This window comes from Heloderma suspectum, chromosome 4 (assembly GCF_057233095.1).
Source record: "Heloderma suspectum isolate Gila_16-S chromosome 4, 16-S_ref, whole genome shotgun sequence".
In the NCBI taxonomy this organism is placed as follows: Eukaryota; Metazoa; Chordata; class Lepidosauria; order Squamata; family Helodermatidae; genus Heloderma; species Heloderma suspectum.
The window spans coordinates 175904358-176192715 of NC_139461.1; the positions used below are offsets into that span (position 1 = coordinate 175904358).

General features: G+C 43.2%; 4 protein-coding genes across 10 annotated transcripts; 2 read left to right on the forward strand and 2 right to left on the reverse strand.

The window, feature by feature from the left end:
• The first annotated feature begins 2516 nt into the window (after nt 1-2516).
• Nucleotides 2517-78105, forward strand: PRG4 (proteoglycan 4). The gene is made up of 18 exons (XM_084851619.1): nt 2517-2611; nt 20444-20645; nt 21837-21932; nt 31597-31719; nt 34059-34175; nt 42450-42695; nt 44963-45103; nt 46561-46869; nt 47014-47754; nt 48676-50292; nt 50386-52082; nt 52128-53430; nt 58020-58106; nt 60967-61106; nt 72242-72398; nt 73910-74116; nt 74832-74957; nt 76658-78105. The coding sequence occupies exons 2-18, from the start codon at nt 20639-20641 to the stop codon at nt 76759-76761; spliced, it is 7218 nt and encodes a 2405-aa protein (XP_084707745.1). The 5' UTR covers nt 2517-2611; nt 20444-20638; the 3' UTR covers nt 76762-78105.
• TPR (translocated promoter region, nuclear basket protein) lies at nt 76797-153699 on the reverse strand. Of its 5 annotated transcripts, none has more exons than XM_084851399.1 (51): nt 153444-153699; nt 142452-142556; nt 141778-141851; nt 139877-139973; nt 139397-139500; nt 138208-138372; nt 137460-137552; nt 136915-136995; nt 135033-135120; nt 133194-133334; nt 132200-132291; nt 130966-131163; nt 129624-129731; nt 128639-128865; nt 127735-127898; nt 125423-125565; nt 125172-125320; nt 122812-122974; nt 121833-121967; nt 121451-121591; nt 118955-119123; nt 117580-117746; nt 115885-116037; nt 114577-114693; nt 113510-113713; nt 113213-113397; nt 112487-112634; nt 111591-111728; nt 110605-110736; nt 109584-109714; nt 107267-107477; nt 105813-105959; nt 105216-105414; nt 104113-104318; nt 103546-103607; nt 102385-102593; nt 100598-100870; nt 100121-100266; nt 97497-97580; nt 93436-93636; nt 91339-91473; nt 90910-91000; nt 90271-90443; nt 87619-87687; nt 86527-86618; nt 85323-85426; nt 82406-82501; nt 80876-81032; nt 78497-78615; nt 77856-77954; nt 76797-77017 (listed from the first exon to the last, which is right to left on the reverse strand). In XM_084851399.1, the coding sequence occupies exons 1-51, from the start codon at nt 153592-153594 to the stop codon at nt 76962-76964; spliced, it is 7092 nt and encodes a 2363-aa protein (XP_084707525.1). In that variant the 5' UTR covers nt 153595-153699; the 3' UTR covers nt 76797-76961. The 5 variants fall into 5 exon arrangements, with proteins under 5 accessions (XP_084707525.1, XP_084707524.1, XP_084707522.1 ...); XM_084851398.1 differs by having other exon boundaries at nt 86527-86621; XM_084851396.1 differs by having other exon boundaries at nt 90271-90449.
• Nucleotides 153700-155322: 1623 nt separating this feature from the next.
• On the forward strand, nt 155323-190400 carry ODR4 (odr-4 GPCR localization factor homolog). 3 transcript variants are annotated; one of them, XR_014790424.1, is made up of 15 exons: nt 155323-155417; nt 155817-155950; nt 160327-160461; nt 161638-161733; nt 162494-162600; nt 165094-165130; nt 165567-165707; nt 166823-166918; nt 168800-168868; nt 172057-172185; nt 175236-175326; nt 178356-178541; nt 182765-182972; nt 184120-184212; nt 190014-190392. XR_014790424.1 is itself a non-coding variant. In XM_084851401.1 (14 exons), the coding sequence occupies exons 2-14, from the start codon at nt 155849-155851 to the stop codon at nt 190079-190081; spliced, it is 1350 nt and encodes a 449-aa protein (XP_084707527.1). In that variant the 5' UTR covers nt 155323-155417; nt 155817-155848; the 3' UTR covers nt 190082-190400. The 3 variants fall into 3 exon arrangements, 2 of the variants coding, with proteins under 2 accessions (XP_084707527.1, XP_084707528.1); XM_084851401.1 differs by lacking the exon at nt 182765-182972 and having other exon boundaries at nt 190014-190400; XM_084851402.1 differs by lacking the exons at nt 155323-155417; nt 182765-182972 and adding an exon at nt 155437-155525 and having other exon boundaries at nt 190014-190400.
• A 9639-nt stretch (nt 190401-200039) lies between these two features.
• Nucleotides 200040-229881, reverse strand: PDC (phosducin). The gene is made up of 5 exons (XM_084848194.1): nt 229715-229881; nt 229387-229475; nt 207836-207922; nt 204285-204448; nt 200040-202619 (listed from the first exon to the last, which is right to left on the reverse strand). The coding sequence occupies exons 3-5, from the start codon at nt 207897-207899 to the stop codon at nt 202092-202094; spliced, it is 756 nt and encodes a 251-aa protein (XP_084704320.1). The 5' UTR covers nt 207900-207922; nt 229387-229475; nt 229715-229881; the 3' UTR covers nt 200040-202091.
• Nucleotides 229882-288358: the final 58477 nt, after the last annotated feature.

Here is a 288358-nt window from a genome sequence, read left to right on the forward strand (position 1 = left end):
GTCCAGAAATTTGGTCAAATTTTGCATCTATCATTATGTAATATAAAATAGAGATCAAACCCTTTCTCTGGCTTGGAGATTCCAAGTAGATATTCTCAAACGGGGTGAGATCCCTCATCATGTCATGAGAGTGGTTTAATTTTTTAGCAAAGATTTGGACTTGGGATACTTTCAACTACTGTATGCTAGAAGTGGGAAGTCCTGACAACAAACTGGTATAAGATCTTATGCAACCATTTTCATATAAATGTTTCATACCCTTGATCCCAGCTTCTTCCCAGTCTTTAAATCGATTGTAACGCTCTATTGTCTTAAAATCCAGGTGATCCAGAACACGACAGAGAGAAGAAGGCAGGGGTGTATAAACTTTCCGCCATCTTTTCCATGCTGTTAAAGTGGTCTTCAAAAACGGGTTCTGTGGATTGTCCAATACTTGCTGCAAAAGTGAGCCAAATGGAAGTGCCTGAAACTTAATTGACCTTCTAATCTGACCCATGGCAGTTCAATGCTTTTTTGAATAATAGGAATTAATTGGCGGATTTGCCAGGCCTCCTAATATATTCTTAAATTGGATACACCCACACCTCCATCTTTCGTATGTCTATAAAGAACTTTTTTGTTCACCCTGGTCTGTTTGCCTTTATGGCAAAACCTCTCAGTATATTGCTGCCAGTTTTGGAGTCGGGAGAGTGAGATGAAAACTGGCAGCACTTGAAACAGATAGAGGATCCTTTGAAGAAACATAATTTTTATTGTAGTGATTCTCCCCAACCTAGTAAATGATGACGCCCACCATGATTTTATGAGGGACTGTAATCGCGCCATTTGAGCTACAATAAGCCTTTTGTAGAAAAGAATCTTATATGGGGAAAAGATGTTAAACATACAAGCGTTACGATTAATTATTTATTTGAATATTACTTCTACAAAGCTTCAAATGCAGAAAAATTTTTCAACCATTACCTCATTTCTTCTCATAACATTGCTGTGAGAGCTAGGCCATTTGGCGCCATTTCACAGGGCAGGAACAGAGAAAAAGATAGTGACTTGCTCAGTGCCACATGAAACCCAGCCTTACCGTGAAGGCAGGGTTAGGTGACTGCCTCAGGTGGCAGATTTTGGGAGCCATTACATGGTGGGAAATTGTCAGTGCTTGTATTATTATTATTATTATTATTATTATTAAATGTTTAATCAGCAGGGCCTGATTTTCATGGGGATCATTTTGATCAGTGTCCTGAGACTCCAGTGCCTAGATGCTTCATTTAAGGGTGTTTTTAATGTGTTTCTGAAACAAGGGATGAAAAAAGAGCATATTAAAGAAGGCCTCTTTTTCTCACAGTCTGTGGTAGTTTCCGTTTGTTACATTATAAATTCTCTCCTATAACCTTCAATATCTATATTGAGGTTTTGGTGATATGCAAACTTATTTAAATTTAATTGGTTAATTGATCAATTAATCAGTCAAAGGCACATGGTTAATCACCTCAGCATTCTTTACTGAGTGGGTAGGCCTCATTATTTCAGAGAGCGGCCCTACTTGTTGCACCTCAGCCCTGTGTCAGATACTCATATCACACTGCATAAAGATTTGAACTTGAGTCTCATAGGGCAAAGTCCAATACTCTGCCCTTCACAGTGGACTCACTATTTGAACTGCAAGGCTTGGAAGCTGGGAAATGACTGTGTTGTTGTCTCCCCGTGGCAATTATGTCATGGCAAAATTGTATTGACTGACCAACAACAAGACTTTTCAACAGATGTGCATGATACTCATGATTTAGCAAGCGGAAACAAATTATAGCCTGATCCATTTATAATGAGGTAATGTCTCCCAAGCAACTGTCAGCACTCTACCTTGTTTCATTAAAGGTCTTGCAAAAACATGAAAGCTCCAAAGAACAAGTTTGCATTATCTTTCTCTGCTCACATTTTTCTTACTATAACTTTACGAAGACCATTTCACTAGGGTAATGGAATTCAGTAACATGACAATAATAACTGCTGCACTCTTACATTAAGAAACCCCAGCCCAATGATAGCAGGAAAAATAATAATAACTTTAAAAAATTCCAGGCTGCTGCATCAGAATAATATTCTCTAATATTGACAAAGATAGCACTGCTGGAACAGAATGGCTCCAAACTGCCTGTTAACCTACCTTGAGTGAGTGAGCAGTGGCAGCAGCAAAAAAAAAAAAAAGGAGCAGAAGTTTCTACTTTTTACCTCTGTGTGGTGGCGTAGATTCCCCTCAGAGGAAGAGGGCAAACAAATTGGCAGTGGCAATAGCACTGAAGAGAAGGTGGTGCACTGAAGACATTTTTCCCAAATGCCCACTAAAACCTGGAGCCAGCACAGTACATAAGTGGGAAGGCAGACTAAGGCCCTCTTTACACCAGCCTAAAATCCTGCATTTAAAACGGGGCTTTTTGCTTCCATTTTAAATGCAGGATCACAACTAACTCCCTTTTTCACCTGCTTCCTTTCCCCCCTTCCCTTTTCCCCTCCTTCTCCCCATATCTGAGTCTCCCATTATCCTTCATTGATCTCGCTCCTCTTCTTGCTGCTTTTCCTCTTTTTCACGGAAGGAACTCAAGTGGAACACAATGAGGTAATTTGATAGCTCATTATCTGCGATATATTTAAAAATGGAACAAAGGACATTTAGTGCAGGAGATGCCCTGGAAGTTCACGGTGTCATCTAAATAGCCCACAAACTTCCATGAAACAGCAATCTCAATCACAGCATTAAAGTTCCATGTGAAGAAAGACTAAGGGCCAAACTGGATGTGAAATTAAATGAAGGTGTTATTTGCATTTGGAGGAAATCCATCGTTGGCTACAGTGGGGGAATTCCTCCCAAAGCAAATACCAGCTTCCAAAGAAAGGACTTCCCTCAGAATCAAAGAAGGGGAGTCCACTGAGCAAGCAAAGAAGCCAGGAAGCCTCAGTTAACTGTAGCTTCCCATTACTGGCTTCCAAATCTTGCTTGTTTGGAAACCATTTGATCATCTGAATGCAGTCTTTGACTCAAGTCCTTTATAATTTCATTCAGAACCATGAATATTGTTCTTTCAGGCAAATAGTGAATGAGTTGTCTGTGTCTGTAAGCCTCTCCCATTATCAGATGAAGTGTGTTGGGCTTGTCTTGGACAGCTCTTTTTTTGTGGCTAGACTGGAATAAAGTGTAAGCATTTCTAAAAGGGTGGGATAGGTTTCTAAATAAATAATTATTCCAGTATTTATAATACTCACTGTCTACAAGCTATGACTAATTTTAAAAACTTAAAAAAGAAAAAAAAGGGGGGAGAGGGAGAGGGAGAAGAAAAAGAAACAAAATTCTTAGAAAGTCTTTCCTCTAGACATTTCAACAAGATGAGAGCTTGCCATTTATTAGCAATGCTGCATAGATTAACAGAATTTGGCCCCAGAAGTAAAAGTTATTCTCTCTGTGATTAGCTAAAAGCTCGTGAGTGTGTCTCTGTGTTTAGACATACACACACACATATCCCCACACACACATCCACTCCAGATCTAAACTTTAATACATAATCCTTCTTTCTAGGGAATCATACAGTTCCCATGATTCTTTGGGGGAAGCCATGACAATCAAAGTGGTATATAAGATTGCAGTGTAAACATATGTCTTGAGTCATGTGTGTATGTTGTTTGTCTAGATATGCCTGTCATGGCTAGACTCGGCTGATGCATTTTTTGGCACTTTCTTAATGGCAGAAATTAAGATATTTTTGTTAGCTGTTTTTAAGAACATAGATCTTATGCAGAGCTGTAGCAACCTGTAACTTTGATCTAATTTTTAGTGAGATGTTTGCCATATAAGGGATGAGAGTGGGAGATTTCCTCCCAGCCTGACCTGAGATATTATGAATGACAGTGTATACTAGCCTTCCTCAACGTGGTGTCCTCCAGATGTTTTGGACTACAACTCCCAGGATTCCTGACTATGGGTCATGCTGTCAGGGGCTGATGGGAGCTGAAGTCCAAACTATTTGAAGGGCACCAGGTTGGGGAAGGTTGTTGTGTACCTTTCCCCTGGCTGGAGCGAGCAAGCATCTAACTTTGCTCCATAGCAGGCAAGGGGGAAAAGTAAACAATGGATCGAGAAGAGGAGTAGGGCATTGGAAGCTGCAGCTCCACCCTGCTTTACAGCCAGAAAGAAACAAAAAGCTGGCAGCCCCATTAGTAGGTATGTGGTGGGAGGCTGTAATGACTGATTCTTGTACATGCTATGATGACTGTGATGATGGTTTTGTCATTAATTTTCTGGATCCGATTCTTCCATTCAAAGTTTCAACCCTCTTGAGACTTAGCAAAAAACTAATCTTAGTTATGGACTGTAAATGTCCCATGAGCTCCATCCCAGACCGGCCGTGCAAGAATAATAATACACAAGCACTTGCATAACGAAAGATTTGGCAGAGCTCTGCCGGAGCCATTTGAGCTTGTGGAATTACACCATTGGATCCTGCCCCCTGAAAATAACACAAATGCATCCTCCCCCCCACCTCATAAAATCCAAACAAATTTCACAGCTGGCCTAATTCATTCCCGTTTCTGCATTTGGGTGAGGGTTTTTTTTTAAATGAAGAACGTGGCACATATGCAATTGTTGTCTTTCATTTTATGATAGTAAATCAAAGTCTTAGACATCACTTGTTCTTTGAGCTAGCAAGCATTGTAGAAGTCTGATAATGATGATAATAATTATTAATACTAGTAGTGCTACTTTTCCTAAAGCTCTTCAGGCCAAATCTATACCTTGAGTCATATCATTACGATCCCATCATGGTAATGCTATATTCCTCTTGCGCATTTATACCTTGTAGGGCACACGGTGACATTTGTTGCAGTATTTTGGATAATGTGGAATAAAAGGCAGGAAATAACACTACAATAGCGGTATATAGCATGTGTAATGTGCCCCAACAGTTACCAGTGTACTTCAATACCGCTCTAACGCAGTAGGATAGATCTATCCCAGAACAAGGTGGTGTAAATAAAATAAAACAAAACCCTCCCACAGGCTTACAATCTAGTGGACAAAAAAGAGAGGGAAGCAGTTATGGCCATCAAGCAATTTCAGCTTCTAATGCTGGGAGTACAGTGTGCCAAAGACCATCCCAGCCCCAGGACATTCCAGAAATGAGAAATAATGTGAGAGAAAGGGGCATGCATGAGATCTAAATGACGAGACTTTGAGCTTGAAAATTGCTCAAGTACCAATAGAATGGAAGGAATGACATGAATAAGCTAAGAGGGCACAAAGATAAGAAGGAGCCACAGCATGAAGGCATATATAAGCTAGCACAAGAAATTTAAATTGAATCTTGCAGGAAAATGGAAGGCAATGTAGAGCAGGAAAAAAATACTGGCAAAATGAGAAGCAAGAAAAATCAAACACGCTGTCGAGTTTACATTTGGATGAGCAACTGAAAAGAAGAAACAGGAAGACTGGGTAGAAGAGCATTACAACAATCAAGTCTAGACAATATAAGAGAATTAAGATGTTTTTATGTTATCAGTTGAAAAACAAAAACAAAGCTCAGAGATATTTAACATTCAGAAATTACAAGGTTTAGGTGTAGCTGAAATAAAAGGATGAAAAGAAAGAAAGAAAGAAAGAAAGAAAATATGGAAACAATACTGAACATGCTTATTTAGGGAGTAATCCCCACTGAACACAGTTGGATGTACTTCTGAGTACATATGTATAGGATTGCACTGTAATATATACATCAAAAGAAAAGGCCAAGAACAACCCTCTGCAGAACTCCAATAGAAAGAAGAAAAACGGGGAGATACAGTATTAGCACAAACAAAACAAACATTTACAAATGTATGAACAAAACCAAGGAAGATTAAGATTGTGAATATTTAAGACATGAAGATTGTTGATATGTCAAGCAGATGAAAGATCCAAAAGAAGACTTGGATAATACCTCTATAGTATAGCCAAGAAAGGTTAATAAAAACAAGGGTGAGAACAGTTTCAGTAGAATGATACAAGCAAAAGCAAGATCAAAAGAGGAATCTGAAGAAAGAAAGGGCCAGTTGTTTAAGAAGGTTAGAAAGAAAAGGAAACAAAGAGACATCGATTGACTAAATCATTAACTGGTTAAATCAAAAGGCTCAATACGTTTTTTTAAGGTGGAGAAAGACAAGAATTAATCTAAAAGTAGTAGAAAAAGAAGCAAAAGAAATGGGCACATTGAAAATATGATGAGGAAGAACAGAGGTGCTGAACTGAATTTTTGCTCTCAAAAATTTTCAAGATGCAACTGCAGTTTTCAGAACAGGAAAACCTCTCTGCAAATGCAAACAGTTCCTTTTTCCTCTGCCGTTCACACAGAGATTTGCAGCTCTTATTTTCCCTCACTACTGCTTCTCTGGTGCCATTTTTGGAGCAGGTTTTCTTCTTCCTTAGTGATCCCAGACACATGGATCACACAGGGAACATGATGACGATGACATGTTGGCCCATTACCAGTTAGATTTTGTTAAATGAGAAGTGGGCCCTGCATTAACATGTTGCAGTGCGGAGGGATCCAATTCAGGGTTCCAGCCAGCTAGCCAAACCCTCTTCCAGGATACTTCATTCCATCATCCCAATTTACCATTCCCCCTCCCAAACAGCCAGTCAGCATTCCATGCCCACTGAGCATGCTTAGCTCACATTGGGCTGTTTGGGGGTGGGTTTTCTTCCTCCCAGGTGTTTTGTTTTGTTTTTTTGCACTTCTTGCAAACGTCCCTCTTGTGTATGGATGGTGCTGTTTGGGCTATGTAAGGATCCACACTCAAAGAATGAGTTTGCTATAGTACATCACTGAGGGGAAACCAATCTAATGTTTTGCCCTCAGTTTAAATCAGACCTGTGCGCAAATGGCCTCTTGAAATTCCCCACCTCACTTGTAGCCAGAGAAGTTTGGGAGACAATTTCACTGAATTTCTTCAGGGGGAGGAGAAATTCTCAACAGTTTCTCCCAGGCAGGGCTCTCCATTAGCAGGGCTTGTAGCACAGCTTCTTTCTATTTTGGTAAGGGTTTGGGGGGTTTCATGCTGCAACAACATCAATTCTCTTGGCAGGTTGGCCCCCAGTTTGCATCCAATGCAGTGCAGGTGGGGACAGTGTTGTGTCCAGCTCCAGGGATGAGGTAAGAGTTAGTGCTCTGCCAAAACCTGCCCTCCAATTTCCTGAAACCTTTCTCCCCGCATGAAAGAGGCTTCCATTGTTCTGCCTCACTCAGGATGTTTTCTAATTTATTTTTGTGGAGTTTTTGAGCTTAACTAATCACAGCCAGCCTCCCTGGCTGCCTGCACATCCTGATCTGAAAATCAGGAAGGAATTACATCATGGTGTCTTAAACTGGGCTTTAATTGAAGAGTAGGAAGCTGAGGAGGCTACAGGAGGCCAGAGGGATGATTGTACAATGAAAAACAGGACACTCGTGCTCACCCATCGCCCACTTCCTAAGTAAGGTACGCCCAAGAACCCCAAACCCAACCCGTGAGAATTACTCCAGAATTTCTTCACCATTGAATTTCTTTTCGAAAGCAATTTATCTTCTATCAAACTGAATGAGAATGGTCAAAAAATGTGGGAGAAATATTCGGCATAGCACCAGTTTAAATTGGGTAGGGAAGGGAAGGAATGTGCCACAACTTGCTGCAGTACAGCAAGGCAGGGAGCATCTCAGATGCACATCTTAATGCCAGCGATGCCTGTCTGCATTACATTCCTTTCAATGGCTCTGCATCACCATCCACTTGTGATACACAATGCATTATGCATGATGAGAATAGGATTGGGGCCAGGAAGTATCAGACTGATTTCCTTATCATTCCTAACAAATACTTTCATATTCTGCCATCCTTAGAAAATAATTTCACACCCTTTGAGGACCCCCCTCTGAAAAACTGTCAAATTGTGCTTTGCAGGGGCACAAAAATGTTCTCATGCATGCGTGTGCACACAGAGCTTTTCTACATGAGGCATTTATTGTATGCGCATGATTCCTTACTCATTGCTGTTTACAGGTTCTTTAGATGACTTCATGATCCTTCAGTTTCGCTTCTGTTTTTAAAGAGCACATGGGGGGGTGGAGCGGGAAAAAATTCTGAAAGTGAAAGAACAGTATTTTCCTACTTGTGTAATAGCAATATTCCACTATAGCACAGCGGTTTTGTAGGGGAAAAGCACGAAAGGAAAAGCTCTTTGTGTAGAGCTCAGATCTCAATTCTGTGATGAGACTGGCAGCCTCTTGTAGAAAAGCTTTCTCTCTCACACACCCTTTTAGCTCACTCTTGTTTCAAAGACGGGTGTCAGAAGAACATGCAATAACCTGAGAAGAAAAAGGGAAGAAAGCAATGGCGGAAATAGTTACAAACAATAAAAGAAGAACCCCAGGCAGAAGAAGGAGACTGAAAGGAAAAATTTGTGGAAACAAAAACAGACAAAGGAAGAGAAACATAAAACATCTGAATGCAAACTGAACACAAATGGATATTGAAAGAGATTAGGAGATTTAAGCCATAAGTGCTCTGTTGAACAAGTTCAAGAACATGAGTAACAGAGGGAAGATGACAGCCAAAATTAGGAAAGGTGAGGTGATGAGTCTATTTAGCAAAGCTTTTCAGGCTCGAGCCCAGAAACTGAGCCAGTGTCAAGCCCAGAAACTGAGCCAGTCTCAAGCTCAAAGAAGTGGAGAGCAAGCCCTGAATTCTTCTCTGGCTTGGGTTAAAATCATAATAACAAAACATAGAAGAATTTATCTCCCCACCCCAGTTTCTTCCCACCCATCCATGACCCTTCTACTCCACTGGACTGGAGTAATAACAGTGGTGCACTGGCAGCAATAAAATATGAAGAAAGGAGGGAGGTCTTCCCTCCTTCCCCTGTCTGGTGCTTCCTTCCAGTGTGCAATACAGATGAAAGAGGGAAAGATCACTCTCTTTCCCTATTCCCATTTCACAGCCAGAACGTTGCTACTGCTGGCATGGGGAAAGGAGAGGGGCTTCCAGGAAGGAGATAGGTAGGATGGAAGGGTTTGGGGTGAGTTAGTGGGAGAGGTTAGGGGGTGTAGCAAATTTGGATTGGCTCAGAAATGGGCCATCTGTTTCTCCAGTTGGGGGGGGGGATTGTTCAGCTTATTGCTGAGCAAGTCAGCAAATCCAATGTGTGTATGGTAGGGACTGGAGAAATCTGCAACCGATTCAAATGAGTTCGGATTTCTATGATCCGTCCTGCGGATTCCACAGTGGACCAGCTTTTTCTGAGTCACGTGGATTCTGCGGACTTGTGGACTGGTGTTTCACTTTGTGGGGGGATGCGTGCTAAATCACATTAGCGCAAACGCACATTAACCAATGCCCATTAGTTCATTTGTGCCAGTGTGGATTAGCGCTGATGTGCACTTGCACTAATGCACATTAGCACTGATGCAAATTATTTATTTATTTATTACATTTCTATACTGCTCAACAGCAGAGGCTGTCTGGGCAGTTCACAACAATTAGTGCAAGTAGAACTACATTCTGGCAAAAAAAAAAAAATTCCAATGCTGTCAATGAGTGGACAATGAACAAAAGATGCTTGAAAGACAATCCGTGAAACATAGATGGAACGTATTTAACAAAATCTGTACATCCCTAGTGTGTGGGCAACTGGGGTGCTTCTACAGTGTAGTATTTAACTTAACAACAAAATAAGAAATAAGTATGAGCTTAGGTAAAATGCTAAAATATCAGGATGAACTGAACTAGTAATATTGAAAGAAAAAATAGAAACAGGAAAAGAAGGGGAATAAAAAAAGAGTAAAAGAAAGACAGCAATGAGCTAGGAAGTAACAGAAAGAAGTGATGGACTGTTAACTAATTTGCTACACAGATTTAATATGGCTTCTCTTGGATGGTAGTCTAAAGATGGCACTGCGATACAACATAATTTCAGATTACAATTATCAGCAGCAATATGTGATTTTATCAGAATTTATATTAAAGCAAGACAAAAGGCAGGGGAAAATCTAAGAATTGCATGTTTGTGTGAAGAGTCATATGGTTATTTGGTTTCCTTGAAAATCTGGAAGAGTAATGCACTTAGCAGGTGGTGTCAGGATTTAGAACATCCTGTTTGACCACACCCTTTTTAATTGCAACGATGTGATTTCCAGCTATTAACCACATGCTGTTGGAAAATGATTAGTATCTATCTGTCTTTTCAGTTTCACAAACTGGACAGACTGTGTCCTTCTTTTGCTTCTGATCGTATAACGCAAGTCTGGAACAATACCTATCCAAAGTGTTTCCTTGTAGTTTAGTAAAACAAATTACAAACTTACTCTACAGTGTTCATTTTACACACTCCTACAAAGCAACTAATACGATCTTGTGATACATGATTCTTTTGCAATGGTCTGAGTCCATATAAGGCAGCTTCATATGTGCCTATCCCTGTTCAGGCATTGCTACGTGTGCAACAAGGGATCAACATATAAGGCTCAAATGTAGCATTCTTCCTTCACCAGCTGGCCACACAGTGCTTCCAGTGCCAATGCCAAACCAGGCATATGCCTTTTGGCACCCTACAAGTAATGTCTGAGGAACACATGTGTACTTCTAGAACATCATATTTGATGCGCATTGCTCAGGATCAAACTACATGTTACGTTAATTGCGTAGTGCATAGCTGAGCCTTATCTTTTTCTTTACTTGACAGTAACTGCGCACAGGCCCTATTCAGATCAGGACCAGTGTGCAGTGGGAAGGGGGATTATACCTCTCCCCACCACACACACTATTTGCTTCCCAAAAAGAGAAAAATTCCCCTCAGGAGTCAGTATAGCAATTCCTGTTGTGATTTGATTCCTTTCACATTTCCTAAATTGTAACATACTAGCAAACAGTTCTTTACATCCTGCGGAAGTTACTTCATACTCAGCATGCAATGAAGAAAAACCCAAAAAAGATTACATCCCACGTATATGTTTTTGGTTGTTTCCCCCTACCCCCCACACCTAAGGTCTGCCAAAGGAAGGGTGTTATTTTTCACAACCATTTCTGGGAATACTTATTCATCTAAGTTAGAGGGGTGGTGGTGGAACTATTACAGCACAGTAACATGAAGCAAAAGAAAACAGCCAAATGCATGCTAAGCTTTTACCGAGTGCTTTTTTGGGGTCACAGTGGAGTTTTTCACTTCATATTCATGCTTCAAATGCATGTCTCCTGTTTCATTCAGGTTGCCTTGTCTTTTAGGATTGGCAAATCCCTTAAATAAATATAGAGAAGGTGCTCACAAATTGGGGGAGGGCAGGGAAAATAAGGAGTCCCTAGTGAAATTCACAGGTTATGTGGAGGTAGCCAAATTATGACCTCCCTGTAGCCTTCTAAAAACAGCAGCACAATGGGACCCACTGACAGCCTCCCCTATAATTCAAGCACTGTGTAGCAGTTGCATCTTCTCTCTCATCTGTTCCTTACTTGATGTTTTGCCTGCCCCCTCTTGCTCCGTGACACACCTCAAGACCTGCTTGCCACAGCACCAATCCCTAGCAAAAATGTCAGTATTCCTTTAAAGCACTCATTTAGCAAACTCCATGAAGTTATGTTCATTTGCTTATGATTAATAAATTTATTCCAAGGAACATGGGTTTCACTTAAATACAGGGCTTCTTTCCCAGCTCTTGATTTTCTCCTTCTCCCTCTCATATTACCTTCCTTAGGGTTAATCCATTGCCCCATAGCTCCCCACATCATATAGTGAGTCAGTGGCAGTGGCAGGAAAAGTTGGCCAAACTCTAGCATATCCGGCCTAAACCAGGCTAATGGCAAGTCCAGACTTCCTCTGTCCCTTTTCGCAGAACACCTTCTAACTCAATAACAGATACGGGAAAATCTATGGAAAAATGAATTTGTATGTTAGCGGTGGACAGTAGGAGACTACTCATCTTTAAAAAGGGGAAGTTCCCATCCCTGTATAATAGGGCTGGGCGCAGCAGCCAACTCGTGATACCCCCTTTCTTGAAAGCAGCCTTCACAGTTCCTGTCCTGACAACCCGCCCTCAAAACTTGGAACAGCTTCACTAACACCCTCCATTACAGCACAAAGGCCAGGCAACTGTTGTGAGCTGGTGTAATGTGAGTTAAGAACATCCTTGGCTCAGGTTTCACCTCAGCTATAAGTTTCCAGTTGACTTGAGGCAATCTCAGCCCTACACCTGCAATAAGAAGCTAATAATATTTCATTTAAAGTGTATGCCCTGACCTATAGCTAAGGCAGCCACACAATTAAAAGGTCTCTATGAATAGCAGTCCTCCTCATTCTGTCTGTGTTGTTTTTTTCCATTACAGAGATTAACTGCCAATCTGGGGAAAAGACGCATTTTATAATGTATAAAATGATGCATAAGTGTGTTTCCCACCACAGGCATGTGGAGGCAATAAAAACAAACAAACAGTGTTGTCATCCCCCCCACCCCCCATCACTTTACCCATGGTAAAAAACACAGTCTCACTGATCTTCATATTTTATAAAATACATTATTTTCAGACATGGCGAGTAATTGAAAAGATAGTTACACATTATGACTATGAGCAGAAAGGCATGGTTTTAAATAGTGCTGTGCCAAAATAATTCTCCCACATTTTTTCGACCATTCTCATTCAATTTGATAGAAGAGAAATTGCCTTCAAAAAGAAATTCAATGGTGAAGAAATTCTGGAGAAATTCTCCTGGGTTGGGTTTGGGTTTCTTGGGCGTACCTTACTTAGGAAGTGGGCGATGGGTGAGCACACGTGTCCTGTTTTTCATTGTACAGTCATCTTTCTGGCCGCCTGAAGTAGTAGCCGCCTCAGATACTGAGCCGCCTGAGTATCTGAGTAGCCGCCTCAGCTTCCTATACTTCACTTAAAGCCCAGTTTAAGGCACCATGAAATAATTCCTCCCATAGGGCTTTTTCAGATCAGGATGTGCAGGCAGCCTGGGAGGCTGGCTGTGATCAGGTAAGCTCAAAACCACCACAAAAATAAATTATAAAACATCTTGAATGAGGCAGAACAATGGAAGCCTCTTTCATGAGGGGAGAAGTCTTTCAGGAAATTGGAGGGCAGATTTTGGCAGAGCACTAACTCCACCTCATCCCTGGAGTTAGACACAGCACTGCCCCCACCTGCATTGTGTTGGATGCCACCTGGGAGCCAGCCTGACAGTTGATGCTGTTGCATCACAACCCCACCACCCAATCTTAGGAAAAAAGAAATAAGCTGAGCTACAAGCCCTGCCAATGGAGAGCTCTACCTGGGAGAAACAATTGAAAATTTCTCCTCCTCTTGGAGAAATTCAGTGAAATTGTCTCCCAAATTTCTCTGCCCAGAAGTACTGTGGAGAATTTCAAGAGCCCATTTGCGCACAGCTCTAGTTTTAAACATCACTATGATATTATGCTATATCAAGTGATGGATTTATTTTCTGTCTGATAACATTTTCTCCCTCCCTTCAAAAAATGACAAATCCAAAATAGACCACAGATGTGCACAGATTAGAGTGAAAGGATGCAAAAGAGAATAGGTAGAAGTCCACTTTTTCTTCTGTCCCTGTTCCTTTAGCCTGACACACAGACATTAAACAGGGGAACCTTAATAGCACAGAGATAAGTGGTGGGGAAAAATGTCACCTGCCCTGCTTAATTTCTGTGTATCAGCACAGGAGCAGGGCCAGTAAAAATTATGCCAAATCTGAATAGAGACTGGGTTATTATATTTATGCACACAGTGATATAAGCAGAAAAAGCACCTGTCCAGTAAAACCCTTCTCCCTAGCTTTGTTAACATATCAAGCAAACAAATGGTGCAGAATTTAGATTATCTTTTAAGTGGAGAGTAAACCCAGTCTGAATCCAATAGAACATCGGGATGCAGAGCTCCATAGCCATTATATAACATAGCAATTATAAAGCTGACATCATACTTCCTGTTGTTTATTTTCAGTGTGACCATTTCTTGGAAAGACAGTATAGGATTACACAATTTATGATCCACCAAGCTGAACACAACCCCGCCAACCATGTATCATGGTGGCCCACCACGGTCCAGAAAGCCCCCAGTGTTTGCTGCCTGCCTTGGACTAAAAAGACAGTGAGTTGTTAAGGTCTTGGCAGGCAGAATGCATGGCTAGTGGGCTACTTTCAGCTTGGTGGCTGAGACGGTGTATGAGCGTTTGTTTAGGCCTGGTTCTTACGCTTACTGAAAGGAATCTCCCTTGGCATGGTGAAGTATTAATGTCCATACAGTCCCACTATACCTCTAACATAAAGTGTTATGCACTGACAATTTGCACCATCTTTCCTTTATTTATTTATTTATTATTTAATTTATTAATCGCCCATCTGGCTAGTCACCCAGCCACTCTGGGCGATGTACAACATACAATAAAACAATAAAATTCTACAATAAAAACATTTCCTAAAATACCCTAACCCACCCCAAATGCCTGCCTGAACAGGCATCCTTCCCGGTTCATGTGTATGGCCACATCACACGTTATCTTGTAGATGTGGTGAGAGGATGTGAACATGATTCTTTACCACATCTCCAGAGGGGCTGCTTAGGCAAGTATAGGGATCCAGGACTCTGCAGTTCTGGTTCTTCAGGATTTTTCATCCTTCAGATATATTTTCCTTATGAGGGTTTTATGCAGTACATAACAGTTTCAAAGAAACGTAACATTATTAAAATTAGAGACTGACATATGATTTAACAATGAATCAATGCAAAATTGTACCCTTAAATACATTTTTGAGTGACTTATTCAGTTGAGTGCTAAATGACTTCTGCTATTTCCCTTGGAAGAATGTTTCACCTCCATTATCTTTAGTTACCAATGCTTGGGAGTAACCTAGGGCCGATCTACAATGCGCCCGCCATCGCAATGAATTCGGTGTCCCGTCGGGTTAAACGCTCTTGCATTAAAACGTGATTATTCACAGTCACCCATTTTCCCTGTTGCAGTGCTTCATCAAATGCGCGAGCTCGGTTCACACTCGAGCGATGAGCGCTGTGCTGTTTTCCTGCGAGCACTTGTCTGATCTCAGATGCTAAGCGGGGTTGGCCCCAGTCAGTGCTTGGATGGGTGACCGCCTGGGAATCAGGCTTCCTGCATTGAGCAGGGGGTTGTTGTATCCCTTCAAATGAGACTAAGTTTTACCCCCTCCTATCCCCTGCTCAGGATGTTTTTTTTTTTTAAATTAAGGTGTTATCCTTGCAGAATTGGGGCTTCTCCACAATGTTTTTTTTTCTAATTGAGGCATGATCTTCGAAGCTTCGAAGTTGTGAAGCTTCAACCCTAGTTAAGTCATTAGAACAAAAATTAAAGTCTTTGTGGGTGTCTATGGAAATTTGGCAGTCATCATGGAACTTTACTCCTACCCAGTTGAATCTTATGATGTCAATTTACAGAAACATTTTGTTCATTGCTGACTGCTTATTTTGTCAATCCAGATAATATTTTGCTTCCATTTTTCTCATAGTGAAGTGACTGAGACATTCTACTACGTGCTCAAATGTCAGTTGGCTGCTGTAAGGAAACATCCCTCTAGAATTTACATGCATATTCTAAAGTCGAGAGTTACATTTGAAAAATAGGGGCCACAGAATATTAAACCACAATGTTTTAAAGTTTCATCCACACTAGTCCTGACTTCTGACATTAGCACCCTATCCTCATTAACTTCTAGGGAATCCCGAAGACACCATTGCCAAATTGCTACATTCTAATATTTTCTGTGTTTTCCTCCTGAACTTTTTTAGACCTGATTTAGGGCTGATTTTCACAATAAAATGCTTGTCCAGTGTGGTATTTTAAGGTGTACTTTAATTAAAAGCTTCCTTCTTGCAGGGGGGATTATTTATTTATTTATTTATTTATTTATTGAACTTTAGGTTGCCTAATAACCAAACTTCTCTGGGCAGTTTATAAGTAAATTAAAAACACAAAATACAAAATAAAACAATGATAATAAAAAGGTACACAGTACAACCAGCTGCAAGGGGTAAAAAGAGTTGCACTGAACAGGAAGCAATAAAAAGAGGTGGACACTGCAAACAGAAGGCTACTAATTAACATTGCATGGGACATCTGCTGAATGGAACTTACAAGTAAACAAACAATATAGAAGGATATTGACCATGGGGAAGAGCACTGCTGGGTAAAATAGTGCAATATTAAGTGCCATTTGGAACTACCTGTTGAATTCTAGTTTCAGTGAAAAAGAAATGTTCCAGTATCGCTAAAGGGTCCTAATGTAGAAACAACTTAAGGCCCCTCACAACTGGATATATCAGGGCCAGCCCTACCATTAGGCAAAGTGAGGTGGCTGTCTCAAGCAGTTGATTTTGGGTGTTACAAAAAGGAATAAAATTGTGAGCTATTTAATGTATTATTATTGTATTTTTAGTGCAAGGAAAGGGGAGTGGTGCTTGTGGGATTTTCTGCTTCAAGTCCCAAAATAACAGCCGGCCTTGGATACTATGCCCCCTTAATGGGTGCAGGGGGCTTTTGCTGCTCTACCTCAAGCCGCAAAATGTCTTGGGCTGGCTCTGATAAAAACACAGGATGTAAGAGGCTGAAGAATATTTAGCAATACCCAAGCTCACAAGAGAAGCCATCTTAGCTTATTTTATGGGCATCAATTATTCTGTTGGAGGAATGCAGAGCTCTTTAAGACATTTTGGCTCTGGAGAAGTTATAAACGTCTTATTTTGTGCTTAACAACTGTCAGGATTGATTCTGAGCGCAGGGAGATAGTTAGCAGCTTGGGTTCAGAAGAAGAGCAGAACTGGTGGAGGCATTTTCACAAGCCAGTTCAGATATGGGTAGGCGTGCTTCTCAGGTTACCAACTCCCAGATGGCCGTGCATGAAGCTTTCTTCCTGCCCCCCTCTGTGAGAAGCAGCGAGCAGGAGGAGGAGGAGCTTGAGGACTGTGACCTAAAAGACACAAGGTGGCGGCGCAGAGCTAAGAGGGAAATGTCAGGGGAGGACCTCAGATGGTCGAACCGGTTAGCGCTGCGTGAGAGGCCATGCAGGGAAGCATCATGCGAGGGGTGGGACATCCCTCCCTAAGCTGGCCTAGCCAGATAGCCTCCCTTTCAAACTGCAGGCAACTTTCGGTGACCCCATTTGAATCCCCTGGAGGCATTCCTTTGTAGCCAGACAGTCTTTGAAGATTTGCATCTGTAATGAACCTATGAATAATGAATTAAAGGTGTGAGACTGAAGCCTCTCATTTTGTGTGAGTGCTTAAGGAAAGAGGGGCCCAAGGGGGTTGTGACACGAACATGGGTAACTGTACTCCTGATAATCTTTGGTAACAGGGTAACTATACTCCTGATAGTCAAGATAGAGGCAAGGTGAGGGTGGGGGGAAATTCAATTTTCTTTTACAAGCTCACACACACACACACACAGTCAGATATGTTAAACCAGATCACTTCTAGTTTCTGAACATGTCCTGAATGTTTATTTGCCAAATCACTGATCCTATCCCCCGCCCCCCCCCCCCCCGGAAGTCTGTCAGTTCAGCCTTTCACCTGTTACATCATGGGTCAGACATATTCAACTTCTTCATTTCTTATCTCTTCATTTCTGTGTACAAGTTTCTCAGAATTTGCCAAGTTTGGGGATCTTAATCTCTTTCTTCCTCCCCTGCCTATGTTTTCTATTATTAAATATATGGGGTTGGCGGAGGGCAAAATTCTACTGGTTCTGCCAGCCTTAGGAGACTCTGTTGAACCATGAGATTAGAATAATGTACAAGTGGTGGGGGGCATTGTGGTGAACCCCCTACTGTAGAACTATGTCTAACATCACAATGCTCCATTTCTGTGTTTCAGCAAACCAGGCCTTGGAATGCAGTAGTGCAGAGGTCTCCAACCAAAGGGACTTGTGGGCACATTTGGGAATTTGAGAAGCTGCTGTGGGCACCATCACAAAATAGCTCCCATGGAAAATGTGGCTAGTCACATAATGGCTGCCATGGGGGCGGGGTAGCTAGTCAAATGTAAGCTAAACGGGTGAAGGGGAGAGAAATAGCTAAGCTAGCAGCTGAGAGGGAAGGGGAAATAGCAAGGCTAGAGGCTGGGAGGGGTGAGAAGCAACAAGTTAAAGAGATGGGGAGAGAAATAGCAAAGCTAGAGGCTGGGAGGAAGGGGAAACAGCAAAGCAAAGGGCTAGAGGGGAGGAAAAGAGCAAGACTAGAGGCTAGAAAGGAAGAGAAAAAAGACTACCCTAACATTTTCCAAGGTTTTTATTTTTTAAAAGTTTTTTTTTAAGGGGACAGGGAGTGGAGAGCTTTGCGAGTGCCATTGGAAATCCCTGTGGGCACCATGGCCCATGTTGGGGACCCCTGCAGTAGTACTTGTGCTAGGACACGAATACTGTATAATGCTACAGCTACTGTTTGGGGCTGGCTCTCACCCTGAATAGGAGCACTAGTGGTCAGGGCCAGCCCTGCCATACAGCAGAGTGAAGCAACTGGATTCAGGTGGCACTGTGAAGGGGAATATATGAAGGTAGGAACTGCTGTCTAAATGGTGCAGCAACTCTTGTTCAAGTTGAAGCTGAACCCTGACAAGACCGAGGTACTTTTGGTGGGAGACAAGAGGAGGCTGGGGGATGTTGACCTGGTGTTGAATGGGGTACGGCTACCCTTGAAAGACCAGGTCCGCAGCCTGGGGGTCATTTTGGACTCCCAGCTGTCCATGGAGGCTCAGGTGTCAGCTGTGAGCCGGACAGCGCTGTATCAACTCCATCTGATACGGCGGCTGCGCCCCTTCCTTCCCGACCATCTGCTCGCATCGGTAGTACATGCCCTAGTCTCCTCTCGTTTAGACTACTGTAATGCGCTCTACGTGGGGTTACCCTTGAAGACGGTTCAGAAACTGCAGCTGGTACAGAATGCGGCGGCTCGCCTGATTAAAGGCAGCCGCCGGTGAGATCACATCACTCCAGTGCTGAAGGAGTTGCACTGGTTACCAGTTGTTTTCCGGGCCAAATTCAAGGTGTTGGTTTTGACCTTTAAAATCCTATATGGTTCTGGCCCAGCCTATCTTAAGGAGCGCCTCCAGCAACACCAGACAGGCCGCTTAACAAGATCAGCCTCAGATGGCCTTCTCTCTGTCCCATCAGCCAGGACAGCTAGACTGGTGGGGACGAGGGAGAGGGCCTTTTCTGTGGTGGCCCCCACTCTGTGGAACTCCCTCCCTAGGGAACTCCGTCATGCCCCCTCTTTAATGAGCTTCCGTCGTGCATTAAAAATGTGGTTGTTCAGGCAGGCATTTGGGGTGGGTTAGGGTATTTTAAAAAAAAAATTATGGTAGAATTTTATTGTTTTAAATTGTTCAATGGTGTGTTGTACATCGCCCAGAGTGGCTGGGTGACCAGCCAGATGGGCAATTAATAAATTTAATAATAAAATAAAATAAAAGTATTGCCCTAGGAGGGTAGGATGGGTGCCATTTGAGTTCCACCTGAGGCTGCAAAATGTCTTGGGCTGGCACTGCTAGTGATAGTGTTACAGCACTCTTTTTCCAGGCTCCAGCTGGCCCAGAACAAGAACAGTCTATATTTGGGGCGGTGAGCTCCAAATAACAACAACAGCAGCAGCAGCAAAATATACAGAACAAATCACGAAAAATTAGGTCAATTTCACAGATTTGCCCAACTGACTTGATTGGTCAGTTGGGAATTTAGCTTTGCTTGGCCCAGAACTTTAGTTGCCTGGGTGCAGAATTTTAATTTCTAGTGCAGAGCATACACAGTCCTGGCCTTTGGTCTCAGCAACACTGGGATGGAAACAGGACTTGTCCAAAGAAGCCTGGCAAAATCAGTAAGTAACTTTGAATTTGAGGGACTGCCTCCAACCCCTCCCCAAGCTATCAGAATGCAGTGGGCAAGCCCCAGTGACTTGTACAGGGGTCATGGTAGCCAACCTTAGCGGTGCCAGCTTCCTCCAAACATTTAGCAGGTGTATTCTCATATTTCACACGTTAAGCTTCTCCTTTCTGGACTTTATTTATTTACTACATTTATATCCCGCCTTTTTTCCTCTTGCAAGAAACCCAAGGCGGCTTACATTATCCTCCTCCTCTCCATTTTAGCCTCACAACAACTCTGTGAGGTAAGTTAGGCTGAGAGTTGGTGACTGGCCCAAAGTCACCCAGTGAGCTTCCATGGCTGAGTGGGGACTAGAACCCGGACTAGAACCCATTTGACAAGAAAGAGCATATATCTCCAAATCAGTCAGTCATAATGATGTGCTACTGCCATTTAATACTAATGCCAGATGCATCTGATCTTTCAGGACAGTTTGTTCACTTAACTAAAATATCAGAAATGTGTTGACTAATAAGTCTAAATTTATTTTTTTTTTCACAGTCATTTTTCTTAATGGGAGTGTTTTCCAGATGTTGCTGTCTAGTCTTCTGGGATGATTTCCAATAGATGTGGAAAATTTGCTGTCATGGGTTGTCACAGTTGGTTTTGTCTAACATGTTGCCGAATTAGTCCATCCCAATATATTCTCACCGATATATATAAAGATGTGGAGAATCACTGGTAACAGAAATAGCTATGGAGGGTAAGTGGAATGCCTATTTCTGTGCATAGAACTTTTGTTCAAAGGGTTTGTATTCTCTAATGTCATCCAGGAATAAAATGTAATATAAGAGTATAATAGATAAATATAGAAATAGCACACAAGTCTTATTTATATTTAATAAGATATATTTATCTTATTTACCTTATATAATATATTTATATTACATTGGCATTGACAGATGGGTTTTGTGTAAAAATACTGTATATCTTTTGGATTGGAGTTTTCTAAAAATACAAGGAGGTGTTTTTTTTTTTAATAAGCTGCTCATATATATACAACAGACTATATAGAATATATAGAATATAATATAACAGACAGGGTTCAATTTTAATATAAATAATATATTCAGTTTGAAACAGAAATAATTTGGCTAAACACCCACAGGACATCTTTAAATTGCTGCATATTATAAATACTATATTATATATTATAGTGTATAATATACTACTATCATAGGCAATATGCTGTGGCTGCATTCCTATACATACTACCTGGGAGTAAGTCCCATTGAACTCAGTGATTCTTACTTTATTTATTTCTGACATTTATATACCTCCCTATTTGCTAAAAAGCCATCAAAGTGTTGTACAACCATTTTAAAAATAAAACCTTAACACTCCTGAATAGAAATGGATTGTGCATAAATATATATTATATATGAGTTGTGATATATAACAGATTATTTTACTACAGTAATTAAGGTGATAAAGGGTTAAATACATTTTAGAAGTTATTTGAAATTATTATTGCATGCCTTCTGTGTGTGTGTGTGTGTGTGTGTGTGTACATTATTTTCTTTAGAAGTAGTTAAAAAGTGAGAGTGGGAATGGACTCCATGAGTTTTAGTGCTCTCCATTCTATACAGCTTAATTAATTATATGGATGTAATTATCTATCTTTTCTGTAGCACTTTTCCTGAATAAAATATTGTATAGTCCTCATCTTGTTTATCTTCTCCTGCATATCCTTCATGCTCAGTTGGCATGAAAAATGTAACATATAAGAAAGATACTTTAATGGTATAACTTTAAGTCTGTGAATAACATACACGTTGTAATAACATATACGTTGTAAGTAGTTTTAATGAGATATGTTTGGATCTTAGAATAATAGTGGAGTTGTTCTTACTATGAGAATATTATTAACTAAACAATATGAATTTCTTTAAAGGAAAGATGGGGAAAACAATCACCATGACGTGGAATATATCTTGGATCTCACTTCTTTTGCTCTCAGTGTTCTTAGCGCAGCAAGTTTCTTCGCAAGGTACAGTGAAATGTCCAGCAAAAACAATATTGTTTGTTGTCCAGCTCAGTCCATAGCCCAGTGGAAGTGAAGTATTAAAAACTGAGCTGGATAAAAGCACACCTTGGCAACTGTAACTGCTGGAACTCATGTTTATGATAGCTAGAGGTACTTCATCCAAAAGAGCCTCCCTGCAGTGACAGATCTTCCTTCCGACTGTAATGTTTGGAAGTTTTCACCACATGGATTGGTGCCACCATGTTGCAAGTCCCTTGGGGGACAGCATGGAGACTGACAATGTGATGCCCCTTATCCATGTAGTGAGTACTTCTAACTTTTATGGCGTGAGAAGAGATCAGTCATGATTGCTAGAAGACCATTTTCAGTCACAAGGCTGTAGCAACTATAATGTGCTGTGGTCTGATATAAGGGATCTGGTTTACTGTTCAGAACGTCTGATCCCTGCAGTGTACAAGTATAAAGGGCTTCCATCTTTGGAAGGAGTAAAGATGGGTCATGGGGGGAAGTTACCCTCTTTTCACCAGGGCAGTTTCCATACTGCATTAAGCCCTCCAGTACCTTAAATACTGGAGGGCTATATGATGCACTGAAATAGAGGTAACAGAGATAAGATTTAAATTATAATAGCTCCCTAATCCTATATAGAATGGGTTGGATCATAAGGTGTTCCTCCGTTCATGGAAAGAATAATTTAATGAACAGAAGGGCCTTTCATCCAGCAGAGGTTCCTGCTAACAGAAGGGGAGGTGATCTTTGACAATTTCCTCTCCTTCCGGAAGCCCCCACACCACCCCCACAACCCCCATGACATTCCAGAGGGTTTTTTTTTTTCCCAACAAAAAAATGTGTCTGGAGCATCTTTCTGTAGACACTTTCTGTAGTTTGTTAGAGACAAACTAGATGTGATGTTAAATGCAAACAGCTTTTAAAAATGCAAACAGCAACAGTTGGGATGGGGCTGATCGTTATTGGGATCGCAGCAGGTGTGGAGAGGGTATTTTCCTCTTTCCTCTCCTGCAGGGTCCTGAGGAAAATCCCTCTACTGAAGCTGGTAATTGTTTGTGGGGTGGGGAATCCCCACTGGGGGATTTTCAGTCTCAGGTCTCATTGACTGTATCACAGTTTGATACCCTCATAACTTGGGTTTATTAGTGCTGATTTTATAGTGATGATGATTATAGCAGAATATGGATCATTATGGTTTTATATTTTTATGCTGAATTGTTTTTTTTTGATGGATTGTGTCCTGCCCTGAGATCTATTGACACAGGGCAGACTAGAAATATTTTAATAAATTTAATAAATGTAATGTCACAAGGACCTAAGCCATTATGTGGGTCTACTGATTCTACTGAAATGAATAGAATTTGTTTTTCTAACCCTGGGTTGTTGTAAATTAAGTAGGAGCAAGTAAACATGCTGGATCTTGCCGCCTGATAACCGCAGCTGGGTGGAGATACATAATCCAGGGACATCCATGGGTTAACCATGGGTTACAGCTCTGGGTTGTCTCTCCCCCAACCACCCAGAATCTCTGGTTCACATTGTGGCATATGCCCTGGTTCAGAGATTTTCTAAAACTATATTGTCAGTACCTTGGTGACCCCTGATCACCTGTCTACTGCATACACCGTCAAATTCCCCTTACAACCATATACTATCTAGAGCCAGTTCAGTACTTCACTCACATATAGGTAATACAGAATTCTAGTCCTTAAGAAACACTCTCTCAGACAAGATTTTGTCTTTTTGTCCTTTACTCCGAAGTATTAGCATAACAGTACGAAATACAAGAGCTTTTGCATGCATAAATTCAAACACATGAAAACATCTAACATCATTCTTAAACAAGACTTCTAAGCAGAGTCAAGTACATTTGCTAATTTTCAATGATAATCAATATCAAGCTTACCAGGTTGATTCTACAGGCAACATGTTGGGGAAAGCAGATCCTAAGGATAGCTTTAACTGTTGTGTGTTCTAAGTCTCCTTTATATCATTTTGGATACTATAAAATATGCCTAAACTATTTTTACTACAACTTGTATTACCTATCCAAGAATTCCAAAGATAACCTTTCTACTCTAAATCTTCATATGTCTAAATAAGAGTATCAAATTTTGAAGTTTCTTATCTAGATTAATGTGCATATCAACTTACTTATCCAAACATCTTAACTTTCTTTGACATGTTACAGGTATGTTTTTGACACAAATCCATTCATTTGATATCATCCTGTCTTGTGGGCTTGTTTTCCTTACATATTTATGGTCTCCAGTGAGGTCTCTTGGTCACTTATCTGATGGCCCATCTGACCTAATGACTTTACGAGACTCTACTAATTCAAATTCGTAAACCTAAATCTAACATTGACACCTCCTTATCTGGATTCCTTTTTAAGCAATAAAAGGATCTATTTCTAATTGTCTGGTACATCTCGCAAACCTCAGAGCTAAGGTGTTTTAATTACTCTTGGGTCAGAAACCCATACTGGGTGATATTAGGCAATGGGATCCCATTTTTAATCCCAGAATTCTCTTGCAGGCATTTAATTATAGAATTTCCTAATCAAGCAGCAGGGGTAAGATCATGCAAATGTGAAAGATTTGCTTGATCTGCCACAACATGTCACAATCAACAATCCAGGGATGGGGAGTCTCTGGCTTGTTTAGCTCTGCCTGGCTGCTGCAGGAGTGATCATGTTGCAAGAACCAGCACGTGCGCTCTCTCTCCTGCTTTGTTTACAACAACCCAGAGTTTGGGGGAAAACATGGGTTGTTGTGTCATACAAACTAGGCCATTCTATAGCTCTCCCCAAGGCTAGACCAGCATACAATGTGCTCCAGCCTTTACTTTCATTTAATCGTCTTCTTCTACAAGGTGACTTCACACAAGAAGGAGCATTTCACAGCATGCTCTGAAATTTGTTTTTTAAAAGTAAGGATGTATGAAACTCTCACCTGGCTCCACACCGGGCAATCCGTGGTGTGGGGGAGGTGCTCCGTCCCTTCCCACGGAATCCTCCCCAGCTGGCTCCGCTCCGCGGCAACTCCGCGGAGCCGCCGGCCGGGGCCGCCCGCTGCCAGACATCCGGCCGCTGGGCTGCACAGGGACGCAAATGGCAGCTGCCATAGCCACCACCATTTGCAGCTGCAGCCCGGCAGCAGCTGGAGCCGCCGGAGCTGCTGCCGCCACCAGAGCCAGAGCCGCCACCAGGTAGGCTCCATTTCGTGGGGCTTTTGCGGTGTGGTGGGGCGGGTTGCTCCGTTCTGCCACGGATTCCGGGGGGCCAAATTCACTGGAATTTGGCCTCCCTGGGATCCGTGGCGGAATTCTCTAAATCCCTTTTTAAAAGGAGACAAAAGGATGCCCCAAAACTCTGTGTGCATTGGCTCCTTCATGAGGATGCTTCCCTGTTCATTTCAATGAAGGGGAGCAATTCTTCATGGATATCTATTTGCATGTCCAAATCGGTCCCCTCCACTGAAAAACAAGTTTGCACGAAGACATGTTTTACAACTGTAAGAGTTCTAAAAATCTCTCTTGCTCCAGCAATTACCAAATAAGAGAGGTTCCCTACATGTATTCTTACATATTTTCTATATATACTCTTCATTTCAGTATGCTAAATTCACACCTGATATTGCATCATCTTGATTTTAATTTGAAAGAATTTATTTCAGTCCGCAGCCCATGAACAGAATAGAATTTTGATATATTAAGACAACTGAAGAAAAAACTAAAACTGTGTGTGTGTGTGTCCACACAAATGATAGAATATGGCATTTAATTTCACATATTTGATGCAGTATTTTTAAGAAAAGATATACTCAGTTAAGGTGTTATCAATGTAGACTCAGAACAACTCATCTTCCCTTTAATATATATGGCCTTGTTTTAATGGCTACAGCAACAAACCCAGCAGTATTCTCAGTAATTTTGTTATCAATGTCTGTCAATAGGACATATATCTGAATCATGTTACACACTAGAAAACTATTTCCTTCATTAGTTTGTATAATATCTCAGTATTTTATTCTTGACCTCTAATCCTGCCTCCAATCACAATCCTTCATGTCATGGAACTTGGTCCAGAAGGCCCAAAATGTGGCCCATGGAACTGACTTTTTGTTATAAATTATTAAAGGCTCAGCAAATTTGCACTGAAAAAAACAAGACTTGAGTTTAACTGAAAAATCAAGATGCATCTAGTCATCCACCACTAAATCCAAATGCTACTCAGTGGCTACATTTGGATGTCATGATAAACTGTGCCAAAGGAGGACCGGGGGATGGGGAAAGCACAGGAGGTGGCTAGCTATGGATTATCATGATGGGAGCAAGCCTAGCACCTCCTGGTTCATGCACTCCCCCCTCTAGGCTCTTTTGCCACAGGCATGAGGAGTTCAGAAGCTTTTGCTTCCAGTTTTGATTATCTGTGGCTTGTTATGGCATCTGAACTTGATAAACCATGCTTAATGTTCGCTTGAAACAGCTTAACTTCAAACCATAGGTTAGGAAGCTCACTTGTTTTAACAAACCATAGTTAAGATTAATCACAGTTTAGGATTTAGATGACATGACAAGCCACAGGTAATCAAAAATGGAAGTAAAAGCTTCTGAACTCTTCTTCATGGCCACACTGGAGAAGGAGACAGGAATATGGAGGCACACAAGCCCAGGTACAAGCTAGGCTTGTTCCCACCATGAGAATGCAGGTTCTTGTGACCTAAAAACCAGGGGGTTTTGTGATGTCCGAACACAGCCAGTGTCTACAAATTTTACATGTTACTGTGAATGTCTTAAATTTGGTGAATGTTGACATTCATGTGTGAATGCTGACAATTCTGCATACCCAAATTCTGCATTTTTGTTAATACCTGAAGGTAATTATTTCCATACATTTTGAACATAGACAAGTGGACATTAACAGTACATTTGGGTGACTGTCAACATTCACCAGATTTCAGAAACTTACTATAAGCTATCTATCTAGAATGAAAATCAGCAGCAGAGTAGCTTATTTGGATCCAGCTTCATGAAGTGTGAAAAAATCCTAAAACAATATTTGGCAGAAGCATATATATTTAAAAAATATTGTAATTTGAAAATTACATGTCTAATTGCAAGATTGTATAATATCAATAACAATAGTCTTACATACATATGTAATACAGAAACTGAGGTCATGATGATGACATTAAAAGTCCAGTTTATTTTAATTGGAGAGTCAAGAATGGGCTTAACTGTCTTCCATTGAAATCAACAGTTCCTAAAAGTAACTTTGGCTAGATTGTGTTCAGTCATCTGTGTAGATGGCTCATTGATTTCTATTCATTTTATTGTAAAAATCCAAACTCTCTCTCTCTCTCTCTCCTTTTCTGCCATCTTCTATCCATGGTGGACAAGATGTGATATACAGGGGACTGTGCATGCAGCCAGAAATTAAAAACTGCTTTAAGTGACCTGCCACAGAAGTCACTAAATTTTTATGCTTTGGCTATCTTCTCTGCAAAAACTAGATAATGTATACTCAATGGTTAATTGAAATTCTGCAAGTTAATTACATGTTTCCATTCTTACCCTTAAATGTTATGGTTATATGTGTGTCCAATATGTGTTTGAAAAATTATTATTGTCTTCCATATTGTGTACATGTTTTTTGTTGTTGTGTCTAGAAATTTCAACTCCTTGTCTTGCGTAATTTCATTTTGCTTGTCTACTAAATGTTTGGTCTTCCTTGTTCAAAGGGAAGGATGCCATGGTGCACTAAACTGCACAGAAGTCAGTAAGTCCCCCCCCCCAACACACACACACACTTTGGTTGGCTAGAATCACAACCTCCATCTGTACTAGACCTGAATGTTCAGTCTCCCAAACGTGAGACTATTCTGATGCCATCAGAATTCAGTGTAGTGGTTTTTAGTAAAAACACAGTTGCTCAGCCTGCCAGAGGTAGACAGTAAAATGAAAACAGTTTGTCTGAATGGATTATCCATACTTTTTGCTCAGAGATTACCATCTAAAAGGCAATTGGCTTCTTTGAGAGTGTGGTTCCTGGGAGCAATTCCTAGCGAATTGCAGGTGAAGCCATTTTTACATGTCTGTACCCATAGGAATCATTCCAGGAGTTATGCTGGGGCTGCTCTGAGTTAGCATTAGATGGAATTAGTGCTTTGCTGAATCCTGCCCCCTATTTTCAGAAACTTTTTCTCCCTGACAAAGAGGCATTGTTTTTTCTGCCTTTTTCAAAGGGAGAGGGAGAATTCTGGAGAATGTTCTCCTTGGGGAGGGGGACAGGGTTTCCACATACCTTTTTTTTAAGTGTAGGTGATTCTTGAGAGGTCTTCTTTCTATTCTTCTTCTTCTTATTTTTAAACACCCCCTGCACTTGCAGGAGCCCTGGACTCTTCTCCAGCTGGGAGTTCTTCCTGGATGCCTATTGGAGAGAGCGACATCACATGGCCTCCTGGGAGTTCAGAAAGAGCTGCTGGACTGGAGAAGATTCCTGGGCTCCTCAAGTGCAGGGGGTGTTTAAAAAAAAAATAGAAAGAAGACCCCTCAAGAATTGCCTACACTTAAAAAGGTACGTGGAAACCCTGTCCCACTCCTCAAGGAGAAAATTCTCTGAAATTCTCACTTCTCCCAGCCTATTTCGCCGAGTTTTCATCCCACCCACCCCCACAATGCCAAAAAGAATAGACATTTTCAGCACAGCACTAGATGGAATCCGTGCTCTTTGTTTCCACCAAAGTCTTTCCTTGAGAATGCATCTGGGCCACTTCCACGCATCCATAAAATAAACAGGCTAACTACACGTTTTTCCTAAAACCAGAGTGTGACGTTGTTTCACGACATGGGAACAGTGCACGTGGTGCCAGAGCATAACTGCAGTCTGTCTCTAGTACAGCTTTTCCCAGTGTGGCACCCTCTGTATGTTTTGGACTACAATCCCCGTCTCTCCTGCCAACTGTCATGCTGTCTGGGAATGATGGGAGTTGTAGTCCAACACATCCAGAGGGCACCAGGTTGTGGGAGGCTACTTTCGCATGTCATAGGCAGTGTATGGCAATGGGAGTGGAACTAATTCATCCAGGAAAAACACTTCAAAAGTAGAGTGCCTGCACACATTCTGTGTGCACTGGATTCTGTAAGAGCCAGAGAAGAAAGGCTGTAGCTCAGGGGCAGGGAATGTGCTTGGCTTTGCATGCAGAAGATCCCATCTTCAGTCCCTGGCATCACCAGGTAGGGATGGGAAAGATGGCTGTCTAGTCCTGGAGAACCACTGCCAGTCAGTGTAGGCAACCTGTGGCCCTCTAGATGTTGGACACCAACCTTAGCAGCTCCAGCCAGCCTGGGCTATGGTCCGGGATGATGGGAGTTGTAGCTGCACAACATCTGGAGGGCCACAGGTTGTCCACCTCTAGGCAATATTGAACTAGATGGACCAATGGCCTCACTTGTTAGAAGGTAGCTTACTATGTTCATGTTTCTGCTTAACGTCTAATGGCAGCCATGGGCATGTCACGAAGCGTGCAATTCTATGCATGTTTAGACAGAAAAAAGGCCTACAACTCCCAGTATTCCTCTGGGGAATGATGGGAGTTGTAGGACTTTTTTCTGCAAAAACATGCATAGCTTGCACCCTAAATATACCTCACAGGGTTGCTTCTGTAAGGATAAAACGGGATGATCCTTGGCATATGATCTCCTCAGAGGGAGTATTCTGAAAGGTGACTCTCCAGAGTTATGGAATGACTACCCAGACCTAGTCAAGTATCAGATTCATGTTTAACAGTGTGCAGTGTATTCAAGTATGATGAATATGGCTTACACTATCTAGCCTTTAGTCAAGGGGTAATTAACTTGGACTAACCTTGTGATGTGACGTTAGTGACCAACAGAGCCCAGTGAAGTTTATATGTTGTCCAAACACCAGCACCAGCTGTAATAGTTTTATGGCAATGAAGCCTTTCTATGAGATAAGTGTTGCATAGGGTACGCCACTGGAAAAAACAAAATCTACATGAGTCAAAAGCCTTATATTGTATTCAGTTGCACATGATGGGGGCAAACTCCAATCTCATTTTCTCTTACTGAACCATTCCCTGTCCTCAGGCAAGACATATAAGGCATCAAGCTGCCATGAAAGAAAGATATTTTTTAAAGACAATATTTTTATCTTTTAAAGACTCCGTGTGATCTCATATCTCCTGAGGTCAAATGGATTGGGTTGCTGTAGTTGAGTGTTTCAAGATGAAACAAGGCATCTCTGACACCAGTATATAACTATGTTTGATGCATTCAAACTTGCAGAATATATTCAAGTGTTGTTGTTGTTGCTGTTATTTTAATTAGAATAAATGATATGGATGAGATCCAAATCGCCCTGCCTGCATGCCTGAGGTGCTCCCACATGGGCACGGTAGGGTTGCCACGTTTTTCTTCCAGCTGCAGCCCCTCACACATTGGATTGAATGCTACTCCAGAGGTTACCCCAACCTTCAGGAAAGGCTTTTCAGGGAGCAAGAGGGGCTGCAGTGGGAAGGGAAGCCCTTAAAAAACACACATTGTACTACGTGAAGCCTTCTTGATCCCAGCTCATATTCTTATGTTTAGAGCATGCTAGTCTTACATCATCATCATCTTATACCCTACTTTTCCCCTCCAAAAAGGAGCTGCTTAAAGTGAATGACAACATATAAAAACAATAATCAATCATAAAAGACATTTACAACAAGCTAAAAGCGGCAGCCGAACAAAACAAAAGCAACCCCCCCCACACAAAGAACCAAAACAGTCAATAAATAAAATGAAGCAACAGTTTAACCTTCTAGATCTTCCCCAACCTGGTGCCCTCCAGATGTGTTGGAGTACTGACACATGGCCTTTGGCCATGCTGACTGGGGATGACAGAATTTCTAGTCCAACATCTGGAGTAGGATATTGGAGAAATCCGCAATGGAACCAAATGAGTTCAGATTTTCATGAATCTGACCGGTGGATTCTGCAGCGGACTGGCTTTTCCCCGTCAGGTGGATTCCACAGACTTACAGACCGCGTTTCTAACTTTCCCTAATTTTGCACAAATTTCACCTTTTAAAATATGCAGTATTTATATATTATATATGCAGTATTATGCAATATTTTAAAAACCTGGCCCAAAATGCACATTTTCCCCATAGGCTAAAGCATGAAAATATGAATTTGGGGGGAATTTGCACATTTTCATGCATACGAATTTGTGCAAATTTGGAAACAAAAAAATCCGATTCCTTCAATGGGTGGATGACGGAATATTTTTATACAATCCATACATCCCTAATCTGGAAGACAAGAGCCTTCTTACAAGCCTTCTTACACAATTGCAATCCATGGATAAGTGCTCCTGTGCACTCCTGTTTTTGTCATGAGATTTGCAGAGGAGAAATTCCTTGTAGAATTTACCCAGTGACTGCAGGAACATTCCTACTGCTTTGGAAGACTTGGTGATTGTAACAGGTGTTAGGCTGAGGCAACATAGTTTGTGTTACAATGAATATTGAGATTTGTTTTCTTTTAAAGGGGAAAACAACCACTATTCCTCCCAATGCTTTGCCTTTCATTCTTTCCTAACATACCATGCTGGTTTGGCAATATTTACAGCAGCATTGTGTGATTTTAGATATGTCAAGCTGTGCAGGGAGATGTGGGGAAGGGTATGCTAGGACGCGTGACTGCCAGTGTGATTATAACTGCCATCTCTACGAAGAGTGCTGCCCAGATTACAAGACAGTCTGCCTTGCAGGTAAGTTCTCAACTGCAGTCTTTTTTCTTTCTTTTTTTGGATGAATAAACACTGCTCTGTTCCATTAAGACACTGGTTTTTTCAAACTGTGTTTTGAAAAATGGGGTTGCTGGGAAACTTACCAAGGATTTCTCTAGGAGAACCTTTCTGCAGTCCCTGAAAGACTTTCCTGATCTTCTCCTGCCATGCGCAGGTTCAGGGGACTCCTGGTTACATGCTAGGGCAGGGTTGGGGAACAGGATTGGTCCTGGGGGCCAGACTAGCTCTGGATGGCTAAAAGGGTGTCAGGGGGCACGACCCTCCCCTTCCTCTGTGCCCTGCTCCTGATATCATCTGGCCCATTTTGGCTTTCTTTGAATAGAGAGAGGGAAGGGGAGGGGGGAAGTGAGGCTGACTGAACCATGGCCTTGAGACTGCAGCTCATGTGTTCTCCCAACCCCTCTCCCTTCTGAGGGGGTGGCACCTCAGGGAAGGGGAGGGGCTTCTTCTGAGACCCATGGACCAGATGGGCTAGCCTTGCAGGCTGTATTCAGCTGAGAGATTCCCATCCCTGTGCTAGGCGCAGCTATCAGTTGCATGTGGGCACCATGTAGGCCCAACAGGCCAGGCCAGTATCCCAAAGGAACTACTAGTGAATCATTCCACAGGAAACATAGTGGGGCTCCTCCCCATACCAACAAGTTTATGTAGAAACTGGAAAGGATAGGAAGTTTGAAAAACCACTGCCTTAAGATCCTTCCCTTTGATACCTGTTACTTGTTGTCTCAGTGTTGATCATATTCCTTTTGTGTCCTGTGTGTGTCTCACTCAGTTTTGTGTGTGAATGTTGCATTATGGTTTGAAAACTCTATGCCAGACGTCCTGGCACAATTTCCAGACGTCCTTGAGTAATTCCTGTGGGTTATGGTGGAAACATGTCATGTCATGTCATGTCATGTATTGTCATGTGAATGACTTCTACGTACAATTTCTTCTGGTGTAACAATCCTCAGGAAACCAAAGTGCAATTCTCGGTATCTCAGACTAGCAAATATGTTGTATGAACCATTGTTCATTTATATCCAGCAATGGGAATCACCCAATGGGAATAATCCAGGTTCTGAAAATCACATTATAGGGGCTGTTCACACAACACGCTAACCCACATTTCATGGCAGAGCATGAGTTATTGTTGAACTGTGGGTTGTTTGTTGAACCCAGGACATTTTCTTGGGTTAGTGTGTTGTCTGAACCCAGGACATTTTCCACAGGGTGGCTTGTTAACCACGCAATGTGGCTTGTTAACCACCCTGAACAACCCAACAACAAACCATAGGATCTCAAGGTGGCTTGTTTGAGAAAAATAAGCCACACTGCATGGTTATCCCACGGTTCAACAAGCAACCCACACTCAACCACTGAGTGTGGGTTAGCATGTTGTGCAAACCCAGTCAATGTGAAAATTGAACCACTCATTCAGAAAGGTTTGACCATGACTTTTCATATGTCCTGTACTTTTCTAGAATGTTACCTAGATTCCAGTGCAAAGAGGCACATTTGGCTGACTCTTCCCAAACACAACACAAGCAAGCTGTCTGGCTCCTTAACTCCCTTGTTAGCCACATTACATTTGAAGTGATCCCAATCAGAGAGTGTTCCACTGTATGTCATATATTCTGTGGCACTGGGCTTTCCAGACAGCCTGGTTCAGAGTCAGCACCCATACCATAGCGTCTTGTGTGTGACATTCAACGCAAGTGTGTGACATTCAAAGGGGCAACAATAAACAGAACATGTCATGTTTTACTTGGTGATTATCTGTGACCTTCCAGCATGAAAGCCAAAGGATATAAATGTGGTTTGGTAAATAAGATAGGTAAGTTTTTATAACTATATTTGTTGGAAAGAAAAAGGGAACTATAAGTACGCTCCCCTCCTCCACACTACACCTAGTTTTATTTTCAAGTGACATTAAATGATAAACAATGACATACTTATGTCTGAAGGGTTTTATCATTATAGTGACACAGGGATAATGAAATGTGTTCAAGGGGACCACAGCATAGATTCTAAACCATATCCAGTATGCTACAAATTAATGTATTTCAGTTTAATTTTACAATCTACAGAGGCGATAAAGAAAATTAAGTGGACTTCAATTCATGCCTGCAACTGCAGTGATCCCTTCATATACACAACAAATTTCAATATGCAAGCCAGATATCTTGGCTGGGGGATGCTAGGAGTTGTAGGACTGTTTTCCTGTCTAAACATACATAGGTTTGCACCCTTAATTAAACTAAATTCCATTCTTGCATGCAAAGAAAACAGTGCTAACCTTCTTCCATCATTCTGTGTAGCACTCTCCTGTAAAGGACGTTGCAATGAAAGTTTTCAGAGAGGGAGACAATGTGACTGCGATGGAGATTGTGAAAAATATGGCAAGTGTTGTCCAGACTACGCACAGGCATGTCTAGGTGAGTGCTCTAAGGACATCATGGTCTTTCAGCCCCTTTCCCCATCATTAGCATGTAATCTGAACCAAGAAGCTCATCAAAAGATCAATCTTGGAACTTATTTTCAGTGCTAAGATTCAGGCTTATTCCCTCCCTCCACATAGAAAACTAGCATTGTCAGGGAGAAAGCTAAGCTAAAGCTATTTTCCTTGACATGCTAGTTTTCTATGCTGAGGAAATTATATGGAGGAGCATTCAGCCACCTGAACCTGGGAGACTATAACCCAGGCACAAGTAGGAACTAGACTTATTTCTTTTTTTTATCTATGTAGTAGCCAGTTCCAAATTTTGTCACACACTAGCAGTGTTACAAATAGAATGTGATGCAGCAATATCCAAGGTCAGGAACTGTCTTTGAGAAGGGGCCAATTGTTGGGTTGATAGGGGAGCCACTGGAATGGATAGCCTGTTTGGCCCACAGCACCACTCCCGGCCAAGCATCACTGGGGATAGAGATGCCCAGTGGTCACTGAGCAAAATGGCCGAGTCTGGACCAATGGCATCACATGAAAATAAGAGTCCAGAGTGAGGTTATGACTTATGAGTAGTAATGGGCTGGATCTATTCTCAGTAGCTCCTATTATGGGGCAAAGTAAATAGGCTTTATCTGGGACCCTTCATCCCAGACATTGATGCCACCTGGAGCAGGAAGCTGGTTACGCCCCAACCCCAATGGTGTTCCCAAATAAATGCACCTCTCCTCTTTCACCCCTATATGGAACATACAAAACTGCCTTATGCGAAGTCAAGCTGTGTTCTGTCTAACTCAGCATTGTGTGGCCAGCGCCTAACTGGGCCCGGTTGGTGGAAGGGAATAAATCAGACACACAGACATAGCTGGGATGATAAACTGGCCACAGCTTTATTGACTTCCAGTTGAATAAGCTCTGCAGCAGCACAGGGCATGGATCCTTTCATTGGCCCGTCCGCCTGCTGTCCGATTCTCCCTTCCTGACCTGCATGCCAAGAGCACTTGTGGTGGATGGCAGGGCTGGGGGCACATCACAGCATGGACCACTCATGTGAACCCCTTTCCACCACCCCGGATGTGGCCAGTTTGCAGCCCCCATGCCATGTGGTGCCATGTCCCCACAATCCCTTATGGGAATCCCCACCTTGGGGGACAAATCCTGCTCCCTGTCACCAATGAATCCAGCCCAGTGCCAACAACACTTACAAAGTTGTGACAAATGTTATAACATGAAGCATCCACAAAGAATGTGCTGATAGTCCAGATCGATTTATTTACAATGTTATTAATCTTGCATTGGGGAAGGCAAAGGACTAGGGATGTATGGGCTGTGTAAAATCCGCTCCGTCCGTGTTTTGCCGATCGTCAGGGTGCCTTTTGTTCCACTGTCCACTAACAGGCGGATTCGAATTGGTTTTCGTTATGTGGAAAAATACGCAAATAATTCCTTAAAAGAGTTTGCAACAATTTACATAATTTACGTTAGTATGTAAAATTTAGCATATTGTCCCCCAATCAGTTCAGCTTTTGCCTGCGTATATTTATCCGTCTCAGCAGAAACAGGCATATTTTCCTATGAATAAATTAGGGATGGTGGAGAATTCCACCACGGATTTCAATGAGGCCGAATGCACTGGCATTCAGTCTCCCGAAATCCGTGGTGGAATGGCCTCCCCCCTGCCCCCCCGTGGATTCCCCCCGGGATGAAGCTTACCTGGGGTGGATGTTCTGGCGGCAGCGGTGGGGGGTCTTTCGACCGGCTGCCGCGGCTGCCATTTGCATCTGCTGTTTGCCGTGATAGGCTATGTAAATACTTACATAGCCTATCACGGCAAGCAAAAAAACAACAACCAGCGTACACAAATGATGGCAGCTATGGCGGCCGCCATTTGTGTTCCCTATTTTTGGCGGTTTTAGCCTACGTAAATATTTACGTAGGCTATTACGGCAAAAAAAAAGGGGAACGCAAATAGCGTAGTGGACGCTATTTGCGTTCCTTTTTTTTGCCGTAATAGCTTACGTAAATATTTACGTAGGCTAAAACGATGAAAAAAAAGGAACGCAAATAGTGCCCACTACGCTATTTGCTTTCCCCTTTTTTTTCACTGTAATAGCCTACATAAATATTAATGTAGGCTAAAACGGCAAAAAATAGGGAACGCAAATGGCGGCTGCTGTAGCAGCTGCCATTTGCATACGCTGGGTTTTTTTTTTTTGCCTGCTGTGATAGGCTATGTAAATACTTATGTAGCCTATCATGGCAGCCTGGCTGGATGCAAATGGCGGCCGCTATGGCGGCCGCCATTTGCGTCCACACCAGCCAGTCCGCGGCTGGAACTCCAGCTGCGGACGGCCCTTGCCGGCTGCTCTGCGGAGCCACTGCGGAGCGGAGCCAGCCAGGCAGGATTCCAGGGGGGAGGCCCGGATTGCCTCCCCCCCATCAAGGATTCTGGGGGGAGGGACAGAGCGCCTCCCCCCCACTGCGAATCAATCCGCGAAAAGATAAGTTACTTTCATACATCCCTAGAATAAATATGTGTAAATTTCAGCAAAGTAAAAAACAAAATCCGGGAGTCCATGGACTCCGTGCGGTCTGAGGAGACCAGTCCGCAGCAGATTCCACAGGTTGGATTCTCAGAAATCCAAGCTCATTTTAGTCTGCCTCAAATTTCTCCAAGCATCCCTACAAAAGACCCTGCACTGTCTTTGCCAATTGGTATGCAGGTAAAATTCCCTCCCAGCCCCATTAAGTGTTGACTACTTCTGCCACTGCAAGACGTCTTATTACGCGGAGTGGGTGGGTAGGGAAGTCAGTGACTGCAGTCCTGCAGCCGAGTGGGAGGCCTCCTTTTCGGGGCCTCCAGTTGAACTGGAGTGAGAACAAAGGAGAGAGATCTCACTCCGATAGGCCCACTCCTTTGGCCCCACCCCCATCAAGCCCATTGCAGTGCCAGTTAGCTCAGCCTCTGCCTGGGAAGGTGCTGATGTTGCAGCTGTTCAGTTGTTCCTCGCCAGCCTTTCCTCCCTTTGCTGCTGGCCTGTGTGCCCCCAGAAATCACAGCTCCCCAGAAAGAGGGGAACTTGGCTTGTCTACACTGGAAGTGGCTTTCCAGGGTTTCAGACAGGGATCTTTCCCAGTCCTACCTGAAGATGGCAGGGATTGAACCTGGGATGTTATCCATGTGAAGCGTGTGTTCTACCAAGGTGAAAGTTTGTCACCATCCTCCACTGACACTGGGCAGAACAATCCTCACTGACTTGGACCACGTAAGACAAGTGTGCAGAATGTCAGGCATGGGGGGGCAAATCTGGCTCACCTGGGGGGGCAAATCTGGCCCACCTGGGCGGGCAAATCTGGTCCACCAGGGTTCCCCAGATGGCCAAGCCCCCTTTTCCCCAACCTCCAATCATTGGCTGGCTTCCAACTTTTGTGCAGTTTTCCCCCCATTCTAAATGGTTGAAATGCCTCTCCAAGAGCTTTAGGCTACAATATGCTGGTGTTTGGGGTATTCTGGCCCTACCTGTTTGGCCTTTGGCCCCACCCACCACTGGAATGTGGCCCCTGAGAGCTTCTCTGAAATGGGATTTGGCCCTGGAGCTGAAAGAGGTTCAACACCCCTGATGCACAATGAAGTAATGTGTCTCTGCACAGCATACAAAGAGACATGCTGCCTCTGCCCCGGCGTCTTTGTAATATTCAGTTCACCCTCCACATGTACTCCACCCATCATCATGTTGGGGGTTTAGGTAGCTTTAGACTGAATCTACACATAGCATTTATACCGTTATCATACCGTTATCATAACTATTGGTACACATGACACCAATGGGCACCAATAGTTACGATAACGGTATGATAATGGTATAACTGCTATGTGTAGATTCAGTCTAAGTATAAAACAGTAACATTTAAAAACAACAACGGAGTATCAAGAGTTGGTAAGGCACCATTTGTTTAGTTTTTAATTATTTTTATCCACTCTACATGCTGCTCACACCCACATTTACTACCTCCTATTTAATTATGCAGTCAAGTCGGATCTGGATATTTGGCAGACATAACCTCATTTGACTTTAGTGGAGTTCTGCCAGGGTAGGATTTGGTAGTAATAAAGGGGTCATAGAGTTGCCGTGGCAGAATACTGTAGAAAATCTGTCTTCTTAGCCCCCAAGATAGAACAGAGGAACAAACTCTCTGTGCGTTTCCATTCAACAAAACCTCCTTCCCTTACAGTAAACTGCAATCTTTTTTCCCCCAAGGACAATAAAGCTTCCCTCACCTGCCGCTTTCTCTTCCAGTCCCAATTCTCTTCCAGTCCCTGTTGCTTTTGCCCCAGCCAAGGTCTGGATGTGGTGGTTACAGGAAGGAAATTGTTTCTGTACCCCTCCATCACTCACCGCTTGGCCTACGTAAATTAACCTTTCCGACACATGGCTTCAGGGGAGGGGCTGTAGCTCAGTGGTAGAGCCCCTGTGTGGCATGCAGAAGATCCCAGGTTCAATCCCTGGCATCTCCAGGTAGGGCCGGAAAAATTCCTGCCTGAAACCCTGGAGAGCCGCTGCGAGTCACAGAGGGCTAGATGGACCGACAGTCTAGTTTAGCATAAGGCAGCTGCCAATGTTCTTTTGCAGCTGCTTGGTGGAGACTTCAGTTTCTCATAACTTGGCTCCCTTGCCACTAAACACATCGTTTGGCTCTTTTGTAACGAAGCCAGAGATGTGACCGCGGTGCTAACTGAACTTGCTGTTTGGTGCTGGCAGGCTTACTCCATATTTCTTAATGCTAAGAAATGCATCAAAATAAAACACATAAACAAATATTTGGTTTCATGCTAACTAGGGTTGACCAGATGCAAAGTAGGACAGAGCTCCTGTTGTGTAGAAGAGGGAATTTTAGCAGGTGTGGATTGTCTGTGGTTAGGGAATGTAGAATTATCTCTTCTACAGACCTATTAAAGTGGGGGAAGGGGCCACTTTCAATCCCCTAGATTCCCCCCTGCCCCGTGGGCTACACTCCTACTGTTGCTGCTGCACCCCTGAATTTGGCAGCAGCAATAAATAACTATGGAGGGGTAAGAAGGACAAATTTTGCTTGTTTTCAAGCTAAGTGTGCCCTTTTTACCCTTCCATAGCAGTTTGCTATGGGCTTTTTGTTTTTGTTTTTTTGCTGCCACCACAAATTTCAGTGGCACCGAGACCAGGGGCCCCACACCAGAGGGCAGCAGACCACGTGTTGTGTATTAAAGGCACAGGAGTGCTCTCTTTTTCCTTTGCATCTGCTCACCCAGGGCCAGGTTTGAAGGAAGAAGGTGCCTCCTGTCACATCCCCCCAAAACTGCCCTGGTGCCCAGCATGAGCTGACCAGAGGTGGCAGGGTGGGCAACAGCAGGGATGGGCAGTGGTGGGCAGCTCCCAGACAGGCATTCTGGGGAAATTAAGATGGTGGTGGCTGCAGGTACCTTGCCTAGCACTTCTCTTCAGAATTTCAGGCCATTAGAAAAGGTGGCCGGTGTCAGCAGCGGTAGGCCATGCTGCTTGTTCTGCCATGCTGAGTGCTGATGCCAGACTTGTGTTCACTCCCTAACACTATTATTATTGTTGTTGTTGATGATGATGATGATAGTAATAATAATAATTTCATTTCTATACCACCCAATAACCAAAGCACTCTGGGTAGTTCACAAAACAGTTCACCAATACAAACGGCATGAATAATTAAAATATACAAAATTTTTAAAAAATTAAACAGCTAAAAACAATTTCACCAGAATACTAGACATGTTCAGACAGCTGGCATAGATGGCGCTGAATGCCACTAACACAATATGCACCTAGTTGCCTGGAACTGGATTGTGTACAGAGTGGCTGTTTTTAAAAACAACAAACATTTTTTAAACAGCAGTTCTGAATGAACTACTTCAGACACTGGAGTAAGACCTCCTTGCCTCTGAAGAAGATGACATGCCAAAACACAATGGGCATACTACATTATAAAATACAATTATTTTACTTTCAGCATCGTTTTGAGGCCTCACCTCCACATATTCACTTCTTGTCCTTTTGGAGCTAACCCTTCTCTCTTCTCTCTTTTTTCCTTTTTCTATTTGCCTTTTTCACTCACCAAAGGCTTTGTGCCTTTAACTCCATGACAGACAGAGATTCTTCAGGGAAAGCCTCTTAAAGGAACAGAGCCCCTAGCAAGAAAAGAGTAACAATTCTATACCAAGTCCCAGACCACTAGATGTTGTTGGTGTGAACCAGGCGCCCTGTGCTGAATGCAACTGCCTTGCATACAGATGTAGTTGTAGTGAAAGGCAATCTGTCCATTTTGGTGCATGATGCCTATTTTCATTTGGGAAGGGCTCTTCACAAGTCAAGCTGTTGCATGAATAATAGCACTATTAATGTTAATGTGCAAATAACAGCATGTATGCATTTAGCTATTATGAACAGCAAAATGAATGAATTTGTATTAGGCACCTTTGACTCCTTAAGGCTAGGCAATTGTGTGTGCGGGGAAGGGGGGCAAGGGTACAGTAAAGGGTATCCTGTACTAGGATACAGACCTAGTGTTCGCACTATTTGCCTGCTGGCAGACTCCAATGAGATCAACAGCAGAGGGTTTCCTCTGAGTGCCTCCTCTGAGAGAGGCTTAGAAGGTGGCGATAAGGGAGAGGGTCTTCCTAGTGTTAGAAAAAGGGAAGTCATGAGAGATTGTCGAGACAGTCGCATAAGCATAATCAGAAATAAACATGTTGACGCAATCATGTTCTACATGTGCCAGTCATGCTCTGATGAGTCAGCCAGCGGCTCAGTCAGTTGAAATGTCTTATCACTAACGGAAAGTTGTATAGGGGAGGGGGGGTATAAAAGATTTGTGCATGCTTAGCTCGGGGTCCAGACTGCTCTGCACCCGTTTTGCAAAACGACTAATAAAATAGTGTTGGATCCACTGCTGCCTGCCTGGCATCCTTTCTTTCAACCAGAAGCAAGAACTTTGTATCTAACACTAGTGGTGGCACCCCGGTATGGAATGCTCTCCCCACTGAGGTCCACTTGACACCAACACTGCCATCATTTTGGTGCCAGGTTAAGGCTGTCCTCTATTCTCAGGGATTTGATGGCATATGATGGGGCATTAACGTCAGTTGTTTTTATCAGGTCCAGTATGTCATTGTGACTGTTTCTAGCTGTTTAAATGGTTTAAATTTTGTATGTTACAGATTTTAATACTATGTCTTTATGATCTTGTATTGTGGTGTGTATTTTGTGAACCGCCCAGAGAGCTTCAGCTATTGGGGGGTATAGAACTGAAATAATTCCTCATCATCATCTTCACCTACCAAGATGAGAATGTGGGTTCACCCATCTCCATAGATTTTCTAATATATGCCTTCCTTGAAAATATATTGTTTTATCTAAACCAATCTCAGTTGAAGATTGAAGTTAAAAAGGATATCTCTATCTCACATGCCAGAATTTGAATATTAGGCCTCAGTCCAACTTGATGCCCTCCTCAATCATGCTGTTCAGGTTCAGAAGCCCTCACAGGACTTGTCCATCCATTAGCTCCATGTCCACCCACTGCTGTCCTGATTGTTCCAATCCTACTAGACATTACCTAGACCTATATAACCTTGGCACAGCAATTACAGCAGTAGAGCAATATTGCTCAGGGGGTATTGTTCAGTGCCAACTTTTAATTTCAAAAATATTGGGCACCGGGGTGAGCCAGGGGAACAGAGCCATGGGAGAATCTAGCAAATCAAGGGTAGAGCTGGGGTGACACTGGAGAGTTAAACATGGCATGTGAGGCAGGCATTGACTTAAGTACTCTCTAAGCCAGGAATGAGGGACCCAAGGGTCCAGTTGACCCCAGGCTGGAACACTGGGGGCTGCATGCCAGCAGTGGGATGTTCTCTCTCTCTCTCTCTCTCTCTCTCACACACACACACACACACACCATTCACACACTGAGATTGGAGGTAAACCCTTTCACCACTCTCAGCAGTGGGGCAGGGGAAAGGGGCAGGACCTGGGAAAGAAGTTTGGTGGGCCAGATGGAGACAGCCTATGAGCCAGAGGTTCCCTATGCCTGTTCTCAACTTAGGAAACTAGCCTTGACCAAAATAACCATTTTTCAGAAGTATGGTTCTTTAGCAGGTCTTTTGTTTAATATTGTAAACAACAATGCTAAGTTTGAAATGTTTGAGCCATTTCAGAGAAGAACCTTCAAGAGATATGACCTTTATGCCTGATTGCAGACATACCAACAACTACTACAGTACGAACAATGACCACCACGACCCCACGGACAACCACCACCACGACCCCACGGACAACAGCCATCACGACCAAACCATCAACCACAACATCCAAATCAAAGTCAACGACAAAACGTTCACCCAAACTTACACCCAAACCCAAACTTAAATCTAAATCCAAACCCAAACCCAAGATTTTAAAGAAGCACAAGAAGCACAAAAAAGTGTCTCATGAAATTATGGAAGGTAGGAAAAAATTACATGATATGGACTTGTGGGAGTCTACCGTTTGCTTTTTTATTTGTGATTTGGCTCTTTTTACAGTTATTGTGTACGCCTTGGGAGTGATGGCAATGCTGCAGAGAAGAAAGAAACAAATGATGGTACTGATAAATACATTTCCAGCCTAATTATATTGGTAAATTCTTTTACTGACTTCCACAGAGGCTATCTTACTATAATTTTAAGTACACTATCATGCTGGATCCTTGCCATATGCCTCCCCATGTGGTGTATTTATTGGGACTGGAGCTTTAGCAATGTAAAAAGTATAATCTTCTTGCTCTCTATCCTGGAGCCAATCTACATGGCTGATTTAATGCGGGTGGAGAGCACATCAGGGTCATTCGTGACAGGTGATGTTGTCGCCAATCTGCAGCCACCCTGCAGCTTCCCTCTGGAAAAGGCGCATTTTCAGAAAGTCGTTTTAGTGCACTGTTTTTCTTAAACATGGCTCTGGAGTGATTCCATTGCAGGGTGCCCCATCACCCGCATTATATCCTGGGTGTGCCTATTTCTGTGACCTGGCAGTGATCTGGTCAAGGGGGTGAGATTGCCCCCCTTTTCCCCCATTCCCTCTTTTGGGACTCAGGTTTCTTCCTGCTTAGAACTACTTCCCATTCACAAGCATTTACCCACTGAGGATCTATAACATCTTTTTCCCATTGAGACAATTGGAGCCACACTGTTTCAAGCCTTCAGAATAGCATACTTCCTGCTTTTCTCCCACTGAGAATCTGTAGCACCTTTTTCCCACTGAGAAAATTGGAGCCAAGCTGTTTCAAGCCTTCACAGTAGCACACTAGCTATCTAGCCTCTTTTTACACTGAAAACGAAAGAATGCACATAGGGGAAATAGAGGGGGCGGCCAGTGGCGGAAGCCAGCAGCATTTCACAGTATCGTTACTGTGATATACTGAAAACTACACAGAAGGGAAGGAGAGGGGATGGCCAGTAGTGGATAGAGAGGGCGGGGAATAAGCCTCTCTCATTTGCTGAGCAGCATCTCTGCTGTTGATGACATTCACTTCAAATGGAGGGACCCCACCCAACCCCAAGGTAAGGAGGTTTAAAGTGCTCTTGTGTGACTTGTGAAAGCAGGGTTTTAGGTGGTGTATACGTCGCTTTTCTTGCTTCATGTGCCGCTGACGGACCAAAGCTGATTTCATGAAATCCAGATAAAACCTGAAAGCATTTCTCATTCTGTTTCCATGTAGATTGGGCCCTGGGCTCTCTTAAGAGTCCCTGAAAATTAGAACATAGTGATGGTTTCTTTGCCATGATGCTTTTTTAAATATAACTGACAGTTGCCCATTGCTTTACTATATTAAAAAATTGATCTTGATACTACTTCTGGCTTGAAAAAATGGCTCTGGCTTTAAAATGGAAATGCTCCTTATTGCAGACTAAAGCCAAGTGGTATGAAAAAAAGCCCTAGGATATATTTGTAATGGGGAAGGTAACACTTTAAGTTCACATAGCTGATTATATGTCAAGACCTTCTGATTGATTTGTATGTAGTGCACCCACCTCCATATGGCCAGAATCCAAAAAGCTGTTTTAGGCACACCAAAGCTCTCCCGCCAACATTTTTCTTTGAACAGAAAATTTCCATATCCCATCACAAACTGTTTTCGGACATTCCTCGGTTGCAAAAATGGTTTGCCATATGGCAGCAGTGGGAAGAGAACTGCTGTTTAGAAAACATAGACCCGAGTGTTCTGATTTGCTTTATCTGTATTTTGGCTGTTTTTGTATTTTCTTTTGATGTAAAGCACTCTAGGAATTTCTACTGAAGGGCAGTACAAGCCTTGCTATCATAAATAAACAAATACATAATGCATAGTGTTAATTATTTCATGTTATATATTAATTCATTATTAACCGTGAAGTAATTCATTATTGAATAATAATTATTCAATGTGCAGTTCTTTGGATCCTGGCCTATATGTTCACTTGCAGAAGAAAGTGTTGTCCCAACAGAGAATTTCACAGTGCAACAGGTGTCCAAATTTGTGGACTTAATAGCATCCAAACTTGTAGCAACACACAAGACTGTTAGGAGCAAGCACCTTTTTCAAGGCCAAAGTCCATGCTGAAAATATACTGTGAGCTTGAGGGCAACAGTTGATGTGCATATTTGGACTGTACAATAATAAGGTTTGAAAAGGGCCCCCCTCTCCTTGAATCTGTACAGCTTTCTCTTTATGCTGACTGTATGTGCTTGACTGTAGAACATTCCAAACATTTGGAACAGTCTTCCTCGTCCTCGTCCTCAAAGATTCGGAGAACAATGGCTTCATTAAGAGATTCTGGTGATAACCACAAGAAGAAGAAAAATGATAAAAATGCTGAGGAGTTAGAAAAAAAGAAAGGTATGCTTTGTGATCCTTTTTAAACATGCAGAAATAAGGGCTTAAAAGAAGTGAAACAAATCATGTTGCAATAAAAAACCCCAACGTATTTTGTTTTCCTTCTTGAAAAGGAATTTTGAAATGTATCATAAATTACTATTCTTATAGGGTATGATCCAGCCAAGGCTCAGAAGCCTCATTGATTTCAATACGAGAGTTTAGTGCTTGCTTAAATCACTCCTATTGAAACTAATAGGACTCAAAAGTGCTTACGTTCAGCTAGATATCTCTGTTTAAGGGTACATTTCAGATGAAGGTGCTTCATTATTCTGAAAATATAATTCAATCAATTGTTACCAAATCATTTAATGTAATATTATATATTCAAGAACAGAACAAAAATTAGAGTGGCCCATATTCCAGTATCTTAAATTAATTTGAGCAATGCTTAATTTTAAATATTTATTTATTTTATTTATTTATTGCATTTATATCCCGCCTTTTTTCCTCCTGAAGGAACCCAAGGCGGCCTACATAATCCTCCTCCTCTCCATTTTATCCTCACAACAACAGCCCTGTGAGGTAGGTTGGGCTGAGAGTCTGTGACTGACCCAGAGTCACCCAGTGAGCTTCCATGGCTGAGTGGGGACTAGAACCCGGATCTCCCGACTCCCAGTCCAACACTCTAACTGCAACACCACACTGGCTTTCCAGCACCAACTATTTTTTTCAATACTGTTTGGATCAGACATGAAGAGATAAGCATGTTTAGATCAAATGGGTAGGATTAAGTGAGTAAAAATAAAGCTCAACTTTGGGGGTTTGTAACTATCATCTGGCATTTGTGGATTACCTCAGGATGCAGATTCATGCAGAACCCCAACCTATAGATAGGTTTATAAATATATTTGGTTGTCTTAGTGCCATGTGCTCTGATATGACTCAAAACCCAGGTTTCTTGACATGTGACAATGGAGCCACCTAAATGTAGATTAGCAGGATGGGATTCCTTATGGTTCACTGCTCCAAAAGGATTTCAAAAAACTGTGGCAGGAAAGTCAGTCCATTCCAGCATTTTGAGGTTACATTTTAAAATCCCCTGTGTGTTGAGGAGATAGTCGCGGGATGTCACACAAGGAGAATATTTATGCTACTGAAAATCTCACTAAATGTATCTCCCCCCCCACCCCCAAACTACAGAGACAGCTTTCTAGAACATCACAAACAGCAGTTTGGTTATATGTCAACTGGCATTACTTTGTCCAGTTCTGTTAAGCATATCTAGTAGGTTTATATCTCTTTCCTGCAATACATTTGGTATTAATTCCATAGCAGTCCTGAATGGCTTCTGTCAAACCACTATTTAACATCTACAAAGTCTGAGGCAACCATGCCAGAAAAGTTAAAAAGCATGAAAAATGTTTTAACAGTAATGCCCACACTAAAACCAGATGTTTAACCTTCCTTTTTTGTTTTAGCCCGTGATTCATCAAAAGGATCATTGAAAGCTTCCAAATTCAAAGTAGTGAGAGTGATTTCAGAGGAAGATGGCAGTGGGACAGACAATGCAGTGACAACAGTAGCTACCACAACTACTGCTATTACAACCACGACAAAGCGGCCATCCACCACGACCATGAGAAAACGGCCATCCACCACGACCACGACAAAGTGGCCATCCACCACAACCACGACAAAGCGGCCACCCACCACGGCCACGACAAAGCGGCCATCCACCACGACAAAGCAGCCATCCACCACGACAAAGCGGCCATCCACCACGACCATGACAAAGCGGCCATCCACCACGACCATGACAAAGCGGCCATCCACCACGACCATGACAAAGCGGCCATCCACCATGACCACAACAAAGCAGCCATCCACCACAACAAAGCTGCCCTTGACCATGATCATAACAAAGCTGCCCTCAACCACGACGAAGCTTCCCTCAACCACGACAAAACTTCCCTTGACCATGACAATGACAAAGCTGCCCTCGACCACAACGAAGCTTCCCTTGACCACGACAAAGCTTCCCTTGACCATGATGACAACGAAGCTGCCCTCCACCACGACCAAGCTGCCCTCCACCACAATCACAACAAAGCTGCCCTCCACCACAACCACGACAGAGCTGCCCTTGACCACAACCTCGACAAAGCTGCCCTCAACCTCGACGAAGCTACCCTCGACCACGGCCACGACGAAGCTGCCATCGACCACAACAGAGCTGCCATCTCTGACTACAAATGAAGTTGACACAGAGCATACAACCCAAGGAAATAAAGGTATTGCAGCAACTCCTGAAAATCACATTAGCCAGACCCCATCTCCCCAGCCAGAGAAACCATTGAGTGTGCCATCTAGCACAACGTCTAGTATCAGTGAGGTTTTGACATTGCCTACTGTGGCTAGTGTCACTATGAACAAAGACACAAGTGCTGCTGCTCTGAAAACCACAGTTACTCCAGCTAAAGGTATGACAACAATATCAAAAAGAGATACCACTACCGTTGCAACATCGAGAGCTGATAAAGACACAACCAAGGCAGACAGCCAGGTTATAACAACAGAAAAGAATGAAGCAAAGGATAAAACTGATAAAAGAGAAACAAGTACTGCAAATAATGAGACTGTAGTAACAGACTTTAAAGACACAACTAGAAATGCAGACACAACAACTCCTTTAGAGACAGTAGATAGCATATCTACAGAGAGCCTAATAATGGATAAATCTGATGCAATGGACACTGGCACTACCAGTACAATGCAAGAAACAATCACAGAGAAGAAAGGCTCAATAACACCAAACAAAGCAGACACTGCTACTGCAGCTGGGAAGACTATAACAACAGAAAAAACAAGTGGAATCACTGCTGGCAGTGAACCTGTAGAAACGTCAACTACAAATAGCCTAACATCAACAGGTGAAAAGACAACTACTGCAGATAAAGAATTAACATCTGCAGAAAGAACAGAATCCACAGCTGTTAGTCAGAAGTCAACTGTGGATAATGAAAAAGATAGTAGCACTGTTGAAGCAGAAGAAACCACCACTGCTGCTGAAAAAGAAACTACCATAGGTGATAAAGATACAACTACAGTTGGCAAAAAAGAGATACTCACTCTTGTAAAAGAGGCAACTACAGAGAATAATGAAACAAACTCTAAAGAGGCATTTGTTCACAGTAAAAGGACGATTACTACTATCAAAGAAAGAATTACTTCTGATGAAATGAAAACTTCAGAAAATCCCAAAAAATCAAGTACAACTGCTTTTACTAAGAGGATGCAAACTGTAGAGCTGGTGACCTTAGCTGATGGCTCTGAAAAATATACCGTTTTACCATCAGGTACAACCCCCAGAGATACCAGAAACACCATAGAATCAGGAATTACATCTCAGACTGTCAGACAATCTGATCCAACTCAGAAACCAACTTATGAGCCAGTTTTATCAGAGCAACTCACAGCTCAAGATAATTCAGATCTCACTCCATCTATAACTGTTCCAAACCATCCTCAAGAAATCTCTGATCCTGATAAAGGAGCCAGCAAAAATGTTAACTCTCCCAATTCAGACAGCCCTCAAGACTTATTCTCAACTCCTGCTGCTCTGTTCATGGGTACACCGCGGACTGAGAGTGATTATAGAAGTGCCAGGACAGAGAGAAGTACTACAGTTCTGGAGACAATAATAACACAGACTGAGCCACCAAGTGACATGGGCAATCTTATTCATGATGATAAAAACAACAAACCAGAGACTGATACAACACTCACAGACACAACAATAACACAGGCTGATCCGACAAATTACACACCCAGACTCAGTGGTGATGATAGAATTGACAGACCAGAAGGACCAACTACCATAACAGAGACAGTAATACTGAGAGATCCAGCAAGTGGCACACCCAGTCCTGATAGTCATGTTAAAAATGAAAAACCAGAAGAGATGACAGCAGTTACAGATATATTAGTTAAAAAGACTGGTCCCTTAAGTGACACAGGAAGTCCTAATGGTAATAATGTCAAAATAGAGAGTAGTACTAGGGTGAGTGAAACACCAATAACAGACACTGATCCAGGTGACACAACCAATCCCGATGGTGTTGATAAACCTGACAATCCAGACAGGACTACTAGTGTCAGTGAGACAACAATAACACAGACTGATCCAGGTGACACAACCAATCCTGATGGTGCTGATAAGCCTGACAACCCAGACAGGACAACCAGCAACACTGGGACACCAATAACACAGACTGATCCAGGTGACACAACCAGTCCTGATGGTGCTGATAAACCTGACAACCCAGACAGGACAACCAGCATCAGTGAGACACCTACAGCACAGACTAAGCCAAGTGACACAACCAGTCCCGATGGTGTTGATGAACCTGACCACCCAGACAGGACTACTAGTGTCACTGAGACAACAATAACACAGACTGATCCAGGTGACACAACCAATCCTGATGGTGCTGATAAACCTGACAACCCAGACAGGACAACCAGCAACAGTGGGACACCAATAACACAGACTGATCCAGGTGACCCAACCAATCCTGATGGTGCTGATAAACCTGACAACCCAGACAGGACAACCAGCATCAGTGAGACACCAATATCACAGACTAAGCCAAGTGACACAACCAGTCCCGATGGTGTTGATGAACCTGACAACCCGGACAGGACTACTAGAGTCACTGAGATGACAGTAACACAGACTGATCCAGGTGACACAACCAATCCTGATGGTGTTGATAAACCTGACAACCCAGACAGGACAACCAGCAACAGTGGGACACCAATAACACAGACTGATCCAGGCGACACAGCCAATCCTGATGGTGCTGATAAACCTGACAACCCAGACAGGACAACCAGCAACAGTGGGACACCAATAACACAGACTGATCCAGGCGACACAACCAATCCTGATGGTGCTGATAAACCTGACAACCCAGACAGGACAACCAGCATCAGTGAGACACCTATATCACAGACTAAGCCAAGTGACACAACCAATCCTGATGGTGTTGATGAACCTGACCATCCAGACAGGACTACTAGTGTCACTGAGACAACAATAACACAGACTGATCCAGGTGACACAACCAGTCCTGATGGTGCTGATAAACCTGACAACCCAGACAGGACAACCAGCATCAGTGGGACACCAGTATCACAGACTGATCCAGGTGACACAACCAATCCTGATGGTGCTGATAAACCTGACAACCCAGACAGGACAACCAGCATCAGAGGGACACCAATATCACAGACTAAGCCAGGTGATACAACCAATCCCGATGGTGTTGATGAACCTGACCACCCAGACAGGACTACTAGTGTCACTGAGACAACAATAACACAGACTGATCCAGGTGACACAACCAATCCTGATGGTGTTGATGAACCTGACCACCCAGACAGGACTCCTAGTGTCACTGAGACAGCAATAACACAGACTGATCCAGGCGACACAACCAATCCTGATGGTGCTGATAAACCTGACAACCCAGACAGGACTACTAGTGTCAGTGAGACAACAATAACACAGACTAATCCAGGCGACACAACCAATCCTGATGGTGCTGATAAACCTGACAACCCAGACAGGACAACCAGCATCAGTGAGACAACAATAACACAGACTTATCCAGGTGACACAACCAATCCTGATGGTGTTGATAAACCTGATAATCCAGACAGGACTACTAGTGTCACTGAGACAGCAATAACACAGACTGATCCAGGCGACACAACCAATCCTGATGGTGCTGATAAACCTGACAACCCAGACAGGACTACTAGTGTCAGTGAGACAACAATAACACAGACTGATCCAGGTGACACAACCAATCCCGATGGTGTTGATGAACCTGACCACCCAGACAGGACAACTAGTGTCACTGAGACAACAATAACACAGACTGATCCAGGCGACACAACCAATCCTGATGGTGCTGATAAGCCTGACAACCCAGACAGGACAACCAGCATCAGTGAGACACTAATATCACAGACTAAGCCAAGTGACACAACCAATCCCAATGGTGTTGATGAACCTGACAACCCGGACAGGACTACTAGAAGCACTGAGACGACAATATCACAGACTGATCCAGGTGACACAACCAATCCTGATGGTGTTGATGAACCTGACAACCCAGACAGGACTACTAGTGTCACTGAGACGACAATAACACAGACTGATCCAGGTGACACAACCAATCCCAATGGTGTTGATAAACCTAATAACCCAGACAGGACAACCAGCATCAGTGAGACACCAATATCACAGACTGATCCAGGTGACACAACCAATCCCGATGGTGTTGGTGAACCTGACAACCCAGACAGGACAACCAGCATCAGTGGGACACCAATATCACAGACTAAGCCAAGTGATACAACCAATCCCGATGGTGTTGATGAACCTGACAACCCAGACAGGACTACTAGTGTCACTGAGACAACAATAACACAGACTGATCCAGGCGACACAACCAATCCTGATGGTGCTGATAAGCCTGACAACCCAGACAGGACAACCAGCATCAGTGAGACACCAATATCACAGACTGATCCAGGTGACACAACCAATCCCGATGGTGTTGGTGAACCTGACATCCCAGACAGGACTACTAGAAGTACTGACACGACAATATCACAGACTGATCCAGGTGACTCAACCAATCCTGATGGTGTTGATGAACCTGACAACCCAGACAGGACTACTAGTGTCACTGAGACGACCATAACACAGACTGATCCAGGTGACACAACCAATCCCAATGGTGTTGATAAACCTGATAACCCAGACAGGACAACCAGCATCAGTGAGACACCAATATCACAGACTGATCCAGGTGACTCAACCAATCCCGATGGTGTTGATGAACCTGACAACCCAGACAGGACTACTAGAGTCACTGAGATGACAGTAACACAGACTGATCCAGGTGATACAACCAGTCCTGATGGTGTTGATGAACCTGACAACCCAGGCAGGACTACTAGCATTACTGAGTCAACAGTAACACAAACTGGTCCAAGGAATCGCACACCCAGCCCTGATGTTGATGATACAAATGACAAACTGGACATGACTAGCACAGTCACAGAAACAATAATAACAGAGACTAGTCCAAAACGTAACACAGCCAATCCTAATGTTGATGACAAAAATGACAGACTGGAAAGAATTACTATAGTCACAGAGACAATAATATCCAAAACTGTTTCCCCAAGTGATTCACCTACTCCAGATGATGAAAATAATAAACCAGAAAGGATTACTACAGTCAGAGAGACAATATCACCACAGACTGATCCAGCTAGAGACATACCAAGCCCTGTTGGTAATGATAAAAATGACAGGCCACAAATAACCACTACAGTCACAGAGACAATAATAACAGAGACTGATGCAAAAAGTGGCACACCCAGCCCTGATACTGATGACAAAAATGACAGACCTGAAAGAACTACTACAGTAAAAGAGACGATAATAACAGAAATTGATCCAATCAATCCTACTGATGCTGATGAAAGCATTCCTTCAGCAAGGAATCCAGAGAACCCGGAAATAGCAGCGACACGATCTAAGCCACCAAATGATGAACGTGGAACTACAAAACTAACAGACACAACAACAATAACAACATTTACACAATCTAACTCACCAAATGATACACCAAGTCCAGATCAAAGTGACAAGCCAGACAACCCAGCTCAAGTCATACAGACAACTACCACCATCACAACAGAATCCAAACCACTGAGTGATTCCCCTAATACTGATGAAAGTGACAGCCCAGTCAGCATCACTAAAGTCACAAAAGCAACTACATCTACCATAAGAGAACCAAATCCTAGATCGCCTAACCCAGATGACAATAGCAAGTCAGAAGTCATCACAAAAATGACACAGACTGTAACTACTACAACTACAACCACCACCCAATCAAATACAACTGAACATCGAGAAAAAAACACACATGATGTTACAACTAATACAAAAATTGATCTTGTTTCAGATAGAGAACCCACCAAAGAAAATCCAACTAACAAGAATACAAATACTGGAGTAACACAGGCGACTAGAACTTCCTTGATAACTTCAAGACTTCCTGACACCCCATCAGTAAACAAGACTACAGCTTATGCCTCCACTTTACCCACTATACTTATTCCAACAAAAAGAGGAGTGATCTATTACCCCACTACAATATACTCTACAATTTCCACAACTAGACTTCCAGAGAGGATGACCAACTTAACTACAGAGTATGTTCGACCAGAACAGATTGTCAGACCCCTACTGTACAAAGGTATGTTTATTTTTTCATACTTTTTATTTAAAACAATGATATAGTGCCCTATATCATTTGATTTCAGGGTGATTACAATACAAATAGCTTAATTGTAATAAGGGTGGATATCACTATAATTATCTACCTGGAGGGGACATAAAGGTGTGTGTGTGTAGAAGGGAGGGAGGAAAGTGTATAGTCTTCACACGGATCATAGTGACCAGGATGTAATTTAGGAAGGATGGGGGGAGAGGTGCCCCCCATCTTTGTTTCAGACTGCAAATGATTATTTTCAGAAGAATCTTTATGTCTGTAGCAAACACAGCTAATTATATTACAATAACCATTGTTTTTCAATCTTGAATGTATCCAGTAGTAAGACTTTGTACCTTGCTGTTATCCCCAACTGAAACCTGAAATGGTGCTCCTGCTGCGGACTGGAAGATTATTGTTTCCTCAGCTATTGAGAAAGAGGTTTCCATGAAGCTTGTCACCAAAAACTCTTAGGAAAAAAGAAAGAACCTGTGCAACAACCCCTGCCAATAGTGAGCCCTATCTGTGAGAAACTGTGGGAGAATTTCTCCTCCCCTAGGAGAAATTCGCTGAAATTGTCCCTCCAATTTCTCTGCACACAAATAGGCTAGAGAATTTTGAGAGGCCATTTGTGCACAGCTCTGTTTTATTTATTTATTATATTTATATCCTGCCTTTCTTCCAAGGAGCTCAAGAAGGCATGCATTGTTCTTTCTCTTCCCTGACCCCTGCCCATCCCCTTTATCCTCACAGCAACTCCGTGACATAGGTTAGACTGAGAGATAGTGATTGGCCCAAAGCTACCCACTGAGTTTCTTGGCTGAATAGAGAGTAGAACTTGGGTCTCCCCCGTCCTAGTCTGATATTCAACTACCACACCAGAGTGGCTTGCTCCCAAACAGAGTCGGATCAGCTGAAGAGCTCTTTTTCAGCGTTGAAAGTCACATGTCTAAAGCAGGGGTGTTTAACCTCTTTCAGCCAGAGGGCCAGATTCCATTTTGGAAAAGTTCTCGGGGGCTGTATTCCAGTGGTAGGTAGAGCTGAGGACAAAAGGGGTGGGGCCAAAAATGGCAGCATGTTTTAGCTTGGAGCTCTTAGTGCCAATAACCAAGTCCCAGGAGAGACATTTTAGCCTTTTAGAATGGGGAAAAACTGCACAAAATACGGGAAAGGACAAAACAGTCAGTGGTTGGGGGAACAGGGGTGGAACTAGGGGAAGGGGCGTGACCATCTGGGGACCTCTGAAGGGTCAGATTAGGAGCCCAGGCCTGGGGTTCTGCACTCTTCATCTAAAGTAATGATCTGGAAGAACTATTTTATTTCTTTCTTTCTTTAAAACATTTGTATCCCACCTTATATCATTAAGATCTCAGGGCGGAATACAGATAGAATCAATTTAAACAGTATACAACAATAAATAACTTAAAACAGCTAGAAACATATCAAACCATTAAACAACCTAATACCAATTAAAATCTAAAAAATTAACGCAGTTAAAACAGTGTGCTACTTTAGGGAATGCATTTAGCCTTCATAGGCTTTGGTAAGAAGTGCTGAAATGAAACCAACGTCTGCACCAATCAGGCCTCCAAGGGGAGAGTATTCCACAAGCAGGGTGCCATAGCAGAGAAGGCCCTCTCCCACATCCCACCATAGTGTATGTCTCGCACTGGTGGGACTCGGAGGAGGGCCCCTCCAACAGATCTCAGTCCTAGTGCTGAAGAATGACTATGGAAAAGAATCAGGCATTGAAATGACTGGCTTAACAAGGCATTTTGCTTTGTGGAGTGGAGTCTTGAAATGACATATATGGGATTCAAGAAAAAGTCAGTAGGGAGCTGCCTCCTACATTTCCCCCCTGACAGTTCATCAACAATAACCTTATGAGCATATTTATAAAGGCTGATTGATGGAAACAGATTTTTCAAATACAGTATGATCCCATGACAACAAGCAAAGTGTTTCCAGATCCATTAACATTTGCAATATTTGGTGAGAGAGACTGGCTAGGACTGATTCCTTTTAGGACATTCAGGCCATGATAAATTTGCTTGCATGTAATGTGCATTAAAAAATATGAACATGTGTATTAGCTGTTTTTCTATCCTCTGGGCAAGATGGCAACCTCTTGGCAAGAAAGAGGACTCCAAAACATTAAATCAGGCAGCTTTTCATATATTTAGATTACAGTTTCCACATCACAAACTGAGATATGGAAGGAGAAGCACCCATTATGATCTGTGGAACCTTTACTGTTCTGGAATAAGGAGCAAAGATATAGTGAGGTATATCTTTAAAAAGTGACATACCACACAACCCTAAATCAGATGATTGTATGATCAACTACGAGAATCGCTGTGCCATATAAAGTTGTTGTTGGAATCCTTATACTTACTTTTGATGGTTCTTTATTATTTTTCTTTGTATTTTACTTAATGCTTAATCTTTATAAGATTTTACAGATTCACACATCTTGCAGAGAATGCCTTGTACAAATGAATAGATGTTACTAACATTGTATACAGAAACCCGTTTGAATTCAAAGACCATATGCAGCTTCCAAACACCGAGTTTAAAAGGTGACACAGTATGCTCAATAGAATAATATCTCACTGGATCTTCTGATGGCATAAGTTCAGTAGGGGTAGACTTTCAACTGATCTCACATCTTCTTAACTATTATTAAACCGATTTTTTAAAAGTTTGTCTTTACAAACTTAAAAACTATTGAATAAATGAGTGTGTGGGGGGGAGAACCAATGTGGTCTAATGTGAGCACAGGCCTAGTAAATGCAATTTCAGATCCTAGCTGATATGTGGAAACACCAGATGGCCACACAAAAGTTCACATGTTGAAGTCACATTTTATTTTATTACATTTTTATGCCATCTTTTCCCCTAGGAGATGAGGCAGCTCACACGGTGTTCCCATACCCATGTTATCTAGGGATGGGAGAACCAGCAATTTTCGAGCTTGCCTAAATTCTCTGAAAATCACTTTGAAGCTTGTTTCAGCTCTCTCCCGTTTTCATTTTCAGCCTGTTTTCCAGCTCGTTCAAATGGGAAAAGTGTGAATTTCTGTATGTATTTTTTCAAATGTACACTTTCCCCCATTGAATAAAGTGTGGAAATGATTTTTGGTGTGTGTGTGTGTGTTGAAAATGTACATTTCAAAGTATGCATTTTTTAAAAATACGCATTTTTTAAACACAATTGCAAATTTGGAAACTGGCAAATTTTCTCAAAAAAAAAAGTGCTCCTGCTCGAGGTCAAGTTCAGGACTGTGAACAGGACATGTTCACATGATTTGTGAAGAGAAACAAAATTCTCGTAAATCCCTGATTTTATCTTCACAATAATTCTGTGAAGTAGGTTAGCCAGGGCTGAGAGAAAGTGAATGACCTAATCTCACCCAGCCAACTTGATGGCCAAGCAGGAATTTGAACACAGATCTCATGGGGTCTAAATGCAACACTCTTACTGACTGCAACACATTGGCTCTATTTAAGAGGTGGTCCCATCCGCCCTAATGCATGCTGGCACCTATACAGCGTGATCATTTCTACAAGTACATTTAGCAACAATACATCATCAAAAAGCATGTCCTTATGACTACTTTAGGTGTTCTGATATAATTTACCAGTGTAGTGGACTTAAGACTGGAATGGGAAGACCCAGGTTCAAATTCCCACCAAGCCATGAAGGTGCCTTGGTGCAGTTAATAGATAGATAGATAGATAGATAGATAGATAGATAGATGATAGATTATAGATAGATAGATAGATAGATAATTCTAATTATGCTCACAGACCAGCTGTTGAAAATACAAAATATGAAAACGAGCTGACAAATACAAACTATAGGTGCAAGCTACAGACTGAGTATTGGTGCAATCATTCTCTCTTAGCCTAACCAACCTCACAGGGTTGTCAGGAGGATAAAAATGGGTGGGCACATAAATCCTGCCTTCGGCGTTTTGGAGGAAGGGTGCGATAAATTTGTACTAAAATTTGAGTGGTACCAGAAATTAACCGTATATGAATCTATATGCATGTCTAAATCCATTCCTAGTCTGTCATCTAGGAATAGTCATCAATCTTGTATGGATGAATGACATAGGAAACACCTGCTGGTAAGCTTATCAGAAGAATAAGCTATTTTTTAAACATTGAAAAAGCTTTAATTCTATGGAAAATAATGTACACAATAGTGTCCTTTTGAATAATATGATATGATTAATATCCTAAGATTAAAACTTTGAGGATCATGCATATTGAACGTGTGATCTGAGTCCAGAGCAGATCTTTGGCTCCTGGAAAAAGTACCAGAAATGGCCAATGGAAATATTAAGTATAGGAGTGCCAGAAGCCAATTAATTATGCCTTAATTCAAAGTACCGTACATTTCTTTGTGAAAATTATGTCTGAGAAAAATGCATAGAGTGAAATTTATTATCATTCACTAAACTATTTACATTAGATCTATCTTGCTCATCTGATGTACATTGGGTTTACGTTGTTTATGGGGGTATCCTTCACTATTAAAAATAGAAATGGCTAATTCTTTTGTCCCAGATGTACCTGATGAGATGAACTTGTGCAACCGGAAGCCTGCAAATGGGATTGTCCCTTTGCAAAATGGATCCTTAGCTGTATTCAGAGGTGAGTTAGCAGACTGAAGAGCTTAATGAGTTTCTGACAGGATATCACATGATAAAATATGTATCTTGTTATGAACATAACAGCCCTGGTTCAGCTGAACTTGAAAACTAGTGGCCCCAGATGGACATTCATGTATCTCATTCCATATACGCATCGAGACACATCCAGCCAGTACAATGGTGCTTAAATGAGCATTGCAATGCTCGGGGGTGGTGTCAAAGCAAGGCATGCTTGAGCTCCTGCCAAGGCCCACACCCTAACACAGAGACAGGAAGGCCTGAAAAACAAAAACAAAAATTTTGGGAAATTCGTTCTTTGTTTTTTTCTGAAAAATTGGAAAAACTGAACAGCTTTGGATTATGAAATATTTTCTTTTAGAATTGAAGATGAAGTAATTATATATTGTTACCCAACCTTTACACACACAGAGACATGATTTCTAAAAACTATGTAATAAGAACACTTTTATAGAAAAAGTAGAGATGTAAATGTCTGGCAATAATGAAGCTATGGGGGAAAAGATTTTTTTAATACTCTCAGTAAGAGTTCTTTCATTTCTTATTGAAATTATTGATCTAAAGTATATTGATCTAAAGTATATTTTACTGAAAGACATTTATGTAGGGATGTCAGAGAATTCCGTGACGGATCTCGGTAAGGCCGAATGCCAGTGCATTCGGCCCCGCGAAAACAATCGCGGAACGAAGCCCCCGCCACCCCAACCCACGAAAGGCACGCAGGATGAAGTGCCCGCCGCCCCCACCCCACGAAAGGCGCATGAAACGGAGCACTTACCTGCTCCCGTCCGCGCTGCTGTGCGAATGGTGGCCGTCCTGCGGCTGCCATTCGCTTCCTCCTTCTTCAGCCGTGATAGGTTATGTAAATACTTACATAGCCTATCACGGCTAATGCAGGGACGCCATTTGCGTCCCTGCGGAGGCCGTGATAGGTTACGTAAGTATTTACGTAGCCTATCACGGGGGGGGGGGGGACCCCAGCGTACGCAAATGGCGCCATTTGCGTACGCTGGGGATTTTTCCTCCCTGCTTTGATAGGCTATGTAAATATTTACGTAGCCTATCACAGCTCACTACAGGGACGCAAATGACGGCGGCTACGGCAGCTGCCATTTGCGTCCCTGCAGGGCTGCAGGCGGCCGGAGCTGGCTGGCGGCTCCGCAGCTTGGCTGCAGAGCAGAGCCGGCTGGCCAGGATTCCGGGGGGAGGCACAGAGCGCCTCCCCCCTCAACAAGGATTCCGGGGGGGACGGAGTGCCTCCCCCCACCTGCGGAACCCGGCGGAGCCAGGTAAGCGGGGTTTCGTACACCCCTACATTTATGCTCAGTTTCCCAACATGTGAGTAGAGTCACCACTATGCATTCTTGACAGCAAATGTGTATTCTTGACAGCTTGGGTTTTGTTCTATAGAGTCCTGTGTTTCTGATGCTGTAGCAGTCATTAGAATGCCATTCCAATCTATTCAGACAATAATTACGAATGTACTAAGGGCTCAATCCTATGGGGATAGTTGGCCACCTCTGAACTTGGAGGTGACTGACTGTCCAATGCAGGGCGGGCGGAGCACGGAGGGGATCTTCTCTGCATTTCGGCCGCCCTGCATTTGCAGATAGATGGTCAATTTCGGCTGTCTAGCCAGAGCGGCTCAGAGCAGGGTTGGGGGAGGCCGGATGGTGCATAGGAAGCGTCGTACCGGCGCTTCCGCTGTCCCCACCCCTCCCTGCCCCCAGGAACACTCCCTTTTCCCCTGCCCCATGCTGCTCTTACAAGCGCAGAGCCAGGGATGAACCATGGCGCCTATGAGGCGGAGAGGGTGGGGAGGCAGTTCCTGAAAACCAAAAAATCCTATGGCCATCTAGCCACTGTCTAGTGGCCATAGGACTGCACCCTGAGTGTATTTTTAAAAGTTTTAAAACATAATGACAATTTTATGAGCAAACTAAGTCATACATAAAATAACTATATGGTAACAGAAGGCTGTTTTATGTTCCTAAAGCAGCCCTCCCCACCTGGTGCCCTCCAGATGGTTTGGACTACAGTGCCCAGCATTCCTGACCATTGGCCATGCTGCCTGAGGCTGATGGGAGCTGAAGTCCAAATTCTCTGGAAGGCACCAGGTTGGGGGAGGCTGTGTTAAAGCAACAAAGTGACTGAAGATCTGTAAGGAGCACTAAAAAAATAAGTATTGCTTATTTGTCAATGTTTCCAAAATTTCCAATTTTTCTGGAACCCCCTGAGAAAAAAAAAATCCCCTCGGCTTCAAAATTTCCAGAACTTTTACATCTCTACCCCAGCAAGGGTCCACGGACAAGAGTTGCCCCTCCTCTTCACCAGTGCAGCCTGCTTGTTCACCTGCTCTTGTGGGAGGTGAGAAGGTAGACTCGTTGCTGGAGGGGTCCACTGAGGGTGTCTTGCCCAAGGGCCGTCAAGAACCTGGAACCTGCAGTGGCAATGCTATTGTGAACTGCTTAGAGACGTTATGAAGCAGTATTAGAAGTATTACAAAAAACCAGAACAATAATGCAGAGATGCACCCAGCAAGCCTGCTTCTCTGCTGGTCTTTTACTTGCTGCTGGGCTGAGGGATGAAGCAATAATGTTTCCATAACCAATCAGGAAACTACTTCTTTTTGCAGAAAGTATACACTGCCTTAATCAAACCACCAAAAAGCAACATGCACCAGATACCACGAATCTGCACCGGGCCACTTGTGGTGATGCCCCCCCACACTCTAGCAGGCAATCCCATGTTGAGAAGACTGAGCCCTGGAGCGAGACTGTCTGCTGAGGCTCAATTTGTCCCCCCCTCTTCTTCACACCTTTGGCCTCTGCTTGGTTTTGTAGGTCATTACTACTGGCTGCTGAATGGAGTGAGCTCACCATCCCCTTCCCCTCGTAAAATCACCGAAGTGTGGGGCATCCCCTCCCCCATTGACACGGTCTTCTCTAGATGTAACTGTGATGGCAAAACCTTCTTTTTCAAGGTGGGTAATTTGTCTTCCATAGTGTGGATGTTGGCACATGGACAAGTTAATATTTGCAGATGCTGATTATAACAGGGAAATCTGGAGTGTTGCACCAAACAAACAAAGGTAACCCCAATTTTGGTGCCAGAAAGCTTCATGTTCTGCACTGTTTATCAATAAGCAAATTAGACAAACCCTACAACAAACTGTTCAGTCCATATAAGGCTTAAACAATTTGTTGCTGGATGTCTTTTGCAGAATTTGAAATGTTTTATTTCTGGAACAGTTTTGGTCAGTCAGATACTCGAAAATGACCTGGTTTTCACCAAGGAAATTAGTTTGTGTCTAGGCTGTGTCTCTTCAGACTGTAGGTGGGATTTCACAGCATCAAACGCTTCTCTATGCAAAACAAAACAAAAAATAGGTCCTCCTCACAGAAAACCCTGCTGCATCAGGGAGCAGGGTTCTAGACTCACCTTCTTCCAGACATGCTGGTTTTCTATGTGTAGGGATTTTATTTATTTATTTATTTATTTATTTATTTTGTATGGAAGAGCTTTCAAGCACATGATTCATGGCCTGCACTGTAAACTACATTAATCAGTCTTGTGGTCAAACATAAACAATAAATAAAAGGCCTAAAGCGGCAACCCTATGTACACTTACCTGGGAGTCAGCCCCATTAAACATAGTGGGACATACTTGTGAGAAGTAGTCACAGTATTGTGTTGTAAAATTGACCAGGTTTGCATATAACCGCAACAGTGGGTTAATTAACCCATGAATTGCCAAAATCTGGTGGGAGTGAGTGAGCACAGTGCCTCCATGATGTCTGAAGCCAGACACTCTGGATTGTTTAGAGGTTAAACAACCCGGAGTTAAACTACGATTTGTGGGTAGGTTAATGCTAGGTTTAACCCCTAAACAATCAGAGTGTCCAGGTTCAGATGTCACGCTAGCAATCTACAAACCGGCCAATCGTAGGTAATTAATTGAAAGCAGAAGTGAGCCATGTGCCTGAGGCAGCCTGCTTACTCCCACTAGATTTCAGCAATTCATGTGTTAATTAACCCACAATTGCTGTTCTGTGCGAACTGGGTCTCTGTGTTGCATTGGTATCATCATATTAGGAAGCAGCAAAGGGATACAACATTTGTTTACCATCCCATTCTGAGTACAACATGAAGTGTGTAACTTAAAGACTGAAACTAGAGCTGTTGTTCAGTTAAAGACATAAGTATTTTGAGTTTGAATCAAGTAAATCTGCATACATTTTCATATAAAAACAATCAGTTTGAAGAAAGGTCCATTTTCTTTGCTTTCAGATGATGCATGTATGTGTCACAGCAATCACCATCTTGGAAGAGACATCCTCTTTGTCTCATACCTCTTGTAAGGTGCCCCCGTTCTGTAGGTTTTATAAATACTTTTATTAAAAATGCTGAACATGTTTCAGTGATGCCTGATTAACTGGGAACACTTTTTTAGTCAATGACTGTAAAGCCTTTTGATTGATCTAACTCATTTATCAACTAAATACTGCAGCCTTAAACTGAATACTTTAGCAAGCTTCACTTATAAACTCAACTCTCAGTCAGAATGACAAAATCGTTTTTGGTGCACACCATTAATATTTCTGAATGAGAGAAACCACCACAGAGTTCGGGCACCTGGTAAAAACATCTGTCTTGAAAATTAATATGGAAACAGTTTGAAGAACGGGAGTGTCTTCCAGGAAACACCAGAACACTCTACCACACCTCATATTAAACATTTCCTATTGCTCAGCTGGAATTTTAAATAGTGTCAAAAGCAGAAGTGACCCCTGAAATGCCAGCAACCTGAACTCATTATACCAAGATATAACAAGGAGGCTCTTAGGAAAGAACCAAGGGCCGGCCCAAGATATTTTGCTGCAACACACAATCCAAGATGCATTTCCCAGGATTCATTGCAACAGTCCAGAGGAGTGGGGCGCATATCTGAAATGGTATGTTGCTTTCAGTAATCCCTCAGACTTTGCCACCTTTGTGGCAAATGCATTATGCCATTGGTTTGGCCCTGCTTGTGGAGGTGTAACCAGGTTAAATTTAAGAGTCCTGCACAGGTAACTTTTACATGTGTAATTTGATGGCAAAACAGACATTACTGTAAATCTGTATCTAGAAGCTATGTCTCCCCCCGCCATCACCCTTTTTACAGGGCCCTGGCATTGGGAAGGGGGAGAAGGGGGCATTGAAGATCCAGATCAGGCCCCCTTTCCGGCTCTAGAGTAAAAATAAAAATAGACGTAGTTGCTAGATGCAGATTAAAAGTAATGTCTGCTTTGGCCCTAATTGAGAGGGTTTTTTGGTTAAGCCAAATGTCAGAGCTTGTGTGATATAGAGGTGTTAAACCAGGACTTGTCTCAGCTTAATCTACGCACTGGGTTGTTGACAGGATAAATAAGTGGGGATGGGCAGAACCATACATGCCATCTTGAGCTTCTTGGAGGAAAATTGGGATATAAATAAAAATAAAGTGTATATTAATATTTCAGGAGGTATGTTCACTTAAGTCCTAAATTTAATTGTGAATTCGAGGTAGGATTTCATCACCATATCTTCTGCTTCTATCATCCTATCCTTCCTCATGTTCTCAGTATGTTTTGCCAGGATTTAGAATTATCCCTTCCCACCACCCCACCAAATCTCATAAGTAAATTATGCTGGCAGCAGCTTGGGTGGGTCAAAATTTGATTGCCAAATCATACGTATTTTATTGTAAATATCCAGCCTTTAAAAACAAACAAACCAGCCACTGGGGTCAAAGGCCCTCTTTCCTGCAGTGTCTATGCTTGGCTTCAGTAAGAGCTAAATTTTGCTCAGGGCAAGGGCTGGTGGGGAGGAGGGGCTCTGCACCTGGGTCCTAGAGAGAGCAGTACATATTTTCTGCCATGCTGCAGAAGCTGGCCCAAATACAGTGGGTGTGTTTACACATAATGGTAATTACTGGTCAGCTTGTTTCAGTGCGAATAAGCAGAGTGCTGGTGCATACAGCTTATTTTGTTCCCACTTTGCGCACACATACATAGCCCTTCATATGAGAGGATGTAACCTGTCCCTAAGATCAGCCTCTGTACCAGAGGATTGGAGAATGGCCAATGTGACACCAATTTTTTAAAAGGGATCAAGGGGGGATCCAGGAAAGTTCCAGGTAAATTGGTTGAAAGCATTATTGAAGATAAAATTAGTAAGCATATAGAAGGACAAACTCTGCTGAAAAAGAATCAATATGGCTTCTGCAAAGGTAAGTCCTGACTCTTTAACCTTTTAGAGTTCTTTGAGACTATAATATATAGTCTCAAACATCTGGACAGGGGTGATCCAGTAGACATTGGGCCGATCTACATTGCGCCCGCCATCACAATGAATTCGGCGTCCCATTGGGTTAAACGCTCTCATATTAAAACGTGATTATTCACACTCACCCATTTTCCCCGTTGCAGTGCTTCATCGAATGCGCGAGCTCGGCTCACACTCAAGCGCTGTGCTGTTTTCCTGCTGTTTTCCTGCGCGCGCTTGTCTGATCTCGGATGCTAAGCGGGGTCAGCCCCAGTCAGTAGTTGGATGGGAGACCGCCTGGGAATCAGGCTTCCTGCATTGAGCAGGGGGTTGTTCTGTCCCTTCAAATGAGACGAAGTTTTATCTCCTCCTATCCCCTGCTCAGGATGGGTTTTTTTAAATTAAGGCGTTATCCTCGCAGAATCGGGGCTTCTCCGCAGAATCCATCTCTCCAGCAGCCTGTAGCCTCCTTGGCTGCCCACACTTCAATTATAGCCCAGGGGAAGACATTATGAGGAAACTCCTTCCAGAGGGCTTTATTTATATGCGTACTAGAAAGAGGGCTTTATATGCGTACTAGAAAGAAAACACTGCCTTCCAGTGATTAGGTAAGCTTAGAAACACCACCAAAAGAAATTAAAAAGAAACTATAGAACACCATGAGAACAAGGCAAAAAAAAACCTGGAGCCTCTTTCATGAGGGAAGAAAACTTCCAGGAAATTGGAGGACAGTTTTTGGCACAGCACTAGCTCTATCTCTTCCCTGGAGCTAGACACAACACTGCCCCCTCACACCCACATTGTGGTGTATGGAAAATGGGCCCAGCCTGCCAACACAGTTAGTTCTGTTTGTAGTGGCAGCAGCAACAACAAAAAAACCCTAAAGAAGCTGTGCTATAATCCCTACCAATGGTGAGCCCTGCCTGTGAGAAACCGTTAAGGATTTCTCCTCCCACTGAAGAAATTAGGTGAAATTGTCCCCCCAATTTCTCTGCCCACAAATAGGGTGGAGAATTTTGCAAGACCATTTGTGCACAGCTCTAGTTGAGAGCTTCCTGTATTCCTGACTCAGTGCTAGCATGCTAAAACAAACTGTTCCTTAAAAGGAAGTGCTTCGTGTTGACATCATCTGATGTTGCCTCCTTCTGCAGTGCAGGTGGACAGGAGGCCAGAATGGATCAAAAACCTTGATGGTGTGAAAGAAACACCATTAGCTAACAGTGAAACTTCATGCAGCCAGGAGTTCAGGACAAATAAGTGTGATTATGTAGATTGTCACATCTCTTTTATCAGAGAGAAAAAGAGATGTGACAATCTACATAATCACACTTATTTGTCCTGAACTCATAGTGTTTCTTTCACAGTGGATAGAATTGTGGGGGACAGATATGGATTAGATGCGTAGCCAGCTCCCTTTAAAACAACAACATCAGCTTGGATTCACCCAAAATGTCAGGACAGGAAGAGACATTCTCTAGGGCTGGATCTACACTTACCGCCTTTTTTCGCTTCCAATGAGGTTTCACCGCCCGCCTTTCACACTACGCAGTAGCCGCCTCGAATTGGAACTGGAATTTCCCACTTCTGTGCTCCCGCTTTCAATACCCTACTATCCTAGTATTTCCCCTTAATGTGCTGATTTTCTGCCTTCGCTACCGTATCCAGTCGTAGTCCCCTCCCCTGCCTGTCCATATGCAGCAGTGTTTGTATTTCCCTCCTGTCCAATCACAGCTCTCGACGGCCCCATGTCTTCTTCCAGCTACTGATCGCATAGCTTCCTCAGTAGCCCCCATTTCCTCAGCCACAAGCAAAGGGCTGGATGTGCACACGCTTGTCTGATCTCAGAAGCTAAGCGGGGTCAGTCCCGGTTAGTGTTTGGATGGGAGACTGCCTGGGAATCAGGCTTCCTGCACTGAGTAGGGAGGGGGTTGTTCTATCCCTTCAAATGAGACTAAGTTTTACCCCCTCCTATCCCCCGCTCAGGATGTTTTTTTTAAAAAATTAAGGTGTTATCCTCGCAGAATTGGGGCTTCTCCACGATGTTTTTTTTTTCTAATTCAGGCATGATCTTCGAAGCTTCGAAGTATATGGACAGGCAGGGGAGGGGACTACGACTGGATATGGTAGCGAAGGCGGAAGATCAGAGGACATTAAGGGGAAATACCGGGATATTAGGGTACTGAAAGCAGGAGCACAGAAGTGGGAAATTCTGGTTCCAATTCGAGGTGGCTACTGCGTAGTGTGAAAGACGGGTGGTGGAACCTCACTGGAAGCAAAAAAAGGTGGTAAGTGTAGATCCAGCCCATGTTTACTTGGACTTCCAAATGGCTTTTGACAAAGCCCCACACCAAAAACTCTTGAGCAAATTTAGCAGTCATGGAATAAGAGGAGGGGTCCTGTTATGGATCAGTAAATGGTTAAAGAATAGAAAGCAGAGCATAGGAATAAATAGTAAATTCACCCTATGGAGGGATGTAAACAGTGGGGTCCCACAGGTATTGGTATTGGGACCAATGTTTTTCAACTTATTCATAAATGATCTGGAGTTAGGAGTGAGAAGTGAAGTGGCCGAAGTTGCTGATAACATCACATTATTTAGGGTGGTTAAAACAAAAAGTGATTGTGAGGAGCTCCAAAAGCCAGGATCTCTCCAAACTGGGAGAATGGGCATCAAAATGGCAAATGCGGTTCAGTGTAAGCAAGTGTAAAGTGATGCACTATTGGATAAAAACTCCCAACTTCAAGTAACTTTGGCTATTGGGTGGTATACAAAGGGATTGAATGAATGAATGAATGAATGAATAAATAAATAAATAAGTATAAGCTGATGCGATCTGAGTTAGTAGTGACTGGCCAAGAAAGAGATCTTGGGGTTGTGGTGGACAGTTTGATGAAAATGTTGACGTAGTATGTGGTTGCTGTGAAAAAGGCAAATTCCATGTTAGGCATAAGGAAAGGAATTGAAAATAGAACTGCCAAGATCATACTCCCCTTATACAAATCTATGATGTGACCACATTCAAAATACTGTGTACAGTTCTGGTCACTGCACCTAAGAAAGGACATTATAGAGTTGGAAAAAGTGTAGAAAAGGGCAACTAAAATGAAGGTGCTGGATTAACTCCCCTATGGGGAAAGGTTACAACAGCTGGCATTGTTTACCTTAGAATAGAGGCAAATAAAGGTCGGACATGATAGAGGTGTACAAAATTATGCATGGTGTGGAGAAAGTGGATAGGGAGACATTTTTCTCCCTCTCTCAAAATACTAGAACCCAGGGTCATCCTATGAAGCTGATTGGTGGGAGATTCAGGACAGGTAAAAGGAATCATAATTGGCTCATTATGAGCTGCAGAGAGAGACTGGGTGAGGGGATCAAGGCGGTGGTGAACGCCTCCCTTGAGGAGGGAGTGATGCCATCAGCCCTCAAGGAGGCAGTGATAAGACCGCTCTTAAAGAAGCCCTCCTTGGATCCTCAAGTTTTGAACAACTTTCGCCCAGTCTCAAATCTGCCATTTTGGGGCAAGGTGATTGAGCGGGTGGTGGCGGTGCAGTTGAAGGCACACTTGGAAGAAACTGATTATCTAGACCCATTTCAGTCGGGCTTCAGGCCTGGGCATGGGACAGAAACGGCCTTGGTCGCCTTGGTAGATGATATGAGGAGGGCTCTGGATAGGGGTGAATGCTCAGCTCCTTCCTTGTTCTCCTCGACCTCTCAGCGGCTTTCGATACCATTGACCATGATATCCTCCTGGACCGCCTGGAGGGGTTGGGCATTGGGGACACCGTATTGCGGTGGTTCCGGTCCTTCCTCTCCGGCAGGTACCAGAGGGTAGCACTGGGAGGGGAGGTTTCGGACCCGTGGCCACTTACTTGTGGGGTGCCACAGGGTTCCATCCTCTCCCCGATGCTATTTAACATCTATGTGAAGCCGCTGGGGGCTATCATCAGGAGGTTTGGGGTGCAGTGTCATCAATATGCGGATGACACGCAGCTCTACCTCTCGTTTAAATCTTCACCAAGGTTGGCCGTAGAATCCCTGTCCAAATGTCTGGAGACGGTGAGTGGCTGGATGGGGAGGAATAGGCTGAAGCTCAACCCTGACAAGACCAAGGTACTTTTGGTGGGAGACAAGAGGAGGCTGGGGGATGTTGACCTGGTGTTGAATGGGGTACGGCTACCCTTGAAAGACCAGGTCTGCAGCCTGGGGGTCACTTTGGACTCCCAGCTGTCCATGGAGGCTCAGGTGTCAGCTGTGAGCCGGACAGTGCTGTATCAACTCCATCTGATACGGCGGCTGCGCCCCTTCCTTCCCGACCATCTGCTACCATCGGTAGTACATGCCCTGGTCTCCTCTCGTTTAGACTACTGTAATGCGCTCTACGTGGGGTTACCCTTGAAGACGGTTCGGAAACTGCAGCTGGTACAGAACGTGGCGGCTCGCCTGATTAAAGGCAGCCGCCGGCGAGATCACATCACTCCAGTGCTGAAGGAGTTGCACTGGTTACCAGTTGTTTTCCGGGCCAAATTCAAGGTGTTGGTTTTGACCTTTAAAACCCTATATGGTTCCGGCCCAGCCTATCTTAAGGAGCGCCTCCAGCAGCGCTAGACAGGCCGCTTAACAAGATCAGCCTCGGATGGCCTTCTCTCTGTCCCATCAGCCAGGACTGGTGGGGACGAGGGAAAGGGCCTTTTCTGTGGTGGCCCCCACTCTGTGGAACTCCCTCCCTAGGGAACTCCGTCATGCCCCCTCTTTAATGAGCTTCCGTCGTGCATTAAAAATGTGGTTGTTCAGGCAAGCATTTGGGGTGGGTTAGGGTATTTTAGAAAACGTTTTTATTGTAGAATTTTATTGTTTTAAACTGTTTTTATTGTATGTTGTACATCGCCCAGAGTGGCTGGGTGACCAGCCAGATGGGCGATTAATAAATTTAATAATAAATAAATAAATAAATAAATAAGGAAGTACTTCTTCAGACAGGGCATAGTTAAACTATGGAAATCACTTCCACAAGATGTAGTCATGGCCACCGATTTGGAATGCTTTAGAAGGGGATTGTACAAATTCATGGAGGAGAAGGCTATCAGTGGCTGCTAGCCCTGATGGCTATATGCTACCTCCAGTATCAGAGGGAGTATGCCTATGCACACCAATTCCTGGGGAACTTGGGCGAGAGGGTGCTGTTGCACTCATGTCCTGCTTGTGGGTTTCCCGTGGGCAGTGGGTGGCCACTGTGTGAACAGAATGGTGGACTAGATGGACCCTTGGTCCGATCTGGCATGGCTGTTATGTTCTTAAGCTAGAAATGGGATACTTCGTGTGATGTCTGAACCAGGTGCTCCCAGTTTGTTGCTCCCTAACAAGCCAGGATTTGTAAGCCAAGAACAAAACCTGGTTTATTCCTGGCTTACGAACCTGGCTTGCTTGGAAACAAACCAAGTGCCCCTGGTTCAGATGCCATGCAAAGCTTTCCATTTGTGGTTTGTTTTCTCCAGTCATATGAAGGGTAACTAGCTAACTAGTTAGTTAGTAACATGCTAACTAGCTGCGTGCACTATTCATAGTGAACCAGTGGTGTGTGAACACTCCCAGTGTCACCAAGTAACTCTTTCGGCAAATGCCAGATACCTCCTATCCTCCCCTGATTAAATCCCAGAATTGTGTTTGTGTTTTAATCTATCCATCATTCTTATGGATAAAGTTAAAAACCTACCCAAACCTCAGTAGGGGATAAATGCTCTGGGAGGATCTTACAGAAGAAGTAATTCTCCTCTGAACAACTGTGAACAACTCCTCTGAACAACTCCTGTGTCTCACATGAAATCCTTCCCCATCTGGCATTTGCCAGTACTCCATAAATCTTATTCCACCCCCTACTCTACTATTACATCACTTTTAGAGAAGTACTTAATATTATGTGGGTGGCATCATGTCAAGTGAGTTCATGTGTGACACCAAGTGGTGTGTCTAATAAATAAAATTAATAAATCTGATTTGATTTATAGAGCATCAACTAATCAAACATTAGTAGTACATTCAATTTGTATAATCTATGCATCTTGCAGAATGTGTAGATTTCCAAATTACAGTAAACTAAGGTCTTTGGCTTCAGTTAAAAAGAAAAGCTCTTGCTCTCCCACTTGTATTCATCACAGTTGCACATAATGAAAATGTCCCATTACCTCGAGCTCATTCACACTCTCACTTGGCTGATGATCCTCTACACACTGGAGAGGTTTAGGTGCAGACATTGCAACAGTGATATACAAGGGAAATTGGGCCTGGGTGTCCATATCACACAGTACCTTCTGTGCATAGTGAGGGGTGTAAACGGCATATGCATCTTTCCCTCAGCTGTAGACCCTGTATCCTCAGCTGGCTCGGTGTGAGAATCAAAGACGTGAAAGGCTAAACTAGATGTTACAATGCAGAATCAAAGACGTGAAAGGCTAAACTAGATGTTACAATGCAGAATCAAAGACGTGAAAGGCTAAACTAGATGTTACAATGCAGCCTCATAACAATACCCAGGTGGGCCCCTTCTCCATGGCAAATTGCTGGGGGGGGGGGCAATTTTGAGGCAGAAAAAAGAAAGTGGACAGGGTGCTCAACCCTTCACTTGACAATCATTCCCCCTCAGCCCCCTAAAATTCTCCCCATGGGGTTTTAGACTCAGGTAAGTAAACATGGGTTCAGAATACTGGGCGGGGGGGGGGAAGCAGCTTGGGGATAGTTTTGGAGGAAAGAGAGAAGCAGAGTTTCCACCTGATCCTTCTCCTCTCTAAAGCATCCTCTTGTGATGACACTTGGCAACAGAGAAGCCCGTCTGTAGGGATGGCTATATGCAGGAACAGAAACCTGTATTTTATGGGAGAATTTCCATATATGTTTCCTCCAAGGTGTGCTCGTAAGTCAAGGTCTGATACCTTGCCCCAAGCATCACTCTGAAAAGAGGCATGGCTTATCAGCACATGGAGCAGCGAGCAGCTTCTTCCCTGTGAGGCATTCTGCACAGGGAGCACGCTAGACCCTCCTGGCATCTGAGTTCCAGACACAGTGAAGACCTTCTGGTTTTTAACAGCCCCCCAAGCCTAAACATGCTAGGGGCCGCGGTGGCTTAGTGGTTAAGACGCTGAACTGCAGACTGGAAGGTCGGCAGGTCAGCAGTTCGAGACCCGAGTGCTGCGTGACGGAGGGAGCTCCCATCTTCAGTCCCAGCTTCTGCCAACCCAGCAGTTCGAAAGCAAGAAATTGCAAGTAGATAAATAGGTATCGCCTCGGCGGGAAAGGTAACAGCGTTCCGTGCACCTCGGTGTTCAGTCATGCCGGCCACATGGACACGGAAGCGTCTTCGGACAGCGCTGGCTCTTCGGCTTAGAAACGGGGATGAGCACCGCACCCTAGAGTCGGACACGACTGGTTGGGGACACCTTACCTTTTTAAGCCTAAACATCATCTTTTTTAAGTTCACTTTGGTTTTAATATCATTTTATTTCTAATTTATGTTAATTTAAATGAATTTGTATTGCCTTTTATAATTGTGTTTGTCGCTTCAAGTCATGATCTTTGATGAAAGGGCAATTAATCAAAGCAGTAAAAAATGCATGTGTAGATGTGAAAAGACATATCCTGGAGTCTACTGGCATTTTGTGTGACTGTTCTGTGTCTTAAAGGTTTTTTCCATGTGATTTTTTCCTCGTGTATTCCTCCACAGAAGAAAAATATTATATTGAAATCAGCCTGATATTATATTTCCACATGACTGGACTAATCTGTAGTAGTGCCTAATGCAATATATGTTTTATGACTTCACCCATTTTAATCCTCAGGATTCTCAGTACTGGCGCTTCACCAATGATAAAATGGATGCTGACTATCCCAAGCCAATTATAAAAGGATTTGGAGGACTGAACGGGAGAATTACAGCAGCTCTCTCTGTGGGTAGCCATAGGAACAGGCCAGAATCTGTATATTTCTTCAAAAAAGGTAGGTTTCGTGTTCCCTGAATACTTAGTTAAAAGAATATAAATATTGACTATTCACCAATGTAACTAAATTATTTCTTTGATTCATATTGCATTATGCATCTTGGATTGCTTGCTGGCATTACATTATATCTAGTACTATCACTTGGTAGAATTAAGAAAAGTGTCAATGAAGACATATGCTTTTCAGTCAGTTAAATTTGCCTGAATTTGCATGAGCAAAACCAATGGTTTTGAAGGGAAAGCATTTTTTTAGATTATGCATGAAGCCTTTTAAATTACACAGTTTTAATGTTTTACTCTTTTTACAGCTCAATTCTGTGTGCCTACTCGGAAGTAAATCTCACTGAATTCAATGGGAATTACTCCCAGGTACGGGTGTATAGGGTTGCAGCCTTACAGAGCCATCCCGTGGCCCCAAGACAGTGCCTGGAGCACCACAGGATGCTGTGGATCTCCTCGGAGGAGGAAACGGCTCCAGCCTCGGTGGAGATCTAATCATGGATTTCCCCACCACCACCCATGGAACACTCCCCACCCATGGAACACTCCCCACCCATGGAACACTCCCCACCCATGGAACACTCCCCACCCATGGAACGCTCCACAGTGGCTCTGACCATGGGAAGAGGACAGAGAGGAATGGGGGGGCATGCTTGTGGGCAGGATGGTGAGGGGAGAAGCTGAGGATCAGCTTGCTCCAAAGGCCACTCAAGCACCAGCAGCGTGATAACCAGATCTGTTCAGAGGCCCATCTAGCCAAAATCATTGTAAAGGAGGACAGCGAGGCTGTAAAAGCCTCTGCCGTTCCTCCCGCCCTGCCCAGCTCTTGCCAGTCGGGCTTCGGATGGATGGAGGGCTCCAACTCTGAAGCTATCCATCGGGAGTCAGTCCTATAGGATTCTGCTCACAATATTCTTGTTTGTGAAGGTGCAATCCTATGCATGTTTAGTCAGAAAAAAGGCCTACAACTCCCATGCCCCAGCTAGCTATGCTGGCTGGGGCATGCTGGTAGCCCTTTTTTCTGTCTAAACATACAGAGGGTTGCACCCTCACTGTCTTAAGGTTTTATTGTTTAAATTGTCATGCACTGCCTTGATGGTGTTTAAGCAAATAAGCAGGTATAGAAACATTAGTATTTTTAAAAAATCTATCTGATTAAGCAGGGCAATTTAATTGATCAAATGGTTTTAAATGGAATTGGAATTCCATCTAATGGAATTGTTTTTTGTTTTTTTAACAGATTCGTATTTCTCCCTATCTATTCAAAAGATTAATCTGAGTAATCTGAGCCCTAGCTGTATACTTATTCCATTCACTGAAAAGCTAAATAAGAAATCTTTTAAAATACTGAAATGGGGACATACCGATTTCTGTGCTAGTGCAAATTGTAGAAGTGGGCTGTCGTTATTAATGAATAATAATAATGATACAAAATAATAATAAAACTAGCATCACAATCGTTCTTAACTGTTGCTGTTGCTTTTTGTCAATATGATTTTTCTGTTACAGGTGGTAATGTCCAACGCTATACCTACAAACAAGGAGCAAAGAAGTGCAAGAAGAAAGTTGTGAATGTGAAATATCCAGCGTATAAACCAAAAGCTGTTATTAGGAAGAGGAGGCGGCGCTTTGAACGCGCAGTGAGACCACATCAGATTTCCCGCAGCATCAGAGTCAAACATTACCCAGTCATTCAGATCAGCCATCATCCTACAGGTAGGTTTATCACTTCTGACTGTTTAGATTATAGCCCCGCAGTTGGGCTGTTAAATTCCATTAAATTCAAAATTAAGCAGCCTGTGTACGACTACAGCTATAGATGCATTTCCGCCAGCCATTCTGCTTCTTTTACATATATTTAAGCTACTTAAACATTTTTTTTCCTAGGGCTATGTGCCAAGCCTGTTCACACATAATGCTGTAGTCTAACTTACCATTACATGCATGAGCAGGAATAAATCTGCGCAAACTTCCAAGCTCACTCACTCACTGTCGTTCCCCCCCTGCCCCCAAAAGGAGGAGGAATAAACCAGAATTTCGCTTTGCTTTAGCAGATTCCTGGTTTGTCATTACATACAAACTAGGAATTTTGGTTTTAAAAAAACCTCTAATTTGCTAAAAAAAACAAAAAAAAATCCAGGGTTTGAGGTTAGTTTGCTTAGCAATTGACTAGAGTTTCTTTTAAACCATAATTACTGGTTTGCAGATACAACAAGCCAAGAATCTAAGGTGAATTGAAATTCTGGTGTGTTCTTCTCCTGGGTGTGTGGGAGGAGGAGAGTGCAAAGCCTGGTGCTCCAGGTGGATACATTCCTGCTTGTGCACATGGCACTAAATCCTGTCTTAGCATGACGTGCAAACTGGGCCAAAACTTTTTAGTGCTTTTATATCATCTCCCTAATTTCGAGAGAGATTTGTTTTGTGTTTGCAGGAGTACTACAGCCGGAGGTCAAAGTGGCATCATACTGGAGAGGTTTTCCAAAAGAAGTTAATTCTGTTATCTCAATCCCTAATGATCAGAAGCCGGATGGCTATGACTACTATGCTTTTTCTAAAGGTAAGTTATGATTGAAAGGTAACACCCATCGCCAAACTTTTGACTGAAAGGTAACACCCATCTGGCAAACTTTTAAGGCTGCTTCTTACAAGTAATTTTGTACTACATTTCAGATCCCCCAGTTACAAAAATGGATGCATACCACCATTGTCCTTCCCCCCCCTCTAAAATACTTGGATGTGCTGAACAGGAAAGGATCAACGACTCACTTCTGTGTATTTTGAAAAGGAAAAAGCATGCACTTTATTTGGATACGAGCCTCGCTTGAGCATGAAATAACTTGACCTTAAAACCCAGTTCTATACATATCCTTGGGATGTATTTCCTAAGAAGTGTGCACTGGACTGAGCCAAACTGTCATAAATTACACTGGCAGAATTCAAATTTCATTTATTCGGTGTGTATTATAATGGATAACACAGGCGCTGGTGATGTTTACATTGCCAGGACTAGCTCTTCTACTGGGTGGAAGACAATATTGCGGCCAAAAGTATTTCCAAGCCAAGGACACAGGAACAGCATAACGGATTATATCCAGACTTGATCATGCTTAGAACAGGCCCACTGAAGTTAATGGTACAAATTAGTCCTAGTTTAAATCCCATTGATTTCAATGGGTCTACTCTAAGCATGATTAAGTCTGGATGCAGGTGAATTTATTTTGTCACTATTGCAGATTGTTTCTGAATCCTTTCTTAAATAACCAGTACTAGTAATAACCAGTGTTGCATTATTCCATTATCACTGAAGACAAGCAACTTTCAGCATACCACAAAAGCTCTCCCTTTGCATCAGGGGTGCACAACATGTGGCCCTCAGCCTAATTTCAAAAGCCATTTGCATAAGATCAGCTCAGACCTCTGGCAAGAGCAATCTGTTCCCTTCCTATCAGCCTGCTGTCTTGGATAAAAGAGGGAGAGAGGGAGAAAAGAGGGTGGCAGAAAGAGATCAGAAAAGAGAGGGGCAGAAAGAGAAAAGGGGTGACGCAACATGTGTGGCCCCCAACAGATTATCCATGTGGGAATGAGGCCCTCAACAGAACAAAAGGTTGCCCACCTCTACTTAAACGATAATATCTTGCATATAAAAATTATGCCAGTGTCAAACCATACAGAACAGAGAAGCAAAGGCAGGCAACCAATTGTTAGCATATGCCCTTGGGTATTGACAGCTTTTGATCTTTTAGGAGATGGCTCCATATCACTGGACAGCTAATAATCTCTTTCACTGAAAGGTTTTTCTTCAGTGAGTAACAATACTTGTGACAGTATATCAGAACCACTCACCATCAAAATGACTGCAAAAGGAATAGCTTTTCTATAAAGGGCTCAGTATATTACTGAACATGTAACAATACTGCCAGGCTCTGAGTTGTATGAGAATGATTTGTATATAGCCTTGGATTTAGATAATGTTAATTGTCATCAAACTGTTAATAGTCTTGTTTGGAAGGTTATACTATACCTTTCCCAAGTGCAAATTACCTATTAAGCATGATAATGTAAGGCTACAGTCCTAAGCAGGCTTGAATTCCATAGAAGTGATGTCTGAGGAAGGATCAGTGTGCAACTCACATTGAAGACTTTGCAAAAAGCACTGCCCTTCATCCAAAGATAGTAGATAGGAGGCTTCACACTAGGTTTTTCTCCTTGTGGGACTTGGTGAGATCACATCTAGATTACGCTTTTTCTCTCTTCCAGATCAATACTACAACGTGGATGTGGGCAGCAGAATAGCAAGACCAGTCACCCTGAAGACTGGGCAGACTGTGTCCAGTGCCTGGTACAAGTGTCCTTTACAGTGATTTGGAAGCTCAGCGCTGAAAGAAATGCGACTATGTTTGACAATTTCTTCAATTTTTATTAATAAAAGGCAATGAAATGTTCATACACCAATCCGAATTTAAAACTAAAAAAAAACTGCTTTAAGCTTGGAAGCCATTACACTAATACAGAATAAAGGCAGACTAGACGGTATACATCGTTTCCAAAATTTGTACAGAACTTAGTTAATATTGCCTCTGTTTAGGCCTCCTCTGCCACCCATTGCGTGAGTTACACCTGTAAGAAAAAGTAGAGTATTCATATATTTTTATTCCAATTTATTACTATTAGCCCTTTGCTACTTTAAATGTCAGAGGATTCCTTGGAAACCTGCCTCCCACTACCATCCATTTACGAAAGGAAATTCACAATCTTATATTGGATAGTCTCCCCACAGTCAGAAGCATAACAGACACCACATGCTTAATTTGGGGTGGAGAGTCTATTCCACCATTCTACCTATTTAACGAACTCAAAAACAGCAGGCTGTACTGGGAATACCTTCTGGTTCACTCAAATGTGTTACTGAGAACTAGGTTGATTCCCTCTTAAAAGGCTATAAACAGTTCATGTTGGAGAAGACTGGCACACTGATGGTAAAAATTAATTATTTGGAATTAAGCTCCAATTTCTTTTAATGGAACTAATCTCTATGTTTAAAATAGATCAGTTCTTGAAGCCGTTCCAGACATCACTGCCTCTGACAAGATCTTCATTTTAAAATAAAAGTATCTTAGAGATTGCTATTTCTTTTTAAGTTCTACTGATGAGCTGCTGTTATTTATTTTTTGCTGGCTACTGCAACTTTATTAAAAAAAACCCATACACTATTCCCGAACTTTAAATATTTTCCTTTCAACTTGTAATTTTCAAATGAATACCTAGGTTGGCATATATTTTAACATCTTTGGGGTAAAGAATCCCACATAATCCAATATGTTTAACCCCCATGCATGTTGTTGGTGGCTGCAGTACTGTTCAATACATAATCCATTTTTGTTAACAGGAAGTAGGGAAACTTATTAGAGATCACGTAAGGCTTAATAAAGCCATGCTAGCACTGAAGGACACCTACCCCTCTGTCTGTTAAACTGACGACCACGAACTCCAGTTCTTAATGTTGGTGGCTGAAGTCGAACCCGTCGGAAAGGCTTGGGATGAGTACTGCTTGTGTCTGAAAAGGAAACAATGCAGGACAAAGATATAAGGCCATGACTGTAGTGACTTGCGATGTCTAGTCGTGGCTGATTTTCAATATATAAGCTTTTTTCTTGTTTTTTGTACTCCAGGTTTGCAAGGTTCCAGCAAATAAAACCACTAAGTGGAAAAATAATTGGCTTTCCTTTTTCTACATGTTGCTATCTAGTTAACATGAATATTTTTTCCAATTGTACTTCAATATTAAGTGGAGATACAGGAACTCCTGTACTGAGGAATTTACTCAATAGCAGGGATTTTGGAAAATTTAGTCCAGTCCACATTTTTAAGTGAGCCAACCTGATGTACACTTCCTGGATGAATATGTGGATTGGGATGCAGTTATCCTTCAGACTACAATCTCTCCTCCATAAATACAGACAAAAGGTGGTGGGGAAAATATCATTAACTGAAAAGAACAAAACTGAGAGCTTAATTATTTGAATTTGGCAGCCCCATATCAATAGTTCTCCAAACAGATTCTCCAGACCATCAAGATTTGATGGGACTGAACTGTACCTGCAGATGAACTAGAAGGAGGATCTTGACTGGTAGAAGGAAGGTCTGACTCATCAGGAGCTTGAGCTGATTCTTCTTCTTGATTGCTATCAATTTCTAGACCAACCTCTGAAGTAATTCTAGAGAAAAAGGAAGCGTGGAGAAATGAGACTGCCAGGGAAAAGTTTAAAATGGCACAGGGAACTGTACAACTGTTGGGTTGCCATGGGATGATAACCTCCTATGCCATATCCAAGATTCTTTCTATAGCTAAAACTTCTAACATGATGAGATTAGAAGTGAATCTAATCTCTTTCTTATCTCTTTTACTCATAAAAGATAGCAACTAGGACTCTGAAAGCACTGCATAGTTAAACCTTGAGTATCACTAATATCTAGTGATGGAATAATATGAGATGATGAACATTCAGTGATGAAGTCCACATTTTGAAATTCAGTATTGATGTACTACCAAAATGTCGGCCATTATGAGATATATAGCAAGATGTAGTTTGAGTGAGTGAGAGCAAAAGGAGGACTTTTATATTGCAAAGGCCCTCCACCTCTTGGGTGGAGTTGGGGATGCAGACAGTGCGGTGAGTCTTAATTCTAGGCATGCATACTGCATCTGTTTGGTGGGTCCCTGTCACTGAGAGTTGGACTACTCAGTGGCAAGGGTGGAGGGAAGGTTTTGCTCTCACCCACCACAGTGTTATCAACTGCAGCGCTTTAACTTTTCCCCATAGGAGTAATTTGATACCATTAATTCATTTATATGAAAGAAAGTAAAGGGCTTCACTTTGGGATGCCATTTCACTGTTAAGAATCCCGACAAGAAGAACTGAGACTTCTGCTATCTATATTGCCCTGCCCTTCCATCTTCTGTTTCTTGGTTATACTAGAGTTTGACAGAATGCGGGGAAGTTTCTTTTATATAAAAGTTATTTAAGGGCAAGGGAGTCGTTTCAGTTTTCAGTGGGGAGCACAGAGATTTCAGGGTGTGTGGTGGGAATTACAGCAAGCTCCCAAGACCTGCTTCTTGGGTAGATTCAATTCAGCATTGCAAATGTATTTTCTGTGCCACAGGTTTTTTGCAGGCACATTTGTTCTTCCAGTTACTTTGTTGGTATGGATGATAACTATAGGAGTGTCCAAGACTGATCACATCTGAACAAAATATAGTGGGGCATCATCCCAGGAAGCTCTTGGTTTCCAAAGAAATGCTATTTTCCAAAATGCTCTATCAAACCCGTTTGGGTATGAAAGCTGGCAGTAAAATTATTGAGCTCATTCACCAAGCTGAACAGCACCAGCGCTGCAGACGACACATTACCAATGAAAATTGGAGTGCGCTGCTCAGTGTCAACCACAGAAACAGAAGATTTGGTAAAAACAGTTCCCCTGCTGCCCACTATTGCTGCCAAATAGTTTAATGACACTTCACGATTTGAGCTGTCTGTAAGTTTCAACATCCCCAGCACCAGAGAATAACCAGAATACGAACTTGTATTTACGAGTCTGAATACAATTTTCCACTGTAAGTGGATTAATTTGTGATTCACACTCTGCAGCCATTTGGCAATCCCATTTCTATAGCACTTTCAAAATGCTATAGAAATGCTTCACACATGTGTTCAAATTGCTTCATACACATTATCTTAGTAACCCCTGCAACAAGTGAGGATTTGAATCCAGGCTTCCTCGGTCCTAGTTTGACACATTAACCAACGTACTGGCTTTCTAGGAAACTTGTGACTCACAGCTCAGTTCAGCCACTACACTACTACTTTCTATTGAAACAATTGGTCCCTTTCTGTCGGTCTGGCCTGTACATGGCACATGGCACAAGCAGAGCTCCCGTTACTTCAAATGCTCTCTACACACATGCCCATTGCATGAAGAGATTGTATTTCTCAACCCAAAGTGAACAGCACAGCACTGCTTGCGTGGAACTCCATGGACACATTTGTACATCAAGCAGTACTGTTGCCACCATACCATTTAACTGTTGAACAGGATTTTAAACAGCAAGTCTCTGGCTTACGTACTGCCAGAGAGATTTCCTCTGCTGTGGATGCAACACATCCTAACAATGCAGGCTGGTCTGTAAAGAAGTGCTCATTCCACAGCTCAGGGAGGGTGGGATCATGGCAGTGCCAGAACAAAGTACGAATTGATGTTAAGAGTATTGGAAACTTGGGGGAGTCTGGATTATTGTGATCTTTTCAATTCAACTTAGATTACATGATGTCAAATCACTAAGGTGGGTATATATTCTTGGACAGAAAAAACCAAATGAATTCTTTGTCATAGCTGAATGAAGACATTTCAGTAAGACTGCATACAAGTCATTTACTACTGGAACGGTTAAGCCTCAACCAGCTGAATGTTTGAACTCACCCTTCTGATTCTGCCTCCACAAAAACTTCATCACCGTCATCACCTGTTCCAGATTCAGAAGTGGTTGATAAGTTACCAGTGGATGTTGTAACCATCGGGACAGACTGGGATGCATGTTCTGAAGCATCAGCAGTGGTACTTTCGGTAAATACAGACACTTGAAACAAAGAATGGCAAGAGCAGATAATAAGCTATAATTATCCAAAAATTATATGCTACCCACCCCTCCCACACAATTGCTATCAAGAAACCCAAGATTTTGAAAATGGAAATACAATAACTTTCAACTGAACTGAATGCCAAATGGCATCATACAAATTTTGAAAATTCTTTACATACCTTACTTTACAACAACTATACTTCTATTTTCTGCAGGCTTGAACATCTTGTGACACCAAGCCTTGCAACACCACTTGTCCGCCATGTATAGAGGCTCACTAGGGGTTCAATAAACCTGGCTTTCAACAAACCTGGTTTTAAACTGCAAACATAGGGGTGGCTGTCAAGCAATTGTTAGGCAACAATACATGGCTGGAGGGCTGTATTTGGCTTTGGGAGGCACAAGTTGTGCAATCATAATTTGTAGAACTTTATGTCATTTTTGATGGGCCATAATTAGGGATGTACAGATTTTGTTAGATCTGTTCCATCTGCGTTTCGCAGATCGTCTGGCATCTTTTGCTCCGTCGTCCGCTCACTGACAGAATCGGATTTTTTTTTAGGGACATAGGGGAATTTCGTTCTTGTCTGCAAATCATGCAAACATGTCCTGTTCCAACCCTGAACGTGAATGCAAGTAGGAATGCAAGCCTCAGGAAATTTTCGCCATTTCCCAAACTTTTGTTTGCATTCGAAAGTGTGCACTTGTCTGCTTGGGATTTGTGGGATAATGTATAGAAAACAGATGTGTATTGTATAAAACACACACACACAGACAAGAGAGAGACAGGCTAGTGAGGGAAGAGACTAGAGTCTCAGAATGGACCAGAAAGTGCCTGCGCAGGGTTTGTGGGACCACAGACTATTAAAGTCTTCACATAGCAGTTTCTGGTCCATTCTGAGGCTCTAGTCTCTTCCCTCACTAGCCAGCACAGTTTCAGACTTTTCTCTGATCACAAATTTTGATTTGTTGTTGTTGTTGTTATTGGGGCAGTTTTTAAAAAAGTCTACCATGGTGCTATGAATGCAGAAAGGATTCCTTGTTCAAGGTCATATGCTTTACATTGTGACTCTTGGAATGCAAACTCCTTGCCCCCTTGCTTATAACAGATCTTTTATTACAGTGGGCAGGCCCTGACCTCTGCTTGGGAATCAGATGGAAGACACTCTTCGGATAAAAATTAAGCTGCAGGTATATACACTTCTTAAATAAACAGCTGTATTTTTTTGAAGGGATTGTCAGTTCATCAATATACAGCAGCATTTTTGATAACACATTCTGTCGCAACAAGTGTGTAGCACAGTAACAACCATTATGAATTCATATCTTGTAGAACCAACATGATAGCAGGGAAATTTCCAATAACTCACCAGGTGCTGCTACCTGCAGTGGGGTTGTTGGGACACTACGGCCTCCTGATTCTTCTTCATGGGCAAGGAAGAGTGGGGTTTCATACATTCCTAATCCTAAAGGCAATTTGGGAGGAGTTAATCTGAGAAATCTTAGGGGGCAGAATGTATACATAGCAGATAATTCCTTACCCCAGCTCAGTTTTATATGATACTGGTTAGAATCTGAAAGCTAAGATGGTACTGGGTAGGAGCTACCCTGGGTGAATCATTAAGATTAGTTTTTTCAACAACAGCCCCTATACCGAATGGCAAAAGATTATCTTTTTTCCCCTTAATGTTTTTCTGTGTGGCTAATTCACTGAAAGCATTAATGGAAAGATCCAAATGGCCCTCTAACTGAAGGCAGATGTAATGCAGAACATAGGCTCAACTAACTTCCTAGATCACATGGAGGAAAAGAAAACAAGAATGTCGTGAACATATTGTGAAGATTGGAACCTTTTTTTAGTATATTGGAGAAATTGCATTAATAGGAATGTCCCACTTGAAGTATTATTTTGAAATGTTATTTTGATTATTTTCCTTCTATTTCAATGTTGGAAAACACTGTATACTCTATGTGGGTATAACAACTTTATTTTTTCTTAAAAAATAGAAAAAATGGTATCTGAAATGGAGGGAACTTAAGAACATAAGAAGAACCATGTTCAGTGATACCAGGGGTCATCTAATCCACCATTCTGTTCACATCATTCATCACATAAGAACATAAGAGCCCTGCTGGGTCAGACCAAGGGCCCATCTAGTCCACCATTCTGTTCACACAACAGCCAACCAGCTGTCCATGGGAAACCTACAAGCAGGACATAAGTTCAAGAGCACCCTCCCGCCCACGTTCCCCAGCAACTGGTGTATGTAGGCATACTGCTTCTGATCCTGGAGGTATTAGATAGCCATCAGGACTAGTAGCCGTTGATAGCCTTCTCCTCCAGGAATTTGTCTAACCCCCGTTTAAAGCCATCCAAAATGGTGGCCATCACTACATCTTGTGGTGGGGAATTCCACAGTTTAACTATGTGCTGTGTGAAGAAATCCTTCCTTTTATCTGTCCTGAATCTCCCACCAATCAGCTTCATGGAATGCCCCGAGTTCTAGTATTATGAGAGAGGGAGCCAAGTTTCAAAACTAATTTGTGATAATGGCACATGGGTCAGCTCTTAAAAGAAAGAAAAAATATCACTGAGAGCGCAAGTTGCTGTCACACTCATGAAACAGAGAGGGTGAGACTTATATTAGATTCCAGCCACATAGCAGTGCTTCTCTGTTAATTACCCAAACAAAGTAATAGAGAATTTGCATTTGCATGCTGCCTGTAAACCAGAATTAAAAGAAAGACATAAAGAACCAAACACATAGATAGAGCAATGGATGCAAATTTTAACACATTTAACCAAATGCCATAAAAAGTAGGCACACAGCCATGTGTTTTGCTGCATTCTTTAACTCAATAAGGTCAACCTGGTCACATTTTGTATAATACCCTTTGCACAGCTGAAGACAAGTTAAAAAAAAACACCCAAACGTGGGTTTCCACTAACTTGTAATGTATTTTTCACTATGTATGGACAACAGAAAGGGTGTAGAGCTTGTGGCAATTTAAACAGATACTAAAATAGTTGTACCTTTCCATAGTAGAATAATGAAAAATCCCAATATGTTGTTAAAGGGGAAACTGTACCACCAATGGTCTTAGGGCTGCCTCATATCATCCAGTTTTGTGGAAGAGGCTTGGAACTGCATGTCCACTCAGCAGATCAATCCATAAATATCAGCTTATCACAGGAACTTGCTCCTGCCCCAAGATTAGCTTCCACTCCATTGCAAGCATGGCATAGTCATACCATGTGGGCTGTGGTCAATTGGCGCGGCCAGCTGGTGCGCAGAAAGCAACTCCATCAGTGGAGCAGACACCACGCAAAGGCAGCCATGTTGTGTGAAAGAGCACTTCAATCAGAATTAGCTGGGGGGATCTTCGCATGAGAGTAAAAAAATTTTTAGCCGCCTAACTCTCCATTGCACAATAATGAAAAACACACACTCTACGTATGCAAGTTGGTGGTCTTGCAGTACCAAGCCCTAGCCTTTCCCCCATTCACACAATCCCTGCCTTTCGTGGGCAGGAGGGGAAGTTAACCCATTGTCTGATGCCTCCTCACACCAGAGGAAAATACAACCCACATATGCAGTAGTAAACCTGCAGTGATTGTATGCCTCGATTATTCTGCTTCTAAGATTCTGGGTTTGAAACTGTTGATTTTTGACAAAGAGCAGGATGACAGAAAGCCAAAAAGGTCAGAGAAGCAGAAGGAGAAATAGATTAGGGTTAGAGGACCATTGGAATCAAGAGGGATTCAGGACATGAAAAGCTGCCATGGGAGAATGATGGGAGAAACTGTGTTTCTCTTCCACATCCTCCCTGCTGTTGACTAATCTTCCTACAGTCTCTGAGAATTCACCACACATTTTTCTCTAACCCCAAGAAGGCAACAATCTTGTTTTTGTTTCATCTGAACAACTGAAAGGTAAGATTTAGAGGATGTTGATTTCCATGCTCAAATAGCATGTCTTACAACTACACAATGCATTTTAACAAGAACAGCTTTTGAAAAATGTGTGTATGCGTGTTTCTAAAGAGGCAGAGAATGATCTACAAGTTATGTCATGAACATTTTAGCACCTCAGCTTTTTTTTTAAGGCAGGCCAGAAGCAGGAAGTTATCATATCTGAACTGTTTTCCAATTACATTTGTTTTATAAACCCCATTGAATATATATTTATTTATTACATTTTTATACTGCCCAATAGCTGAAGCTCTCTGGGTGGCTCAAATAATTAATCAAATATCAAACAGAAAGACCAGATTGGATATTTGTACCTCCTTGCGATGCAAGCTGGCCAAGATCTGACTGACCAGAAGTCTGTGGCATATCTTCAGGAGGTCCAAACCTGAACCTAGGAACTCCAGCAACCTGAGGGGAGCTGGAAGAAAGGTTGCATTCAGTATTATATACTACTAGCTAATTCCTCGTCAGTATGATAGATGGGGAAGAAGGAAATGAGTAAACAAGGTAACTGCATAGCAATTATTTCCTGAAAATGAAATTTATTCCTGAAATGTATTTGCATAGGAAGTCCCCCGTAGGGCAAGGTCAATATATGCTGACTGAAGAAACGAAGCGCGGTATCCAAGCTGACACGAGCACAAACATAAATTACATTGTGCTAGCGTAAGAGATCTCTAGCGCAATGCCAATTATGTTAGCCAACGTGAAGACTTTTCGGGGGAATCTCACTGCACCAGCTGACACTACTAGCATCACGCAAGCGGTCCTTCATGATAGCGCAAGGGTGCCAAGTCCCATCACCCATCGCTGAGCATCCCTGCTGCATCAGGCTGGAGACAGTACGGGTGCCATCTGAGGAGGTTTCCTCCAGGGGGCGGGGCTTGGAGCCTAAGCCCTGCCCCCTGGAGCAACCCCATGAGGCAGCACAAGTTAAGATTGTGATGCCCTGTGGGCTGAATCAGGCCCACAAGCAGGAAGTTCTGCACCCCTGCGCTAGCCCAACATAACTTAAGTTCGCATCCATGTTGACTTGGATACTGCCCTAAGACTGCACGTTCTGCAAAAGAGAGGGGATCTGTTGACAAGTTAAAATTCTGATGGATGCTCGCTATTACCTGCTGAGGAGAGTTCAAGCAGCACTGATTTTAAAACTGCACGAGACAGAACAAATGAAACACTGTGCTATGAGAGCAGTTTGGGAATGGAATAAGCCGCCTATGGAGGTTTTGAGGAAGTGCAGCCAGGCACCTGGTAGCAACGTTTTTGATGGAAGATATTGTGCTCCATAACAGGGCCCTAGGCTGGCAATTTCAATTGTGTGTGTATGTGAATGGGACCCTGTAGACTTCAGGCTTCCAACCAAGTATTCTGAACTTCTTCAATGGCTTTACAAGGATGAACTGGTTGGGGACTAGTCTGGACGTGCTGCTCTTTTTAAACCTGATTAGATGGGCTTAATGCTGCTCTGTCACTGAAGGTGCAACCTTCCAGGGTCACAGCTCAGAGGCCACTTACTGAATTGCTTCTGCAAATCCATCGGTACGATGTGGGACCACCAATGTTGGGGTGCTTGGAACTGTCCTGTCCTCATCATCAAAAAAGTGTTGCTGCTGAAGAAAACATTAAAATGACAAGCCAACTCGACAGTTATCCCTATTGCTATTCTTTTAAAAAACAAACATCACCTATAACACCTTGCCTGCTACCCCTGAGATACAAAGGGGTTATATTTAGCTCATGTATTTGCCCATTCATATTTTGAGGGACATCAGTAATGAACAAGTTAGCAAATGAGAAGTTCAAGGAAACTGTTCCCAAGCGAAGGCGCAAGGCTTTTAATTAGTTTTCCTATTATCTGTAAATAAATGCAGAGACAGAAACACACGCACCCTCTCTAGCATTTGCTTTGGGATCAGCTAAAGAATTCCTCATTGATTTGCCAATCATGCCAGTACAAGGAGAATGGGATTATTAATTTGAAGCCAGCAATGGGCACACGCATTCTGTCGAGGGCATGAGGCTACAATGCAGCTACCCAATTCACCTTAGAAGGCATGAAATGCCTGGAGAAAACAGCCTGAAAATGCGTCAAGAACCTGTCACAGCACTGTCCGAGACAGCAATCCTATGGCCCCTGAGCAAGTGTTCCAGGGACCACAGGATGGCTCAGAAAACTGCATCTGACGTCAGAGACAGTGCTCTGACCTCAGAGGGGGAATTGGAGATCCAACCCCTCACATCTGGCAAGGAGAGAATGGCTGCCTCTCTGAGAAAGCTGATCTCGGAGAGGGGGAAAAGGGGGTGTTCTGGTGAGAGGGGAGGAAACTGGACAGGCCAGGATATGATTTATCCTGAGCCTCCTCCAGCCTCCTTCCCTCCTCCTCCAAAGCGCCCTTGCTAGACATCTAGCGAAAATATAGAAGATCGGAGGACAGGGAGGCAAAGACAGCCTCCACTGCTCCTCCTGCCTGGCCAGCTTCAGTCCAGCAGGGCATAGGAATCTCAGAAGCCTCCAAGTCTGGGGGCTTCCAAGCAGTGAGGGTGCAGTCCATAGGACTGTGCCCTTAGTGAATGGAAGGCTCTATGTTTAGAAACTGTAGCACTTACCATGCCACCTATGCCAGGGGTTAGCTGAAGTCCACGTCCCACTGACTGCCTCCGAGTCATTTGGATTCTCTATATGAGAAAAGAAACATGTTAAATGATTCAGTACAAATGTAGGTGGGGAACCTCATATCCATTGGCCAAACCTATTCTCAAGCCCATTAATATAGGCATGGATGGATCGGTCTATTTCTGATTCATGTCAGTTTCAGATGTTCTCATTCCTACATCTATTCCATCCCTGCAATTTTAAGGAAAAAAATCTTCACCAGAAAAGTTAATATTGTTAATAAATAAAGGTTTAAATAAATATTTCTGAACATATTTTCTCACAACATACGGATTTTGAGATGTATTTCATCCAAAAATACACATTTTAATATGCATTTCGCTTTGTTTTCAAGAAGGAAAACCTGCATTGCAAAATTAGAAGAGTGAAATCCAAAGGACGTGTTCCAGCTGCTACAATAGTCCAGGAAGTGCGGATCAGGTTGATTTACTTCAAAATGCATTACTGGGAGGCTCCTTGAAATGATGACCCTTTTAAGTTTAGCACTGGGGGCAATCAATCAATCAGTCGGAGAAACAGAATAGAACGGACATCCACTACACAGTCCATGAAAATGAAACATCAGGGGAGCTAGGCCTGCTCTGTTTTCCATTTCATGCCTAAATAGCATCTTCCCCTTTGAAATGCTGATGCACTTGGGAGCGGTAAGGAAAACCCGAGACATTGATTGACTGTGAGGGTGTTCGGACGATCATAGGAGTAAAATAAACCATGGTGGCTTTTCCCCCTGCCCCTGCACACGCTGTGTATGTGACCGTAATTTGCATAATTACTCACATGGTGAGGGGTGCTTTGTACCCACCCTACAGCCCCTACTGCATGTCATGGATTGTAGGATGGGTGTGAAGCTACCACTGCCATGAGCCGAGTTCGGACGACATGGCAACCCATGCTGCAGGAATTATGCAAGGTTCAGTCACGCGTATGGCACACACAGGGGTGGAGGGAGAAGCCACGATGGATGTGTGCAGATGTATTTTGGTGTAGCCCACTGGGCCTTGGCCAGTTTAAAATTGGTAATGCTGTCCCGTAAGTGTGTGGGTGCACAGAGTGCAGAGATGCTCCTTCCATCTGAGTCAGCAAATGACACACACATGAGCAAAGAAATTCTAGCAACAGCAGCAGAAGTTACTTGCCTCGTTTCTCAATCAAATCTAGCTTAATTTTATTAGCAGCTACAGTCCTAAACAGTTATGATTTCCCACTTCAAGACCAACTGTCTTGAATTAACATTAACATCAAATTTAAAACATGTTAGATGGAGATTTGATAATCACATAAGGTTTTAAAACATGTTACATGGTCAGAGAGAGAGAAAGAGAGAGAGAAAGAGGGTCATAAAAAAGAAAAAAAAGGATCATTCCTGCTCTAAAGACAATACCATGAAGTTTCATGAGCATCTCGATTCTTATTCTCATCTGCTACAGTCATCATGTTAAATGAGTGGGTTGAGGGGTCTTCTTTGGTACTTAACAGCTTTCAATCTATTTAAGCAACACCACCAGACTAGACAGGATGTAGAAGGAGCCTCCTAAACCATCCCCCTGCAGAGTCTTTCTTTAAATTGATCTGTCTCCCAGTGGCAGTGTCTGACTCCTTTTTCAGCCAAATGTTACTTCTAGCTTTGCCAATAAAAATAAAAAAAATGAGAACCAGTCTGGTGTAGATGTGAGTGCTGGATTTAGGCTGCAATCCTATGCACCAGGGGTGGGCAACCTCCACTTAATTTTTTCCTCTTCCCTCCCCATCCCTTTTTCCTTGCACGTCGTGTCTTTTTTGAGATTATGAGCCTGCGGGCTTGTTTACTGATCAATTGTAAGCTGCTCGGGGGGGGGGGGGGTTGGCTGAGGAGGGGGATAAAAATACTTAAAAAAAATAATAATACATAAACCTGTGGCCCTCCAGATGTCGTTAGACTATCTGGGGTGTCTCAGGTTGCCTGCCCTACTATACAAACTTACCTAACTAAGTCCTATTGAACTTACTTACTTCTGAGTAGACATCTGTGGAAACCTGGGTTCAAACCCCTCCACTCCTCAGCCATAAAGTTTAGTGAGCGACTTTGAGCTTTGATCTGTCAGCATAATATACCTCACAGTATTTTTGTGAGGAAACAAGATGCTGCCCTGAACAATTTGGGGGAATCTGGAGAAGTGAAATAAAGATTTAAATTAAACAAATAAAACACTAACATAGGACATGGCCTCTGGATAGCCAAACATTCACATCCAGGCACAGAGGAGTGAGCTGGAAAAATATGAATAACCAGCCCTATAAATTCCTTGTGCTACAAACACTGAGAGAGGTTCTGCTGAGTTAAAGCCTGCTATTAATAACACTTTTACTGGGGGTAATAATTATTTTATTTTGAATGGGTTATATATTCAAAACACAAACCCATCACTATATTCCTGGACACTGTTATTGATCTTTCTGCACAAAACTATTGCCAGATTTGAAGAGAAAATTAAGTCAGGTACGGCGATTCATAATTACCCTAGAGGGTCTTATGTCAGCTGAAAAGGAACCATCTAATGCACAGGAATAACAACTTTTTAGAGCAGCTTCCTCTGTGGTTTCCACACCTGTACTGGTGGTCCCAGCTCTGGTGGTGGAGCCGGAACAGCATGAATAGTCAGCCGTGGGGGCAAGGGATGAGGTCGAGGGGGACGTGGCACCTGTCTTTCCGAAGCAGAAGTTGGCTGTTGGTCTCTTGAGCTTTCCTGAGAGAAAGTGGACTCTGCTGCACTTGTGCTCCCTTCACCTTGCGATAAAGAAATCTGCATTTACAAATGGACATTTGCAACCCCCAAATCTGCAGTCAACCATTTCCAGTTCCCTAAATCCTATTCAGTAAGTTTGCTGGAATTAACTTCATTTCAAGTGCACTGCCAGCAAAACAGAAGCTGGGAAACTGAACACATTTTTCCTAGTTAGAATTAGAACGAGACATGTAAATGAACCCACAAACTGCACTGGCTTTCAGGGGATTCAATATATCCTTTCCTACTCTAACTTACTTTAAGTAGGCCATCTGCAAAACGAAACCAAGTGATGGTTTAAAATGATTTCTAAATCATTTACAAGTATTTTCCCTAAAATCACGGTGTGCAAGATTATATTTTTAGTGAAAATATCCCCCCAAAGATTGTTTCCCATATATATGTATACATACATGCACACCCAAACACACATTTTTGGTGTAAACACCAAATTAGCTATACCACAGTTTTGAGAGTCAGCTGCTCTCTGGCTGCTTTCGCCTCCAGCAATACTTTCTTCAGTTCCTGTACTGGGATCTATTCCATCAGCACCCTAAAAAGAGACAAATAGAAGATCTGAGGAGGTAAGCGTAATAAAAAGTTGTCATCTCCTCTAAGCTTTTCAGATTCCTTTTTAACTCATAAACTACCCCCTGTGCTTTAAGCAATTCTCTATCAAACTATATTCCTATTCATATGACTAGGCCTCATCTCACTTTGAAGATTATTTTCTCAACAAAATAAAAGTAGATTTACTGTCACTTGTGCATTACAGAAGATTTTATGATCATTTCTAATTTCAAACAGTTTAAAAACCATTCCAAACTGCCTTCATAGCAGAAAAAGCAAAAGATTTAGTTAACATCACTATAATTTGTCTGCTGTTCTTACCTCAGCATCATCTGCTTCATATCCATCATTACCATCAACACTTCCAGTGCCTTCATTGCTATCTTCACCTTCATCTCCCATTCCTGTGTCTTCATCATCCTCATCCTCATCATCCTCTTCCTCGTCTTCATATTCCTACAAGATAATTATTGCAAAACAGCATGAGGCATGGGGCATGCATGAAACAGACTCATTTCAGTTTGGCTTAGAATCTTCTTTGACATTTAAAGGACTTGTTACTAAGAATAATCAAACCTGCTAAAATTGTTACCCGTGTGAAGTATTTATTATTTTTATGGAAAGTGGAAGGGGGCGTAAAGAATAAAGTACCCGTACACTACACTCAACATCTAAGGTCCTCTTCTGGGTGCTTACTCCAAGGGAGGCTCAGAGGTCAGCAACAAGGGAGATGGCCTTCTCGGTGGTGGCCCCACAATTATGGAAACGATCTCCTCGATGAGGCCCACCTGGTGCCAATGTTATCTTTTCTGTGCCAGGTCAAGGCTTTTCTCTTTCCCCAGGCATTTGGCAGCATGTGAGGAGTTTTAATTTGTTTTATGGTTTGGCTGATGGCTCAAAGTTGTTTTTAGATATATGTTGTCATTGTATATCCTGTCTGTTTGTGTGTTTCTTATATTTTTAAATTTTGCATATTTTTAATGTTTTAACCTTTGTAAACTGCCCACAGAGCTTTGGCTGTGGGGTGGTATAGAAATGTAATAAATAAAAAATAATAAGTATGGTTGGGCTCTTGCACGGAATTCTAGGATGCTCTGCAATCATTTATAAGTCTTGGCCCTCAGTCGCAGAGAAAATAGTGCCATTAGAGGAAATAGTATGACGCATTAATCTTCTTCTGTACTGAGGCCAAATGCATACTTTTTAAATGGTGGCAATATTGGTAGCATTGCTCACCCACTGATGGATATTGCTGTATTCCTTCTGGTGCCAGGTGAAGACCTTTTTATTCTCCCAGGCATTTTAGCTTCCTAGTCTTTTAGCTCTGGTGTTTTAAATCTGTATTTTAAATCTCTGCATTGCTGCTAGGTTTTATTTTGGTTTTATTCTGGTTGTATTGTTATACTGTGGTTTTAATGCTTTTGTATTTTATATTGTTTTATCCTGCGCTTTTTGGTTTTAATTTTTGTGAACCATCCAGAGAGCTTCAGCTATTGGGTGGTATAAAAATGAAATAAATAAATAAATAAATAAGAAAGATGCAGTTTTTGTAACAAACCTACACAGCTCCAGACTTTTCTTCCTGACCCCTAAGTACCTGATATTAAACAAGAACAGAATGCAGCAACTTTGGCTACTCCCCACCAAAAGTGGAAATACAGTTCTAAATGATTTAGGAATTGTCTGAAGTACTATATATTTTTAAATATTTAGTAAAATATTAAGTTCTTTTTAATATTTAATAAAATACAGAACCATGTTTCTTGCTGGGGCTGAAGCTCAACTGTGTAGCAGACTCAGAAAACTCAAAGACTCATTTGCTAAAATGTTCCAAGAAGTACAAGGTGCACTTCTACAGTGAGTGTAAAAAACAACAATTAATGTCGAATAATACTCTGTGAATGCCTATATATAGAAAGACCTCAAGTTTTACAGACTGCAGAGCCCTAAAAAATTATCCATGTTAAATAAGCAGTAACATACTCAACCATTCATTCATTTCTTACATTTCTGTACTACCTAATACCCAAAGCTCTCTGTGTGGCTCACAGTATGATAAAACATAATATAAAACCTCTAAAATGTAAAATAGTTTCAAAACAAGTTAAAACAATTGACAATAAAAATATCAGGACCTGATTAAAAACACTAGAATTCCCCATCATATGCTGTCAAATGCCTGGGAACAGAGGAAAGTCTTAACCAGGTGCCAGAATGACGACAATGTTGGCACCAGGTGGGCCTCAGTGGGGAGATCAACCATAATTGGGGGGCCACCACTGAAAAGACCCTCTCCTTTGTTGCCATCCTCCAAACCTCCCTTGGAGCAGGTACTCGGAGGAGGGTCTCAGATGTTGATCGTAGTGTACCCAATGTAGAAATATTTAGTGAAGGTGAAAATAAACATAATACACATACTTCTGCTTCTCCATCATTTTCTTCATCCTCATCCTCTTCATCATCACTGTCAATGACAATGACATCATCTCTCTTGCCCTGACCATCCTGGGATGATGCTGTATTCTGCTGATCTGCCTGAAGTGGTCCAAGGTCTATTGGGAGGGACTGAGAAGTTTCCTCACTGTCTTCCATGGGAGTATACTCCCCTTGTGTAACACCCTTCAAGTCAAGGCAAAGATAATAAAAGGCAGTGGATTAAACAAAAATAATACCAAAACCAACAACAGATAAACTGTAGGTGGAAGGCAGAAAAGGTCTTCAGTGGGTGGAGATCTTCCCCAGCACAGGCAGCCAAGGCCCAGAAGACATGAGAGATACTGTAGTCAGGAGACTGCTGGGTTCTCTGGCCATGCTCCTGCTGTTGCTGCAACTATTTGGAGCAAGTAGGTTGCTACAGATTGGCAGGTCCTTGTCAGAAAAGGAGGAAGCTGTTCCTCTGAGTTGAAGTAGAGATTTTGGAAAAAGCAGAGCGGCAGGCTGTGGGTGCCTGCTGTGCCTGGGCAGCACTGCAACCGAGAGCACGGATAGGGGGCTGTCAGTGAAGAACTATGGATTGATTGGGTTTCTCTTTTTACCATATGTTCGTATTATATTAAAAGCCTATCTGACCTCCTGCTTCTGAGCAGATGTTGCCAGTCTGCCTGTCAGGGGGGCTTCCATGAGTGTGTCAGTACACAGGATCCTTATGTCTACATAATCAAAGTTTGCTTTAGCTTGGGAAATTCTTTGCTAGAAAGAGATGAGTCTTGCTTTTTTGTTGTAAAGGAACAGCAATAACATCAACATAAAAGCTTTCCTTAGATCATGCACTTACCAAAGGCATCTTTGGAGAAGCCAACCCTTAAACAGTTTAGCTAAAAGGACTATGTCAACTGATTAAACTGTTAAGGATTCCTTTCACTACAAGTTAATTGTACATATGACAGACAAAAAGAAAGCACCGTTCAGGCTTCTTCCTCAAGAATATGCTTCCTTTTTTTATGTAACTATAGCCCTGTTCAGGCGTTCAGTGTGTGTATAAGTAAATGTGCGAGGAGGAGTGCTGTAGGCTGCCCCATCTCATATTCTGCTATTGCCCTCTACTTGTAGAGGGTGACTGCCTGAAGCAGTGAAGACTGGTGGCTCCGATGTCAGTGGGGCAATACCTTCACTGCAGTGGTTCTGTTTCTGGCCAGTATCCAATGATCCACCCCTTGGATAGCCCCTTCAGAGTTCCGACTGGTTCTGACTGAAACCCGGAATGGATTCACCACCCCACTGACATCAGAGCCACCAGCCTCCGCTGGTCTGAAGAGGAGAGCCTCACGTATCTGTGGAGGACACGAGCCAGAATGCTGGAGGAGAGCCTCCACAGATGCAGAAGGCTCTCCTCTTCAGGAAGTCCCCCTCCATGAGTTGAAGGTGGCAATTGCAACGAAGGAGAGGTGCGGGGCTGGAGTGCTCCTTCTCACGGGATGAGAATAACTGGAAACAGAACGACGGAATAGGGCTGAGGTTGATTCCTCACCTCCACGACAAAGAGCCTCCTAATGGATGTTTGAACTAGGTTAAAGGTTACCACACCTGTAGGCATTTGAACACTGTTGGAACGGTGGGGTGGGGAACCTCTCAGCCCAAGGGCCAAACTCAGTGTTGGAGAAGCTCTCGGAGGCCACATTCCAGTGGTTGGTGGGGCTGAAGGCAACAGGGGCAGAGCCCCAAATACCAGTGTATCGCTAAGCCTTAGGAGAGACATTTCAACCCTTTAGAACGGGGAGAAGATGGCGCAAAAGCTGGGAAACCACCAAATGATTGGTGGTTGAGAGAACGGGTGGGGCTAGAAGGTGGAGCAGTCATCTGGGGACTCCTGGAGGGCCAGATTTGACCCCCATCCTGAGCTTTCCCTGCTCTATTGGATGCCCTCTGAATAAGCCAGCAGTGCAAATCTTTATGTGCTTATTCAGTCCCACTGAGCTTAACTGGACTTACTCCCCAATGTGGAAGTTGCAGCTAATGCAAATGCAGCAGCTACACTGTTGACTGGAACATCTCGGAAAGATCACATACCACCAGTCTCAAAGGAATTGCACTGGCTGCCGATATGCTTCTGGTTGGAATTCAAGGTGCTAGTGATGACATTTAAAGCCCTAAGCAGCTTGGGACCTCAATATTTGAGGGAGCGCCTCCCCCTAAATATGCCTGCCCAAGGACTGAGATCTGTTGGCAGAACCCTCCTCTGCATCCCACCAGTGCAAGACATACACTATGGTGGGACTTGGGAGAGGGCTTTCTCTGCTGTGGCACCCCAGTTGCCCTCCCCTTAGAGGCCCGATTGGTGCAGACGTTGAAACATGGCTTTTTATCAAAGCCTTTGAGGGCTAAATGCATTCTCTAAAGTAGTACACTCTTTTAACTGTTTTATTGTTTTAGATTTTTAAATTGGCATTAGCTTGCTTAATGGTTTAATATGTTTTTAGCTGTTTATATTATTTATTGTTTTATACTGTCTAAATTGATTTTATCTGTATGCCACCCTGAGATCCTAATGATATAAGGTGGGATATAAATATTTTAAAGAAAATAAATAAACTTTAAAGAAAATAAAGTTTTAAAGAAAATAAATAAATAAATGTGAGGGTGTATAGGATTGTAGCCTAAGTATCTGTACTTCCTGAGGTCTGTCTACATAGTTGGTCTGAAAAGGAGGAACCCTGTGGTTATAAGCAGGACAGCCTGAGGACCTGGGAACATGAAAACATGCCTGCCTTTCAGATAGTTGGCACAGCAAGTGTATGGGTCTGTCCCTGGCCAGTATCCAATACAAAACAAGTGCTAAGATAAATTACACTGCACTGATAAATTAAATAAATTAAATTTAGGTTAAGGGACCTGTAGCGCAATGGCAATAGCATTACCACGTGCGACGGGATTCCTGGAAAACCGATCATGCCAGCAAACGCCACTGGCACTGTGCTACAGGTCCCTTACGACAGCGCAATGTAATTTCTGTTCATACTTGTGTTACACTGGATAATGCCCTCTATGTTAAATGAAAACTGAACTCAAGACATTGCTCTATGAAGACCGTATAATCATGGCTCAGAACATAAAGCGCCTCAATGCCTACAATTATTACAGAAGTACGAGCTGGATGTGACAAATCATTTCAGCACTTCTGACATACTGCATCTTCTCTGAGTCAATGCATACTTAAGGAAAAATGGAATTTTACTACAATGAGTAAATAATAACGTGCCACTGCAAGTCTCCCCAAAAGTAAAAGGAAGAGTGGCTGGGTGACCAGCCAGATGGGCGATTAATAAATTGAATAAATAAAATAAAAATAAATGAGAAAAAAGATACTTAAGTAACGTATCTCAATAGTAAGGCTTGATAGGTAGGGGTGAAATTACATCTACCATTAAGTTCTATAGAAATGTTTCGTGCTGAGCTTTGCTGCAGTGGGATGCATCCTCCGTCCACTGGGGAGTATCCTGCTGTGTGCCTGTGCACTTGCAGGATCCACTGCTTGTGCAACTGGGCTTTGGCGCTTCTAACCCTTGTTTCTGGAACAGGGCAGCCAGCAGAGTTTGCAGAGTGAAGCTCAGCTGACATGGCCCAATCTGGAAACAAGTTGTTTTTAGAAGAGCCAAAGCCGTGTTCCACAAGTGGTGTCTCGCCAATGCAACAGAACCAGCAGAGGCACAGTGGACCCACTGCATACTGCCATAAGAATACAGGTGCTCCCCATTGGTCAGAAATTACCTTACATTACATTTTATAGTACTACTGAACATAAGAGACCTTGGCTGAGGTTGAAAACGCGGTGCCACGCACACGTTTTACTTTTCTCTTATGACAGCAGCCCACATCACTCCCTGAAGGACAGGGGACTCTCCGGAGTAGTACCATGAGGTGGAAAGGGCGGCTCCTGAAAGGGAAAACTGGCAAATGCACCCCAGGCCATGCACTTGAACTTCTCTGGATCCTGCCATGACATACGCAGAACTGTTCCACTGGTTAGAGGGAGAGCTGCTTACTTCTCCAATGGAGTCCTGCGAGTCCTGATTGTAGGTTTGAGCTTCGATTTCTCCATCTGTGCTCTCTTCTGCAGTTACTTCCTCCTGAAATAATACATTAATTCATTACACTAATTTAAATGACAGATGATGGGGAAATGTTGAGATCACCAACAATGTATGTCATGAACAACAACGCTCCATCTGGGCCTCCTAGCCATGGCAAGGTAAAAAAATAGTTGCAAATCTTAAGTAACTATATTACTGTTATATAAACCTATAAGAAGCAATTCACATTTACTCCCTTTGTCTGAAGACTCACTGTAACATCAACCATTTAAATTTAATGTAACTAAGGGGAGAACAGAAAAAAAACACCAGGCAGACACCCTCCACAATCCTGAGACTGCTCAGTCTTTCCATGGCTGCTATTTACTTAACAAAAAAGTGCACGCTAATTGCATTCACACAATTAACGTCACGCCTAGTTCAGCCAATGGGCCTGTCGTAATACTTGATGCTAGGGGTGTACGGATTGTGTAAAATCCATTCCGTCTGTGTTTCCTGGCTTTCACTCCATCGTTTGCCCATCCATTGAATTGATTTTTTAAAAAAATTCCAAATTTCCACAAGTTCACATTTGCGCAAATGCACACGTGCAAAAATGCATGGATTCCCCCCAAATGCACATTTTCACACTTTAGCCTATGGGGATATGTGCATTTTTGGCTGATGTTTTTTTTTTATTTTGTGTATTTTTCTATGATGAAATTTGTGCAAAATTTGGGAAAGTTAGAAAAACGGCCTGCAAGTTTGTGAAATCCACCCTGTAGAATCCGTGGGTTGGATTCATGAAAATCAACTCATTTGGTTCTGTTGCGAATTTCTCTGACATCTTTACTTGATGGCATTTCAAATGCAGTACTTTTTACTGAAATCAATATGCATTGAGTAGCCAGAAATTACTCAATGTATAATCAAGTGGTTGCAGATCAAATGATCTGCATGTTCCCGGTTAAGCCAGCCGTTAGTGTAAGTAAGAAATCACTATTAGTGCCATTAATGCAAGTAAGTTACATTCATGCATTTACGCAGAAGGAAATGCATTCACGCAGAATGCATTCACGCAGAAGGAAAGCTGTGACAATTCTTCTGCTTAAAGGCAGTCCTGATAAAAATCACCCCTCCAACTTTGCTATTTGAATTGAAAGCAGTGGCAGCTGGTGGCTCTAGTTCTGGAGGGGCGGTGCTTCCATTCAAGGTTTTAGTTGCCAACAGCCAAAACTCTGAAGTTGCTATCCAAGGTGTTGAACCCATTTTGGGGACATGGTTCAGCACCTTGGTTAGTACCTTTAGAGTTTTGGCTGGTGGTAACTAAAACTTAGAATAGTATCACCACCCCTCCTTCCTTTTCCACAGCTGCTAGTTATGGAGCCGGAACATGCGTGTCAACTGTGCTCACGCAATGAACGTCACAACTAGTTTGGCCCTGTGATGACTCATGCAGACAAGAAACGTTCTCGCGTGAAGCCTGTGTGACCCACCCCTCAGACAGCATTCTGAGATTCTGAACGCTTCAGCAGAAGGTTCCAGATATCATGCAAGTAATGTGAAATTCTGTATGCTAAACAATGAGCCTGCTGTCAAATCCCAGCAGAATAGTCCCTAAAAAGTAAAGATGACAAATCCTGCCACCAAATGACCCAAGATAATGCTGCTTGCCTCATTCCACCACTAAAACATCCAACCAAATGTTTTAGAACAGGGGTAGGGAACCTCAGGTTCAGGGGACAAATCTAGCCCACCAGGGTTCCCCGCATGTCCAGGCTCCCTTCACCTGGCCCCACCCCCTTTCCCCCAACCACTTATCATTTGATGGTTTCCCAGCTTTTGTGCATTTTTTTTTCCAATTCCAAAAGGTTGAAATGCCTCTCTTAAGACTTAGTTACTGGCAGTACAAGCTACAATATGCTGGGGGGTGGGGGTATTTTGGCCTTGGTCCTTTTGGTTCCCCCCCCCCCAAATGTCCAACATCTCTAGGTCCAATGTACTTCAGAGAGCACCTTCTCCCCTATGTCCCAGTCCGCCACCTAAGGGCTCTCTGCTGCTGCTGCCTAATGTGAGATTGGCAGCCATGCGCAAGAGGACCTTTTCCTTTTCCCAGTTGCGGAATGACCTGCCAGTTGAAATGCACCTGCTGAGCTCTTTCAAGGTCTTTAAGCAGGAAATAAAGACCCTGTTATTTCGGCAGGCCTTCCCTTTTTAGAGCTCTTGTTCCTTTTGCTGACTCTTGTATACTGTTTTTAAGCTGTGTGGTTTCATTGTTGGGTTTTTTTTGTTAAATTGTTTTCAGTTATATGTTGTTTGCATATATTGTCCATATGCTTTTATGTAAACTTTGTATATTGTATTGTAATGCTTTAACTTTTGTAAACTGCCCCCAGAGAGCTTCGGCTATGGGGCGGTATAGAAATGTAATAAATAAAATATAATGTGGCCCCCCAGAGGGGGCTGAAAGAGGTTCCCTATCCCGACTTTGGAACTTTTTAAAGCCAGCTTTCTGGGACAGCTTTCGTCTTTATCAATCAGTCCAGTTGTTCATGACCAAACACAACCAAATTATTACCATTACTCTCCTTACAAACCTCTGGGCCAACTCTTTGTACGCTTCTCAGTTTTTTTGAAAGAGGCATATCGACCATTTCCTCAGGAATTTGTTCTGAGTTTTCAACTGTGCTATCTTCTTCTTCCCGTGCACGTTTGGGTAAAGAAGAACTTGGTGTAGCTGAAACTTAAGGAGAACATCTTGTTTTATTCAAAAACATTGCAGTAAGTGTCTAGGGAACAACAGGGAAATCAGTGATGATGGATTTCTTTTTTTGAGGGGTACCTTGAAGTGCCTAATTCAGAATTTAGAGAGATGATTCACTTTATAATTATAAGTGCCAAATGCGCTGCTGTTGGCACTAACACTTTAAAAATGAATTACCTCTTTTAATTCTAAATTACATATTTAAACAAAAACGACTAACATTTATTTTATATAGTGCTTTCCCTAAATCTACAGAAGCATGAGAAGATAATAACCTTCTTTTTAATCAACAAAAAAATATTAAACCAACCTGTGCCAAACACTGCTGTGGATGTCGAAGGTCTTTCCATCTGGGAGCTCTGGACCACCTCCAAAATTGTCGGGGAGGGGTCTTGAGTGGCCGGTTCTATCTGAGGATGGCTCTGCTGAGTGGGCTGCACAAAAGCAGTAGCTTGTGTTTGCTGCTGCACTGTCAAGATGGGCTGAGAGAGGGATGCCTGGACATTGGGGCTGGTGGAGCGCACAGACCCACTTGTGCTTCCAAAGACTGGAACATGTTCAACTGGTCCTTCTGACTGCATAGCTGAAACGGAATTGTTGTAACAGCTAGTTACCTTCACATGATTTTAATGCACCAACATTTTTTAAATGAATAAGAAAGCCATAACTTTGGCCTGGAATTTAGGGTATCCAACTCTGAAATATATTTCATCACCTCCTTAAACAAAGTAAGTGGTATCGCTAATATAATCAAGTGAATAACACCCAGCCTACAGTCCAAAGCTCCATCCTGTTCATGGCCCTTTCTTCAAACTGCAGCCATATCTGGATGTGATTCATCAAGCTTTATAAAACACACTGGACGTCTAGAGAGGGATCTAAGCCTTGCTGTCTCGTTTATATAGGATTTATCACGGAGGCAACTGGTGCAACACTGAGCATCACATAGGACTGCATATTTCAGCGGCATAGACATTAATACGCACACTCTTTTAATGAACAAGAAACATGATGAACTATAGTTGACAAACGCTTATAATACAGCATTATTCTTTACCAATCATTACTTTAAAGCAACTTTCCCCAAGCTAGCATCCTCCAGATGTATTGAAATACAAGTCTCATCAAATGGTCACGCTGGCTAGAGGTGAAAAAAACATTTAACACAGTTCAAGGAATTTCAGGTTCCTTTTCCTTGCTTCCCATTTCTCATCCTTCGACATTTTTGGAATTGCCTTCGGATTGATGGGCAAAATCCAACACTGCACTTGCACATGGCCAGCTCCTACTGCTTGTGGAACTGCGATTTAGCACTCCTGGAGGCAAGCGGGAACACTCATTTCTAGAAGGGGGAAGGTCAGCGCAGCTCGCATAAGGGAGCTCCACTGACCTGCCCCCTTCCAGAAACAGTGTTCCCACTCATTTGGGGGCTTGCCTCTGGAAGTGCCAAATCACAGTTCCACAAGTGGTAGGGACCGCTTGCAGACCAGAAGCGGTGGGGCTGGCCGTATGCAGACCACAATCGGTAGTGAGGTCCGCTAGCAGATGGGCAGCATTGCAACTATCCTAGAAATGTTATTTTTACAAAAAGTGATAACAGAAATTTCTGGGCTTTAATGAGAATATTCAGGTTGCACAAAACCCTTTGATGTGATGGGGGGGACAGAAAAAATGGGGAAGGGGAACAGAAAAATCCAGGGGGAAAAACACTTCTCCCCCATTTTGTCCAAAACTCGGGGGGGGGTGTTTTTGTTTAAAAAACGGGGGTGTTTCCCCATTTTTTCCTGTTTTTTTCTCATCTAGGCTTTCACATCTTTACCTAAGCACCAGAATGCGTACCATAAACACGCCATCCTAAGGCACTGATATTCTTATATCCATGACATCACATCCTGACCTCAAATGTCTTCCAGGTTTTCCTCTTTTTAATTACTTAATGGCTTCCCAAACTGTACAGTATATTACAGCTGGGCAGGAGGTGGGCAAGCCTTTTGGGTTTGACCCAGTTTCATATAGACGCCCCCAGTACCATTTATTTAAAAGTACTTATTTACTATGTCTTGATTGTTAGTTAATACCCCTTGGATCAGAAATTACCTTCCTGAGTTTCCACCTGTGTTGTTGGCATAACTGTGGCTGTGGGTGTAGTTGTAGGGTTTGTTACTGTAGCAGGAGTAACCATTGGACGGATGCTGGCCCTTGGAGTTGATTTGTTCCCAGCTATTGCAGCAGCTGTCACTTTGCTTGGGGTAGACACAACAGGAGTTGGCTTGATATTGGCTGTTGGTGGATCTGAAGTACTAGCACTAGAAATAACCCAAAATTATATGTGTTAGTTGGATGTTATTTTAAGCACATAAAAATGACTACAATATAAAATATAATTTTATACAGTATAAAATATCTACAGAATAAAATATCTAGACTTCTTTCTCATCCCCCATGCATGGTCTGGGACAGGTCTTAGGTTTGCACACTTTGCATCAGAAGCTCTTCACAAATGCACTGGACAATTGTTAAGAGCCATGCTGGATCAAGCCAAAGGCCTATCAAGGCCAGCATTCTGTTCTTACAGTGGCCAACCAGTCACTGCCAATGGGAAGCTCACAAGAAGGAGATGAGTGAAATAGCACCCTCCCGCTCATGTTCCGCAGCAACTAGTATTGAGAATCATAGTGCCTCTGATACTGGAGGTAATATATTGCCACCATGACTAGTAGCCACTGATAGCCTTATTCTCCATGAATTTGTCTAATCCCCTTTCAAAGCCATTTCAGTTGGCAACGATTATTACATCTTGTCATAGTGAGTACCATAGTTTAACTATGCACTGAGGGAAGAAGTGGTTCCTTTTGTCTGTCTGAATCTCCCACCATCCAACTCCACTGGATGACCCTGGGTTCTAGCATTATGAGAGAGGAAGAAAAAAACAAACAAACATTCTCCCTATCTACTTTCTCTATACCATGCATAATTTTAATACACCTCTATCATTTCCTCTCCTTTTCTAAGATTAAAAGCTCCAAATAATCATTCTGGTTGCCCTTTTCTGCACCTTTTCCAGCTCTACGATAACCTTGTAGATGGTGGTTGCACCACATATTTGTATAAAGGCATTATGATGCTGGGAGTTTTATGTTTGATCCCTTTCCTAATTGTATTATAAACACTAATCTAAAGTATGCTATGCAAAGAAGGGTTGTAAAATAAGGATGGGAAGGATCAAAAGAAGTATAGAAAAAGGAAAGAAGAACTCACATTCCTCTGTCACCTGCAGCAGGAGTTGATTTAAGAGTGATCTGTCTCTGCTGTTCTGGAGCCTAATGGATAAAATACCTCGATAAGCCATAGAAGCCAAAATTTCTGCAGAAGCGTACTTATGAAATAACTGTCAAGTCTTGCATTCTGCTGAATTGTCATCACAGTATTCACTTCTGGGTTTTTATTACAGGTTTATTATTTATTATTGTTAATATTTACATACTGCTGTATTTGCTAAAAAAAAAACAAACAACCCATCAGTGAAGGCAGTAGAACAACGCTGGATACATATAACATGGGCTCATGTAAGCCAGTTTCAGTCATTTAAAAGTGAACAGATGAATTTGCCATCTTGAACAATTCCCAGTTGACTCATGATGGCATCTCTTTCTCTCACACACACGTGTGCAAGCACCCCCCCCCCCACCGAATATATATATAACGAGAGGAGGAGGAAGAAATACAATAGGATTTTAATAGCGACCACCAATCAAGTGGAAGCTCTGTTTAGCAGATGGGAATTTGAGATTCGCCTACAAAGTTAAAGCTGCACAAATAGCCTACCTTATTGGTAGATTCTGCAGGCTCATCTCGCTGTTCGTGATGCCTCTCTTGCTGCTCTCGTAGCTCTCTCTCTAGGCGGCAGATGCGGCCTTCATACTGCGATTTAAGTGCGCTCATCCGCACTTCCACTTCAGACTTCTGCTCTTCCAGAGTGCTGCTTTTTTGTTTCCACTCCTCATTTTCTTTAGTCAGCTGTTCTTTTGCACCTGGATGAAAGAACAGAAGGATCAGGGGCAGAGTTCAGAGTTCAGACTTCAGAGGCAGTCTGGGATTAGACTTTTCGTGAAGAACTCATGATATAATAACCAAAATATATATTGTATCATCGTATGGTGGGAATAGTCAAGGCTACATGGCGAGGGGAATGGGATCAGACTTGTCCGCCTCCCATCCAATACCCATGTCTTGGATATCGTATCTTCATAGTGGCCTATACACATAGGCCCAAACCACACAACCTCAGAGTATAAGGTTTGCACGGTTCAGCCTCCATGTGTAGGCCCCTATGTTAATGGAACCCGGTCCTTATGTTCCTAGGACAGGTTGCTCCTCCCACTCCTGCCCATAGGTAGGGCCAATTCAAACTTCCACTCTAAGGGAGGAACGCCTCTGGTCCTGCCTATACCAACATAGCAGAGTTTGCAAACAGCTCTGGCCTATGCAATGAACTTGGCACAGGCTCTTTTCTCCTCTCCTTTCGGCACTTAGCTTAGGCAGAGAAGCTATGCCTGCTATGAGGAGGGTGGGCTTCAGTTCTTTTTCTGTTGAGGAAGGAAGCAACATCTAATGTGTGGATATCAGACGGGCTTGTGGGCTGGCCCAGTTCCTGATCCCCTCACCTCAAACATCTGGATAGGGCTATGCCATGTTTACCACAACAGCAGCTAAAGATAAAATGTGTTAGAGCGGTGGGGGGAGTTATATGTTCATTGAACATCGTATCTACCACTTTCTCAGGCCATTTCACGAATCTGATGGGAGAGGCTTTTGCTTCTGAAAGCTTGTTCCTCGATAAAACGGTTGGATTTTAAGGTGTTGTGGGGCTCTCTCTCATTGCCAGAACAAACTACACATGGGCCCTCTTCTGAAATTTAAGAACTGACCTGTCAATTGGTGAATCCGCTGCTTGGCAGCCAGCAGGGTCTTCTTAGTTTTCTCCTCCTTCTCAGCCACCTGTTGCCTGAGCTGTTCTTCCTGCGACGTTTTTTCCTGCAAATCTTGATGAAGACGGGGAACTTCCAACTGCAGCTGGGCTACCTGTTCCTGAAGATTTTTTACTTCGGTGTCCTTCTCTCCTAGAGTCTACAGAAGACACTGAAGCTTTAGAATACCAAGTTACTTTCAATAGCTGGTGGATTCATGAAGCAATGTGAATTTGTCAGATGAAGATTCTACGTAATCCATGGGTTTTAAAGGCAGAAAATAGTTTGCCATTCATCAATGTATTAAGTCAAGGTTGCTTCTTCTCCTGCGGTATTACATATTCTAAGGTACTTATGGAACTGACTCTGTGGCAACTTTTCACTATTACTTGATTTGCATCCTGCATTTTCTACAAGGAAAAAGCATGACTTGGCCAAAGTTCACAGCCAAGCAGGGATCTGAATTTGGGTCTCCATGCTCCAACCACAACCTCCCACTTCTGACGCGCTATTACATTAATTAAACAAACTGTACACCAGGGATAGTTATATATGCACCTTTTGTAAATTTTCAATCTGTCCCTCCAAGGCTTTTATCTTGGTCTCAGCTTGGGCTAGAGCCTCTTTCACCTCTTGAACTTCCTTGTCTGACACATGCTGCTCTTGCTGTTCTATAAAAGACTGAGTTGATGCTTCTGCAATCACCTGAAGTTCAGACAATCAATGTAAATGGCATCAGTATTATGCATGCTACTAACTTAATTTTTTTTTAAAGGTAAATAGAATTTACAGAATTCCCAGAAGGGTAAAAAAGAACTAAAGAAAAAATACAAATTCATACAGATCAAGGGAACTTACAAAATTAGTTACAGTTCATCATTTCTTTCATACTACCTCCAAGACTTCCTTATTTATATTCTTATAGTTGATGTTCTTTGTCTCCAATATTGAATACATTTATCCCATTGTTCTGAAGAGTCATGTTCTGTAGCTTGACCCTCCCAAAATTTCTTATAGGGCTGGTTCGCACATGACAGTCCATCTTGGGCTAAGTTACCCTCGAAGAGCTGTGACGCATTCCAGCCGCCATTATGAACATGAAACCCCAATTGGGGTTTCTCGTGTTGTCTGAACCTGACCGACACGGGTTATTTGAGGGTTAAACAACCATCACATAGCCCTACAACAGGCCACAGCTCGAGGGTAAATTAACCCATGGTGGGGTGTCGTGTTGTCCAAACCAGGTCACAGAGTGAAATCTTCTGCATTGGTACTCTGTGCCAAATATTATTCTCTCATCTCCTAAAGATGGTGCTTCTTGTCCCCCCCCCTGCCCATTTTTTTGGTACTAATATTCGAGCTGGAATTAACATATCGGCAGTCATCCTCTGATTATTAAGTGCTACCACTTCATTTAAACTACCCAATAATAAAACCGCTGGATTTAAGGTAGTTGATTCCAAGTTAGTTTCTTATGCTACTAATGTTGACCACCACCAGCTGTGTAGACTCCCCATACTATGACTGTGAGGTGCACTGCAGTATAACAGACCAAAGCACCATCTCCACAGAGCCTCTGCTCCTTATATAGAGGCATCAAGTATTCCAGTACGACCGTGCAGGTTAGCTATTTCAGAAGGAAAAGTAAGTTCATATGGAGTTGGGCTGGGGGCTGGGCTGGGCTAAGGAGACAGCACCATCAGGACACTGTCAGTGTGCTGTGACCAGGGGAAGGACACGTGCAGAGAGAAAACAGCCAGGCTAAAACAACTTCAAGGAGTCAGAAAGATGTTACAAACACACAATGCAGCTGCACAGTACTTTAGTCTATGAATATTTTATATAGCTTTTAAAAAAGTAATTCCAAGTTAAGCTAGACAGATGTACGTGAAGTTTATGTGCAGGTGTAAATATCAGACAGTGTGATTAAAATTTGCACTTTTGTTAAGAGTAACTATGTATGCCTACCTGAAACCTAGCAGATTTTTTAATTGTCAGAAGTCAAAACCAACCTTGTCATGTTGGGCTTTCAGCTCTTCATACTGAGTCTTGTATCTGCGTCCAATTTTCTTGACCTGAGTTATTGTTTTAACTTTGTCTTGGATGTCAGCCACTTTTATTTCTAACTCCTTTTGAAGGGCTTCCTTCTCAGCTTTTGTTTTTGTTAGATCTTCTCGGAGGGTCTGCACCAGATTCTGATTTGTCGTGAGGGATGCGTTTGACCTTAACATAAATGGAAAGAGCAGCATAAGAAAGGTTATAACTTTAAAAGTGATGTTCACTGTTGTCAAGCTATGGCAGCTGCAGGAATGGTCCATACCAATCAAAGAAAGGAACCAGAACCCTGGTTACTGCAGAGAGCCATTCTGGCTGCATTTGAGAAAGCCTGTGAGCCAGATCCAGATAGATGAGTGGAACTCAGCAAGGGGGTTTGCCAGCTCCTCCTTTCTACTACAAACCCCCCAACCCCCAGTCACTCCTGAGGGTGGAGGGACCTTCTGGAAGAGCACATGATGGGCCACAGGGGGCTGGAGCAAGACAGGGAAATTCGGGGAATCCAGTGGGGCCGCCTTACGCAAATGGAAGTGGCTTTCCACTTGTGCCTGCATGTATAAAACTGCCTTATGCAGAATGAGACTGGCAGCAACTTTCCAGGACCTTGGGCAGAGGTCTTTCCCAGCCTCTCATTTAATTAGAGACTGAACTGGGGGCCTCAGGCACACAAAGCATGTGCTCTGCCCCTAAACTGTAGGGTCTTCTCTTACCATCAGCTTTCCACATTGTTAGAAAGTAGGCCAGGTCATGTGCCATTTTTTCCCCTTTCAAATGGAAGCCTGAGCCACCAACCTGTTTAAAATACTGGACATGCTGGGGACTTGTGTCTGGGACCTTATTCATGCAAGGAAATATGCTCCAACATTGATGTACAGGCCCTTCCTTAAGGTGAAGCCACAGCACCACTTAGGCAAGAGAAACTAGTGTATCTGAGGGCAGAATCCAATGCTGCCCATCTGCTAGCAGAGCTGGCCGCCAATTCTGGTCCACGTGTGGCCCCTACTGCTTGCAGAATGACAATTTAGTGCTTCTGGAGGCAAGCCCCAAAATGAACAGAAGTGCTTGTTTCTGGAAGGGGCCAGCTCCTGTATGGGAGCTTCACCAACCTGCTAAGTACTAAACAGCTATTCTGCAAGCAGTGGGCGCCACTTGAGGAATGGAATTTGCAGGGGTGGCCACATGCTGTCAGGATGGAAGCCCTCCTGGCGTGTCGTCACCAAAAGACCCAATCTCCAAGTCAATAGGCTTTATTATGGGAAAAAGTCAGTCTTTCAGCAGTTTAGATCCTAGTTCTTTGACTAAGGTGCCCTGACCCTAACTAGCTTACTTGAAGATCGAAGATCTCTTTGAGAGATGCACTACGATAGGATAAAAAATTGTTGCAAATGTAACGTTACACATTTAGCACAGAACTTGAAAGCTTCTTCCGCTAAAGTCCTCTTGTGATGGGCTAAACTGGTAGAACACCTCAATTCCTTCATTTGCTCTGCCTGCTTAGATCGACGTCTGGCCCATGCATCTGCCATGCTCTCCCCCTCCCCTTTTGCAAATTGCTGAGTTCCCACAGAAGTAGAAGTGGTATCTATGCCTGGCTCTAACTGATTAGCATGGCCTTGAGAAGATTCCTCTCTGTCTCCCTGAGCTCTTTGAGGAATTTACTCCCCCACCCCCTGGCCCATCTCATCTCTCAGACTCTGACTCCATGGTCTCTGCAGGTTATGCTCAATCCTAACATGCATGCAAGGCCAGTGTTGGATTCTGCCCTGAATCCGCAACTGCATGGGTACAGGCTGAGCACATTCATCAGGATTAAAATCCCTAAGTCATAATGTCCTGTGGAAAAGCTGCTGAGCAAAATCTTAATACTTAAACATTTCTTTTTTAAAAAAATTGAAAATACAGTAACCAAAAAAAGGGAGGGGGAAAACCACAAATGGGGGAGGGGGGGAGAAAAAGAAAGAACCTATCATAAAACATATTCATGCACAATCATCATTCATACCACCCTTAATATAAAAAGACAAAGCGGGAAAAAGAAGGATTTAACACTTCCATTTCAAATAAACATGTTAACATAAGCAGCCCATATTTGTAAATAAGCATGCATACAAAATTGACAGCTATAGGAGATATGTTCAAATGTAGCAGGAGCAGTAAGATCTTCAGCAAGATCTCCTTAATACTTATACAGAGGAACAAAAACGTTATTGCTACAAGCACTCCTATCACTGCATTCAGGCTCTCCCAGCTTGCAACACATTCCTCATAACTTACCTGGCAATTTCTGCTTTAAGTCTGCCTATTTCTTCACTCATTTGCTGTATGCGTTTAGTGTTCACCTCCTTCTCTGAAAGAAGCTTCCGATACTCTTCAACATCTGTATCTTTTTGTTGGCTCAGTAAGTGCTGGAAGAAGTTGTTAAAGAATCTTAGCCTTGGTTCTTACAATAAAAGGGGGGGGGGTCATTTCAGTGTAGATTCCAGGCATGTTTCAGATTGTGGTAGAATATAAAAGGGGATTCTAATGGTATTAACTAGAACTAACTGATTTGAACTGAGACGTTTGAGCATCAAAAAAAGGTTCTTTTCCAAAGCTGCAAACCAATGTCAGTATCAAGCATGTGGAAACTTCAGGGTTTGAGTTCACAGAATGGGATCCAAAGAGCTAGTTTAAACACATCCAGAGGCTGACATCTGCTACTATGAGTGAGAGTTTCTCTGCTTTTTCCTTTGAACAGCAGACCTGAAAGGCCACATCAGGAACTACTTTCAAAACTCGGTTCCATTTCAAAAGCAGTTTGCCATGCAGCAGAGAATGCTGCAATTGAAGGAAGACAGGATGAGACTACAATTGCGTGCTGGACAAAGGGACCCTGTTTACACCAAGAAAAAGGGAAACACAGATGGCTACTGGCTATACCATCCAATGTTCATTTTTGTATCAGCATCATTAGCATCCCGGGCCTCCTAGGTCCTCCAACAGCTTTTCTTTATGCCTGAGAAGTCCCACACATTCATTTTTAACCTCATCGCTGGTCTCCCTCCACAAAACTTTTCTGTAAAATCTTAAATGCCTCCCTTCCTGCTCTTATTCTGTAACACCCAAGAAGATGCGCAAAGGCATTTTGCTCATAATCTTATACCACAACTGGTGTCTTATCCAGCTGTTGTTCTGCCACTTACCTTCACTTCTAGCCAACTTGGGATAAGGAACCTGCTTATTTTACTCCATGGAAATGCCATCTATGCTGAGGCACTGCAAGAGCAAACAGTTCTAGAATACAGGATGAGCGCACCTGGGTTCGGGCTTTCCAGCGTTTGACATCTTCTTCCAAGAGCTTCTTCTCTGCCTGGAGCATCCCGCTCTTCTCACTCAGCTCAGCATTCGACTCTTGCAACGGCAAGATATCAGCTTCCAGCTTGCGCACCTGAAGCCATAATTTTCTGAGACGTTATTGTCTGATTTTCTTTCCCAGTCTAGTCAAAACCTTTACATGCAGATGTTAACATTTTGTCTCAGGCAATGAATAGCCCTGTGCTGAGAAATCTTCATAGGTCACCTAGTTTCGCAGGTAGGTAGATTATGGCTTGGTATGACACAGGGGCGGCTAGGTGTAAGTTTTAGGCAGGCTCTAAAATCTTCCGTTTTGTTCAAGCATAATCTCCTTCTGTCAACCAACAGTCAGATCTCATCCACTCCCCAGAACTTAAAAAGGAGAACAAGGCAATCGTTCTATAAAATATAAACTGTGCACCACTGTTCTGATTTGAATGAAAACCACAGATTTGTATCAGTGTATCTAATTGATAAGATTGATTAAAGGCACAATCCAATGGGCTCCGCCCTCGATGACTGTAAGCCCCCGAACTCGGAGGCTTGAGTGCAGGGCAGGAGGAGCAGCGGAGGTGATCTTTGCCTCCCTGTCCTCCTGCCTTGTGTTTTTTGCTAGACAGGCTTTTTTGCCTATCTAGCTGGGGCACCTTGGAGCGGGAGGGAAGGAGGCTGGAGAGGACTCAGAATAACCCGTATCCTGGCCCCTCCTGTCTTCTCCCCTCCCCACCCACCTTAATGCACCCTTTCCCCCTTCTCCAAAGCTGAGTTCCCAACGTTGAAGAGCAGCTAGTGCGGTTCTCTCTGTGCTGGCTGCGGGGGGGGGGGGGGGGGAGTTGGAGCTCCGATTCCCCCCTCCGAGGTTGGAGCGCTGTCTAGGGGCCAGAGGATTGCTCCCTTAGGGTGTTTGTTTTAGGGGTCTGAAAGCTAGGTTTAAAAGATCATACTGACTTTTGCTTGCATTTGCTGCAGTTCCTGTTCCAGTCTCTCTTTCTCCTCCCTCAGCATCTTGTTGGTTTCTATCAAAACATTCATGGTCTCAGTCTTCTTCATTAGTTCTTCATGCTGAGCAATTGTTTTTGCTGTCACCTAAATTCAAAGCATTACTGAAACCCAAATTTTGAGCAAATACCTGTGTTTTCCACTTAGATGCACCTGGAGTGCCATTACATTTCCTTGAAAAATTACTCGTGCATCCAGTATTTCTTATTAATGCAGCAAAGTTACATTTTAAGAGTATAAACCATGTACAATATGTGTGACACCTCAGGCTCTTAATATCTGTCCTTTACATAATCCAGTGATTAAAGCTTTCTACTCATTCAACATTGACTTTTCTGCAGCAGAACCCCAGTGCACTGCCACAGATCTGTGATCTAGAGGGCACAGTCAGTTTACATGGAGAACCAGGCAGGCTGACTGGGCTTTATCATTATCCCATACGAACGCAGGGTGCACCGTGGAACATACGCAGCACTGATTTGTGGCTCTGCAGTATAGGGAAGCCTGGCTACCGCTACTGATCTTCTCAGAGGAATGTCACGGCTTTCCAAAGTACAGTTTGAAACCACTGGCTAAAACTAAGTCAAGAGAAATGCTTAGATTAAAAGAGATACTCTTCACAAGCACACATCTCATATTCTTTGTACATAACAGTGGTAGTATTTCTGAAAGCAGGCCAGGGGTGTTACCCAGATATTACCAATAATGTCAGCAGTATTCCTAGTAAACTGCCTGTCTGCCAGTATGATGCAACGTTGGCAGGACGACTCTTAGAGCCAATACAAAAGGAAAATACTTCAGTTAACTTCTAACAAGGGTGCCTGTGAGTGTGTGTGCATACATACCTGCACCTTCTCTCTCTCTGCATTCAGACTCTCCTGCAGCTCTTGAAGCTCCCTTTCCAAATGTTCCACCCTCTGGCGATAGCGTAAGCTCTCCACTTGAGCGACCTCAAACCTTGTTTCTGCAATCTCCTTTTCTCTACGTATAAATCTGCAATGGAAAGAAGTCGTGAGGTTAAAAGCCTCAAATTGCTAACTTTAAAAGGAAGCCAGAAAACATGGCACGTGGCTGATAGATGTTGTGATTTGCCTTTGGCCCTATCATTCTATAAGGTCAAATGTAGACATAATGTGGAATCATAGTTTAGGAACTGGGAGCAAATCACCGGACTGTGATCTCTAACCAGTTGTGCGCTCTCTCTCTCTCTCTCTCTCTCTCTCATTGTGCGAGAGTCTTGTTAAGTCTTGTTAAGATTTAAACTAGGTTATTAAATAGAGTTTACAAATACCCTTAAGTTATAATTAGCAATGGTAACATATAAGGCCCAAGCAGGGTGGAGGAGAAATGGGGTGGGACTATGAGGGCGAGGAAAGAAGCAGCACACAATCCCTCCACCTCTTCCCAGGCTGCAGAATAGGGTTATCCCTAACAACTGGACCAGTCATAAAATCCTTTCATTTTGTCAAATCCTTCCTTTCAGAATACTGAGCAACTCACACATGACCCTGAAGCAGGGTACATACCTAGCACCATGCAACTATCAGCTGAATATAAAAAACACAACATACCTGAGAATTTCCATGATCTGCTCCTGTGATTTTCCTTCTTCACCGAGGGAGACGTTTAATGCCCCTGGAAAGCCTTCCTTCACTGAAGATGTCAACTTGTCACTCAGAGTTTCCAGCTGCTCGTGCAACAGTCGGTTTTGTTTTTCTAAGTCTTCACAGCGAGATGCAAGCTTAGAAGCTTCGTCCTACCAGAGAACATGAAAGCTGGTCACCACAGAAACTTTAAAAATCCTGAGTTCAAAGGCTATACACATTTGTAGGTACATCCAAGTCAATGGAATCAGAACAAAATAATACCTTTAACATTCTCTCTCGCTCCTCCCATGAGGCTTTGCTCTCTCGCAATGCAGATTCTGCTTTCTGGGCTGCATCCTCCAATTGCTGCTTTATTGTGGAATTCTTAGCAACTTGATCTTTGGTAGCCTGTAAGGCTTCAACATCAGAAGCATGAAGCATCAGCTCCCGTTCGTATTTATTCTGTGCTTCTGCCGCTATCTTGGCCTGTAAGAAGCCACAATTATCACCTCTTCTGAACCTTTCAGAAACTCAATAGCTTTATTTATTTCTAAAACTGTCTCCCAAATTATGGGTTTCTGTTTGGTGAAACCATGGGGAAAACAAAACCCATAACATTTCCAGTAGTTTTGCTGGTTTCCCTAAAATTTAGATACAATTGTTTTCAAGGCAGAATAAAATAATAGGGACCAACATTCTCAAAGGTATACAGGAAAAGGTAAATAATTAAATAAGAAGGGTTCCTCTTAAAAAAAAATACACATTGATACTCCCAAACAACTTAACACATAGGCTCCAATCTGATACTCTATATGTGTGCGTGTGTGTGTGTGTGTGCATGCGTGCGCTTGTGTGGGCTCTATGCATGTGAAAGGTTAATTATCTTCTCTATTATTGCTGCTGCCATATGGGTTGAAATAATCTTCTTGTGGCAGCAAAAGATTTTAAACTTTCAGGGAGAAGGCAAAAGGGATTCAATAGGCACAAAACAGGGACAACCACTAAAGCTCTCCTCTTTCCATCCTTGGATCCTTGATGAGACAGATGTATTTTTGTGGCAACAGGCCACTCATTGCACAAGTTTACATTTAAGTTCCCAAACAATGTGTGAGAGAGCATTAGAATGTCTTTCTAACAGAAACGAATACAGTACCAATGGGTCCCATTTTCAGTGACCAGCCACCAAGTTACAATAAAAATAATATCCGATTAGTACTTTAGGCTAGCACAAAAGCAGTGCCATTTGGACATTTATGAAAATCATTGCCACGCGAAATCAACTGAACATAAAATGAATCAGATCAATACATGACTGATATCCTTCATCTAGGGAGGACTCAGAATCTTACTTGTTCCTGGCAGTCCCGTTTAGCTTGTTGCTCATTGCTAAGAGCTGTGCTTGCTCTCTGAAGAGCTTCCTGGACTTCAGACTTCATACTGGAGAGGTTTTTCTTCAGCTCAGAAAGCTGCATGTGAAACATCAAATATCAAACAACCAAGGTTTTGTGAAACCATTAAAGTTACAGTTGATAGGAACAAGGAACGATACACTTATAAGTAGTTATAAATGCATCACGGATTTGCTTAATTCAAGGACATTGTTTCTGCAGCATTCCAGTTCTTTCTCTTGAAAGCTGTGCCTCAATTAAGCAGCCTTAATACACATAGAGTAGATTCACACATTTGTGCTTTTCATCTGTCTGAAACACCCACTGCCATCACTGACTGGGTCTGACTGGGTCTCCAACATGCATGCTGGAGAGGGAGATTTCAAATGATAAATGTGTTATGTGATAATCACATAAAATGAACTGACTGCGGATCCAACATTTTAGCTTTTTATTTCTGAATTCAATAGCCACTATATTGTTTTACAGGAATCTTGTTACTGTACACCTGGCTTTGATCCAGTGGAGACTTCCATCAGCAGAACAGGGGAGGGAGACTATTTTCTGTGATTCCCCATCCCCCCTGAAGCCCCCCCCCATCATAAAATCTACCCCAGAGTGTTGAAGGAACAGCGTTGAAACAGCATGGGAGGTGGGGTAAGGGGAATTGCTGAAAATCTCATTCCTCCCCATTCTTCTGATGGAAGCCTCCAGTGTATCAAAGAGCCTTCTGTCAGCAGAGGGGCACGAACTGCATACAACCCATAATGTAGATGTCAAAACAAAACAGTCTGAAGCAAAAAAACCCCCTCACAATTTCCAGTGTTGCCTTAATTACATTAAAATGGACAGCAAGCTGCCATCTTATACCATCTTAATTTCCGGTGGGTCAGTGATTCTTTGTTCTGCTGCAAAGTTTATTACAATATGTATGCCAGACAGTAAGAAGCTGAGCAATACAAAAATGTAAAAGAGCATGCAACTGATTCAATGTGCCCAAGGGATTTAGGGAATTTATTTCCAGAATAACAGCACCCCACCTCATTGACACATGGCAAACAACTTTTGAAACTGAGAGAACTTGCAAAAGCAAGCTGTAATATGGCATGGAAGCCTGCTCTTCACTCAGTCAAACAAACAAACCGTACCAGACATGCTCAAGCCCCTGCGTATAACTGAAATAGCTCTTCTGATCCTAGCCATGTTCGTTTGTTTTTTTGGTTATCTACAGTGACAGGTGGGTGGCACAGAAAACTCATGCTGCTATACCTGTTGTTCCATATTTTCTATAGCTTTACGTTTCTCATCCTGAAGTTCCTGTTTTTCCTTCTCTGCCTCCATCAATTTCTTTTCTAGCTGGGACTGATACTCGGAAGATTCCTTCAAGCGAGCTTCAACAGTGGTCCGAACTTCCTCCGTCACCTGCACAGTAAGATCAACTCAGTTTTAAATGCAAGCCACATGAGCGGCGCAGAATACACTAGAGACATGTTCATATTCCATATATCCTTCAGACAGAAAAGTATACTTGAGATTGTGATATGTGAAAGACAAGCCAATGCTCAATTCTGCTTTAGTGGCCAGCCTGCCCCCACCCCCCTTAAAAGGAAAAAAATACTGTTTGGATGTAAGAGACAAAGGACAAGTTGTTAGCTTGAGGAACTTGCTCAAAGGATAAGGCCAGTCTGAGAGATACTCCTGGGCCAACAGCATCCTTTATAGTTCCCCAGGCAAAGGCCATAGAGAAGCAAAACACCAACAAAAATTTGCCAGTGGCCATTAGCACAATCAGTACAAGTGGTGGCAACCTACACCTACACTACAACTTACTTGATGGTACTGGTTAGGAGGACGTGGGTCACTATTGGATCACCTGATTTAATCTTAATCCACTTCGAAAAGAAGGGCGCTTACAACAGAGTTGATTCCACTGATTCAATCCAGCAGAGAAAAATGAACTAACAGATTTTAAAGGTTGCTCACCTTACAGCAGCAGTGCAGAGGGGCCTGACGTACACTGAACTCCTACCGTATACTACAGCAAATGGAGGTATGTAAGCATATAGGGCATTGACTGATTTATCAAAACACTCATATCCTGACTTATTGTCAATGACTTTCAAAGTGGCTCACAAACAACATTTGAAAACAATCCATAAAACAAAAGCAGCTTATTTTTTTTAAAGCAAAACAAGAAAGAAAATTCATACCAGCCAAAACTTTGGAGCAAGACCATTCTTTCAGCACAAAGGCTCTCTTTAAAAAGCCAAGCTTTGGCTACAGCGAGGTATACAGGCAGACCTCGTTGGGAAAGGCATTCCACAACCTTGGCTCTGCATCAAGATGGCCCTTTCTCATGTTTTAGATGGCCCGGGGTGCATGTGTGTATGACGGGTACGATCAACAAGGGCTCAGTGGTTGAACAAAATGCCCAAGCAGGCAGTCCTTAATGGATCCTGGCCTCAGACTATTTAGTGTCTTAAATGGTCAAGACCAGCATTCTGAATTGGGCCTGGAAGGAAATCAGCATTCAGTGTAGCTGAAATGGCTCTGGGCTGATATGATCAGAAAGCTTTACAGCAGACAATGGTTTGGCTGATGCATTCTGAAGCAATGGAAGTTTCTGAACACTCTTCAATGGCAGGCCCACATGAAGCATATTATAATAATCGAATGTGGACATAACTAGACCTGGCCATGTTCATTTGTGCCCTAATTTCTCCAGGAAGAGGCATAGCTGACACACCAGCTGAAAAGCCCTCCTGGCCACCGCTACCACCTGGGCATCCAGGAGAACCACTGGCTCCAGAAGGACTCTCAGGCTTCATTCCTGGTTCTTAAGGGAGCTTTTTTCCTCCTCCACAGGTCACAGTGAGGAAGCCCTACTTGCATATGCAGGCTGCATTATGGATAGAGTTCCATGGCCAAGTTATATTGGGTAAGTAGCATGAATAGCGTTATCACCTGCTTTTCTTTGTTGAGGGATTCTTCAAGGCTCACAACCATCGCTTGATATTGCTCCACGTTGCTTGTAGCAGTCTTCAACCTTTCCTTCAAATCATTAACTTGCTCATCAGACTGTCTCAATCGACTCACAAGATCATCCACATCCTCACTTGTACTAGGCTGGCCTAAAAAATTTAGAACCGTTACATTAAATAAGACTTCATGGAATACCGTGTTAATGTTGGCCAGGTTTGCACAATCGAGGAAGGAAAATAAGCCACGTAGCTTATTTTCTCACCTCATGTGTGCTGGTTGAATGCGGCATCATTAACTCATTGGCGAGAGTGCATGGTATGGATGGGTTACAAACAGCCCCACAACCCTGGAACAAACCATGGTTCTGGGGTGGTTTGTAAACCCACCCACCACACACCCTTGCCGGGTTCAGATGACACGACAAACTGTGCCCAATGAGGGTAATTATGGAAATGACGCAGCGCGTGTAGGGTGGGAAAATAAGCTATGACAGCGTATTTTCCTTCCCCAATTGTGCGAACCCAGTGGTTGTGTCTTTAGGGACAGATATTTAAGTTCATATACACACACAGAATGAGCTCTCTGCTCCCCTTGTCTTCCCCTGGAGCTTGTCAAGTGAAAATAATCGTGAACTCCAGAGCCACATGCCTCTGAATGCACCAGCTGTGCCACTCTCCGAGCATTATGGCAAAGTCCTACAGTTCCTACGGGCCCCACAGAGGAACTCATAACAGTTTGTATCAGACTACATTAGATGTAAAGCTACACTTTTTCAATCGCCCAAGGAGACTCAACTGGAAGAACTATACTAGGAGAAAGCTGCTGTCAACCTGAACTTAAGTTAATTTAGAAAATGCCTAAACTCACTTTTCAATGTAAAATTCTCATAATGAGAAATGAAGTTTAAAATGTATAAATTCTTGAACTCTGTAAGTCAAGTATATATTTTTCTTGCATTACTGTCACTAGGCTGAATCCAAACCGAGTTATTCACACTTAGCTCCCATTTAAAATCAGGGTGAAAAATTAGTCATGAAATCAAATCCTACTGATTTCAATGGGAACTAGTGCAACTAATGTCATATAACCCACCTTTAAAAAAATACTTGACAATCTTGAAGGAACAAGTAGGCCAAGATAAAATTAAATGAAATAAGTGTTGTTCAGAAGGTATTTTGTACAACTAGGAACATTCGAGCCCTATGTTTGAAGCTTACTCCTTCAAATTCATCCTGGATAGGTTTGGGCATACTGAATTTCACTACGCTGGTTTTTAACAATACTTAAGGTTGCTCTCCCATGTTCACCTATGCTTGGCAAAGGTTCAAATTTGCAAACATTTATTTCTTTTTCTTACCTTCACCAGGAGTTCGCTGCAGTGACTGGGAGGCTAACTGAGCCTCCATGTTATGAAGCTGCTGTTTCAATGTTGCAATGTCCTTTTGGGCATTCTTCAGCAGTTCTTTTGTATTAACGTGAAGATTCGTTTCAGTCTCAAGCTGTCTTTTAGTATCTAATAAATGAATCTGAAAAGTAGCACGCACACCTTACTTCAAATTCTGAGTGACCAAAACGTAACTCAGCTGGAAGCAGAAGTAGCCTGGAGTGGATTTTTTATATAAACCTTAGCCAAGGCTGAAGAATTGGTTTAGCCTCCTCTCTCAAAAACCCACCCAAGTAGCATTGGATTACAAAATACCTCTAAAAGCTGCCTCCTTGTTTTCATCGCTAAACATGAAAAAAATCTACAAAAGAAATAAAGTAGGCTTAACTTACCAAGCTTCCTCTTAACAGCTGAAACCCACCACGCTCTGTCCACAGATTTATTAAAAACTAGACTGCCTTGGGAACACCCTGCTTCCCATGACCGCTAAGTGAAAGGCTAGACTTTTTGTTTAGGACAGAACAGGGGTGTTGAACCTCTTTCAGCCTGAGGGCTGAATTCCATTTCAGAGAAACTCTTGGGGGCTGCATTCCAGTGGTGGGTGGGCCCAAAGTCAAAAGGGGCCAAAAATACCAAAACAGCTTGCCTGAAAGCTCTTACTGCCAGGAACTAAGCCTTGGGAGAGACATCGCAACCTTTTAGAGTGGGTTGCCTCTTGCAAAATTCTCAGCTAAAGCTTTCCAGAGTTAAAAAAGATTCTCATGGGTTGCTGAACACATGACTCAAAACTGAAATTCTTTCTGCAAGGAGCTGCACAAAGGCTGAGAAACCCGTGAACAACGAATAAGGGGCGTAGCCAGGGAAAGGGGCATGGCCATCTGGGGAACCCCAAAAGGCCAGATTGGGATTCCAGGTGGGCCAACGGCCCCAGGCCTTAGGTTCTGCACTCCTGAAATAGAAGATTATCAGGAGCTGATACGAGTTACTGTATGCTTCTGGTTCTTTTAAGGAAAAGAGATCAGAAAGTATAGAGGAGAGGCATAGAAAAAGCATATGACCTCTGCATCATATGAACCACCAGAAGGCCACAAAGACAGACTAGCCCAGTGATGATGAACCTTTCAGGCAAGTTGACGGCAAATCCATAGTATGTGAAAATGCCATTCTAGGGTGCAGCGGCCCCATGTTTGCGGCCCCATGCACCTTGGGGTGGACTTGCCTAAATTCTATGAAGCTACAGAGCAGGTAGCACTGAAGGAGATGCACGGAAGAAAAAACAAGCTTGACTTTATACCACAGGCAGGCCCATGGGCAGGATCCTGCTGCTGTCTAGGAGTGCCACAAACATCAGCTCCCTATGGCAGCATTCAGCTTAAAATCATATTTGAGACCCACCTTCTTTTATCCCCACTAGCAGAGATTGATTTTTTCTGGATTCCAATCCCAAATGTGGCAATTCTAGACCCCTTTCTTTCCTTGTAAAACGGAACTCTTCCCATTCCTCCCAGCCCTCTGACACAGTGTCCGATATGTACTGACAACCCATGTGCCAGGATAAGTTCTCCTTTTAACCCTCTTGCATGACAAGGTGGTGGGAACGTGTTGCAAAAAAAGTTCACTTAATACTGAACTAAGATCTTTAAAAAGTTATTTTCACTTTATGAGCTGGATCCAAAGAAATATGACAGTAAGGGAAATTGTTGCAGACACTGGGCAGTATCCAATACTGATGGTATGCTTCTGCTCTATTGTGCCAGTGGGACCAATCATTAGTGCAACTGGAAATAGCACTTCCTAAACCAACCCCAGAAACAAGTGAAAATGCTTGTTTCTGCAAAGGGACAGATCAATGGAGCTCCCTTCTGCAAGCTCCGCTGACCCGCCCAGTTCTGGAAATGAGCCCTTCTGCTCATTTTAGATTGCTTCAGGGGCTGGTAGCTTCCTGTTGCGCTAGCCATGGGTTCTGCTAGCATACAGGCAGCATACGGTACAGCTCAATGTTCTGCAAACACTTGAACAGCAGTTTGCACGGTGGCATAACAGGCAGGTACTATAGCAGCTCTCATGCTTGTGCAAGCAGAGGAATCTCTTTGGATTCAGTTTCAATTTTATGTGCATATACGGGACACCTTTAGATTCAACCCTCTGATTTGAAGAAATGGGATATTAACTAATTAGACTACCTTCTGGTGTCCTGAGCTAGGAATAAATCCAGATTTTCTTTCTTTCTTTCTTTCTTTCTTTCTTTCTTTCTTTCTTTCTGTCCTTCCTTCCTTCCTTCCATATCCCACCCTTTTTCCTCCTTAAGGAACCCAAGGCGGCGTACATAACCCATCTCCTCTCCATTTTACCCTTACAACAACAACCCTCTGAGGTAGATTGGGTCCATTTATCTTCCTATGCAAAAATCCGTAACACAGGAAAGGAGAATCATGTGACCAACTTGTTCTTTTTCCTTCTAATACTTACATCTTGATTTTTGGTAAGGGCATGCCTTTGTTCTGCCTCATTTTCTAGTTTTTTCTTCAGTTGGGCTATTTCACGCTCCAGCTTCTCTATTTGGTTATTGAGCCTCTGCTGAGTTTCTGTCTCAGCCCTTTCCAGTATCACCTAGCAAGAACAAGATATTTTTTACATGGATCATCTCTGCCAAATCATGCTCAAGGGAAGTGAGCTCCCAAATAGTTTTTGCCAAGCCCCCAAAAACTGCTTACTTGTACACAGTAAACATAAACATATATGTGGAAGGGGAACTTCTTGTGGTTCTAGAGCAGGTGCTCCATGCACACCCTTATTGTGACCACTAAGTCAGAGGGCATGGGGAAAAAAGAGGGCATGTCGCTGAACATACCTGAATCGATTGCAGGTTAGTAAGCAGGAGATTTTGCCCCCTTTCTTTTGCCATTAAAGATTCTTTTTGCTGAGTCAGACGAACCTCTGCCATTTTCAGGATATCTTTTTCTTTTTTCAAATTCTCAGCTCTGACCTTAGAAAGAGATGACATTTGATTCGGTGTTAATTAATCCAGTCCTGGCAAAGTTAAGTGCTGATGTCTAAGTAAACCTAGTTATTACTCTGAAATCTAAATTCACATTAAATAACCAGTCACTTGAGAATATAAGGCCAAAATAGTTTCGATAACTCATGCTTAGGTAGCTCATGTATTGCCTAGAAACAAAAATATATAAAGCAGCTCTTTCCATGAAGACAAGTGCATGATTCTAGGATGCCAAGATCTCCTCCAGCTATTGCCACCATGACGTACCTACATTTCTACCCCATTCTTCCTCCAAGGGTTTCAGTGTAGCTTACCTACAGAGTCTCTTCTTGGCTGACAGGAGATTCAGACCTGGGTCTCCCAGTCCAAAATTCTATCAACTACACCACATTGGCTCTCATTAATCAATCAGTCAAAGTAAGGGTAGGCAACATGATGCCCATGGGAACCAGTGCACCCTCAGCCATCGTTCTTGGCACCCACCAAGGTAGCCTACCCCTCCCACTTAAAAAAAAAATCACAAATGTTCTAACTAGCAGTTAGAATTGCTTCAAAGCAAAGTGAGGGCCTCTAGCGGCTCCCATCTTCTTTCCCCATAAATGCCTCTGGGCCACAGATGGATATGAAAATGGTGGGTAGCTGCAGGTTGATGCTTTCTTCTGCAGTGCATCCAGCCACCAAGAAGAGGTGCTCAGGACAGTTTATCAAATTACAAAATGTGCCCACAGGCCCAAAAAGATTGCCTACCCCTGAGTTAAAGAATGTGCTGCTTGGAAGCATTCTGCAATCATGAAAGAGACGGTAATTAACAGAAATAAACTGCACTAGTCACCTCCGCCACAGCTAGCTTTTCATTGGCTCCTCTCAAATCTTGTGTCATGGTGTTGATTATCTGTTCTTGTTTCTGAGTGGTTGCTGAAAGCCTCTGGATCCTCTCGTGCAACGACGTTATCTCTCGCCGATATCCCTCGACGTTATCTTGCAGCATCTCATAACTTTAGATGGAATTAACATTGGTAAGGTTTTGTTTTGACCAAATTGGTGTGACAAAAGCAAAACATGACAAAAAAGATTTCACTGAAATCACAAAGAGAACAAACAAATTGATGGGAAAGTTCAACAGGTTTTACAGTGGTTAACTGATACACCTACGAACTACAAAAATGGCAAAGTATGACTATCATTTTTAGATTATATAAAACAAGTGGGGCCATGCAACAAAATGCTGCAGTGTGGAATGTTCCAGCCATCCTATTCCTCCTCCTCCCTGGTTTTCCATAGTTAAACTATGGAATTCACTACCACAGGAAGTAGTGATGTCCACCAGTTTGGATGGCTTTAAAAGGGGGTTAGACAAATTTCTGGAGGAAAAGGCTATCAATGGCTACTAGTCCTGATGGCTATGTGCTACCTCCAGTACCAGAGGCAGTGAGCCTATGTACACCAGTTGCTGGGGAACATGGGTGGGAAGCTGCTGTTGCGCACATGCCCTGCTTGTGGGTTCCCGGTTGACAGCTGGTTGGATGCTGTGTGAACAGAATGCTAGACTAGATGGACCCTTGGTCTGATCCAGCATGGCTCTTCTTACGTTCCTATGTTCTTCCTCCCCCACTCCCCCCACCAAATGTCAGTAGGTATTCCACATACAATAAGCATGCATGGTCCTCACTGTTTTGGATTGCCCCCCTTCAATTTTGTTTTTTTTTAGGGTGGGGTGAGGTGGACACACTTGTGCCGAATCTCACCTATGTTAAACTCTTCTCCATTGATGTCCATGAAACAGCTCTCCCTACCATCTCTGAGGATGTTTAAAAATAGCTTCTCGGTGTGAACCAGGAAATGTTGTATTCAGTAAATGAAATGGTTCACTCTAGCCTCTTTATATCTACGTATTTCTTCCTCTGTAGTCCTTTTCCAGCCATGCCATTCCCCCTCCCACCTGGTTTTTATCCCCCCAACCCCAGTCAGCATTCTGCGGCGTTTGGGTCCTTGATGGGCTTGTCTAAAGATTATTTTTATTTCCGTAAACCTTGGGGTTACTTCAAGTCAGTGAATACCTCCCTGTGCGTATGGGGTACCATTTTGGCTATGTAAGTATGAGCATGTGAAAACCTGAATCAAAAATAGAGAGAATGATACTATAAATGTTTAAAGGAAGCAAATGGATGCAAGTTACTGCTTTGTTCAGTTCCTGATCCTTTGGGTTACATTATTATTTCTCTTAAATATTTATTCCTGTCTTTATGTACACTGAAAAGCAGCTTACAACATTTTTAGGCCAGATTCATTCAAACATTATGTTTGCAGCATGAAAGCTACTTCTGCATGGTCCACACCCATGCCACTTTAGTAAGGTATGAAAACAGCTTACAAAGCCAAGGCTACTCTTTTCCCATCATCCCTGCACTATGACAGTAATACTCTAAAAAAGCTCCACAGGGCAAAAGCAAGTTTTTTCAGGTTAACGCGAAAATCAGAGGCAACATGGAAACTGAAGCATGAAGCGGTAGACCAGTACAGACATCTCTCCTATCATCTAATCAAAGTTAAGAAATTGTGGTCTCATGCACTTCTCCTCCACTCTTGTTTGAATTCATCCATCCATTTCTGTATTGGAGCTAACCACGGTTAGCACGCCAATGATTTGCAAGCCTGTTTCTAACCACGGCTGAGATACAGAGCATTATGAAATGCATTCCATTAATGCAGAGGAGCTTTTCAGCTCCCCTCCCGCATCCAACAGGAGCCACATATTCTCCCAAATGCCCCGCACAGCAAGGTCAGGGGCCTGTTCAGAACAGTACTCCATGAGGTATGAGGGGCTGTTGCCAGGAAAAAAAAATCCTCACCCCCTATTATGTGGGAAAGCTTTCCACTTGTGCAAGGTGTGTGCTGGATTGAAGTCCACAGCTGTAAACGGTGGTTTGAAACTAACCATGGTTAGCAACATGCTGGTGCAGATATACTATGAACCATGGTTACCTCAAAAAAGAAAGGAGGGGGGCACAACTCAGCATGGCACTGCCACCTCAGTCTTAGGCCTGTACTGTTCCTTGAAGCGACTTTTCCAACTACAAGGGGCTAGTGTCACAGACTGTGAGTTTTGAGGTACAGATTGCAATTATCTCATTAGACGTAATGTATATTAATTGTACAGGAGGCTCTTATTAGCATGCACAGATACTGTCTTACCGCTTGGAGGCAAATTCAAGTTGGGTGGAAATCTTTGTATTCTGTGACCTCAAGTCTGTAACCTGTTCTTGACGCTTCTCATTTTGTTCATTCAGCAGTTTGTCATTCTCTGCTTTTTCTTTCTTGTAGCTCTCAAAAAATTCCTGCAACTGTAGAGAGTGTTCCACATGTGAACATATACTAAGGTGAAGTAGAAAACTGCTAGTTTTGTGTGTGAGGATAAAGGTATTTGGGGAAAGACCAATTGGTACCTGTTTAAGGGCAGCCTTTGCTTCCGCTGCTTCTGTTGACTCAGTCACTGCTACAGAAGCTGGAGTTGACAGGGCCTGAGGAGTGCCTGATAGGCGTTTAGGGGTTGATGTCAGAGACATTTCCTCTGGCAAGATGCTTGGAACTATATAAAATAGGAAAGCATCATTTTCAAATCAGAGAAGAAATCAAAGCATCCATTATTTATTACATTTTTATACTGCCCTGCTCCAAGGGGCTCAGGTTGATGTACATGGTGGTCTCCCCACCCCACTCCACCTCATTTAATCCTCACCAACAACCCTGTGACGCAAGTTTGGCTGAGAGAGAATGACTGGCCCATGATCATCCAGTGAGTTTCAGCCCTGGTCCCTGTTCAACGCCGAACCTGCTATACCACACCAGCTCTCATTCACATGCATGGGCTAGAACTTCCCATGGTGACACTGTCATGGGCTCTGGAATTTTGCACTACAAACCCCAAATTCCAAGACCAAAGTCTACATTTTTATTTAATTTAGGGCTCAAATCTTATGCATGTTCAGACAAAAAAAAAAAGTCCTACAACTCCCAGCATGGCTGGCTGGGGCATGCTGGGAATTGTGGGACTTTTTTCTGTCTGAACATGCACAGGATTGCATGTTGCCCTTAGGCTCCATGTTTTGATCAAATGATCACCTAGGCAGCTTGCAAAAGATTACAACAATACAAAAAACAACCCAACCGCGCCTGTTCCTCTGGCTAACACCTTGCTTCCCCATTGGCAAGGCACTGGAGTAAATTATTGGACAAATCTTCATAAATATGCATAGTTGTGTCTTATTTGTGCAAAGCTGTATAATTTGCCTTTTGGAGTTTTAATTTTTTTGGTGAAGAACCAGAAAAGAAAGATTAGAAAAACACAGAATGGGAGTCAGGGAATTCTCAGCCATACTCTTTGGCCTTGCCTTCCTTTCACTCTAAGATGAGACCAAAGATGCTATTCAAGCTACTGGATCCCCATTAAAACACCATTTTACAAAAACATAATAAATAAATAAATAAATAAATAAATAAGAACTTGCTTTCTTCACAATGAGATCACTATTACATATCTAGATCTCCTGTTACTGCATTTAATTTTGAAACTCTGCTTGCTACACACATAGGTTTCCTCTTCTTAGATCAGAAGAAAGGGCTGCCATAATAAATTTCAGAAATGAGCTTTTATGGTGCCACAGAAATATTTTGTTTTTGCTTCAACAGACTAACATTCTGGAGGGTGGCACATGTCATAATTTTCTTGACCTTATACAGATTGGCTGGACGCTTACTGTTCATCCTCTACTAGACAGTTGGCCCCTATTCATGCAGCCTCTTGCAAAATTCTCAGCTAAAGCTTCCCAGAATTAAAAAAAAGATTCTCATGTGTTGCTGAACATATGTATCAAAACTGAAATTATTTCTGCAAGGGGCTGTAGCTAAAAGAGATAAACTGTGATGTACATTCAGAAATTTATGCAGCAGAGGCTGGTGGCTCCGATTTCAATGAGACTGTGAATCCATTCTGGGTTTTAGTCAGGACCAGCCAGAGCTGGTTCTGCCTAAAGGAGCTACTTAAGGTGCTGAACCCTATTCCCTCAAATAGGTTCAGCACCTTGAATAGCTCCTTTAGAGTTCTGGCTGGATCTGAGTAAAACCCAGAATGGATTCATAGCCTCACCGAAATCAGGCCCACCAGCCTCCGCTGAATTTATGTAATATAAACCGTAACATTGCAGCTGAACTCTTTCACCACAGAGCTTATTTTTTATTTTATTTTTATTATTAAATTTATTAATCGCCCATCTGGCTGGTCACCCAGCCACTCTGGGCGATGTACAACATACAATAAAAACAGTTTAAAACAATAAAATTCTACAATAAAAACATTTTCTAAAATACCCTAACCCACCCCAAATGCCTGCCTGAACAACAACGTTTTTAATGCACGATGGAAGCTCATTAAAGAGGGGGCATGACGGAGTTCCCTAGGGAGGGAGTTCCACAGAGTGGGGGCCACCACAGAAAAGGCCTTCTCCCTCGTCCCCACCAGTCTAGCTGTCCTGGCTGATGGGACAGAGAGAAGGCCATCCGAGGCTGATCTTGTTAAGCGGCCTGTCTGGTGCTGCTGGAGGCGAGCAAACTGCTCCAATCACTAACCTGAAAAACAACTTTGGGGATATTTTTGCCTTTCTACCCGTTCTGTTTCTCACTGTACATCACCAGAGAATTAGTGGCCTAAATTCTACTTTTGTCATATTTCAGCAAGTTTGCATTATGGATCTCGTCCTACCTTGCAACGGAATAGCAACTCCAGTTGTCTGTGCCAGCAAGATGCGATACATGTCACGCTGACGAACTATGGAGTCTACAAGCTGCATCTGGTGGTGACGTGACTCACGCAACTTTTCTAGCTCAGTAATAGCTTCACCCAGTTGACTCTGCAGCTCAGAAATCCTATCATGATGAGAAAACAAATTCTACTAATCTTCAAATATCAATGTCAGGCAGCCAAGGAGGATTTTTTATAAAGTCTTGTATGGTTTAATGTGCAGAATGTTGAACTAAGAGTTTAAGAGCCTGGAATTCAAAGGGTAGGTATGACGTAGCTCCCCTATCAAAACATGTACAAAAAGGTTATGAACCAGGCTTTAGAGATGTGCAAAATCCCCTGAAGGTTTTCCTTCAATATCAAGATTCTTTTAGCTTCTCCTGAAATCTTTTCACATTATCTTCTTGAGCACTAACCTCCAGATTCCCTCAAAGTGTACTTGAAGGGAACTTCTCTGTCAATTCTAGGCATGAGAGAAAATGACAGTGTCAAGACTGACAATATTTTAAGAATAAGGGCTAGAGCCTTGAGGTTGATGCAAAGAGCATCAGTGAGCCAGCAGACACAGAAAAAAGGATAATAAAGTTAACGTTAGTGAAAAATCAAAATCACTAACATCTGTTGAGTTGGAAGAATGGCATAATTAGTTGCAAATTAAGGTGTGCTATCAAATTATTCAGAGATATCAAAAGGAGAGTATGTTATAGATATAACCACATCAAAAGAGTGTGTCTGACGTACTTTCACATTTTGCCATTAAAAATCTAAATACTTCTTATCAAATCACTTACTAGAAGAAAAATAGCAACATGTATAAAGAACCTTGTTTCTGAATGTCTAAACATACTACCAACGGGGAACATACTTAGATGAGGTGGTTTCTTGCTCCTCTTTCTCTTTAGCTTCGCCCAGCTCTCGAAGAGCTACTAAGAGGCGTTGATTCTGCTGCTGAAGTTCCTCGATGTTTCTGTAGGAGACCAGGTGCTGGCTTATTACCTCAGAAGAGCTGCTGATGTCAGCAGAGCTCACTTCTTCATCACGGATGACGTGGTTGCCTCTGGCTTCTTCAAGTTCCATCAAAAGAACTCTTATCTTTAAAAAGGAAATAGACAATTCATAACAGAGAACTATAGGTTCCAGTGCTCTGTTGGAATAGCGGTGACAGGGGATCACACCAAATAAAGGTGCAAGCTTAGGGTTAATTTGTTCTTGGAGGGTTTTTAAAAGCAGTTAGTAAGTGCAATAGCAAAGGTCACTTAGGGTACACAGCTTATTAATAGCAAGGGTCACCCAGGGTGCACAGCTCTCTGGTCTGGATGCACCAGAGTCTCGGGTGCAAACTGGGGTCTCACAAGGGGGGCGGGGGGAGAATGTTGCCTAGCAGCCAGATGGAGTCAAATAATTTTCCTTTTTAGCTTGGGTTCTTTGTGTAAAAAAAGTCTAGCATATTCCTTATGTTCTGTAGTAGTAGTGGTTTCATTCTACTGAAATGAATTTACACTGCTGCTTTGCTTCTGGCTGCTTAGTCAGCAGATTGTTTTATGACTCAGTATAGTTTGCCAAGCCCTTAACTTCCTAGATTCAGTCTGCTTTATTCAGCCATTGCTGCTAACATGCTGCACATTAAGAAGTCAGGTTTCTCTGCCTGCCTGCCTGCCTCTCTCTCTCACCCCTTTTGTTTTTCCCAAAATATTACCCGCTCTGGAGCAGAAAATCTGCTTCAGAAGGTTCCCCAACCCTTGAGATCTCAGACCCTGGCTTCTGGCAGAATGTCTACTTTAGCTCTTACTTCCAAGTGAAACAGCTGATCAGGTCAAAGGCTTACAAGAATATGCTATCCCAGAACTAACCTGTTGTGAAAGATCTTTGACTTGGATTTCAAGTCTCTGGTTCTCTCTTTCAAGCACTGAAGCTCGCTTGTTGGCTTTGTCAGCACCTTCTTGCAAGCGCTGGATTTCCTGTAAACCAAATTCATGCAATTCTTAAAAGTGAAAATTAGCCAACACATTAAACTGATTGGTCAAAAATAGGTAGGGCAATAGGACAGATATGCCTCCTCAGTGATATTATCTGAAACCAATCAGTATTGTTTTTCAAAGATTCAAGGTGGTTAACAATAAAATCCGTTTAAAACAATTCATAAAATCAATAAATTAAAAGCAGCGAAACAGCTGACCCAACAAAAGAACCAGCAACCAAAACCACATTGCAAGGAAGCATGTTAACCTGCTCATGGGATTTCAGAAGGGGAAAAGGCAGACACACACAGCCTGTGGAAACAAGGTGTTCCACAGCTCCAGGGAAACAGTCAGGAAGGCTTTGAGGAGGCCAATTTGGCCTACAAGTAAGTAGGGACACGAAGCAGGCCTCCTTGGTTGATCTCAGATTTGGGAGATACTCAAATGGGGTAGGTGCTCCCTCATGCATTACTCATCAATCTAAGCAGACCAATGCCGATAATCAATAAGGAGAAATTTGACATCCCACTTGTGACAAAACAATTGCAAATACATTACTAGTGTGTCAGGGAGAATGCTAGCTAGGCTAGAACACTAGCACACTACGTGCATGAAGTTTAAATATGTATATATGGGGGAGCATTTAAATGTGTAATCCCCAGTTGAAGTCTGAAGCGATACAGTCCAGTCAAAGCTACACCATGCAATCTGGCCAACTGTGGAGCTCAGGTCTAGTATATACGACTCTAATCATCTGCTACAATTTTACCAGACAGGTTGCAGGGATGGGGAGAAACAGCCGCTTAATTATGTGGCTATAAGTTGTCCCCAATATTTAGGTCTGAAACCAGAAGTGGATGGGAAGTAAGAGCCAGTGTGTTGTGGTGGAGAGAGTGTTGGGCTGGGAGTCGGGAGATCCAGGTTCTAGTCCCCACTCAGCCATGGAAGCTCACTGGGTCACTTTGGGCCAGTCACAGACTCACAGCCCAGCCCACCTCACAGGGTTGTTATTGTGAGGATAAAATAGAGAGAAGGAGGACAATGTAAGCCGCCTTGGGTTCCTTGCAAAAGGAAAAAGGCAGGACAGAAATGCAATAAATAAATAAATAACTTTCTCTAAGGAGGAGTGGTACATGAAAAAAGTCTCACTGGTTAAAAACCAATAACTCAGCCGGGTACATTTATAAAGGATATTTTATTTTGAATGCTAACTTCGGTTAGGTTTTATACTAACCTTCATAGCTTGCTCAAGTTTAGCAGAAAGACTTGCGACGGCTTTTTGCGAGCGTTCGTACTCTTCCCGTTGACGCTTCAAAATGGGTGCTTTGGCTTCTACTTCCTGCACTATTTCATCCAAGTACTTATTAATCCTCTTATTCTCTAATTTTTCCAGCAGCAGCTGATCCTGAGCTTCTATGTATGCATTGTAAAGCTGTGTTGAGAGACAGAAACTCATGAAGGACAGCCATCTATTTATCTAATGGCACACATTTTCTAAACTCATAATCATGCTGTATCCTATCCCCAGCACATGAACAGTTATTGCCTTGCCATTATATTTTTGAGGATCCTGCCAAGCAAAAGACCCATGCAATCAGCCCCCACCCATGTGGTCATGTCATTCACATGCCACTCCTTCCCCCCATCCCCGACTGCCAAATGCATGGGGGCACTTCATGGAAAAGTAGATCTGGAAACAGGAGCAAATGATCTGGCCAACAGCAAGGCAGAAACAAAGCAGAGGGGAAGAGAGGCTTCAGACAAACTATTTAAAGCTGGAAGGTCTCTTTACGGGACTAGGGAACCAATTATCCAGCAAAAGCAGAATATACATTTGTGACAACAGGTCAATTTTCACAGGAATCCTTGCTATTCACTTTCAATAGCTGACAATACCTACCTTCAATAGCAGCGCTCATTCATATGCAGGAGTAAATGTGCTGAACTCAATGGGATGCACATACCTTCAAATTAGTGCAGATGTGCAGCTAGCAGGTGTCCTTTCTTCCCAAAACATCTTCTCAACTGAGGCCATAAAGAAGGCCTTAATCTTTGCAAACAATTACCTCGCCATGCAATTTTAAGTTTAGTATGAAACCAAATGTACTGGTTTAGTATGAAACCAAATGGTGTGCAGCGTATCCCCCTTCCTTTCCCTATTTTTTAATTTATTTATTACATTTATGCCCCAACTTTCTTCCATCGTGGAACTCAAGGTGGCTACATGTGGTTCCCAGGTGGTCTCCCCTCCGAGCACTGACCAGACCCAGACCTGCTTATCTTCAGCATGGTGGCTGCCTCATGTGCCTTCAGACTATGCCCTAAAAGGGTCATGCTCACTGAGATCTTATGAGGAGAACCCAGAAGTGGATGTAGTTTAAAAATTGTCCCAGTGAACGGGGCTACAAGCAAACACACAAAGACACGTGGACTTGCAAGCTGTGCAGGGCCATCTACGTAATTCCTACCTCTGTTAATTTCATGCCAGGTTTTACCACCTTTGCAACTGCAGCAGCCGTAGGAGACATAGCCGCCAGCTCGTCCTCAGAAAGGATGGCCCCTGGTAAAGAAAAAGGCCATCACACATGATTTTATAAAATGATCATCGGTACAATGAGCAAATCCAATATAAAGGCTCTGAACTATGTGCACTATTTTAATCAACACACTGGCTGCATTCAAATGAAACGTGCAGATTTAGCAAGATGTGAACAGGAAATACCTCCCCTACCAGGCTCACATGCTTCTCTCCCCCACTTACACGCAACCAGGAGGAATTTGGAAGCTTTTTCTCCCATTTTTACTGACCCGCAGCTTGCCATGTTGTCTGAACCTGAAACTGTGGCTGTTAACTATGATTAATTTACGCCAGCTTCGGAAACTACAAGCTGAAATTGGTGCCTCTTAAACTAGTCACCAATGTTAACCACTGCCAGTCCAAGACACCGCAGTTAACCAAAAGCAGAAGCAAACGTTTCTGATCCACCTTGTGGGAGGAGGGGAGAGTGCAGGAGTCCAGGAGAAGTCTGGGCTCGCTCACGTCTCACTAATCATTCAGTGTGATGGCCGAATGCAGCCACTGAGAAAACTGACCCTACACATCCACGTATGTCCAGTCTCTGAAATATGCTTCAGAGTTTTGGTTAGCCTGTTTCCAAGCTTTTAAAGAAATTGCAGACTGGAATTATTGAAGTGTATATATCAAAAACAATAAAAGCGAAGAGACAAGCAGATTGCTCAAGAAAACCATAACTATATCCTGTAAACAATATTCAAGAAAATAGAAATATTACTCTGCATGTTTCATGCACCCAGAATAAACACAACACTAACTGGTTTTCAGAAGAGCTTTGGATATGGATTTTTAAATGCTAGAACAGTATGAACTACTTTGAAGTAAGCTTACTTGTAATGTTAAATGCCCACATTTTCATGAAGTCTATTTCCTAGGTGTTAACAAACCTTTACGCTTAGTGGCTGAAACCAAATCGTTTGCATTGTCCAACTCTTTCTCCAGCTTGCTGATCTTTTCCTTCAGTTCTTTTTCCACTGCAGCCTTTGATTGTTCCATCTCAGCCAAACGATCTTGTGTTTCTTTATTAGCTAACAATGGTAGAAAGATACACTGCTGACATGTTTTAAGGTAAGAATTACTGAGTGCATTCAGCAGAAAGCCATAACACTGCAAGACGCTATGGCAGATAGTTAAGCACAATTCTATCCATGTTTAGACTGAAAAAAGTCCTACAACTCCCAGCATTCCACATCTATCATGGCTGGCTGGGGAATGCTGGGAGTTGTAGGGCCTTTTTCTGTCTAAACATACATAGGATTGCGCCCTTAATGATATATAGGTCAGGGATGGGGAACCTCCGGCTCACCAAGCTGGCCCATCTGGCCCACAGGGCATCAAGTTAGGCCCCTCGCATCCTGCAAGCCCTGCCTTCTGAGGACAAGCAGAGAGCAGAATCCCTGCTGTTAACTCCAATCACTGGTCGGAGATAACAACACGGATTCCCCCCAGCATGCTGCTCACTCTCCCCAATAGGAGGGGAAGAGATTGGAGGTAACACCGGGGATTCCTCTCCCTGATAGCTTTGCCAACCCACATCCTCTCCAGTGAGGGAAGTCATGGGGCAGGCGAGGCCACCGACACCAGCTGGAGGAGCACTCCTCCAGACAGCACCTCAGTCGGGGAAAGCACACACACAGTAAAGCCAGGTGTCCAGCCAACGCATGGCTGTAGGAGCCCCTGACGTCATTCAGCCCCTGGAGGGCTGGGGGGTCATCCACCCCTCCATCCAAATCTAGCTCCCCACCCAATATAGGTCATGGCTGAAATGAGCTCTTTTAATAATATAATTTGCAAAAGCATTGGGGTAGGAAAGACCTGAGGAACTAGGCCTGGATCCAAATAGCAGCCCCCCTCCCACCCAAAGCCACAGTGAAACTGAAAGCATCAAAAGCAGGTCTGATACGGAATGAAGGTCAATTAATGAACTAGCTAGCATTTTTAATGAGTCAATATGTTATGTTATTTGCTGCTTTATGTTAAACCAATATTGGGGGGTTTTAAATACTGTTTTATTGTCATTTGCATGTTGTCAGACACCCTGAAGCGTCTATGGAACTATGTTTCGGCAGGATATAAATCTTAAAAGCAAAAAAGAGTAAAGAATGCTACTGGGCACAGACAAACTCTTTAGTGCAACTAAACAGCTCTTTGGATTCCTAGTCTTGATTTTTCTCTGATGCGAATACTGTAACTACAGGAGATACAAATACAAAGATACAAATAAGCTATTAAGGGCACAATCCTTTTGAGATAAATGGTTGCCTCCAACTTCCTCTGAAGTCAGAGGTGACCACCTATTCAATGCAAGGCAGCTGAAAGACAGAGAAGATTCCTTTCGTGCTCCAGCTGCCTTGCAATTTTCCTTAGACACCTGATTTTGGGCATCTAAGCGCAGCTTTGGGGAGGGGGCGGGAATGGGGCTTGAGACCACATAGGAAGCTGTTTAAAACAGCTTCTGCGGTCTCCTCCCCTCCCTGCCTCCAGGAACTCCCTGTTTTCGCCCTCTCCATGCTCCGAGCACAGACAGGCACAGAGGGGCAGCCGTCATGGTTCTCTCCGCCCCGGCTACGAGGGGGCGGGGAGCACGGTTTCCCGGCTACGAGCTTGTAGCACTGTCTACGAACTTGGAGCTGGGAAACTGAAAAATCCTATCTCCCCCAGATGCTGTCTTGAGTACATAGGATTGCTCTCTCCAAAGCAAACAAGATGTTAAATCTATTACTTACCTTCACCTGCCTCTTTCAGAAGCTTGTGAAGCTCCTCGACAGCTTGAGTCAACTCATTGCTTTTTGCCTCCAAGTCATCCGCAGCGCCCTAAAATGTAACACATTTTAATTGAAGCACCACATAATCAAATAGATCAGCAAAAATATGCAGCACTTTTTAAAGCCTCAGGATGTGGAGAAAGGGCAGGCTGGGCTCATAGGATATTGTGGAAATTGGAAGGAGGAGCTTGTAGAGTGCAAAAATCATATCCCTAGCTAACAGAAAGCCTAACCTAGATTCCTCTGCTAAATATGTTGAAGTAAAATAAATGGTGCATGTTTTCAAGCTTCTCTCAACTGTTCAAAGCATTCTGTGGAAGTTGTTAGATTCTGTGCTTGAAACCAGACTAATGATGCTATGATGTGTCCAAATAGATTTGTCACAAGCTGGATCAGTGCTAATACATTTTGCATAAAATACACATAGCCCTGCGGGCAAGCCACACACCCCAAACTGGACTTCTATGATTGTTCAAGCAATGTTTACTGAAAGACGAGGCAGCATTTTTTTTCCAGATGAGAACATTTAAGGATAATCAAGTCATCGCTAAATAACGGGTCACCTAAACTGGTATCACTTTCCCTCAAACAAACTTCTCATGAGCTACTTGCTTTTACTTCTGTGGTTTGTGTTGCATTTCATATTAGTAAATGAATTCCAACAGGTGGGACAATACGATGAATCTCCATTGATACAGTTATGGTTAACTCAACATATTCAAAATCAAAGTAAGATAGGCCCAATGTCTACCCCAAGGTTTCTCAATCCCATAGTTAAGGGATCAGAAACACTGTCTCATGCACTCCCTTCAAAATCACCCCTTCTTTCACATTTCAGTATTATTCATGAGTAGTATTACATCTGTACCAAGGTTAACACTAATCAGGTTTACCTTTAAAACAGAATTTGAAACCAGATTTTAAGCTGGTTTGCAAATCCTGAAGACTCATATATTAAGAACTTTTTTAAAAAATAAAGGACCTCAAAAGTTAAGCACTGTACAGTGGTTATACAGAGAACAAAATCTTCCTGCATTTGACAGTGCAAAGCTGATGAAATTAACCATGGATGGTGCTAGCATTCTATGTGTACCATGGTTAATGAAGTAAAGGGCAGGGAGGGGGAATTCATGCAGGAAAGAGTTGGAAGTGAGAATGTGTTAGACATCAGCACTGATGGATGATGCACATGCTTCCTCATTGGTCTTTTTCTCCCCGTCACCCCCTAAAAAAATCCTTCTTGGGATGTTCTTGGTTTATGGCCTGTGGAAAGAAAAGCAGGCCCAAACAACCACAAACTGTAGAGTACTGGTGGAACTCCAAACACCCTGACACCTAGAGCAAGGCAGGACAGGAACTGAGAGGGTGCGTGCGCGCTCTCTCTCTCTCTCACACACACACACATATATATGATTCCAGTCATTTACACAGCCTTGTCTGTCTGGTGCAAATGGGAGGAGAAGCCCATCCAAACATACCCTCCCTCCACTGTAGGAAAACAAATGGATGTTACCATTACCATATGACTTTCGCTAACTTCTTAGAACACGGCTATCCATGCTCATGTCTTCATAACTGGCCACAAATATGTATTTTAAAGCTACTGGTTATATATTAGAACATTTATGGTTTAGATTTCAATCCTACACCCACTTACCTGGGAGTAAGACTCATTTAAATCAATGGGACTTACTTCTGAGTAGACACGCATAGGATTGCGCTATTAATGGCTTTAGCATGTAGTAAATACTTATGAGCAGAGCAAAACCATTTACAAACATACATTTGCACTTACATTTGTAAGTAAGGATTATGACATTTGAAGCTATTATTGAAATCATACCTTGTATAAATTAGATAACTTGATATGGGCATTTAGTTCATTGTGGAATCTCTCTTCCATATTAGCTTGCTGATCCTTTGCCTGGTTAATAAAAATGTTTGTGTTAACAGAAAAAAATACAGTTTAAAGAACTCAGTAACTCAGCAAATGTAATAAGGGGTTAAATCCTCACCTCTGTACTATTATATTGGGTTAGGTTTCAAAACAGAATTTATATCAGGTTATTTAATGCCATCATTTTGGTTTTGTACCCAAATGCTACAGTATTTGGATGGAGAGGTTACAGTTAACATTTTGGCCAGATTCACTGCATTTCTCTAAAATATCCCCATATATCACACAAACACACTACAAGGAATTCAGATCCAAGAGTGTATGCAGGCTTCCTTGGAAGCAAGTCTCACTGAAGTTTACATGACATGACTGCAGCTATATGGGAAGTACTGCACTTGACAGAATACAAGTAAGTATGAAAGTGACACTATCTCAAATACTGGCACAATGCTGCCGACGATGCACGTCAAAGCAAAGGAAATTCTGTTTACCTCTTTCAGTTTCACTAGAAGATCTTCCACGTGTTTCTGTAGATTTTCATTCGATTGTTTTAGCCCGCTGACTTGCTCTTCCAGCCTGGAAACCTATGGAAATGCAGATGATGCAAGGGAGATATGCTTGAGTATACTTACAGCCATCTGTTTTCTAAGTAGCAAGACCAGAAATCCTCATTATTCTGTTCTAGAAGAAACATTGCTAAATTCCCAAGTACGGCTGTAATTTGCAGAAGTTTAAGTTTAAGGTAAGAGCTGGTGATAAACCTTGTTTCCATAACAACACCTTAAAAAAGGGTCCATCTAGTCCAGCATCCCATCTTCCACAGCGGCCAGTAAGTTGCCTCTAGGAAGCACACGAGGAGGACAGGAAGGCAACTGTTCTCTCCCAATGTTTGTTATTGTAGCAAGTAGTATTCAGAGGTATACCACTTCTGAAAATGGGGGTTCATCACGTCCAACAGCCACCGATAAACCAGTAATCCAACACCTCTTAGAATTGGATACTGTCAGCATTACCTCACCAGTATGACACAGGGGATCAGATTTTGTATCTCTCTCATTGTTCTTATTCAACTATTTATAGCCCAGAAATCTGGGGTTCTAGAGACAGAACGCAAAAATTCTAGTGTGATAACAGATTCTCAATCAGTTAGACAAGTAAATCCAAAGAAGCAACTTACTGTCAGCTTCATTAAAGACTTATGAAAGTAATATTTAAGGCACGGCAAGGCTTTATTTTTACCTCCTCTTTCTTGTTCTCCAGGCTACACTTAAGCACCAAGATTTCACTTCCTTTTTCCCGAGACAGAAGCAGGAGTTCATCTGTTTTTGCCTTCAGTTCTGTATTCAGCCAAGTGTTCTGATTCTGCAGCAACTCCTTTTCTTGCTCCCACCTTTGCTCACGATGCTAAAAAACAAGACTACATATTATACACAATCTGTTCAATTGACAGAAAAGGAGTTAAAGGAAAGGAGTGCCTTAGAGACGCACCACAATTTGCAACACAAATCCTGTTAAGAAAAGCTCTTGGGAAATTCATACCAAATGTAGGAATTCCTGTCAGATGGTTAGCAAAGGGCCCAGACACACTGAGCTCACTGTGGGTTGTTTAACCCCTGATGGCCTGTATTGTGTGTCAGGCCCATTTTGAATATGCAACCCCCAATCAAGGCAAGTGGGGAGTTGCCATGTCATGTGAACCCAGCTGTGGGTTATTTGAGGGTTAAACAAGCCTTGCATAGCTGTACTACAAACTGAGGGTTATGCATCTGTGGTTTAACCCTCAAATAACCCACAACGGCCGGGTTCACATGACAAGGCAAACCCCCAGATCGGGGGTTGCATATTCAAAATGGTGCCTGGCACATGGCATGGCTCACCAGGGGTTAATTTATTTATTTTATTTATTAAATTTATTAATTGCCCATCTGACTGGTCACCCAGCCACTCTGGGCGATGTACAACCCACCATAAAACAATTTAAAACAATAAATTTTACAATAAACAATTTAAACAACCCATGGTGAGCTTGGTGTGTCGTGCAAACTGGGTCGATGATGGATTGTTAGCTCAGGAGTCCTGCTGCGCTCAATGAGGCTTACACTGAAGCATGTACAGGATTGCATTCTAAGTCAAATAAACCATGCCTAAGAAATATAGTCTTGGTTTATCACCATTAGTAATCCCCAACTACCTAATTTTTTTTACCTATGTGTGCACTACCTCTTTGTTGTGAAGTGTCCCAGATGGCTTGAACGCTTATAAACATAAGGCCACATTGTGTGAGACAGAACAGTCAAACAACTCTTACAGATAATGAGTGACCCTTGAAAACTGATCATTAAAATAAGATATATAGGTGATAATGTCGTTATCGTACGTCTACTATTATATAAAAGAGCTGGGCACTAACAAGCTTTCCAGTACTCACCTTTACAGAAAAGGCTGACGTCTGAAGTTCATCCAGCTGCAACTGCAGCTCTACCTTTGCAGTGTTTACTCCTGTTAGTTTCTCATTCAGACGTTTAACATCCTCTACAAAAATACATACAAAATGTAGAGATTATTTTTAAATGGATGATGCCCCTTACTACAGCAGTCATTAAAACCAATTTGTTATAGTGAGATCTATCAGGTTATAACACATCTATTATTTTTTGTCCTACATACAATTCTCAAGACACTACAGGATCAGCATGCTCCAAAACCAAAACTTAACATATTTAGGGCACGATCCATTCTACTGGAGCCCAAAGAAAAACCTCTATTGGATGCATCCCTGTGTGTGGGATGCATCAAATAGATCTCTGCAATTTGATCTCTGCAGCACATGATCTCTGCACCACATGATTTTAAACAAAAGCCACTGAAATACTGAGAGGCCCTTTCCTTCCTATAATTTTATGTTTACCATTTAAGTGCTCCAGTTCTTGGGCTCTTCTTTCATTTGTTCGGACCAGTTCTCTTTTCTCTGCTTCCAATTCTTCTTTTGCTCTAGTTAGCTGACCCTGAAAACAAAAGGTGGAAAGGTAATTTTAAACTTACTGCAGCACAGTAAAAATGCCATATTAAGACCTTTCAATCAGAATAATTTTAAGGAACACAAATCAGCAAATGAAGCCCAAAGAATTCCTATGGATGTGGTCAAGCAAAAAATTCTTTGGCCCAAATATTTATTTATTTATTTCATTTCTATACTGCCCAATAGTCGACGCTCTCTCTAATGTCTCTAATCTGGAATTTATGGAATAAAAAGTATTACATCTCAGTGTTGTATCACTTATTTAGATTTTTCCATGAAGGAGATATTGCTTCCCATTAAACATAACAATTATAAAAACACAGAAACATCCTAACACCATTTTAAACAGGAATCTGCCTATTTGCAGCTTCTTCCCAACCCAGGGCTCAAGGTTACAAGTCATTGGCCTATCAGCCTAGAAATAAGACTGAAATAATGCCAGTACTGTAGTTGTTACTATTAGAACAACTACACCCTCATCGTTCTTGCTGATACTCTCCAGAGTTGGGTTGGGCTTGATGGGAATATATTGACAGATATTTAAGAATGCTAGCATTCTGTTTAAAGCATAAATGATACGTACTAAAGAATGTGTTTGGGCCCAACTGAAAGTGCTGGTGACTGTCTTTAATCCCTTAAATGGTTCGGGGCAAGGTTTTTTGAAGGGATGTCTGCATCTGTATGAACCTGCCCAACCCCTAAAATGAGTCACAGAGGTCCTGTTCAAGGGCCTACCACCAAGTTCCATCAGGTTGGCAAGTCCAAGAGACAGGGCCTTCTCTGTGGTGGCCCCATCCTTGTGGAATGCTCTTACGTTAGAGATGATTCTGGCTCTCTTGCTATCTTTAAATGGGTCTTAAAGACCTGGATGCTTCAGTCCACTTTTAGTTTAATAAAGCTACTGGTCTATATTTTATGAATTGAAGTTTAACTGTTACTGATCATTTTAGTTTCTATCAGAATGGAATGTTTTATGCCACTGTTTAATCAATTATATTTTATAGTTTTTTTACTTGTAAACCACCTTGATAGGACTTTTGAATTGACAGGCAGTATAAAAATATTTTAAATAAATTAATAAATAGAGGCAGCAGCCACCAGCAAGCCACCCTCCACATATACCCAATCTAGTGCATGGGCTGGGGAATCAGATAGAAGGAACCCAAGTGCATGAGAAGAACATGCACCACAGACTGCTCTTCATAGCAGATGCAGGGTTTCCTCTTCTGCCTGCATTTCGTCAGCATCCTGCAAAACACACTTCCATAGCAGTCTTCTGGGACATATAGATAAGGATGGGTGACACCCCTTAAAAGATCTGGCTGGGAAGAATCTTTTCAGCAAGATAGTATGACCATCTTTCAGCATTTGCTGTGCTCCTCACAATGTCAGACACAACAGCGTACAGTAAATAATAACATGTAGGATGCCACCATTCCAATGGCAAAAAGAAAAAAGCAGCACTTTGCCTTAGAGGACTGAAGACTGAACATGCTGCCTTGAACTTTTCATGCTATTCTATTGTTTTCCCGGATACAAAATAAGCATAATATTTTCTTTTATAGAGAAAATAAAGGAATCTGATATAGTAGCTTGTTCTCAAAAACAATGCTGCTGACATTCACAGCAAGTCTTGAGAATTAAGGCCAGTAAGTAGGAACACAAAGCAGTCTTATTTTCACTATAAGCACCACTCTCATTTGGGAATTCTATCATTTTGCTTAAGTAACACTGACACCAAGTGCTGAAAGCTTCCATTCATCTGCTTAACTGGCAGATGAATACTGTACCTGTGTGGTTGCATCGTGATCCTGAGCAGCTTCCAGTTCTTTGTTTCTCTCAGTCAACGATTTCAGCTGCTCATCTGGAAAGGGAGGGGGTGTCAAAATGAAGGTCATTTTTGCACTGAAATAAATGCACCCATCAGAAAGAAGTCTGGCTAAGTGCTTTCTTTCTCCATCAAAAGAGTAAAATGCTTGCGCCTAAGATGTTCATCCCTGTGCGATGTCAGGATCCAACAGCCACCTGACCACACCAAATGTGTCTCAAGCACACACAACAAGGACATGTGGAATTATCAGCAGATTCCCCTCCACTGTGAAATTCACCTTGTACCTTTGCTTAAATGCAAGCATTAGCATCTTCTGGAAACCACGCTCCTGTATGCACAGACTTCCAGAAATAAGCTTTAGGGTTGTGTGGGTGTATTGCTGGACCTATTAACAGGCATTTCAGTCCATTCTGATGTGGGTTTTATTGCTTTATCTGGCTTTCAAAGTCCACAGCAAGCACATCTACATAAATAACTGACATTATCACATTTCCCTCTAGCACAACTGATGTGAAATAGACCTATTTTCACTGAAAATCTCAGTGGACTGTTTCAATATTCCTTTTGAAACATCACAAAAATAAACACAACTAATAATATTTAGCAACCAACTTAATGTATAGTGATACTTACTAAGTTTGTTGAGCTCCTGTCGGAGATTCTGACATTCCTGTGTCTCATTTACAAGTCTCTCTTGACTCTGAGCCAGTCGTTTTTCTACTTCAAAGTATTGTTGTTCTGCAAAACATCCATTAACGTGACTTCAGAATTTGCCCTTTCAGGGATATACAAATGAAGATGTAGCACCCATAAAGAACAGCTTTGCAAAGTGCACATGACCTCCTGAAAGGCACATACAGTTCAGATGTGAACAAAATTATTTTGTTCTTTGGTTGAACACTTGGGAAACTTGCAAAGTTTCACAAAAATTGGGGGAGCAGCAATATATTGGAGAACTGCATTGTAGGCTTGTTGGAGAAATATATTCAGGAGAGGCTCACTCTTGGCTGCATTCCCAACCCTTCTCTGCCCCCACACTACTACTACTTTTCTTTTTAAAGAAAAGGATCTGACAGATCCCTGGCTTACACAACTCTAAACTGATGTCAGCTCACCTACAGTTCTTTCTCACAGCTCCACATCCAGGCTTCAAGTCAGGAGAAGGCGACTGGACAAGAATTCTACTAACCTTACAGTGCAATCCTGTCCTTGCCAACTCAGAGGTTAGCCCACTATGTTCAATAAGGCTTTCTCCAAGATAGGTGCACATAGAGTTGAGCCTACATTTATCTTGGCAAGATATTATTCAGAGGTCTGAGCAGCCTCCTGACTTCCTTTTATATAAGCAGTACAAACTGGCAACTAAATTCAATGGGGTATACCACCATTTTTTAAGCCCACAGGAAAAAAAGAAAGACTTCTTCAAATCTCCTGCTGCACAGGCCTTTCCCCCTCAGTTCAGACCTTGCTATGTTAAATCAGCAAGGCCTGAAGGAAGTTCTACTCATATTTGCTTGAATGCAAGTAGAATACTCCATGTGATGGCAGACCCTGCCTTGTAAGGGTTCCTGATCATGCAGAGAATCCTACTTGCATTCAAGTGAACACGAGTAGAACTTCCTTCAGACTTGGCTGATTTAACCTGGCAAGGTCTGAACTGAAGGGCAGGGCCCATGCCCTGGGAGACATAGGTGGTGGGGCCAGTGTGCACAGCCCCATCACTCTACCCAATTTAAGCCCTCATGCATTCAGGTGAAGGCCTGGACAAGGCTAATCTTACTAAGATGTGCTATGATACATTACTCTCCATAATATAAGCATTCAGAAAAACACACTATGTCTGTGAAACTTTGAGGACATCAAACAGTCACCATGGTTGATCTTGTCACAAGCACTATAGATGTATATTTCACTCATATTTAGTTAACTATGTCAATTAACTAACCATTTGTCGAAACACAGAATATAACTAATATTCACAAAGGTACTTTTGTCATGCTTTGCCAATATAGGTACGGTCATTTAAAATATATGTATTACTTTTAAGAATTTAAGGCTTTATACAAGAGACACTGAGTATGTAACAGTGGAACAGATATGCAGTTATTGCGTATTTGCTGAACGGAATCCAAGTGACTTTGCAATTAAATGATCCTTGATTGTGGATATTGCATTTTCCAGCACCCAACCTGCAATACGTTGCTGTAGAGAAACTGTTACTCTAGAAGAGCCATTGCAATGTGCTTTGCTGCTGGGAATGTCACAGGCATATATTGGATAATTCCTACCATTCTTCATTGCATGTTGTGATCCTAAGACCAGAGCTTAGTTTGTCAAAAAAACAAAAACAAAAGAAAAAAGGATCTGGAAAGAAGCTGAAACAAAGTCTCAAGAGAAAGTGTAAAGATGAGAAGATTGTTGACAGTTTCAGTAAACCTTCAGACTCAGCCTTGAGACTTTAGCAGAACTCTTCCAAGGTGAAACCAACAAGTGACTTTTCAACATTTTGCCTTGAGGCTGGTCAGTTTCAGCTCAGAGTCCTTTCTTTGTATCCTGAGCACATTGGTGGGTGCATAGGAATGCAGATCATCAAGGCTTTTAAAAGCTGTGTGTGTGTGTGTGTGTGTGTATGAGAGAGAGAAGAAGAGAGAGAGAGAGAGAGAGAAACTGTGTATATCACTATTGCCTTTGAACTGTGGCTTGCAGGGTTATCCCACAAAAGCTAAAATGCTATTTGGTAATTCACTGAACTGAGAGTTTGCATAAGCCCTAAATGGACCAATAGGATCACTGCCTTGTTGTGGCGAAGGGGCTTGCGTAACTCAGTGAAGCCATAAGCTATGCCGTGCTGGGCCACCCAAGACGGACAGGTCATAGCAGAGAGTTCTGACAAAATGTGGTCCACTAGAGAAGGAAATGGCAACCCACTCCAGTATTCTTGCCAAGAAAACCCCATGGAACATATCACAACGCTAAAAGAGATGACGCCGGAAGATGAGCCCCTCAGGTCGGAAGGTGTCCAATACACTACTGGGGAAGAGCAGAGGGAATTTCCAAGTAGCGCCAGAAAGAGTGAAGCGGCTGGGCCAAAGCCAAAAGGACACTCAGCTGTGGATGTGTCTGGTGGTGAAAAGAAAATCCGATGCTGTAAAGAACAATATTGTTTCGGAACCTGGAATGTCAGATCAATGAATCAAGGTAAGCTGGAGGTGGTCAAACAGGAGATGGCAAGATTGAACATCGACATCTTGGGAATCAGCAAACTAAAATGGACAGGCATGGGCGAATTTAATTCAGGTGACCATTATATCTACTACTGTGGGCAAGAATCCCTTAGAAGAAATGGAGTAGCACTCATAGTCAACAAAAGGGTGGGAAAAGCAGTACTGGGGTACAATCTTAAAAACGATAGAATGATCTCAGTACGAATCCAAGGCAAACCATTCAACATCACAGTAATTCAAGTCTATGCCCCAACCACTGAGGCCAAAGAAGCTGAGGTTGATTGGTTCTATGAAGACCTACAACACCTTCTAGAACTAACACCAAAAAAAGATGTCATCTACATCATAGGGGATTGGAATGCTAAAGTAGGAAGTCAAAAAATCACCGGGATAACAGGTAGGCATGGCCTTGGTGTACAAAATGAAGCAGGACAAAAGCTAATAGAGTTTTGCCAAGAGAACACGCTGATCATAACAAACACTCTTTTCCAACAGCACAAGAGACGACTCTACACATGGACATCATCAGATGGTCAATATCGGAATAAGACTGATTATGTACTTTGCAGGCAAAGATGGAGGAGCTCTATACAGTCAGTAAAAACAAGACCTGGAGCTGACTGTGGCTCAGATCATGAGCTTCTTATTGCAAAATTTCGGCTTAAATTGAAGAACATAGGGAAAACCACTAAACCATTCAGGTATGACCTAAATCATATCCCTTATGAATATACAGTGGAGGTGAGGAATAGATTTCAGGGATTACACCTGATAGACAGAGTGCCTGAGGAACTATGGACGGAGGTCCGTAACATTGTTCAGGAGGCAGCAACTCAATCCATCCCAAAGAAAAAGAAATGCAAGAAAGCAAAGTGGCTGTCTGAGGAGGCTTTACAAGTAGCTGAGGAAAGAAGGGAAGCGAAAAGCAAGGGAGAAAGGGGAAGATATATCCAACTGAAGGCAGAGTTCCAGAGAATAGCAAGGAGAGACAAGAAGGCCTTCTTAAATGAACAATGCAAAGAAATCGAGGAAAACAACAGAATGGGAAAGAGTAGAGCTCTCTTCAAGAAAATTGGAGATCTCAAGGGGCCATGATAAAGGACAAAGAAGGCAGGGACCTAACAGAAGCAGATGAGATTAAGAAGATGTGGAAAGAATACCCAGAAGAACTATACAGGAAAGATCTGAATGTCCCTGAGAGCCATGATAGTGTGGTCACTGAACTTGAGCCGGACATCCTCGAGAGTGAAGTCAAGTGGGCCTTAGGAAGCATTAGTAACAACAAAGCTAGCAGAGATGACAGTATTCCAGCTGAACTATTTAAAATCCTAAAAGATGATGCTATTAAAGTGCTGCATTCAATATGCCAACACATTTGGAACACTCAACAATGGCCGCAAGACGGGAAAAGGTCAGTTTACATTCCAGTTCCAAAGAAGGGCAACGCCAAAGAGTGTTCAAACTACCGCACAATTGCGCTCATTTCACATGCCAGCAAGGTGATGCTCAAAATCCTACAAGCTCAGCTTCAGCAGTATGCGAACTGAGAACTACCGCAAGTACAAGCTGGGTTTCGAAGAGGCAGAGGAACTAGAGATCAAATCGCCAACTTTCACTGGATCATGGAGAAAGCAAGAGAATTCCAGAAAAACGTCTATTTCTGCTTCATTGACTACCCTAAAGCCTTTGATTGCGTGGATCACAACAAACTGTGGCAAATTCTTAAAGAGACGGGAATACCAGACCACCTTACCTGTCTCCTGAGAAACCTGTACGAGGGTCAAGAAGCAACAGTAAGAACCAGACATGGAACAACCGAGTGGTTCAAAACTGGGAAAGGAGTACGACAAGGCTGCATATTGTCACCCTGCTTATTTAACTTATATGCAGAGTACATCATGAGAAACGCTGGGTTGGATGAATCACAGGTCGGAATTAAGATTGCCGGGAGAATTATCAACAACCTCCGATATGCAGACGATACCACCCTAATGGCAGAAAGCAAAGAGGATCTCAAGAGCCTCTTGTTGAGGGTGAAAGAGGAGAGTGCAAAAGCTGGTTTGAAACTCAACATTAAAACAACGAAGATCATGGCATCTGGCCCCATCACTTCCTGGCATATAGAAGGGGAAGAAATGGAAGCAGTGACAGATTTTACTTTCTTGGGCTCCAAGATCACCGCAGACGGTGACTGTAGCCATGAAATTAAAAGATGCTTGCTCCTTGGGAGGAAAGCTATGGCCAACCTAGACAGCATAGTCAGAAGCAGAGACATCACCTTGCCGACAAAGGTCCGTCTAATCAAAGCTATGGTTTTCCCAGTAGTAATGTATGGCTGTGAGAGCTGGACTATAAGGAAGGCTGAGTGCCGAAGAATTGATGCTTTCGAACGGTGGTGCTGGAGAAGACTCTTACAAGTCCCCTGGACTGCAAGGAGGTCCAGTCAGTCCATCCTAAAGGAAATCAACCCTGAGTGCTCATTGGAAGGACAGATACTGAAGCTGAAGCTCAAATATTTTGGCCACCTAATGCGAAGAGAAAACTCTCTGGAAAACACCCTGATGCTGGGAAGGACTGAACGCAAAAGGAGAAGGGGACGGTAGAGGATGAGATGGCTAGATAGCATCACCGATGCAATGAATATGAACTTGAGCACACTCTGGGAGAGGGCGCAGGACAGGAAGGCCTGGCGTGCTATGGTCCATGGGGTCACGAAGAGTCGGACACGACTGAACGACTGAACAACAACAACAAATTTAAGTTGGGCTTAAGTTGGGCACCGCCGCTTTAAAAGGAATACTCATGGCTGTACTATACAGCCCATATACCCCTTTTGTTGTTGTTTATTCGGTCAGTCGCTTCCGACTCTTCTTAACTTCATGGACCAGCGCATGCCAGAGCTTCCTGTTGGCCGTAGCCACCCCCAGCTCCCCCAAGGTCGAGTCCGTCACCTCCAGAATATCATCCATCCATCTTGCCCTTGGTCGGCCCCTCTTCCATTTGCCTTCCACTTTCCCTAGCATCAGCATCTTCTCCAGGGTGTCTGTCTTCTCATTATGTAGCCAAAGTACTTCAGTTTTGCCTTTTATATCATTCCCTCAAGTGGAGGATGGACTGGTTTGATCTTCTTGCAGTCCAAGGCACTCTCAGAATTTTCCTCCAGCACCACAGTTCAAAAGCATCTATCTTCCTTCGCTCAGCCTTCCTTATGGTCCAGCTCTCGCAGCCATAGGTTACTACGGGGAATACCATTGCTTTCACTATGCGGACCTTTGTTGTCAGTGTGATGTCTCTGCTCTTAACTATTTTATCAAGATTTGTCATTGCTCTCCTCCCAAGAAGTAAACGTCTTCTGATTTCCTGGCTGCAGTCAGCGTCTGCAGTAATCTTTGCGCCTAGAAAGACAAAGTCTGTCACTGCCTCCACGTTTTCTCCCTCTATTTGCCAGTTATCAATCAAGCTGGTTGCCATAATCTTGTTTTTTTTTTAGGTTTAACTGCAACCCAGCTTTTGCACTTTCTTCTTTCACCTTCGTCATGAGGTTCCTCAGCTCCTCCTCGCTTTCAGCCATCAAAGTGGTATCATCTGCATATCGGAGATTGTTAATGTTTCTTCCAGCGATTTTAACTCCAGCCTTGGCTTCATCAAGCCCAGCATGTCGCATGATGTGTTCTGCATACACGTTGAATAGGTAGGGTGAGAGTATACAACCCTGCCGTACTCCTTTCCCAATCTTAAACCAGTCCGTTATTCCATGGTCTGTTCTTACCATTGTTACTTGGTCGTTATACAGATTCCTCAGGAGGCAGACAAGATGACTTGGTATCCCCATACCACCAAGAACTTGCCAGAATTTGTTATGATCCACACAGTCTAAGGCTTTAGAATAGTCAATAAAACAGAAATAGATGTTTTTCTGAAACTCCCTGGCTTTCTCCATTATCTAGCGGATATTGGCCATTTGGTCTCTAGTTCCTCTGCCTTTTCGAAACCCAGCTTGTACATCTGGCAATTCTCGTTCCATGAATTGCTGGAGTCTACCTTGCAAGATCTTGAGCATTACCTTACTGGCATGTGAAATAAGTGCCACTGTTTGATAGTTTGAACATTCTTTAGTGTTTCCCTTTTTTGGTATGGGGATATAAGTTGATCTTTTCCAATCTGTTGGCCATTCTTGTGTTTTCCAAATTTGCTGGCATATGGCATGCATCACCTTGCAAGATTTTAAACAGTTCAGCTGGGATACTGTCATCTCCTGCTGCCTTGTTATCAGCAATGCTTCTTAAGGCCCATTCAACCCCACTCTTCAGGATGCCTGGCTCTAGCTCACTGACCACACCATCAAATCTATCCCCAATATTATTATCCTTCCTATACAGATTTTCTGTATATTCTTGCCACCTTTTCCTGATCTCTTCTGCTTCTGTTAGGTCCTTGCCATCTTTGTTTTTGATCATACCCATTTTTGCCTGGAATTTACCTCCGATGGGTCTAATTTTCTGGAAGAGGTCTCTTGTCCTTCCTATTCTATTATCTTCTTCCACTTCTGCACACTGCTTGTTTAAAAATAATTCCTTATCTCTTCTGGCTAACCTCTTCTGGAATTTGCATTTAATTGGGCATATCTCCCCTTATCACTGTTGCCTTTTGCTTTCCTTCTTTCTTAGGCTACTTCCAGTGTCTCAGCAGACAGCCATCTTGCCTTCTTCGTTTTCTTTTTCTCAGGGATGTTTTTTGTTGCCGCCTCCTAAACAATGTTGTGAACTTCTGTCCATAGTTCTTCCGGGACCCTATCTACTAAACCTAGTCCCTTATTTCTATTCTTCACCTCCACTGCATATTCATTAGGAATATTAGTGAGCTCATATCTAGCTGATCTGTGGGTCTTCCCTATTCTATTTAGTCTGATTCTAAATTGTGCAATAAGAAGTTCATGATCTGAACTACAATCAGCTCCAGGTCTTCTTTTTACCGACTGCATAGATGTCCGTCACCTTTGGCTACAAAGCATGTAGTCAATCTGATTTCAGTGTCGACCGTCTGGTGAAGTCCATGTATAAAGTCGTCTCTTAGGTTGTTGGAAGAGAGTGTTTGTTATGCACAGTGAGTTGTCTTGGCAAAATTCTATCAGCCTATGTCCCGCTTCATTTTGTTCTCCCAGACCATGCTTGCCTGTAATTCCAGGTGTCGTTTCACTACCCACCTCAGCCTTCCAGTCTCCTGTAATGAAAATAACATCTCTTTTTGGCGTATTATCCAGTAGGTGCTGCAGATCTTCATAGAACTGATCTACTTCTGCTTCTTCAGCATCTGTGGTTGGGGTGTATATTTGGATCACTGTGATGTTAAATGGCTTACCCTGAATTCGAACTGAGATCATTCTGTCATTTTTTGGATTGTATCCAAGCACTGCTTTAGCCACTTTATTATTAATTATGACGGCTCCTCCATTTCTTCTGTGGTCCTCTTGTCCACAGTAGTAGATCTGGTGGTCATCTGATGTGAAGTGGCCCATTCCAGTCCATTTCAGTTCACTGACACCCAAAATGTCTATATTTAATTTTGACATCTCCCCAATAACCACATCCAATTTGCCCTGGCTCATAGATCTTACATTCCAGGTTCCTATGGTGTGTTGATCTTTAGAACATCGGATTTGACGTTCACCACCAGCACCATCGGCTGCTAGCCATCCTTTCGGTTTTGAGCTAGCTGCGTCATCACATCTGGGGCTAGTTGAACTTATCCTCTGTTCCTCCCCAGTAGCATTTTGACCATCTTCCGACCTGGGAGTCCCATCTTCCGATGGTATACCGACATATCTCTGGTTGTACTGATCCATTTAGTTTTCATGGCAAGAATACTGGGGTGGGGTGCCGTTTCCTTCCCCAGGGATCGTATTTGACCTCTCTGTCTTGACCTTCCCATCTTGGGTGTCCCTTCACGGTTTAGCTCATGGCATCATTGAGGTGCTCAAGCTCCAGCACCACGACAAGGTAAAGATTATCTTTGGAGTCCTTCTCCAGGTGCACCAAATGAGGTGCAGAGGGTCTTTTCAGTGGTGGTGACCCAGTTACGGAAGGCTCTCCCGAGAGGCTCACCCAGTGCCTATATTGTGCTTTTTTGAGCACCACATAAATTACTTTTTTATTTTCCCAAGTTTTTCAATCTTACCATTTTTAGTGTTTTAAAAACTATTTGCACTAACATTATCTCCTGTTAGTGGTTTTATGCTGTTTTAGACTTCAAGCTTGTAGTTTATTGTATTTTAATAGCTTTACACAACTAAAGAACCTCGGTGAAGGGGAAGAGTGATCCATGGCAGATTCAGTACCACTTTCTAACCCATGCTGGCCAGGGTAAAAGCAGGAGGAAAAGGTTTTGTTTTTTGTATTTTTCAGTATGACAACTCCAGGCTGGCAAAGCTGCTGGGTCTAGACTGGGCACATTCCAGTGGAATAGAGCCCCTCTACCTGCAGCAAAGCACCAACACACCATCCTAACCCCCTACCAATATCAGGGGAGGATTACACTGCAGAGCAGTTTGCAAAATGCAGCTGATAACACCTACTATTTTCCTGAGGTTGTGAACCAGTCTGTTTTTATATAACTTCAACACTGCTTCATAAAACATATCAATGAAGGCAATGTCACCCTACCTTACACTTTTATCTGTTATAGCAGGGATGGCCCTTGTGGCCCTCCAGATGTTTTGGCCTACGACTCCCATCGGCCCTAGCCAGCACAGCCGATAGTGAGTAGCATGGGAACTGCAGGCCACAACATCTGGAAGGCCACAAGTTGCCCTCTCCTCTGTTATAGGCAGCAATGCTCCTCTGTTCACAAGAATCCTAAGTTCTATATTTGAGGAATATAGCAGCTTTACTTTCATATGAATCTTACACATGAAAGTCCTGAACATTTCTAAAGATACTGAGATCTGCCTTCTGAGAGAGGAAGGGCTCCACTTGCAGAAGATCCCTCTGCCTAATTTGGGGGGATTCCCTGCTTCCCCCATACCACAGCTCATCCCATTCAGCAAAGTCTCCTGACTCTCTGTGTAACATTTTCAGATGGCTGGAAAGGACTGCTGTGGGAAAGCACACTTCCATCAGCACAGTTGATCCAGCATAAATCTAGATCCAACCCACTGTATTCAGTGTTTTGTTTTCAAAAATTCATCTTCCAAGACTTTAAATACATCACCCATTCTATGAAAGAGTGAGGTGCTTATTTCTGTATGTCACCCAGGAGTGCTAACCATAATAAACCAAACATCATTACTTATGGAGGTTTTCTACTTCTGAAGACAGGACTGTGCATCCAAACAAACTTCACTCAGCTTTCAGTTTCAAAAATCTGTATTTTAAAAAAGAAACTTTGGAGCAGCAAGCAGCAACAGCAAGTATGTTTCTTTTAAAAAATAAATATCAACAACAACAAAATTGATTTGTGGGATGACAGAGCCTCCAAGTTTGTTTATCATGCCCAGTATGAAAAAGGAAAGGGATGCATCAGATAAGTACATGCAATAACCTTTGAGAGCTTGCAGTGCGATCTTATACAGTCTACTCAGAAACGTGCCCCATTGAATTCAATGGAGCTTACGCTCAGATTGCAGCAATAGTGACCTGTTTTCCAGATCTGCTGCCACCAGATAATCATAGTGACATTCCGATGCCTCTTGCAACAAAAATAAGCAGTCTTGAGGCACCACCATACAGACAAATGTAAAGGAATCGAGTCAGGCTTACTTCCAAGTAAATACATACAGCAACCTCCCACAGTCTGGTGCCCTCCGGATGTTTCACACTACAACCCCTAGAATTCCTAACCATCAGCCATGCTAGCTGGGGCTGATGGGGGTTGAAGTCCAAAACATCTAGAGCGCTCCAAGGTGGTGAAGGCTGCGTCAGGCAAACAGATGGAGCATCTAGACATGACCTGGGTTAAAAAGTGTTCGTCCGAATCCATCCTAGCTGAGCGACTATTCCTCCTGATTTACCTCCGTCCCCTCCCCTCGCCTACATTTCGTTTCCATGTGCATATCTATCTATCTGACTAATATATATATGACAGCCACCGTGGTGTAGTGGTGAGAGTGTTGGACTGGAAGCCTGGAGATCCGGGTTCCAATCCCCACTTGGTTGTGGAAGCTCGCTGGGTGACTTTGGGCCAATCACAGACTCTCAGCCCAACCTACCTCACAGGGTTGTTGTTGTGAGGATAAAACAAGAGAGGAGTAGTATTACGTAAGCTGCCTTGGGTTCCTTGCAAGAGGGGAAAAGGCGGGATATAAATGCAATAAATAAAAGAATGGCTGCTTCGCCGGATCCTACCCGGGGCGGCCCAGCCCAGCCTCCAGTTCCCCGCAGCGGGCAGTCCACTCGGCGCCACTCACCGCTGTCCACCTTGTAGCGTTCGTGGCGGGCGCGGAGCCCGTCAATCTCGCTCTGCTGGTCGGCCAGGAACCGCTCCAGCTTGCCCTGCACGGCTTTGGGCAACTTGGCCACTTCACCCCGCTCCAGGACCTGCTGCAGCACCGCCGCCATCTTGGGCGGGAGGAGCGCGGGGAAAGGGAACCCCGCGCCCCGCCGACGCAGGCCCGCGACGGGGAGGAAGGCGCAGCGCCCGAGTGCGCGCGGCGGGGGCGACTCAGGCGCGCGCGGGGCGCATGGGCGAAGGCCGGCGAGCGCACGCGCAGAGCCCCGCTCCCTGGTTTGCTCCCGCGGAGAGCTGGAAAGGCTCGCCTCCTTCCTGACTGGTGGGTGATGGGAGTTGTGGTCCGACATATCCGGAAGGCACCCGGGTGGGAGAGGCAGTGGTAATTTTCACGGGACTCGCGTGTGCAGCAAGCAGCGATTCCCCCTGCCCCTGAAAAGTTGCTAAAGGCGCAATCGTATGCGTGTTTAGACAGGAAAAAAAAAAGTCCTACAACTCCTAGCATTCCCCAGCCAGCACAGCTGTGCTGTGCTGGCTGGGGAATGCTAGGAGTTGTAGGACTTTTTTTTCCCTGTCTAAACACGCATACGATTGCACTTTAATTTGCCCGTGTACAAACCCCGCAGCAGCAGTTTAAAGCACCATTTAGCAACCGTGCCTGTGGCACAAAAGGATGGCTGCAGTAGCTATTCCTTAGAACACAGGCAATAACATTAAAAAAAAAATGTAATAACCAGTGGAGGCTGGCGGCTCCGATTTCGGCAGGTCTGTGAATCCATTCTGGGTTTCAGTCAGAGCCAACCAAAACTCTAAAAAGACCTATCCAAGGTGCTGAACCCAATCCTGAAAGTAGGGTCAGCACCTTGGATAGCTCCTTTAGAGTTCTGGCTGGTTCTGACTGAAACCCAGAATGGATTTACAGCCACGCCGAAACTGGAACCAGCAGCCTCCACTGATAACATTTCAAGGATGATATCTGTGGGTGGCGTTTGCAGCATAATTGTTAAATGACTGACAGTGCAACCCTATGCATGTCCACTGGAAAGTTGAAGCCCCATGGAGATCAATGGGACTTACTCCCAAGTAAATGTGCATAGGATTGCAGGCTTAAGGCACAATCCTATGCATGCTTATACAGAGAAGAAGTCCTGCAATTCCCAACCTGCCCCTGCCAGCCATCTTGGCTGGGGAATGCTGGGAGTTGTAGGAGGTTTTTTTCTGCCTAAACATGTCTGGAATTGCGCTCACAGTCACGTTTTTTCACCCTAAATAAGATGCGAGCTAGAAGAAGTGTGGACTTATGCTATGGGGGAGGACACCTAAGCGAATTTCCTCCATTGTTTCCAAGAGGCAACTGTCATTTTAACTCTGCTAGAGAGAATAAGAATTGCGGCAAAAATAACTTGGAAGTGTTGACTCCAGCTAAAGGAATGGTCAGTCTACACTTTTAAAAAAAAATCTATGGTTACTCAAAGGCCGGCTTCGAACAACGAGAGGCGCTTCCGGTAAATAGCCTGCGCCCTTTTGAGTGAGGCAGATTTTCTTTTCCGTTTGCCACCCTTTGCTATTTTATAAGGGGAAAAGAGAAACGGAGTTTTTGTTTTTTTAGTTGAATGGCTTTAGGAGGCCTCTTGCTCCCGCGGTGCGGAATACGAGTAAGAGGAGGAAACGTCAGAAACAAAATGCTGGTGCAGGAGGTATGTTTCCGCCACACCCAAGATAAGGAACGCGAAACGTTCGACTTCTCGGAGGTATATTGCGTCGGTCCATTTATATATGCTGGGTGCGCAGCTTACGTCATCGAAATGTGCCTCGCGCGAAGGAGAGCAGCGGCGCTCGGAGATGACGGCCGTTAGGACACCTCAGTAGGCGCAGAGAGAAGGAGCCGGTTGATGAGGCGGACGGGGAGATATGGCAAAGCGGCCTTGAGGAGGTGAGAGGGAAGCCCTCGCTACTGCGGCGTGGAGGGGCCATAGCTCAGAGGGACAGAGCGCATGCTTCGCATGCAGAAGGCCCCAGGTTCGATCCCCGGCTTCTCCAGGTAGGGCACATCCTGCCTGAAACCCTGGAGAGCCGCTGCCAGTCCGTATAAAGCATAAAGTATAAAGCAGCGGCCTGTGTAGGAGACTGCCTTAATTTGAGTGCTGGGGTGGAGGTGGGAGGGGGCAATCTTAAGAAGGAATAACTTCGGAAAGACATGATGGGATGGAGGTGGGTGGGCAACAGAGCTGGTTCCCATAAGGTTATTTGTGTTCTCTCTTAAATTAGAAACCTAATTTCAGTGTCTTTCATTTCCCTGTGTTGTTGAGCTTTTTCTTTCTTGTCTTCAAAGTCGTTTGACTAAGCTGCTAAATATTTGTAATAATGGGAAGAAGCTACTTCGTAGATGAAGCCGTTGGACAATATCTGTCAGAGCTCGCCACAGCCAAGTCAAAAGCTTTTATCACTGGCCTCTTGATAGGGCAGGTAAGATGCATATTATGTTTCAGCATATTCAGGGACTCTTCCCACCCACTGCTACTTCTAGGAGCCTCTTCACGGAGAAAATGAATTGTTTTGTTTGTTTGTTTTATTTTGTTGGGGGGGATTTTGTTGTGTTTTTAGAGGTGGGTAGCCTGCCTGATAGGCGGGAGCGAGGGGGCATGTGTCCACCTGATGGAGGCAGTGGGGGGAGTGTTGGGGGCCAGAACATACCGAGGCTGGGCAGCAGGTGCTGGCGGAGCGCTAGGGGCAGGCTATGCCAGGTAAGGGGAACAAGGGAGAGATGTGTAGTATCTGTCCCCTGCTCCGGGCCTGTCCAGAGCCAAAGGATGGCTGGGGGAGGCGTGACCCCATCTTCTGGCCATCGTTTGCTGCTCTGCAATGCCAGGTCTGTTACCCAGAAAACCTCCCTCATCCATGACATGATCCTGGATGAGGGTGCAGACTTGGCATGTATTACGGAGACCTGGCTGGCCAAGGCTGCAGCTCCAACCCTTGCAGCCATGTGTCCAGCTGGATTTTCATATGCACAGCAGCCAAGGGCTGGGGATCGGGGAGGGGGAGTGGCTGTTATCTACCGAGAGTCCTTGGTCTTCACCAGACCCCCTCTCCGGGAGACCAAGGTTGCTGAGTGCATGTACTGGAGGTTGGGCCCGAAGGGCAGTCTGGGGATTCTGCTCGTGTACCGTCCACCCCGCTGCACGACTGACTCCCTGGCCGAGGTGCTTGAGGTGGTCTCTGATGTGCGTGTACAGTCCCCTAACTTACTGGTGTTGGGGGACTTCAACGTACATTCGGAGGCCATCCTCACAGGAGCACCTCGGGACTTCATGGCCATGGCCTCCTGGGAGCTGCACCATATTCTAACTGGGCCCACCCATGTAGCCGGTCATGCACTAGACCTTGTGTTTGTTTCTGGAGAAGCGGGGAGTGATCTGGAAGTCGGGGGTATATCCACCACCCCCTTGTCATGGTCAGATCACTATCTGGTGATGTTGGACTTCTCGGTTCCACAACCCCTCCGCAGGGGTGGAGGACCCATTAAAATGGTCCGCCCCAGGTGTCTTATGGATCCAAATGGATTCCTGAACGCGCTTGGGGATTCTCTGGGGCATGCCAACGGCCACTCGGTCGGGACCCTGGTGGGTGGCTGGAATGCCGCAATCACTGGGGCATTAGATCAGGCGGCTCCGAAACGCCCTCTCCCCCTGAACAGGGCTCGGACTGCACCATGGTTCAATCCGCGGTTACAAGCTCTGAAACAGGAGGTGAGACGGCTAGAGCGCCGGTGGCGGAAGTCTCGCTCCAAAGACGATCAGACACGGGCTAGAGCTGTATCTTCAGCCTATCACGTGGCGGTGAAGGCAGCAAAAAAGGAATATTATGCTGCCTCCATCGCGTCTGCAGAGTGCTGTCCCAGGAGGCTGTTCCAAGTGGTCCGGAGCCTGGTCGGTCCTGTGGCTCCGGAACCACTGGAGCATTCTAAGGCCTCCTGTGAGGCTTTGGCAAGGCACTTTGCAGATAAAATTGATCAGATTAGGTGTGTTACTCTGCACGCTGTGGATACAGTTAGTGAGTAAGAGGCAGCCTGTGGCAAACCGGTTTAGTGGGATCGGTTCCAGTTTCTTCCTCCTGATGAAGTGGACAAGGTGCTTTCATCTGTAAGGCCGACCACCTGCTTACTTGATCCTTGCCCATCTTGGCTCATTATGAGCTGCAGAGAGAGACTGGGTGAGGGGATCAAGGCGGTGGTGAACGCCTCCCTTGAGGAGGGAGTGATGCCATCAGCCCTCAAGGAGGCAGTGATAAGACCGCTCTTAAAGAAGCCCTCCTTGGATCCTCAAGTTCTGAACAACTTTCGCCCAGTCTCAAATCTGCCATTTTTGGGCAAGGTGATTGAGCGGGTGGTGGCGGGGCAGTTGAAGGCACACTTGGAAGAAACTGATTATCTAGCCCCATTTCAGTCAGGCTTCAGGCCTGGGCATGGGACAGAAACAGCCTTGGTCGCCTTGGTGGATGATTTGAGGAGGGCTCTGGATAGGGGTGAATGCCCCTTCCTTGTTCTCCTCGACCTCTCAGCGGCTTTTGATACCGTTGACCACGGTATCCTCCTGGACCTCCTGGAGGGGTTGGGCATTGGAGACACTGTATTGCGGTGGTTCCGGTCCTTCCTCTCCGGCAGGTACCAGAGGGTAGCACTGGGAGAGGAGGTTTTGGACCCGTGGCCACTTACTTGTGGGGTGCCACAGGGTTCCATCCTCTCCCCGATGCTATTTAACATCTATGCGAAGCCGCTGGGGGCTATCATCAGGAGGTTTGGGGTGCAGTGTCATCAATATGCGGATGACACGCAGCTCTACCTCTCATTCAAATCTTCACCAAGGTTGGCCGTAGAATCCCTGTCCAAATGTCTGGAGATGGTGAGTGGCTGGATGGGGAGGAATAAGCTGAAGCTGAACCCTGACAAGACCGAGGTACTTTTGGTGGGAGACAAGAGGAGGCTGGGGGATGTTGACCTGGTGTTGAATGGGGTACGGCTACCCTTGAAAGACCAGGTCCGCAGCCTGGGGGTCACTTTGGACTCCCAGCTGTCCATGGAGGCTCAGGTGTCAGCTGTGAGCCGGACAGCGCTGTATCAACTCCATCTGATACGGCGGCTGCACCCCTTCCTTCCCGACCATCTGCTCCCATCGGTAGTACATGCCCTGGTCTCCTCTCGTTCAGACTACTGTAATGCGCTCTACGTGGGGTTACCCTTGAAGACGGTTCAGAAGCTGCAGCTGGTACAGCACGTGGCGGCTCGCCTGATTAAAGGCAGCCACCGGCGAGATCACATCACTCCATTGCTGAAGGAGTTGCACTGGTTACCAGTTGTTTTCCGGGCCAAATTCAAGGTGTTGGTTTTGACCTTTAAAACCCTATATGGTTCCGGCCCAGCCTATCTTAAGGAGCGCCTCCAGCAACACCAGACAGGCCGCTTAACAAGATCAGCCTCGGATGGCCTTCTCTCTGTCCCATCAGCCAGGACAGCTAGACTGGTGGGGACGAGGGAGAGGGCCTTTTCTGTGGTGGCCCCCACTCTGTGGAACTCCCTCCCTAGGGAACTCCGTCATGCCCCTCTTTAATGAGCTTCCATCGTGCATTAAAAACGTGGTTGTTCAGGCAGGCATTTGGGGTGGGTTAGGGTATTTTAAAAAAAAAATTATGGTAGAATTTTATTGTTTTAAATTGTTTTATGGTGTGTTGTACATCGCCCAGAGTGGCTGGGTGACCAGCCAGATGGGCGATTAATAAATTTAATAATAAATAAATAAAAATACTCATGCGCTTTTAATTACACCTTAAGTTACCACTTGATCCTTAGTGGTGCAAGCCTATGCTTCTTTGCTCAGATATAAATTTCACTCTGTTGAACAGTAAGTGTGTTTGGAGTTGCCCCATACAAGCACAATCCAACGGGAGGTTCTCTCCTGCACAGACTTCATATAAGTGAATGGGGACTGCGTAGATGAAATTCCTGTAGGAGTCTGCTCTTCAGGGCCTGTTCCGCTGATTCATTTTGAGATGGTTTGTGCAGTTTGAATGGGGTTTTCATAAATTAGCAGCAATTGCAGTTTTAACAGAAGTGACACTGTTAGGCCACAATCCTATGCATGTTTACGCAGAAAAAAGTCCAACAACTCCCAACATTCCCCAGCCAGCTATGCATGTAAACATGCATAGGATTGTGTCCTTAATTACTTAAAATGTTAGCTGTAGCATGGCAGCATTTATTATACTATTATATTTTATTACTTGGAACCACTGTGTTGAAAAGGAAATTCTTCAGAAACAAAGCCAGTTTCTGCCATATGGATTGTGTTGATACACTATCAAATTTGATACACTACTACCTCTTAGTTGCATTTGTGTTTCCCAGAGAGTCTAGTCAAGGGCTGTGTTTGAGAGATTGGAGACTGGTTAGGGAAACTAAGCAGCTTGCTCTTGTGCATAGGCTGAGTTAAGTGCAACTAAGCCCATCGATTTCAGCCTTCTTGCACATAATAGATTGCAGCTGGATTTGTGGAAGGCGAAGGGCAGCAGTGGATTTGCAACTGTCGGATGGGGTGGAGGCTCAACCCAGTACTGAACTTCTGAAGAAGACTTGCTGTGGGAATGTGTTTGGTACTTCCTGCATTAGAAGAAAAAGAAAATATCTTTTCTCACCTGAAAGGGGGCATTGTGGACAAGACCTGTGTGTGTGTGTGTGTGTGTGTGTGTGTGAGAGAGAGAGAACATGTGTACATATTATGCTAACTGAGCAGTTTGAATTTGGATTGCTCTTCTCTCACTAGAGATACTTATTTCTTTTCTATTTCCAGTGCTCCCAGCAAAGAGACTATGTCTTGCTAGCTATTCGAACACCTCCAAAAGAGGAGGAAAGTAAAAGCAATACAAGTTACCATTCAGATTTGTCTAATATTGATGAGGAATGGACAACAGCACATTCCAGTCAGGTAATGCACCTTCAGTTGTATTTCTTTAGTTTTGAAAAGTACTACTTCTTTTGTAAAACCATTTCACTTTCATGCACTGGTTTTTGAGCTGCTGCACACCACTGGTTTTTAGTAGTTCATTTGCTTAAACCACAAACACTGGAATTCTGTACAGGCTTATGTCAGCTGTAAACTAAGACAAATACCCCTGCCCCACCATAACTGCTGATTTTTCCATTCTTCATATATCCCGCTTCATCCTGCCTGTTTTAATATAGATGTTTAGCCCTTGGAGAAGTGGTCTGCATAACTGTACAGCACCAATGATACTGTTGTTCCTAAATATTAAAATATGATCATAACAAGTATAGATGACATATTCAACATTATCACTGAAACATTTCATAGCTTGGAGGGCCATTTCAAGCCTGTTTTTACTTGCATGCAATTTATTAAAAAATAAATTAAAATGTAACTGTAAATCCTTGCCTAGGATAGGCTATGGTGCATTTTAGTGTGAAGTTGTATGCATGTTTAGCCCACTCTCCTAGATTGGTGAGGTGGAGAGGATTTGCCTGCAACCATCCTGAGCAGCAGTTTGATATTTGGTTTCCTTGTTCCAAACCCCAAATACGAGCTGCTATGCCATATCACAGGTTGCTCGGGTATTTAATCCATTCCTTCCAAGTGTGGAGACTTGTCATTGCACTGAAGTGAAGTGTACATTAGGTTCTTTCCATAGTGAAGATGGAAAGAACCTAATGTACAGATATTAACAAAATCTGTAAGGGTGCAATCCTATGCATGTCTAGACTTCTCTGTCCTACAACTCCCAACATTCCCCAGCCAGGTGGCATAGGATTACACCCTAAATGTCACAAGCTACTGACTGAGTAGTGTCTTTGGGTTAGAGCCCCTTCTGGGCAGCTGCACAGATGAGAGGTGGTATCCCTCTAAGAGCAAGGTAAGTTTGCTACCTATGGATCATAGGTTGCCCATTACTCATTTAACGTCTTGTACATGTTCTGACTTGGCAGATGTACAGGTATAATGAGGCATATTTTTTAATCTGTATTTTTCTAACATTCATATTGTCAGATGTGGAACTTCCATTATGTTTTTAAATATTTTGATCTTTATATCAAGAAACTTGAGTTGCACAGCGATGAAATTATTTGTGTCGGTTTGATTTGGTAGGTGTCAAGAATGCTTCCTGGAGGACTGCTAGTTCTTGGTGTTTTTATCATTGCGGCTCCGGAGCTGGCAAAAGAAATCCAAAGTACTTTACGGAAGGTAAATGATACAGATAACATTCCTAAGTTGAAAAGCAGTTTGTACTTGCAGCCTTGGCTATTTTATTTATTTCTTAAACTTTTGACTCCTTACCCTCACTTTCTGCATTATTGCCCAAGGTAATATAAAGAGATATAGAATCCAAAGGATGCAGTCAAAATAGGAACATTAAAATTTAAAGACCAAAACAATGCATGCAGGTTAAATCAATCTGCTGTAATAGAACAGTAAAATAGAGCAGCAGCCAATTAAGATCAGTTAAAAGCCCCACAAGGCAACCGAACAAAAATACTCAGCATAAGAGGCAAAAGATCTTCAATGGAAGGGCTCGGCACGCTTCTCTAGGAAGGGAATTCCAGAGCCTGAGCACAGCCAGTAGAAAGACCGTATCCTGAATCACCACTAGATGAGCCTCAATTACTAGTGAGGGAGGAAGCCCAGGCAGAAGGTTGTCCTTCAGTTACCTGACCCTAAGGTGATTAGGTTATGAGTGGGCTGTGCTCAGCCCTGTACATGGTGACTTACTGCTATAAAAGGGGCTCCTAAAAAGTAACCACAAAGATCATAAAGGGAGCAACGCCCAAGGTGGTGGCGTCTTTTCTGCTTACATCGAGCAGCTTATGAAGAGGAGAGAAATGTTCTGCCGTGGCAATGACATTCAGCTTGTGGGTTTAGCAATACAGTCTGAGGTACTCTTTCTCTAACTTACGGCAACTAGAAACCAGCCTTAACTCCATTCTTATTCTCCCCCCTCTCCAAGCTTGTTTTTTCTGTAGAAAAATCTTTCGCTAAAAAGAGGTTGTGGAGCTTTTCAGAGGAAGATGTGTCAGACCGAGTGGCTCTTCATCTTTGTTCTGTTACGAAGAAGTATCCTTTTTACAGCAAAGTTAGAGCCTTCAGTTTAATGTGAGGAGATATGAATATCTGTGCTCTGATCTGCCTTAATTCAGTGATTCAGGCTGCAGTCTTCTGCACACATACCTGGGAGTAAGCCTGTTGAACACAATTACATTCACTTCTGAGTACATCTCCGTAGAGTTGCACTCACAGTCTATTTCATAGCAATCCTCCAGTAAAGCCCGCTCTGCTGTTGGCACATTATTAGTTGCTGAAAAGAAGATCACATTTCACCAACTTGATTTTTAAAAAATAAGTAATTGTAAGGGCAGTTATGGTTTTAAGTGGATGTTCAAAATGTGGCCTGTAAATTACGTGAAGGCTGAGCAAAGGAGTTATTTATATATTAGATTTCTATACCACCCAATAGCCGAATGTCTCTGGCCCGGTATACAACTATTAAAGTCATAAAAAATATATATAAAATACAATACAAAAGTTTAAAACTACAGTATAAAATAAAAATATAAACCCAAATAAAACCTAGCAGCAGTGAAAAGATTTAAAATACTGTAACAGATTTAAAACAACAGCAACGGAAAGACTGAAATGCCTGAAAAAATAAGGAGGCCTTCACCTGGTGCCAGTAAGAGCACAATGTAGGTGCCAGGCAAGCCTCTCTGGGGAGCTCATTCTGCAGTTGGGGTGCCACACAGAAAAGGCCTTCTTAGTTGCCACCCACCTCGTCTCCTTTGGTGGGGGCTCCTGGAGAAGGACCACTGAAGGCAGCCACCAGCTTCTGAACTGTAGTAATCTTAAGAGTCTAGGATGGAGGATAGTGCAGAGACTCTAATGGGGAAAGGCACTAGAAGAGGGGCCTCTGTATGATTGAGGGCCTTCTCTGCAGCCTGATACGTGCCAGCTAACTCCTAACTGGTTTATTCCTAGAAATACACAGTCAATGGCTAGTAGTCTTGATGGCTCTATTCCTCCAGTATCAGAGGCAATATGTCCCTGCATACCAGTTACTGGGGAACATCTGTGGGAGGGTGCAAGTGCATTCATTTTCTGTTGTGGCTTCCCATAGGCATCTGATTGGCTACTGTGGGAACAAAATGCTGGACTAGCTAGGCCTTTGCTGTGATCCAGCACAGCTCCTTTTATGTACACAAGTGCCATTACTAGGGTCATTTAGTCTCCAGTCCAGGAGCTCAGATTTCCCACCCTCTCCAAGAGCAGGGAAAGAGGTCTGCCCTTGGAGAGTGGGAGCTGAAACCTCTGCAGCACCTGCCCTTCCAACTTGGGAACTCTAGCGTTGGACGAGACAAAAGGTGGAGGGGGAGGTGTTGTCAGCAGAATATGGGAGGCTTTGGATCCTGTGGATCCCAGACACGCCCCTTGACATGGGGGGAAAATGTATGCTAGCTCTGGAGCTGGAGTACATAATTTCCCTCCCATTGGTTGTAATGGGAGAGAAGCTATTCCAGTGAAGAGGAGGGAAAACCCAAACAGGAAGGAAGGGAAGTAAACACCGCTCCCTCCCTTCTGCTATGCCAGTGTGAGCCTGGTAGGGCTCAGAATGAGACGATTCATCCACCTTCGGATCTTCCCACTGAAGCTGGTAGGATGGCTGTGTTGGGAATGTGATGTAGCCGAATGTGAAATATTGCTAATCCAAATGCCAGAAAGTTTACTTCCAAGCAATAAATATTTCTATTTCCTGCCATTCTTTGTTCTGATAAGTCATACGCTGCTACTGAATAAAACAGTAGTATTGTACAGGTGTAGAACAGTTGGTCCCTGTTGAGAAGGCTTATGGTCAAAGCAATGCAGGACAAAGGTGAAGAAAGGCCTGGTGGGAGGAGGACTAAGAATGGGATACAGAGAATTAACTAGCAGCAGACCTAGTGCAATTCTTTTCCTTTTGTTTGTTTTAGGAATTACAAAGGTCAAGTATAAGGTGGCTGGACAAAAGATGATGGTGTGTGTGCGGTGTGCATATTGTATTTTGTCCAAGGCACCAGATTAGCTAGGGCCAACACTGGATACATGACACTTTCCATTTGCAGGTGAAAATAGACAAGAATGAAGTCCCATTCAGGGGGGCAATGCATGTATAAATTAATGTGCATGGGGGAGTGTTCTAGCCCCGCCCACCTCCTCACACGTTTCCATCGCCCTTTGTACTTGTGGAGGGCGACGGTTTGAACAGGAGAGCTTCCTGTATTCGTGGAGTTTCTGCACATGACCCTGTAAAAGCAGGGACCTGTATTGTGTGGTGAGCCCCCTCTTTTCCCGCATTGATTCTACATCGCAAAAGAACACCTGACTAGGGCTTGAGACACAATCTGATCTGAAAATACTGGTTTTAGGTCCATTTCTCTGAGGTGTACAGGATCAGGATCCTGCAACAGTTTCGATAATGACTTATTTTCATCCATGTGTTTTCATCAATTCATGATGCATTTTCATCCATTTCATATCCTTTATGCACATTCAGTTGTTGTTTCTTAATTAGGAACGAATATTTTGTCGCACGTACGATGTACAAGATCCAAAGGTGAGTTATATGTGTTTTGGCGGGTGGGAAGGGGGCGAGTGAGGAAGAATTTTGCTAATTTTTGGCCAAATTTGGCAGGGATATTTTTTGCAGACCCTTCTTCAAAGAAATGGATATTTCCCTGAAATTGATGCACTCTTGGCTTCTAGTAGTAGAATTTGCTCAAAGCAGTTGGTTGGTAGAATGGTGTCCTTCCATCTCCTGCAGGTCTTAAAGTTGCATGAAGCATTTAACTTCAGATATACCAATAACACTGCCTTAGGCTGCAATACTGTGCATGCTTACTCCAGAGTAAGTCCCATTTAATTCAATTGGACATACTTCTGGGTAAACATGTATAGATTGAGTTGTTGGAACTCGGTAAGAAACTGAAGAAATGTTTTATCTTTTATGCTTTTAGGTTTCTTCATAATATAGTATCTTCTCTCCTGTATAGTGTACAGCTAAGCCGGCAGACTGGAAATATCAGAATGGCCTCTCTGCTTCCTGGCTATCTTTAGAATGTACAGTTAATGCTAATATACACATCCCTCTACCAGCTACATTGGCCAGCCACGACCTTAAGAAAAATACAAGGGTAACAAACAATTGCTATGCTTGACTTATTTCTGTTAACTTGGGGTGCAAACCTATTAGATCTGCCTTGGGTGCTCATAAGCCTCTGAACTCAGAGGCTTACGAGTATCCAACGCAGAGCGGGAGGTGCGTTGGGCCTCCCCCTCTCCATTTAGCTAGTGGAGGCTTTGGGGAGGGGTAGCTTGTACCCCCCTTTCCCAGTCCCTTCCCCTTCCTGCCCACCAGCATGGCCCCTTTTCCCCCTCTCCAAGCTCATAGAGCTTTTGCAAGCTCATAGAGGCAGCCAGTGCGGTTCTCTCTGTGGCAGCTGTAAGGGGGCAGGGGAGGGGAGCTCAAGCTCCTGTGTCTGAGGATGGATCCAAGGCTCCGTCTTGGATCCAGGAATCCAAAAATTCCTAAGGCCCCCCAGACGCTGTCTAGGGGCCATAAGATTGCTCTCTAAATCTATAAATATTAAGACAAAATTATGTATATAGCTTAGTTGATTCCTGCCTTTGCTGCATCTGCTTTGCTGCTTCTGAGCTAGAACAGCTTTCATGCTCTGTCCTTTACACCACTTTCCCCTGTCTTCCTTAAACTTTCACCCAACCCCCCTTCTTGGTTAGAGCCTATCCAAAACCGTTGCAATGTCGCTGTTTCTCTTCTCTCAATTGTCAGTTAATCTCCTCTGTCCCAGCCCTGCTGCTTTCCCCCCCAATAGAACTTGCTTTACCTTTATAAAGGAAGTTGCTTTTCATGAGAGACCAAGTCAGTTCTCTGTTCTGTCCAGTGCCCAGGGCTGTTATGAATGATCAAAATGGGGAATGGTAAGAAACAGTTCTTAATGCCAAAGGATAACTTTCTGGATTTAAATCAGTGACATTAACCTATTCAGCTTCCACTTTCTATAGAAAGTATAAAATGAAAAACAGTTGCAAGCTATTTATCTCTCTGGGTTTTTGTTTGTGGATATTAGCAGTATTTATAGCTAGTAGCTATTTAACAGCTGTAACAGTTCTAAGCACTTGAGGTTGGCCACAATTCAGGAGCGAGTCTCTTGTAATGTCAGTGGCAAGGGAACTGTTTATCAAGATCTTCCTACAACATGCATCCCTTTCTTTTGATTCTGCTTTATAGAATGGATTAGTACGATGGGCCAAACAGATAGAGGAGGCTGTCTTTTTGATCAATGGTCAAGTCAAAGAGGAAGATGCTGATTTACTAGAAGGGCAGGTACGTGCTGAATGACATATGCTTAATGCTGATGTAGACCATGATATCTAGCATGGTGTAAGTTCTTACTAGTCACTTTAAACTTAGAGTAGCCGGAGTTGAGTTGATGTGGATCATTGGTTACAGTGCACCTTTATATTAGAGTAATAATACTATTGTAGGGAAGATGGCCAAATGAGTCTCTAATCCTGAACTTGTGTGTCTCCTTTGATCAAGCAGTAACTTAGCTACATCCACATTGTAGTAAACCTTTATAATGTCTTGCCAAGTGTTGAGGAGAACTCTGCATTGCATCTGATCAGGAATTAACTGAACAAGAATTCTAGAAAAGGGGACATTTGTCTTCACTTTTCACGTCATTGCAGACAGCTCACTTACCAAGCGATTATGTATACTTACCTGGTGCCATTTAGCAGGTGCTATCTATATTCACCCACTGAGAGTGTATGTATGTTTCTTCAATTCATCAGCTGAGCAGTTTTGAAAAATTATGTAGGGAAAGGAGATATTCTGTTATCAGATAGCCACTTTGGAGCCATATTGCATTACAAAATGATAGGGATGGATGGATCAGGCTATTTTTGGTGTGTCCGTTTATCATGTGTTCATTCATAAGTTCATTCTGTCCCATTTCCAGTCTAATCTGCATTTTTTTAAAAATCTGCAAAAAATAATACATATTCTTACATGCATTTTATGGTAAAATGCACATTTTAATATGCATCCTGGAACGTGTTAAGGCTGAACACTGCAGCACAAAAATCCGAAGTGCGGAATTGGAAGGGTAACTGCATTCCAATCTGGACATTAGTTTGGGAGGTGTGAATCAGGTCAGTTTGCTTCCAAATGTGGACTGAACAAAATCCTCAAGTATTCCTACTAAGTAACTGTAGCAGTTACCTGTCAGAGAAAACAAAAACCCCTCTCCACCAGACTTTATTTTTGAGTTCAGTCAGTATGCATCTCCCTGCAGGCCACACTCTCGCACACCAGTTGGATAGGCCTAATCTGATGCATTTCTTTTCTGAAACTGCACACCTTTGGGGCTTTTACACATTCAAACATACTTTGAGTACATGATTTGTTCAAATCCCAAGCAGCCACAATAATGCTTTGTATTTTTAGGGCTCAATCCTATCTAGATAGGCGGCTGCCTCCAAACTCGGAGGCGACTGCCTCTCTAGATAGGCGGCTGCCTCCAAACTCGGAGGCGACCGCCTATCCAAAGCAAAGCAGGAGAAGCATGGGGGGGATCATTCCTTCTGTGCTTCTCCTGCCCTGCTTTTTCTGCTAGACAGCCGTTTTTGGCTATCTAGCTGCAGGGGAGCTGAGCAGGAGAGGAGGCTGCTGTACGGCACATTGGATGTGTCTTACAGGCAGATTTGCTTTCCCTCCCCTGGAACACCCCCAGCCCCGCCCCTTTTCAGCCACTCCATACTCCTCTTCCGAGCACAGAGGATGGGGCTTCTCCGCGCTGCCTCAGAGGTAGCGCGGACGTGTGGGGAGGTCAGTTTTCCAGGAATTGACCTCGGAGTGTGGGCTCTGAGGTCAGTTCCTGGAAAACAGCATATCCTGTGGCCATCTAGCCTCTGTCTAGCAGCCATAGGATTGCTTCCTTTGGTGCTTAGAATGGAGCCCAGGCATAGAAATGGTGGTTTCGCTGACTTGCAAACTAATGAAGAAGTGCAGACAGAGAAAAGCATGCAGCCGTTTTATTTCTCTAAAAGATGTTTATCACACTAATATAACTCACAACAGCAGAAAACTTTCATAAGACACAAATGTCTAAAACGGGCAGCCTCCTCTCTTGAGATTCTGTTTTTAAGATATGAAATTCATGAATTTTCTTAACTGCTTTCTACGCTTCAATTATCTCTACAGAAAAAGTCTACGAGAGGAAATATGCCATCAGCTACTCGGAGCCTTAACGTTAGGGTTTTAATGCAATTGGTAAGTAAATTCACTGTCACAGTAAGAAGCAAAGAGAGTGATGTAGGAAGCGTGGATACCAAAGGATAAACTGTGCTCTGATTTGTATATTGATTTGGGGAATTCAGGTTTGGTAAGTACTTACCAAAATGCAAACTGAGCAAAATTCTTCCTTGTCCCGAGACAGCAGTATCTGTCACATTTTGTATAGAGATGAAAGGGACTAAGCTAGCAATATGAAAGCTAACCCCCACCCCCAAATCTCCATTTCAATGTGTAACACTTTTTTTTCTAATACTTTTTATTCTACTTTTATCTTCATAAATGAACCAAAGAACAACAACATAATCATCTTCTACAGTTTCCAACATTACAGTATTCTTAAGAGGACCCCTCAATAATGAAATAAGGAAGAAAAAAAAAGAGAGGAAGAAAGGAGATAATATAAAAAAGAGAGAGAAGAATAAAGGGGAAGGAAACAAAAAAGAAGAAGAAAAAAATGCAAAAAGAGGAAAACAAAGCAAAATATAAACAGAAGTTTACATAACAAACTTAAATTTAAACTACATTACACATAGATTTCAAATATCACTCTACTTAAAGATTATACCAATCTTACAGGTCAATACAGCATAAAGAATCAATTTCAATATTGTATCTTCAGGCTTATAACAAAGAAGCAAGCTTAGAATTCATTTCCATTGGCCATATCATGCCTTTTAGCTACTATATAATAATAAAGCTTAAGAACAACCAGTGAAAAATATTTGCTAATCCTAGTATCATAATATTGATAATTATAATCTTTCTTTTCTTTTTAATTAAGAATAAAAACAAAAAAAATCACTAATATATTTTATACTATCTATATTTTAGATAGTATCATTTCTAAATATATAAATGCATGTGCACATTTCTGTGCACCCTCACACAGAAGATTTAAATGCAGTCTATCTTATCCCTTTTAAGAGAAGAAAAGGAAAAGGATGAAAGAAAAAGAACGGCTATACATAATCAGCTATCCTCTGGCCTTACAGACTAAACATAGCCAATTGACAAAACATGTTTGTAAATTCCAATTCATGGAGCTGGAGCAGAAGTCTCACGTGTTTTTCCGATTAGCCACACCTCCGCCATTTCATGATTTAGAAACTTCTTCATCTGACCTTCAGAGAAAATGCAAAATGTAGCAGGATATTTTAAATGATACTGTAGATTCATTTGTTTTGCCAGATTTCTCGCCCTGGTAAATAACCTTCTTTTATCAACAACCTCTTTGGTGTAATCCAGAAATAACATAACTGTATCTCGTTTTGATCCCTAAAAAAGATTTTCCCCCTGTCTTGCCAAGCGCAGGATATGATTTTTTGTGGGGACTCTTGCAAATTGAACTATAATCATATAGTCAGTCCCTTTAGCATTTGGCACACAAAATGTATGATCAGTATCAAGTACATAATCATATGACAAAGGAAGTATCTCATGCAGAAGCTTATCTAGAAAAGTAAACTAATTTATATCGGTAGATAAATCTTTGATACCAATAATACGCACACTTGCTCTGCGTGTGAAAGCCTCCAACTGTGAGATTCTTGCAGAAAAATTATGAAAAACTTGCGAGATGGTCTCCTGTGCTGCCACTCGATCTTGCAGCTTGTTAACATTCACCTCCATTTTTTGCCCAGAGTTGTTGATTAAGTCCACAGCCCCTTGCAGGGTGGTGATGGAATTTTGGATTGAATCCAGTCGCTTAGCCTGTTCAGCAGATTGCAAAGACAAAGCTTTTATCAGAACAAGTAACTCCTCTATATTTTCATCACTTCTCGAAGCCTTTGCCAAGGGAGGTGTGGGAGGGGTCGATGGCACTTTTCTCCTCCTTGGTGTTGCCATCTTTCTTTTTAAACAAATCTTGTAGGTCCTCGAATATTGCTGGTATTCCTTAGTCCATAAACACTAAAAACTACATTGGGGCACGTCAGACCTGGTTCCTCCTAATTAGATAGGAGTTTTCAAAACAACTTTGAGCGGTGATTAAGCTCTGGCAGATTTGCCTCGTAGTTCAGCCCCTCTGCTGCGACGCAAATAGAGCTGTTTTTCCAAGGCTTCATCCAGAATGCTGCTCTTGCTTCTCCCTTTCATTCCAGGGGAAGATAAAAAGGTTTTTCAACCTTTTAAAAACTGTTTGAGATAGCGTCCCACAGAGACTCCACAGTTGGTATACCAGCCTAAGCTGGTATACCAGCTATGCCCTTATCTGTACAGAGATAGCCTAGCTACAGTTATCCATGCTCTGATAACTTTTCGTCTGAACTACTGCAATGCGTTATACGTGGGGCTGCCTTTGAAAACAGTCCAGAAACTTCAGCTGGTCCAAAATAGGGCAGCAGGATTGTTAACACAGACTGGCCAGTGAGCTCATATTACACCAGTACTTTTCCAGGTGCACTGGCTGCCAGTCCATTTCCTGGCCCGATTCAGAGTGCTGGTATTAACATTTAAAGCCCTTAACGGCTTGGGGCCAGGTTATCTGAAGGATCGCCTCCTCCCATATGTGCCTACCCAGACCTTAAGATCTTCCTCAGCAGCCCTTCTCCGTGAGCCCCTGCTGAAGGAAGTGAGGTGGGTGGTACTGGGAGGAGGGCTTTTTCTGCTTTGGCACCCGGCTGTGGAATGAGCTCCCTAGTGAGGTTCGCCTGGCACCTACACTGTATTCCTTTCGATGTCAGGTGAAGACCTTTTTATTTCCCCAGGCATTTTAGCATTTTAGCTTTCTAGGCTTTTAGCTTGCTGTTTTAAATCTGTATTTTAAATTCCTGCACTGCTGCTAGATTTTATTGTGGTTGTGGTTCACCAACCGTATTGTGGTTTTAATGTTCTATATATTTTAAATTGTTTTATTGTGTGCAATTTGATTTTAATTTTTGTGTACCGCCCAGAGAGCTTCAGCTATTGGGCGGTATAGAAATGAAAAAAACAAAACAACCCACCACCAGGGCGACATTGGCTCGGACCGGAAGTCTGGAACACTTTTTTTTAATGCATTGCAAAAGATCAAATTAAATGTGTGTGGGAGAGAGAAAATAAACAGCTAGCAGTATGTAAGGCAGCCTGAGAATTTCCAGCAGGGTTTATGGTTTTGAAGGTGATGCAGAACCAGCTGTGTAATTACAGAAAGCTAGTGTTGTGCTTCTGTGTGTTCTCTCTTTCAGTCACGAAATTCAAGCTCCAGGTCCACAGCAACAGTCCAGGTCTGCAGTGGTTCCATAAATCTTAAAGGTGCTTTAAAATGCAAAGCTTTCATCCATAATAACAAGCCCAAAGTTAAAGATGCTGTTAAGGTACTTTTGCGCCCCTTCAGTCTACTGAAGGATTTGGTCTTGATCCTACCCCCTCTCTCCCACCCACCAATATCTTTCTTAACCTACAATTGATGTAAATAGGGGGTGTCCTCTCAGTAGGCCACACTCTTCACCCAGAGCACCCTAATTTTCACTGAAAAATGCCAAATTGAAACCAGATGTCTGTATTCTGCCTGTATGTGACACAAAGGCAAGTTCTGTTTCAGTTCTGAAAAACATGTTTTCCTTCAGCACTGGCAGGAGGTAATACAAGTGTTCTGTTCTTGCACATTTATATAACCCTTACAGTATGGTCCTATACATGTCTACTCAAAAGTCTAATTGCGTTTGCTGGGGCTTACTGTCAGGTAAGTGGCTCTAGGATTGCAGCTTCAGGGATGGTGATCGTAACCTGAGCAGAACTTGCAGGTGGGGGGTGTGGTCTAGGTTTTCTTTAAGTTAAGTTTTTCCAGTCTTTGGGGGTGTCCTTTCCTGGATTTCTGTAAGTCTCAGAAGGGCCTTCGACATTTCACTGGGTTTCAGAGAAAAGGAGGAATGGTGAGAATAGGAGCTCTCCTCCTTTTTTGCCTCCAGTCTCTGTAGCTAGGAGCCCCAAGGGTGATTCACTTCACTTTCAATATCAGCCTTCCTTCAGTTGTCCAACATTCATAGGCCAGGTTCACACAGAACACTGACCCATGGCGTGGGTTGTTGAATTCTGGGTTGTTGTGATGTGTGAATGCAGCCACACTAACAAACCATGGTTTGTTAACCATGAGCAACCCAGAAAGAACTCATGGTTTGTTGCTGGATTGTGAACTCTGGGTTGTTTAAACCATGGGTTGTCATTACATGTGAACCCAGAACCGTGGGTTGTTTTGCCAAGCTACAGAGGTGGCAGGGAAGAGTGGTTAAAAAAACCGCAGTTCTACATGCCAACTACAGTGCCACAAAGGCATTTGGTACATACTGGGCAAAAGAGAAGGAAAACAAACAAGCCAAGGATTGAGTAAACCATGGTTTGTTCAGTTGTCTGCGAGACAAAGCCTGGGTATGGCAACAAACCATGGATTAAATAAACCATGGGCTAACATTATGGCGAACTATAACCATGCATTGTGTTCAGCAGTAGTTCCACTTCTGTGATGCTTTGGCCTTGTAAAAGATGTTCTGTCCAAAGGATTACATTGCCCTTCCTTTGGTCCTCCACACACAGATGAATCAGCAGGCCAACTCTGGGAGGCAGGCTGAGTTTTCACACATTGTTGATTTAGCCCTAAAGCTCTCCCTGAGTTGCAGGCAAGTGGTGGGAGGCTACCAGCTGCCCACATCCCACCACATATGAACACAACTGTGGGTCAGATCAGGCACATGAGCTGTGTTTTCACATCCTTGCTTCTTTAAAACAAACAGAAAACATATGCATTCAGCCATAGTGTTGATATCAAAGGCAACTGATCTTCCTAATATTTTCCTTTGTATCCTCTGAAATAAGCTTGGAGCCAGGGGTTGCCCTTCCCTATTCATGCTTGTAGAGTTATGTGCAAGAAATATTTAGAAGTTAACAGATTTTTACTAGCCACATTCCATTTTGTCTATAGAAGATGAGAAAATGTATACATTTTGCATATTTGTCTAATGGATTTCATACAAATATATTTGGCTAAATAATCCTCCTACTTTTCATTCTAGGCTGGACCTCACTATATTCCTCAACATTCCTCACTATAAAAAAAAGGTTCTGAACATGGCAGGGTTTTCTCTAATTCTTTCTGCACAGAATTGCTATTTACTTCAGAGTAAATATGCTCACAGATCACAATCTGTGTTCTTTCAGTTGCTTTTCACAGGACAATCACTACTGTGCTTAACAGTGCCTACTAATTTGTAGTATAACTTAAACAGCCAGTGAGCCGGTTTGCATGTAACAGCAAACTGTTGGTTAATTAATCCATGATTTGCCATGCACGAGCAGGAGTGAGCAAGCACGCTGCCTCCCGCATGCTCCTCACTTCTTTTAATCAACAACCTACAACTGGCAGGGCTGTAGGTCATTGAGGGTGACGTGCGAACCCAGAGTGCTGGGTTGGTTAGGGGCAAAACAACCCAGTGGTTAACCCATGGACATTCTGAGGGTGTAAGCCTGACAGAAAACCTTTTCTGTTTGGTAATGGATCAGGATAGGGTTGTTACTTTCTTCCTAGCAAGACTCTTACACCTTTTTCAAAGCTCTGTGGCTGGCAGAAATGTTAACGATGCTGCATTTCCCATCACCTGTTCTGGGAAAAGCTGCAGCTGTTATATTCCTGCCTGTTAACATAGTTTTTAAAGCAAATGCCCCCTGTCTGGAAAAGTGGTGGAAACCGTAGGAAGGACGGAATTGGGTTATTTCCTGCTCAGAGCGGTTAACCTAGGCATTTACATATCCCATGTTCCAGAACTGAGTGTAAGGGGGTACAGACGACCCTCCGCCATGTTGACATGGGCTAGTCCTGCCTCTGTCACAGTGCACCATTGTGTGGCTCCCCCGAAAAATGTCTGTTTGAAGTTGGTTGAAAAGAGTACTTTGGTCCTAAATGTAAGGAAGGACCCTGACCAGTTGGGGTCCCCACTCAGGAGCTCTTCACACATACTTTTGTATGCGCAGAGTCTTCTTTCCAACAAAGTAAAATGGATGTTTGTGGGGAGAACAAGTTGGCAGTGCATGGTGGAAGGCAGGCTAGCCTTCACAACACTGCTGTGCAGCCATCAACTCATGGAGGGGGTCACGTGTATCCCCCAAGTGTGACATTTCAGAAGTCTATCCTGCAACTTTACAGTTTTGGCATCGTATTGTTTGAGAATAGTGGGTTGTGGAATGTATAGGAATAAATTGCTCTCTCTTGAGCTTAAGTTAACTGTGTGTCGCATAGCTATTTTTCCCACTGTTGTTCATTTTACTGTAAAGATGGTTGTTAAATGGAGAAATCTGAACATCTTCTGTGTATACTCTGACAATAACTCTTGCAGATTTAAAATGTTTTTGTATCTTTCTGTTCTTGTCTTTGCAGGCCTTGAAGAGAGACATAATAAACACTCTGTCAGATCGTTGTGAAATATTGTTTGAAGATCTGCTTATAAATGAAACACCAGGAAAGAAAAGTAAGGGAAGGGGAAGAGTGATTGGGCAACAATATGTTTTAAATGCTTCTGCCTGTGTGTTGACAGGGCCCATGAGATGTGAGCATATTACACCAGTTTTGAAATGTCTGCACTGCTTGCCAGTGAGCTACTGGGTGTGATCCAAGGTGTTAGTACTAGTGCCAAAAGCCCTAAATGGGGCCCTTAAGATATGTGGCCGATGGGGCTACCACATGTGGCAGGGCCTTCTCGCTGGCAGCACCCTGGCTGTGGAACTCCTTTCCAGTACAAATTTGGCTGTCCCTAACTCTCTTGTCATTTAGGCACCAGTTAAATATTTGTTTGTTTATGCAGTCTTTGGGGATATGGGCAAGTGCTATATTTGTTTTTCTGATTGATTGTGTTAATGGTTTTATTGTATTTTATTATGTATTTGTGTTCTTAGAGTCATTATTTTAATGTTGGTATTCATACTGTGTTTTATGTAGGTTGTTAGCCTCTCTGGGCTCTTTATGAGGAAGGACAGGATAGAAATCAAATCAATAAGTAAATAAAAATTAATGTAGCTTTGCTCTTGGGTTTCTAAAACAAATTATTTATGATAAATGGAAGGCCATGTTCAATAATTAGTGAAAAATAAAAGCTAGTCATACGTTCATGCATTGCACGACAAGATTATTATGTGGGCACTGCTGTTCCATGTTTATCTAGTAATAACTATTTTCTTCACTCAAGTTATTCCAGCCATCATGCCTAACTTTCTGAAAACGTCCATAGTCTGCCAACTGTTGGAAGTGTGGTTGCCAACTTTGTTTATCAGCCCCAGTTCCTATGCCTTTGACAACAACTTTCTCTGTAGATATTAGCATGTAATAATGCTTATCTTTATGCCATGGAAAGCTTCACCTGGTGATTTCAGAAGAGCAAGCTACTGCTAAGGTTACAGGAACCAGCCAGCCCATGGGCACTGTGTTCAAGAAACACAAGTCCAAGGGCCCTATGAATATGTGGAAATAGTTGCATCGTCCTTCATATCTTGGCCTTCATTTCTGAGCTTAGGGCAGATATTGTAGTTGCACATTGCAGTAAGTGTTGCCCTTCATAGGCATACAAGCATTGTGCTGAGGTCTTCTGTTGCTTTCTTTCAGAGGACTGGGCCAAGCCAGATAGCTTCTCAGGCTCCATGTTGTGCCAGTTGGGGCAGTTTTCCCCCTCTTGTGATTTTCTTGTTGTTGTTGCATGAATGGAATGGAAATGCAGAGACAGTTGCTTGCAACATAATATGATGGAATATGGCCTAGATGTCACTGTACCATAAAAGCTAGACTGCCTATCTACTCTGTGGGGAACTTTCATGTGTGATATATCCAAACTGCCTGCAATTCTCAGTTGCCTCTTTAGGTGGTGTACGTTGTCTACATTGGCAAACAGCTTTGCGTAATATGTGCCAACTACGCTTTTAATTCTGATGTTTAAACTATTTGTTCAAGATAATTTCCCCTTTCTCTAAACATTCTATACCTCTGAAGTTTGCTTTTTGTCCTGTTTGAAAACGAACTATTTTGTTATTTCCAAATTCCCTAACTACAATAGGTAGTAATTGCCAGGAGGGTGGCCGTGTTAGTCTGTTACAGCACAAACAGCAAAAAGTTTTTAAGATGTCAGAAGACTAACCCAGGGATGATGGCGTAAGCTTTTGTGGGCTACAGTCCACTTCATCAGATGCATGAAGTGTTATGCTAATGGCCTAGAAAGGCCTATGTATCTTTATAGAGATATATAGGTCTATAGAGAAAGCCAGTGTAGTGGCGAGAGTGCTGGACTGGGAGTCGGGAAATCTGGGTTCTAGTCCCCACTTGGCTGTGGAAGCTCACTGGGTGACTTTGGGCCAGTCATAGACTCTCAGCCCAACCTACCTCACAGGGTTGTTGTGAGGATAAAATGGAGAGGAGGAGGAGGATTATATGTGCTGCCTTGGGTTCCTTAAGGAGGAAAAAGGCAGGATATATATGTAATAAAGAAATGATTGTATATCTATCTCTGTATAAGAAAGATAGAAAGACTGACAACAGAGTATTAAATATATATTTTAAGCTAAGCCCTGTCAGTAGCTGTGCTGATATATATCAAGCTGGGGCATAGCTTATTTCTCTCCCTTTCCTGCTGGAAGTTTGAAATCAACAGAAATATCCTCATACATTTTTGGTGGTAGCTGCTACTTTTCACAACAAGCTGCTTCTCCTTCTGCCCATTGCTTGGCCTAGTATCACAAGTAGGTAAGAAGAAGGCATTTTGTCCCATTTATCTCCTCCCACTCTGCATCCCGCCCCTCCATAGCTTGGACGTCTGGACAAGTGGATTCAGCAAACTTACCTTGCGTATAGAGAAATCACACATTTTTAATGAGGAATTGTATTTTTGACACCTTTGTGGGCCATTCTGAGATATCAGTTTGTTTAGTGCAGAGTAGGCAAATGTATCGCCTAGGGATTTTACTATATTAAGTGGTATAAAAGTTTTATACATAATAAATGAAATAGGCAAACATGGGAGTCCTTTGGCCCCAGCCATGCTGGCACCACCACTGGTCTCCACTACCAGAAAACTCCTCAACAGAGAGTGCCCAATGTGCATGCGGTGTTGGTGCTATTGTTGTATAGGCATAATGCACATACAGCATCGTACCATCCTTATATATTTCATTTCTAAAATGTGATGCCTCACCACTAACCCAAAGGGGTTTTGCAGCAGCTTACAATGCTTTAATAAAGCATTATAATTAAACTAATACAAAATCAGATGCTGGCAGCTTGGGGGGGTTGCGTAATTAGAGCGTGGGACACGTCAGGCATCACTGAAACTGCATGGGCACCATCTTTGTTGAAGGATTTTATCTGATGTGGAACCAGTGAACCAGAATTAAAAGAGAGAGAGAGGAGAGAGAGATGGATAACATACACACTCTGCAGTATATGCCACTGATCATACTGTTCTTTAATGGTATTTAAGAAGGGCTTTCTCTCCCCCCCCCCTTTATTTTTTGTTCTTAGATTCTGAAAGAGAGTATCACACCTTGCCTTGCAGAGTGTTTGCCCCCATTGCTGGGTCCAACGTGTTGCTTTGTGATTATAAGTTTGGTGATGAGACAGCTGGGGAAATCCAAGAGCGTTTTCTTGAGATGCTGGATCAAGCTGTTCAAACAGAGGATTTACATATTGCTGAGGAAATGAATACAGGTAAATATAGCCGCTAAGTTAAGAGCTGGATTACTCTCTACCAGGAATTACTGAGAAGCCAGACCTGAAGCACAAGCACATCTTAACTCAGATTCATGGGATGTTTGTTACCTCCAACTTTGAAGCTAGGCTGGGTTTCAAGATGGTTTCAAGCACATCTAGTCCTTGACAGGTGGTAGTGGGGCCTAAGGGTATGTTGAAGAGTGGGGCTCTCATGGGACAATGCAAATTTTAAAAAGGATCCTTTAAATGTAAGTATTCTAATACGTTTAAATACTTTTAAGCGCAGGGCATGCGTCTTAAACATCCCAGTTGCTTTCCACTCAGTCATCAGAAGACTATGACCTGGAAGCAAGTTTGCTACTTACTAACTCCTATATCCCAATCTAAATAAGGGCTGCTTTAAGCAAAAGAAAGGCATTGGGAGATCTAATCACAGGTCTCACATGTCATGTCTAGTTTGGCCTTAAGTAAAAGGGACAAAAGACTCAGGCTGGGTTCACACAACACAGTAACCCACCCAGTGTTAACCCACCCAGTGTTAACCCACCCACACTAAACCCACCCAGTGGGTTATCGTGTTGTCTGAACGCAGCGCCTTTTCCATAGGATTGCTCATTAACCATGCAGTGCGGCCTGTTGGGTTGTTCAGGGTGGTTAACAACAAGCCATGGGTTCTAAAGGTGGCTTGTTCGAGAAAAATAAACCCCACTGCATGGTTAAGAAGCCACCCTGAGGAAAATGCGCTGCATTCCGACAACACAATAAGTCACCCTGCGGAAAACGCACTGTGTTCAGACAACACAATAATCCATGGAGGGTTAATGCATTGTGTGAAACCAGCCTTGCTTTCTGTGTCTAAAGCTGAAAATGCAAGGATTACTCTTGGGAAAATAACCTCTTTCCCCTGTGGCTGTCGCCCTGTCCTGAGAGCAAACAGATCAGAGGAAAGGAAGAAGGCAACATAACAGCGAAGATGAGTTTTAGGAGCTCCAGGAGTGCGGAATTGTCTTATTTCAAACAATGTAACATTGGTTGTCCGCCTTTGGTTCTCTGTTGTCTGCAGTACAGTCCCTATACTTGTGTAACAGTGACCCACTGTTTCTATGTCTCTCCTCAGTTTCAGCTTGCATCTCTTAGCAGCCTCTGCTACAAATAATGACCCACCTCAACACTTTCGTTAAGCTGAATAAAATCATCTGTAAATTAGCTTATGCATTCAAAAAATGAATTAAAAATTGTTTGCATAATTTCCATAATCAGTGCAACTGATAAATTGGTGTGCACCTCACAGACTTCTATTGCTAGGGATTTCTGCTCTTCAGCATGAACAAGTAAGATTTGCATTAGCAATTGGCTCCACTAAATCCCAGCTTCTAGCATCAAGGGGTTAAATCCACTGAGTAGATCAACATAAATAAGATTTCAGTGAGGGTATTCTCTTCCCTTGCACTTATTCTTTGCTATCTAGCAGAAGATCTAATGAACCCAAAGGGCACCCTGACCCCTACAGAGCTGCACAGCTGTGACTTGCATTTGAGTAGCTTGTGATATTGCAGTTGGGATGGCATCCAAAGCAAGGCAAGCAGGACTGGTCTATTCAGAAATGCTGGGCAGAGGATTTAGAAATTGGGATTTCTAAAACTAACAGATTGGTGGGGCAGGGATTCTCACAACTCAAATTTGTCTGCTGACTTGATGTTTACACGCAGTCCTATACATGTATACTCAGAAATCCCATTGAACGTACAGATAAGTGTCTGTAGGATTGCAGCCTAAAAGGCATTGTGTAAATAGGCCATGCAGTGTTTTCCTGACCTGTTCCTTCCACATCCTTTGTCGGTCCACATCCGTTCCAGCCCCAATAAGCAGTTAGGTAACTGGAGTACTTTCCAGAACGATAGTATTACTGACATAGCTGCAGAAAACTGTACATTGCAGTGCCAGAACAATGCTGTAGATTGAAATGCTATGACAGTGCTGCAGTTCTTGACATAACTCTCTACACCTGCTTGCTACTGCAATTATCCATAGCCTTCAGTTCTTATAAACACTGAAAATATTGTGCCGCTCGTGTTTTGAATTGATGATAGTTTATTTGGGTTTTCATTTTCCAGATGGAGAGAGTAGCGCTCCAACTCCAAGTATATTGCAGATTAACTTTTAGTGCTGTAAACAGATGTATTGGGAAAATAGCCATTAACTCTTACTGTGTTCTGTATATGCTTTTCATTAGGGGGAATGTAAACTTTATAATAATCCTTTACATCACCAGCCTTCCCTAACCTCATGCCCTCCAGATGTGTTGGACTATAATCTCCATCATCTCCAGCCAGCATGGCCAATGGACTGCTGGCTAGGGATGATGGGAAGTGTAGTCCAACACATCAGTTGGGGATGGGTGCTTTACATTCTCCTACAGAAAGGCTGTATAGTTTACATACCCTTTAAGAGGTCATACCCATAAGGGGGAAGATTGCTTAGAGATACAAGAGCAGGAGAGAAAGGAGGAAGCCCCACATTACAAATGTACCAAGACTCTAGTCAGACTGTATCAATTCTGTATTTAAGTAATCCAAATCTCTGCAACTGCAAAATCTAGTTGTGAAGGTTTGAGGCCTACAGCAGCAAAGGGAAAAATGGTCAGGCTTAGAGGCCTGGAGTTTCTGTTGGGAGGGGGTATCCCTGAGAGGAGTAGTTTCATTTCCCCAGTTAAGTTTCATTTCTCCTGGTTTGAAGCAGTACTTTCGGTTTTGAGGGAGGAGGGTATATAAAGAGAGTGAGAGAGCCAGTAAGAACAGAGTTGGGGAGACCAGAGCCTGAAGAGGGAGCAGGAAGAAGCAGCCTGGAGAAGTCTTAAGTACAGCTAGGGTGAAGACACTTGCATTTTGCAACTTTTATTTTCTCTTAATGCCTGTTGTATCACTCAGCTCTATTGTGTAAATAGCTTTAGTTGTGATTTGTTTGCTTTAATTTACCAGTAAACTGTTGTGGTTGAACCCTGTGTCTAGAGTGTCAATCACCCCACATCTACAACATGGTAGGGGAGGTAAAAGAAGGGGAAGGAAGGTGGGACTCTTAAGGAGGCAGGAGGTCGTTACGGAGCTACTCAGGGGGTCCATATCCTAAGGGGAACCTTGACATTGGTAATGAAGAATAGATTTTGCAACTCCATTTACTTAGAACAATTTGGACTTTTGTGCTCAAAGTTTAATCAGGACCAGGAAAGAATGCTTAGTCATAAAAGAGCAGGGGAGAAATAGAATGACAACATTGACCACTGGGAAGCTCCACCCAGGCCTTCTAAGGATCCACACTGTCATGTGCTTTGAATGACTCAGGGTTTTTTTTTATAACTTTTATTTTGGATAAATGATACCACTTGCCTTTTTGATCTATCAAGATTCCACCACGTATATCAGCTTCCAGAGCTGGTGGTTGTGTGGGATAGCCTTATCTACAAAGGGGTACATCTATAAGGCCTTTTCCCATGTACAAACTGAGGGGGATGTTGCCACAAGGGCAGCACCTCAAACCTTACCTTAAAAATGGTTGTTTATATTGGTCCTTAGAAACCCAAGAGAACCTTGCTAGATCTTAGAGTGATCAAGTGATACTGTGTTGTCATTACTAAGAATTTTTCCCAGTTCTGACCAATATTTGAGTACAAAATGCCCAATTGTGCTGAGTAAATTGAATTGCAAAGCCTTTTCTTCATTATTAGGTTTCTCAGTTACTGAGATTTGGAGTGACGTACAGGATCAGTACTGCCTCACCACAGACATTAGTGCACGTTGTGGCCAGATGAGAATATGGGGTTTCTGAAGAATGCTTTTATGGTATTTTGAACTTGGATTTTCCAGAAAATGTGGTTTTAGTGAATGAATCATACTCATTCCATCTTTATGTGATCATCCGGTTTCACTTGTTGCTAAGATGAAATGCAGACCTGCTTTATACCATGTTTGTTTTGTCTGAGGCAGGAGAAAGAAGCCACACTTTGGAATACTGGTGGAAGACTTGACTTGCTTTTAATGACTCTTTGTTTGCGGGGTGGGTGTTAGACCTCTTTAAGCTGGCTATGTACACCGTCATCTCAGACAAATGACAGCACTTGCTGATTTGATCCAGATCTCATTTGTACCTGCTCCAACATACCAAACTGGACGAACTTGGGGCCCAGGGTGTACACTATGTTGCGTACATATTTCTTTTTTATTCAGGTACTTGTATTTTTTGATATGATCGTCTTTTTATCATGCCTTTGGCTTATACAATAAATGGATGATAATGATGTACCTGCTCCCAGAACGGGTGGTGATATGGAGCATAATTACCACGAGTGTGCAACCCCTGGAGGGCCGGGGGGCAGCAGCCATTGCCTTGATTCAGTTGGTTGATAAATGTGGATGGAAGCTGCTTGATAGGAAGGTATGTTGCACAGGCTAGGGGTCAATCGACCTGTTGCTCTTACCTAAACAGACATTTCATGGAAGCCCGTAGTAATTCTTGGGCACATTTTACATGCACCCCAGTCGATGTGGTTGCTGCTGCCTTCATGGTTGGTCTAGATCTGTGTAAAAGCTTCCACCCGCATGATCCGTCTGACAGCATTTAGCATATTACATAAGAACATAAGAAGAGCCCTGCTGGATCAGACCAAGAATCCATCTAGTCCAGCATTCTGTTCACACAGTGGCCAACCAGCTGTCGACCAGGAACCCACAAGCAGGGCATGAGCGCAACAGCGCCCTCCCACCCATGTTCCCCAGCAACTGGTGTACATAGGCTCACTGCCTCTGGTTCTGGAGGTAGCACATAACTAACAAGACTAGTAGCCATGGACAGCCTTTTCCTCCAGGAATTTGTCCAACCCTCTTTTAAAGCCATCCGAATTGGTGGCCACCACTACATCCTGTGGTAGCGAGTTCCATTGCTTAACTATGCGCTGTGTGAAGAAGTCTTTCCTTTTATCTTTCCTGAATCTCCCACCAATCAGCTTCATGGGGTTCTAGTATTTTGAGAGAGGGAGAAAAATGTCTCCCTATTCACATTCTCCACACCATTACACAACTAATGTGCCGCCCAAGGGGCGAAAATGTTACTTGTGTGGTATGCTAAATGCCATTGAAGGAACCATTGGGTGGAAGCTTTTACATGGACTGACTTGGCATAATTACACATGTCAGATTGCATGTAAATGGTTCCTCGTAATTTGTGTCTGTTTTGTCTGTTCTCCCCTCTCCTTCCCCCAAATCCTCACTGTGTATATAATCCAGTAACTTTGAAATTATTCAGCTTCTGGGAGCTAAAGAGTATACCATTAATCATATTCAACAATGATTAATGGTATACTCTTTATGTGTTCTTAGTTGCATGCCTTGAAGCCCAACTTTAGCAACTGAGATGTGTAAGTGAGGTCTGCTTGGGGTTTTTTAGCTTCCGAAACTGAGGTTTTTAGAAAAGATTTTTGGCAATGATGTGCACTAGAGGACAAGGAGGGAGAATACAGCGTGAGAATAAGATTAGGTAAACACGCATTCACTCACTTACTTTGGTATCATTTTTCTTCATGCAGTTGAAATAAGCCCGCCAAAGGAGCTCCAAGATGACATGCGGCAAAACCGGTTGACAAAAGAAATGCTTCTTTTAAAACTTCACCAGAACATCGGTATGCTCCAGCAATTGCTCCTTCACTTTGGGAACTAATATTGTCCTTTCTGAGTATGATCATCAGCATAACGCTTTTCCCCGTTTCTGTCAGTAAAAACTTCTCATAGCTATATTAAAGTGGGATAGGTAAGGAAAGATGCAAGATGGATTTGAGGTTTGTGGGAGACGTTGGGGTGGTGTAATGGTGCCCTTTATAAAAAAAACACCTTTATTCTTCATGGATCTTCCAGAACAGTGATTGAGAAAAATCACCAGGTAGTGGAAAAATAGATTGGGATCTTCAGATTCCTGCAACCACAGATGTGTAAAAAGAAATCGACAGTCAGTGGGGTTTATATTGGCTTCCCTAATGAGCATCCTTTCTATAGCACATTTGGTTATGTTCCCAAATTAAGAAGATCAGTTGTGATGTAGCATTTGCAGTAAAGTACCGAGGCTTAAGAAAATCTAAAACCCTGGCCTGTAGATGTACAACAGAGTCCTCTGGAACAGAACTGTAATTTGTTTTGCCTGTGTGGTTTGCATTTCCTGTGGTATATTGCATACCAGCAGGTGAAAATTATTACAATTCGTTATAAACATATTAATGGCAGAATTCACAGGTTGGTGTGTCAACTCGAACATTTGTTTTATTACTACTTCGCTTCAAAAGGAAGAGCAGTTGATCAAGCCTGCAATCCTGTACCCGCTTACCTTGGAGAAAGCCTAGTAAAAACCATGGGACTTACTTCAGAATGCATGTGTATAGGATTGCAGTGTAAAATTCCTAAAAAGCATAAAAAGCATTGTTGCATAATATTAGCTGTGGTACCTCTGAACACTGTTGCATTTTTGCAGTTTTCTGCAGGCTGTTGTCTTCAGTAATCTGTGTTGTATTAGTAGTTCAGTCACAAAGAGAAGGTAGGAGATTGACTGTTGTCACCTCTTGGGTTCACAGTTCAACGGCTTAATCCCATGAGCTGCTGCCTAAGCATCGTGACTCATGGGATGATGCCTAAAGGGTCCCAGAATGAGGGCACAGATGATCTCCTTGCACTGGCCATGGGAAATGAACTTAGCCTCAGTTCTGGTATAGCACGAGCCCCTTCTGCAGGATCCTGAGGGTCATCAGATGACCTCAGCTCTCCTGAATCTTCATAGTGCTTTACCTGTCTTGTTAATCTCTCAAAGAGTTCTAAGGTGTATTCCACTTACTAAGGGAGGAGTGCTTTTTATCTTCTTGTTGTTGTTGTTGTTCAGTCGTTCAGTCGTGTCCGACTCTTCGTGACCCCATGGACCATAGCACGCCAGGCCTTCCTGTCCTGCGCTCTCTCCCGGAGTGTGCTCAAGTTCATATTCATTGCATCGGTGATGCTATCTAGCCATCTCATCCTCTGCCGTCCCCTTCTCCTTTTGCCTTCAGTCTTTCCCAGCATCAGGGTCTTTTCCAGAGAGTTTTCTCTTCGCATTAGGTGGCCAAAATATCTGAGCTTCAGCTTCAGTATCTGTCCTTCCAATGAGCACTCAGGGTTGATTTCCTTTAAGATGGACTGATTTTACCTCCTTGCAGTCCAGGGGACTCGTAAGAGTCTTCTCCAGCACCACAGTTCGAAAGCATCTATTCTTCGGCACTCAGCCTTCCTTATAGTCCAGCTCTCACTCACAGCCATACATTACTACTGGGAAAACCATAGCTTTGATTAGATGGACCTTTGTCGGCAAGGTGATGTCTCTGCTTCTTACTATGCTGTCTAGGTTTGCCATAGCTTTCCTCCCAAGGAGCAAGCGTCTTTTAATTTCATGGCTACAGTCACCGTCTGTGATGATCATGGAGCCCAAGAAAATAAAATCTTTCACTGCTGCCATTTCTTCCCCTTCTATATGCCAGGAAGTGATGGGGCCAGATGCCATGATCTTCGTTGCTTTAATGTTGAGTTTCAAACCAGCTTTTGCACTCTCCTCTTTCACCCTCAACAAGAGGCTCTTGAGATCCTCTTTGCTTTCTGCCATTAGGGTGGTATCGTCTGCATATCGGAGGTTGTTGATAATTCTCCCCGCAATCTTAATTCCGACCTCTGATTCATCCAACCCAGCGTTTCTCATGATGTACTCTGCATATAAGTTAAATAAGCAGGGTGACAATATGCAGCCTTGTCGTACTCCTTTCCCAATTTTGAACCAGTCGGTTGTTCCATGTCTGGTTCTTACTGTTGCTTCTTGACCCTCGTACAGGTTTCTCAGGAGACAGGTAAGGTGGTCTGGTACTCCCATCACTTTAAGAATTTGCCACAGTTTGTTGTGATCCACACAATCAAAGGCTTTAGCATAGTCAATAAAGCAGAAATAGACGTTTTTCTGGAATTCTCTTGCTTTCTCCATGATCCAGCCAATGTTGGCGATTTGATCTCTAGTTCCTCTGCCTCTTCGAAACCCAGCTTGTACTTCCGGTAGTTCTCGGTTCGCATACTGCTGAAGCCTAGCTTGTAGGATTGTGAGCATCACCTTGCTGGCATGTGAAATGAGCGCAATTGTGCGGTAGTTTGAACAATCTTTGGCGTTGCCCTTCTTTGGAATTGGAATGTAAACTGACCTTTTCCAGTCTTGTTGCCATTGTTGAGTGTTCCAAATTTGTTGGCATATTGAATGCAGCACTTTAATAGCATCATCTTTTAGGATTTTAAATAGCTCAGCTGGAATACTGTCATCTCCGCTAGCTTTGTTGTTACTAATGCTTCCTAAGGCCCACTTGACTTCACTCTCGAGGATGTCCGGCTCAAGTTCAGTGACCACACTATCATGGCTCTCAGGGACATTAAGATCTTTCCTGTATAGTTCTTCTATGTATTCTTTCCACCTCTTCTTAATCTCATCTGCTTCTGTTAGGTCCCTGCCTTCTTTGTCCTTTATCATGCCAGTCTTTGCACGAAACTTTCCCTTGAGATCTTTGATTTTATTGAAGATAAAGTCTTTCCCATGCTGTTGTTTTCCTCGATTTCTTTGCATTGTTCATTTAAGAAGGCCTTCTTGTCTCTCCTTGCTATTCTCTGGAACTCTGCATTCAGTTGGGTATCAGATTAATGATCTGAGCCACAGTCAGCTCCAGGTCTTGTTTTTACTGACTGTATAGAGCTTCTCCATCTTTGGCCGCAAAGGACATGGTCAATATCGAAATCAGATTGATTATCTGGTGATGTCCACGTGTAGAGTCGTCTCTTGTGCTCTTGGAAAAGAGTGTTTGCTATGATCAGCGTGTTCTCTTGGCAAAACTCTATTAGCCTTTGTCCTGCTTCATTTTGTACACCAAGGCCATGCTTGCCTGTTATCCCGGTGATTTCTTGATTTCCTACTTTAGCATTCCAATCCCCTATGATGAAGAGGACATCTTTTTTTGGTGTTAGTTCTAGAAGGTGTTGTAGGTCTTCATAGACCCGATCAACCTCAGCTTCTTTGGCCTCAGTGGTTGGGGCATAGACTTGAATTACTGTGATGTTGAATGGTTTGCCTTGGATTCGTACTGAGATCATTCTATCGTTTTTGAGATTGTACCCCAGTACTGCTTTTCCCACCCTTTTGTTGACTATGAGTGCTACTCCATTTCTTCTAAGGGATTCTTGCCCACAATAGTAGATATGATGGTCACCTGAATTAAATTCGCCCATGCCTGTCCATTTTAGTTCGCTGATTCCCAAGATGTCGATGTTCAATCTTGCCATCTCATGTTTGACCACCTCCAGCTTACCTTGATTCATTGATCTGACATTCCAGGTTCCTAAACAATATTGTTCTTTACAGCATCGGATTTTCTTTTCACCACCAGACACATCCACAGCTGAGCGTCCTTTCGGCTTTGGCCCAGCCGCTTCACTCTTTCTGGCGCTACTTGGAAATACCCTCTGCTCTTCCCCAGTAGTATATTGGACACCTTCCGACCTGAGGGGCTCATCTTCCGGTGTCATCTCTTTTAGCCTTGTGATACGTTCCATGGGGTTTTCTTGGCAAGAATACTGGAGTGGGTTGCCATTTCCTTCTCCAGTGGACCACATTTTGTCAGAACTCTCTGCCATGACCTGTCCTTCTTGGGTGGCCCTGCACGGTATAGCTTATGGCTTCACTGAGTTACGCAAGCCCCTTCGCCACAACAAGGCAGTGATCCATGAAGGGGCTTTTTAGCTTTTTATCTACAGCAGTGCAAATTATTAGGGCTATGTACCGCTTCGGCCTGAACTCTGACTCGAAGTGGGGCACTTCAGACCACCTCCAAGGCAAGGCGGAGGTGGCACCAAGTGGGTCAGGTCGCTTCAGTGCGATCTGGAAGCCCAGTCGTGCCACCACCACCCAGCCCCCAGCTCCTTACCTGGGTCCTCTGGATGCGTGCCGGCAGTTGTCTTGTTGTTCTGGGGTGGGGTGGGGAACCAATTTTAAAATGGGGACTCCTTGTATTTCTGGAAATGGGTCCTGCAAGATTTATTTCCGGAATACAGGGAGTTCCCGTTTTAAAATCGGCTCCCCCCCCGAACAACAAGATGGCCACCAGCGCATGTCTAAGGGCCCAGCTGGGGGCTGGGTGACATGTCAGTGGGGGCTGTTGCAAATCCTGCTTCAGCTCCAAATTCCGCTCTGGCTCCAGCGGCCAAAGCAGGTCAGGGCGGCCTCAAATCAGTCCAAAGCGAATCGAGCCCACCTCGGAAGCCCCAAAGCAGCCTCCAAGGTGGATTAGTGGGCCCATGCGCAGCCCTACAAATTACGCTTTGTGGCGCTGCAGTTAAACTACTTTAGAGTGGGGTTTAAATGGGCATGTGAAAATGACTAGAGAAGGCACAAAGGGAATACGTGATGAAAGCTCTGTTAAAGTGTAGATCTGTAAAGTTCCATCTTTCCTATTTTTCATCATTTGCTATCATCTGAATCTTTGATTATGATCTTGTGGTTATGTGTGATCATCTGCAATGTTTGAAATACAGTTGCCCACCTTGAGTTTGGTAGGACAGAATGAGCTATCCATGTAAATGTTTTCCAGAAGTTCTTCTCTCAAAAATATGTGGTAAACCCACAAGCTGGGAAATGGGGAGAGGGATGCTTGGAGGGGTGGTGGTGCAGAAGAACAGTGGGGCAGCAGCATTGCACTTCCCCTGCCCTTAGGCCTTCCCTGCACGTAATGTGTACTGATGCATATGTGTGTCAACACCTTTACAATGCTTATAAGTTAAGAAACCTGCTTCTGCATTTCATGGTCACATTTAATGTGCCAGAATCCAAAGTGGTTCCAGCCCAGATTTTAACCAATTGCTCAGTGGTCTCGAGCAAGCTGGACCTATCCAGGAAGCTATGAAAAATCTGGTGAGCCTTGCTCTACATTTCCAGGTTTTGTTAAACTGGTCCAATACAAACTATCTCCTTGGACTGCCTGTGTCTCTGTGTATTCAGCCGAAGAGTGCAGGACATCCCTACCAATCTTGCTGGTTGAAGCTCATGCATTTAAAGCTCATGAATTTATCAGGCCTATGCAAATTAGACTCTGTGCATACAGTCAGGTACATGTTACATCCAATACACAGAGGCAAAGTGAGTCCTAGATTCATTTGGTATGATCGCATAGGGCTTGTTTGTGAAGAAATGGAGAAATATGGACATTTAATAAAATGATTAAGTATCTAAAGCCCTTGTTACCTTCATACATTTTGAGCGTTGTTGGTGAAGCAAGTACTTTATTTCAGTGACTCTTATTGTATGTCTCTGTTCATCTCCTTCCCATTCCTTGCTTTCTAGTTTCAGGTTATCCCATTTGCACGCTGAATTTGTGTTTCCTTTGTCACTTTTTAGGAGTGGTGATAGCCGTGGCTGTTGCAATATCCGCAGCAGCCTTCTCCTTTAACTACTTCAGTGATTAGGCCTCAAATAGTTAAGAACCACCCTGAAACCTCCTGCCACAACAGATGTACTCAGAAGATGCACGCTTCTAGAAATGAATGCGTTAATAACCTAATGTGTCACCTAACAGTACAAATTAGCTGTTCTAAATAATGATAGCTTCAGCTGTCTTGTTTCTGCATGCAAACAGTGTAGGTGGTTTGGTTTTTAAAAGGGAGAAGAAAAAACCTCAACACAATCAACTGGTGATAATACATGTAATATAACATTACTTTTCCAGGAAGAATTGTCTACTTACCTTTCCACCTTACTAAATAAAAGGACCATTGTTAAAGTTGGTATGTGTGTTTTTTCAAGAGATGTTGAAATTGTGTGAGATTAAGTGAAATGAGTTTTCCTGTCCTTCGTTTTCTTAACGAAGAAACTACTTCATAACTACTCCACACACACAACCCAAATTGCTGCAAACATTCTTGGGGTATCTAGGGTATGTTTACATTATAGATTTAAACTGGTTTAAATTTATGTTGGTTTATCAAGGGTTTATCAGGGGACTGGAAACAAAGCCCTATGAAGAGAGACTGAAAGAACTGGGCATGTTTAGCCTTGAGAAGAGAAGACTGAGGGGAGATATGATAGCGCTCTTCAAGTACTTGAAAGCTTGTCACAGAGAGGAAGGCTAGGAACTCTTCTCGATCATCGCAGAGTGCAGGACATGGAATCATGGGCTCAAGTTACAGGAAGCCAGATTCCGGATGAACATCAGGAAAAACTTCCTGACTGTTAGAGCAATACGACAATGGAACCAATTCCCTAGGGAGGTGGTGGGCTCTCCCACACTGGAGGCCTTCAAGACGAGGCTGGACAGCCATCTGTCAGGGATGCTCTGACTTGGATTCCTGAATTGAGCAGGGGGTTGGACTCGATGGCCTTGTATGCCCCTTCCAACCCTACGATTCTATGATTCTATTATATTTTTTTTTAGAAGTTGGTCAGTGTTGCAGGACTTTTTTCCCTTTAAGGATTTCATGCATGAGACACTTCTATGGTTTCATATACTAGCTCCTTCAAATATTACTCTATGCTTACAATAAGGAGAATTTTTTTTTACTTGGAATAGGAGAGAAGATGGCTATAACTGCCGCAAGGGAAGTTTGAAAGCACCCTCACTGTTTTTGGTATAAATGTGATGGTTTTTTCATTTCCCAGGGCAAGCTCTGGAAAAAAAAAAAACACAGTTCTGCATCTAAGGTACTGACTGGCTAGAATCTGTAATGTTGCACCCCAGACCCCCATCCATCGATTAGTTTTGCATGGTTCTTTTTTAAATCTTTGCCATTAAAAAAGAAAGAATTTAATGTAAAAAAAGAATAAATACACTTGTGGTGCCGAGTTGTTTTTTTAAGATAGGTTGGTGAAGTTGACACATAAAGGCAGAGGCAAGTGTCTGACTGTCTTAGTCTTGCTCTACTAAGCACTATAGGTTTCAGGGTAAGTGTTCAAACTCATTAAGTGGGGGTTTCATTGGAAATTACCCAGGGTTAACAGAATGAGAAACAATGAAGACAAATTCACAGTAAACGGAAGTCGTGGTTAAATGCAATTACTAGTTCTAATCTGCTAGACAGATTTCCACCTAGCCAGTCCCCTCTCCCAACTGTCAGCTGACAAAATGCCCACGATCAGCCCAACTGTCGTTCCATGCTGCCTTCAACTCTCCTCCCACCTACATGCTAAATATCCTCCAAGCAGTCTCCTCCACCTTCAAATACAGACCCCAAACATGGGCCATTATGGGTGTATAAAGCATGTTGCAAAGCTGAGATTTACAGTCCGGGGGGGCGGGCAGGGGACCTGGTGTGGCTGCTCTTTAAAGATGACATCCACCCTCTTCATAACTGAGACGGCACTCTCACTACTGAAAAGTATTGCCATTCTGAATTGCTCTTGAAATGCTTAAAGACAAACTCATATTGGGATGTTGTGTTACCACTCGGTGATCCATGTGGCCATATTTTGCAAGTGAGCAGTTATCACTTGGTACCCTGGTTTGTAGTAACTTCCCTTGCATGATACCTGGCCCTCATATGTAAGAGATCATCTTTTTAATGATTTTGCATTTATATGGTGAATGTTACCTGGCTGGTGTGTGTGTTGGCAAGAAGCGTTTGAAGTAATAATGCCTTATATGCTATTTTAGGAAGCTAGCAGTTAAAAGAAGATGGGGAGAGTCCAGGAATGCAGTGGTTGAAGCTATCAAAGGCTTATTCATCAGGGGAGTGCCCTCTTGAGGGAAGTGTTCCATTTATAACTCTTTCCCCCACCTCTGAATTCAGTCTGCCAGCCTTCACTTGTAGTATTTAGAACTTGATTTGATTTTTTCCACCTTGCTCTCAGACAGTTAATTATCTCCTTTTTCACCTTTCTCTCACTTGGAATGCCTACAGTGTGGGATGGACCTACATAGTTTTAATGAAGTCCCACAACTCTTTCTTTCTTTGAAATGGCCATTGAGAAGCTGGGATAGCCTTGGGTGAAACACCTGGTTTGACACAACAAGTTCAATTGAGGTTTGGTCCCCACCTCCCATCCCTCCCTTTATGAACAAAGGAAAGTCCTGGCCCTTTTTCTTTTCTCTTTTGCTGCCGAACGTGAATAAGACACCTGTCAGAATATCTTGAGGGAACCTGGCCCTGCAGACATCCTGCCCCATGGAGATGATGGGTGAGGTAGTATAAAGAGCAGGACTCTGCCTGCCTGTGTGGGCTTGCTACACATTTTGAGGGCTGGGTGGAATGGAATTGGGAAAGTGTTGCATTTGAAAGAACATGAGGGGTTTTCCCATCTTTCTTACCAGTATAACTGCCAACTTAGTTGCTGAAGAAAGCTGCCTCCCTTCCTGTGACTCAAAAAATACTGGCCTATTAAATTAATTCACTAGGTTTGAAACTATGTGCTACCCTTCCTTTGTAGACATAGGAGCCAAAACTCTCTAAAGTCCTTGTCACACTGCAAGTTAACTCCCGTTTGGGAATGGTTAAAGTTACCAGGCTTTGGGATTTAAAAAAATAATACTGTCCCCTCACCAGTGGTGGGATAGGTCAGAGAGTAAGAGCCAAAGTGGAATGTGGTAGGTCAGAGATGGTTCCTTGTGGCTGAGGGTGGAATAAACAGAACATGGCAGCAGGGCAGATGCATCCTGGATGGAGCCAAGGTGGGATGTGGCAGGTTTTGAGGTTGGAATTGTTAGCAAAAAAAAAATTGTTGGCCACTCTGAATTTTAATAGTACTAGAGGTTAATTACAGATCTATGCACTTGCCTCCATTCTGCAGAAGCACAGCAAAAGAATGGAATTCAGAGACCTGTAATAGCTGAAAAGAATGTAAGTTTCTGGCACTTATGGTTGTAAAGTTAGTCTTGACAGTGTGTGCGCAATGCCTGGTGAAATCTCAAAAGCCAGAGGGATGGTTGAACAGGATGTCGAGGAATCAGTAGGCAGAAGAAACAAGTTAGGGCACAATCCTATGCATGTTCAGACAGAAAAAAGCCCCACAACTCTCAGCATTCCCCAGCCAGCATGGCTGACTGGGGAATGCTGGGAGTTATAGGACTTTTTTCTCTCTAAACATGCATAGGATTATGCCCGTAGTTTGGGTAATGCAGTGGTGAGCAACTTGTAGGCCCAAACATCTGATGGGCCACAACTCCCATCAGCCCTCACCATTGGCTATGCTGCTTAGGGCTGCTGGGAGTTGCAGGCCAAAACATCTGGAGGACAAGTTGCCCACCTGTGGCATAATGTATGCAGGTTGTAGAATTTTGTTTTCTTGGGACAGAATGTGGGTTACCTTAGTGTAGAACTTCTGGATTTTATTTTAGCACACACAGTGCCTCTTAATACTGGTTCTCTTTCCAGAGATCATTTTATTTGCTAGTTCAATAAAGATAATGGAAAACTGGAAACCCTAGGTGTGGTCCCATTACTGCATATTTTGCATTTCTTTGTATGCACCTTCGGGGCCTCTACCCCAGGTGCACTCACATTGATAGTTTATTGGACATGTATGCCTTTACCCCTTGAGGACTTAGAACTAGACTAGCAGTAGTTTGGGTGCTGAATTAGTGATGGATGATCCAGTAGTAGGGTTTTTTAAACTGCTGTTTCCAAGACTTGACATTAATTTGATTGAACAATTTAAAAACAAGTCACTGGGACTGGATGACATTTGCCCCAGATTTCTCAAAGGGTCCAAGTATGTCACAGATTCAGCTCCTTTGCAGCTAAGGATGGGACAACATAAAAGGGAACAAGGTGGGTAGACACAACAGCAGGTCTCTCTTTGCTCAAACCAGCAAGGAAACCTGACCTAGAAGCCTGTATTGGAGTAGCAGATTATTCATTCTTGCCCAGTGGGCAAGGAAGCTTCTCTGGCTGGTGTGTCTAGTCTCATTGCCATTTCTTCTTTGGGTCAAAACTGTGTTTGGTGGTGCACAGGCTAAATCCAAACCTGCCATGTCTCAGATCACTGGTTCAAGATCTGCTTTGGACTTAATACTTTCTAGGCGCATGAAGTTGCTAAACATGGGGAAGGGCTGTAGCTCATTGGTAGAGCACATGCCTTGCTTGTAAAAGATCCCACCTTCAATCCCTGGCATCTCCAGGAGAAAAACACCCGTCTCAAACCCTGCAGAACTACTGCAGGTCAATGTCCACCAGTCTTGCCCTGGCTGGGGATGGTGAGATTTATAGTCACATCTGGAGGGTGCCACTTGGGGATGGCTGATGTATGGAGCTAAATGGATCTATGGTCTGACTCCATATAAGGCAGCTTCCTATGTTATTTAACAACCCAAAATATGTAACAATTTACATGGGCCCAGATGATCATTGACATCCACCTCAGTAGCATTTTTGAATGATGCCAAAACCAGTGGAGATTGGTTGCTCCGATTTCAGCAGGGCTGTTAATCCACTCTGACTTTCAGTCAGAACACTAAAGGAGCTATCCAAGGTGCTGAACCCATTTTTAGGTTCTTGTTCAGCACCTTGGATGGCTCCTGTACAGTTCTGACTGAAACCCAGAGCGAAGTCAGAGCCCCACTGAAATCAGAGCCACCAGCCTCCACTGGCCAAAAGCCAACATAAAAATTGACAGAAGAAGTTCTTAGTGGATGAGGCTTCAAGCCAATGCACAGAACTATCCCATGACTAACAAAAGAAGGATAAATTATGGAAAAATATGCAAATTTGCCTTATTTGGATAATTTTTATTGGTTATAGAATTCCACTTCTATTTGCAGAATGTTGAGGTTTTTAAAAACTAAATCTGGGTATTCACAATCCTTCCTGGATGGGCTTCATTGGGGGAAAATGGAATCTTGCATGCTGCGATTCCTGTACTATTTTCATCAAGTCCTGCTTCTCCTTTAGAATTTCATAGAATCATAGAATAGTAGGGTTGGAAGGGGCCTATAAGACCATCGAGTTCAACCCCCTGCAGAAATCCTGATGAATGCTATGATCAACAGTTTCATTTGATTATTCATGGGCCACTGCCTTGGAGAGTGGTGATGTATGGAGGCTTGGTTGGCGTCATTTGGGTGCCGCCTCTGGACAATTTTAGACTCATGGATTCCCCTGGGAAGTCATGCTATTGCATGCTTGGCCTGCCACTTCAGTTAGTTTACAACGAGCTATAATTAGATCTTCCGAAACTATGCCATGTTTTCTAGGGAGTGTGCTTAAGTGATCTTTATGTTTTATATGTCTCAGACCAGACTCCTGCATATATATACAGTCCTAAACAGACACAGTCCAGGGTACAGTTAATAGCACTATCCCGTTGCACTGGGTTGTGACCATATGACTGCATGTTGGTGCCGGGGGGGTTAAGGTCCTGGCACTCTTTTGATCTGAGCACTGCACACATACAGAGTCTCTGGTTCATATTGGTTTCCTTCCCAACACTCCAGGTGTTGATCCTCACAACACCCTCTCTGATAGATGGTCCAGTACAGGGGTCCCCAATATGGCATGGTGCCCACAGGCACCCAATTTTTTTAAAAACAATCATTATTTATTTTTCCATTTTTAAAATATACATGGATTTGTATGAAATGCGTACAACTTACTAGCAATTATACATGGGCTGCAACAAAAGTGGATCAAATTTCCAAATCAGTATCCATTTGAAGGTGGTGTCTATATGTGACCCTTTCAAATATTGAAAAGGCCCTCAATCCATTGCATTATAGGAGGTGAGTGTTTATCTTTCCAATGTTGTAATATCAGTCTTTTAGTTGACAAAAGGGTACAGAGAATCCATTGACACCGACCATTTGTTCACTCCGTAAGAGTGGAGATGGGAAGAACAGCGTTTGTTAAAATGAAACAATTATTTTGTAATCGGGTCCTTAATCTTGCAGTAAGGATTCAGATGGTAAGATGCTATGTATTCTCAATATTATTTTATGGCGTAGAGGTTTGGGCACTTAACAATCTGAGCAAAATTGAATCCTTTGAAATGTGGATATACTGATGTGACGCATGCTGAAAATACCATGGACTGATCTAGTAACTCATGAGAACGTACTATGCAGAGTAAGAAAACAGACAAAATTGATAAAGACCATCAAGAGAAGAAAGTTACAGTACCTTGGTCATATTACCCAACGTGAAAAATACGCTATACTCCAACTTATTATACAAGGGAAATTGGAAGGAAAAAGATCAATAGGAAGAAGATGAACATCATGGTTAAATAATTTGAGGGAATGGTTCAGTTGTACTTCTATACAACTATTCAGAGCAGTGGCATCAAAAACAAGAATAGCTGCAATGATAGCTAACCTCTGATAGGAGATAAGAAGATTCATTAATTTCCATGAAGCAAGTAAATAACTTAAAAGAGTGTGTATATTCAGTGAACATTGAAGACTGTTTCAGTACAAAAAATTTATCTGTGTAATAACCTCCCCCGCAAAAGAAGCAACTACTGGACATTGCCAAAACATATGTTTAAAAGAAGCATTCGCGATCTTGGACTGTCAGCAGTTAGCTGAATTAGACAATCCCTTATTAAATAGACATTGTGGTGTCCAATAGACATGAAGCAGAAGTTTTTGCTGAATAAGATGCAGCCTAAGATCCATAGAGGCGAAAGGTAGACGCCAAAGTGGCAACCCATTGATTAGTCATTTTGTGCCCACAGCAGTATCTCAAATTCCCAAATGCACCCATGGATCCAAAAACGGTTGGGGGTCTCCTGGTCTAATAGATTCATGTCTGATCTGGGAGATGAATAAATACAATAGCTGTTAAACTATAATGTGGAGAGCACTGTTACATCAAAAAAGTGCCAAATGGTGGTGATATCATCCATGATCAATGCTAAATGGATAAATTGCCCAATAGCAGAGTATGGATGACATATTGCAGAATGTTGCTACTTGCCTCCCGATGGATGTTGAGATATGTGCACACGTTGAATCAGTTCTGCCATTATCTTCCGAGCCTAATGCAACATGCTGGTATTTATCTTGAAAATCTTTCCTGACTTATGACAGGTGTGCAGGGTTCACCTTATATGAACTCTCAGGCCTGAATGCTGTGCTATACAAACATTAACTGCAGGAAGCAAACCCTTTATTGTCCCAAGGCTGTGAGACTATTACCTCTTTGCCAGTCCAAAGTTGCTCTTCCATTTCTACCTTCCATGGGGCAGGGGTGGAGGATGTGTGGCCCTCCTGATGTTGCTGGACTGCAACTCCCATCAGCCATAGCCAATATAGCCAATAGTGAGGGATGATGGGAACTGCAGTCTAGTAACATCTGGAGGACCACACATTCTTCAGCTCTGCCATAGGGCATGTAAAACTGACTTGTTTCAGAAATAATCTATTTACTTATTAAGTTTTTTGTTGTGTGTGTGTTTAAAAGCTATGGGCAGTATCCAATACTGTTGTTCTGGCTCCGTTGCACTTGTGGGATCCACTGCTTACACCATGGGGAATTAGCAATTCTGAAAGTAGCCCGGAAGCATGTGAAGATGATTCGGAAGCTGCAGCTCATGCAAAATGCAGCGGCCAGATTGCTAACAGGGTCCAAACATATAAGACCAACTCTCTGGCCAGCTTGCACTGGCTGCCTATATGCTTCTGAGCGCAATTCAAGCTGCTGGTTTTAACCTATAAAGTCCTACATGGCTTGGGACCGCAATACCTGATGGCTTGGCATGCCTCTCCCAAAATGAACCTACCCATACACTACGTTCAGCATCTAAGTGCCTCCTCTGAGTGCCTCCTCCAAGGGAAGCTCGGAGGGCAGCAATGAGGGAGATGGCCTTCTCAATGGTAGCCCCCATCTGTGGAACAAGCTCCCTGATGAGGTCTGCCTGGCGCCAACGTTATTATCTTTTCAGCACCAGGTTAAGACCTATCTCTTTTCCCAGGCATTTGGCAGCACATGATGAGTTTTCATTGGTCCTGGATGTGTCTTTAGTTATGACTGATAGACTATTCAGTGTTGCTTTTAGTTATATGTTGTTTGTGTACCCATTGTGCTAGTGGTAGGTCCCACTATGATTGATTGATTGATTGATTGATTGATTTCATTACTGTACCACCCAATAGCCAAAGCTCTCTGGGCAGTTCACAGCCATTAAAATGACAAAATGCACCATAAAACACAATATAAAATGTGAAAGCTTAAAACTACAATATCAAAGTACAAACCACAATAAAACCTAGCAACAGTGCAGAGATTTAGAACATGTGGGCAGTGTTGGATATTGCCCTATAAATTTTATTATGCAGATTGTCATATCTCCTCACGTAAGCCACTTGAAGCATGGGAAATGTCACCGAGGAGTTCAGCCATGATTGTTTTGTACACATGTCATCTTTATCTTGGTATTTGGTGGTGTCACCCTAGCACAGCCTTTCCCAACCTAGTGCCCTCCAGATATATTGGACTACATCTCCCAGAATTCCTGACCATTAACCATGCTGGCTGGGGCTAATGGGACTTGAAGTCCAAAATGTCTGTAGGGTACCAGGTTGGAGAAGGCTGCCCTAGTACCTTGTCTAATGTTGCTTTTGTTCGGGGACAGGAAACTCATGGCAGCTAGGAACAAGAGGATCTCGATATTGGTGAATTCACCAATGTGCCTTTATTTTGCCTGAAATTCAGTGACTTGTGTGTGTCTTCTGCTGTGCATCAAAGGAGGTGCTCTGCTGCAGTATGCAAAGCTGGGGAACTCCAGATACATGCAAATGCCTTCCCAACTACCAGTTTGCCATCCCAGCCAGGCAACCCATGAGGACACTTCAAACCGGCCAACCTAGAGCAACGGTGACAAGCATGTTTGGGCATTCCCCCTCACACTGCTAAGAATCGCATTGAGGAGGAGAACTGGACTGTGCCTGCTAGCCACACCCCCACTATTGAATCACTGCTGGTCTCACTTCCCACTGTCTGCATTAGGGAAGCCACAACGTTTAGGCTGATCATAACCACTCTGAAACATGTGTAAAAACATATGCAAATGTGACACATCCACCAATGTAAATTATGTTGTGCGAGGGTCCCCTGGTCTCTAGTGTGGCCCCTGCATCTTCAGTTTGTCCGTTTTCAGCCTCAGTTGTGGTTTGCTGCTGAAATTCGGTGGCAAACAATCCATTTCTTGTGGCAGCTGCATTGCTAACAAGAGAAGTGCATCCCCTGGGGGTGGAAAACAGCCCCCAGACCTGCCAAAGTTGCCCACCCTTGTATAAGCATAAACAACTTCTAGTCTTCTTGCCCATCTCTCCAACAAGCGCTATTGCTGTTGCACTAGAGGCTGTTTGCGCTAGTGCAATGCAATTTATTTAGCGGTAGTGTTGCATCAGACCCTGCCCCTAATGTTTGCTTGCTCTTCAAGAACTAAATTCTAAATAGTCCTGGTATGTTCATTTAAGAAGATATCAGGTTCCTTTAAAAGGTGCTTTTAAAAGTATCCTTTATTAAATACATCACCACAAAATATAAAGGTTTAGTAATTTACATTTTTTAGCAAACACCACATTTTAATATAGCATGCAACATTACACAAAAGTATTTAATAAAGAAATATGTGTTAATGCATCTGTAAATTTTCTTTATATCTTTTCCAGCAATAATCTAACTTCTATGATTTCACAATTATTAAAGACTCACAGTGACTAAACATGTGTTTTATAGTTTCTATATGGCTTGCAAATGTGATTTACCTGATTAGCCGTTAGTAGTGTATCATCATTTCCAAACCGTTCTGGCTGAATACAATGCCTTTCAAGTGGCAAGTGTCTCCTAATTGGAATACTGTCATGTATTTTTTAGATAATTGCTTTTAATTAATTCACTTATTTTCAGATGGTTCAACTGTAAGTTGTTTCGAGAATAAAAATGTCGTTGGCTTAATAAAACATTTAGATAAAGAATCAGTTCAGATGTAGTCTTCTCAATTATTTTAAGCTCCATAAAACATTACATTTGAATGCTCAGCTGGAGATGTCTTCTAGCTCCATGTTATGTTTAGCACCATCCGGTCTTAGTGGTTTTAAAATTATCTTTCATCTTTATATCATTCAGTGTGTGCAATCCAGTTAACTGTGCTTAAGTTTTATTGAGCTATTATGCATAATAATACGCTAACTGGTGCCCTTAATTTGAAGAGTGTTTTTGCAATCCCTCATTTGTTGGCACTCATAGCACCATCTGAAGTCATTGCTTTACCTTCTCAGTTTCAGTTCTTGACCCTGCAGAATGGGAATAATTACCCCAAAATTCCATATCTCCTACAGCCAATGTGCTGAATGTCTAAATGATAGAATGCAGTGGCTTTCCAGTTCGAAGATCAATGCTCATGATATCTTTCATGAAAATCATGAATTACATGAATGCCTGAAAATGTGTGTAGGAACTCCCCTTTACATTATTATGCTGATATCATTCATTCACAAGAACGGGGACTTAGGATAATGAAGGTTAACCTAGGAAACTAGAGCTAGGCAGCAACTGCCCACATCCCAGGACCTGATCCACAGTTGGTCCACACCAGGTTCTACAGCTGCCCTGAATATACAATGCTCACAAAGCAATTCTACACCTCATTTAATCAGACATTCTAATCTGAGTCAGGGACAGAGGACATCTGGTCCTTCTGATGTTGCTGGACTGCAGTTCCCAACTGCCCTAGCCAGCATAGCCAATTGTAAGTGATGATGCAAGTTGTAGTCCAGCAACATTTGGAGGGCTACATGTTTTCCAACCTTGTTCCAAGTCTTCTTGACAACTCACCACTTGGCTGATGGTTCTAGAGTCCCAATAGTTCTGCAGGTTTAGGCCTTGTGCAACTTTCATGTCCACCAGACCTAGATGAAATACTCATTGTAGGGCCAAAAGCAATCTTTCCTTCTACTCCTTCTCCCACTACGCTCCTGAATATAACTACAAAGCATGAGCCAATCCACATTGCTCTCTGAAAGCCTCCCACCTTGCAGATCCTACAGCTGCTGTAGGGAGTTCTACATTGGCTGACATTGCATCTACTTGTTAAGGAGCTGCTTGTTTTCTAGCATTCTGTGGAAATGAAAACAAAACAGAAAAAAGTTGAAGTGGGCCCAACAGACTGGCCACTATATATGCATGCGTCCGTGCACACGCACTATATATGCATGCATGCGCACATCTCTTAATTGGAAAATTAGTATCTATAGTTTCCTAGTATGAACCCTTGGTATGACTGTGTAGGTATAATAGGAACAGTTATGTATAGAAGCAGCTGATTATGTCCTGTAGGATGCAACCCTATACATATTTACCTGGGAGTAAGTCCTATGGAACTCAACAGAACTTACTTCTAGACATACAGCACTGCCAGTTAAATTGTCTGCAAACTGAGCACAAGTACGCGCAGCGTTTGCTAAATGAACTTGGGACCAGGTGTGATCCAAATGCAGTATGTACTGAGGAGGGACTGGAAATGCTGAAGTGTTAGATATCATGTCAGTTATTCAACTTCTTGCTCTTCCATATTGCCATTCCCAAGTGCTGGAATTTCCTTCTCAGGTAGTAACCCATACTCATTAAGGAACGCCTCCACATCCACAGCAAAAAACTCTTCATTGAACTGTTCAGTGACACTAATGAAATTGCTGACAAGCTCCCCAGCTTTGTACACAAGAAGTGTTGGGAGAACATCACTGGAGAAACGGTCTCCAGCCCCGGTATTAGAAGCCTTGATCTTGCAGAATTTGACGGTGAAGTATTCGGCAGCAAGACCAGTCAAGCTGCTGTTGAGTGCCTCGCAGCCCTTGATGCCATCCTCATAGACATGGACAATGACCGTAGTGGTTTTCCGCTCCTTCTCAACAGCTTCCAGGAACTGTTCCCCATTCTGCAGCTCTGAAAGGTAGCCGTATTTAGGCCCAAAGCTCAGCCACTGGTGCATGTCCTGCATGCAGCGCTTGCGGTATTTCTGTAGGCAACTTTCATCTTCTTTGTCGTCATTAATTAGCTCATACTCCTGCATACTCATCTACAAATATTGGGAAAGGGAAGTTTAACTACTGAATGCAGAGGTTTATTCATCAAACACAAAAGGAGAGCCTCATAGAACAACAGGACAAAATGTTAGTGAAAAAAGAATAAGAAAGGAGCATTTGCACTCCATTTCTTCAGCCTTAATGATATTTTCTGTAATGTATATCTATGATAGTTGTGTTTGTTTGTTTGTTTATTGCATTTATATCCTGCCTTTTTCCCTCTTGCAAGGAACCCGAGGCGGCTTACATTATCCTCCTCCTCCTCTCCATTTTATCCTCACAACAACAACCCTGTGAGGTAGGTTGGGCTGAGAGTATTGTTGCCAATGGATGATTCTGTCCAGGTACAAAGAGCAACTTTGGGATGGGTGGGTGATTTCTAGTATATTTTGTTCTGGTAACCACGTATGCTGTTTACCTTTCTGGAATCTGTTTAGATGTGGAGCAGTTTACAAATGTTGAAAATACATACTTAATAAGGACATCAGTAAATGAAATCTGAGCAAGCAAATGAATACCCTGGCATTAAGGCATGCAGATGGATTGTCATACCTGTGTTGATATGAGGAGGATAATATGAACTGACTTGGAAGATTGTAACATGGTAAAGTTATAGGGTTGCCATCTCTCAATGTTTGTCCTTACCTTTCCGGGTTTTCTCCTCCTCTTCCTCAGGGTTTCCAGGGCTAGCATTTAAATCTCACTGTCTCAGAGGGGAAAGCCAAAGGGAAAAGCTATTTTCTACAGGGACCATTCCAGACCAGATGCTAAGGGGTTCAGCTGACCATATGTTCAAGGAATGTGTGAAGGTGTGTGCGTGAAAGGCTGCAAAAGCTACGCGCACACACGCACACACACACACACCCTGTGCCCAGCAGCCATGTCCCCTTACTGTCCATGTGTTTCAAATGTGTGAGAAGGAGCACTACATGCATACCGACCCCTTATGCAGGGGAAATCCCCCCTTGTGTAGAGGATCTCTGCACACATACATCGATGCACACGTAGATCCCTTCTCATGAATGCTGAATGTGCAGATGGGAGCATGACTGCTGGGGAGTCCTGACCACATAGTCTGAGCAAAGTAGCTCAATGAGAGTTCTTAACCCAGCAAAGGTCTGGGAGAAGACTGAGGGCTTATATGTTTGCTGCCCCCAATTCACCAGTTGTAGCGGAGCTTCTTCCTCAGTTGCAGCTGGATCTTCTTCCTACCAAGTAGACCCTTTTTCCTGGGTAAAACCTGGGTGAAAGGGTCTTCTAGTGGCCAGGAGGACGCTCCAATGAGAACTCTGTGCACCCCACCTGGTCCATCACTGCCAGTGCTCTGGAGAGTCATAGGACAAGGAAGGAGAGTTGGGAACCCCAGCAGGGCTTGGGATGGAGTTAAAGGGTTCCAATGGAACTTCAGATGAAGCATCCCTGCAAAGGGACTCCTCAGGTTGCCCCATGACTTCTGTGGGAGTGGGGTTTGCTGAAGAATCCAAATCCTCCTCCTCTGAAGAGGTCTCCCCTGGGCTTGGGTCAGCTGGGAGCCTGACATGGGGGCATTGGCAACAGGGGTCAAGATTGGCCCCACAAGTGTTCTTTGAATGTGTGGGGAGATTGTTTGAATCCCCACTATTGAATCACTTGAATTGTTTATATTTTTTCCTTCTTACCTTGCGACTGAGTCGTTCTCTGGTGTCTTTATCATCTCTACTTTGAGAGCGACGGGGTGAAGACATTTGCCTGATGAGGATCTCTTTCTTGCTTGGAGGAAGATCATCTCTGTCTTTACTTTCTAATTTAAACTTTCTCCAGTCATTGATCACCCCTTTAGGTCCTATAAGAAGAAGATGTTACTATACTCTCTCTCTCTCTCCCCCTCTCTCTCTCTCTCAATCTTTCCTTATGTGTAATGAGTGTCAGGTCCCTTGGTACTTAAAGGAGACTCAAGACGTGGAGTCTAGTAAAAAAACAAAAAGACAACTACACAGATTGGTAGTTCCCAATACTGTTTGAAAGATGTTTACTTATCAGAGGAAATATCTGTAAAAACACTTTAAAATATATGACAAAGCAACTCTGAATATGATAAACCACTTTCAAAAATATATTGAATAGAGAGCATAATATACACAGTCACATACATCCTAAACACCCCAAACACATTCAAAAATATAATTATCATTAAAAAAACCCATAGGATCCAAAGTACCTTTAAAAATGTATATTCTAAAATATAACTAATCCAATATGATAAAATACAAAATGTACATATACCCCTTATTAAAAGTTTGAAAATGTTCATGCTGAACTCACCAAAGCAGAGTGCTTTGCAGTAAAATGCTTTTTAATTTAAATGGTACTGTGTGTGTGTGTGTGTGTGTGTGTAAAGGCAATAAAGCAAACATTAAAAGATCAAACTATAAAAATATGTGGCTAAAATGTAAAATAGTGGAAAGTTAAAATAATGAGGGTGGAAGGTGTGGTGGTCAATGCACCTAACCAACATGTCTCTGCCTACATCAAAACCATGCTACTTTTAAAAAGTGGAAGAGTAGCACTAAGGCTATCCACATGTGTGGAGATTGTACTACTATTCTGTTCCTCCAAAAAAGGTAGGATTTTTCTGCAGCCTGAGAAAAGACAGAAACCACACAAAGAAAACATAGGATGGCAAGCACTTGATGACAATGTCCTGTAAATGCCCCATAAAAAGTGAGTAAATGAAGCGCGGTTATTACACAGTCAACACCTCTTGTGAAAGAACCTCTGGTGGGGAAAGCAGGACAGAACATGTCCATGTTTGTTGGTTGACAGCAGAACCTGATGAATCATGTGATGGAAAAGCTAATAGGAAAAGTTGTAAGCCAAGCAGAAAAAGCTTTCACCCTTGATTCTGGCTGCTCATTCTATTTTAGTCCTACTCCTAAGAAGGAGTCCTAACCCCTGAAGCTGTTGGACAAAGCCTGAGACATGGCAACCCTAGCTTCTTAGTTCCAAAAGAACAGTTCACTGGCATCCCAATATAAAACATAGTCTGTCTGTCTGTCTGTCTGTCTCTGTGTGTAAAATGTTGGTGTTGGGAATCAGAAATAACTTCTGTTGTTTCACCAATGGATCCTATTGAGGACATTTGGAAGAGTATGGCAGGAGACTGAGCTTGTATTTTGCTGAAGTGCTGCTAGAATCTTAATTGCTCCATCTGAATGAAAAAAGAGATTGTTGTTGTTGTTCAGTCGTTCAGTCGTGTCCGACTCTTCGTGACCCCATGGACCATAGCACGCCAGGCCTTCCTGTCCTGCGCTTTCTCCCGGCGTGTGCTCAAGTTCATATTCATTGCATCGGTGATGCTATCTAGCCATCTCATCCTCTGCTGTCCCCTTCTCCTTTTGCCTTCAGTCTTTCCCAGCATCAGGGTCTTTTCCAGAGAATTTTCTCTTTGCATTAGGTGGCCAAAATATTTGAGCTTCAGCTTCAGTATCTGTCCTTCCATTGAGCACTCAGGGTTGATTTCCTTTAGGATTGACTGATTTGACCTCCTTGCAGTCCAGGGGACTCGTAAGAGTCTTCTCCAGCACCACAGTTCGAAAGCATCAATTCTTCGGCGCTCAGCCTTCCTTATAGTCCAGCTCTCACAGCCATACATTTCTTAAATTATGGGGAAATCATATTTATTTATTTATTTATTTATTTATTTATTTCATTTATATCCCGCTTTTTTCCTCCTCAAGGAACCCAAGGCAGTGTACATAATCCTCCTCCTCTCCATTTTATCCTCACAACAACAACCCTGTGAGGTAGGTTGGGCTGAGAGTCTGTGACAGGACCAAAGTCACCCAGTGAGCTTCATGGCTGAGTGGAGACTGGAACCTGGGTTTCCTGACTCCCAGTCCAACACTCTAGCCACTACACCACACTGGAGTCTATCCTCCACTACCCAGCTGAAGTGTGCCAATTGCTGATTGTGTAACATTCAGAGTAGTAGGATGGGCTAAATAAATTGACACTTCCGATACTTAGAGCTTAGAAGGAAGCCTCTAATCCCGGAGGCTTCAATATACCTGGTGCCCTTCCAGGCTGCTGTCAAGGGTGTGGGAGGAGCAATGGATGCAATTGTCCTCCCCTTAAATGTTTTCCCTCTAGATGAGGCTTTGAGCCAGTCTCAAGAGTTCATGCTAGTGGGGGCTAGAGAGGCCAGATAAATTCTTGTATCCTGGGCCTGGCCTCTCTTCTCCCCTCCCCTCCTCTCCCGGCACACCAGAACTCCCCCCCCCCCCGCTTTCCCTCTCTCTGAGGCAGTATTTGCAACCTTGGGAAGCAACCGGCGCGATTCTTTCTGCGGCAGCTGTGAGGGAGGGGGATCGGAACTCCGAGTCCCCCTCCCCAAGTCATAACAGCATCTACAGCCTCGAGAAGGGGACTCTGAACAATCCTATGTTCTTGGGATGCTCTGCCGGGGACCATGGGATTGTTCTCTGCATGAGTTGTACCCAATGGTGGTTCCACATATGGAAGGCAGCTTATACAGCCGATCATTATTTCTCTCACTCTGCCCTGCATCCTTCTGTACCTCCCGAAAAGCCGCTCCAGAGGTTTGGGGTTTGGAGGGGGGCTCCACCTGAATGGCATGAGCTGTGTTGGATGGAAGTGCAGTACACAGAGAGAACTGCCCAGAATCAGGCAGAGCAACCTCAAATGGAGTGGAGCTACACTGGTGCAAGCTCAGCTTCTGCCATGCCTGAGGTGTTTGCAGGGAGGAGAAGAATTTTGGCTTGGATCAAGTGCACCGAAGGATCAAACTCAATGCCTTGCCACAGTAGGCCACGACTAATGCCTATTGGAGATAGTCCCCACAGAAGTGACCTTTACATGGAGAATATATGGGGAAGAGGGGGCATGGGAGACTTTGACCCCCCACTAATTTTCTGTAAGGGTAGGGGGTCCCTCTCCTCCACAGTAGAATTTCCCATTGTTGTGCCTCCAGATTTCATAGTAAGTTTCATAATAGTTGGAACAATCGAATTTATCTGATCTGTATGTAAAGCGATCTCTGGCAGCGGCCCTTAATGGTGCCCAATCCTAAATACTTACTTAATAGCATAATTGTAATTGATAGAGCATACTCTGGTTGCTGCTGCTGCTGTTGTTCTTAGGCAGTGTTAAGCAAGGGGTACATAAAAGGGACATTGCCCCTTTAGTAATGAGGATACTATGGATTCTTTACCTGTATGTGTAGCTTCCGGTGCTTCAAATTCTTCTTCCAAATTAAGGTTCGCTTCCTCTTCCATTGCTGTGACTGGATGGACACACACTAGCAGAGTAAAGGAAGCAGATATTTCACAGATGAACTGCAGGATGCTAGAGCAGACTTACATGATTTTCTGCTACTAGTGCATGCTAGTTAAGGGTGCAATCCTATGCATATTTAGATAGAACATGCTGGCTGGGGAATGCTGGGAGTTGCAGGACTTTGTTCTGTCTAAACATGCATAGGATTGCACCTTAAGCTTATGAAAATATACTGAAAATATAACTCTCCTGTTAACATCTCACAGGCTGGGTTCAGACAACATGATAACCCATACTCGAGGGTTGAGTATGAGTTGCGTGTGGGTTGCTGCTGAACTGTGGGTAGGGATGTCCATCACCAGAAATCCGGCCCTTTTTGGTCTTCCTAGATTTCTGTGGCACCCCCAACACGGCTTACATTTGCAAGCTGAGCCACAGGTTTTCCCCCAAATCCAGGCACTTTTTCTGTTTTTTTTTTATTGCATAAATAGAAGTTTTGCAAACTGTAGCTGCAACTTGCATAATTTGTGCAACTTTCTATTTATGCAAAAAAAGGGAAATCCGTGAACTGGCCTGACTTGATGCCGATTGAGTCAGATCCGCTCATGGAAACAAGCTAAAGTTGGGGGCGGGGGAGGGGGGAGCTGATGAAAGCTCAGCAAGCTCCACTACCCAGATGAATTCATCTGATATCCCTAACCGTAGATTGTTGTTGATATGTGGGTTTTCCTGTTGTCTGAACCCAGCCATGCTAACAAATCACAGCTTGGTAACCACCCACAACCCACGGTTCACAACCCAGCAGCAAATCATGGGTTCTCTTCATGGGTTGTTTGTGGTTAACAAACCATGGTTCAGACATGGCTTCTAAGCCATGGGTTGTGGGGTGGTTTAGAAGCCATCCTGCCATGCACCACACTGGGTTTGGACGACACAATAGCCCGTGCTGCATCGCAGGTAATTAGGCAAATGGTGGTCGCAGGGGAATAAGCCATGGTGGTTTCCTTTCCCTTGCTGATCATGCGAACCCAGCCATTAAAAAACCCAGAACACTATATCCAGTTCTTAAAAGGGGTTATTAAAAGGAGTCTCAACTAAACCCTAGCTGTGGACTGTGTCTACAGCTGTGTTTTCAAAACACAGAGCTCCCTGATATGCTCTGCCTTCAGCCATTCCATACTTTTCTGATCTGTGTTACACACATACTTCTCTGCTTGCAACTACGTACAGACACAGAGAAGTCAGGGCAAGGTTTGGACATTTTGGTATTTAGGCTAAAGGCTAAGTAGTGTTTCCTCACAATACATAGAGGTGTTTCATAAGCTACAGAAAAGATGGTTCTATGTGTTTTCACCATGAGTTGGCCATGTGTGGTATATGCCCTTGGAGTCGCAACTGTCCACGTGTTCACTGCATTCTTTCCAGAAATCTAAATACCTTAAATACATTGTAGTTGTAGTTGACCTGAAGTGAAAGAGCAGGGATCCACCCTTTTCTACAACATTAAATGGTCCTTTGGTTTAATATGCAGGTATTACTGTGACCTTGCTAATAGTTCCAAGTGTCTCTAGAAAGATTATGGACCAATTGAAGTCTTCAAAATATAATAACGGTGGTCTTCAAAACAAGAGATTGATCTCCATGGAAGATATGTGTTGGACCATTCCAAAGACTGGCATACGCTACCTGAATTGACTGATGTGTCAGTCAATTGTCAACCTTGGTGTTGTGTTCCTTTCCTCATTCCCTGTAATTCTAGTTTCAAGGCAAAATGTGAATTAAGCAAGCACTTGGGTGCAATTTCAAATGGTGTGGCCGGGAGTGGGGGACAGATTTCAGTAAGGGACGAGAGGCAAGATTTAGTGAAATTCAAACCCAAACTTTGAAGCTTATATTGCTTTTTAAATGTTTGTCACAATATTTACACAAACACAAATCATTAAAGAGATGTCTTTGGGGTTTTTTTTTCATTTATTTTCAATCAAGAACTACTATCAATTTAGAATGAACAAGGCTTCTCCTTCTTTTAAGCAAAGAGCGTTTTTTGCCACTGGCATACAATATATACCTAGTTCAGAAGAGGGCAACGAAGATGATCAGGGGACTGGAAACAAAGCCCTATGAGGAGAGACTGAAAGAACTGGGCATGTTTAGCCTTAAGAAGAGCAAGGGGAGATATGATAGCGCTCTTCAAGTACTTGAAAGGCTGTCACAGAGAGGAAGGCCAGGATCTCTTCTCGATCATCCCAGAGTACAGGACACGGAATAATGGGCTCAAGTTACAGGAAGCCAGATTCCGGCTGAACATCAGGAAAAATGTCCCGACTGTTAGAGCAATATGACAATGGAACCAATGACCTAGGGACGTAGTGGGCTCTCCCACGCTGAGGCATTCAAGATGAAGCTGGACAGCCATCTGTAGGGGATGCTTTGACTTGGATTCCTGCATCGAGCAGGGGGTTGGACTCGATGGTCTAAGGTCTTATAGGCCCCTTCCAACCCTACTATTCCATGATTCTATACAGCCTCCCACAACCGGATGTGTTGGGGTACAACAATTATAGGAGTTGTGGTCCAATGCATCAGGAGCGTGCCAGGACAGGAAAAGCTGATGTAATGCATAGACCACTTAATTCTTGGGTCTCCAATGTGGTGCACCAGGCTCCCTGCCTCTCCTGATTTTTATTTTATTTTTAAAGATTTTGTTAACAGAACTGGAAGGCTGGCATGCTTCAAAGCCCTCCAGCACCATCCTGGTTTGTGTTTTGGAGCTAGGATCCCACCTCTGCCATATACTTAGGTACTTGGGCAAGTTACTTTTCTTTTAGGCTCCCCAGTTTGCCTTCTGAATAATGTTTTGTGAACAGATGTGCCCACTGTGGCAGCCATTTTATGAATGAGCAACACCTCGCCATGGGAGCCATATTGTGACAGCACCCATGACACACTCTCAAAATTCCAATTGTGCCCTCCCACCCCTAAAACACACAAAAAGGTCAGGGACCCCTGACTTAATTGTTTATAACAATAGCTCCTCAGGGCCAGTTTCAACCAAACTAGACAAAACAGGAGCATCCACATTTGTTTAAACACATGTCTGCCTCTTTCCAATATGAAGCAATGTGCGGAGATATTATGTTTCCATTAAAAGCTTATGGTGAGGGAAGCTAAATCATCTTTAACTCCTTACATTCTGTCACTTTAAGCACTTCTCCCAACCCCACCCCTGGCTCATCAGGGAAAGGTGATAGAAGGTGATAGAAAGTGGGGAGGAAGGGATAAGTGTGCGTGTGCGTGTGGTGTATGGTGTGGGTCAGCTCTCTTGACTTGTGTGTACCTTTTGTTGCCAAAATTGGTCCTCCCCCTGCTTTATAAGTGTAAAGGACAGAGATATGAATAACCATCACTACCCCTGTCCCATCTGTGCAGCTGTCAGTGTGGTAGATCCAGTGAGCAAGCTGCCCTGGTACTCCTGAGGAATAACTGCATGTATAGAATCATAGGGTTGGAAGGGACCTGTAAGACCATCGAGTCCAACCCCCTGCTCAATGCAGGAATCCAAGTCAGAGCATGCCTGACAGATGGCTGTCCAGCCTCATCTTGAATGCCTCCAGTGTGGGAGAGCCCATCACCTCCCTAGGTAGTTGGTTCCATTGTTGTATTGCTCTAACAGTCAGGACGTTTCTCCTGATGTTCAGCTGGAATCTGGCTTATTATTTATTTATTTATTTCATTTCTATACCGCCCAATAGCTGAAGCTCTCTGGCTTCCTGTAACTTGAGCCCATTATTCCATGTCCTGCACTCTGGGATGATGGAGAAGAGATCCTGGCCTTCCTCTCTGTGACAACCTTTCAAGTACTTGAAGAGCGCTATCATATCTCCCCTTGCTCTTCTTAAGGCTAAACATGCCCAGTTCTTTCAGTCTCTCCTCATAGGGCTTTGTTTCCAGTCCCCTGATCATCTTCGTCGCCCTCCTCTGAACCCTCTCCAGTTTGTCTGCATCCTTCTTAAAATGTGGCACCCAGAACTGGAAACAGTACTCGAGATGTAGTCCAAAACATGCATGCCAGAATCTTTGTACTTAGAAGGCTGTAATGCTAAACATGTGTACTTGGACATAAATACCATTTAAATAAATGGACATTACCTCCAATATTTTTAGGTATAAAATGATATGTAAAAATATTCCCAGGTTAGATTTGCACTCCTGCTTTATGGCGGTATTGAAGTGCACTGATAACTGTTGGGGCACATTACACATTTGGTATTCCACTTTTGTAGTGTTATTTCCTGCTTTTTATTCCACATTATCCAAAATACCGCAACAAATGTCACTGTGCGTTCTACATGGTATAAATGTGCAAGGGGGACGTAGTGTAATCATGATGGGATCGTAATGATATGACACAAGGGTTAGGTCTGGCCACAGTTATAAGGGGGGGGGATGTGTGTGTATGTGGTTCTCAGGTGAAGAAATATGGGCAGTCTTGTTCCGTTTAAAAGAAGAATAATTTGATCTGAATTTTGGCTATGTTTGGCCCGCAGATGTATATAAAAATATCCCATGGAAGGAAGCAGGATTGCACTATAAGGTGATATTTTTAGGCAGTTGCAAGTGTGAACAGAAGAAAATTGCCTACAGCCAAGAGATGAGTATCTTCAGCTTCATATGACTCCGCAGCATAATTAAACGTTTCAAAATTAATTAGAGAAATGTCTTTTAGTACTTCCTTGTATATTTCAAGGCCTGAGGGATTACATGGCACCAAGCTGTAGTAAGAAAAGGACTCCCACAGCTCAGTGGTAGAGCACATGTTTTGCAGACAAAGTAAGAACCCCGGCTTCCAGCACGGGCATCTCCAAGTAGCACTGGGGAAAAACTCCTGTCTGAAACCCTGGAAAGCCACTGCCAATTCAGTGTGGAAAATATCAATAGACCTTTGGACTGACTCTGCATAAAGCAGCTTCTTATGTTCTTAGCTTTATATCTTTATCTTTATATCCTTTCCAAATTTGGGGGGTTGTAAGACCCTAAGTAGAACAGAAGAGTTGGCATTCTCTTCAACCTTTGCAGAACATTTGAAAAGTAAGAATATTTTGGTGCTGTATTTTGGTGGAAGTTCTATTCATTTATTTTGGTGCCAGCATGCCATTTAGGGGGTGGGGGATGGGGAGTTGCTCCATTATGTGTGTGTGCAGGTGTGCACACACAGAAACCATCTTTGACCACAGGTGATTCATTACTCAGGCACACCTACACATCTGTGTAGTAGTTCTACACAGTGAGGCCCAACTATTTATTAGAGGGGGTGCATGACTGCTACTGGCCTACATCTCTGATCCACATCTTCCTAGTACAGTAAGTCATAGTAAAAGATACTGATGACCCACCCCCTCTGCACTTCACTGGCCTGGTTCCCACATAACACTACCCCATGGTATGAGCTGTTGAATTCTGGGTTGTCGTGACATGTGAAAGCGGCTTTGCTAACAAACCATGGTTTATTAACCATGAACAACCCAGGAAGGGAGCCATGGTTTGTTGCTGGGTTGTGAACTCTGGGTTGCTCAAACTGTGGGTTGTCATTATGTATTAAACTGAGAACTCTGGATTGTTTCAGTAGGCTACAAAGGCAGTGGGCAAGAGTGGTTAAAAAAAACAACCACCACCAGCCACTCTACATGCCAGTACTACAGTGCCGCAAAGGTGTTTGGGATATGTTGAGTGAGTGGCAAAAGGGGGAGGGAAACAAATAAGCCAAGGACTGAGAAAACAAACCATGGTTTGTTTGATCGTCTGCTAGATAAAACATGGGTAGGGCAACACATCATGAGTTAGATAAAGCACAGGTTAGTGTTATTTATTTACCAAGACACTGACTGCTATTGGAAATAGTCACCCTGATAGCATCACATCACTCTGTTACTAGATATTACTGGGGAAACACAGGTTGGTGACAGCCATGCATTCCCCATAATGTCTACCCTGGGCCTGAGTGACCATTGTTATAAATCATTACCTGTGTTTATTTACTACATATGCAAGCCAAAGGCACAAACCCCTTTCCTTCAGAAACAAAGGCAACTTGTATTCTCTGTTGATAACAGTGCTACAATTACAGTGAGGTATAAAAACACCTCCCTTCATGGATCACTGCCTTGTTGTGGTGGAGGGGCTTGCGTAACTCAGTGAAGCCATAAGCTCTGCCATACAGGGCCACCCAAGATGGACAGGTCATGGCGGAGAGTTCTGACAAAATGTGGTCCACTGGAGAAGGAAATGGCAACCCACTCCAGTATTCTTGCCAAGAAAACCCCAAGGAACGTATAACAAGGCTAAAAGAGATGACGTCGGAAGATGAGCCCCTCAGGTCTAGGGATGTCAGAGAATTCTGCCACGGATCTCAGGGAGGCCGAATGCCAGTGCATTCAGCCCCCCGAAATCGGTGGCGGAACTGTCTGCCCCCCCCCGCCCCCCCCGGGACAAGACGTACCTGGGGCGGATCTTCCTGGCGGCAGTGGCTCTGGCAGCGGCTCCGGCGGCGGTTCAGCGGCGTCGGCGGCCGGTCTTCCGACCGGCTGCCACCACTGCCATTTCCAGTTTTTTTAAAAAAAAAAAGACGTGATAGGCTACGTAAAGATTTACGTAGCCTATCACGGCTAGGTTAAAAAAAAAAACTGTGATAGGCTACGTAAATGTTTACGTAGCCTATCACGGCTAACTTGAAACAACAACAACAACGCGCGTAAGCAAATGGCGGCGGCCACGGCCGCCGCCATTTGTGTTCCTTATTTTGGCATGTCTTAGTCTACGTCAAGATTTACGTAGACTAAGACGGTGAAAATAAGGGGAACGCAAATAGCGTAGCGTCTGTTACGCTATTTGCGTTCCCCTTATTTTCGCTGTCTTAGTCTACATAAATCTTGACATAGACTAAGACATGCCAAAATAAGGAACGCAAATGGCGGCGGCCGTGGCCGCCGCCATTTGCGTACGCGCGTTGTTGTTTTTTTTAAGTCAAGCTTGATAGGCTACGTAAACATTTACGTAGCCTATCACAGCTGACTGCAGGGACGCAAACGGCGGCGGCTACAGCCGCCGCCATTTGCGTCCCTGCTAGCCAGCGTCCGGATGTCCGGCTGCTGGCGGAGCCAGCCGGCGGCTCCGCAGAATCCCTGCTGAGCACACCTGGCCGGCCAGGATTCTGGGGGGGGGGGGAGGAACGGAGTGCCTCCCCCCCCATCCAGGATTCCGGGGGGAGGGACGGAGCGCCTCCCCCCTACCATCAACATAATCCGCGAAAGGTAAGTGACTTTCGTACATCCCTACTCAGGTCGGAAGGTGTCCAATATACTACTGGGGAACAGCAGAGGGAATTTCCAAGTAGCGCCGGAAAGAGTGAAGCGGCTGGGCCAAAGCCAAAAGGACACTCAGCTGTGGTTGTGTCTGGTGGTGAAAAGAAAATCCGATGCTGTAAAGAACAATATTGTTTAGGAACCTGGAATGTAAGATTGAGTGAATCAAGGTAAGCTGGAGGTGGTCAAACATGAGATGGCAAGATTGAACATCGACATCTTGGGAATCAGAGAACTAAAATGGACAAGCATGGGCAAATATAATTCAGGTGATCATTATATCTACTACTGTGGGCAAGAATCCCTTAGAAGAAATGGAATAGCACTCATAGTCAACAAAAGGGTGGGAAAAGCAGTACTGGGGTACAATCTCAAAAACAATAGAATGATCTCAGTACGAATCCAAGGCAGACCATTCAACATCACAGTAATTCAAGTCTATGCCCCAACTACTGAGGCCGAAGAAGCTGAGGTTGATCAGTTCTATGAAGACCTACAACAACTTCTAGAACTAACACCAAAAAAAGATGTCCTCTTCATCATAGGGGATTGGAATGCTAAAGTAGGAAGTCAAGAAATCACCAGGATAACAGGCAAGCATGGCCTTGGTGTACAAAATGAAGCAGGACAAAGGCTCATAGAGTTTTGTCAAGAGAACACGCTGTATGAATATACAGCGGAGGTGAGGAATAGATTTAAGGGATTTGACCTGATAGACAGAGTGCCTGAGGAACTATGGATGGAGGTCCGTAACATTGTTCAGGAGCCAGCAAAGAAATCCATCCCAAAGAAAAAGAAATGCAAGAAAGCAAAGTGGCTGTCTTTCCAGTGGCTGTCTGATGAGGCTTTACAAGTAGCTGAGGAAAGAAGGGAAGAGAAAAGCAAGGGAGAAAGGGGAAGATATATCCAACTGAATGCAGAGTTCCAGAGAATAGCAAGGAGAGACAAGAAGGCCTTCTTAAATGAACAATGCAAAGAAATCGAGGAAAACAATAGAATGGGAAAGAGTAGAGATCTTTTCAAGAAAATCGGAGATCTGAAGGGAACGTTTTGTGCAAAGACTGGCATGATAAAGGACAAAGAAGGCAGGGACCTAACAGAAGCAGATGAGATTAAGAAGAGGTGGCAAGAATACATAGAAGAACTATACTGGAAAGATCTTAATGTCCCTGATAGCCATGATAGTGCAGTCACGGAACTTGAGCCGGACATCCTAGAGAGTGAAGTCAAGTGGGCCTTAGGAAGCATTAGTAACAACAAAGCTAGCGGAGATGACAGTATTCCAGCTGAGCTATTTAAAATCCTAAAAGATGATGCTGTTAAAGTGCTGCACTCAATATGCCAACACATTTGGAACACTCAACAGTGGCCACAAGACTGGAAAAGGTCAGTTTACATTCCAATTCCAAAGAAGGGCAATGCCAAAGAGTGTTCAAACTACCGTACAATTGCGCTCATTTCACATGCCAGCAAGGTGATGCTCAAAATCCTACAAGCTCGGCTTCAGCAGTATGTGAACCGAGAACTACCGGAAGTACAAGCTGGGTTCCGAAGAGGCAGAGGAACTAGAGATCAAATCGCCAACATTGGCTGGATCATGGAGAAAGTAAGAGAATTCCAGAAAAACGTCTATTTCTGCTTCACTGACTACGCTAAAGCCTTTGATTGTGTGGATCACAACAAACTCTGGCAAATTCTTAAAGAGATGGGAGTACCAGACCACCTTACCTGTCTCCTGAGAAACCTGTACGAGGGTCAAGAAGCAACAGTAAGAACCAGACATGGAACAATTGGTTCAAAATTGCAAAAGGAGTACAACAAGGCTGCATATTGTCACCCTGCTTATTTAATTTATATGCAGAGTACATCATGAGAAACGCCGGGTTGGATGAATCACAGGTCGGAATTAAGATTGCCGGGAGAATTATCAACCACCTCAGATACGCAGACGATACCACCCTAATGGCAGAAAGCAAAGAGAATCTAAGGAGCCTCTTGTTGAGGGTGAAAGTGGAGAGTGCAAAGCTGGTTTGAAACTCAACATTAAAAGAACGAAGATCATGGCATCTGGCCCCATCACTTCACAGCCATACATTACTACTGGGAAAACCATATCTTTGATTAGACGGACCTTTGTCGGCAAGGTGATGTCTCTGCTTCTTACTATGCTGTCTAGGTTTGCCATAGCTTTCCTCCCAAGGAGCAAGCGTCTTTTAATTTCATGGCTACAGTCACCGTCTGTGATGATCATGGAGCCCAAGAAAATAAAATCTTTCACTGCTGCCATTTCTTCCCCTTCTATATGCCAGGAAGTGATGGGGCCAGATGCCATGATCTTCGTTGCTTTAATGTTGAGTTTCAAACCAGCTTTTGCACTCTCCTCTTTCACCCTCAACAAGAGGCTCTTGAGATCCTCTTTGCTTTCTGCCATTCGGGTGGTATCATCTGCATATCGGAGGTTGTTGATAATTCTCCCGGCAATCTTAATTCCGACCTGTGATTCATCCAACCCGGCGTTTCTCATGATGTACTCTGCATATAAGTTAAATAAGCAGGGTGACAATATGCAGCCTTGTCGTACTCCTTTCCCAATTTTAAACCAATCGGTTGTTCCATGTCTGGTTCTTACTGTTGCTTCTTGACCCTCGTACAGGTTTCTCAGGAGACAGGTAAGGTGGTCTGGTATTCCCATCACTTTAAGAATTTGCCACAGTTTGTTGTGATCCACACAATCAAAGGCTTTAGCGTAGTCAATGAAGCAGAAATAGACGTTTTTCTGGAATTCTCTTACTTTCTCCATGATCCAGCGAACGTTGGTGATTTGATCTCTAGTTCCTCTGCCTCTTCGAAACCCAGCTTGTACTTCCGGTAGTTCTCGGTTCGCATACTGCTGAAGCCTAGCTTGTAGGATTTTGAGCATCACCTTGCTGGCATGTGAAATGAGCGCAATTGTGCGGTAGTTTGAACACTCTTTGGCGTTGCCCTTCTTTGGAATTGGAATGTAAACTGACAAGCCCCTTCACCACAACAAGGCAGTGATCCATGAAGGGGAATAAACAATGTAATAAAATGCAAATAAGCTATACTGTATACCTACTTTTGGGCCACTCTGTGTATATTCAGTGAGTAGAGTGTTGTGCGCCTCTGGAGCAAAATGTGTACACATGTAAGGGGCAGGAATCTTTTTTCCCCTCCATCAAGGGCTGCCTCTTGAATGATCTGCCAAGAGGGGGACAGATCACTCTTGCCACAGGTCTGAACTAATCACTTGCAGAGGGCTTTGGAAACTAGGCCTGGGGCTGCCGGCTGCCAATTCTTAACATATATGAAACCTGCACATGGCAATCTACATGCAGACTGAACTATATAAAGTATCATGGGAAGATCCTTGCTTCAGGCAAGTAAGTTTTGAAATTTCTCTTTTAAGATTGTCTCATGTAGGCTATATATACAGTCAGGGCCAGAAATATTGGAACAAGGATAACTGTTTTGGCAGTTGGCCTCTGTACACCACCACATTGAAGTTGAAAGGAAACACACCCAGATGGGAGCAAAGTCAGGACTTTCAGTTGTAATTCAAGGGGTTTGACAAAAGTGGGGCACTAACCATTCAGGAAAGACAGCCAGTGGCATACACAAGCACCCATCATAGGTAGCTCATAAGTAATGGAACAAACCAACATCATTTCAAACTTAAGGATCGCCTTTAATACCTGGATGAAAATCCTTTGCAGTCAATGACTGCCTGAAGTCTGGAACCCATGGACATGACCAAATGCTGAGTCTCCTCCCTCAAGATGCTTTGCCAGGCCTTCACTGCAGCTGCCTTCAGCTGCTGTTTGTTTGTGGGTCTTTCTGCCTTCAGTCTTGTCTTCAGTAAGTGAAAAGCATGCTCCATTGGGTGGAGATCAGGTGACTGACTTGGCCATTGAAGAACATCCCACTTCTTTGTCTGGAAAAACTCTTGGGTAGCTTTTGCTGTATGTTTTGGGTCATTTTCCATCCGCAATATGAAGCGGCGTCCTATCAGTTTGGCAGCATTTGGCTGAATCTGAGCAGAAAGTATAGCCCTATACACTTCAGAATTCATCCTGCTGCTTTGATCAGCAGTCAGGTCATCAATAAACACCAGTGACCCAGTTCCATTGGCAGCCGTACATGCCCATACCATCACACTGCCTCCACATGACAGATGATGTGGGATGCTTTGGATCATGAGCTGTTCCTTTCCTTCTCCATATTTTTCTCTTCCCATCATTCTGGTACAAGTTAATCTTGGTTTCATCAGTCCAAAGAATCTTATTCCAGAACTGGGCAGGCTTTTTTAGGTGTTTGCTGGCAATGGCTAATCTGGCCTGTCTGTTCTTGAGCGTTCCCAGTGGTTTGCACCTTGTTGTGACGCCTCTGTATTTACATTCATAAAGCCGTCACTTGACTGTAGATGTTGTCAATGACATGCCTACCTCCTCAAGAGTGTTCTTGACCTGGCTAGATGTTGTGAAAAGGGTTCTTCTTCACCATGAGCAGAATTCTGCGGTCATCCACTTTAGTTGTCTTCCGTGGTCTGCCAGGCCTTTTGCTGTTGCTGAGCTTGCCAGTTAATTCCTTCGTTTTCCAGGATGTTCCAAACTGTTCTGTTGGCCACTCCCACTGTTTTTGCTGTCTCTCTGATGGGTTTATTTTGTTTCCTCAGCCTAATGATGGCCTCCTTCACTCGCATGGACACCTCTTTGGACCCCATGTTGGGAGTTCCAGTGAACAGCTACCAAATGCAAATGTAACACTCAGAACCCCCTCTAGGCCTTTTATCTGCTTCACTGGTCATGGGGTACCCAGGAAACAGGCCACACCTGGCCATGCAGCTGCTTGTCAGCCATTCCTTCCATTACTTATGAGCCCCCAATGATGGGGGGTGTATGCCACTGGCTGTCCTTCCTGAATGGTTAGTGCCCCACTTTTGTCAAACCCCTTGAATTACAGCTGAAAGTCCTGACTTCGCTCCCATCTGGGTGTGTTTCCTTTCAACTTCAATGTGGTGGTGTACAGAGGCCAACCGCCCAAACAGTTATCCTTGTTCCAACATTTCTGGCCTTGACTGTAAATTATTTCATTTCTTTTTCTACTACATATATGATATCTCCCATCTCCCTAATCTTAATAAATCTTATTTTTGGAACCTTGCGTTTGATATTAATTTAACTGTATCCACTTCGCATGTTTTTTATCTTGGAGCCGCCTTGAGAGGGTTCCGCCCTCAAAGGCCACCTAAAAAGAATTGTAAATAAATAACTAATCTTACATAACAATGTTCCACAAGTCTGAGTCTGTCTGTTTGCCTGCCTACCTTATCCTAAACCTGTGCAGGAGGGAGAAGTACCACTGCTGAAAAGCTAAGACCATGCGGAAATGGCATTCGACCTTAAATGAAGCTTCCTTTAGGTGGCCCAAACCTTCTGCAAAGGACCATTAAGGCATTTCCATACTCATGGAGCCCATGGGCTTATAAGTCCACCTCAAGCAGGCACTGCCTTAAGATGTCTGACTGGCTAGCCTCACCTTTGCCCCCTATACCAATATCCTTAGGTGCATAGGCCCCCTTGTCACCACTCCTCTGACTCTTGCTTGGATAACTCCTGCACTTTTACTGCACTTTTGCACTTGTACTGGAGTCTGCATGATTCCCATTTATGTATTCTGCACCCTGAGGCAGCCTTAGTTGCCGCTTCCCCTTGGGCAGAAGCCAATGGCGTGCTTACAACCCTGCCGATTCGTTTACGCCCTCTTGATTCCTTTCCACAAACAGGCCCTGCTGATTCTGTTGCACAAGTGGGACCCACCGCTTATGCAAGGGAGATTTAGTGCTCCCTATGGGAAGCCCCCAAATGAGTAGAAATGCTCGTTTCTGGAAGGAGGCAGGTCGGTGGAGCTCCCTCATGCGAACTCTGCCAACTTTCCTCCTTCCAGAAACAAGCATTTCTGCTCATTTTGGGTTGTCCCAGAAGTGCTAAATTGCTGTTGCGCAAACATTCATTCCAAAGGACGGAACATCTGTTTTCAATGGTTTTGTTTTTCCTAATTCTCTTATATTTCAAAAAAAGACCCTCAGCTCCTCAAGACAGAGGTTATGGATCATATTGCCGGGGTAGCTGGGGTGAAGTCAGCAGTGGGGCTTGAAGGAGTTATGCTAAAAAATCAAAAAATTGTTTTCTCCCTTTGCCAGAACTTAAAATCTAATTTCTTTCTCTGCATCAAGCCTGGCTTCTAAAGCCTTGTCTTTTTGCCAGCATACTTGTTATAGAAAGAGCAGTGAAATGAAAGCCAAACTAGCTGTGACGTTAATTGTACCAGTTAAATTAACTTGTACATTAATCTTTTTGCATGTATATATCAGCTGTGGGTGAGTCTGAGGAACACTGGGGTCACACAGGATGGAGATGGAGACTTTAACCCTTTCCTTCCTGATGAAAATCTAACCCAAGCTGCTATTTGCATTGGAATGGAGACCACATGAGAGAATGGGAGTGGTGGTGAACTTTTCCCACACCATGAACCCCCCAGCTGTCCGTCCCACTTCTAGACTCAGAGCTTGCCAGGGAGGAAAAAACTCACTTAAACAAAGTTGGGGGGGGGGGAATTTACCAGGGAGAGTCCACAGGAATCCCCTCCAATTCCCCTCCAAAGATGTTCTCCAGCCCCCACATTAATGTTACAAGGCAAACACAGGGCTGTGTATCCTGGTTTGCCTAGGAAGGTGTTGTTCTGTTCCAAGTTGCATTTGGATTTCACATGCCACCATAACACTTCTTAATGTGGACTGAATAGCAGAGTGTAAAACGACTATTTGCTCATGACGGTGAATGAAAGATGCAGCTCCAGCAAGCAGTGTGATCATGTGCACTGGCACGTTTTGCAGTTGTTATGTGGAAGCCACTTGAACAGCATCTGAGAGGGAGCAGCTGCTGGAAAACTGCCTTGCTCAATCATGATAAGCTCTCATCCAGGATTCTATTTCCAACAGCAGCCAGCCAGATGTCTCTGGAAGCACAGGAGCTGAGCATAAAGATAGTAGCCACTGTCTGTTATTTTCCCCAGCATCTGGTATTCAGAAGTGTACTGCCTCTAAACATGTGGGTTCCATATACCTGTCATGTCATTAACAGACTTCCACCATTCATGAATGTGTTTCATCCATTACAAGAGGGATGGGAAACCTGTGGGCCACCAGATGTAGCTGAAGCCCAACTCTCATCAGCCCCAGACAACATGACCAATGGTCAGGGAGGATGGGAGTTGTAGTACAGCAACATCTGGAGGGCCACAGCTTTCCTACACCTGCTTTATAAAACTCATCTTTAACCACCACCTCCTGCAATGGTTGTTTTCACCAAGAAGAAATCTCTCATTAGAAACCTCTCATTAGCAAAAATACATGAGTATTTCTACACCAGGCTAAAATCCCGCAACTTTACTGGGACTTTATGCTTCCATTTTAAATGCAGGATCACGCCAGTCTCCCTTCACACATGCTTCCCTTCCCCCCACCTTTTCCCTCTTATCTGCATGTTCTATATGTTTCATTATACAGCCACTAGATGGAGCTGTAGCCTAGCTCCTCTTATTGTGCGACTTCCTCTTTTCTCCAGGAAACTCAATGCGTTGTATTTGATCTTTTAAAAAACGGGATAAAGGTCATTTAGTGGAGAGACACCCTAGAGGCTGACGAAGTCATGTGAACTTCTGTGAATAACCACTCTCAATCGCAGGATAAAAACCTCATGTGGAGAAGTCCCATGTCTGTGTGTGCACACGTGCAATCCACAGCAGGGGCAAAGCGTTAAAGCTTCCACATGCTACTATTAGTAAATGGCTACTATTTACTCTCTTTTTAAAAAATCATACCAATGCTCATTGTTGAGAATAATGCCCTGGTTTGATCGTATAATTCCAGATCAGAGCAGATATAATGGGTTTGGGAAGGGGTCAGAGGAGGACCTTTTAAATATCTGTGCTGAATTTGTATCTTCTGGGGCTGATCCCTGCCATTGAAAATGGGTTTGGGTATCTTAGGAAGCCCTGTAATTTAAGTGGTCAAAGCAATATAGAAATCTAACCAGGGCTGACCCTGATTAACTTCCGAGATCAGACGAGATCGGGCGCATCTAGCCCTTATTTTGCCAAGACACATCTGTTCACCTTCATACGATTAACTTCTAATTAGAAGTTCAGGGAAAGGGTACCATGTTCCTTCTTTTGCAGAGTTATTCATAGTCATACCCTGAAGAACCATATATCGTCAGACTGTAGAACCCATGACTTCTCTTATTTGCTTGCATAATTGTTTGGGGGGAATACGGAGGCCAGCTTGTTAAAAGGGAATAGTAGCAATATATCTAGAAAATCTCTCCCCGTGTTGGAAACTGCCCTCTGCTTTGTAGTGGCCTGCCATCTACTGTGGGTGATACAGAGTGGACTCTGCAAACCATCCTCTCTGAAAGATAGGACAAAGATTCACACTAGATTAAAGGAGGAGCCATGTGATAAACGAAGATAAATAAACCTAGGTTGGCTGACATAGAATAATGTCAGCTTCGCTTTAGTTCACTGGGGTTGATGAGAGTGTTAGTGGATTTACTTAATCTATCCTCTTTAACAGAGTTAATGCAGTTCCTTATTTGGAATGATGGAAACATTTTAAATAGACGCAAGGCAAAGTTTCACTGGTCATTAAAATTGTGTCAAGTTGGCCAACAGTGCTGACTATTCTGGAATTAGATTTCCATCACCACCATCACCCTTCTCATCAACTTGGTGATACAAAGCAGGTAGTTATCCCCTTTAACTTTAGGGGGGTTCAAACATCTCCTCCATGTGTCAAAAGAGCAGGCAATGGCTCCCCAAGATCTCATACAGGAGTCTCTTGAGATTCTTCCAACTGGAGATTGAACTGGAATCTTCTGTTTGCAAAGCATGGGCTCTACCACCGAGTTATGTGGTAACCTCTCCCTCAAAATTGTTGAAGAACTGAAAGATGCAAGCGATTACTATGAACTGATCTTTTTGTTGATCTTTTTTGTTTCTCCTTCCCTTTTTTGTTTGTTTGTTCCCTCCGCCCCCCTTCTGTTATTTTTGCAGATCTATATCTATAAAAAGCTGGAAGTCTGTACATATGCTTGCTTCCTGGATTCTGTGGTAGCCCATCTCCAAAGTGGGTGCTGTAAGATTTTAATATGACCTGCTGCCCATGCACTCAACCATAAATAAAGTTTTGGGGGTCCAAAATGAAAAATCTGCTTTACATATTATTGGACCAATATGACACTCAGATAACAGTGAAGTCAATGATTTATTCTCAAAAGATGAGATATGTTGGGATGGATCCAGACTTAATCCCATTGAGATCAACGGGACTTAGATTAGTCACTGATTTCAGTGGGTCCTATGACTAAGTCTGGATCCATCCCATAAACAAATTCATAAGAGGAAACATAAAGTAAAAGAAAAGAGAAGTGAAGAAGTATTAAAACAGATATTGAAAGTATATAGAATCATAACTTAATAATAGTTTGTCGTAATAATTATTCACCTTCTGGATATATACATTTATTTCTTGCTGTAACTTTTGTGATCCTATATATCTTTTAAAATCTGTTTTAGTACTGCTCTCTTTTTCACATTTTTAAATTTTGTTTTCTCTTGTGACCTTGTTCATGCAACTCACCTTTTGATAAAGCTGAGTGATTCTATACTCACATTACGCTGGGTCTGGAGGTAGGCTGCTGATACTCTGGTGGAACAGCTGCTAAATCTAATGTATGCCTAGCCCAGAGAAAGCCAAGAAAATCACACAAAGAAATAGAAAAATGGCAGAGAAATCACACACACACACACACACACACACACACACAGTGCATCCATGGAAACACAGCTAGTGCCCACCAATCAGAAACTGGGCCAGCAATGATGTCCACATGCTGCCCATACACAGAAGCAGCCAACAAACTCACAGCCATCTGGATACACCCCCAGCACATGCCCTGTACCACAACACTCAAGATGACACCAGAGTGCCCCCCTCCATCCATCATTCTCAGTGGCACAAGTGGGAACAACTCCAGTATTGCCTGTCTGTCCCAAAGCATCCCTACAGGCAGGGGTTTGAACCCCCTCATGCTACTCACAACCACTGGTTTGGAACATCTCTCTCTCTCTCTCTCTCTCTCACACACACACACGAGAAAACTTGGAGAGAAAACCCCCCAGTCATGTCAGGGGCGAAGGAGAAGGACCCCCCCCACCCCCAAACCTATACAGCAAGTTCCACAGAGCAGTTTCCTAACCACATGAGTGACTAAAGCTGAGGGATAGTGAGTTATTGAAGGGCTACCTAATAACTTCAAGGCTAAGGGTGTTTCTACATTAAGCAAAAAACCCACAAACCCCTACATCCTTTCCGGAGCTTTCTGCTTTCAGTTTCTTTGTGGGATTAGGATAGGTTTCTTTACACAGCAGCCACGTGTTTTGAACTGAGGGAGTGCCTTCCTCCCTCCCTGGCATGTGTGCAAAGGAGGGGGAGTCTTGTTTTCATAGCTTAACCTCTGCTGTACTGGTTTCTCACAGCTCCCAGGAAACCTCTGACTTATTTCTGAGTAGACATAAAATATAAGATTGTGCTGTAAATCTGCAACCCTTGGCACCTTTATGTGTGAGTAAGCTGCATTGAACTAAGTGGGACTTACTTCTGCGTAGACATAAGATCACCCTGTAAGTCTGCAACCCTCAGCACACTTACTTGGGAGTAAGCCCCACTGAACTTAATAGGGTGCTCTGAAACAACAGAGGACGTTGCTTCTGAGGTTGGTGGGGTGGGGGATCAGATGTGTCTCCCTTTGTTGCAGGAAGGCATTTTACCCTCTTCTCTCAATTGATAAATGCAGAGGCAGGAGATGCAATCGGCAGGCGATTCGTGCCCTCGCTCTTGTCAAATCTCATCCTGACCGTGCCCCCAACAACTGAAAACAAACGCCCACAGCAAGCAGCCACAGTGGTTTCTTCCACTATTGGAGAATTTTACAGGGAGGTCATGGCATTCCTGTTTCGTGGGCTGGAAAAAATACCACTTTTTTTGCGTTTGGGGAAAACCTATCCTCTAATATAATACAGAATTGAATACAACTATTCAACAGCAATGTTTTTTTAATATTAAATTTAGAAGAATGTCTTTAGCAATATTATTATGGAATGTCTTGATAAAACTTTGCAGGTGAGAGTTTCTGGGGTTGTCATTCTTCAGGATTTGGCTCTATCCCTCATTCTCTAGCTAGCAGATAAATCTCAGAGTCGCTCTTGAGTGTGCATCTGGTCTCTGATGGACATGCAACTAAATGCAGCTTTTGACCACTAAAGCATGCAGGACACATCCTGCCATTTTACACACTGCAGCGGCTGATAGGTGGCCACTGCCACATCACCCAAAAGAAATGCATCATCCCAAAAAAGAGGAGAAAAGATTACAAAGATTTGCACACACTAATTCATATGTATAGATGAAAATGTAGACAGAATTGCTATAATGTAAACATAAATACAGTACATCTCAACACAGTGGGGAATATTATGACCGGGTAGCCTGTGTGCCTGTTCAGTCTGCTGACCAGATGCTAACTGTTGATGGGCAGCTTCAAGGTGCTCCCTTCTTATGGTTCTTTACCTTTAAATTGGACTTGGACTGGACAGCCCTTTGTAGTGGAAATGCCCAAGAAGACTTTTGTATATCAAGGAGATAGCGTGACATGCTACCACTGCTTCTTTTATGCCTGAAACTCCTGTGAGACCTTAAAAACCAGGCCTCTTTAAGCACCTTCTAGCTTCTTGGCCTGACTCCTTGTTCTTCCAACAAGTTAGGATGGTATGTCTTGGAAAGCAGGGAGGGTCTCTTTGGCTGTGGTCCACCTGCTAATTTAGCTTATCTTTTGGGTAAGATGGGGGGGGGGAAGCCTAAGCATTATGAGACCATCACCGCTGGTTAGGGATGTATGAAACACCTACCTGGCTCCGCGCCAGGCAATCTGCGGTGGGGGGGGAGGTACTCTGTCCCACCCCCCCGGAATCCTCGACGGGGGGGAGGTGATCCGGTCCTCCCCCCTGGAATCCTGCCTGGCCGGCTCCGCTCCGCAGCCAAGCCATGGGGCCGCCAGCCGGCTCCAGCCGCCCGCAGCCGGACATCCGGCCACTGGGCAGCCCTGCAGGGACGCAAATGGTGGCTGTTGTAGCCGCCGCCATTTGCATCCCTGTATTGAGCCATGATAGGCTACGTAAATATTTACGTAGCCTATCACGGCAGGGGGAAAAACCCCAGCGTACGCAAATGGTACACACACACACACAGTGACAGCTGGAGCCCACTGGCACTGGTGGGGTGGAAGGCAGGGTCACCAGAGGAAGACTTGTCTTTTGAATCCCCAGCAACCCATACTACAGAAAGGCGAAACTATGGTACATGAGCGTTAAGATAATAGCTGGGTTCACACAACACACTAACCCATGGTGGTTTATTTTCCCAAACAACCCATGATGGGTTAGTGTATTGTCTGTGGGACATCTCCCCCACCCCATGGTGGGTTATTTCCCCCAGATAAGCTATGCTTAGAATCCACAGTCTGCAGTAAGGGTTATTTTACTAATGGTGGGTTAGCGTGTTGTCTGTTGTGCCAGCATGGGTTACAGAGATCACCTACAGAGCTGCTTGGCAAGAGCAGCCAAAAATGCTGCCGCTGCACTGCTCCTCTCAAGCAATCTCTATTCCCACCACAAAGGAAGCTGGGATACCTGTCGGGCTGGGTGGGAGGACTACAGGAGGAGGAGGGGAAAAATAAACTACTCTGTGTAGCTTGTTTGTCTGATTGTCTGATGGGAGCAAAGTCAGTTGTTTGCATAACTACCTACCCAGCGTAGCTTGCCACATGCCATGGGTTAGCGTGATGTGCAAAGCAAGGAGGTGGGATTAATACAGAAGCACACTTTTAGACCTACATTCTCCTTTTCCAGCAACTTCAACTGTACAGAGAAAATCAAGTGACTTTAGGATTATGAATGCAAAACATTAGTATTATTATTATTACTAGCGATAATGATGATAGCGAAGAGAAAACTCTCTGGAAAAGACCCTGATGCTGGGAAAGACTGAAGGCAAAAGGAGAAGGGGACGGCAGAGGATGAGATGGCTAGATAGCATCACCGATGCAATGAATATGGACTTGAGAGCACACTCCGGGAGACAGCGAAGGACAGGAAGGCCTGGCGTGCTATGGTCCATGGGGTCACGAAGAGTCGGACACGACTGAATGACTGAACAACAACAATGATGATGATATCCTCAGAACCACATAGAAATGCAATTTTTGGAACCTAGCAGCAAGTTTTGGAACTACCCTTCTGCATATCCATCCAGATATAACAGCGAGAAGCAGCACAATACAAAAATCTAGCATATGTGCACTCAGAAGTAGAAAAGTACTGGATTACTCGGGAGCAAGCATGAGAAAGCGTACCTGCAAAGCTGGCATTGCAGGGGTAGAATACTGATAAAGGGTGTCAGGGTGGATTTACCAAAGAAAATTGCCAAAATAGAAAAGAATTTTTGTTTTGTTTCTACACACACACAAAAGGCAAAACAAAACAAACATCCGAAAAGGAGTTTACAAAGACTTTAAAGCAATCCAAAAATAATAATCAGAAAATGCATATGTGTTTTAAGAAACCCTTCTTCATTTACAGCATCCGGAATGCCATTCCACAGGAATGGGAAGCTGGGCCGCACAAACGGTAAGCTCATGTCTGCCAAGCAGAGAAATTACGAAAAGGGGAGTCCAGGGCAGAATTTGCCCCAAGCAACCTCAAGCAGGTTTTGTTTGTTTTTTAAAAGGTGGGGAACACAGTTGCCAGCCTGAACTGCAGATTTCAAACGAAAAACTATTAAAAACAAAAACAAAACCTTGGCTAAATAATCACAGCACATTTTTAAAAATAGCAACCAAAAGAGAAAGAAAAGGTGGCGGCGATGGGACACAGGAAGGAGAATAAAATAGCCTGAAAGAAATGACACAGAAAAATAAGAAACACATGCATCTACCTTTAGGTCTGGATTGATGTGACGTGCTGGGATACCTTTGCTGCTGCTTACTGCACTGGCACACACACAGTGTCCGAGTCCTGGCTGGACTAAAAAAAGGGCAAATGTTAGTTTGTTTGGAAAGAGTGGACATTCTCTCTCTCCATCTCTCTCCCACACACACACACACACACACACACTCACAAACATCACACTGCTGCTGCTCCCTGTCACAAAATGGGCTCCATGTTCTCAAAGAGGAAATGGCCACCAATTTTCAGATCCAAAGCTTGCCCAGAAAGACTTCCATGCCCTTTTCTGTTTTGCTGCTTGGCCATGACCCCGATACCTTGGGAGCCTATATATGACATCCAGGAAGGTTGGCACTGGCAAACAAAACAACACGCCTGGTGCCAGTTGCTGCTACACCACACTGTGTTGCACCTGTGCAAGCTGACTTGTAAAGGAGAACAGAGCTCGCACAGGACAAAGCTTTTCTACTTGCTCAAAGCTTTCTTTTGTGCATGTGCTGTTTGGGAGAGAGACTGGAATTAATGAAAGGGGGGGGGCTATGGCCAGCGCGCGCACACGCACATACACACAGTAAGAGCTGGATTTCCTTTAACTATTATTGCACTTTTGCAGCTATGAAGGGGAAAGGCGTTTGTAGGATTTTCTGTCCCCAGCACTGGCAGCTAGTGACTCCAGTTCCAGAGAGGTGGCGATTCCACTCAGTGTTTTAGTTGCAACCAGCCAAAACTCCAAAGGGGTTATTCAGGCGCTGAACCCATTTTGGGATAAGGCTCAGCAGTGTGGATAGCACCTTTAGAGTTTTGGCTAGTGGTAACTAAAACCCAGAATGGAATTGCCACCCTTCTGGAACTGGAGTCAGCCGCCACCACTGATCCCAGGTGTGCCAAAATAACCTGACCTGGCGTTGGGGACTGTGTATCTTGACTGGGGTGCGGTGGGGATGGGAACACCATTTGCTGTTATACCTCTGGCAGCAAAATATCTTGCACCGGCTGTACTTGCAGGGGATAGAGTGGAGAGGAAGAAGGAATAGGCCAGCCAACCCCACTCTGCCCTGCATGCCTCTGTCACTTGATCCTTTCTTGGCATGTACAAAAGTCACTTACCTTTTTGAAGGGTGACATTCACGGTGGGAGGGAGGTGCTCCGTCCCTCCCCCCAAAATTCTCTCTGGCCGGCTCCGCTCCGTGGAGATTCCGCAGAGCCGCCGGCCGGGGCTGCCTACAGCCAGACATCCGGCCGCTGGGCAGCCTGCAGGGACGCAAATGGTGGCTGCTGTAGCCGTCACCATTTGCATCCCTGTATTTTGCCATGATAGGCTACGTAAATATTTACGTAGGCTATCATGGCAAAAAAACAACAACCACGAACACAAATGGTGGCGGCTATGGTGGCTGCCATTTGCGTTCCCTTTTTTTTGCCGTGATAGGCTACGTTAATACTTACGCAGCTTATCACAGCTTCCTCAGGGACGCAAATGGCGTCCCTGCATTAGCCGTGATAGGCTATGTAAGTATTTACATAGCCTATCATGGCTATAGTGATGAAGCGAATGGTGGCCACAGCCACCATTCACAAGTCAGCGTGAACGGCAGCAGATAGGTGTCCCGTTTCACGTGCCTTTCGTGGGGCAGGGGGCTTCGTTCTGCCACAGATTTCGGGGCGGAATTCTCTGACATCCCTAGCTTGGCACCTATTTGAAATGTAGAGAGATCAGGATTGTGCCCTTAGTTGTCAGGAATGAATCTGAGCGAGTGGAGATAGTTAGCAGCTCAGACTCAGAATGGGAACTGCCAGAACTGGGGAAGGCTCCCTCCCTAGTGAGCTCAGATATGGCAAGGCGTTCTTCTCAAGACCTTGGCGCACAGATGGCTCAGCATGGAGTCCCCCCCCCTTTCCTCCTCCATGAGAACCCAGGTCTTGGGTGAGGAGGAGAGTGAGGGGCGTGACTTGAGGGATGCTAGGGTCCACCGAGCAAAGTGGGAAAAGTTAGAGGCGGAGCTCAGACGCTCCACCAGGTTGGCTATGCATGATAGCCTACGTAGGAAGGAGCAACTGTAAAGGGAGGGGCATCCCCCCTAAGCTAGTCTGGCCGGGAAGTTCTTACTCAAACTACCAGCAACTTCTCTAACTTCCATTTTGGCTCCTCTATTGGTATTTGTAATCATGTGGAGTAGCTCCTTCCTTTGTAGCCTAAGAGTTTCCTAGAATTTGCCTTTGTAAGGAACCCAGTCGTTAACTAATAAAGTAGTGAGCCTGAAGCTTGGTATTTTGGAGTGTGTGGATTGCGGAGAGGATGAAGGATTCATGAGCACTATTTAAAATCCTATTCTCCTTGTTCTTTGATATACTGTGAGCTGCCTGGGGGCTTCTACTTGTACAGAAAAGTGGGATTCCCCACCTCACACTTCAGGGATGTGTTTATTTTGTAGATGTTGAGGCTTAAAAATTAAAATTAGCCAATACTGAAACTTGCGTTTGGATTCCATTGCATGGAAAACCATAAGACATGGATTCTAGGTCAAGGATATGTTTTTCTTTTTCATTAAATTCCAAAATTAATCCTGTTTTCTATGTTTAGTTGCAAGAAATTCGTAAGAATAGTCCCAACATGCTAAATTAGTCAGTTTTGCAGTAATGACTGGGAACACTTTGGGGACAGGTAAATGAATTTTCCAAGAGGGCATCTTTTACACATTAGACAATTCTTTGACAAAAAGTAAAGTACTGTAAGCAAATCAATTCTATTGATAAATGGTGAGTAGTGAACAAAATCATCCTGAAAATGTGGTGTATAAAAACTACATTAAAACCACAGAGTTTATTTCAGGATCTGGAAATGTAGATCCCAAAGACAATTTTCGGAATGCAAACTTTTTGCATTTGGGTTTTTGAAAATCTGCTTATCCCCATATCACAGATTTCTGTCATGGATGTTGCAGTGTTTGATTTTTTTTGTCAATGATTCCAATTTGGGGGCAAGAAGATAGCCAATAGGTTTTCAAAGATTAGTCATGTCCCATTTTCAGACGATGGTACTCATGTTTACTGAACTGTGTCAGGTCCCAAGCAGCTCAGCTGAGGTCGTTCTGATGGACACCTTTATCCTGGAGACAGACACAAATGTCTTCAGAGCTGAAAGTGGCATGAGGGGGTATCGTTGTGCATGTGTGCATGCTAATCCCACTTTCATCTCTGTTTACTGGCTCTGGAGGTTTTTGTGGTGCTTCAAAAATCTACAAAACCTGTTTGGAGAAGACAGTGGGAGAAAATAAATACATATGTATATACTAGGAAATGCTTGTAGGTCACCGTATTATATGTTGTTATACGTTTAGGGTTGGTCCAAATGACCTATTCAGGGGTCCCTCTGATTACAAAGACATTCCAGATCCCTTCCAACTCTGTAATTCTTGACTCTAAGGGCTCCTTTACATGTGTTTTTTTTTGAGGGTGCGATTCTCATTCTTCATTCATGGTATTTCCTGTGTGCGGTACACGATGTCGTTGACCTGCAGCAGCTGTCCTGCACCTTCCCCCTGTTTACCCTGTGATATTTCTGTATGGGGAAAATGAGGTATTAATTGCAGCTGTACAACAGATCTGCCATCACCTGCCCATGTATTGCTGACATCATGCTACCACATACTTTGTGTAGGAAGGTGTTGGGTGGTGCGGTATTGACGTCACCTAATGACAACAATCGGGTGGGAGTGTCACCCTCCTGTGCCTCCGTTGATCTCCAGCTCCTTTCCCATTCCACTCCTGGGAACAACACTGGGAACTCTGGAAATGCAGCATACTGGCATTTCACTAGTACAGCATGGCAGAGACTGCTGCTGCTCCAAATGCCTGCAATGTTGCAACCCCTTTCCACTCAGTCCCTTCTCTCAGTGTATACTCATACAAGAAAAGTGTTATTGCTTGCTTTTACAAGGACAATACTGACTTGCGCACGTGGGATGCGGGAGAGCAGACTCCTGAAGTTGCGAACATCCTATGGATTGTATATAGAAGTTGTCAAGGTAGGGATCGGAGGCAGCAGAAGTGAAAGGGGGAGGCAAGGAAGTTGAAATGGAAAAATCATGCTGAGAACGGGAGGGGCTACCCTAGAGGGGGCGTAAAATGCTGCTGACTTCTGATAACATGTCGCCAGGCTCTACCTAACAGTGTAAATGGCAGGTAGCGTTATGCAGTAAAAGAAAAACCAGCTGTGTAAAGAACCGATTTAAATCCAGCAAAGAATCTGGAAGCAGAAGCCCTGGTAAGATGCAGGATAAAAAGTCTGGTATGGTGAAGCCCTATGTTTTCTGTAAGTACCCTTATCATGGGGTAATACTTCTTGAGGCAATACTTCTTAAGATATTTGACAAACCAACATTGATAGCTGGTAACAATCTGGTTTCAATGGGAGTTAGGATGGTCCAAGAAGGCATAAGTGATGGGTGGAGATTACTAATCTTTCTTCCACCCACTAGACATGGGGAAAGCAGCGAGTGAGTCCTGTATGTATAACAGGAAGTCAATCTGTGCTGGAACTAGGGATGGGCGGATTCCCTACCTGCTGCTCCAGGGGGAATCCGCCTGCGGAGGGGAGGCGATCCGTTCCTCCCCCCAGAATCCTGGCCAGCTGGCTCCGCTCCGCGGTGATTCTGCGGAGCCACCGGCCAGCCGGCTCTGAAGCACTGGATCCTCTTCGGCCAGATCCTCCTTGCAGGTGGCAATCCTGTAATGGCTGCATTTAGCTTAAACTAAGACCTTTATGGCTGCGAATGGCTTACTGGACGCCGTTTGCGTCCGGAGACAGTCAATCCCCCTCAACCAGCGATAAGGCAATGGTGGCTGTATTGCTGGCACTCTGGAGCTGGCCGGTGGCTCCGCAGGATCGCCGCCTGCAAGGAGGATCCAGCCGAAGAGGGAGGGAGGCAGAGGTAAGTGCTCCATTCCACCACGGACTCCGGGGGGCTGGATTCTTTAGAATCCGGCCTCATTGGGGTCCGTGGCAGAATTCTCCACCATCTCTAGCTGGAACTGGGTCTGAAAAGGCGGCAGAGTGCTTGCTCTCTGCGGGAACCTCTATGGGACTATGGGATCTAGAAATCTAATGGGAATCAGGAATCTGTTGGTGTGTTAATGCTGTGAACCCTCATCTTATGTTCAACCTGTATATATGTTTTTTAAAAACTTGTATCACAGAAACACCATAAATCTCAGGTGACCTCCTTCTAAGGAAACTGAACCCTGGGTAAGCTCTGGAACCCCTGAAACACTTAACTGCACAGAATAATGTGTTACACTGAATGTCCAAAATGTGGTGTATTTTGTTGCTCACGTGTGAATACTGGCAATCCCTGATTAACCTTGGTTTCCCCACGTTTGGGACAATTGGTGACTGTCAATATTCATTGGTGGATCACTGACATTTCAAACATTCATCACATTTCTCCAGGACTTTCAAAATTCACTTTTGAATATTGATAGCGATCAAATTCCAGACATTCACTGAAATCTATAAATAAGGATGCAAATACTAAAACTTTTGATTGGAAATGGAAGGCCTTATAATGAGATAGAAGCAAAGATAATTAGAAAGAAGCAAACCCAATGGACTTACATTAATCTCTCATTGACCTAACTAGAACAAGTGCTTCATCTGAGGGGAGTTCTTAATTACTGCGTATAATGAAGGACCATATGCTGCTTTTAGCAGCTGTTACTTATGGTTTTGTAACACTCAAGGTAATGTTAAGAGCACTGGCATAACAGATATAAGCTAGGCCACAGCAAACCAGGTTTGTTATAGAAAAACACATATCAGCCTTTTAAATTAATATCAATGATTCACCGGATTATATATATACACACACACACATACATACAGGCATTTCAACAGACAACAACGTTTTTGTTTTTATGAGTAAAACAATAAAAAAATTAAAATTTTAAAAATAGGATGTGTTTGCAAACTGAACAGTAGATGGACCCAAAGGTGACTTGTATGAGCGGAAAGGCATTTCAACTTGCATAAGATGGCCTCCTTGGATTCTGCCAATCACCACTCCCACACAGCTCCCTATGCCTGATCCTACGCCATTCTGGAGGATTCTCTGACCTTGAAGTGTAGACTTTTAGGGGCAGTGGGGGTGGGGGGACAAGAAAGACCCATTGCATAATTGGAATTTGGTCACACTTTTTGGATCCAATCCAATATGTTTAGAAAGCCATTGACTATTAACTAGGTGGGTCTAAAAGGTGGAACCAGGGAAGAACCTGCAAGAATGGGACAGAAGCAGGATGGAAAAATGGCAGGATAAAGGAAGAGCTGGGGCAGAATTATGTTAGTTGGGGTCAAATGTGGGAACGTTATGAGATTGTGCCTGGCTCTGCCCATGAATCATCAGAGTGTGTCAGGCACAATCTGAAGTTTAGGCTGCAATCTTATACACCCACTTACCTGGAAGTAAGTCCCACTGAATTCAGAGGGGCTTACTTCTAAACAGGACAATATGGGATTGCACTGTTAATGGCTTTCCTAATCCCAATACTGATAATCAAATTACCAGTAGAGCAGTAAAATACTGATCAACTGGCAACCCAGCTATTCTTTAAGAGGAGCACAGTTATCTGATCAGATGGATGGGGTTTGAGCCCTTTATAAGCTGGGACCCAACCATTCCTTCCTCGCAGTACTATAGAAAGGGCAAACCAATGAAAAGAGGTAAGATTCTCTACCTTTCCTTTCTCACAAACGTTGTGGCTTGGATCCAACCCTTTGCTGGCATTAGTAGAAGTTGCACAATGGGGGAGGGTCACGGCACCCCATTGCACACTACTCTGGAGGGGTCCTGATCCTCTGGAGTGGGTTTTCCAGAGGGTGCAAGGGGTATCAGCAACACCCTTTCCCCTGCATGAATGGAAGAACTTCTACTTATGCAAGCAGCGGTTTGGATCCCATCCTATCCCTTAATTCTTTTGTAACGCCATATCTAGGGCATGCAGTAAGCCCCCTACACCATTCATTTGGATCAGCTTGACACAAAGAGAATCCTCCCATCCCTACAACACTGTTAATCAATTCTTTGAGCCACAATATGGAGGGCCAGTTAGGAGACTGGTATAATAAACCTTCTTTAAAAACAAACATATAAATATATTACGGTGTTTAAGAAAAACAACTTATATGGTGGAAGTCTTAATCAAAGCCTTAGGTAATAATTGCATCTGGATTTGTTATGTACAGCTTAGGAACAGGAACATAAGAAGCCCCTTGTACTGAGTCAGACCATGGGTCCATCAGTGTTGTCAGCACTGATATGCCGGGGATTGGAATTCAGACCTTCTGCATGCAAACTATATGCTTTACCACTCAGCCACAGCCTTACAACTAGTTACAGTCTGCATTACACAAATGCGAAAGATTCTCCAAAGAGGCATTTAACTTGGTGCAAAGCAAGTAAATATTATTTCATTAACAAAACCTAGTACTAACGTTTCTAACATTTTGATTATGTTGGTAACTTAGGCTTCAATCCTTCACACAACTACCTGGGACTAAGTCCAAGTAACCTCACTCGAACTTACTTCTGAGTAGTCTGCCATAGGATTGCACAGTTGCTGCTCCACTTCTTGGTAAACTTGGCATCCTAAGTGCACTTACTAGGTAAATGCACTGAATAGGATTGATAGATTTCAATGGAATTTAATTCCAGGTAAACGTGTTTATGATTGTTGATGGCAGGGGCTTGTGTTTGAGGGGGCAGCTAAGCTTCCCATAATCTTTCAGTCTGTGCAAACACAATCAAAAACAAATCACAGCTTACTCCAAGCTATAGTAAAAAGATCTATCAACCCAAAGGTTTGTAAGCAACTTGAGACAAAGGCATATTTTTCTTATGAAACTATAAAGTACTATGTAGATTGATAGTGCTGTATAAATACATATAAATGTCAACATAAAGAAAACTACCTTGTGAATTCAGGTGCTCAGCTCCAGTTTTGCCTACGTAGCTAGCTACCAGCGTCCTGGATTGGTTGAAGCTGAGGCAAATGTGAGTCCCTGGCTGCCTTACACTGGATCCGAGTAGAGATTTAGGCCTCTGGATCATGATGACCCTAACAGAAATAACTCTGGGCAAGTAAGAGGATTACTATAAAGCAATTAGCAAATTCTGTTAATTAGCCTGGGCCAATGAAATGCCAGGCTTCTCAGAGGTTTAACGGATTTATACATAGATATAATTGGTAAAGAAAACATACACACCATAAACTAACCAATGGAAGTAAATAGATACCTTCAGGACATGATGAACTGCCACTGCTATTATCCCTAAAAGCATGACTGCCGTAACATAGAATCATAGAATAGTAGGGTTGGAAGGGGCCTACAAGACCATTGAGTCCAACCCCCTGCTCAATGCAGGAATCCAAGTCAGAGCATCCCTGACAGATGGCTGTCCAGCCTCGTCTTGAAGGCCTCCAGTGTGGGAGAGCCCACCACCTCCCTAGGGAATTGGTTCCATTGTCCTATTGCTCTAACAGTCAGGAAGTTTTTCCTGATGTTCATCCGGAATCTGGCTTCCTGTAACTTGAGCCCATTATTCCATGTCCTGCATACTGGCATGATCAAGAAGAGATCCTGGCCTTCCTCTCTGTGACAACCTTTCAAGTACTTGAAGAACGCTATCATATCTCGCCTCAGTCTTCTCTTCTCAAAGCTAGGCATGCCCAGTTCTTTCAGTCCCTCTTCATTAGGGATGTACGAAATGTACTTACCTTTCCACGGATTATGTTTATGGTGGGGGGGAGGTGTTCCGTCCCTCCCCCTGGAATCCTCAACGGGGGGGAGGCGATCTGTTCCTCCCCCTCGGAATCCTCGATGGCCGGCTGTGCTCCATGGCGGCTCTGTGGAACAGCTGGCCAGGCCCAGGCCAGAGCTGTCCGCAGCCGGATTTCCGGCTGCGGAGGGCTCTGGGTAAAAACAAAACAAAACCCGCATATGCAAATGGCAGCGGCTACGGCCGCCGCCATTTGCTTTCCTTATTTTTGGCCGTCTTAGTCTATGTAAATATTTACGTAGACTATTACAGCGAAAATAGTATTTTCACTATTACATGAAAATAAATAATCATGTCTCTGTAAAAAAACAAAACAAAAAAACCCTCCAGACTGCAAATGGCGGCGGTGGCAGCCGGTCGGAACCCCAGCCACCACCACTGCCACCGCCGACGCCGCCCGGAACATCCGCCCCAGGTAAGTCTCGTCCCGGGGTGGCGGGGGGGTGGCAGGCCATTCCGCCACAGATTTTGGGGGGGCCGAATGCACTGGCATTCGGCCTCACCAAGATCCATGGTGGAATTCTCTGACATCCCTACTCTTCATAGGGCTTTGTTTCCAATCCCCTGATCATCTTCGTTGCCCTCCTCTGAACCCTCTCCAGCTTGTCTGCATCCTTCTTAAAGTGTGGTGCCCAGAACTGGACACAGTACTCCAGATGAGGCCTAACCAGTGCTGAGTAGAGGGGAACTAGTACTTCCTGGGATTTGGAAGCTATGCTTCTATGAATGCAGCCCAAAACGGCATTGGCCTTTTTTGCAGCCATATCACATTGTTGGCTCATATTCAGCTTGTGATCGACAACAATTCCAAGATCCTTCTCATTTGTAGTACTGTTGAGCCACATATCCCCCATCTTGTAACTGTGCATTTGGTTTCTTTTTCCTAGGTGCAGAACTTGGCATTTATCCCTATTAAATGTCATTCTGTTGTTTTCTGCCCAGCATTCCAGTCCATCAAGATCCCTTTGAATTTTGTTTCTGTCTTCCAAAGTATTAGCTATCCCGCCCAATTTTGTGTCATCTGCAAATGTGATCAGCATTTCCTGCATTCCTCCTCCTCCAAGTCATTAATAAAAATGTTGAAGAGCACTGGGCCCAGGACTGAGCCCTGCGCTACCCCGCTCATTACCTCTCCCCAGTTTGAGAAGATCCCATTGATAAGCACTCTTTGAGTCCGATTCTGTAGCCAACTGTGGATCCACCGGATCGTTGTTTCATCTAGTCCACTTTGAGCTAGTTTACTCATCAGGATGTCATGGGGCACTTTGTCGAAAGCTTTGCTGAAGTCGAGGTATATGATGTCTACAGCATTCCCACGGTCCACACGGGAGGTTACTTGATCAAAAAATGAGATCAGATTCGTCTGGCAGGACTTGTTCTTGACAAATCCATGTTGGCTTTGAGTAATCACTGCATTGTTTTCAAGGTGCATACAGATGGATTGCTTTATCATCTGCACCAGAATTTTCCCATTGATTGATGTCAGACTGACTGGTCTGTAGTTCCCAGGTTCCTCCTTTTGGCCCTTTTTGAAGATAGGGACAACATTAGCCTCCTCCAGTCATCTGGCACTTCACCCATCCTCCATGATTGCTCAAAGATAATAGACAGCAGTTCTGAGAGTTCTTCTGCCAGTTCCTTTATTACTCTAGGATGCAGTTCATCTGGCCCTGGAGATTTGAACTCATTCAAAGTCATTAGGAACTGAGCATAGCTTCTCAATATTTAGTTGGTACAACACTTGATTTCTCATTAGGTGTAGAGGTTGCTGTTGTATTTGTACCTATTATTGTACCTAATACCAACTATACAAGTTTCTCTGGCACCAGGCTGTTTATTTCTATTTTGGGAACTGGCTCTTACAACACTTCTAGTGAACAACATCACATTCTGGAAAATGTTAATGCTTTAATAAAGCCTAGTATAATGTATATGTATGACAACTGAATATGGAAGTACTTGCTAAATTCAAGGGAAAACAATATTTTGGGGGGAGTTAGCATGTCACATCATATTTCAAAAAGTCTTTTTGGAATTTCTCTTCTAGCTAGATTGTACTTTGTGCAATTTTGCACATTGTATAATCTAGCCACCATGAACATCACCTTTTGAACCAGGAGAGGTGAGGTGAGGATATGTTGTCCTTGTCACTGACTTGCAAGATACCCATCCATGACACCTGCACTATAAACCATGGTGGGGCAATTTTACTCTCAGCCCTTTACAGATTTCAGCTCAGTTATATCATTGTGCACAACACCCTGGGTTTTTTTCTGTGCAGTGACTGAAGATCATGCATATGGGAGGGAGGGCCCATGCATACATTCAGGTCTCCTGTATATAGGATTTGGTAAGAAAAGGATTACTTGTTCTCAGTAAATCCTGTGATATGTCTCAAGATGAATGCTTTTTTTGAGCAAAATGAGTGCCTCCTGATTGCAATCTACTACGGTTTGTGGCAACCTTACTCTATCTGGTGAAACACTGCTTTAGTTCTGAGGTTTTTACTGCTGTCAGTTTGTTAATAAAATAGTTCTGTACAGGGATCTGTAACAGTGTAACTTGCTTATAATTTCAATGTGTTCTTCCTAGTAAACTGTTGCTGTTTTTAGATCTTAATCTGAAAAATCTAATTTAATCCTGGCGATGTTGAATCATCATGCTTAGTCATGCTTTGAGTAGACCCACTGAGATCAATGAGAGTTCATTTAATCCTTAATTTAAGTCCCACTGATTTCAATGGGTCTACTTGAAGCATGCTGTTATACACACTTACCTGGAGTAAGTTCCATTGATCTCAGTGGGACTTACTTTTGAGTAGACATGTATGGGATTGCACTGTTATCTGTCTGGATCCAACCCATTGTACAATTTATACTTGGATACACTGCTTTGTGTGGACACTTGGATAAATTATTCCTTTGGATTCCTAGTGAGAGGTACGGTGATGTGAGATCAAAGCTGAATGCCCTTTTCTGCCATGAGCAGCTGGGTAACGAAGCATTTTGAGTTTTGTCCTACCACAGTTGTGAAGATGTCTATTTTGGGATGGCATTTTCTCTTTCTGCCAAAGTAGTATTGTACCTTACAGGTAGAACTGGCTTTAATTTTTGCTTTTGGGGGTGAGACTGTAAAATAAATCCTCCTCTCCCATCTGAACCTTGTAAGGTTTTGGTATCCATGGAGAAGCTGCAAACAAAGCAAGCGTTTAGAAATTAAAAAGTGATCTCTCAATTGGATCTGTATAACAGTTTTATCTTCAGCCCACCACGCAAGCCAGTTACGTATTAGATCTAAATCTCATGGGAGTGAATGAAAAACATTGCCTCATGGTGTGAACCAATTCAGTAGTGTGTATATTCTTTTGTGCGTGGAGACATACTATGTCTCCTACATTGCCTGCCTGCCTGCCTGTAGGGGATGCTCTCTTCCTTTGAGAGGCAGCGTTAAAAATCTCTTGACCGAGGGCTTCTTCACATGAGGAAAAGACATGTCCCTGCATGATGACCAGTGGTGTAAATGGGCTGATTAGAGGTGCAAGGGCCCAAATTCTTACCATAAGGCCCCTGAAACTCACCTACCCATGTATGGCTAGCAGCATTGGGAAAAAAGTCTTATGCTGGCTGGGAGATTCTGGGAGTTGTAGTCCAACAGATCTGGAAGTCACCAGGTTGGAGAAAGCTGCTCTAATAGATCTTAATTTTTTTTTTTAAAAAAAATGCCATTCTCAACATACTTTCACTGTCCAGCTTCTTTCTGTTTTGAGAACTGTATCCTTTCCGAGAGACTATCAGATGGATAGAACGTAGATGCCTTTTAAAATTCTCCTTCAGCCAGCATTTGTGGTCAAAAGGGGGCACTCTTACATAAACGAGCTCTTCATAAATTAAAATAAGGACTCCTCAGAAAGAATTCAATGTTCTTGCAGGACATTTTCAAAAGCGTTCCTTTTCAGCAATTTCTTGGCAATGGGCAGTATTTTGCCTTCTCCCCAAAAGTACTACAGTTTGAAACTGAACACTGAAACAGGAAAAATTTGACTTAGATTTAATTAAAACCACTTTCCCAGATCTCTTGGTAGGCAGAGCAAACATCATTTATATGTGGGTTTGATCCACAAGTAAACTGTAAATAAGTAATTTCAGACAAGGTATTGATGTTTATAGACATATGGTTATTTACATATTCAGGTTCCAGACATTGTCTGTAGTGATGCTGCCAAATTTTGTAATTTGTCAGCTCGTCAGTTAAAACCCGTCCGTATGTAATGCTCACCCTTGTAGTGAGCCTGGATCCATGAATTACAAATTCACCGTTAAGTTTGGAACTGAGCTTTGGAGCATGGGCAGTAAAGTAGTACACCCCACCCCCAAATTTTCAGTCGGCCTACCACCTAGACCCCCCCTCCCCAACAGCTTACTTGAAGCATTCCCATATTTACCACCACAGCTCTGGCTCTATGAGGAGGAGAAAGGCTCTGCAGGATCCATCTTCATACCGGAGATTGGCAAGGGCGAGTAAACATCACCTGATATCATCATGCAGGCAGCCAATGAAACCAACCAATCAGAAAGGGGGCATAACATGATGACACCTGACATCATGCCACACTATGCGATTCCAAACTAGACCTCCCAAGAGGCACCTTGATATTGTGCATGTGCAAAAAAAGTATACACAGAACAAGAGTTTGTTTTAAAGGAGCTCTCTAGTCTGAGCTCACATGGACAAATTCATTACTTTCCAAGAAAATAACTAATTCACATGGGGCAAGTTCTCCCCATCACTGTTTGTTGCTGTTCATTAGAAGCAACAGCAGCAAGGAGCTGTCCTTTGAACAAATCAGGACGCTTGGAGTTCTACCTTCTAGGTGGGCATTGTGCACTGTGGTTTATCTGGCATCGAGTACTGGTTGATATAGTTCACACAGTGTATTTATATCTAATAATTCTTCTTCAATAAAGTCTTCTGAAAATTGTGCAGTCACACAATTTCCAGAAATGTGTTCCAGAATGCTTTCTTTTTGACTGTCACCTTGATAAAGGCAATGAAGTAACAGTTCTGTTCTCTAGTAACAAAAATGTAAACAAGAAACAAAAGCTCGACTGAGCTGAGTGACAACTATTTCACAGTCCTCCCATCCTCAAGTGACAGGTACTTAGACATTGTACTGTTGGGTACATGATGGGTGATTAAGAGGTAATGTTGAGATATGGAATCTTTAATACTTTCAGAATCTTGGTAAGCATGCCATTGATGTGCCAACTAATATCAGGCTAACAGCAAAACTAGTCATGACCAGCCTTCAAGAACGTACTCCTTCGTTCTTGACATGCACCTGCATTTGTTGAGTCATGCAAATCCTGTGGGCAAATAAAACCCTCATTAAGACCCATTCTGTAAGGAATCTTTGTGAAAGACTGAATATGGAGCTATTGGGAATTTGAAGTTGAAGCATGCTATTTCAGTGTGCCATACAAAGTCCATCTTTAGCATGTGTACATATATATATATATATATATATATATATAGTGTGTGTGTGTGTGTGTGTGTGTATGTATGTATGTGTGTGTGTATATATATATATATATATATATGCATGCTAAAGATGGGCTTTATATGACAAACATAAAGCTTGGAATTTCACTGGAAAACTGATGAGAATTAGGCCAATTTTCATGACCACCAGTGGCATGGTAGCTGTAGCGGTCATTGACTGCAACCTCCTGCTGACCCTTGTGTATGTGCTTAGAGTTGACTTCTGGTGCATTGAGAACTCAACATAAATTCTCTTCAGCATAATCTTCGGTGGGCCCTTCAGGGACTGTGGCTCTGAGTAATTGCCTCTCCATGCCAGATGCTCATGCCAGGCCTGTATATGAAGTGTTATTCTACATGGGCAGATTATATATATATATATATATACACACACACACACACACAATTTCTCTCTGGTAGTCACCTGCCTCACCTCAAATGGAGGCGGCACTTTCTGATTCAGTGGTTTCATACTGGAGCCTTTCCAGTTCCTTTGTTCAAGATCAGCCACTTTAACATCAGTAACAGGGCACTGTGGAAGGTTGAAATGTTGAATTACAACCTATCAAAGGAACACACCGTGTGCATTTCATTGAGCTCCTTGGAAGGATGGGATAAAATATAAGTACTCTTACAGTACCCATCCCATTGGTTTGCTGCAGAAGGAGAGGTGGGACACTCTATAGTGTCTTCTGAGAAACCACCTTCTTCTTAACCTGTCCTTCAGCTATCACTTTTTAGCCGCTTTCCAACTGGCTGCAGCAGATGGAGAGTAGGGAAGCATGGTTCTCTCCCATCAGTTCTTCTAGCTCCATTTGGCTCCTTCTCTCCCTCAATCTGTTTCTATTCTGGTCATTATAAGTACTTTGAAACTTTAAGGACCAGTGCCAAAGTTTTCTTGTTTTCCTTTTTCCTCCCCATGCCTTTTGTTGTTATGTATTTGAGATTGTAGATCTAAGAGCAGGAACTGTCTTCTTTGTTATTGACCTTATCTAAGCAGCTCTGGGAGCCTGAAGAGGATTTTAATAACACCTTAAATAATAAATATAAGGATTGCAACCATAGTTGGTCAATTTGTTTCCAAAGATATAAATCCTTTGACTGCCTGGTGCCTGAAATACTGGAGTAAAAAACAGGTCAGGTTTTGCCTGGAACAGAGATTACTGTGACAGAACATTTAATATAAAATTATAGTTAAGCTGAGAGGAAATAATGGGGGGTGGGGAATGAGGACAATGAGCAAACCTTAGAGGCAGACTTAAGACAATTTTTGTCCTTATATGCCAGGATGTGATTAAGATCTTCTGGGAGAACTTCTAACAGAAGTGAAGTGGGACGGGAAGGAATAACAATATGCACAGATATTTTTAAACATGATCAAGTTTTTTCCTTCGTAAGTAATCTCCAGTGGATCCCTAACATTTGTATCACTTGCATCATGGAAGAATTTCATTATCTATCTCTTCAATATCAGCCCTCAGCATAGTAGACTGAGCCAAACTCTGTCTAAACTTTGTTTTATTCAGTTGTTGTGCATAGTATAATGAGCTTATATTCAACAAATACAATAATGGTCAACTATTCAGTATGAAAAGAAACTGTGTTCCCATTCCTATTTGAGTTACATTAACAGCAGAATGTTCTTAGAGCACCCCTCATTTAATTAGATCCCTCAAAAATGATGTTTGGGGTATTGGAGGCTTATAGGACATCATCCCTTTGTTGACAAACGCAATGAGGGGAAACCAGGTTTCCATGAAGTGGTTATATTTGGCCACCCCTCCCAGAACTCTGCTGTGGTGGGTGACTCTCTCTGAAAGTGCAGTTTTCCAGATATTGGTGAACCAGACCTGCATCATGCAGCCAGCACTTATTTTCAATTGTTGTACTATTTCTGGGCATGCCGTTAGCTGGGGTGTACGAAACCCCGCTTACCTTGCTCCGCTGGGTTCCACAGGTGGGGGGAGGCGATCCGTTCCTCCCCCCGGAATCCTCAACGGGGGGGGGAGGCGATCTGTTCCTTCTCCCCGGAATCCTGCCTGGCTGGCTCCACCCCGCAGCCAGGCCGCAAAGCTGCTGGCCGGGCCAACTCACAGCGGGGCCTCCAGCCGCTTCTGGGCTGCTGTGGACGCAAATGGCGTCCTGTGTAGGGGACGCCATTTGCGTCCCTACACCGGCCCGTGATAGGCTACATAAATATTTATGTAGCCTATCACGGCTAACGCAGGGACGCAAATGGTGTCCCCTATGCTATTTGCGTTCCCTTTTTTAGCTGTGATAGGCTATGTAAATATTTACGTAGCCTATCACGGTGAAAAAGGGAATGCAAATGGCGGCCACTGTAGCCACCACCATTTGCGTTCCCTTTTTTTGCCTTGATAGGCTACGTAAATATCTACGTAAATATTTACGTAGTCTATCACAGCCTCCGCAGGGACGCAAATGGCATCCTTGTGTTGTTAACCATGATAGGCTACATAAGTATTTACGTAGCCTATCACGCCCATTCGAAAGACACGAATGGCGGCTGCAGACGTGGCCACCATTCGAGGAGCACTGGGACGGCCGACAAAGGTAGGCTCCATTCTGGGCCCATTTCGTGGGGCTGGGGGGTGGGGAGCTTCGTTCCGCCACGGATTTCAGGGGGCCGAATGTGCTGGCATTCAGCCTCACCAAGATCCATGGCAGAATTCTCCTCCATGCCTACCGGTAGCAACATAAACAGGACTACCTCACAGTGTGGCAAATTCCCTCTTACATTATCTGTTAGAGATAGCAGTGCTAAGAGGGGTTCTGGCACAATGATACAACCAACAATATCTAAAATCACCCCCAAGTACTTGGAACCCAAACTGTTAAATCTGGGAAAGTCCCACCCTATATGGACTTGCACCAACACTCCCACACCCCCTCCAGCAAAGTGGAGACAGGGAAGGGTACATCCAGTGAAGTCTCATTGGAATGAAGTGCTATTTGTATATTGTTTAAATTGTCAGCTCTTTCAAATTGGCAGAGGTAGTCTTAAAAGGAAGTTTAGTCCAATTTGTCGTTGTCAGTTTGGCACCGTAGATCAATTTCCCAGATAGTCTTTAAACTTTGCATGTCACTGGCTGTTGCTTCCAAAAGTATGTTATAAATGTTAGATAAGAGTCCTTTTATGTTCTCTGTGTTTTGAAGGCACAAAGATTCAAACATTGTTAATGACCTGGTTAATGTCATGTTTTTGGCCACCTCATGAGCAAATACTTTAATCTGGAGTTTCTGCATCCACCCAACTCATGTTCCAATTAATAAATCATTCACTTGTGCGATTGAAATGGGTTGCCCTTTGTCTACAAGATCCCTTAATCTATAAAGTCCTCTAGCTTCCCATTCCCTGTATTGTCCATATTTGTCCTGCTGACAAAACGCCGGATGAGCCAGAAACAGGAGGAGAGCGAAATGGAATGAGCTGTGTCACCTATCACTTCCAAACTGAAAAGGTGGCCTAGGTGAATGGGTTGGTTGTGTGTGCCAAGTTTGATGGCCTGCCTAATAGGAACGAAGGCCCTTCCCTGTTACGATGGAACTGTTCATACATTTTCCATCCATACCCAGTGGATATCTGATGTATTATTGATAAAGTGGAGTAACTAGGGATGTTAGAGAATTCTGCCATTGATCCCGGGGGGCCAAAATTCCAGTGAATTCGGCCCCCTGGAATCCGTGGCGGAACAGAGCCCCCCGCCCCTCTACCCCGCGAAAGCCCCGCGAAACGGAGCCTACCTGGCTGCGGCTGCGGCTTCGGCAGTGGCGGCTCCGGCTGCTGCCGGGCTGGTGCGGACGCAAATGGCGTCCTGAGTAGGGGACACCATTTGCGTCCCTATGGTAGCCCGTGATAGGCTACATAAATATTTACATAGCCTATCACAGCTAAAGCGGGAATGCAAATGGCGTAGGGGACACCATTTGCATCCCTGCTTTATCCGTGAAAGGCTACATAAATATTTACGTAGCCTATCACGAGCTACCATAGGGACGCAAATGGCGTCCCCTACTCAGGACGCCATTTGCGTCCCCACCAGCTTGGCAGCGGCTGGAGGCCCCACTGTGGGTTGGCCAAGCCGGCAGCTCCGCAGCCTGGCCACAGAGTGGAGCCGGCAGGGCAGGATTCCGGGGGGGGGGAGGAATGGATCGCCTCCCCCCCTGTCGAGGATTCTGGGGGGAGGAACGAATCGCCTCCCCCCACCTGCGGAACCTGGCTCTGCCAGGTAAGCAGGGTTTCGTACACCCCTAGGAGTAACTGAGAGAGTTGGGCAGCATGATAATAATGCCTCAAGTTGGGAAATCCCATGCCCCCATTTTTGGTATTCCTGTAAACAGCCAGCTTATGACGCCTAGTTTTTTTCCCTCTATGGGCAAAAGCTTCAAGTAGTCATTGCCATTTCTTAAGCAATTTTTCTGAAACCAGGGGCCTGTCTTCATGGGTGATTTGCTGTGGATTGGGGCCGTTTGGAGGTCCTTTGTGGCACATGATGGTGTGGCCAGTCTGCAGCCACCCCAGAGTTTACCTGTGGGGAAGCTGCATTTTTGCAGAGTAGTTTTCCTCCGTTGTTTTTCTTTAATTACCACTGCACGCACTGGTAATCTCTAGTCTTCATTTCTATCATGCGCTGTACCTGGGGCTGCCTGTATGTTTTGTTCGGAAATGTCAACTGGTACAAAATATGGCAGCCAGGTTGGTCTCTGGGACACCCCATGGAGAACATATTACAACAGTTTTAAAATCTGTACACTGGCTGCCAATTTGTTTCTAAGCAAAAATATAAAGTTCTGGTTCTTACCTTTAAGGACTTACATAGTCTAGGTCCAAGGTACCTCTGGGACTGCCTCCTCCTTACAGAAAGGGAGAGTTGTGGTCCAACCTTCTGCTAAATCTGCCTTAAATTATTGACTTGCATAGAATATGTCAGTTTCTGCAGCAAGGGTTCTTAGTTTTGTGCCATTTGAGGTTTTCAGCCTGCCCTTCGCCATGTCAGTTCCCTCTTCCTCACTGAGGACTCCTAAGCTGTCAGCAGCTATGTCAGAACAGATTGCGAGTTTCAGTATCTTACCGTATTGGCCACTTGTTCTTTGTTGCATCCCCTATCTGGGTGCGCCTGGGGGGAGGAGAGGAGATCAAGATTGCTGTTATCAGTGCCTAAAAGGACCTTGGGGTCTGCAGAGCTAAGCAGTTATGGCCCCCTTTTCCTTGGTAGCAAGCCATACCCTGGGCATTTCTATACCAGGCTAAAATCCCACAACTTTTACCACGGCCTTCTGCTTCCAGGTTCTTTGCGGGATTGCAATGAATGACTTTACACAGCGGGCATGTGATGTGAACTGAAAACTTCCTTTCTCGGCAATGTTCTATATGTTCCAATTATACAGTACCATCTACTAGCTATATTTTAATGCAACACCACCATTTCACACTGCCATTTTTTTTTTTTTTTTGCAATAACGCCCCTTATTGCTTTATCTCCAATCTTTTTGAAAGCAGAATAAAGCTCAAAAAGTGCAGAAGGTATCCTGGAGGGTGACGATGTCATGTAAAAGACCCACAAACTTCTGTAAGCAACCAATCTTGATTGCATGATATAAACCCCATGTGGAGATGCCCTCAGTCTTTAAATGTCTACAGTGTAGACTACTCTGAGTTGGCTGCCTCTGTATACGTAGAATATATCGAGCAGGGGTAGGAAACTGTTTACTCTCTGGGGGCCAAATTGCCTCAGGCTCACCCATGGGGATTGGATGATGTCAGGGGTGGACCCTCCCCTGAAGCCCTGCCCCTCCCCCCAAGCACTCCCCCCCCCCCGACATCATAGCAGAGTGTCTCTGTGCAGAGAAAGGCACGGAGGAAAAGCAATGGCTTTTTCTCCATGTAGAGAGGCAGAAAGAGAGACCGGAGCCATCACTCTGTGCCTCTCTCTGTACAGAGAAAAAGGCAGCCCCCTCTCAGTGGCAGAGAAAAGTAGCCTTTCTGGGAGAGGAAACCCATGCTGTTATCTCCAGTTAGTGACTGGGGATAAGTGAGATTTCCTCTCCTCATTCTCTACCACTGGGAGAGGGGGTGGAGCTTTGGAGAGGGGGTGGGGCTTTGTCAGGGATGAGTCCCAGCCCTTTCAGATGTCTGACAGCTCCAATTCTGAGTCAGAGTTAGAACTGTTAGATCACAGCACGGGGGAGGGACCCTCCCTAGAGAGCCTAGACGCTGGGAGAGATTCCTCCAAAAGCCTTGACAAACAGATGGCCCAGGCTCAGTCCCTGCCCCTCCCTCCACCGTCCGAACTCAAGTTTCCAAGAAGGAAGGGGGGCATGACTTGAGAATTGCTAGGGCGCGTTGCAAAGCTAAGTGGGAAAAGTTAGGGCAGGGCTCAGACGGTCTGGCCAGATAGCCACTCTTAGAAGCCCATGTAGGACAGAGCCACCCTAAGGGAGGGGCATCACTGTGAAGCTAGCTTGGCTGGGAGGTTCATACCCAAACTGCCAGCAACTTTCTCTACCCTCTGGTTCATCTCTTCTGCTTAGAGATTGTTGAACAGTTGTTTAGAGCCTGGGGCAGTCAGAGTTTCCTGGGATCTGCATTTGTAGAGAGGCTAGTCTCTAGCAAAATAAAGTTGTATTAGCCTGAGGCTTTGTCTGTTGTGGTGTTGATTGTGAAGGGAAAGGAGGATCCATTTCTGACATGCTTGGGAGAGGGGGTGGAGCCCCCCCCCCCAGTCTCCACAGGACCTCCGTGGACCAGATAGGGCATCTCTATATTGTTACCAAAAAAACTGGGATCAAGTGATACAGAATGAGATTAAAAAACCTGAACACACTTTTTAGATAAACCACAGTTAATTTCAATTCATTCACACTTTCCGCATTCACTCAGATAGCTACCAGTGTTGGAGCAACAGAACCTGGCGGCCAACCAAGGTTGTATACTCAGAAGCAGGAGTTCTGCTAGCACACTAGCTGCTTCAGTCTGGTGTTTGTGTGCTCCTCAGCTTTAGCTGGTTTCATTGGCTCATTTTGTTTCTTTTGGAAACTGCTTCTCCTGATGTTGAAGGACATCACCTTTCCCTCAGAAATCTGTACAACCGTCATTCCATCTATTAGCAACATTCCTGAATTACTGAGTTTTGGTCTTATCTGATATCTTCTGTCCAGTACTTTCTCCCAAACTCAGTGAATTACCCGCATCTTGCTATTCACGTTCCACAGTCAGCTTTACATGTACACACACCTGTCTTTTTTTCCAATTCTTCAGCCAGTTCCTTCTCGTAACTCTGCACATTCTGTATAGTAAATTCCCTTCATTAACGCCTCAGGAACCCTTTCACCTAAAGGGGGTCATTATATGAATTTACCTGACAATACTATAGAGGCACTATCTTAAAATTTATTGAACATGTACAATTCAAGCTCTTTTAGATAGTCATATATCTTGCCCTCATTTGGATGCATCAGTATTCATAGTATAGTTGGCTGAGTGAAGTATGTCCTTTGGTTCAACTTGACTGTTTGACATTGTCTGTATGTTTGCTTCTATGTTTGTAACAAAGTGTCTTTTGAACACCAAGATATCAGAATGAATTTGGTACTCGCATTAAGGTCAAAATTCTACTTTTCAAGTTAAAATATGAGGCAGACACCACCACCATCACCCCCAAGCATGAGGTAGTGGGGGAAGGGAGAGGAAAATGTTTTTTAAAATATTGTATGTGATGTCGGTTTTGAACATTGAGATATCTGAGTTGAGGTGGAGAAATAAAATTTGGTGTGCATGCTCAGGACTCTATTCTATGGCTGTTTTCAGGCGTGTCTTCTATCATACCATCTACTCTTCTTCATTCACAAAATGTTATGTGTGGTCCAGAAGACGTCATTTTTCATTCACTAACCTCCCATATTTTCCCATTATTTCTTGCATATTTTTTCTTATCACAGAATTATCTATGAAAGAAAAAAAGATGGCATAGTTGTACAATGTCTTTTAATTGATAGTGCTAGGAGCCCTCCATCTGAAGGGACGTGAAGTTTCAAATATCAGAAGAAAGACCTCTCAACTCTTGTGCTTCAGTAGTCCATTACATTTGTGCCTCACCTTTTGAACCTGGCCCTGCAGTCCAAGTCTGTTTAGTACATTGTCTCCACTAACTGTAAAGTCTGTACACTGTCTGTAACAGTCTGTAACTGTAAAGCACCTGATTTGGAATCAGACATTATTTTAAAGGAAGGCTGGGGAATGCTAGGAGTTGTAGGACCTTCTTCTGCCTAAACATGCATACGATTGCACCTAAAGGAACAACCTTTGCAATATGAAGAGTTGTACAGTCTTCCCCAACCGTAAACATCTCACAAAACCATCCGTAACACCATATCATGCTATCAGGTTCTTCACTACAGGAGAGAAAGAGACACATCGTCCAGATGAAAGACAAGATGAAATGCCCTAAAAATGGGGAGAGGTCACCAAATTCAATCCCCAATGAAGCTAGACTTGAACAAGGAGGAAACTATATTTTGTCCAATGATTCAACAAATGGTTTAACAGTCCAAATGAGGGTGTGATGTCAAATCTTTGATGATAACATGGGCTGGGAATATTCACCCAACCATATTTTATGCTTAGAGTTCAGATTATTATAAAGGGTGTTGGCATCATACAAATGAATAACAGTGCACATGAAAGTTATTTTATGAAGCATTCTCTATAACCCAAAAATTAGGAAAGCAGGTCATTTAAAAGAAAACCACTCTATATGTTTCGGAAGCTTTTATGAAAGAATATATATTGCTATTTGATGTTCATCTGGCTGTTTTGTCCAAAGTGTCCCTTAAACTATTCTTCTGAAATTATATATTTTTAAATCAAATGTGCTTCTAGTTCAAACAGAAAAAAAAAAATCATGGCTGAATCCCATTCATTCAACTTCAAAAATAACCACTAAATGGCGGTTCCTTTCTCCTGATAGTTTATTCTGTTTCTTGCATTTGGGGAAGGCAGAGTTTATGCTTAAAAGCACATCTTTCAATATATCTGTGACCAGGGTGTGGGGAATGAAAGATTCTTCCTCAACCCAACCCCAGAAACAAAGAAACAATACACCTGGCACAAAGCCAAACTACACATTACACTAATCACATAGTGTGTAGCTGAGACTTGTCCTCTTTTTTTCTTACTCTAGTATAAGCGTGCATGGCCTCGAGTGCGATGAGCACACTCTGGGGTGGTGGTGGTGGTGGATATTAAACCTTCCTCCACACCGGAGGTGGGGGTGGGGGATTTTGGGAAGGAAAAAGTGGTGGGAAGGTTTAACTCTATCCTTCTGGAGTGTGGTGCTCCTGATCCAAATCAGGGCCCTGCATGCTTACACTAGAGTTAAAAAAGAGGTGAGCCTCAGCTACACACTATGAGATTAGTGTAACGTACAGTTTGGCTTAGAGCTGCAGCCTTTATTGAACAGCAGCCACTGATGGAGTAAGTTCTGAGAGAAAAAGGCACATGTCTGGAATTGCAAACCAGTCATTCTGGCAGAGCTCCTGGACCTTTGACAGTTGCATGACAGACAGCTGGTACCAGGTGCACTACTGTCCAAGTTGCAGGAACAGAGAGAGGGTTATTGTTTGGTGTTTATGCTGGAATCCTAAGGCAGAATACCTGTGTTCTGGAAACACACTGTTTCTGCAAAGTGCTCCCTTTTTTGTGCAAAGTGCAGTTTTTGCATTGTTCCCATGACCAGAGAGAGGGTTATTGTTTGGTGTTTATGCTGGAATCCTAAGGCAGAATAGCTGTGTTCTGGAAACACACTGTTTCTGCAAAGTGCTCCCTTTTTTGTGCAAAGTGCAGTTTTTGCAGTGTTCCCTTGGGCACTCTGAGTGTGCCAGCTCTTGTGGTCACCTTAAAGCTGCAGGCAACTTTGAGGGTTACCGCAATCCTTGCTGTCTCCTCAGGGGTAGGATCAGGGCTGAAGTGTTATAGGATTCGGCATCTCAGGTCCTCCCCTGTCCCACCCACAACCCACCGATATCTCCACTGTGGTTTTGGCTTTATGTTCTCAAAGCTGCACCTGTGAAGCAGATATGCCAGCATAGGCATGCACCAGTCTAAATCAAGTTCAGCCAGTGCAACTCAGTGCTACCAGTATAGCAGAAAGACCACCACATCCCATAGCTCTTCATAGGGATGGCAGAGAATTCCACCACACACTCCAATGAGGCCAGATTCTAAAGAATCCGGCCCCCCAGAGTCCGTGGCGGAACGGAAGACTTACCTCCGCCTTCCCGCGGAATCCTCTTTGGCCGGATCCTCTGGCTCTGGATTGCCAGCGATACGGCCACCATGCCGTATCGCTGGATGAAGGGGACTGACTGCGGACGCAAATGGCATCCAGGACGCCATTTGCAGCTATAACAGCCTTAGTTTAAGGTAAATGCAGCCGTAAATGGCTGCATTTACCTTAAACTAAGGCCTTTACAGCCACAAATGGTGTCCTGGACACCATTTGCACCCGCAGTCAGTCAGGTCCCCTTCAGCCAGCGATATGGCATGGCGGCCGTATCACTGATGCTTCGGAACCAGCTGGAAGCTCCGCGGAATCGCTACAGAGCAGAGCCGGCTGAAAAAGTTTCCGGGGGAGGAACGGATTGCCTCCCCCACCCGTGGACCCCCCCCCCCGGACTGGCAGGTAGGGGACTTGTACATCCCTAGCTCTTCAGCTGGCATGTCTGAAGTATAGGATTGTGCCCTGAGATTACTATCCTGAAAACATTTTCTTGAGAATAAGCCCCATTGAACTCATTAGGGCTCACATGTTTAGGATCAGATGTATGGCTGCAATATATGCGTACTTTTCTCATGAGCGAGCTCCATTGAACTCTGGGACTTCAAAATAAACGTGCATAGAATGAAGCCATTAGGCCCAATATACATAAATACAAAGTTGTTTTTAATGTTGAATTTGCCTTACAATCAAACAAAATACAATAATACAAAACATACAAACATCACCACAAAGATGAGAATTAAAAATGTTTTGAAAAGGCTAGATTTACAGGGCCATCGCTATACCTCGCAATGATCATTCTCCTATGAGAAAATATTGCTTATAAAAATCACCAAGCGGCTCTAACTTTATCCACGAGCTGAGCGAACGCTGCAACACTGGATGCAGTAGACCAGTCTCCCCACACAAATGAAATATGTCATTTTCTTTGGTAATGACAGAATTCAAGTCTGTTTACAAGACCAGCTTACTACTCTTGCCTAACCTCCTTATACTCATTCACACAACTGAGCAGGAGTGCCCTGGCCACTCTTTAAGTGCAAATAGACGGTGGTTGTTTCACAGGATGAGGGCAAATAATTCAAGCATAACAGCTGACTAAATGGACTCAGCATTTTTCACCACTGAAAGTATGCATCTGTGCTGGGAGGAGATATTTTCATGGACTGTAAACCTGCAGGCAGGGACTGTCATTATTAATGACAGCTATTAATGACAGCAAGCTATTCCGGGAGTCTTTTGTGGCTGAAGAGTGGGGTAAAAAATACTGTAAATAAATAAATAATACATGTTGATCATCTAGGTTAGTCTCGTTTCAGCCTCCTTACAGCACAGTTCTATGCATATTTACTTGGAAGTATTCCCACTGTATTGAATAGCACTTATTCTCCAGTAGGGGGGCCATGAATGAATCAACAACAGCAACAAAGGACAAAAGAGGACAGCAATTTGCATAAACTTTGCACATGCTAATGTAGATGTATAGATGCAAATTTAGAAATAGTAATAATAAATAAATAAATAAATAAATAAATAAATAAAAATACAGTACAGTGCAGAGTGTGAAAGACTGCAGGTCAAGATCCACACTTTGTGTCATATCATTATGCTCCCATCATGGTAACGCCATATCCCTCTTGCGCATTTATACCTCATAGGACGCACAATGAAATTTGTTGCAATATTTTGGATAATGTGGAAGAAAAAGTGGGAAATAGCACTACAATAGCAGTAAATAGCATGTGTAATGTGCCCCAACAGTTATCAGTGCACTTCAATACCACTATAATGCAGTAGTGTAGATCTAGCCCAGGTGACCTGCATGCTTGCCTGTTCAGACTGCTGCCCATGTCCTCACTGTGGCAACAGTTACAATGGTTCTTTATCGTTAAACTGGAATTGGACAAGGCAGACATTCAAATTCAGTTTTTCAAGTACAGGGCTCTGTCCTCCATAAAAGAGGATACCTGGCCATCCTAGCTTAGTGAAACTATATGTTAAATTGTATAGACTTTTAAAAATACAAACAAGCTGACCACTGGCTTAAACAGGCCACTTTTCTTTTGAAGAAAAAGCAGTTGCAGGGCTCCAGTCTGTAATGTATTCCATTCTAGGTCAGGGTCCTGCACTTGTTGTTGTTGTTCAGTCTTTAAGTCGTGTCCTACTCTTCGTGACCCCATGGACATAGCATGCCAGGCCTTCCTGTCCTGCGCTGTCTCCCGGAGCGTGCTCAAGTCCATATTCATTGCATTGGTGATGCTATCTAGCCATCTCATCCTCTGCTGTCCCCTTCTCCTTTTGCCTTCAATCTTTCCCAGCATCAGGGTCTTTTCCAGAGAGTTTTCGCATTAGGTGGCCAAAATATTTGAGCTTCAGCTTCAGTATCTGTCCTTCCAATGAGCACTCAGGGTTGATTTTCTTTAGTATGGACTGATTTGACCTCCTTGCAGTCCAGGGGACTCGTAAGAGTCTTCTCCAGCACCACAGTTCGAAGGCATCAATTCTTTGGCGCTCAGCCTTCCTTATAGCCCAGCTCTCACAGCCACACATTGCTACTGGGAAAACCATAGCTTTGATTATATGAACCTTTGTCGGCAAGGTGATGTCTCTGCTTCTTACTATGCTGTCTAGGTGTGCCATAGCTTTCCTCCCAAGGAGCAAGCGTCTTTTAATTTCATGGCTACAGTCACCGTCTGCGGTGATCTTGGAGCCCAAGAAAATAAAATCTGTCACTGCTTCCATTTCTTCCCCTTCTATATGCCAGGAAGTGATGGGGCCAGATGCCATAATCTTAGTTTTTTTAATGTTGAGTTTTCTGCTAAAACTTGCCACCTCTCTGGCTTGTTATTTGTCCCTGAAGGCATATTTGCAGTTAAAAGCAGCTTCAGGGACAAATAGAAGCCAGTGTGTGTGTATGTGAAGATGTTCAGGGAGATACTGACATGGGGCTCGATCCAGATCAGGGCCTTGTGGCTGCTTCCCCCGCAACCCAATAAAAGCGGCTAATTTAAGCATGCTATTAATTAATTAATTAATTAAATTCCTTAAAACTGCCCTTCAGCCTAGCAGAGCATGACCAAAGTTAGAGCATGACTAAAATTAGTCACACAAAGCAGAAGATCTAATCAAACAATATATCAACAACATCATAAAACAGTCAAGAGACAGCTTAAAAATAGCATAGATAATGTAGTATCTCATTTGGCCTACTCAAGAGTAACTGAGATAGCCAAGTATTACTAAGCAACTATATGCCAATAGTCACAGCATTATTCAGAACTACAACTTTTGGGGGGTTGTATTTGATCACAAGCATGCACCCGGATGAACCTGATTTTGAACCCTTGCATAAAGTTCCCACATAAAAGACAGCTTAAATAATAATTGGTCCCCACCCATGTAGATTTTCTTGATTCAGGTCATTTCATTCTTGTGCAGATGGCTTCAATAGTTCTGCCTACTCCCTCACATACCTAAGTACACAGTTTTATCTCAATGGATTTTAAAGGTACTTACAGTTGAATCTTAGTTGCTCAAATGTCAATTATAATTTGACTCCTTCCTTATTCTGTGTATGCTTTCTGTCTCACACTACTCTATTTATGTCTATATACCACTGTAGTAGTGTCAATAATTTTCTAGTGCAAAGGGTGAACATAAATGACAGTTTACCAAGTGGTATCTTAGCACAGTGTGTATGAAACCATTTGGTATACCAGTTATCTGGGTGGGTACAGACGACCATTTTCCTACACATTCTACCACACTTCTGCACCTTTCCTCATCCCCCCTATCCCCGTTTCCTTTTGTGTTGTGTCTGTTCGATGGTAAGCTTGGGAGCAGGAACAGTCTTTTTGTATGTTAGCATTTTACTGACCTTGTATAAGCTACTCTGGGAGCCTTTTTGGCTCAGCAGTGAGGTAATAATGCTTAAACAAACAAACAAACAAACAAACAATGTGTGTAGTAGAATTATCTTCACCACTTTCTGGATGATACAGGGAGGCTTCATTTTTTCATAGCAGACAAATTTTTCTGTTTGACATCTCTTGCTGCTTCAATCTCACTCTCTCACTTTACTGATAACAAGATTGGTGAAGGGCCAAAAGAATTAATGGCTTTCATCCACCTGCTCTTATGTTTTTTTTACATATTTATTAATCAGAGAGAAATAAAGGAAGCAGGCCAGAAGGGGCGAAATTCAACCAAACACAATAATTAAACATCCTAAGCCAACCCTGTGTAAAAATGGAAGGAATACCAGCTTCCAACACAAGAGGCATTCAGAACATAGCCTGGAACAGAGGAAAATTGCCTAAGGAATTTGGGCTGCACAATGTCCGATGAATTTTAATTGGCATCAGCTCAAATTTCAATCCCATAAAATAAATGAACTAAGGATGTAGCCTTGAAAATACCAAGTGCTGAAATTATAACTTTCTGTGCAAATAATCATTTAAAAAACCACACTAATCTGCAAAGCTTTTTTCACTGCATATTCTTGTTGGGCTATTCATGCTCCTAATGATTCCAAAGCTATGCAGAGATATTTGCAAACTAACTTGTTCAAAACAGTAACTTTGTGTTTTGGAGCTCAAACTCCATCTCTGCCTTGTATCTAGGTTCTTGGGCAGGATGACATTCATACATCTAAGTGATTTCAGGTGGGTCGGATTTCTACCCCAATGGAGTTGCTATTTTCAACTCCAAAACTGAACTGGAGAATATTTGGTGAAGCCATATTAATGTTGGCTCAATCTCTCAGTAACCTTGTTGAGCTGGGCTGTAGGAAGCTCCGACCAAGTTAGAATCTTATAGTATCAGCCAGCCTGGTTCCCCCCAACCCCCGTTTATCTACAGTTTACCAGTGTGCCTTGATTAACTACCTGAAAATTATCTTGGGGGCAACTTTTTGTTGTTGCTTAATACCATACTTCTTGTGCCCTTCGTTTGACCTTTCTAAAGCTATTTCAGGACTTCGTCCAAAGCAGGAATTATAATGGATCTCCATCTGCTATAGTAGAATAAATAAACCATTACTGTGTTTGAATGGAACATTTTCCAGTGGCATACTCTGGTTTCTACTTGTTCTTGTTTTACTGAGGAAGAGATTAAGAATTGTCTGTACAATTGTTTGTACAATTTCCAGGTTATAATTTGTATACATGCATTTGTGCAGAGTGATCCAATATAAGTGGGAAAAGTACAAAACCAGAGCAGAGGGCTCTTTTCCAGTTGAGACCCTCTGCAATTCACAGAAACTCTAGTGAGAACTCAGCAGAATTTTATGTTAGAATATAACGATATAAAATTTAATGACTAGGGAAGTCATAAAGTGGGCTGGTGAGTATCTCATATTATACCAAAACCTACACCATAAGAAAGACATTGCTGATAGACCTCAAAGGCATTGACTGAAAACAAATCCACCGAACCACACCTGAACCCCTACTATTTCTAATGTTAAATCAAACATACTTTCTTTTTACTGTTGCACACTCTATGTTTGGGGACAAAATACAATTATGTACAGTACTGTCATCTCTATGTGGGTTGTCTGCACCAAAATTATGTGTCATTTGGCAGTTATCCCAGGTCTATAGTAAGCTTTGTCATTTGACCAATCAAATGTACTTGGTCAAATATGGTCAAATAACGGTCACATATTTAAAGCATTCCCAAGTACCTTCTATGTAGTGGCCATATTGTGTTCACCAATCCTCAGCCAGAGGATGAGGGGGGAAATGGAAGCAGAAATATTTAAATGTATATTATCAATATCAACATTTGTAGAGAAGAACCTAATGTTATCAACCCCTTGCCTAATATATTCCACTATATATCTACATTGCCCCACCATAAACTAAGAAATGACTTCCTCAATATGTTCGTAACTCTTTGCCCTAAACTACAACCTACGTTTAACATCTAGTCTGCAGCCGATCTTCTTCTCTTTTTTTTAACCTCCAAGTAACCATGTGAGCCCCTGATACAGATAGGGATCACTGCACAGGGGTAGGGAAGGATTAAACCTTCCCAGCCAGCCACTCCCCACTTTGCCCACCCTCCGCAAGAAGGCTGAAAAGGAGGGGGGATAGAGATATTGTCATCCACCTCACACACCACAAGACGTCACTTGTGGGCTGAAATTGGCATGGCGGCTCACAATTTGTACAGGCCTAATTTAGTAGCTCAGTAGTTCTACATGTGTGAAAATGGGCAATGTGAGCAGATGCTAGGGGAAATACAATAATCTAGCTAACCCTCCTGTATTGCATCAGTTGGGAGCTGTTTTGGCATTCTGTGTGTCATGACTACGCGGAAACAGAATGCCAACCCAATTCTAAATTAGTGCAGTACATAAGGTTACAAGTCCCACCTCCTGTGTTGATTGACAGTTCCAGGGATCCATAGAGAAACCCTTCATTTTTTCCAAGTGCCTCCCTCCCGCCAACCAAGAGCCATTCTACGTATGTGATTTACTGTGGAGGGAAAACACTTCAGGGTCAGTTGGGACACCTGACGTCGTGCTCACCCCACAGCCAGCCCGCCACTTCCCCCTCTAAAATGTGCATTTTCTGGAAGCTATTTTAGCATGTATTTGACCTTAAATGTGGCTCCTGCATGCTTCAGTTGCAGTGTGCCCTATTCACCCGAATTAAATCCTGCATGCTGGGCATACCTAGGGGTGTGTCTGTGCCTGGCTATACCTGATTGGGAGAGAGTGTTGGGAGAATAGCCTGCTAGTTCTACTCAGATGTAAGGAGCAGAGGCGAAAAAGTGAGCCAAAGACGCACTGTAAGGAGCTGCCGTTCTGCCACCACCTGCCCTCCCTACCATCTCTGGAGTATCTTTTTTCTATTGAGAAAATCAGAGCCCCTCACTTCCGCAGGGCTGCTTTCCTATTAGAGGCTTGACTCATTCATAGGATGCAGCCTTTTTTCTCCTTCTTAAAGGTGCAGTCCCACAATTCCGATGTGTCAGGATAGTGGCTTGACTCATTCATAGAATTCAGCCTGTTTTCTCCATTCATAAAAGCGCAGTTTAAATCTTTAATCTTTCACAATATCCCAATGGTGGATGAGAGGGGAGAGGTGTGGGGTTAAACTATGGGGGCGCTTCCAAACTTCCCTGAGCAGGGGAGCGTGGACAGGGCGGGGAACAAGCCTTTCATTTTCTCAGCAGCATCTACGCGTCTGATGACGTTCAGTGCAAGTGGCGGACTCTGCCCACACGACCCCAAAGTAAGGAGGACTGATGCGCAGTGTGGCCTGTGAAAGCACTTTTAAGGTACTGTATACGCTTTTCTGTCTACGCATCCCTGATGGAGCAGAGCACATTAAACATGAAAGTCCTTCATATTCTGTTGCCATGTAGATCTGGCCCTAGACTCCTCACAGCATAATTCAAGCTGCTCATGATGAGAGCTGTGTAAGTAAGGCCTGTTGCCTAAGCTTGCTTGCTTCCTGTTTCCCTTCTCATCCATTTTTCTTTTCATGTCATATCTCTTAGATTGTAAGCCTGAGGGCAGTTTGTTACTGATCTTATGTAAGCTGCTGTGGAAGCCTTTTTGGCTGAAAAGCATGGTAAAAATGCTTTAAATACATAAATAAATAATGTGGTTATGTGTGGTCCTGGTTGTTCCTTTTTTTTTTTTGATCAGCTGGCCCCTGAAAAGAATGAATTCTATTTATTGTTTTTTTACTTATAGCCCAACCATTTGCTCAAAAGTAAATCTCACTGAATTTAGGGATTTAGGTTTAAATAAATAAATATATCTTGAAGATTTAACTCCATAACATTTTGTTTCAAAAATCAATACAAAATAAAATAAATACTGGCCAAAATAATGAGAAAAATATTCATGACTTATAACTCAAATGGAAACAAAATGAACATCAGTGCCTACGACATCATTATTCGATATACATTAAAGCAAATTATAGACCAAGAATGATCGTCGCAGCATTGCAAGTATGCTAGTTAACAAGGGAAACCTAACGTTGGTTAGGAGCTGTATTAGGAGTAGGAGTGTTAAGGTACTAATAGATGCAGATCATCCTGAATTTCCCAGGTTATGATGCTGATCTACCAAGATCTTTGCATATTCAGTAAATTGGGCTCCATCTTCAGCTTTTGGCGTACCTCTCATTTGGAAGCTAGGCTGAATGGAGAAAGGTGGTGGCAGAATTAGGCTGAAATGTTGCCACTTGAACTTGCCTTCAAGGTAGCTGGATATCTCCATGCACTGCTCATTACCTTCTCCTCCCCTCATTAATTTAGGAAGCCCAAGATCATTTGAAAAATTAATGCAGGTTAGACAAGAGTCACAGCATGGGTTTTTCCTGTGTCGTTCCAGGCTTCCCAGCAGTGTGGGAACTGTGTGGCACTGCTGTGGCTCCCACGAGGTAATGTAAGAGCTCAGTGTTAGTTATGTGCATGACAGCTTGAATATTTACACAACTGTAAATATTCAACTGAAGAAAGAAAGGGGTGAGCTTTAAAGCTGGGGGAAGTTTGATGACTTCGATAAAACTTTTTGTAGGAAGGCTTAAGTTTTGATAAGTTTTGGTATACATGGCAATATGTAGATCTTTTGCTATACATGGCAATATGTAGATCTACTGGAGAGAGCATAGCTTGCCAACCTCTGACTGTTGTGTGGGGATGGGGAATTGCATCTGCTCCCCACCCCATTATGCCACTACTTAAGGACAGGAAAAAAAATTCCACAAGGCAAAGTAGCTGCAACTTAAGGAAACACCTTCCTTCCTCTGGGCAGTACTAAGAAAGGAAGAGATTTACTAAAGCAATCACTTCAGAAATTCTGGCTGAATCCAGGGCCTTTTCAAAACATCTAAAATCACATTGCTCATTTGAAAGGAAGAAAACCTCTAAATCATTTGCCTGACCATAGTTTTGTATATGTCAGCCAACAAATAATCTCATATTTATTTTTTTTTATATACAGTGGGTTCAAATAATGTGAATCATAATCTACAGTATCTGTTTGCCATTTAACTGATTTATTCATCTGGGAAGTGTTTCCCACTCAGTTTCTGTGAACAAGTATATATCATAGGTATTAAAAACTTTCTCATCCAGGAATTGACTATAATTTTCTTGGATGAAAACATTTCCTTTCCCAGATCTTGTGACTGGACACAGTTATGGGTAGTCAAACATTTAGAGTTTCTTTCCATGTATCGTACGAAAGGCAGTTTTATATGAACTGACTGAGCTACTTACTTGTGTCTGGTTGTGTGTGTGTTTTACCAAGTATTTTTAATAGCTTGGGAGGGCCAATTTTGTCAGTTGGTGAAACTCTCTCAGACAACAGTTTTAAGTTATGGTGCTTTTCCACTGTTCAGCAGAAGGAACAGACTCCCAGTCATAAGATAAGCTAATGCTCTTGTGAGCCAAGAACGGAACAGCAGTGAGAAGGCAAGAAGGCCAGGAAGATGGGCTCAGGGTATGGGTGGATAGAGCAGCAGCCCATTGCATTGGAAAAATGGCTCTAGAATCCAATTGTAGGGAAGGGTGGCAGGTTAGAAGTGAAAATTGGGGGAAGGGGAAAGTTTAAGTGCCCACCCACCACTTATCTTCTGCAAAGCAATCCCTCCTGGCAAGAGTAAGCAACTTCCCCTCCTTGCTAGACTCCTGGGTTAGTTGGAGGAAAGGCACCTTTCACATACGAAGTATAACTGAATCATAAACTGAAAATTAGGCTGCAATCCTAAGCACATTACTTGAACATTAACCCCATTGAAATAAATAAGACATACTTCAGAGGAAATGTGTTTAAGATAGGAGTGTCAAATGTGAAATATATTATTATTTTTCAGAAATAAAACCTGTGGCACAAAGCTCTCCTCCTCCACTGAAATGCACTTTCCCCACTTGATGATCCCCCTAGTGCTGCCACTGCTTTGGGATTGGAGGTGGAGGCAATGTGTGTTCAGGGGAGGGTTATGCGGCCCTGATGCAGCTCAACAAGTTTCACTACTAGTTGTATCCTTTGAACATCCTTAGATCTTAGGCTTCCATTACTCCTATGACGATACTTAATATCTATTGGTTACATCCTGGGACCTGCATGTCAAGAAGAATTATTTATCTTATAGACACATTCAGAGAAGCCGTAGATCTGCCTTCCCCAAACTGGTGCCCTCCAGACATTTTGTACTCCAACTCCCATCAGCCCCAGACAGCATAGTCAGGAATGCTGGGATTTTGTAATCCAAAAAATCTGGACAGCACCAGGTTCAAGAAGGCTGCCATAGACTCACTTTGTTAATGCTTAAAGATCTTTATAGCATATGGCCTCTGACCACAAGGGCAGCTCTGACAATGGAGACCTCTATTAACTATTTTTAAAAAACATTTGTATCTTGTTTTTCCTCAGAAGAATGCAAGGTGGCTAACAGAGGTAAGAACTAAAATTAACAATCAGGGACCACAGTACCTGATGGAACGCCGCTCCCTGCATAAACTGACCCGTACACTACGCTCTGCATCTAAGGCCCTCTTCCGGGTGCCTCCTCCGAGGGAGGCTTGGAGGGAGGCAACAAGGGAGAGGGCCTTCTCGGCAGTGGCCCCCCATTTATGGAATAATCTCCCTGACAAGGCTTGCCTGGCGCCAACGTTGTCATATTTTCGATGTCAGGTTAAAACTGCCCTCTTCTCTCAGGCATTTGGCAACATATAAGGAGTCTCTTTGATTGTCTCTGGCTGATTGTTTCAAATTGTTTTAGATATATGTTGTCATGTGTGCTATTTGTTCTATGTTATTACGTGAATGGTTTTATACTTTATATAATGTATTTTAATGTTTTTTGTTTAATTTTTTGAACCTCTCAGAGAACTTCGGCTATGGGGTGGTATAGAAATAAAATAAATGAAACGAAACAAACTAAAATAAGTGATAATTCACTTTCATCTAATACTTGAATTACTGGGGGAAAATAGGGGTAGTGGTAATGAAATCCACAAGTCTCATCTCCAAACCCCCTGATTTTAATTAATTCATGCTTCTCCTTACCTTCTAAAAACAGTAGCTAAGGGGACTATCACAAAATGTATGTTCTTTTCAGGCTTCGTGTGGCCGCTCTGTAGTTCAAACCCTAGTTACATCTGTAAGGTGTTGGAGGGTATGCTGTTGATTGGTGCTACTGCCTTGCAGACTGGACTGTCTTTCTTGGTTAGGAACGTTTGGTTAACTCTCTGCATATGACACTTGTTCACCTGGCACCGCTCAATACCATAATCAGAATCCTCCCTTCCATCTGACTCACTTATGCATGTCTTCTGCGCTAGCCAGGGTTCTGTCAGAAATGAAGTTTATCAGACATCACCGTTGTGTTACGCAACCAGTAACTCCTCCAAATTGTTTTGCAGCCACAACTACTGGCAAACAGATGTATCTTCTTATCTTCTTCTTATCATTAATTACAGACATAAATGCACTTTATGCCAGTTAATTAATTCCTTTAGGGAATTCCAGCTATGCAGTGGAAGCTGCAAAACTCCTCTTAAATACTTTCTTATGAAATATTTAATTAGCAATGATGTTCGCTGAGGAAATGCTGAACTTCCATTTCTAAAACGTTAATGAATATTCTTGCAGTTAATTTACAAGCTCAATTCCACCTCAGAAATATTTTACCAAATTTAGCCAGCGGCTTCCTTTTATCAAATATTTATCTGTTTATCATGTCATAGCTAGGTAACGGGCACACCCAATATAAAACAATCTCTTGTATGATTTTTTTAAATTATTTGCATTTATTTATCTTGTGTGTTCTGCATAGCAGGTTCTTTAATGACTCACGCCATAAATGCTGGGTACATCTATTCAAAACAAAACACACTAAAAATTATGGTGCGGTCTCATGCAACCTCTGCTTCAACACAGTTAAAGAGACCCTTTTAAAACTAAATTTTGGGATGGTTCAGTGGAATCATGTGCAAATATGTAATGGCTGCTGTTCATAGCATTGTTGATAGCACTGAAGAAATTTGGGAGGAAAAATTCACCTGGACTGTCAAACTTCAAGTTTGCATTTGAATATCTGGAAGATGAAAGGTTTCAAACTCTGAAATTTTCAGCAAATATTTATGTTCTACATAAATTTTCACCATTATGCCTTTTACCTTTACGTTGATGCTAGATATCAAATATTGGTGCGACTGATTGTTAGCACTCAAATTTGGTGCATTTTCAAAATAAATAGAGTTAGGTTGATAACTGTCTAGTTAAACACTTATTTATGGCACCATTTGTCAAAAAATAGCAAATCCTGTCAAAGCTAAACACTCCTAAGCCCACTGATTTAAGCTCAAGACAGTTCAGTACATGGGGTTGGATCCATATTTATGTTGGATTAACTGAGCTGACAGAAGTGGAGTTACCTGCCCACAGCAGCCCCTCTAGCCCCCTGAAAATGGTACACAAAATGTGGTGATTTTGTTATGTACTAATTTTGATTGATGCAGAAATATTGTTGGAGGGAAATTCTCATTAAAATCCCCAAATTTGCTGATTTTCCCACTTAGCTCTGCAGGATAAATACTGCAGATGAATTTACTGCCAAAACATAGTTTTGTGAATTATTACATTGAATATTCACTGGAAAATATAAATATAAACTGACTATTCACAAAAACATGATACCTACTTTTGGCTTCAGGTGATATGCATGCCTGTCTTTACTAGTGTTGCATTATTCTTTCTTTTTTAAAAACGTTAACAGTGACTTTAGTATTAGCTTGCTGTCTTCCAAGAATATTCTGTGACAAAGAAAAAAACTTGCTCAAATTTTTATTTATTTTTATTTGTACCCCCCTTTCTACCAAGTAAGATGGCACTCAAGGCAGCTCATATTACATAAGAAATTCCTGCTCAAAGGGTGTCTCGCTCAACAGAGAGTCTCATATCTATTTTTATTTTTATTTTTCTATTTATATTTCTGGTTTAATCAAACTCAGCTTAACATTTCAGCAATATGGAAGAAGACAGAATTCAACACCAAAGGAAGGATTTGTTTATCTCCGAGCAGTGCTCAGGACTAACCTTTGTTATGCTGAGAATAGGAAGAAAATTACTCACTTGTAGCTTGAGCCTATGCTTTGTGTATTAAGAAGTCCCACTAAATTCAGTGAAGCTTATTTCATAGTATATATGCTTAGGAGTGCTACTTTTTTGTATACAGGTGTAAGCCCACTTTCCCTACCAGCAACTGCTTGTTGTGGAGGGAACTATGGGACCTTGATTCAAACAGTGGCTGCATTTGCATCACATGTCATGCTAAACCATGCTTTCACCCAATGTCCACAAGCAAGTATGAGCCTTGGGCTCACATACTCTTTCCTTTCCTTTCTGTATGGCTGGGAAAGAGTAGTTTGGAAGCTTTTACTTTCCCTTTCCCTTAATTGTGCTTTGCCATGTCATCAGTGACAAACTGTGCTTATAATTAATTATAGTTAGTTTAAAAGAAACCAACTTCAAACCATGTTTTCTGAAGCTGGCTTGTTTAAACCAACATTAACCAAGTTAATGTTAACCACAGCTCCAAAGGAATCTGTGGCTAACTAAAAGTGGCAGCAAAAGTTTTCAAAGTCTTCCTCTTGACTAGGATGGATAAGGGAGGGGGAAACTGTCCTGTGGCTTGTGTTCCTACTTGTGTATGTCGCACTGAACCATGTTTTAGTGACATGTGAACGTAGCCAGTAGTGGGTGGATGAGGGGGGAAATTCCAGGACCCCAAAATAGTATGTGGTACCTCCAGCCTAGCAGCCCACAAATTTCTTCAAAGGAAGGAAGGGAAACAACCAGTGTACAACTTAAAAGAATACAGGGGCGGGGAGAGGGGGAGAGAGAGCTAAAATTTCTTTTAATAGGTGTGGTATATTGAATTTTAAGGGCATGTAATGGAACAATCCAGTTTCCCTTCTGATACTTGCCTGGTGTGGTTCAGTCCCACTGGATGTGTCTCTGGTTTTATTCCATCCCTGTGTGTATGTTGGAGCACATGGAAGACTGCATAAGCTCTTTTGCCCTGCTACCAGAAGGTTATGTTCCAATGTGCTGCTCTAAATAAAAAGGAAGCAGTTTGTAAACCTGCTTGCCTCTGCTGAGTGTTGATTTGAGCGCAGAACATATTGGAGCATGTAGGCCTGAGTAAGTACTCTAGCCCTGGGACCCACAGGCAACAGGAAAATGTAGGTAGGTTTGCACTTTAAAGAAAGTTTCCGAGGAACAAAATAGAAGGGGATGGACTCCAATAATTGTGTTTGACAGAACTGAGCATAAAGAGTCTATCACGCCTGTCCTCAACTGGTTACACAATCTTGGGGAATAAGTGTAGGCCTCAGGCCCTGTTAAAACACTCTGGTGGTGGAGCTGCTGGTGAATAAATGTTTCTGAGAGGGCAGAGGCCTGCGGGTGGTCTCTCCTCCACAGTCTTCTCTGGATGGTTTCTTTCGTCCTGTAGGCTGCTCAGTCTCTCTGTCCTCTCTCCCGTCTTCATCTCCTCAGAATTTCCTCAGGCCAAACCCTTCGGTCCTCTACTGCGGTTCCTAAGGGTCAAAAGGGGAAGTGCTCCAGGCATTGCACAGAGGCCTACATTGCACAGAGTGACACACATGTATAAATGTGGTCTACTCTACTTGTGACCCACCAAGCCAAGTATCAGGGCCCGCCAGGAACTTGGCAAACCTTCTTCTTTTGCTGCATGCCTGGGCACCCCAACAGCAGGGAGGTTGTTAAGGCCCTGTCAGGCCACAACCCACGGTTGGTGGGCTGTGCCTGACTTAGCAGGTTGCAATTTGTGCAGGCCTGATAGAGAAGAAGGCTCACTAGATCACAGTACAAATCTTGGGCCAGTTTGGTTGTATATATGAAGCTAACTACAGTGATTCCACCTAAATGTCAAGTTTCGTATAACTTCGTTTGACAAATGGAGGTTATAATACAGCTCACACAACACTTATGAGGCATACACTTTCATTTGGACTGAAGCATGCAAATTGTGCCCTGAACTATAGCCAATGTAACCAATATTTTACAATCAGAAGAAGTGTTAGATTTTGGGGGGCCTGGGTGTATAGTAGGAGACGGCGATGAAGTGTTGTGACATAAGTGTTGTGACATGAAGTATATTTTCACAGCAAATACTTCATAGAGTTTCAATGTTTGTAGCTATTGGCTAACTACCCTCCCTTGGATTATAGGCAGAGGAACTAGAGATCAAATCGCCAACTTTCGCTGGATCATGGAGAAAGCGAGAGAATTCCAGAAAAACGTCTATTTCTGCTTCATTGACTACGCTAAAGCCTTTGATTGTGTGGATCACAACAAACTCTGGCAAATTCTGAGAGAGATGGGGGTACCAGACCACCTTACCTGTCTCCTCAGAAACCTGTACGAGGGTCAAGAAGCAACAGTAAGAACCGGAAATGGAACAACCGATTGGTTCAAAATTGGGAAAGGAGTAAGACAAGGCTGCATATTGTCGCCCTGCTTATTTAACTTATATGCAGAGTACATCATGAGAAACGCCGGGTTGGATGAATCACAGGTCGGAATTAAGATTGCCGGGAGAATTAACAACAACCTCAGATACGCAGATGATACCACCCTAATGGCAGAAAGTGAAGAGGATCTAAAGAGCCTCTTGTTGAGGGTGAAAGAGGAGAGTGCAAAAGCTGGTTTGAAACTCAACATTAAAAAAACGAAGATCATGGCATCTGGCCCCATCACTTCCTGGCATATGGAAGGGGAAGAAATGGAAGCAGTGACAGATTTTATTTTCTTGGGCTCCAAGATCACCGCAGACGGTGACTGTAGCCATGAAATTAAAAGACGCTTGCTCCTTGGGAGGAAAGCTATGGCAAACCTAGACAGCATAGTAAGAAGCAGAGACATCACCTTGCCGACAAAGGTCCGTCTAATCAAAGCTATGGTTTTCCCAGTAGTAATGTATGGCTGTGAGAGCTGGACTATAAGGAAGGCTGAGCGCCGAAGAATTGATGCTTTCGAACTGTGGTGCTGGAGAAGACTCTTTCGAGTCCCCTGGACTGCAAGAAGGTCAAATCAGTCAATCCTAAAGGAAATCAACCCTGAGTGCTCATTGGAAGGACAGATACTGAAACTGAAGCTCAGATATTTTGGCCACCTAATGCGAAGGGAAAACTCTCTGGAAAAGACCCTGATGCTGGGAAAGACTGAGGGCAAAAGGAGAAGGGGACGGCAGAGGATGAGATGGCTAGATAGCATCACTGATGCAATGAATATGGACTTGAGCACGCTCCGGGAGAGAGTACAGGACAGGAAGGCCTGGCGTGCTGTGGTCCATGGGGTCACGAAGAGTCGGACACGACTGAACGACTGAACAACAACCAGGCAATCAGTCATCTCAAAGGTTGAAAGAAAGAATGAAAGAAAGTCCTTAGCACTTTTACTTGTGAAATTCTAAGGAAATGCATGCAGGCAATATTCTACCTAATTATTTATTAAATAGTAAATCAATTCCTGCTTTCTGGTGTTCTGGCCAAGACACTAGTATAACTGACAACCACTAGGTGCTTATTTTCAATTTTTAATAAAATGTTCATTAACTTTTAATCTAATTAAATACCTTTGACCATATTAGGGTACTTGTATTTGGGTTCTGGTTATTCTTCATTGATTCATCCTGGAATACACCCTGTGAAACCTTGGGCCCTTTCATTACAAATACTCTGCATATGGGTTTTGCTTCCCACCGAGGTCATGCCCAGATGCCAGAATTTTGACTTAAAAAGTTGGCATCCCTATTCACTGGTGCCTTCTTAAGTGACCAGTTAGGTTCCTTGTATGATTGTAACAGTCTTGTTAATGTGCCCTGAAAATGGATCCAGACGTATCTTGAGCTTAGCCAACATTCAACATCCATTCAACATTGGGAATTCCAACAGATTTGGAATTCCCAATGTTTTGTTACAGGCCTTTTTAAAGGAAAATTTTGAACTGCACAGTGGTAGCCTCATACCGCATGTCACTACATCACACCTGTGCATTTTCCTTGTGTGTGTTCAGGCTTTTTTTACATTCCATGACATTCCATGACATTCTATGATATTCAGAAGCCTACAGAGTGGCAAAAATCCTCAGAACTGGGAATCTGACAGCACTAATGCAGAATGTTATATTCAAGCTTCACACAACGGGAAGGCATCATGAGCTCCCACTCCAAGAAAATTTTATTTGGAGTGAGAGGGAAAGACACAGATGCACAAACAAATTGACAACTCTGTGTGACTTGTCAGGAAAGGGCTCCTGATTTTCTTCATCTTTGAAACACTGGCGAACACTTTGAGGAGAGTAGCAGTGGAGTCTGTGAGGAGTGTCTTTGGCAATGATAGGAGAAATGGACAATTTCTGATGCATTTGATCCAAATGGAAACTGTTTCTACTCATCTTTATAATGATGAAACCAACTATTGTCTTACTAGCCATCTTGTGCCATACTTGTAGTGCTAACTTTGTTGGCAGTTGTGAGCTAGGAGCATTAAAAATGCTTCCCTTCTCATTAGAATTAAGTAGATGAAGATAAAAATGCTGCACTTTGTGGTTTTAATTTTTGTGAACTGCCCAGACAGCTTCAGCTATTGGGTGGTATAGAAATAAATAAATAAACAAACAAATAAAACCTTAGAAACTGAAGGATCTGTTTCCCTAAACACCCCTGCCATATCTTTGCTTTAAATTTCCACCCTTAGCTGTTTTCTTGATGGTGGTGGTGGTGGTGATGATGCCATTCCAGCTTTGTTAAACACCCTGGCTTCAAATGAGGAATTTAAAGCAGAAGAGTGCAAACAAACAAACAAACACAATGATAGGAGAAATTGACAATTTCTGATCCATTTGATCCAAATGGAAACTGTTTCTATTCTTCTTTATAATGATGAAGCCAACTATTGCCTTACTAGCCATCTTGTGCCATACTTTTAGCGCTAACTTTGTTGGCAGTTGTGAGCTAGGAGCATTAAAAATGCTTCCCATCTCATTAGAATTAAGTAGATGAAGATAAAAAAAGAGAACTGTGCTTGTGAACAACAACAACAAAAAAACTACCAGTGAAAGGAATAGTTTTGTTATTGATTTATTATTTGTGTCCTGCTTTCCAGGCACAAAGTGGGCCCCATGGTGGATTGTTTTACTTTGTCTGGCTTTTATAGTATAGGCAAGATTGTGCAAAGTTAAGTTAAAGGGAAAATGTGAAAGCTTGACAAATAGAGAGAAGCTGTTCCAAATTTTGGGAGGGGGCTGGTCAGGTATACAAAGGTGGGACTGCAACCAGCAGGTTTACATGTCCAACTGTGAATGTGCATTAAAGAAGGCCTAGTGCTAATTAGTAGATCTGGACTATGGGGGACTATCTCGCCTTTTTGGAGAGTGGTTACTAGGGACTAATGCTGTCAGCTTTGGGACTCCTTTTGGGATGTGAAGCCTGCCTTGGATGTTTCCAGATGAGGCATTTATTTTAATCTTTAACTTTCTATCTTTTTTCTTACCACGGAAAATCTATTAAGGAAGAAAACATGGCATAGCTGCACTATGTCTTTTGATGGTTGGTGCTACAGTTCTGGTAACACCCTCAAGCACTATATCCTTCAGCAAGGACAGTAGTGGCAGTGAGGACATCTGTCAGAGAGAGATTCCCCCCTCCCTTGCCCCTTGTGGTGCTCTGCTGCATAGTTGAGACCCAAGAGGAGAGATGTCATGAGGATGGATGTGCTCTTTCCTGGCACAGGAAATGGGCCCCTGTTGAGAAGATGTTGTCTTTCTGTTGCCTAGACTGGTGTGTCTGAAGTACCCTATGATTAATCAGGTCTTTGTGTTCATGTTTGTGTGTGGAGGGGTAGAGTTGGGATCCCAGTGGTGGTGGTGGGTCTCATCTGAAATGAGTGTTTATTTGGAGGATCAACCCTGCGTGAGACCTATGGTAAAAGGTAAAGCAGCCTGCACTAAGGTGTGGGAGAATTCTAGAAGCATCACCATTGCTCAGAAAATATCACCCAATGCAACCCAGGAACCAACCCAGGAACCAAATTGACTTGGCAAAGGGGAGAGCAGGATACTAGGTGGCAATATTGTTACATTTTCTATTTAGTGTAGAGTGAAGTATGCTTCCAGTATAATATATATATATATATATATATATATATATATATATATGTCCTTGGTACTATCAAACATTGCGGGAATTCTGGAATCAACAAGCCACTTGTCACGAGTGACTAAACTATAATCAGTAAGCTACACGAGTCATATTAGATGGGACAAAAATCTGTCCCAAATTTGTATGCAGTCCTGGGCTCCAAAATGACTTCTAACTCAGTGTATGTGCCTGTTAACACAGCTGCCTTATTACATCATTGTTTTCCTTCCAAGCATTCTGACCACCCATTTCCTGTTTTTCTAGTGATTCTACCAGGGACAGTCCCAGCTGTGGAGATGGAAGCATGTGGACAAAATAAGTGTACCGTGCGTGAATTAAAATTCCACAACTGCAATACAGCCTGCCTCAAGCCATGTCTTCCTACGCAAATCCTACTCCTTTTGTAGTGCTGTCACGAGAATGATTGTGCTTTCAAGTGAATTACTGCTGGGCAATCACTAAACACGTTCAGGGCTAGTCTTCTTTCATTCTAGGTTGCGAGACTGATGGCACAATCCTAGTCCAGAGATCCACTAGTTTAAAGGGCTGTAGGATATGGTGGAAGCCTCGCTATGCTGCTGCAACACTAAATATGCCAACGACATGACAAATATACCAGTGTAAGTCCCCCAATACACTGGCAGAAGACTATGCTAGCATATCCACTATGGTAGCAAAGAACCACTATGCTGGTCTATCCACTATGCCAGCAGAATGGCCAAAACAGGGCAGACAGAGTTGTGGGTGAGTGGGGAAGGACTCACTTAAGCTGAATCCTATACTTATTCATTCACCAATCATGCCTTTGCCAATAGCGCAACTTTTTTCAATGGGACTTACTTCTGAGAGAATAATTTCTATTTATTCTATTTTTTGTATTTACAATATTTATATGCCGCTCCACATAGAAAGATTTTGGAGTGGTGAACAACAAAGAAAAGAATAAAGCACCGTATTTAAAGAATTAAAACACTGTAAAAGAAACAAATTCTGAACTTAATAAACCATGGCTGGTCCCTCAAGGAAGGCGTCTCGAAATAACAATGTCTTCAGGAGGCGCCAAAAGCAACACAACATTGGCACCTGCCTGACCTCCAAAGGCAGGGAGTTCCACAGGAAGGGGGTCACCACACTGAAGGCTCTTTTCCTGGAGGGCTCCAGCAGGGCCATGGTTCCATGTGGAACCACCAGGGACATGCCCTCTGATGACCTCAGTGACCAGGCAGATTGGTAAAGAAGAAGGCACTTTCTCAAGTATCCTGGTCCCAAGTTATTTAGGGTTTTGTACAGTACAACTAAAACCTTAAACCTGGCCAGGTAGTTAATAGGCAGCCAGTTCATATGATTGGGATGAAGGATGTCAGTAATACAATATCCCTGTATTACATATGAGGTCTGTGGCTGAGAGACCAATGTGGCTGTTGTAGCGTACATTACGCAAGACATGTAGTTGATCAGGGAGGGAATAGTCAGATGAACTCAAATATACCTTTGAGACCTGGAAAAAGCCTATTTGGTCATCCAGTCACTTTCTGTAACTAGTCAATGGCAGATTGTCAGCATGACACATTAGGTTGCTGGACAGAGTTTGAACTCAAGTCAGGAAATACGATCACTCTAAGTTTATGTTTTTGGTTTTAGAAAGTTTCCTTTTTAACAAATAAGGTTAGGGAAGTTGGAAGAGAAAAGCTAGTCACGCTAACTTTCTCTTTGGATTTTCTTCGCTTATGTAAGATCTTATTTATTTTGCCTCATGAATGATTCAGTCCTACGAACATCCTGAAATGATTCCAGGAAGGGGAAGCCAAAAGGGTAGCATGTCTGAGTACCAATGGAGTCAATTCAATGCTGCACGTCTTGCATGTCAGTTCCATGAATATGAACATGGTTGCTGATTACTGTTAGGAATTTCTTCCTGTTAGACCACTGGTAACTCCTAAAGCTATGCATCTTCATCTTTTGGAAACTAATGCTCCTGGGTCGCTGCATAAAGACCTTCTTAAGGAATTGTATACAGCTGCAAAGTCATGTATAGCACAGCATGTAATTGGAAGTCTCCAATTACAGAGCAGTGGGTTGATACAATTTGGGAGACTATGACTATGTATAACCTTATTCAGCAAGTGCAGCAAGCAAGGAATCCTAACTTTAAGAATGATATTATGGCAGCATGTTTCCATTTATTTCCTGTGTTGAAGCTCTTCAAACTTCTGATAAAATTCCAGCCAAGTAGAGTTGCCTATATTTTTTGTGATTAACACATACACACAGCATAGCATACATTCTCAGATGCTCCTTTTATATGCTGTATAAATTGTATTTTTACTCTTTTGTTAGGTATTAAGCTCCTACTTAGGCTGTTTAATGTACATGTTCCATAAGCATATCAGTTATAGACTATGAATTAAAATTAGTGAATTCCTTTGCTTTTTAAGTGCTCTTGATCTATGATGAGGTATGTTGTTCTTCGTTTTGTTGGCTTTATTTTGTCAACTTTATTTTGAAATAAGTTTTCATGGAAAAAAACCACAGTAAACTGAAGTCAGGGATGAATGCAATCAGAACCACAGTACTCTCCTAAACCAATTCACACCCAGGTAATCCCCTCTAACCTCCATCTTCTGTCAACTAACAAAACTCCCACCCCCATAACTTTTATTCCATGCTCCCTTCAACTTCTCCCTCCCACTTATTTATTTATTACATTTTTATACAGCCCAATAGCCAACGTTCTCTGGGCAGTTCACAACAATTAAAATTATAAAATAAGAAACAATATAGATGATAAAATACAATATAAACGTTTAAAACTACAATATAAAAATTAAATAATCAAATGAAAGCTAGCAGCAAGAATGTAAAATACAGTACCAGTGATCTGCCTCCCTCCCCGCATAGTCATCCACCTTTCCCCCACCACCACCGCACCGCCCAAGCAAAGTGATAACAAAGGAGTCATTTACCCTAAAAAAACAAAAAAATTGATCCTGTGCTTCCTCTGTGCCCCAGATTTTGCTCCATCCTTCTCCTACAAGAGGAATTCGCATACCTTTCCTTTCCCAGGGACAAAAGTTCAGCCACTTAGGGTGCAATCCTATATATTGTTTAGACAGGAAAAAGTCCCACCACTCCCAGCATTCCCCAGCCAGCCATGCTCCCTGGGGAATGCTGGGAGCTGCAGGGCCTCTCTCTGTCCAAACATGCATAGGGTTGTGCCCTTAGCAAATCAGATCTGCAAACCTCGTAACAAAACTTTCTGGAGCAGTGCAGCCTACTCACTGGGGAATCTCTTCTTCAATAGAAACATAATGGGCAGAGTTACTGGGCACGAGCCACAATGCAATATTTCATCATTGTGTAATTCATCAAAGATACCATTTCTTTCACCAGGGGAAAAAAAACCTCTTCCAGCATCAAACATGTTAACCAGTTCACCATCTGAATATTTTTGACCACACATTACTATATCACAAAGAGAAACAAATTCTCAGGATGCAAGATAGAATTTATTATAAGAAGCCCATTATTATAAGAAGGGCTTCTTATAATAAATTCTATATTGCATCTTGAGAACCTGTTTCTCTTCTTTGTGATCTACTTTGGATGCTTACTTCCTTCTGTTTTCACACATTACTATAACAATACAAAATAATGTAAGTGCTTGAACAAACAGAAATTAGAATGCAAAATGGTGTGGACAGAGAAATTGCTGCAATTTTACCTTAACAATCCATACTCCAAGAGATCTCTCCTCCGCTCCCTTCCCAACAAATACCCCAAACATAATTCATTACACTATCATTTAATTCTTTAACATTTAATTCTCAAAGTCTGGAATGGGAATGACACAGTTCCTAGTTTATGTACCCACTACTGGCAATAGAGTGATAGTGTGGCTTAAAGATAAGGGGCTATAGAGTTTCATTTATCATCTCTCTGCCCCCACCCTTAAATGTTTGATACAAAGTCATGGTGATGTTATGGGATTACTAACTGATTATGTGAGGGGTTTGGAGAGAAAAGGGTTTATGTGGGCAGGAAGAGCTGTTTAAACTAGTCCTAGTTTAAGCTAAAATGGAAGAAGTGCTTTAGTGCAAATTGATTTAAGAATTGGTTTAAAAGATGGTGAAAAAAATGGCAAGCTTATATGAATTGCCCCTTTCTCTGCCCACACAGCCATGTTACACCCACAAGTGTGCATAGAAAAGAGCAGGATACATACATTAAAAAAAGCTTTCTACCCCACCTCACCTCCACCCAGGTGTGAGAGTGAATTACAGTTGGCACAACTGAGTAGTGCCAAGAGCCACCAGGTTAAAAAAAAAACCTGACAGCACAATCCTATGTATGTCCACTCAGAAGTAAGTTCCACTGAGTTAAGCGGTGCTTAGTCTCAGGTAAGCAGGTATAGAATTGTGGTGTGAGAGTCCTATCTTAAATAACAGTGGAAGTTTGGGGCAGCATTCAACGTTGCCCTTGCACTGGGGGAATGACCACTAGTGCAATGGGAAGCTAGTGTTTCAACTAGAAACTAGCCCAAACTAGTGCTTCTGGAAAGGGACAAGTCGGTGGAGATCATGGAAAGGAGCTCCACGGCACTGACTTGTCCTGCTCTGGAAGCACTAGTTTGAGTTAGTTTCCAGGGTTGTGCTAATGAATGCTAGTTCCCCATTGTGCTAGTGGCCATTCCCGCTAGTGCATCACGATTGTCTCAGGCAGACTGCCAGCACTGGATACTGCCCTTGATAACCATATCTACACTGGAGTCAGTTCTTGATTCCGCAAGGGCAAACCAAACATTATATGCAAATGTGTGTATTGAGCTCTGGGCCTCTTTTTTTTTTTTTTAATATGAAGAGCTTCAGTAATGGCTAATTTTGAATGGAATAGGGGTGTGAAGAGCTTAACCTTTTCCCCAGTGGCCATTTTTCTTCAAATTGATTTTCAGCTGTTCTCCCCCTAACCCCTGAGGATTCCAGACACATGCTTAACCTGTGGTTTTATAATGTGGTTTTAAGCATTCATATTTTATATTGTTTTATGCTGCGCCTTGTGGTTTTAATTTTTGTGAACTGCCCAGACAGCTTCAGCTATTGGATGGTATAGAAATACATATATACATACATACATACATACCTTGGAAACAGAAGGATCTGGAAACCTGATGCATGCGGAACAGCTGGGGGTGATCTGAGGCTGAAAAACAGCTTTCCCTAAATACCCCTGCCATTTTTTTGCTCTAAATTTCCACCCTTACCTGTTTTCTTGATGGTGGTGGTGGTGGTGGTGGTGATGCCATTACAGCTTTGTTAAACACCCTGGCCTCAAATTTATTTATTTATTTATTATTACATTTATATCCCACCTTTTTTTTTTCCTCCAAGGAACTCAAGGTGGCGTACATAATCTTCCTCCTCCATTTTATCCTCACAACAACAACCCTGTGAGGTGGGTTGGGCTGAGAGTTTGTGACTGGCCCAAAGTCACCCAGTGAGCTTCCATGGCTGAGTGGGGACTAGAACCCAGATCTCCCGACTCCCAGTCCAGCACTCTCGCCACTATACCACACTGGCTCTCAAATTAGGAATTTAAAGCAGAAGAGTGCAAACACACAAACAAACACCCTTCCTTATGGAGGCACAATGTACACCGATGTGCCTTATATCATGCAGACGCTGCCAGCTTTTTATCACAGGGATCCTGCCAGCTCCAGTTCTGACTGCATAATCACACCATCCATGGTGCAGATAGAAGCAGCCTGAAAATGAGGCCTGATGTGCCCTACAAGACTGGATGCTTCTCATCTGAACTTTGGATTTATGCAAGTGCAGACAGGACTTTACAACATCAGTTTCTTCTGTAGATTGGCATATAAAGAGCATTGCTATGGCTACGAGTGAAAGCGGTCACAAATAGCGTGTGCAACCATGTAACGATATGCAGGGAATGGAAAAATACTGGAATGCTCTCAAGGGAAATCCTTTTTCTAGTAGACCATGTTGAGAGCAGACTCAAATGACTATGTGTGCATGTGGGACAAACAGTCATAATTGAGTAAGATCATTCAGAGAATTTCTGAGAAACTGGCATGTCTGCACTGACATGTGATTATTCCTATTATCTGTTTTTAAATGAACTTCTATACAATATTGACTTTGTGAAAGTAATCTGGTAGAGTGGTTTTCCTTTGTTTTTATTCCAAGTTAAATACTAATGCCCAGAATTTAACTATTTATATTCTCAAAGCTTCAACACGGGAATTCAACTTGCATGACCTCTCCGTCCTGAATCTTGGGACGGAAGCCTTGGAAAACATTTAAACTGAAAACAGAAGAAGTTTAATTTAAAATACTGGGCATTGAAACACGTGTTTTAAGTTCCAGCTTTCAACCACAACTAGAATAATTTCTATTATTGTACATCACCCAGAGTGGCTGGGTGACCAGCCAGATGGGTGATTAATAAATTTAATTAATAAATAAATAAGAATTAACTGCTTCACTGTATGCTTCTCCTTACTCCTTTACATTTTAAATTATTCACTCAGACACATTCCAGCTAGGAGAAAGTACAGCCAATGCTACTGTAATTGCTATCTTTGATTTTATAAAATAATGTTATAATACAAGAAGGATCCTTGCCCCTCAATGCACTCACCCAAACCACATGGGAGCTGCTTCCCTGTGGTGCTGTCCTGCATGGGTGACTGGAGTATTCACACATATATCAACACTAGCATATGGGATAGAATCAGCAGGAAGCAGCTCCCATGTGCCTGGGTGAGAGTGTGAAGGAGGCCTCAGAGCAATAAGGAATGTAGTGGTAATTCTAGCGGCTACATATAAATCCCCCCTGCCCGGAAACACATCACCAAAAAAGAGAACTTAGATTTGTAGGACTGTGGAGTGACCCCCAACCTGCCTTGGAGGCTGCTTTGGGGTTTCTGAGGTGGACCTGACCCACTTCAGGCTGATTTGCCCCCCCTGATCCACTCCCCCCCCCGGACACCTCCAGCACAGCACATGATCCCCTAGCTCCTTACGTGGGCCCTCGGGACATGTGCTGGCAGCCGTTGTCTTCTTTCGCCATGGTATTTCCGGGCATTCCACTGCCAACACATTAATGTTGCATACTTAAAGGCTTGACAGCCGCCATTTGCACAGGATCTATTTCCAGAAATACAGGAAGTCGCCATTTTAAAAATGGCGACTCCCTGGAAGAAGAAGACGGCTATCTGTTCACGTCCCAAGGGCCCAGATAAGGAGCTGGGAGCTGGGCAGTAGTGGCAGCACAGCTGGGCTCCCGGATGGCTCCAAAGCACGCTGAAGCGCTTCAGAGCAACCCGCCCCACCTCCAAAGTGGCACAAAACACCCTGCTTCAGCTTGGAGTTCGGGCTTTGGGCCAAAGTGGTGCACAGCTCTATAGATTTGCATACAATGTGCATACATTGATTCAGATGTATAGATAGAAATTTGGAAATCATTATCATCATTGAAATAGAAGTACAGTACATTTTACCATAGTGTTGAAGACTGTGACCAGGTGACCTATGTGACTGCATGTTCAGTGTCCTGTCCAGGTGATAACTGTGGATGGGCAACAGTTCTTATAGCACTTTCTCTTTAAACCAGGATTGGACAGGGCAGCCCTTCAAACAGAGGATGCCTTCAAACAGAGGATGGTTCTCTGTAAAAAGATCACATGGCAGCCTCAATAGTCCCTTGTTAAAGTATGTGTGAATTCCCAGACAGACGCATAAGAAGAAAGGACTTGTTTTTGTCCAATTTCATGTGTTGTGTGTTGTTAGTTTTGGTCATCCATACAGTTTTGTACCACTGTCACCTCTAATCAAATGTTTTGTAAGTTGTGCAAACTCCTGAAAAACCTGCTTTACCAGAGGTGATGGTGGAATGAGTATGCATATCACGAGGAACCCACATGATACCACTTTCAATAGTCAGGTCATTTTTCAATCAGCTATCTCAAGGGGAGCCATTAGGCTTCAGGGGAATAAACTTCATAGGAAGGCTCAAAGGCATCATGAACATCATAGATGTATCCAAGATTAAATTGTAAAACAAAACAATATATTTTAAGAGCAAATTGTTGCAATAACTTTTTATACTTCCTAATAATTTGAGATACAGGCACTTCTGAGAAATAAACATATGTAAGTCTGAATCTGGTCAGTGCCTGGATCCTGCATACATTTACCCTGGGCTGGTCCAAAACTGCTGAGGCAAAACACCAAATAATACTCTCTCCCCACCCCCACTCCAAGTCAACGTGCATCGTAGCAGTAGAACCCAAGACTGGCCAAGTTATTTTGGCACCTGAGGCAGAAAATCCCACAAGCTCCTCTCTCTGGGAGTAAAAATACAATAAAAATAACTCACTAACAATTTGCTGCCCTGTTGCGACACCCCAAATCAGCTGCCTGAAGCAGCCACCTCAGGGGAAATGGTAGAGTGTGAGATAAATAATCTAGTCAGAACAAAGTTTGTCACAGGAAAGGGGGAATTGCCCTTCTTAAACAGAGCTTCTGTCTCCATCCTGAGATATGCATGGAAATTTAAAGTACTTACTCACAGAGCTAAAATATGCTTTTTCTTTTCTTTTTGCTCAACCTTCATGCCAGTAATTCAAGTAGGCCATAGCTGTAGAAGCCATAATTATAGCTTTTTATGTGCTTGGAAAGTTACTTCAGAAGATGTTTCAATTCCCATTAGTTAGAAGAAATTCCTAAAACGGGTTCATCCAATATTTATATTTTTCCAGTTTGGGCAGAAATCATATGTAGCTACAGTAAAGGACACTTCATAATTGTTCAGAATGAATCGACACGAAAAATAAAAAAAAATATTATTATAGAATGTCAAAAAAGCAGGCTAAACCTCCATCAGAAAATCTGATAAAAAACAACTGGTTGGAGCTTGTATTCATTAGCGCTTGCATAGAGTTGCGACACACCTACTCTTTACCTTTTTAACCCCACTTTTCCTTCCTTTTCTCTACCAATCTGGAAACCACTTGTCTCTGACAAAGTGGGCTGTTACCGACAAAATTCCTCAATAAATCTTGGGGCAAGATTTTGCTGTTTTTCTGAGGGAAAAGGGTTAAAAAAGAATAGCACACCTTTAAAAATTTTTTTCGCTCTGGATCGTTTTTTGCCTATGAGCATTTTGAGCAAGGGAAGCTGTAAATGTGATAGGGCAACTGTCTACATGTCTGTCCTGTTCCTGTTCACATATAAAGTGGGGGTGGGGGTAAGGATGTACAATAATTTTGTGCCTGCTCGCAAAACATGCGAACGTGCCCTATTGGCAACCCCAAACATGAGTGCGAGCAGGAGATCATGTTCTTTGAAAGTGTCGCAAATCCTCCAATAGTTACTCGTGTTTGAAAAATTACGAACATTTTAGAGTTGTTCACCATTGCGCAACTTTAAAAATGCACCATTTCACACTTTAGTCTATGGGAAACTTGTGCAACTTTGGAAATTGGTGCAAATTTAGATTTTTTGGTGCAACTTCCATGTTTGATCACGTTCATTTTGTTCAATTTTCCAATTCAGCAAAACGAACAGCAGTCACAACACAAATGTGAGCGAAAATCGAGGAGAGATGATATCAGTTGTTCACCCATCCCTAGGTTTACATGGACCACCCCACCCCAAAAACCTTGAATTGCAAGAGGGATAGCTCACAACAATACATTGCTCCTGGGAAAATCCGTTTTCCCTCCAGCTACTAACTGTGATGCTTGCAGCTAAGCTCAGAGGGAACAGGGAATTCTGAGGCAGGGGTGGGTGGCAGGTGATGTCAGTGTCCCTGCTAATCAAGAAGTGCCAGTGCTGCAACCCTGAGACCTCTGGCTCCACTACACCACTGGTAAAGGCTGAACTACTGAGACTGTTGTACAATGAAACCTAATCTAGTGCTTATTCTTGGCATTTCAGAAAAAATGAAAATATGAGGCTACTTTCATATCCAACTTTGCAGATACATTCCCACAGGGAACGGAGACTAAAATAATAATAGACTAAAATAAAGTAAAATAATAATAATAATAATAATAATAATAATAAAAAATAAACAACTTGAAACAGCTTATTTTTAAAACTTGGAAAACCAAGCTGTTCTAAGCTGGTTTTACTATATGCGTTTTCATGTACTCTAAGGATTCATCTTCATTATCTATTTATGTGTATGCCACTTTCCCACAAAATCGTGCCCAAGCAACTCACAAGAACATAACAAATGAACAGCAGTAAGAGATTTCTCCTCTCTTAAGAAGCCAGGAGTGTCTCTGCACTTGGAGCGCTGCTATCACGCTGAGTGTGCTTCCTTTTCAGCAGGCCCATGTTTCTAAAGAGCTGGTCTTTGTGACAGAGGATTGTTGGAGAGAGGGAGCATTCTGGAGTGGGGACATAAGTAGAAGGAAGGGATGGCAATGACCCGAAAGCTCATCTGAGACTCACTTAGATTTGAACCCAGATGGTTCAAAAGCCTCAAGTCCAAAAGAGATGTCAGTCCCAGAACTTCCTCTTCGAAGTGCTCTCAAGAGAGGAAGTACTGTGCCTCTGACACCCTCCCACCTTCCCAAGGCTATCTATGCTCAACCACATGCTCCCTACCTTCCTTTTACTCCTACCATTTTCTTTACAAGAGCCCTTGGACAAATTATCCTTCCAGATTCCACAGCACCCAGCATTTCTAACACTGGGTTCTGTTGTGGGGTGAAGAGGTGGAGAAAGGAAAAAACCACTGTCTTCTGTCTCTTGTCACCATTGCTGCTCCTGTCAAAAAGAAAAGGGAGAGAGTGCATTGGGGCACTGAGGGGGTGGTGGGAGGGAGTGGCAGAGTATTTGACACCCTCTAAATACTTGGTTTGGTTTGGAGACTCTTTCTAGTTTTCCCCTAATGGGCTGGGAGTTTGGTAACCCCCTGTGCAAACTGAGGAGAACACTGCAGGTAGCTGTGGTAGAAGAGATGAGGAAATATGGCCAATCCGATCATTCATTTACCATTCTTGGCTCTGTGTTTGCATCTCATGCTCTTGATTGGGCACTTAAAGATTTATTTATTTATTTCATTTTCATACCGCCAATAGCCGAACCTCTCTGGGCAGTTCACAAAATTAAAACCACAAAAATACAACAGAAAATACAATATAAAATATAATAGATTAAAACTACAGAATAAAAATACAACCAGAGTAAAACCTAGCAGCAGTACAGATATTTAAAATGCAGTAGCAGATTTAAGACAGCAGAGCTAAAAAACTAGAATGGTAAAATGCTAAAAATTCCTGGGAAAATAAAAGGTGTTCACCTGGTGCCAGAAAGTGTACAATGTAGGTGCCAGGTGAACCTCTCTAGGGAGTTAGTTCCACAACTGGGGTTCCACCAACCTTCTGCTATTTTACCTTAAAAAAACAGCAACCAGTAACACCACATTCTAGCAATAAATTCAGAAAGTCGGTAAGTTTAAAACATGAGCTGACAACAAGGTTTTCTCTAACCCCATCACCAACCGGATTCTGTCAGCATCCTCCTTTGAGCCTCCGATTTCTGCTCTGGCTATGTCCCAACCTTCCAGATTCTACCTTGGGTTTGCTAACTATTCCACCCTATTCCCACCCTCAGGGCTTCCACAGGAAGCTAATATTTTTGGAATCGCATGTATAGATCAATTTAGGGCACAATCCTATGGCTGCTAGACACCAGCTAGACAGCCATAGGATTTCTCAGGTTTGGGGATTTTTTGATTCCCAGAAAACCACCTCCCTGCCCCTCCCCAGCCACCTCGTAGGCTGCATGGTTCATCCCCGGCTCCACGCTCGCAAGAGCATTGCAGAGCAGGGGAAAAAGGGGCGTTCCTGGGGTCAGGGAGAGGGGACTTTCAGGGAGAGGGACTTCAGAAGTGCTGGTACGATGCTTCCTATGTGCCATCTGGCCTCCCCCCACCCCCTGCTCCAAGCCACTCTGGCTAGACAGCCGAAATTGGCCTTCTAGCTGCAAATGTAGGGCTGCCGGAGCACAGAGGAGAGGATCCTCTCCGTGCTTCACCCGCCCTGCATTGGATAGTCGGTCACCTCCGAATTGGGAGGCGGCCGACTATCCCCACTGGATTGCGCTCTCCCATGCTTTCCAATCAAATTGAGCTTTGGTTCCTTGCATTTTAGAACTTAATTGCAGCATGTATCTTCATTCTATTACTGATAGCTCTCACAACCAGGATGATGTAGCAATGTAATGGAGGCGTGTTCACATTGAAAAGTCAAGAGAGTTCAGAAGATGTAATGCAGAACTATAACTGCTGCCATTTATTTATTTGCAATATGTGTATATAGCTTAATATAACAAAATCCCTAAGTGGCTCACAAATAAATATTAAAAATCACATTTAAAATACACCCTTGAAAACAACTCCAGCTCCAATAACAATATAAAACAACAGAAGGAACAGTCAGATGGAGCAACATTTAATTAATTGCATTTACTTACTGTGGTGTATGGTCTGTGAAGGGTTAAAAGGTGATTGGCTGTAGCCACTCCTCTTCCCATAATGCAATGGATGGGATTTATATTCTGTGTTCTTTTCCTCTCCTCAGTCAGTCCTGTGTTTGTGAGCCGCAAGGCGGGTTATATTTGTTACTCTCAAGAAAGCTGTTCAGCTGTTCTCCAGAAGTCTGCTGTGGTGAATGGTCAACACAGAGGTGTGCAATCACATGAGTAAATGCACAGGGGATCCATGCAAGAATACTACATGGTGTGAGAAGTGGGCCTGTCCTCCATTAATATCTAAGCAGTGCGGTAATGGCACAAAGAGAGTGCCCAAGAAAGCTAGTGCTTCAGGACCATGTGGCCAACAATGGGAGAAAGTGGAAGTGGGGCTTCCAAGCCTACTGCATTGCTTGTGGTGCAGATACAAAGGGCAAAAGGTTCCAGACTGCTGTTTCCGCATGTGGATGGAGAAGAGTCCAGGGAGGTTTTCAGTACCTTTCAATGTACTGAAGAAGCTGATAAACAAAAGATCACAGCTGTTAAGAGCAAATTTGAGGCCCACTGTGTTCCAAAACAGAACATGACTTGTGAAAGACACACATTCTTTACCAGAACTCTGAAAGAAGGGGAAAGCATTGATCCCCACGTTACAGATTTGGAGCTATTGGCACAAACTTGTGAGTTTGGAGACTGGTGTGAAAGATCCTCATTAAGGATCGTATTGTTTGTGGAGTGAGCTCAGACAGGCTGAGGGCCCAGTTGCTAAGACAGCATGATTTGACCTTAACTCGAGCTCTAGTCTTTGGCAGAGCTGAAAAAGCAGCAGCACAGCACTTGCAAGGGTTCGGAGAGGCAAATGCATGCAAGCAGCAGGAGTACAAAAAGCAAAAATGTTTCCTGCAAAGTCCTCATCACAAGGGAAAGCCTACAAGAAGTGTGGCACCACCCATAATCCCAGGAATTGCCCAGCATATGGAGTTAATTGTTTGAAGTGCTCAGGAAAACACCATTTTGCAAAACTGAAGGGCCGAGCAAGCACTTCAGCCCCAGGACAAGGACCTTAATCCTTGTAGGCTCTGTATTTGTAAGCCAACCTGCAGAGCAAAAGGCATCCAGCTGCCCTCTGGTGTGAGGACATGACTGTTGTAGGGATGTCAGAGAATTCCGCCACGGATCTTGGTGAGGCCGAATGCCAGTGCATTTGGCCCCCTGAAATCCGTGGCGGAACGAAGCCCCCCCCACGAAAGGCGCGCGAAACGGAGCACTTACCTGCTGCCGTCTGCGCTGACTTGCAAATGGCGGCCGCCTTCTTCATCATAGCCGTTATAGGCTACGTAAGTATTTACGTAGCCTATCACGGCAAGCCAACCCCCCCAAAAAAACCACAACAGTGTATGCAAATGGCGGCGGCTACAGCAGCCGCAATTTGCGTTCCCTATTTTTAGCCGTTTTAGCCTACGTAAATATTTACGTAAGCTATTATGGCAAAAAAAAAAAAAGGAACGCAAATAGCATCCACTATGCTATTTGCATTCCCCTTTTTTTTCGCTGTAATAGCCTATGTAAATATTTACGTAGGCTAAAATGGCTAAAAATAGGGAACGCAAATGGCGGCCGCCGTAGCCGCTGCCATTTGCGTACGCTGTTTTATTTTGTTTTGGGTTGCCGTGATAGGCTACATAAAAACTTACGTAGCCTATCACGGCAGCTTTGCTGGACGCAAATGGCGGCTGGTACGGAGGCCGCCATTTGCGTCTGCAGTAGCCCGTCCATGGCCGGAACTCCGGCCATGGACGGCCCTGGCCGGTGGCTCCGCAGAGCCGACCGGGCAGGATTCCGGAGGTAGGAACGGATCGCCTCTCCCCCCATCGAGGATTTCGGGGGGAGGGATGGAGCGCCTCCCCCCCACCGCGGATGTCCCTGGACAAAACCACATAAGTGTTTCGTACATCCCTAGATTGTTGCTGGAAAGTAGGGATGTACGAATCCTACTTACCTGTCCGTTCTGGGGCATCGGCAGTGGGGGGGAGGCGCTCCGTCCCTGCCCCCGAAATCCTCCCTGGCCAGCTCCGCTCTGTGGTGGCTCCGTGGAGCTCCCAGCCGGGGCCAATGCTGCGGCCACAAGTGGCGGCCATCATAGCGGCCACCATTTGCGTGCTTGCAGTCAGCCATGATAGGCTACGTAAGTATTTACGTAGCCTATCACGGCAAAGAGCAGGGACGCAAATGTCGTAAGTATTTATGTAGCCTATCACGGTAAAGGCAGCCACGCAAATGATTACCGTGATAGGCTACGTAATTTTACCATGACTTTACCGTGATAGGCTACATAAATACTTACATAGTGTCAGGAGCGCCCTAGGTGCCTCTTTAAGTCCCCTCCAATAGCCAACTCATGACACAGATGAAAGGGATTCTTTCTAAGGCTTTATTCCTTTACAACTTAATGACTCTTTCAGATGCTAATCACCAGCGACTAAGCAAGGAAACGCACTGGGGTAGTTAGCAGAGTAGCCTAAGCTCCGGGTTAGGCAGCTGGTCCCTATTTGAAGGGGAAGAGCGGAAAAACTCTGAACTTAT

Bases quoted from the DNA above. Each gene is read 5' to 3' on its own strand.
- PRG4 (XM_084851619.1), top strand. The intron at 46,870-47,013 runs TGACAAAGCGGC...CAAAGCTGCCCT, and splicing joins GCGGCCATCCACCACGACCA to CAACCACGACGAAGCTTCCC. The intron at 50,293-50,385 runs GTGACACAACCA...AGACTAAGCCAG, and splicing joins AGTATCACAGACTGATCCAG to GTGATACAACCAATCCCGAT.
- TPR (XM_084851395.1), bottom strand. From the start codon at position 153,594: ATGGCGGCGGTGCTGCAGCAGGTCCTGGAGCGGGGTGAAGTGGCCAAG. The intron at 111,729-112,486 runs GTATGTATGCAC...CTTTGAATTTAG, and splicing joins CAGAGAGAGAGAAGGTGCAG to GTGACAGCAAAAACAATTGC. The intron at 93,637-97,496 runs GTAAGCAGCTCT...CTTGACTTGAAG, and splicing joins CGCAGGACTCCATTGGAGAA to GGTGTTACACAAGGGGAGTA.
- ODR4 (XM_084851401.1), top strand. From the start codon at position 155,849: ATGGGAAGAAGCTACTTCGTAGATGAAGCCGTTGGACAATATCTGTCA. The intron at 165,708-166,822 runs GTAACAAACAAT...TCTGCTTTATAG, and splicing joins ACCTTAAGAAAAATACAAGG to AATGGATTAGTACGATGGGC. The intron at 184,213-190,013 runs GTATGCTCCAGC...GTCACTTTTTAG, and splicing joins AAAACTTCACCAGAACATCG to GAGTGGTGATAGCCGTGGCT.
- PDC (XM_084848194.1), bottom strand. From the start codon at position 207,899: ATGGAAGAGGAAGCGAACCTTAATTTGGAAGAAGAATTTGAAGCACCG. The intron at 204,449-207,835 runs GTAAAGAATCCA...TTCTTCTTATAG, and splicing joins ACCGGAAGCTACACATACAG to GACCTAAAGGGGTGATCAAT. The intron at 202,620-204,284 runs GTAAGAAGGAAA...CAATATTTGTAG, and splicing joins GAGAACGACTCAGTCGCAAG to ATGAGTATGCAGGAGTATGA.